Source organism: Eptesicus fuscus, chromosome 16 (genome assembly GCF_027574615.1).
Source record: "Eptesicus fuscus isolate TK198812 chromosome 16, DD_ASM_mEF_20220401, whole genome shotgun sequence".
NCBI lineage: Eukaryota > Metazoa > Chordata > Mammalia > Chiroptera > Vespertilionidae > Eptesicus > Eptesicus fuscus.
Genome location: NC_072488.1, coordinates 21,804,258 through 22,083,066, shown reverse-complemented (window position 1 = coordinate 22,083,066; position 278,809 = coordinate 21,804,258). Strand labels below are relative to the sequence as shown.

Below are 278,809 nucleotides of genomic sequence, written 5' to 3'. Positions count from 1 at the left end.
GTCCATCCATCCAGGGCACGAGGAGCCTAGGCTTCCTCCAATTGGTTCTTGGAGATGCCCTTGCCTTGGCCCTGGGGTTCTCTCCTCTGGGTCGAACATTCCAGAAACACGCTGTCTAGCTGATCCCAGAAAGAAGGGCAAAGCAGATGGTGTGAACGGACACAGTCTGTCCTCTCTCTTTCTGTGGTACCAGCCAACCCAGCAAGCACTGGCACCCTCATCCTGCACCCCTCTCCCACATAACACCCCTCTGCAGAAGGCATGACATATAGTTAATGGCCGTGTGTGCTTCATTCTCATCCCTCTCCCTCCTCCCCGTCACCAATGTTTAAGGCAAGGGACAAAGTATGGAGTGGTTAGGATTTCAAGCAAATGGCTAACGCTCAACATTTTTGTTGAATTTTTGAGGCAGCCAAGAGAAGGGAAGAGTTTGGGTCCCTTTCCGGAAAGGGAATATGGAGAGAAAGACAATGTTCACTGGCCCCAGATCACGTTACAGTGATAAGTTTCAAAGCCAGCTCCGTCCTCCCTCAGCTCAATTCACTCCCCATTGGTCCTCCCCTCTCCACCATATAAAAAGCCAAAAGCCCTGGACTGAGTGGCTTTGTCCTTTGTCCATCACATTTCTTGATCTAGCCCCACCCAGCCTTCCACCAGATTTCCCTCTCTGCCCCTCAGGAACCCAGCAGTCCAGCCCGACTGGACTCACTCCGTGTGTCACAATTTTGCGCTTTCTCTTACCATCAGTTTCTCTTCTGAGGAGGCCTTTTCCTTCCAGTTCCGCACGTCCAGCTCCAACCCACCCTTTAAGACTCAATTCAAAAGCCATCTCGTCTTTCTCGCCTTTGAACTCTGGGTGAACTTTTCAGTATCTTGTTGCCGACTTCCCTTCTTGTTCTAAGTTATTTGTTTATCTGGCCTATTAACTCTCAGATCTGTGTCTACTAGTCCCTCCCAAGCCCTAGCCCCGGCCTGGGAAATGGTCGGTGTGTTGAATCGATGAAGGAATTGGATGATGGTGTCTGGATTCATGGTCGTGATGGGGTGGGGGATGTGGTGGGGGGTTTGTGAGGAGGGAGACAGTGTCGTGGTGGAAACTGGCCAACAGGTCTCCCTCCCCACCCCCCTCCCCGACCCTGCCCAGAAGCCCCACTCTTGGCTTTCACTGTGCAGTCCCACCACAAGCAGAGCTGTGCTGCTTTGGAAGAGAAATTAAAATGCCAGGCAGGTACCGACAGCCAAGCACCATAGCTCTATTGAATAAATCTCTGCCGTCTAGGCCCCTTCTTCCCGTCAACAAATGGAATGCTTTATGAGGAAATACTACAAAGCACAGCCCTAGATAAAAATATTGAAGGCTCTCTGGCCAGGACATCCCTCAGGAGGGAACACAGTGTAGCCATAATTTATTGCTTTCAATATTTTCGTTTCCAATCTTATTTTTATAGACATTATTTCATAGGCTGAAGCTTAAACACAGATGGAAAAGATTCTGGCTTTGTAATAAGAGACGGTTTATGGCAGGCCAGCCCACTGCTCTCCGCTTGTGTGTGAATAAACGCATATTATCGTGTCCTTAGGTGGGACCCGGAGGTGCCTGTATTATGTGCTTGGACTTTGATCCAACAGTTCTGCCTTCATCTCTCCCCTTGGCCAGACCCTCCTCCGGATGCTCCCAAGGGAAGGAAGTGACAAACACCCTAGTGGGGCAAGGGGAGGAGGGATGGGCAGCCTTTGAAATGCATTCCTGGCTCTGGCTGGATCCGCCATTCTTGGGGTCTTCAAAGGGCCTTGACCCAGGGACTCAGGCCTAGACCCCAAAGAGCATAGTTGAAAGGAAGTGGACATTACAGTGTTATATACATGACTCTGTGTTGTGTGATTTGCGTTGTCTTTTTGTGTGTGTGTGTGTGGGAGGTTAGAAAACTGAGCTCATACTGCCTACGATGCCTTATGAGCTCTCTTTCCTCCACAACACATCACAGGGAGTTTCATGTCAATGAACATTCTTAAAAACGTGATCTGGCTTATATGTTCGTAGTGTGTATCTACCAAGGTTTGTTTAATGGACCTCATTTAGGTTGGGGAGAGAGAGCAGAGGGGGGGAGAGAGAAATAGAGAGATCTAAGGAGGAGAAAGGAGAAAAGGAGAGGGAGAGACAGAGAAGAAAGTGGGAGGAAGCATCCGTCAGACCAGAGCAGGAGGTTGGGCCCCCAGGAGGACTCCCGGCCCATCGCGTGTGTCCTGGTGGGCCCCCACACATCCACAGACTCACTGCTGGCGGGCAGCAGGCCTCGCGGAGCTTGGGCCAGCAGCCTTGAGGACATATTGTCCAGCCCTCCCTTCTTTCCTCCTATGGTTAGCTCCCAGCCAACTCTAAAACGCCCTGGGAATGTGTATCATGAAACACTGGGGACACTGGGCTGAGGAGGGGAGCAGGAGGAAGGAGCAGCAGCTCCATTCAGCTGGGAGGGTCCGTGGAAAGGGGATGGAGGGAGGGCCCCTGTGGGATCTCTGGGAGGGTAATCTGCCCAACCTGCCCGTGAAGGAGTAGCTGTGTGAAGTGAAATGTTCCGATGGGCCAACCACAGGGGTCTGGTGGGGAAATGGCCCTCCTCGGTCGCTGGCAGAAGTGGTGTTCTTCGGTGTTCATTGTACATACTTCTTCTGTTCTGCACAAGTGCGGCGGAACGATTCTAGGGGAGACCCGAGGAAATGGTGATCCGCACCTGGAAAGCCACCTTCACGGGGCTCAGGGTTCGCCCACATTTCTGCTCTGCAGGTGGCAGGTCACACCTGCACCAGGGGCTTGGCGAGGGACTGCCAGCTTTGAAACAGGAGTGGGTGCAAAATCTGCTCAGGCAGCAACAGGTTCGGGAAGAGAGTGCCTACCAGCTGGGCTGCTTGAGAAACCCGGCCCAGGCGCCCAGCACAACAGACTAAGTCACTGCATTTCGCAAACCGGGTGTAGAGGGCGGACTACGTTCTGGCTCCCTCCCTCCCTTAAGGAACCATGCACGCTTCCCCCCTCCCCCACTCTAGAAGTCCTAGTGGGCCATCTGTCCATCCCAGACCTTCCCAACCCTCACCCCTAAAACAGCTTGAGCCCTACATCTCTGCCCTTGGACTTCCCAGTTGTGGGGCCCAATACAGCTTTTCCCCCCGCTATCCGAAAGCAGTGTTCCTATGAAGCCTTTCCTAAGCTGAAATGGCAGGATGCGAAGCAATTACAATTTATGTCTTTATTTCACCCCCCCACGATCAAAACACGTATGTCCAGTTTTATGCTGGACCTTCATTACACCCTTATGAGCTCTTTGGCTTTTCTGATATCTTAGGACACATCTTGTTAAGAGATGTGCACAAAATAAATCGAGACACAGTGTAAAGTGACGGGGCTCGACGCCGAGATGCTGAGTGTAGTTCCCCGGTAAGGAACTTGGCGGGGCCACTCTCGCTGCTCCGGGTGGGCGCTGCCCCTTTAATGGCTGTTGCAAAACGAAAGTTGAATGCTTTTCGCCTTTTTTCATGAAAGCAAAAATCCCCTTCAAATTTCTTTTGGTTATCAAAAACAGGTACTAAAAACAAACAAACAAAAAACAGGTACTAACCAGTAACAACTATGGATGGTGTCAGATGGGTACTAGATTTAACAGGGTGATCACTTGGTATAAAAGATATAAAAATGTCTAATCACTGGGGTGTATACCTGAAATGAATATAACACTGTACATCAACTGTAATCAAAAAATTATTTAAAGAAAACAGGTACTAACACAGATCTTTCGTAAAAGCAAAGTGTGTAACGCAAACTTCCGAAAACTGGGGGATCCCTGTGTAGGCTTTATGCTTAAACCTGTTTGCATTGGCCAGTCACTTGCAGCTGACAATGACTCAACTGCTACCCCAGGCTAATAACTGACCCTAAAATGTGCTTCAAACCGAAGAACTAACTCAGAGTGAGAATGAGTCTTCCAAGGGGCGACTTCCATGGACCTTCAGGAGAGAGGCACCAGAGGCCCTGGCCAGGCTGGCACCGGGCGCCTGGAAGCAGGGATGCCCTTAGAGGTAGGCAAGAGGGGCCCCGCCAGGTTCCTTCCCGGGAACGACACTCAGCTCTGAGGCCCGCACTTTAGAAGGCCCACATTGCACACACACGCACTGCACCATTGAAGAACACGTGGGTACCGCTGTCCCTGGGGATCCAGCACTCAGCATTAGCACAGCATGATCACTAACTCAGAACATCCACGCGGATGGGTAACACCATTCAGGCCCTAGGGAATTCTCCTCCACATGCTTGGTGTTCTGTCCTTGAATCAAAAGGAGACTGTGTCTGAATGCTATCGAATCGCATGGGTTATGCTGCTCCTGACCTCAGAGATGGGCCTTGCTCTGGAGTGTGTGTGTGTGTGTGGGGGGGGGGGGGGGTTTGAATGGTGGAAGCACTGAGGTAAGAGAAAAGAGATTAATTGATCAAATAATCCTTCCTCTCAGACAGCAAGAATGCAATGGAAGTAGCATGTCCCAACAGTGGCATGAATTGTCTTGCTTCTCTTAGTGGTTCCAGAGGTGCTCGCAGATAAGCACAGCATTTGCTACAGCTGCACGTGGCAGCTAAGGAACATTTTCCAACATAAATAATTCATAATTCTCCTACGTTTGCGCAAATGCAGGTCAAGATGTAACATGCATGAAGTATGACACCAATTCTTTACATTGGCGATTAGACATGGGACAGTGATGGAACTGTGCATGACATTATTTTTAGAAAAATGAGATTTCATTAAATTTTCAAAACCTAAAAATTCAGCTTTATTTAAATATTTTATTTAAAATTGTGTAGGTATTAGATAAAAAACATTTAGTTATACATTAGTGATAGTTGCCTTTTAATTTTAATAGGTAATTTTTAATATTTTAAAGAAAATAGCTTTTTAAAAACATATGAAAAGTAGCTTGAAGTTTTGATATTTTACTATTTAATTTGCATTTTTTATTATATTAAAACAAAATGTAATTTTTGTACTGTTTTCATTATCTGTTGCAGCATAACAAATTTTTAAGGCTTAGTGGCTTAAAATAAATTATTTTTATTCCTCATAGTTCTACAGAGTGGCTTGATGATCTCTTGGGGGTGGTTGGGGTCTCTCGTGTGACTGCAGCACAACAGGGGTGAGGTCTAGAGTCAAATGTAGGTTCACCTGACTGGGGCCTCTGCTGGGATGGCTGGAACACGTGCAGTCTGGCTGACCATACTGTTCTCCAGGGGACCTTTCCACATGTTTAGCTTGGCTCCCACAGAGCACAGCAGTCTCAGAGAAACCAGACGGCTCACCTGCTGGCTGGCCCATCCCAAAGCGAGCATTCTAAGAGACCCAGGCAGAAGCCAAAAGGCTCCCTAGGCCCCGTCCTCAGAAATCACGAAGCATCACTGTCACTGCGTTCAATTGGCCAAAAGTAAGTCACAAGGACAGCAAGGTTCAAGGCCATGAATACCAGGAGATGTGGTTCACTGGGTGCTAGCTCTGAAGACTAGCTACCACTGTCTGCCTGCTGGTCCCCGGCGAATCACGACCCTCACATATTCAAAAATACACTTACCCTCCAAGACCCCCAAAGTCCATCTGCGAAGTCACCAGACTTTGGCTCCGAATCCAGGACCTCGACTTCTAAATCACGTCTGGTGCAGAGGAGGCCCCTCAGGTGTGGTCCCTTGGAGAATGGTTCCGCTAAATGTAAAGATCTGGGAACCCAAGAGACCAGTTATCTTCCCCCAAAACCCAACACACAACAAGGAGGTGGGCACAGGATAACAACAGATATTCCCACTCAAAAAGGAAGAAAAAAGTGCGCAAAGCAATTCTAAAAGCATGCCAGTTCCTTCCTTGGGACCTGGTCCTGCTCTCTGGGAGTGGTTGTCCATGACTCTTGGCTTCAGACTCTGAGTTACCCTTCCTTTTCCAGATGAAAGGGTCAGTATTAGCAACCAAATAGACTTCTCAGCCTGCTTCCTGCCCATAAAATAGGTCTCTTTTCATTTTGAATTCTCTGAATCCAAGCTGTTATAATTCTGTTAAAAACTTGTGGGTTTCTAATATGTCATATTATAATCTACTCCATAGACGAAAGTCACACCTGCATTTGTTCCAGAAAGTCCCTTCTCACCTTACGCCACCTTTGGGGTTGCTGTGGGATTCTTAGCCTGTTGTCCAGCAGGGAGAATCTAAGAAGTATCCCCTTAACATTCTTAGAAGCCCTGTGTCTATCCAAAGGGTCTAAAGCAAGCATGTCGAACTCAAAGGCTAACACGGGCCAAATAAACAAGATTTAAGTTTATGTGGGTCGCAAAAAAACAAAAGCTTCCATTTTCAATGTATAACTTTGGTACACTAATAGCATTATTACATATCAAGCAGATTATTTTATTTTTTTACTTCACAGCAAAAATACTCCAATTCCCACTTTTCTTGGAAATTTCGATGTCCGTCAGCAATTTTTCGTTTATTTTTACTACAACTTGATTTCGATAGAGACATGCTGAATAAAAAGGGCTTAAATAAATGAGTAATCGTTAACATAAAATAATAGAACATTTTAATAAAAATTAATATTTTTTTCTTGAACATTAACTTACCAGACACTGAATAACTGCACAAATTAATAAGCATAACGCAAATAAACCTATTTTTCTTGTTCTCCAAAAGCGAAATATTTCTTGTTGCACACACCAAAAAAGTCAGTCCAAGACTAATGGTGTGGCAATCGGCTGCTAAAATATTTGCTTCTGGTATTAGTGGAGAGAAATGGTGCGCTTGCGCATAAGGGAAATGAATGCAACACGATTACAGTAATCAGTCATTAGCAAACATTGTAGTTCGTTAATAATCCTATATAATAAAAGGGTAATATGCAAATAGACCAAACGGCAGAACAACCTAACAACCAATCAAAGCATAATATGCTAATGACATGCTAAGGCTGCTCAACCGCTCGCTATGATGTACACTGACCACCAGGGAGCAGATGCTCCAACTGGTAGGTTAGCTTGCTGCTGGGGTCCGGCCGTTCGGGACTGAGCAAGATGGGCCGGACATGCCCTGGAGCCCTCCTACGGTCCCTCCTTGGCACAATCATGCACCAGTAGGGTCCCTCAGCCTGGCCTGCGCCCTCTCACAATCCGGGACCCCTCGGGGGATGTTGGAGAACCGGTTTCAGCCAGATCCTGCAGGCCACTCCCCTTGGGAGGGTGCCAGACTGGGCGTTCATGTCTGGTGAGCTCTGCTGTGGCAGCGTGAGCCTCTCCCAATTGGGACTGATTGGGCACAAGCCCGCAGCAGGCACAGTGGGGCCGGGATGAGTGGGAGTGGCAGGTAGGAGCTGCAGGCAGTGCTGGACTGCAGGTTTTGGTCTGATCCCTGCAGGCCACCCAGAGGGACTCCACCCATGCACGAATTTGTGCACCGGGCCTCTACTTATGTATAACAGGATATTGTAAAAATATAACTTACAAAATTTTTATTAAAATGTTTCTTACATACCGTTATATTGGCTGGGCTGCAAAAAATATTCGTTGTGGGCTGCATGCAGCCTGCAGGCCAGGAGTTTGACATGCTTGGTCTAAAGGCATGCCCTTCAATTTTCCTGAGGCCTGACCAAAGGGCCCTACAGCCACATCCTTGACTTTATCTTTAACTGAGACAGCATTTTACTGGGAAGACCGTGGGTGTCTGAGAAGAAGATGCAGAATAGCTGGTGATGGCGTGTGCAGGCTCTGAGGCCAGACTGCCCAAGTTTACCCATTACCAGCTTTGCGACCTTGAGCTGTCACTTCTCTGTGACTCAATTCACCCATCTGTTAATTGGGATGCATTACAATACGTGCTTCATGAAGGTGTTGTAAGGATTCAATTGCTTAATCCTCTTGTATAATGTTAGAACAATGTCTACTGTGTAGTAAATTTCCAATAGGTGTTAGTTACAATTTCTATGTGTGACTGGATACCCACATCGACAAGGGCAGGTTCAAGTGCTTCTATGGAAAGACTGATGGGTGTGTGTCTGCCTCTGAGTTTGGGAATGTACACATCTGCGTGTCTGTGTCTCTCTGTGTGTGTTTGGGTGTAGGAGACCCTTCTGTGCATCCAATGACGACAACAGCTGGCACCCATATCATGTGTACCATGTCAGGCACTATTCTAAGAGTTCTACAGGTATTCACGTGGACACACACGTGAATGTGAACAGCTGAGCACGTGTCCAGATATGTGCCGGCAAGTGCCTGCAAGTGGGGCGTGTTGGCCCTGCGTGGTGAGACCCCCTTCCTTGCCGAGACCGGTTTGGCTCAGTGGATAGAGCGTCGGCCTGCGGACTCAGGGGTCCCGGGTTCGATTCCGGTCGGGGGCATGTACCTTGGTTGCGGGCACATCCCCGGTGGGGGGTGTGCAGGGGGCAGCTGATCGATGTTTCTCTCTCATCGATGTTTCTAACTCTCTATCCCTCTCTCTTCCTCTCTGTAAAAAATCAATAAAATAAGAGACCCCTTCCTTAGTGAGCTGTGAGCGAGATGAAGACGCACACCATGGCCTGCCTGACCACAGCACTGGATGGGGCAGGGAAGACCCACTCCCCACCGCCTTTCCCGGGCTCCCAGGCAGCTGGAATCGCCTGGGTCTCTTTTCTTTCCACAGGAGAGGGCCACGAGGAGCCTAAAGAGGAGCCCAATCACAGCCTGGCCTTCGTTCTCTGACAGCCCTGGTCTTGCCTCAGCCCCAGGGAGCTCGGGCGGGATTCCCGGGCTGGGCCATCTTTTCGCAGTGCGTGCCATTTTTTTTGCTGAGTGGCATCTGTTTCTGACTCACTGCTTATCCTCCCTGGAAGGACAGAGTCTAACAGGGACCAGATAGTGAATGTCCCTTGCGGATAAAGCCTTCACATTTTACCTGTTATGTTTCCTTTGCTTCCATTATCCAATGTTGGTAACATTTCAAGCATAAAAGAATATTTGAAATTTTATGAATGTGCGTTTCTTTCTTGCCTTGTTAAATACATGGCCTTCGTCTCCCTGGGCCCCAGGCATCCCTTTCTGCCTGAGGAGAGACTAGGATGAGGTTTGACTCGGGCAGAATGCGCAGAAGAAAAATATGCAGAAAAGCTTGGCATCTGACGTGCAAAAGAGGACTGTGTGGCATCAGAGTCTCTAGACCAGCTATTCTCTAGAGAGCACGTTTTCTGGATGCCTGCATCTCTCCTTGGGCGTGACCATGGAGTTTCATGCAATGGATGCCCCAGGCAAAAAGGACATGTTTCAGTTCACTCCTTCCTGCCCAGAGGATGATGGGAAGGGACTTGAAGGAGAGCAACAAGGGGAACCAAGCAGTAAAGCCGGGCTTTGCTCCAGGAAGGGAGCCGGGGAGGGAGGGCTCTGTCCCAGTTTGGGAGGAAACAGCGTCTCAGGCTGCTCCGGGCCATCGGAACCCACCCAGCCTCTGCCTCCAACCCCAGGGCTCCCGGGTAAGGCAGAGAAATCTCAGAAATTCAGCTTCCCAAGCCAACTAACTGCAGTTCCCACAGGCCTGGCTGCCAGGTTGAGAGACAGCAGGCCAGCCAGGGCCACAGGCACAGCGAGGAGACCCACAGGACAGGAGGGGGCGCTGTGGGGGGCAGCCAGGAAGCACCCCGGGGCAGTGAGCTGGTCAGCAGGAGCATCTCGGGGCGCTGGCCAGCCCAGGAGGGACCGCACCATGAATTACACAACTCAGCTTCAAGTGCAAGTCATGGCCACAGGGATGAGGGATTTGCCTGGAAACATGAGGACACCACACCCCAGCATCCCAACCAGCTCCTGCCAGATGTCGCAAAGGCTGCCCATGTCTGCCCACTCACCTCAGCACCATCTTGGTGGGAGAAGCTGGGAAAGGCGATCTGAGAACTGAGCCCTTTTATCCAAGAGAAACAAAACATCCCTTAACAGGACAGGCTAAGCTGCGGGTCTCACGACGTTCACGTGTAGTTGAACACTTCATTGTTTTTCTCACTGCTCACCCAGTAGAAATAGGGAGAAATGCCAGATTCGTTTTAGACTAATAAATAAGAAAGTACTGGGGGCGTTTTTCTGCACAGATGAATCAAAGTGTGAGTTAAATTTTCATTCTTGTCAAGGGGACCCCCTTGCCCCCCTTGAAATGTATTTCCAACTAAACACGATGACCCCAGCGGAGGACAAGTCCTGGCCTCTGGACTCCAAATTGCCTCCTCCAGGTGGTGTGGGACAGGTCATGGCAGAACAGGAGAAGGCTGCGTTCAGCCAAGTGCTCACTCAGCCTTATGGGGCTCATGCACATTGGGTCCCCTCCCCCTGGCTTATCTGTGCTTTTTTGAGGAAAAAAACAAGGTTTTAATTCTCTTGCTGGGCTCTTCCCATCCAGGTCATTGAGGTTCCCAGTCCTGGCTACCGTCTCAGAGGCCATTGAGATCCTCCTTCCCCTGGGAAGTAAGAATGTGGGAAATGAAGGGAGGTTCAAGATCCTACACGGTGTCTCTGGGAGTGGTGGTGGGGGTGGGGCGATGCTGCCACCTCAAGAAAAGACAGCCCAGCTGGAAAACCTTGTTCCTCAGGCCTTGGGTGGAACCACTTCAGAATCTTACACTCAGATAACTCACTTCCTTTACCCAAAACAGCATCTCACCTATTCCTTCACTTGCTCATCTGGTTTGCTGGTTGGAGCAAGATCATCATCCCACTTTATGGGTGAGAAAACTGATACCCAAGAAAAGAGCAGGATGCTATCTGAAGCCACATGACTGGGGCTCGCCTCAAGGCAACATGTAGTCTCTTGCCTCCCAGACAAGAGCTGTATCGTGGTCTCCTCAGTGCTCAGATTAGGGTGTCTTGGGAAATAAGAGGGGCCCCTTTATAAACAAGGTTGATAGGGCTATCCCCAACATCTAGGGAGATGGTATGAGGGGAGCAGGGGGCATCTACATCCTCCTGCTGGGACTGAGGAGACTAAGGCACCAGGCAGTAATAATGGTGCTGTAGTTGACTCAAGAATTGACACGCACACGCGCACACACACACACACACACACACACACACACACACACTACCACACAGGCCATTTCAGCCTCTTGGGTACCCTTTTCTAAAATGCCACAAAGGCAGACTGGCTGCCAGGGGGACCTGGCTAATGCCTGTCCCGATTCCCTGGGTTCTTCCATATTCCAGAGGGGCCCACCCCACCCGGACCCTGCTCAAGAGTTCTCAGTCATCTGGCCTGCCGAGTTCCCCGGTCCACAGCCTGGGCTCCAGCTCTGCCTGCCACCTAGTGGGCAGGCTGTCCTCCAGAACTGCCCAGATGGCCCCCAGTTGGCTCTCCTATGCTTGGGGACACCTGCCTCTTGGACCAGCTGACAAGAACACCCAGACAGTGGCCACAGTCTGCCCCACACTCCATCCCAGTCCCCACGGTAGGCTCGGCTCGCCCAGGCCTTCTCCAGATGGGAAGGTCCAATTCCAGAGGCCCCTCAGCCTGCCTGTCCTGCCTTGAAAACTGCCAAATGGAGAGACGGTCAGAGCTGGGGCTGAGGACTGAGGCCGACTGGCCTCCAAAGGCATGGCCCTCAGGTAGCCACATCGGCGCTCGGCTCCTCACGGAACCACATCACTAACAGAAAGCTATCTGAGGTGGACTGGAGAGCAAACTATGAAGCCATGAAAAAAGCAACTGAAGAAAAAGACTGTTTAGCTGATCTCAGGATGAGCAATGACCTTCCAGGCAAAGAAGAGATCAGATCAGACAGGGAAAGACATGGTTTCATAAACGCTGAAACTTCTGCACATGAAAAATATCTCAAAATTAAAGGCAAGCCAGCCTCAGGAGCGTCTTTGCAACACTAAGGGTGACGCCCTTAACACATTTTTTTCCACGAACTGTCTTTTACTGTCCTTGCTGCTTTTCTGTTGGGAGGATTGGAATGTTTGTTTGTTTATATCGTAACTAGAACAGGTTACTTATTTTGAACCCCTTGAATTTGGAACCTGTGAGTGTATGGCTTACTGAATTTTTTCAAAATGACATTTTAAATATAAATCAAAATATTTTAATAGATTCTATATAAATGATGAATGAAAATTTAATATAAAAGGCATTCCTAAGGGGAATTTTTGCTACAGCCCTCTCAGCCCAGAGGTCAGGGAAAGAGAGTAGGAAAGCTGACTAAATTTGCCTCCCAGCAGCCCCACCCTCTGCTTTCTGCTTCCCTGTCCTGCATGCAAGCACCCCCTTTCAAAAGCTGCCCTCTCCTCACTCTTCCCCCACGTGGGGCACCCAGGACTCCCATTTCCTCTTTGTCTCCCCATTTTCCAGCCCAGACCTTCACTTGGCCAAAACAGTCTGCAGCCTCTTCTCTGCCCAAGCCCCTCCGGACCCACACCCACCACGGGGGAGCAGGTCCGATTTTCCTGAAGTGTTTTGCACATACTGGGAGAGGACTGGGCCCGTGTTATGAGCCCATTAGTCCCAGAACAGCCTCCCTGCCCCTCCTCCTGACAGCTGTGCTCAGCAGTCACCCTCCCTGCTAGGACTCTGCACTGGCTCAAGCCTTCTCATCTCCAGGCCTCCTGCCCATCTCTGCCCTCTCTTCTTGGCCTGGGAGAGTCAGGGAAAGGCAGAAAGCTGTGGACAGGCCCAGGTTGAGCTACCAGCTGCTGATAAAATAAGGCTTATTGGCTGGTCCTGGGGCTGTTTCTCTGCGCGGGATATAGCTCAAGAAGGGGGCCTCCTAAGGTAGTGCCACAGCGCCATCTTGTGGTAGAGCGCCATCTGTGCAGCCAGGCCAGAACCGATCCAAGAAACTTCCTGGGTGCCTCTTCCTTAACTATTTCACTGTCTAGCCTCAGGGTTCTTCCCTAGATCCCAGGAGAGCCCCAGCACAGGGGCCTGAAGGACAGCTGTGAGGCTGAGGTCCCAGCCATAGGTCTGGCCTTCCCTGCAGCAAAACACCTAGAAAAGGCCTGGCCTTCTGTGTCAGGTCGACTTTGTCACTCCCATCTCCTCTGAGCCTGGGCAATTACACAACCTCATGAGCCTCAGGGCCCTGCCTCTAAAATGGGAGCAATAAAAAGGCTGCAGAGGAAGAGATTGGGTAATAAAGGCCTAGAGCAGCGCTGGCTCATTGCACGTGTTCGAGGAGCCGTGGTTTCAGTTCCCTTTTGTCTGGGAAACCTAGACTTGCTCAAAGGACAGCCAAACCCAAGGCCAAGGATGAGAAGCATTTCCACCTTGGCTCCTCCGAGAAACCATTCTGAGCTACTGTGTCCTACTATTTGCCTCTCTGAACCCCTTGGGTTAGGGGTGACCAACTCACCTGGTTTGCCAGGGACTGAGGGATTTCCAGGGAGTGAGGGTCCTTCGTGCTAGAACTGGTGACGTCCCAGGCCAACCTGGATGAGGTGGTCACCTATCCTTCCCTTTCCTCACAGTCCAGCTCTATAACTTCACAATCGCTGGGCATTAGCCCAGGAAGCTGCACCGTAACATCCCCCTGGCGATCCTTATCAACACCAGGTCACTGGCCCGGCACCCTCCGTGTATTCTCTTAGGCTCCTGGTGAGGGCACTACGCTTCAACTAGGCCGGAAGCCAGCTAGGCAAAGCACACACTCTGAGCTTGGAAAGACTTTGAAAAACTTTCTAAACACCAGGCACCAGGCGTCTATCTGCAAAGTAAACCAGCAGCAAACCATGTTCTCTACTCAGCGTTAGAGTTTGTGCCCATGTGTTGCTCCTCTATTATTCTTCCATTCATTCATTGAATATTTGTTGAACACCTATTGGCTTGGCACAGTTGGAATTTATGTCCTAATTAAAGGCTGGTGCACGACATTCATGCACTTGGGGAGGGGAGAGAGTCCCTCAGCCCAGCCTGTGCCCTCTCGCAGTCCAGGATCCCTCAGGGGATGTCTGCCTGCTGGCTTAGGCCCACTCTCTGTAGGCAGACATCCCCTGAGGGGTCCTTAGTGCTGCCACCACCACTGCACTCGTCAGCTGTGAGCTCGGCTTATGGCTGAGCGGAGCTCCCACTGTGGGAGTGCACTGACCACCAGGGGGCAGCTCCTGTGTTGAGCGTCTGCCCCCCGGTGGTCAGTGTGCATCATAGGGACCAGTTGGTTAGCCTAAGATTGATTTGCATATTAGCCTTTTATTATATAGGATGATGGGACATAAACAATTACCAGTTATATACAAAGTAATTTTAGGTAGTAGTAAACACTACCATACTACATTCAAAGGCATCTCTGAGGAGGTAACAGTTGAACCTTGAAAGTTGAAGAGCCAGCCACACTAAGATTTGGGCAAAGGTGTTCCAGGAGAAGGAATGGCCATTGCAAAGGCTCTGAGCCAGAAATAAGGAACAGAAAGACTGGAGTGGCTGGAGTATAGGAAACCAGGACAGAGTAACAGGAGCTGAGGTTGGAGAGATGGGAAGGGGCCAGTTCAGACACATGAGGCCCTCTGGACCACGGTAGACCTTTGCATTTTATTCTATAGGCAATGGAAAGCTATCAATGGTTTTAAGCAAGGAAATGACAGTAACTGATTTGTGTTATTAAAAGCTCGTTTTGGGATTCTGTGTGGAGAAGGAACTAGAGAAAGACAAGAAGTGGAAGTGGGGAATCAGTTAAGAGGCTACTGCAATAGTCCAAGCAGGAGATGACAGAACCTGCAGAAGTGCAAGGATCCAGGATACATACTGGAGGGAGACACAGGGTTTGCTGATGGATTAGCCGTGTTGGGAGCAAAGGGGCACAATCAAGGCTGCCTCCTAAGCTTTTCACTTAGGAAGGGGGGAAAATCAAGTTTTAATGCTTTGAATGAGTCTTCCAAGTGGCGATGGCAAATGTGCTCATGGAGACGACTGGGCTTTGTACAAAGGCAGGGGAGTATCTATTACCTTTATCCCCAGGCCAGTTCAATACTTTGAAAGGTTACAGTAATTTTTAGTTTAGCCAGAAATGGATGCTGCCTTTACTTTCTGAAAGGAATTCTCAGTAAGGAATTTGGAAAACTGGTCATCAGTGTCAAGTGATGTTTTCTACAAAAACAATTGCATCAGTCAAGACTCCTTTTGATCACAAGTGACAGAAACCCAAGTCTAACGGGCGAATGCAGAAGAGCCCTCTTTTGGATCCCACAATCAGACCACAGAAAGAGAACTGGACTCTCAGATGCTTTCAGACCTCTCCGTCTCTTGACCCTGCTTCTCATTAAATGTAGCCTTCAAAGTCTTCTGAGGAACCAAGATGGCGGCATAGTTAAACAACTAATCTGCTGCCTCACACAACAATTTCAAAAACACAACTAAAAGACAAAAACGTCTACCACCCAGAACCACGGGAAAGCTGGCTGAGTGGAAGATTTACAACTAAGAAGAGAAAGGAGCACAATCGCTGAAAAGCTGAGGTACGGAGGCACGCGAATCGGGCCGGCGGCGGGCGGCTGGGTGCGCGGCTTTTCTTCAACCCGTAGGGAGACAAGCTCCCGATCACTCTGAAATCCAGTTTCTGGGGACACTCGGGGGACCCAGGCACCTACGGGGAGAAGCTGGACTCTCGGCCATCGGGTCGGAAAGTGAGAGTGACTTTTTTGCAGAGGTGCGCCCAGCAATCATTGTTTACTGCACTGGAGCGCGGGGCGCAGGGACTTGGAAACGGGAAAGGCAGAGACGGCTGACGGCAGCCATCGCCATTGGCCACGCCCCAGCCTAGTGACGCCCTGAGACCCCGCCCCGCCCTGAGGCCCCGCCCCGCACATTCTACAAACCCGCCCAAGCTCCACACAGCGGCTTTTGCATATAAATGGCCTGTTCTGTGGCAGCTCATCCAAATTAGCTGCAGCTCCAGTCAGACTGCTCCAAAACCGCCCAAGCAAAGGAGGAGAAAACTAGCCCTTGCTGTAGCTCCTGCTGGGGAACACACAGTACACAAGGGTACACCAAGAGTGTCCACCTCAAGTAACTGGGAGGCTGACCCGTTGAACCAATAGGACACCTAGTACACAAAACTACCCTACCAACTCAGGGAAGCAGAGAATATGAGAAGGCAAGGAAACAGATCACAAACCAAAGAAATGGAGGAGAATAAGCGACTGGACATAGAGTTCAAAACCACGGTTATAAGGTTTTTCAAGAATTTCATGGAAAAGGCCGATAAATTCAATGAGACCCTTGAGGATATGAAAAAGGACCAACTAGAAATTAAACATACACTGACTGAGATAAAAAATATTATACAGAGACCCAAAAGCAGACTAGAGGATTGCAAGAATCAACTCAAAGATTTGGAATACAAAGAGGCCAAGGACACTCCTCCAGAGAAGCATGAAGAGAAGAGAATTCAGAAAGTTGAAGATAGTGTAAGAAGTCTCTGGGACAACTTCAAGCGAACCAACATCAGAATTATGGGGGTACCAGAAGAAGAGAGAGAGCAAGATGCTGAAAACCTATTTGAAGAAATAATAAACGAAAACTTCCCCCACCTGATGAAAGAAATAGACTTACAAGTCCAGGAAGCGCACAGAACCCCAAACAAAAGGGATCCAAAGAGGACCACACCAAGACACATCATAATTAAAATGCCAAGAGCAAAAGACAAAGAGAGAATCTTACAAGCAGCAAGAGAAAAACAGTTAGTTACCTACAAGGGAGCTCCCATACGATTATCAGCTAATTTCTCAACAGAAACCATGCAGGCCAGACGGGAGTGGCAAGAAATATTCAAAGTGATGAATAGCAGGAACCTACAACCAAGACTACTCTACCCAGCAAAGTTATCATTCAGAATTGAAGGGCAGATAAAGAGCTTCACAGATAAGAAAAAGCTAAAGGAGTTCATCACCACCAAACCAGCATTATATGAAATGCTGAAAGGTATTCTTTAAAAAGAGGAAAAAGAAGAAGAAAGATAAAAATTATGAACAACAAATACATATATATCAAGTGAATCTAAAAGTCAAGTGAATTAAAACTCTGAGGAACAGAATAAACTGCTGAACTTAATAGAATCAGAGGCATAGAATGGGAGTGGATTGATAATTCTCAGGGGGAAAGGGGTGTCTGTGTGGGGAGTATGGGAAGAGACTGGACAAAAATCATACATCTATGGATAAGGACAGCGGGGGGGGGGGGAGGTAAGGGCAGAGGGGGAGTGGGAACTGGGTGGTGGGGAGATATGTGGGGAAAAAGGAGAAACAATTGTAATCTGAACAATAAAGATTCATTAAAATAAAAAAAAATAAAAATAAAATTAAATGTAGCCTTCATTCTCCCGGTCCAGGGAGAAAAAGTTAAAGGAAGATTAAGAGGAAACAAGTGAAAAGACTAAGGACATAGTGGAATTTTAAAGGGAAAGCATATACTTGTTAACAAGAGTGGTCAAAGGAATGAAATGGCTAAGACAGAACAAAAAAAAAAAATTTGAAGATAAGAATAATTAGTAAATATTCCGTTAATCAAATAATAGCCACTTAAACAAAATAAAAATACTTTAAATGACTTTAAACATTATAAGACTAATAGATAAAATGGAAACAGGTTAAGCCAAAGTCAGCAGGACAGAGTCCAAGGGCCAGAGGGACCAGGCTGGGAAAGTGGAGGGGGCGGGGGGGTCTCGTGGGCCTTTTCTAAGCCTGGGGTTCTCTTCAAGGCACCCCTGCAAGCTGAGACCTTGGCCCAGCTGGGCCTGAAGTCAGAGCCTCGGGAAGTGCCTCTTTCCCAACTACCTGCGTGCCATTCCTGGAATTGGAGGGCATGCCCCATCTAGCTTCAGTCAGCCAGGCCCTTCAACCAGTGCTCTTATGAGCACATTTGTCATCTCCACTTGGATGACTCATTCAAAGCCTAACACTTGATTTTTTCCCTTCCCAAACCTGCTCCTCCCCTAGCCTTGCCCACCTCACAAAAAAGGTCCTTTCATCCATTCACCTGGGTTCCTTCTAAGGGAAAAGCTTAGGAGGCAGCCTTGAGTGTGCCCTTTTGCTCCCAATGTATCTAATCCATCAGAAACCCTCTTTAAAGATGACTTTGCACATCTGGAAAATTATATATATGTATATATAATATTTTATATGTAACATTATATTTTGTATAATATGAATTATTATATATATAGTTACATATAATTTTATATTATATAGAATAGATATCCATCCCTTGGACCAGCAATCCCACATCTAGAATCTATCTCAAAGAGATACAGGCAAAATATTTAAAACGATATGAACTTATCTCTTCATTACCACACTATTTACAAAACCAGAAGACTGAAACAATCCCAATGTTCACCAGTAGAGGACTGGTTGAATAAATGGTGGTACATCCTATGAATAGAATACTATGCACTGTGATAAGAAATGTGGAAGAGAACACATATGGACATCCAATAAGCATTCACGAAGCTACCCAACTTTATTAATGCAGTTCACTGTATGTCAAATATAACTAAAAAAAAGTGTAAAATAAAAACAAATTCATCTCCTTTGGGAGTTATTAGGATATTAACTCATTCTAAAGGTTAATAGAAAAAGGAAAAGAGTCAAGCAATATTATCTAGTCTTTTTTTTAATATGAATTATGCTTTAGGAAAACCAAATAGTCAATGGTTCAGTCATAAATTCAGAAGGAATAATAGAATTAGAAAACCACTATTGTGTAATCATGAATAAAATAATAAATCTGGACAAAGAGCACCAATGGCTGCTAAAACTATTAGGTTAGAAGCTAATGTGGAATTTTGTAAGGATGGATTTGTCTGACCACATCTGAAATCACCAATAAAATTAACATCACTGAATGTGGAACAACTAGAACCTCCTAGAACATATTTTTGCAAAAAGAAAAGAACCTGAGTATTATCAAGCTTCGGAATCTGTGTGTGTGTGTGTGTGTGTGTGTGTAGGTTTGAAGAACTCATTAAAGAATGCCTTAAGGATGCAATTAGTCAAATACTGTGGGAAATTCTATGGGTCAACAAATAAATACCATAAAAGGGAGTGGGGAGAGAAGCTGTTGGTATAAATTAAAAGAGACTTAAAAAATAGATTGATCAGCCCAGCTAGCTTCATTCCTGGTCCCGCACATGCTGGGTTTTGGGTTTGATTCCCAGCAGGGGAAGTGCAGGAGGCAGACGATTGATGTTTCTCTCTCATTGATGTTTCTATCTCTCTCCCTCTCCCTCCCTCTCTTAAAGAAAACCAATAAAAACATTTTTAAAACAAAAATGTTTAATGGATTGATCAAATGCAATGTGTGAACCTTGTTTTGGATCTTGATTCAAACAAACGACTGTAAAAATACCTTCCAGAGATGAGTGGAAATTTGAACAGACTAGGTATTAGCTGATGTAGAGGTATTATTATTATTCATCTTGTTAGTTTGAATGATGACACTGTGGACATGCTTTTTTAAAGCGTGGTTACCTGTTGGGCATACATACTGAAGTATTTGCAAGTTAAATTAAACCGTATCTGAGATCTCCTTTAAAATATTCCAGTGCTAGTGCAGGGGGCAGGAAGGAGATGGATGAACAACATTTGCAATTCTGAAAGGTCAAGATGGATGGTTACATGGGGGGGGGGGGGGTAAATACATTATTTTCTCTACTTTTGGGTACATCTGAAATTTTCCACAATAAAGAACTGGGGGTTTGTTTTGTTGAATTTTAAATGGGCTGTGTTCATACAGATCACAGCCCTGAGGCTGTGTTCTGACCTACTGGGAGTTCAACAGTATCCCCCTCCCTTATCCACACTCAGGCCACATGCTCAACGTCTGGAGGGCAAAAATGAGAGAAATGAGTCAGGGGTTAAGAAAACCACAGAGCAAGCCATGGGGGAGAAGGAGGGGAGCAGTGGCTCCCGACACCCACCTCTGTGCTGGATTCACGGAGCGTGGTGGGGCCTGGCAAACGGAAGATCACATGCCCCGCCGAAGGGGAAAGCCAGTGTTGCCATGTGGGAATAAGGGCCCCAGAGAGCCAAGTCTGATTTTTCATTAGAAAGTTGAAATCTGGGCATTTCAGTGAAATCTCCCAGCTTGCAGGCAAATGGAAAAAAAAAAAAAAATCTAAACACATTGCCAGTCAGTGCTAGAAAGCCAAACAAAACCTGTCTGGAGGCTAGATTTGTTCCACGGACTGCTGTTTTGTGACCCCTGACACCAGACCAGGTCATGCATTATACAGTAATGCATTAATAACTGGTTGACATGCTTAGCCGCTGGGTCAACTGAGACTGCACACGTCTGGAATCCCCAGATCCTTTACACGCAAACAGCTGTCAAGCCAGGCGTGTTCCCCGCGCTGAACTCTGAACGGAACACAGGCTTACAATTGTCTCTATCCAATTGCATCTGGTCACTTGTCAGACACATTTGTCTCTGGATTGGCTCTCTGTTCCTCCAAATTCTACTGAATCTGCTCTCCCTCTGGCTTCGTGTCGCATACAGTTTTAATAAGCCTGTTTTCATCCAAGCCATCTACGAAGCTAATGTCAGCCTGGGTCATGTCAGACTTCTCTCCTGCTAGAAATCAGCTATAACTTCAACCTACGCTCGAAGTTCGTCTATTTCATATCTACCCATCTTCCTCATTGAAGCCACCATACACTATATACACACCAGTCTCGTGGTAATAATAATGTCACCTCCTTACACCTGTATAGGACATGGTGATTTCCAAAGCATTTTCCCATAATTTTGACTTGATCTTTATCACCCATTGCAACTTTAAAAAACCCTATCACTAGCACATTAAGATGTTAGACTACAAATTTGCCTGTGGTCTGTTTGTCACCCACCAATAATTCCCTAGCTGGGAATTTCTAGGTTAAATAGAGACAGACAGGGCAACTAATTTGTCTTCCTGCCTTCCCCTCTCACCAGAAAAATGGGTCCCCAAACCACCGCCATTCCAGCAATAACCAATAGGGACAGAAACTCTGTTGAGGAAGAAGGTTCTAGCCGCAAGAGTTGACAGGACATGGAATGGGTTGCCTCGTGAAGAAATGACATTTTGATGCCAGCAGCTTTCAAATAGGAGCTGGGGTTTTGGAGAAGGGGTTTCAACGTGGGTAGAAGTGGGGCAGGATGATCTTTCAGTCATTTATTTCTGTCCAGGTAGGGAACCTGCTCTGTGCTCGGCTCTCAAAAGTACCTGGCCAGTTCTTGCAGTAAGTAACCTCTGAAGGTCAGCAACGTACCCTTGGCAAGTCTGATCGTTTTTATGCTTCCTACGTTTTAAAAATTAATTCTCTTTTTAAAAGCAGTTTTCAGCAAATTTTTTCTTTAAAATGCCGACCTTTTCTCCATTGTTCAAAAATGGAGAGAATCCACACCTTGGAATATTATTCAGCCATAAAAAGAAATAAAGTGCTGATAGAGGGCAGGGCATGGATGACTCGTGAAAACATTAGGCAAACTGAAAGAAGCCAGTCACAAAAGACCACATGTTATATTGTTCCGTTCACTGAGAGTCCACCGTAGGGAAATTTATAGAGACTGAAGCTAGATTAGTGATTACTTCAGGCTGGGATGGGGGGCTAAAGGATACAGGGTTTCTTACTGAAGTAATGAAAATGTTCTAAAATGGTGGTGATGGTACAAACAAGACGTCTAAGTTGAAAGCAAGATAATGAAGTAAACCAGCGATCAATAAAGCTCTTAAGACTTAAGTGCTCTCTTTGGTCATTTGCAGAATCACCTGGAAGAAAAAACTAGCGCAATAAAAGGTGCTTTGATGACTCCCTAAGCTGTGGAGTTAAATCTAATTTTGGACTAAAAAAAACAAAAACACCCAAACTGAATATCTATTTAATAACCAAACTAAGCACAGGAACTCCTACTGCCTTAATGGATGATGCTAACAATATGGATCCAGACATGTATGAGCAATATGAGTGAAATAACAGTAGACTGGCTGAATTTAACACAGTGTTTTGTTGGATCTTGTTTTACATATTTATCATGATGATGTCTGAGAAAAATAACTTAAGAAATGTTTAATAGTTAATAATTTAATTAATTACACTTGATATTAAGTCACAGAATTTACTAAATGGCCTTTCAGAAATCAGACTATTCCTTTGAACAATTTCTAAAACATGTAGTTAAGAGATACTTGCTGAATTGATTTTTTAACAAACAGAAAAAAAGAGTATGCAATAAATGAATTAAAGTATATAAAATAAAACTGTGGTCATGGTTGCACATATCTGTGAATATACTGAAATCCATTTACTTATACACTTTAAATGGGTGAATTGTGTGGTGTGTGGATTATATACCAACAAAGCTTTTTAAAAAATTAAGCAAGCTTTTTTTTTTTTTTTAATGGATGGATATTTGTTCCCAGGCCTGGGCTAGATTTTCAAAGGGTGCTCTCACCCCCTGCTGAGGATGAGACTGTGAAAGGCCCTGACTGTGAAAGGCCCTGGCTGTGAAAGGCCCTGGCTGGGTGAGGAGCAGGTGAGGCGGGTGGGCTTTCTCGCACTCGGTTGGCCTGAGCCTCCCCAATGCTGAACCTGGGGCTGGGGTAGTAAGACCAGGAGACAAACAAGAGCTCACCCACCACCTACTTCCTCTGAGTTTTCAAGGTTTAGCTTCTCACCACTCCAGGTCCTATTTCCATCCCAAGATTTCACTTCCATCACGTCCATAAAAAAAAACAGTTGAAACCACTCTTTGGGGAGAACGCGTCCTGGAGGAGGCCTCTCACCCCGACCAAACTTGTTCCCTCAAAGCACCCACACCTCCTGGGAGTAGGGGGCATTCCTCCGACCCGGGACACCCACCCCTCGGCAAAGCAAGCAAGCCCCTGTGCCTCAGGGGAGTGTCTGGTGCTGGCTTCAAAAGCCAGCGGGCCCACAGCCGGGGAAAGGTGGGGGGCCATTTCCTGCCCCCCCCCCCTTGCAGGACCCTGCACCTGGGGTTTGCGGCCTGCATGGAAGGGCACCAGCCCCTCGGAAAGCACTGAAAACATCTGCTGTCGGGTTTACCAGCGGACCCACCCCTCCTGACTCACCCCGGGAGAAGGGACACAGCCTGGGGCTCCCAGGCGCTCAGGCACCTTCCCAAACTCCGCAAACCCGCCTGGGGAGGAGGGTCGGGACGGCCCGCGGAGGAGAGCGAGGGGTGGGGATGACCAGTTATTACTATTTGAAAGGGAGGGGGTGGGCGGCTCCACTTGCGCCCCCGCGCGGGGCCTCAGCCCCAACTCCCGGGAGTGGTAGCCCGGCTCCCGCTCCGGCTCCGGCTCCGGCTCGGGCCCCGCCACCCAGAGCGCACCGCACCGCATCGCGCCGCGCCGGGCCCGGGACGAGGAGCAGCAGCCGGGAACCGGGCTGGTCCCGGCGCCGAGAGCTCGGCACGCCCCGCAGAGTGGGGCGCCCGGGATTTTCTAACTCGATGCCTGGGCGTGGCCCCCTCTCGGGCGCTGCGCCCCGGGACCTCCGGGCCACACACCCGGGGCTGTAGCCGGGACTGGGTGCCGTGAAGGGAGCCGCCTAGGGGGAGAGCTAGGAGGGAGCAGTAAGTACCCGGGTTCGAGCAGCTGAACGGTGCGCGGGGGCGGGGAACCAGCAGCTCGGAAAGCAGGTTAGAGGCGCCATGGCGATCGGCTTCCTGCCTACGACTGAGCGGTACGTGCGCCCCGAGCCGAGGCAGGAACGGGGAGGGGTAAGGAGAGACTAGCTTGTTCTCCCGGGCAGGGGTAAAAGGGGGGCCCCTCCGGCACCCAAAAGGGTCGTGCTCCAGGTGAGGCTCGAACTCACAACCTCGGCATCGCTCTGCAAGCACTGCTGTATAAGTACCGCGCGCTAACCGATTGCGCCACTGGAGCTCCGCTTAGCCCGCCTCGCGATGGCTCTATCAGGGCTCACCCGGCGGCGGCGGGCCCGCGGAGCATGCGCACTCGCGGCCGGCGGCTCGGCGGGAAGGGACGGGGTCGGAGTCTCCCCGCACCTTCAGGCCCGGCCGCCCCCCAAAAGAGTAAACTGGGGGACACCGGCGAGGGTCTCTCTCTCTCGGGGATGAAGGGGCCGGTTGGCCGGGCCGTGACGGACGGGCGGCGGGGGCCTAGAAAAGAGCGTAGCCCGCCTCCCCGGGCGGGGCGGGAGGAGGGGTCCGGCCGCTGAGCGCTGAAACCACCTCCGCGCCCGCCGTGGAGCCTGGCCTCCCCGGAGCGGCCCCGCGTGTCCGGGTCTCCCGGAGCGGCCGGGCGGCCGGACGGGCCGTGTGGCGGCCGTGACGCGGCCCGAGGGGTGGGGCCGAGCGGTGGACCGGACCGGGGAAGTCGTGGGAGCGGAAAGCCTTGGACTGGGCGAGCCCTGCGCTTGCCGGCGGGGCAGCCGGGGCGCTTGAAGACCCGACAGGGCGAGGGGGCTTCGGCGTCGGAGCCTTGAACCCCGCAGGTTTTTCCGCTGTCTCTCCTTCCCTCCTGAGCGGGTTGTTGGGGGGCGCTCCCGGCAGAAGGCGGGTCCCCAAAATCGAATCAAGCGACAGGCATTCCGGGGGCCCGATGTTAGCCCGGGCCTTCGGGAGGGTGCAGGCTAAGCCGCGCATGTCTTAGTGGGGCCACAGCGAGTTTGTTTCAATTTTTAAACTAAGTTCCTAATATTTAAAATCAAGAGGTCTCATACAAATACCTGGATATCCTTTCTTTTTTAAAAACCAGAAAATGTGAACTGCCCCCAAGGTTGAATTATGACTATCTTGTGCTTTTTTTTTTTTTTTTTTGGTCTATGTGGGCCACTTATTAAATTTTTTAAAAATTATATTTTACTACAGAATAAAGACAAACATAATCCAGGCCGGGTTTATTGGATTTACTGTTACATTCATTATTTATTTATTGTGAGTCAAAAAGCTTCATTGTATGGTCTTTATTTCAATAAACTCTTTATGTTTTATATTTTTAACTAGTAGAAAGAGACTCCCAAAGTGATCTTCTTATAATTGGGCAAGGGGTTGTCTAAATCATTACTTTTATTATTATTTTTCTTAATCGAAATTTAAAACAAGACACTGCCACCTGTAAGAAGGCAAACCATCTTGAATGCCTCTCAGAAGCCCTGGGGTTGGGCAGCATCTAAGATCCCGTCCTATCTCAGCAGTCCATGTTCCTCACCAGCACCACCCCGGAAGTGACCTTTCTTTTCCCTTGGGAGAGAGAGATGTGCGAGTCCCAGGCCACGCTCTAAGGAATTGTGATGCAGATCTGAATCAATCACACATACGGTAATTTGGGGAAGTACACATCTTTCTCATTCTGAATTGAAGCTTAAAGGAAGACTTGGTGAGAGCCTATCAGATGAGAAAAAAATTTAAAAGATCAAAAGATTGGTGACATCAATGTTCTTAAGAATGTGCAGAAAAGGACACTATTCAGTTTTGTTTCGATGACATTTTAGCAGAATCTACCAAATGCATATAACCTTTCTCCTGTAGAGACACTCATACACGTGAACAAATATACCATATTTCGTCAAACCTAAGATGCCCTAAAGTTTAGGGCCTAAACTGTAACATGTACCATTAAGAAGAAAAAGCTGCCGCCCAGCTGGCGTGGCTCAGCTGTTGAGCATCAACCTATGAACCAGGAGGTCACAGCTCGCCGGGTCCGGGGGTCACGGCACATCCCTGGATTGTGGGCTCAATCCCCAGTGCGGGGATGAGCAGGAGTGCAGCAGGCAGCCAGTCAATGATTCTCTCTCATCATTGATGTTTCACTCTCCTCCCTTCCTCTCTGAAATAAATAAAAATATATTTTTAAAAAGGGGGGGAAAAACTGCCACTTTTACTATGATACCGTGCTTTCATATCACTTGGGCTTTTTATTCTATACTTATTAAAAGACTCGACTGTATATATTTTTTAAATAATATATTCCTTTGGAGAACTATTGTTTTCAGCTTTTCAGCCCCTTTGTTGCTTCCACTTACAAACCAGGCAACACTTCAAAGAGGAAAGAAAGCAGCTTGGGGTGTCACACTCACCTCGCAGCATTTCTCTTCTCCCTGAAATCTTGGACCCTCAACCCCTGGACTGCCTTAGTAGCTCTTGGTTGCTTTCAAACAGGTGTGTGTGTGTGTGTGTGTGTGTGTGTGTGTGTGTGTGCGCGCGCACGCGCGCTCGCGCACCTATACTTATTGTATTTCTAGCTACTGTCAGTGGGAGTAGTTTGATAGACACTGAATTGTCAAGATCTTGTGTGACCATATAATTTATTCTCCAAACAAGGACATTTCTGAGCGTGAAAGGGGGCACTATTAATAACACTGGATCACCGAGCATGCCTTGTGACGGTCTCAGACAACCCGGCACACATGACCACCCTAATCATAGCCCCCTTTGTACTGCTGTAAATACATAAAACAAAAACAGGAAAAATGCCCTATTAAATGTTTTTTTTTACTGTAGAAACTATCATTTATAGAATACCAGTTTTTTCATATACTGTGCTAAGTGTTTTACATTCGTTTTCTCATTTCAATCCTCACAACAACCCCTTTACAAATAAGAAAACAAACTCAGAAAAATTAGGTCACTTGCCCAAGGTCAGACAGCTGGTCAGTGGTGGAGCTGGGATTTGTCTGTTGCTGAAAGCCCTGTTCTTTTATTGTGCCCATCTAGGTCAGCTTTGGGCAGAAGGCAATTTCGCTGCTCAGCTCAGCAAAGAGCACCTGGGAGTGGAGGTTGCTGGCCACACTCACCGCTGGTGGGGGATGCATTGAAGCAGACTTGATGTTGGTTTTTATTCCACTTGGCATTCCCCCTGGTTGACCTGCGTGGGCCATTTGCACCCCACTGAGCACTGCCTGCTGCTGGCTTGGAGCACCTGAGAACAGAGATGGGGTGTGTGTGCATGTCATCAACTTAGTGCTTCCCTGCTCCAAATGCACCCTTCTCTGCCCAGCTCTGTGATCCTGTCAGCCAGCGCCACGCGTAGGCCTTGTCAGACCTAGCACCAGGAAGGTGCTAGAAGAACACGGGCTTCTCTTCCTAGTTCCAGAACTTTCTTCGGGCTCCTACAGCACAGCTGCCAGTGGGCGGCTTCCCAATGAGATTTTGCCATCACCCAGCACACAGTTTCCTGCTTGCCAACCGCAGCCTGCAGCACCTCAGCAAACTCCTCTGCCATCCGTGGGCCACCACCACGCCCTCACCAGTGGGTTCTGGCGGGGAGGGAGGGCCATTTCCAAGTTTATTCCTTCCGTGGGTTTTCGATGTCATCTCTGGAGGTTGTGGCTGCTCCCTGTGTGTGTTCTTTCAGTATTCTTTCGAGTTCTGTTTACCCCGTTCAGTGGTTAATTCTCGTTTCCTAATTAACAATTCTTTATATTGCATGCTCCCTGTTCAGAGGACTGCTGTGGTTTCTGCATCCTGACGGGATCCTGGCTGATACAGAATGCATTGCTTCTTTCACTTCTCCTTTGAGAACAGGTCTTTCAAAGAAAATGGAGAACAGGGTGGTCGGTAGGTAAAAATAACACATTATTCACTGTTTACCATATACTGGGCAATGTTCTAAGAACTTTACACCTTTTTAACTAACTTAATCCTCATGCCAAGCCTATGAAGTAAGTAGCATTTTTATTTCCTTTTACAGATGAGGAAACAGGCACAGTGAGGTGGCCTAAGTAAGTGGTCGAGCTGGAGTTCAAATATAAATTATGTGACTTAAAGGTCCATGCCCTCAACACTAGAGAGTAGAGTGCTCAGTCTGCCATTGACAAGAAAGGGAGAGAGACCTGTGACAGTACCTGGCATTTAAAACTGTGCCTCTCGGGGGTTACCCTCAAGAGAGGCACTAATCAGGGCTCACAGAGTGACGGTGGCCAAAGGGTCCTACCTTGAAATATGGGAAAGACGAAATAGAACTAGGACCACTAGAGAGATGAAAACAGGGACCAGCTATGCAGGGGTTCCCAAATGCCCCAAGCAAGCCTGCTGAGAAAATGGGGTGGTTCCTCTGTCAGTTATGGCAATAGTTGAACCCAAACCTACTGGACCAGGGACAGGGTGGCAGGTCTTAGAGACTAGGCCTAGATAATGACGGAGTCTTCCCTTCAAGAGGAGGATGGGAGAGGGAGCCATGGGCCTCAAGGGTTTCAGTAACACGCAGGGCTGTCCTTAGGTCAAATTTTGGGGTGAGTAGGAAAGCTCACCCTGTGGGGTTGAAGTAAGACGAGGAACAAGTAAAACAACCTTCGTTCATATCTACTTAGCCAACAACTGACTGAGTGACTTCGATTATATTCCTTTACACTATACGGTACATCACAGTTGGTTTAGCCATTGTATTAGTGGATTTCCTGTTTGGAGCTGTTATAAATAAAGCTGCTAAAAGCATTGTTGTGCAAGTCTTTCATTCCTTTTAGGTAAATACAGAAGTGAAATTTCTGGGTCATAAAGTAAGTTTATGCAGAGGTGGGTGTTTGTTTTTTTTAATATTGTGGTAAAATATACATAATTAAAAGTCTGCAACTTTAACCACTTTTTAAGTTTATTGTTAACAGTATTACTGAGGTCCCTCCCCCATCTTCCCCCTCTTCCAACCCCCACCCCACCTCAGGCCTCCTTACACCATTGTCTATGTCCATGGGCTATGCATATATGCATACATGTTATTTGGTTAATCTTTCCCCATCCCCCTCCCCCCCTCCCCTCTGAGCTCTGTCAGTCTGTTCCACCCATTCATGCCTCTGGACCTATTTTGTTTGTCAGTACATTTTGTTCGTTAGATTCCACATATTAGTGAGATCATATGCTATTTATCTTTCTCTGACTGGCTTATTTCAACCTAGCATAATAATCTCCAGGTCCATCCATGCTGTCATGAAAGGCAAGAGATCCGTCTTTTTTACAGCTGCATAGTATTCCATTGTGTAAATGAACCACAGATTTTTATCCAACCATCTACTGATGAGCATTTGGGCTTTTTCCAGGTAACTTGAACCATTTTGAAGTGCACATTTAAGTGGCATTATGTACATTTATATTGTTACACAACCATCACCACTATCCATCTCCTAAACTTTTTCACTATCCCAAACTAAAAATCTGTACCCATAAAAAAATAACTCACCAGGGGGCTTCGAGGAGGGTAGGAAAGGGAGGAAATGGGAGATACCTGTAATACTATCAACAATAAAAAATATATTTTTAAAAAATAACTCTCCAGCCCTGGCCAATGTGGTTCAGTTGGTTGGAGTATTGTCCTATACACTGAAAGGTCACAGGATTGATTTCTGGTCAGGGCACATACCCAGGTTTTGGGTTTGATCCCCAGTTGGAGTGCGTGTAGGAACCAACCAATCAATGTTTTTCTCACCTCTCTCTCTCTTTCTCTAAAATCAATAACAATAATAATAACTCTCCACAATAATAATAACCCTCTCCCCTCGGCCCCTGGTAACCACGTTTCTACTTTCTGACTCCATAAATTCACTATTGTAGGTACTTCAAACAACTGGAATCATACAACATCTGCCTTTTGTGTCTGCTTGTATCAGTTAGATACTGTTTTCAAGGTTTATTTGTGTTAGAGCTTGTGTCAAAATTTCATTTCTTTCAAGACTGAATAGTATTATATTGTACTAGAGGCCCAGTGCATGAAATTTGTGCACGGGGGGAGGGGGTACCCTCAGCCCAGGGACCTCTCGGGGGATGTCCGACTGCCGGTGTAGGCCCGATTAAACCGGCAGTCAGACATCCCTCTCACAATCCAGGAACACTGGCTCCTAACTGCTCACCTGCCTGCCTTATCACCCCTAACTTCCCACCCTGCCAGCCTGATCATCCCTAACCGCCCCTGCCTGCTGGCCTGACCACCCCTAGCTGCCCCCCCTGCCGACGTGGTCACCCCCAACTGCCCCCATGCCAGCCTGGTTGCCCCTTACTGCCCCCCCCCTGCCGGCCTGGTTGCCCCCAACTGCCCCCTGCTGACCTGGTCACCCCCAACTGCCCCCTCTGCCAGCCTAGTCACCCCCAACTGCCCCCCTGCTGACCAGGTTGCCCCACACAGCCTGCTGTTCAGTTGTTTGGTCGTCCCTCACTAACCCCCCTGCCAGCCTGGTCGCCCACACAGCCTGCTGTTCGGTCGTTACTGTGACAGCATCCTGGACAATTTGCATATTTCTCTATTATTATTATAGACTAGAGGCCTGGTGCACAAAATTTGTGCACGGGGAGGGGGGGTCCCCTCAGCCCAGCCTGCACCCTCTCCAATCCGGGACTCCTTGGGGGATGTCCAACTGCCGATTTATGCCCAATCCCAGGGATCAGGCCTAAACCTGCAGTCGGACATCCTTCTCACAATCCAGGACCACTACCTCCTAACTGCTCACCTGCCTGCCTGATCGCCCCTAACTGCCCACCATGCCAGCCTGATAACCCCTAACTGCCCCTGCCTGCTGGCCTGATTGCCCCCAACTTCCCCCCTGCCAGCCTGGTAGCCCCCAACTGCCCTCCCTGCCGGCCTGGTCGCCTCACACAGCCTGCTGTTCAGTCATTTGGTTGTCCCTCACTAACCCCCTTGCTGGCCTTGTCGCCTCACGCAGCCTGCTGTTCAGCCGTTATGGTGTCCTGGACAATTTGCATATTCCTCTATTATTAGTATAGATTATATATATCACATTTTATTTATCCATTTATCAGTCATTGGACACTTCGGTTGCTTCCACCTTTTGGGTATTGTGAATAATAGTACTTCTATGAATGTGGGTGCACAGATATCTGTTCAAGTTCCTATTTTCACTTCTCTTGAATATATACTCAGAAGTGGAATTGCTGGATCATATGATAATTCTGTTTAATTTTTTGAGGAAACATCACACTGTTTTCACAGAAGTTGTATCATTTTATATCCCCACTATGAATGTTTCCATATCCTCACCAACACTTGTTTTATGTTTGGGAGTTTTTTAGTAATAGTCATCCTAATGGTGTGGAATAGTATCTCATTGTGGTTCTGATTTGCATTTTCCTAATAATTTGTGATATTAAGCATCTTTTCATGTGCTTATTGGCTGTTTGTGTATCTTCTTTGGAGAAGTGTCTATTCAAATCTTTAACATATTTTTAAATTAGGTTGTTTGATTTTTTGTTGTTGTGTTTTTTGTATATGCTGTTTATTAATCCCTCATTAGTTATATAATTTCCAAATATTTCCCCTATTTTTTTAGGTTACCTTTTCACTCTTTTGAGTGTGTCCTTTGATGCACATGTTTTTAATTTTGATGAAGTCCTATGTTTAACTTTTTTAGGAAACTTCCAGACCCTTATTTCCAAAGTAGTTGTACCATTTTATACTGCCACCAGTGATATTGAGTGTTCCAGTTGCTCTACATCTTTGTCAACACTTGCTATTGTCAATCTTTTTTATTTAAGCCATTCTACTGAGTATCTCACTGTAGACTTAATTAACATCTTCCTGATGACTAATAGTGTTGAGCATCAACTATTTGTATATCTTTGTGAAATATTTGTTCCAATCTTTAGCCCACTGTTTTGTTGTGTTTGCTTTTTCAGTTTGTTTTATCATTTTTTGGTTTTTGATTATGTTTTTTTATTAAACTGTAGGGTTGGCTGATATTTCTCAGCTTCTTCATCTGTAGGTAGCAGGTATGAATTCCACCATGTCACCTGGACTACAAGAAATGCCAAGCTCAGCCCTAAACTTCATTGTCAATTTTCTAATCTGTAAGTGGGATTAAATGAGAGAACCTCTGGCAATTAGCACAGGGTCTGCCATGTAGTAATCATTCAGTAAGTGTTAAGCAGAGAGAGTGTTACTGCTGCTGTTGTTGTAGTTAGATTCCTCACACGACACTCTGATCCCAGGGAGAAAATGTTCCTCCATGATTACATGAAGAGGGAACTGGCTAAGGAAAGTAGCGGTAAGTAGCAACAGGTCCGAATGCCAAGAGTGTCTCATTGAGTTCCCAGAGAAGTGAGTATGGGAGCGATGGGGCCAAAAAGGCAGACAATAGCAAACCAGAGTGAGGATGTGGGGAAATCAGGATCTTCACACACTGCTGATGGGGAGTAAAATGGTGCAGCCACTTTGGGGAACAGTCTGGCCGTTTTTTGAACCAAATCCAATAAATGCAAGATATAAATATAAAATAAATAAATACACTGAAACACAGGAAGAGGAGGTCTCAACAGGCCTGGAACTGAACCTGCAAGGAGTGGTTAAAAGAAGGCAAAATTTGATTGAAGAAGGAAATCTCAGTCCACAGTGCATAGAGGAGTCAAGAAGAGAGTCTTTCCAAAGGTTCTGGGAGCAGCGCTTAGGATGCTTCAGACCCAAGGAGGGTAAAGATGTGGGAGGAGATCCAGGGACGACTGTGAGGGTAATTTGTTGGGGCACTGAGGCAGGAGCAGGTAGCACCCCCATCAAAACCCAGGCAGCTGTGGTGGGATGTGGGAGTTTAGAGCAGAGAGACAAGGCAGTACTAAGGTGGCAAGGATCACCCTGGAGAAACTGGCAGTGCCCAGACCCAGAAGACCAGCTGCTGAGATACCCTACTCGGTGGCAGGTCTTGCCTTCCCCCCACTCTGAAAATAACAGGAGTGCAACTCTTGCCTCGTCCCCCTCAGTGGACTGTGCAAAGAATGTCAACCATAAAGATGAATTTGCACAAGGATCATTAAACATTTGAGCGAAACCAATATCATCAAAGAGAGATAAGCCAGAACCTTCCCCAGACTCCCTTGAGGTTAGGTGAGACCATTGACTGAGCTTCAGCCAGTGGAAAGTGAACGGAAGTGTGTACACCACTTCTGGCCGGGTCTGGCCTTTAAGTACCTCCACTCTCTCTCTTCCCCTTTCTGCCAGCTGGGTTTCAGTGCCCAGGGCGATGTTGGAAGTTACAAGATGAAGGAGACAAGATCCTATGTCAAACTTCTGTCAAATTAGGGCCCTGACTGTGCAGGGCACTGCTGCCTCCCCACTGCACTTCACAGGAATGAGAAGCGAACTTCCGTGTGCTATGTCACTGAGTTTGCATTGAAATATAGTTTCCTGTTACGGCAGCTAATACCTTCACTAATAAGAGTTTGCAGTTTAAAACAGTTTCCTTGGCCCTGGCTGGGTGGCTCAGTTAATTGGAGTGTCATCCAGGGCACCAAAAGGTTGTGGGTTCGGTTTCCAGTCATACCTAGGTTGCGGGTTCGAACACCAGTTGGAGCCCATAAGGGAGGCAACTGATCCATGTTTCTCTCCCTTCCACTCTTTCTTTTAAAGAAAGAAGAAAGAAAGAAAGAAGAAAGAAAGAAAGAAAGAAAGAAAGAAAGAAAGAAAGAAAGAAAGGACACTCAGTAGATGAGCTGAACTGTAGAGTACATCAACTCAATTTAAAACAAACAGTGAACTGGACGATTAGGTTGAAAAATGGTGCCCAGCACCCAAGTTAGAAGGCTTACCAATTGAACAGACCTGGTAATGTATTTACTCAGCACTAACCAGAGGGCAGTTGGACAGGGGCTACACAGCAGGTTATGCAGCCTGTGTTTAGGATTCACCTGGATAATTCAGACCCCAAACATTCACTTGTAGCATCAACGATTCACATTATTTGGGTAGATTAACATGCAAGGCAACAGTCATTCTTTCCTTTGTACTACGTAACAGAACATCTGTTGGTCTGAAATCATTCATTTTTCCTTTTACTGTGAATTCATTCATGCCTTTGTCTACCCACCCCCACCCCCATCCATCCATCCATCCATCCATCCATTTAACAAACGCCCAACCTCACAATTATCCTTGACCCTTGCTGTCTCACTGTCACTGATGACTTGTAGATGAGAAAGATAAATATGGGTTCAGTTATTTGGGTACCAATCGATATTCTAGAAAGAAATGCTCAGTTATAAAGTTCTAAATAAATAACTAAAAAGAGAAAGGGGAAACGGGGGTGGGGGGGGGTGGGGGGGGGAGGCGTGGAGAGGAAACAGGAGGGTCCCGCCCAGCAGAGGTGGGTGAGAATCTTGTTTCCTTGTCTGGGTTTTGATTTGCGCGGGCCAGTCTCTGCGTCTGGGGGTGCTGAGAATCCCAGCCCAACCCAGATGGAAGGGAGGGGACAAGATGGGCTTGGGGGAGGGTGCGGAGTTGGAGGAGTTTCGAATTTTTGAGCTCTGTAGTCTGGATTCCGGTGTCAGAGCCTGAGTTTTTCCCTTCTCCCCACCCACCCCACCCCACCCCACCCTCCTCCAACACGCGAGCAACTTCCCTAAGAATTGAGAGTCCAGAAGAAAGAGGAGCAAGCAGGTGTCAGCCATCCTCCTCCCCCGCCCCCGGGCCTCACACCAGGTGCCAGGTCTCTCCTGGGCCCCAGGGGAACTGAGTTAGGGCGTCTCTCCACCTTAGCACAGGATAGTCCCCCGCCCCAGCCCGGGACCCAGGTTCCTGAGGCCTCGGACCCCAGGGCCCGGTTCTTCACCCGGAAAACTCCTCAGTGAATCACCGTGGGTCCTACGTCCCTAAGACATGGAAGGAGCTCAGAACAGACACCTTGTCCGTGTCTGCTTCCTCTGACCAATGTGGGTGAGCGGACCGTGCCCTCAAACGGGGCCCAGGGAGTCCCCGTGGTGCGCCAGGGGCCCCCGCACCCAGCCGGAGGAGGGCCGCCGGCGGCACTCCAAACCCGTGGACTCTGGCCTGACTCCGTCCTCGTGACCGGACAGAGGGGAGCCTGGACGAGGCCGTGCTGGCCGCTCTGTAACCCTTGGGAGGCTGGGGAGACATTCCCGTTTTTCCGATGAGAAACCGAGGCTTCGACCCGGTGCCAGCACCCGTGCACTCAGACCTGGGGTGTGCCAGCCGCCTGCGCCCCATCACAGCACCTCTTTGGGGCGCAGGCGCCAAGTGTGAGCGCCCAGGGCCAGGATGGCTCTGGGGTCGGTGCCTTTCGCCGGTCTCCGCTCCCAGCCCCCGCGCAAGTGTGCCGGGCGACCCCCGACGTGCGTGCGGCGGGCCAGCCGGTGCCCGGCAGGACCCTGGGACGTGGTGGTGCGAGGGCTCTTGGACCAGAGGTGGACCGGGGCCACCGCGGGGGTCCCCACCACTGCCACCTCGGTGCCCTGGGGGTTGCCCCGCCCTTTGACCCACGGGATGCTGATTAACCAGGCGGCCAATGGGCGGCTGGGCGGGACCGCGCCCCTCCGACGGCCGGCCGCAGGACACCGCGGGGAGCAGCGCTCCGGGGAGGCATGGAGCGGCCGGTGAGAGTGCGCACTTGGGTGGAGGAGAACCGGGCCTCCTTCCTGCCCCCCGTCTGCAACAAGCTCCTGTGAGTGCCGGGCAGCCTTCCTCCCGCGCTCCGTCCTCACCTCCTCCTCCTCCATCCCACCCTCACCCCTCACCCCTCACCCCCAGCTCCCAGCTCTTGGCCCAGAGCCTGTAGAAAGGGGGCTGTCATCCTCATGGCGTCTTCAGGGCAGGAGGGGGGGGGGGGCTGTTCCGGGTTCCACCACCTTGGTCTGTTCCTCTTTCTGGCGACTCCGGGGCGGAGATTGTGACCTTGCCGTCTGAGGATGGCTGGGCGAGCTGAGGCCAGGAGGGATGCAGGGGGCAGGGGGCAGCCCTTCCCCTCCAGGCCGGAGACAAGCTCTCCAACCCCCAGTGACTCTCAGAAGTTGGACCCCAGAAGGGCAGTAGAACCCGGGCCTGGGGACAGCCCAGTCTTACCCCATCTCTATCAGGAAGCCACAGGCAGAGGGTGGAGGATCAGCCCTCTGGGAGGATTGTGATTTATTGCTCTTCCCAGTTCCCCTCTGCTGGCAGGCGTGAGCGCACACACACACACATGCACACACACACACGCACACACACGCACACACACACATACACACACACACTCCCCCAGGCCCTCCCTAGCCACCTCTGCCCATACCACCCAAGGGGGCGATCCCGGTCCAGCCAGTCCTTCTCCAGCAGACCTCTCAGGCCCTCCCCAGAAGCCCTCCCCGTCCCTGGGCTCCCAGCTCCAGGCTCCCAATCCCATCCTTGTGGTGTCCACAGAACATCTCCAACACCTCAAAGCACGCACTCACAACCACTAATCCTTTGACAGGCCAGAGACGGTGCCAAGTGCTTTAACATCATCTCGTTTCATTGTCACAGTAGCCCCGGGGGCTGGGATTTTAATAGGGAACGTTCCCAATGTCACGGAGCTGGTGTGGGACAGGGCCCTGGCTCACGCCCATGGAAGAGTTTGACTCCAAAGTGCACGCTCGTGGTCACTGTGCAGCGCTGCCAGGGCTAACAGCAGCACCCCCCACCCCCCAAAGCCTCATCGCCCCACTCTTCCCCCACTCCATCCCTGACCACAGTCTCATTCTCACTCCTGCAGTTTCTCCCCTAATGGTGGCTCAGACCCACCTGCCCCTAATGGTGTCTCCTCTCCAGCCCCCCTCTTGTCACCTCCAGCCTGGAGAGTGTGGGCTGCGCCCCCTCCAGGCACCCCTCTCCCACCCAGCCCTCCAGCACCGCCTCAATATTAGTGATCACAAAATGCAGGCCCTGCCTTCGGTCATTCAGCAGCTGTTCACTGAGCACCTGCTACATGCCAGGCACTGTCCCGGACACTAGAGACACAGCAGGAAACCAACGGACAAGAGTCCCTTCCTCGGGGAACTGAGGAGGCCCCACTAAATAGAAACCAAAGGTGGAGGCCCAGGCAGACCTGGGGCCACAGGGCAGGGCAGGGCTGTGGCTGTACCCCGTGTTGGTGAGGGCGGTGAGGAGACTCTGCTCTGGGCCTCTTCTGGCTCCTTCCTGGTGGTTGAGTGGTGATCTTTGCACTCTTGGCTTCTGCGGCATCCCCCCTCTCTGCCCTCACCTTCACGTGGTGCTCTCCTGTGTGTCTGTGTCTAAATCTCCCTTTCTGTAAGGACTCCGGGCAGAGAGGATTAGTGTCCACCTGATCCAGGACGACCTCATCCTAGCTTAACTAACTCCACCTGCAATGACCCTATTTCCAACTTGGGCCACCTTGTGAGGTGCTGAGGCTTAGGACTCCAGCCTATGAATTTGGGGTGGTGGGAGGCGGGACATATGAAGCTGCTGGAAGGTTTTGAGCAGAGGCAGGGCATGATCTTGGCTTCCTCGCTGAGCTCAGCATTCTGACTGATGGGTTAGACTAGTTCTCGAGTGGGCTCATTCAAGAACTTTCCATATGTACCTAGGTCAGCGATTTTCAGCCGGTGCGGCACAAGAATGGTTAAAACATGCAGTACCTGACTATTTAGCCAGGGGCACTGACCTCTTTTCCCTTAGAATCTATCTAGGCTTAGATTATCAAATAAAGAGAGACAAACATCAATAGCCGTCCGATGTGAATGAATCAAAATTATACCTATTTTTTGTCAGATCAGCAAAAAAATATATATCTTTTGGTGTGCCACAGAATTTTAGTAATTAATTTATTTGTGCCATGAGATGAAAAAGATTGAAAATTGCTGTCCTAGATTATATCTCTAGAAAAGATGACTGAAAAAGAAAAAAAAAAGTCCTGGGCTCTCTGGCACCCTTCAGGCCAAGACCAAGCTCTTTGGCTGGGTTCTCAAGGCCTAGAGTGACTTGGTCCCCCATCCTGATCCAGTCTTCGCTCCATCGCTCCCAAGACCACTCCCACGGCTCCAGGACCTGGTCGCAGGGCCCCTGTACCAGGTCCCCTCCACGTCCTAAAGCAGGTGCCTCACAGCTTTAGCCCAGCAGTTTTGGGGGAAGAGATAGTCTCATAATCAGACAGCTCAGGGGAGGGGGGGATAGATAAGGGTCATTTTACCCCTACAGGAAGTGGGGCCTCCAGTTTGCTCTCCTGTACTTAGAGATCTTGAGTACAGCCCAGGCATCCTGCCTGAAGAAGAGAGAGATCCACCACCACGCCACTCCCCCTGCTGGGTCAGAGGATGCGGGGGACGCACACAGAGGGACATGCCCACACACACTAACATACCAAGCCACAGATACAGCAAGGCACATATACAGACACACACAGATTCTCAGACACACACGGGCACCCTGGGATGAGAGTAGATGGGGACAAACCTCAAAAACTGACAGGGACACTCCTAGCTGGTTTGGCTCAGTGGATAGAGGGTTGGCCTGCGGACTGAAGGGTCCCTGGTTTGATTCCTGTCAAGGGCATGTGCCCAGGTTTCGGGCTCGATCCCTGGTGGGGGGCGTGCAGGGGGCAGCCAATCAATGATTCTCTCTCATCATTGATGTTTCTATCTCCCTCTCCATTCCTCTCTGAAATCAATAAAATAATAATAACTTTTTAAAAAACTGACAGGGACAATGATGCAGAACAGCCCTGTGACCTCTCCCAGGTGTGCCAGGCTCCTTCCAAGCCCCCCAAGGCCCCTCCTGTCCTCTCCCATGAGCTGGTTCAGCACCTTTCTCTTCTCCTCCACTGCAGGCATAAGGAACAGCTCAAAGTCATGTTCATCGGCGGCCCTAACATCAGGAAGGACTACCACATCGAGGAGGGTGAGGAGGTAGGTCTGCAGACTGCCCCTCCCCTGCCCCGGGACAAGGGGACATTTCCCGAGCCAGGACCAGAGCCTATGGACAGGAGACGGGGTGGTCAGGTGGCTGAGGGTGAAGGGGGCTCAAACGAAATCACAGTGCAATACAGCTGCCTGGGAGGTGTGGGCACCCAGCGACCCCTTTGACAGCGCCATCCTCAGAAAGAGGTATGAGAGGCTCTAGCTGTTGGCATCACCCCCTGGACACAGGGGCTGATGAGATGCCCTGATCTCCTCCCTCTGAGCCCGAATATGCAAGATTAGCCTCCAAAATGAGACCCAAATGCTGAGAAGGACCTGGGTGCTCCACTCTGGCCCCAGGAGCCAAGTTCTCTGGGAAGGGTTGAGCTGGGAGGCCCCTCCTAATCTAGGACCTACATCAGTTGCTAGAAGGAGAAAAGGGGGGTGGGGAGGATTTGCAATTTGCTCTGAATACCCTTTTGAACCTTGAATTTTGGACTGTTTCTGTGCTACCTTCCCCAAAGTAAATAAACAAAAGTAAAAAATTAAGCGAAAAAGATGGGGCCTCTTAAGGAAGGACACAGATGGGACCCCTGTTATCAGAATCTCTGCTGGCAAAGGATCACTATGGGGCCCCCTACCTATCATTTTGGGGGCCTGGCCCTGGGGTTCAAGATCCAGAGTCCAGCTTAGTCTCCAGCCTTCACCCCCACTGCTGGCAACTCTGCCACAGCTCAGGGCTGGAGGGAACACAGAGGAATCCCTCACTGGGCAAATATTTGCTGAGCACCGAATGTGTGGGGGGCAGTGGGGTGAGGATCCGTCAGGCAGAGCCGACCAGCCCCTCACCTCTCACACTTCCAGGTCCTGTACCTTCCCCGGACACAACTTCTCACAATACACCTCACTGGAGACCATTTTCTTCTGTACAAAAAAACAAACAAACAAAAAAACAAAACAAACAAAACAGGAAAATCCAAAACTGCAGAGAGAAGATGGGATTGGGTGGGAGTGGCCATGGTGGCCAAGGCCTCTCCTGCCCGCTTCACGCCCCACGTCCCAGTCTTGTCTTCCAGAGGCTTCCACTCCGTTAACCCTGCTCTCAGTGCCCACCTCTCTGTCTCCCTCCCTTCTTGCCCCCTATCACCTCTGCACCACACCCCAGCTTGGGGTCTCCCTGAGCTGCTCTGATGGATGGGTGTCCACTTAGGGACCAGGCCAAGACCTGACTTAGCTGGGAGACTGACAGATGAGGAGGACTGGCCTGAGCAGGTGTCCCCACTCTAGGTTTATGACAACTTGATTTAAGGTCCAGACTCCTTCCTGGTGAGAGATGGGGAGTCACTGAGCCAAACTTTCCTCCTTGCTGAGCTCAGGCCTCAGCAACAGCCCCTCAGGGGCGCAGGCTCACCCACCACACATATTCCACTTACCCCAGGCCTTCTCTTCCGGCACAGGTGCCAAGGGGCTGGGCTGGGAATGAGCCAACCTGGGTGGGAATCTGAGTCCCCCTAACCATGTGACCTTGGACAGGCCACATCACATCACTCTCTGAGCCTGTTTCCTGGTGGCTCCTGGGGACACTGCCCCTGCCTGGTGGAGAGTCAGTGTCTGTGGAGTGTATGCATACAGCCTGGCACAGTAGGTGCTTAGGATGCATCGGTTCTCTGCACCCTCAGCCGCTCTCCCGCCCATTCTGCCTGTCAGGCCTTTCCAGGCACCAGAGGTCTGACTCAATGCAGTATCTGCCCACAGGGATCGTTAATCCTCCAGCCAGCACCAGGCCCCAAACATCATTTACTTCCAATGGAGCATAATTCCTTTCGGATCGCCCAGGGCTGTGTGGGCTTTTCTGCTGTTCTCGATCTGCACCTCTGCTCCAGGCCAGGCCTGTCCCTCATCACAAGGCGGCTTCTGGGCAGAGAGACAAGACTGAGGAAAATTCCACTTCCTTTCTGGGTTTTGGTTTGATGGCTGCTAATACCTTTCACCTGCCTGCACAGGGTTTGACTGTGGCCCAGACCAGACCCCTATCCCCACTCCAGCTGCCCCTGATATTCACAGGGCCTAAGGGCTATGGCCACTCTCTGGGCCCTTCCTTCCTCCTCCCTACCATGGAAGGACCCCCTTACACACACACACACACACACACACACACACACACACGGGCTTCCTCCCAGCTGGGGGGTGGGATGAGGGGGAGTTGCAGAATTTCCCCTAAGAAACCTTGGGAAGTTTTTTCTTATTTGTTTTAAATAACTTGCATGGGTTATTTTTAATATACAAGTAAATATTGCTTATTGTAAAAAACGTGAAATATGGGGGGAAATGTATACCTCATTCATAATCCCACCACTCAGGGAATCCCACCACTGGGCGCCATCACCTGCATTTACACATGTATGGTCACATAATTAGGATCCTGCTGGGTGTAATTTTGAATCTTGCTTTAACATGATAACTTTAGCATTCAAAAATAGTTTTTTTAAAAATACTTACTGATTTTTGTTTTAGAGAGAGGAAAGGAGAGAGAGAGAGAGGGAGATCGATTGGTTGCCTCCCGCACACTCCCTGGGTATGTGCCCTGACCGGGAATTGAACCCGCCACCTTTTGGTGTATGGAAGGACGCTCCAACCAACTGAGCCACATTGGCCAGGGCTCAAAAATAGTTTTTAATGGCTGCATAATGTCCACATTTTGACTCTATCATAAAATAGTGACATTTCCCGTTACTACATTATTTTGCTGTTCCCGCCATCGCTGGAGGTCTGTGAGTGCTGACTCCGTGGTTTGCACATTGTGTGCAGCGTCCCAGGCAGCACCATTCTGAGTGGATACTGTCATTTTATAGACGAGGAAACAGAGGCACAGGAAGGCTAACTGAACTGACCAAGGGCCCACGGTGACCTGGCTGAGCGAGGGCCAGGTGACGATGGAATCCATGCTTTTAACTACCATGTGCTGTGATGACGCAGCCATGTATGCCCAGCATGAACAAGGTGCATTACTGACAACTACTGCCACCTGCCTAGAGATGCAATTACTCGCTCAAGAGGTGACCACTGTCCTGGTTTATCCTGGTTTCAGCACTGAAGGTCCTACATCCTAAGAAACCCCTCTGGCCACCCTACAGGGGTGTGAGCTGAGAAGGCTCTTCCTCCCTGTTGCCAAATGTCCTTCAGAGGGGTGTGTCAACTTGTCCCTCATGGCAGACTGCAAAGCCACATTCCTCTACTTTCCCTGAGCTCAGCCTGATTTCTCTCTCTCTCTTTCTCCCTCTCTCTCTCTCTCTCTCTCTCTCTCTCTTTTTAACCCTCACCCGAGGATATTTTTTCCATTGATTTTAGAGAGAGTAAAAGGAAGGAGAAGAGATAGAGAAAAACATCAATGTGAGAGAGACACATCGATTGGTTGCCTTCCGCACTCGACCCAACCCGGGACTGGGGATCAAGCCTGCAACTGAGGTATGCGCCCTTAACCGAATCAAACCCATGACCCTTCAGGCCTCGGGCTGAAACTCTAACCACTGCGCCAAACCAGCTAAGGCTGATTTCTCTTAGTAGATGCTGTGTGACAAGGACCTCTATCTCCTCTAACTCCTTACATCATCATCATCATCATCATCATCATTCTTATTATTAATACTCCTAAACTATTTGACATGGGCCTTTAACACCCATACAATGTGTGACTGGTAGAGAGAAAATGTGTCTGCCTCCTCCTCCCAGCTCCATGGGGTGATCTCAGTAAACACATTAATTAGGGACTTAGGCTAGAATAGGGAAAATGCTGTAGGAGCCCCCCAGCTCCATCCCTGGGAGCTAGCAGGAGGTGAGTACTCCCATCCCCCACAACCTTCAACCCACCCCCGCTTCCAGCATCATTGAGTCCACCAATTACACAGCCATCTTCTGAGGGATTTGGACAGGCGCAGCCCTGCCCCGTGCCAGGGCATTGCGGTGGCCAGAGGAGCCAGTTGGGCTCCAGAACTACTAGTATATGCAGACTCAGCTCCAAATTGTGGCTCCAGAACTAACTGTGATCTTGGACGAGTTGCTTTACTCTCTGAGCCTCAGTCTTCTTTTCCCTTTTCTGTACAATGGGGCTAATAACGGTTTTGGAGGTTGTAGAGATTTCTGGTCACGGACAGGAACGTGCTTGCACAGCCCCTGGGACACAGCCAGGTGGTCCTCCTTACCTGGCTGAAGGGTCATTGAATTCTCCAGCGAGCATCTCAGCCAGCCTCTTGCCCCAAGCCACACACCAGCTGTTGCATCCTGGGTACTTTGGTCATCACTCGCATGTCAAGTTGTGATCCCTGTGGCACTAGCACTGTCTGTGGCCTGTGTCAGGGGAGGCTGGGGCCTCCGGGCAGCAGTGACAGAGCTGCTCACAAACTCCAAGGACTTCAGGAACTTTCTCAGGGTTCCCCGTGAGAAATCAGGCCAAAACCCTGGAAGAAGGGACGGGGAGGGTCTGAGCCTATGCGCTGTCCTGTTCCACAGGTGTTTTACCAGCTGCAGGGCGACATGGTTCTCCAAGTCCTGGAGCGAGGGAAACACCGGGATGTGGTCATCCGGCAGGGAGAGGTGAGGGGGGCCCCAGGGGCTGGGAGGTGAAGGGTCACCGGAACAGGAACCTGTGGGGTCCACTCATTCTGGCTTTGGTCAAGGTCTTGTCCTCCTGCCCTCCTGCCCGCTGGACCTGCCCCGACCCCATCCTCGGGCACTTCCTCTCTGGGCTGCCCTATCCTCAGCACAGCCCATTTCCTCCCGTTCATTGTGGGATGGGCCGGACCCGTGGGTCAGCCGGAGGCCCCGGATGCTGCAGGCACTGAGGTCTCCGTGGGGGATTGCAGCCTTACTGACACCTCGTCCCCACCGCTGCAGATATTCCTCCTGCCCGCTGGGATCCCCCACTCTCCACAGAGGTTTGCCAACACGGTGGGGCTGGTGATTGAGCGGAGGCGGCTGAAAACCGAGCTGGATGGGCTCAGGTAAATGGGGGTCTGAGGCAGACATGGGGCGGGAGGGATAGGCAAGCAGCTGGGAAAGGATCGGATAGATCACGAAAGCTCTTCCTGGCCATTGAGCAGGAATGAGGAGGCAGTGGGGATCCGGTATTTGCCGGTTGGCAGGGAGAGATTAGGGTAGGTGGTGGGTGGTTTGATGATGGAGCTGGTAGGATGTTCTCTGGGACCCTCTGGGACCAGAGCCTGTGCTGTCTATACTGCCGTCTGTTTGGGGTGGGGTGGTTGCCAAAGTCAGGCCCACCGCGCCCAGGGCAGCTCCGAATACGGCTGCTTCTCCCAGCCTCTGTCCCCAGAGTTACCGGCCAGCGCACTCCTCTGCCGGTTCCTCTGCCCTGACTCACTCCACAACCAGCACTAACATTTGTATGACACTTGCTACAGGCCGGGCGCCCGCCTAAGCGCTCTATGTGTATTTATTCATTTAGTTCTCACCATGAGCCTCTGGGGCAGGTGCCCTTACCAGCTGTACTTTACAGGTGGCGAGACTGGGCCCGGGGAAGTTGAGTTTCCTAGGAGATGGCAGAGCTGGCAGGATAAATACAAAGTCGGGGCCAGGACAGTCAGGATAGGGGTGGGAGCCAACGCCGGGGAGGGGACCAGCTCGGGGAGAGACGGGCACTGTTTCCAGAGCTGAGTTCCAGTTTGGTTCTGACAGTCACCCAGTCATTATCCTCCGAAAGGAGGGCGCAGCCTGCGGCTCAGGGGACACAGATTTGGGGGTGGGGGGTGAGGGAGGCACAGATTTTTACAAAAGCGAAACTACGTTTTGTATGTTTTAACTAAGAAAATTTTAAATTCCCAACAAGTTACTAGCATCTGCTATAATGCACATTTTTTTGTTTTTGTTAATCCTCACCTGAGGACATTTTTTTCCCATTGATTCTTAGTGAGAGTGGAAGGGCGAGGGAGAGAAAGATGGTGAGAGAGAGACACGTCGATTTGTTGCCTTCCACAGCGCCCCATCCGGGGCTGGAGACTGAGCCTGCAACCGAGGAATGTGCCCTTGACCAGAATCAACCCCAAAACCTTTCAGTCCACGAGTCAAACCGGCTAGGCCATAGTGGACATTTTTTTAAATGCTCCCCTTTTTTTCTAATTACCAAAATCATACACATTCATTCTTGGAATCAGGAAAAGTACACGAAATCATGAACGAAATTAAGATGACCTGTCAGAGACAGGGTGAATGTCATGGTACATGAATGATATCTCGAAACAAACAAGCAACAATAATAAAGAGAACACACACAAAAATGGTCATCCCCTCAATTAAACCTAACAACGTGCTTAAATTTCCACCTTGACTTTTTTTCTCTGCGTATCTGCACCTCCCAACATCGCAGTCTTATTGCGAGCATGGGTTTGAATTTTGCTTTTTACACAAAATCTCATGAGCATTTCTTACACTTTTAAATTCTTTTTCAAAAACACCATGTTAATGGCTGCACACTGATCTGCTGCATATTAACAGTCTGTGGTAGAAGCAGATGCCTGGCCTTAAGCTCTGAAAGAAATTTTCCCCTTGGGGCTTGATCTAGGGAGTCTTTGGTGATGGAGAGGACCGTTTCCTCAATAACATTTTTACAGCAAATTCAATAACAGATTTCATCTGGCTGCTTTGACCTTTAATAAAAGCCAGGGACTCCACATTAAAATTCCACTCGGAGGGCAATTTCTGGGTGACATCACGGTCCAGTTATGAAGCTTTGTGGTGGCCAGCTCCATCCCAGGATAGAACTTAGGGTGCCGGGTCGGGGGGTGCACTGTGTGTCTGTGGGCAGGACCACTTCCCTCTGGGGGAAGAGCAGGCAGAGCTGGCCCGGCCCGGGGAGCTGAGCCTGGGGGTTAGGCATTCAGTCAACAGAGGTGCTGTACACACAGGGGCCTGAGGCACGGCCCTGTCTGCCGGGGGCTCCTCACACCGGCTCCCAGGCGGGGCTGGGGGCTTGGGTGGGCTCCAGGGAGTCCCCTAGAGGCTACGTGCACATGCACACGGGCCTTCCTCCCAAGGAAGAGGCCCAGCCCTTTGCTCCAGCTCGCAAAGGCATCCATAGAAGGAGAAGGATCTCCGTCTGGGGGGCATCGTCCACATGCTGGTTCCTTAAGGTCCCCTGAGCTCTGACCTAAAGCGCCAGCAGGCAGACGGAGCATCCCGCCACAGGCCCCGGATTCAGGCTCAGCCTCGCTTCCGCTTTTGGGAAAAATGAAGACATTGTCATTGATGCTCTCTGTGCTGTCTCTAGTCTGTCTCTAGTCTGTCCTGCTCCTGCCACTTACAGGCCGTGTAATCCCTGCCGGACTGCCAGCTTCTCTGAGCCTCAGAGTTCCGTCCACTTTGTAACTCGCCAAGTTTGGGGACCGAGGAAGAGCGATGTGAATGGGGTGGATAACAGGCCTCTCACTTTGGGGGTGCACACTGCTGCTGGGAGAGAGCCAGCTGTGGCCACGGGGTTGCACTAACAGGGTGACTGAAGCAGAGCTGGGCCCGAGGGAGGCGACCCGGAGGCTGCCCAGAGGGGACACTGGTTGCCCATCCTTCGCTCTGGCAGGTACTACATAGGAAACACCACGGATGTCCTGTTTGAGAAGTGGTTCTACTGCGAGGACCTCGGCACACAGCTGGCCCCCATCATCCAGGAGTGAGGCCCAGCCCCGCCCCTCATTCTCCTGAGGCCCCGGGCTCTGGCTGGGGGGAGCAGCCCCTCCGAGAAGTGCTCCACGGAGCTCCTGCCAGCCTGGGGCGGTCGGATTTAGGGAGAAAGTTACCTCTCCCGGGGAGGAAAGGAGGCTGCTCCATGGGCCTGGGAGGGAGCAGGTGGTGGATATGAGTCGTATGAGGGCCCCACATGTATGTGTGGCCTAGAGTGTGTGTGTGTGTGCGGGCGCGCTCAGTTGGGAAAGCTGGTCCCTCTCCCCCCTCCCCTATGTCCCTGCAGGTTCTTCAGCTCTGAGCAGCACAGGACAGGAAAGCCCATCCCTGGTGAGGCCACAGGAACTGCCTTCCTCTCCCCTCCCTCCCTCCTTTCCCAGAGCAGGATGGGGTTCGGCCCAGGGTGCTAGGGAGTCCCCTTTTGAGTCCTCTGCCCGGTACTCAAGGTACAGGAAGATGGCACCAAATGGTACCCCCCATGCGGCTGCTGGGTCCTTGGGCCCTTTCCTGCAATTGAGAGCTGGGGCCCCTGGGAACTGGGTCTGCCGGGCTGGGAGGGCTGGGCCAGAGGACACTGACCACAGCTGGGCTGTGGGTGCAGGCCAGCTGCTCATGGACACACCGTTCCCCCTGAGCACACGATCCGTCATGGAGCCCATGTCCTTGGAGGCCTGGCTGGCTGGCCACCGCAAGGAGCTACAGGGGGGCACATCCTTCAGCCTGTTTGGGGACACCTATGAGACCCAGGTAATGCAGCCCTGGGGCACCCAGGGCATCTACCCAGCAGCCCGGGAAATAGGAACCACACACACACACACACACACACACACACACACACACACACATACACACCCACACACACACACACACATACACCACACACACACCCCCCACACAACACACACACACATATACCACACACACACACACCACACACACACACACACACACACACACACCACACACACACACCCCACACACACACACACACACATACACCACACACACACACACCACACACACCACCACACACACACACACACACACACCACTCACACACACACACACACACCACACACCACACACACACACACACACACACACACACACACACACCCCACACATTTCTTCCCTGACTCCAAAAATGATGGTTTTGCTATGAGTAGAGGCCTGCGGAGGCTATGTGGTCCCCAGCAATCTTTCTTTGCCTTCAGAGTGGGGTGTGGCCTCATCCAGTGATAGGTTTGTAGGGTCTGGGGTTACACCCCTGCTAGGAATTCCTGAGCCTTTGGCCAGTCACAGCCTTGGGCGTTGGAAGGGAGAAACATGTTTGGAGACGAGGGTCGGGTGGAAAGGTACACAGCCACCCAAACAAAGCCAGGGCAGGGGCGTGGGGGCCACAGGCATGATTGCTAGATGGTCAGAGTAGCAGGCAGTGCCCGGGTCCTGGCGGGACTCCTGGGGTAGGCAAGGTTCAGGGACTTATCCTGGAGACAACAGAGCTTCACCCAAGCGTTGAAGAAGGGGGATGATGAGGCAGAGTGCTGCCTTAGAAAGACCACTGCACCCTGTGTGGGCGGGATCGGGAGGGCGAGTGTGGAGGCAAGGAGACCTGCCGGAAGGCTTGTGCTCGCTTGTGCGTTACAAGTTCTACTGGCACATCCTTGCAGTTTGAATCAGAGCACTCACCCGCCCCCGCCTCCCCGAGAGATGCTCACTGGATACAGACCTGCCTTAGTTTAGCACAGCCACAAAGCCCCTGCCGCCCATCACGGCAGCGTCATTCAGTGCTGAGCTGGCGCCTTCCACCTTTCTCATCCCTACTCCCACCTGCTTCAGCTTATACCTACAAATACCCACTGAGTCCCCTCTGGGCCCACAGGAGCTCAGCCAGCACACCAGCTGCGGGCTTCCAGGCTGATGCAGATCACAGAGGCTCAGCCTCCCTCTCGCTCATCCCCTCCCCTCTCCCTCCTGCTCCTTAGGCCACAATTTCAGAGTAAGGGAGGTGGGCACCCTTTGGGGGAACTGTGTGTGTAGGCTACGTGGGTCTGCACTATGCCGTGCACATGTGTGTGCCCCTGCGGGTATTCCTGTGGGCCAGCAATAGCTGTGACGTGCTACAGAGGGACCGGATGTGCACGTGTGTATGGAGGGCAGACATGTGTGATCCCGAATGGCAGGTGGGCAGCTCCCATCATGATGGAGGCAGCAGGGAGGCCTGCAACCTGGGCAGCCTTCTCTCCAAGTCCTGGCCTTTGCATCACACGGGGAGATAAGGCTGGACTGCAGGCCCCGCCCCTGGCCCACACAGGCCTGGTGTCTGGGGGCCAGGGTCAAGGGGGCAGGAGGCACCAAAAAGATCTGTGTCACTTCCCACCAGGTGATCGTCCATGGACAAGGCAGCAGCAAAGGCTGGAGGCAGAACGTGGACATGTGGCTGTGGCAGCTGGCAAGTGGGGCCCGCCGGAGAGGGTGGCACAACCTCCTGCCCTTGGGGACCGGGCTGCTCCCGGCCTTGTGCTCCCAGGGCCCCCTTGCCAAGGCCGGCTCAGGACTCCCAGACAGCTGTGGGGGCTGGGTAGCCTCCATTTGATTCTCCTGCTCTTCTCCCCCAGGAGGGCTCCTCTGTGGTGACCATGGGGGGGCAGCACCTGAGCCTGAGCCCCGACGAGAGCCTCCTGGTGCCAGCCAGGACTGAGTGAGTCCGCTGGGAGGCCTTGCCCAGCTGTGGGACTCCCTCCCTCCCCGGGATCCGTAGGGCCCGGCCTTGCCTCACCCCTGCCCACCTGTGTCTCCACAGGTACTCCTGGGAGCGAGGGCAAGGCTCTGTGGCCTTGGCTGTGACTCAAGACCCCGCCCGCAAGAAGCCCCTGGGGTGACGGTCCTGCTGAACGTGCACAGCGCCACCCCTGCCGCCGAGACTACTACTTTCCCAGACTCCACTGCTTCTCGGTCTACTGCTGCTGAGTGCCTCCGCGCCCCCTCCCCTGGCCAGGCCCCGGACATCATTGCCGTCCATCCTCCTCCCGTCCTCATCCTCTCATCCCAGACTCGCCCCTTCTCCTCGACAGCCCTCAGCCCCCAGTTCAGTACTTGTCTGCCACCCAGAAGGCCCTCAATAAAGGCTTCCTGGTGGATGAGCACCCGTGGGTCTGCAAGAACTCAGGCTATGGTCAATGGCTGACCCCATGTGCTCACGTGACTGTGTTATCTGCAGTGTCCAGGCACCGGGTGACTGTGGACATGTGGCGGGTCTATTAGGGGGTGTCCATGCTTGTAGAGGGGCTCTCATCCCTGTGCCTGTGGCCTGGTCCACACGGGCCAGGTGGTTGTCCTGGGGGCACAGCGGATGTTGTCTCTCTGCTTCTTTCCCACGTATTTTTTTTTAACATAATTTTAAAAATAGCATCTGTTTAGGTGTTTCCTCCCAATAACAGGAGTGATTCCTGCTAGCTGTAGAAAATAGAGAAATACATGAAATTCCACCCCCAGAGCTAACCAGTCTTAATACATGCAGACTGTGATGAGCCCACAGAGGGCAGGAAGCTCTAAGAGGAGCTTGGCTCCCTGTGCTGTTTGCAGGTGCCCTGCTCCCCCTGCTGTTTGCAGGTGCCCCATCCAAACACAAGGCTCCTGGGCCTGCTCTGGGGTCCGGAGTGCTGGGAGCCCCAGAAGCAGCAGTGGGTAGAAATGAAACACGAAACCTGTAGTGGGAGATCTTGTCTTCCTGGGGCTTCAATGAGCAGTTGATGAGGGGTCTCAGGTGGGGGTAACGGGAGGTGGCGCTGGACGGAACACATCCCTGGTTAGAGTCCAAGCTTCCTGTGGAAAACCGGGGGTCTGAGCCCTGCCTTCCCCACGCCAGCCCGGCGGCTCACTGCTTTGGTTCACTCCACTGAAGGCAGAGAAGGCGCTTCTGGCCCTGAGGGATAGAAGGACCGTTACCCACCTCTCTGTTCCCAAGGGCTTTCCTCTCCTGGAAGCAAAGAAAAAACACCCTCAGGCTCCCCAAAACTTGCAAACAGCCCAAGGCAGTGAGGGTAGAGGCCTGGCACGTGCCAGGGCTGCAGCCATGTGTGGCTCCGTGCGGAAGCCAGCAAAACACAGGAATGTCCCAGGGAGGCCCTGGGAGGGTACAGGTGGCCAGGAGAGGAGGGAGGGAGTCCTCCCTAGTGCCTAATCCAAAACAGAAAATAATGAAAATTAGATGTTCTGTTTTTCTGAATACTAGCTCTGTGCCAGCGAATTCCCTGGAAGTTTTTACATCCATTGCCTTATTTAATCCTCACAACTCTCCAGGAAGGCGGCGGCACCGCTTTAAAGATGGGGCTCCGAGAAGTTTAGAAAGCAGGCAGCTCTCTTCCCAACCAAGGCCTGTCTGCATTCAGAATTCAGGCTGGTGGTCTCACCACCCTGCATCCTGCAGTTGTACGCAGCCTGACTGCCCTTGGCCTTGGCCAGACGGAAGTCCAGGTCAGGGGGATCTGTAGGAGAGGAGCCAGGGGCCACGATGCCTAAAACCCAGAGGCCTAGGCGGAGTTGGCAGCACATGGCACACTGCTGACCACAGTCAGTTGGCAAGGGTGGGCGTCAGGGCCTGGAACCTGGAACCACAGCCTCCCGTGGTGCTGTCCCAGGTTATCAGGCGCCCTAGGCTCTCGTCTCTGCCCTCAGGCCTGGCCACCTGGGCTCATGAGAACACCTCACGGTGGGATAGCAGGACCTGTACCTGGTCCAAAGCCAGCCCCAGCCTCCCACTCCCCTCTCTTCTGCGGATGCTGGGTGGAGGCGGAGTGGAGCAGACAGTGGACAGGGAAACTCCCGTATTCCCAGGATTGTTCTGTTCGGGGGAGAAGCCCCCAGGTCCCCAGATCACAGCAGGGGAGCCTTCTGCTCTGTGGGATGTGCTTCATCGTGTACCTGGACGTGGGACCATCACAGACTTTGGAATCATCAGGAATCTGGAAGTAACTACAGCAGCTGGCAGGGCATAAGCGGGCTGGTTCCCACAGGCCGTGCTCACCGTCAGGTGTATGGATGCCCCGCCTCCCTCTCCCCGCACAACATCCTGTTGGGCCCGGAGTCCCTCCACCGGAGCTGTGGGGGCAGGGGGACGGCCGCCCAGCCTGTAATTATGATGGAGGGTGGGGGTTGTCCAGGGTGGTCTGCATGATCCTGGGAGCTATGGGTTTCCAGGACCAGCTTCTGCCTTCAGCAAGCAGATGTCTGACCACGCAGAGCCACATACACGCTCCCCACCGCACCCCAGGTGGGACTTCCTCCCCCTTCAGGGTCTCACCCCTGCTGAGCCTTGCTTCCTCCTCCGCCAGGGGCAGCACAGGCGCCCCCTCCAGGCTGGGTTCAGAGACCTGGGGAGGGGCATCAGCCAGTGTGGGGAGGGAAGGGAGGGCGGGCCTCGGGGTTCCTCTTTGCTATCAAACAGGAACCCTGGGTGTTTCTCAGTGGCTTCGAGGATACCGGTGAAAACCCCAGAACATTGAGTCATTGCGGTGGCCGCTGATGGAGAGCACTCATCCCTGCACCCTCCGAGAAGCAGAAAGACTGGACACTCCTCTCAGCTCCGCGGCCCGAGCAGCACATGGAATTGCACAACCTGAGCGCTCCGGCTCCCCGCTGCCTCCCAGCCTCTTCCCCAAAGGTGCCCGCGTTCCTGGCGCCAGTGCTGGGCGTGGAGTTCGCCCTGGGCCTGCTGGGGAACAGCCTGGCCTTCTTCATCTTCTGCGTGCGCACGCGGCCCTGGACCTCCAACGTGGTGTTCCTGGTCTGCCTGGTGGCGGCGGACCTGCTCCTGGTCGCCAGCCTGCCCCTCCGCGTGGACTACTACCTCCACCGGGAGACCTGGCGCTTCGGGCCCGCCGCCTGCAAGGCCAACCTCTTCATGCTGTCCGCCAACCGCTCGGCCAGCGCCGCCTTCCTCACGGCCATCGCGCTCAACCGCTACCTGAAGGTGGTGTGGCCGCACCACGCGCTGAGCCGGGCCTCGGGGCGCGCAGCCGCCCGGGTGGCCGGGGGCCTCTGGGGGGCCATCCTGGTCCTCAACGGGCACCTGCTCCTGATCACCTCTCCCGGGGACTCCTGCATCAGCTACCAGCTGGGCACGGGCTCTTGGGCCTGGCAACGCTGGCACCACGCGCTGTACTTCTTGGAATTCTTCCTGTCCCTTGCGCTCATCCTCTTCGCCATCGTGAGCATCGGGCTGACCATCCGGCGCCGGGGCCTGGGCGGGCAGGCGGGCCCGCGGCGGGCCCTGCGCGTGCTGGCCGCGGTGGTGGCCGTCTACACCGTCTGCTTCCTGCCCAGCGTCCTCTTCGGCGCGGCGTCCATCGTGGCCCTCCGCCTGCGCGCCTGCCGCGCCCTGGACGTCTGCTCGCAGCTCTTCCACGGCTCCCTGGCCTTCACCTACCTCAACAGCGTCCTGGACCCCGTGCTCTACTGCTTCTCCAGCCCCAGCTTCTTCCGCCAGTGCCAGGCCCTGCTGGGCCTCGGCCAGGGCTCACAGGGCCCAGCGAGCGATGAGAGCTCCAGCCAGCCCCCCGCCCGCCTCCAGGAGGCCTCCAGGAGGTAGGGGCCCCCCCGGCAAGCTGCAGGCGCAGGGCTCCCTGGAGGTCTCGCTGGAGTGAGGGACTGGGGTCTGCGGCAGTGCGGGGGCCTGGCTTGGAGGGACAAGGTCACTCCTGGACTGTTGTCAGCAGAGGCTGCCACAACCAACTGGACAAGGGACACCTGCAGGAGCCAGGTGGGTGGCAGGGAGAGAAGCAGTCTTGGCCTTTCTGAGACGTGTGTCCCTGGTGCCACCGCGAGGGCAGGAGGAGTCTGATGGCAGGTGGGGAAGGCAGGGGCGGCAGGAGCTGCCGGGCAGCTGCCCCATCCCGCCCGGGTCGGAGCTGATGGCTGAGAGCAGCTGCATTTTCTTACTTGTCCCTTTCAATAGGAATAAACTTCCTTTTGAAAATGCAAGCCTATCTTGGCTTTCTAAAGGAACCTGAATAAATGTCTTTGGGTCCATCCAGTCCTGGCACCAGTAGGGTTCAAAGGGAATGCCCCAAGGTGAAGGGAAACTCTGGGGACAGTGTGGGGAAGCCATCCAGGGTGCCATGCTTCTACACAACTCCTGGAGCCCAGAAGTGTCCTCAGGATCATGGGAGGGCACCCCTGCTGGGCCCCTGGGAGGTCTTACAGCCCTGCTGGGCCCCTGGGAGGCCCCCCAGCCCTGCTGGGCCCCTGGGAGGTCTTACAGCCCTGCTGGGCCCCCGGGAGGCCCCACAGCCCTGCTGGGCCCCCGGGAGGCCCCCCAGCCCTGCTGGGCCCCTGGGAGGTCTTACAGCCCTGCTGGGCCCCCGGGAGGTCTTACAGCCCTGCTGGGCCCCTGGAAGGCCCCACAGCCCTGCTGGGCCCCCGGGAGGTCTCTGGTCCTCTCTGGCCTTCAGCTTCCCTTCTACAATCCCTGAGGTCTTGCCCAAAGCACCAAGGACCAGGCCCTGCCCTGCTCTCCCCTGAGACCAAGTGGAGGTCACCACCCAGTCCAGGCTCCTGGCTCACTTCCAGCTCCCTCCTCATCCCCCCCAGGCTTTCCTCAGCCCCAAGTGCATGACCCGGGCCCTGACCCTGGCCCTACGGGACAGGACTGGGGTGAGGGCTGGGGCCTCAGGGTCACCGAGCTGGCTCACAGCTCTCCCCGACGATCATCTTGCCCACCTCTACCCCTTTCTGTTCTATTCAATATGCCAGTGTTGTCTGAGACCATCTGGGCTAACTCACCTGGTGGCCTGGGTTTCTCAGGCACAGGTGTGTAAGCTGGCATGAATCAGGGTTTTGTTCTTTTTTGCAGGAGGGGATAGTGGTTGTCCCTGTTGTCCAAAGGGGTAGTCACAGGGTGGGGACATAGCCTTCAAGGCTCCCAAAGGACTACTTAGAGGTCATTAAACCCCAAACATGTACCTCCTAAGCCCCATGTGTCCCCAGCCCTGACCACCTCAGAACAATAAACACCTCCCCGCAACACACATGTGCCTTCCTGCTGGGGAGAGGGAAGGGGCCGGGACTGGTTCTCCACTTACCACCCCAGACATGGGCCTCTAGGCCTCGAGTACAGGGACCAAATCCTCTCTCCCCCGTTTCCTTGGGAGTTTTAATCCACTCAGTCCAACCCTCTCACATCATGGACAGGGATGCTTTTCCACCTCAGGAATGGAGGCCAAAGCTCCAGGCTGTCCCCCACGCCCCAGGAGGGAGGCATCCAGGACCAGTGTGGATGTTGGGGTGGGAGATGGCGAGAATGTGTCAGAGGAGGGTGGCCGAGGGACAATGGGTGGAATCGATATTGGAACCCATTTCCTCAATGTATAGCCGATCCTCTTACCTTTTCTGAAGAGTTACCGGGAGCTCTTAGAAACTCAGCTATAAGAACCCAGCCCAGTGGTAGAAGGGGGTGTGCCATCGGGGCCCTCCAAGCCGTCTCCTCGTGTTTCTCTGTCCCCAGGGCCTCCTGCTCCACTCCTCCACTCTTGTCGCTGCCTTTTTCTCCCTGGTGGAGCCTCTCCCAGGGACGCCCTACCTCTCCACCCTCGGCCACCACGGGGAGAAGCGGGCCAAGCCTGGACCAGCTATTTCAGCCTGAGGTTTAGAATTTCCAAGTCAGACACTTATGGATGGCTCGAATGCCCCTGGAGGCTGGGGACTGAGCACTTTTCGTGGCGCCCCACCCCGGGGCATACTGCCAGAGCATCAGTGAGGGAGGCAGTAATGGGGGGGGGGTGAGAAAAGATGGGGGAGAAAGCAGGCTGTTGAAGTGCAGGATTGTCTACAAATGAGAGGGCAATGCCCGAGGTAGTGTAAAGTGAGCTGAAGGCAGACTGTATAAAGACCCCATTTCTACATTCTGGTTCCAAATAGCATAAGGTCCCTGGGTGGGCTGTCTACTCGGTGTGGATTTTGAACAGTGCCCTCTCTCTCCTTTTGCTCTGAATGTAACCTGCTGTCACTGAGGGACAAGCAAATGGCATCCATGACTCTGCTCCTGGGACTCCTGTGCAGAGCGGGGAGGGGGGATAGCAGGCAGGACTGAGTTGATGGGCATGTGGCCACTAATCATCCAGCATTTACTGGGCACCCACCAGAAGCCAGACACTAAGCTACAAAGGCAGACAATAAACTCTGACCTTGAGCCCTCCAGGCCAAGCCTGGGAGAGACAGACCTGCAAATGGATCGAATGCAGCCCAAGCCAGAATAATCCAGGGTACCTGAGGGAGCAATGCACCTGAGAGCACAGACAGAGCTAACTCTGCCCAGGTGTCAACGAGGTAATGCTTGGGAGCTGAATCCTGGAGGATGAGGAAAAGAGTGAAGGGAACAGCATCCCTGACGTGGGGAAGAGCATGAACAAGGGCACAGAGCTGCAAAACGACTCCGTGTGCAGAGAGGGGTGAAGAGATCACTGAGGCAAGAAAGGAGGCGGCCTAGGCACAGAGTTAGGAGTCAGGACAGGCAGGCTGGGCCCTGCGAGCTCAGGAGCCTGGATTGGCCCCAAGACAATCAATATGGCAGGAAGGAGAATATGTGTGAGGTTTTTAAGAAGTCAAAGATGACTAGTTTGGCATTTTCATCAGTCAACTCTGGTAACACTGTGGACAGACTGGTGAGGGGGTGTGGGAGTCGACCCAAGTAGGAAACAGTCTGTATTCCAAGCAAGGACCTGAATAAAGGCAGTTGGGGAGACTGTGCAGGGGCAGCAATGAGGCACAGTCTAGGTAAGGAAGATAAGGGACTGTAGGTGATGGATGGATGGTGACACACTGAGCACATAAGTAGTAGAGCCGGCTGGGAGGAGCAGATAGAGTTTAGACAAGTTGGAGGGGCTCGGAGGACCTCCAGGTAAACATGTACAGAAACCACTCAGGCTGGAAGTAGGATTTCAGAATCTTCCTCTTACTAATTCGGAGTTGAGCTTATGGGGATGGATGGGGTCACCTGGGGAAAGAGTGAAAAAGACTAAGAATCACCCTTTTAAAAAATCCCCACAAGTAAGACATGTAGAGGAAGACCCAGTAAAATGCCCAGAAGAAACCTCTAATAGGAAGAAAACCAGGAATTTTGCAGTAAGAACATAAAAAGGCAAGGCAGTCTCTCTGCTCAAGTATAGAGATTGCCCATTAAAAAGAAGAGAATGGAGACACCTTTTATGAGGGTAAAAGCCAAACATAAAATACCCAGACAGGCTGCAAAGTGCTTCATGAAAGAATAAAGCATTTTCAAAACTCCTAATTGCATGCTGAAGAAAGCTGATCTGAAAACAAAAGGATGTGCCCGGCCCGCGTGGCTCAGTGGTTGAGCATCGGCCTGTAAACCGGAGGTCGTGGTTCAAATCTGGTCAGGGCTCATGCCCGGGTTTCGGGCTTGATCCCCAGTAGGGGGTGTGCAGGAGGCAGCTGATCAATGACTCTCTCATCATTGATGTTTCTCTCATTCCCTCTCCCTTACTCTCTAAAATCAATAAAAATATATTTTTAAAAAATGAAAACAAAAGCGTGTGTTTGACAGTCTGCTCAAGTATCTTGGATTGAAAACCTGGATTAACAACCCATTGTCTGGTACTATTAACACAAGCTTTTAAAGAAGTGATAGACTGGCCTTAACTGGTTTGGCTCAGTGAATAGAGCATCAGCTCTCAGACTGAAGGGTCCCAGGTTTGATTCCAGTCAAGGGCACATGCCTTGGTTGCAGGTTCCCTGGCCCTGGTCAGGGTGTGTGCAGGAAGCAACCAATTGATGTCTCTCTCTCACATTGGTATTTCTGTCTGTCTCTCCCTCTTCCTTCCACTCTCTCAAAATCAATGGAAAAATATCCTTGGGTGAGGATTAACAAAAACAAAGAAAAGCGATAGACTGTCTTTTGTGTAAAACTTAACCCTTTGCACTCGCTTGCTTTTTTCTCGATTCCTTTATTCTACTCGGGATTTAATTTTTTAAATACCCCAGATTTTACAAAGCGCGGCAGTAGAATAAAAAACTGGAGTTTCTTTTCATACAAACTTATTTATTTGCATTTTTTTATATTTCAAATTATTGCTACATTCAAAGAGTAATTTTAATCTCGACATCCGAGTGCAAAAGGTTAATAATATGCAAAACATGTTCTGTATTGATTATAGATTCATAGATATGTATTAATTGTGTAAAATCATGCATTTGGGGTGATAAACATTAAATTAAAGAGAGTGCTTGCTTGTGAAATGGAGGAACATGGGAAATGGGTTCACAGGTGACCACCACTGTATCTGAAATTATCTTTGTAAAAAAATCTGGAAAAAAGAACTGTGAGCAGTATCTGAATGTTACTTAGCTTTCCTCTGGGTAGAGAATGACGGGGTCAGTGTCATGAGCAAAGAAAAGTAATATGATGACAACAGCTTCAAATGCTCAAGAAAGTTCAAGTGCGGTGACTGAAAACAGTGTCGGGTTTGGCAATTAGGTCACTAATGCCTTTATCGACAGCAATTTCAGTGAGTGGCTGGGAAGCAGGGGCAGGATGGAAGCCATAAAGTACTATAATGGGTTGAGAAATTAATGAGATTTGAAGCAATGGAGACAACTCTTCCCTCTTCCAAAAGTGCCTGCCAGCAAAGGGAGATACGCCAATAGCTGCAGGTGAAGCTAAGTAGAGGACAGAAGTGGTGGTGGTTTGATTGTTCTGGTTGTTGTGTTGACTAGATGGAGAAATTTAAATCCAGTGGTGGGAGAAGGGAGAGAAGGTGAAAATGAGGGGAGAGGGAAGGAAATGATGATAGAACAAAAACAAACACTCTGTCCCAGGCCCTGTACTAAGCACTGTACAATTTATTTAGTCCTGTGAGGTAGATACCATTATCCTGTCTTACAGATGAAAAGACTGAGGCACAGAGAGGTTGAGTAATTTGCCCAAGGTCACATAGCTAGTGAGTGACAGTCTGGTCTGAGTCAGGACATTCTACTGCAAGGAGGCGGGGGGGCGGGGGAGGGGGGGTCAGGGAGGGATGGATTCAGCATGCGGGTGCCAGAGGGTCCTCTAGAGGCCCGGGGGTGCCTCCTTGGGTTGTTGGAAAGGCACTATTACATACAGAGGGCCTTGGGGCGGCGGGGAAGACAGGTGAAGGGATTCTTAGACAGCTTGGCTCTGGTGTGTGTGAGCGCTTAGGGAGTGACAAAGGACTGGAATAGCTGGTTCTGAAAATAAGAAAACAAGCTCCTGACCAGCTGGCCGGTGTTGCTCAGTGGTTGGGTGTGACGTATGAACCAGGTCACAGCTCGATTCCTGGTCAGGACACATGCCCAGGTTGCAGGCTCGATCCCCCCAGTGTGGAGTGTACAGGAGGCAGCGATCAATGATTCTCTCTCATCATTGATGTTTCTCTCTCTCTCCCCCCTCTCCCTTCCTCTCTGAAATCAATAAAAACATTTTTTTAAAGAAAACAAGCTCCGCCGAAACCGGTTTGGCTCAGTGGATAGAGCGTCGGCCTGCGGACTCAAGGGTCCCGGGTTCGATTCCGGTCAAGGGCATGTAACTTGGTTGCGGGCGCATCCCCAGTGGGGGGTGTGCAGGAGGCAGCTGACCGATGTTTCTCTCTCATCGATGTTTCTGGCTCTCTGTCCCTCTCTCTTTCTCTCTGTAAAAAATCAATAAAAATATATTAAAAAAAAAAAAAAAGAAAGAAAAAAAAAAAAAGAAAACAAGCTCCTAGCCAACATATAAAGGGGCCAGTAAGCAAGCAGCGCAAAGGTACCTGGGGAGTCGGCACCCACAGCTATGGGGCAGCAACAGCCCCTGCAGGTCACATGGTTTCCTCCAGTGACCCCTGCAGTTCAGGAGCAAGATCAGAACAAGTAGGAGGTAAAACTTAGAAGAAACCTCCTGAGGAAGTTTGACCATAAAAACGCAGTCTCGGCAATGGAACTTAAGGTTGGTACACCTTGGCAGGTAGGGCATGGAACACTGAGCTCTACAGATCAGCTTCCAGAAAGAAGGAAATATTCGAGTCAGGATAAAAAGTCTAGATAAAAAGACACCAAGAACCACGGGGCACCTTAGCGATTCCATGGAGGGGGGGCTGCTGTGTTCGACCTTTAGGGCTCCCTCTGCTTCCCCAGAGCCTTCCCTGACCCTCTAGCCTCACTGAGCCCTCTATCCTGGAACTCCTCCAATTACTAGCACAGCCCAAGGTACAAGCTTCTCTGTTCTCTGGTAACCTCACGAGCTTATGTCTTGCTTCTCCAGGGAAACTAGTGAAAGAAACTTGGACTATCTCTCTCCCTCTCTTGCATTTCTGTATCTGTCTCTCTATCTCGCAGTCTCTCAGTCGCTCACAAATGCCAGCAAACAAGCCACAAACGGGTGTTCCTCCCAAACATGGGCTGGAGGAGCCCCGAGTGAGCCTGCAATGGCCCAGCACAGCAACTGAGGCAGAGTGTACACAGCGGTCAGACAGGCTGGAACCAGTAAGATACGCACTAGAGAATAACGTCTACCAGGCAGGCGCCAGCACTCGGCCTGGGAAAGAAAGGGAGAATGCAGGGCATTTGATCAGGCTCCCTTTGCCTTTTAAGTCAACTCAGACGTTTTCATTTCTGCCTTTCAGGCCCGAGGACGGTCTGAGAAGAGGGTGCTGGGCTTCTGTCTGTGGAACATGCAGCTCCTGCGTCCACTTCTTTTTCACAGGAGCCTTCCCCATGCACAGGGCACAGCACACGCCCTCTGCTTACCCGCCACGGCCGGCACCGGGCAGGGCAGTGCAAAGTGGTTGATGGGCAAACGTCTGCCTGTTGCTCCTCATACCTCCAGGTTTGGGGGACACAGGGTCAAAGGCCACCTATGGGAGTGACCTGGCCTCACAAAACCTCCATTTGGCTTATGAGACAGCAGAAGAAAATGCACACCCTGAGAGTCTCAGCATGTGGGGACATCAGGTCGCTGGCCTGGCCTATGACTCCCCCAGGCCCTCAGCTATGCGGGGGGTACAGCACCTGAGTCCAGGAGCACCTGATACTAGGGCTGTGTGCACCCACTCTTGACAGCTGAGCCACTGTCCCAGCAGAGGACAGCATAAACCAGGCATAATTTCCAGACGTTTATTGGAAACATGATACAAATTGATTAGTAGATGACATCTACTTACAGATAGATGGTGCACACTAATATCACTCTCTGAATGAATGGTCCTGGGGAAACACTCATGACAACTGATGCATGTTCTGGGTCACTGTTCTCTGGCAGGGAAACCAGAGATTGGGGGAGCGACATGGGCAGGGGTGGACAGATAACTGGGTCACAGCTTTCCTGAGGGGCATGATGGGGGGGGGCTGCTACATGGGTAAAGTCCCCCAAAGGAAGACAGGGACAACTGTTAAGAATAAAGGCTTTCTCCCTCCCTCCCAAACGCACTTTCCTCTCTGGGTAGAGTGAAAAAAAAAAAAAATCTATAGAAACCCAGGGGCAGTTCCTCCGTCTCCCCTCACCGGGAGCTCAGGACAGCATGGGGCATGAACACCAGGCTCGGACATGACACAGAGCAGACCGAGGTCACACATGTCCTGGTCTGGTTGCCCTCAGACCTGCTCCTCGCCCTCCCCAGCTCTGCTGAGTGGTGGGGAGCTGACCGCTGAGCTTGCCTGTCCCAGGCCCCCAGGTCGGCTAGCTTCCAGCTGGGTGTAGCTAACAAGAGGCACCTGCAGAAATCTGGAAGGTACACGCTAGGGAGAAGCCGGCCCCTTTCTCCCGCCTCTGCCTGGGGGGTTTCTGGCAAGGACCGTGCCTCCTTGTGGCTGCAGCTCCTGCTGGATAGGCCCCTATGGTCCCAGGTTCCTCCAGTGTTCCTGCGCCCCCGGCTCTCGGAACATGGCCTCTCCGTGTCCCACCAGCCTTCCAACTCACCTCGGGATTGCTCCCTGCTCCCGTTCGGCCTCTCAGCTTTTCTTGTTTCTGTGCTACAGTTACCTGGATTCAAACCCCTCTGTTTCAATCCTTAGAGAGGCTTCTGTTTTCCTGGTTGGACACTGACACAGAAACTGGGCTGTGGGCAAGGTGGACTTGTGCGAGGCGAGCTAAAAGGCCAGTCTGGTGTCCTCCTCTTTTGCACCCCCTCTAGGATAGGAAATTGGGGGCTCGGAGGGCTATGATAGAGGAAAGGGGAGATGACTTGCAGAGCTTCTGGGATCTCATCCCAGGGAGCACAGACCAGGCTCAGCGCAGCACCCACTGCGCATGTCGCTGTGGGCCATGCAGACAGACTGTATGTCCACCCACAAGCTCGCTGCACAACACTGACACATCACATACAATGGTGACACGGTGGCCCCAGGAAGGGGGTGGTTGGGAAACCCTGTCGGCACCAAGTGCTCAGACCGGCGAAGGCCAACGACGGAGGCTCCTTGGCGTCCTTCCGCTTCCCCGGAGTGTTCACTCGAATGCTGCGGGGCTTTCCAAGGTGAAGTGAGAGCATGAGATCTTACTCAGCATCCTCCTCGTAGGAGGGTGGGGCTGCAGAGCGGCTCTGACTACAAGGCGGAGGAAGAGCCTGCTCGGCACACGTGGCTCAAAAGGAGCTGCACCTGTGCCAGAGCCACATGTGCCCCGGAACTGGGGTGGGCCTCCCCGCTCCTCCTTCAGACCTGGCCTGGCCCCCGTCTCCACCTCTCCTGGGCCCGGTAACAAGGCAGAGAGAAGGAAGCTGGAGCAGCGTCACGGGCAGCCCACCGCTTCTCTAACCGACGGGCACGCTTCCCGTGGGTGAGGAGGAGTGGAAGGGCGAGGGGAGCATTCACCGTCCACCAGGCACAATAAATCCAGGGCAGGGCACGGAGAGACAGCTTTCCCGTCTCTCTCAAGAACACACCACGTGGCGTGTGCTGTGGAGCCAGTTGCACCCCCGGCCCCTGAATCTGGGTCTTTTCTGAAGGGGCTTCTCTTGGGAAACCCTAAGGGCAAGACCTGCCACCTCCTCCCGCTCACTGAGCTCCTCTGACACAGGCCCACCCGCGGAGCCCCAAGCCAAGACCCAGAATAGCCCAAGAGTTGGCAGTGGTGAGAATGTCCCCGGGTCACCCCCGCAGGAGCCTAAGATGAGAGCCAACTCCTCCTCAGGAGAGAAGCCACCGTGACAGCAAAACCAGAAGAGGAAAAGGCAGCTCACACTCCAAGCCTCGCCTTCAGCAGCATGCATCATCACAGCCTCTTTGCAGAGCGGCACCGGCTCTGAGGATCTGGACATCGAGAATGTCACGCTCATTTTAGTGATACTTCACTCTGCCTGGGACTGAGCGGGTGGGATCAACTCAATTGCAGCCACTCTGTCCTGCAACCGCCTGGCTGTTTGGGGCACCGACCACCAGCCGCCCAGCTGCCTCCCAGCTGCAGACCCCGGGGACAGCAGGAGGCCAGGCTCCAGTTTTCTCCTGGTGTTGGACCAGGTGCTCTGCAGCCTGTCCCTGCCAACGGAGGGCAGGGGAGTAGCCCGACCTCACATCTGCTCGGGGAGCCAGGGCGGCACCAAGTCCCTGGCCCTGCAGCTGTATGCACAGAGCACGGAGCACGGAGCACTGAGCACAGCCTGTGGTGCCACCGGGGCCGGTGCTGACAGCAGACAGGAGCCCAAGCCGGTGGAAACCAGGCTGCAGGCAGGTCTCCCGGGGCCCAGGCACAGGTGCTCGCAGAAGCGTTCGGGCAGGAAGGGTGGGGGCTCCTGGTGTCCTATTCACAGACCCACCTGCACACCCAGCTCTCTCACTGCACCTTCCGTGGCCAGATAATTCCATCTGCTTAAAAAAGAGCTGGGTGATCTGTAACGTGTTGAAGGAGCAACCTGGCTGCAATGCCCCGTCGGCTGGTCTGGCCGTAAGCGAATGGGGCGACACGCAAGTGGCTTGTCACAGTGACAGACATGCTTGGCTCAGTGTAAACACCTGCTCCAGCGGGAGCTGTCAGGGACCAAGCAGAAGCAAGCAGAACACCAACTTCTCTTCAGTGACAAAACACAGACAATATGAAGAGTGCACAGGCTTCCCAAAGACACTTTTCTTATCATTTGTCAGAACCTCAGGTAGGTCTGTACCTTGGAAGGTAGGGAAGGGATTAAATATAGGATGCGGGAGGTACAGAGGAAAATTTCCCCATTAAAAAAAAACTACTATGAAGCCAAGTGAGAAAAAGCCAGTGACAGTAGCAGCGAGGACAAGGGGAATATTGTGAATTGCATAAACACTGGCACATTTGTTAAGAAAAAATCCATTCAGAAAGATGCCATGTCCCTCCTGTACACAGTCATACAGCTTACAACAGAGCTGAGCTGGCGCATGCAGGGCAGCAGTGGCTCGGAGCTCTCAGCCGCCCCCCCTGGGCCCCAAGAGCTGCTGTGCGGGGTGCAGGGTGTGAGAAGGGAGGAGGCGGAGTGGCTCTCTCTTTCCCTCAGTTCTCAGGCAGGTCTCTGGGGGACAGCGAGGTCTCTGAGGAAAGCGAGGTGACACTGATTCACACAGGGAGACTCAGCTTTTTGGACGTGCACCCCTACAGTTCCTTCCCCCTCCCCCCTCATTGAGTCTCCATGGGGTGCACACGGAGGTCTCCCACTGAAATGCACTGGGTTTGGGGCCGCCTCCTTCCCAGGCACGGCCATGAACATCAGCAGGGCAGTGGAGCAAGTCTTGGATTATAGGATGAAACAGGGGTAGCTCAGTCTGATACGCAGCATGTGAGTTCTGGAAAAGGAAAGAAAAAGGGTCAAAGTTAAATGAGTTCTGATGGCAGAGGCAAAGTGAGGAGGGATGAAACCAGCCCTCCCACCGACATGGCCACCTTCGAGGGAAGGAGGCTGGGCAGGAACTCAAATAAAAGCTCACAATGCAGTGTAAGGCTGGACCAAGGGAAACTTTCATCGAGGCAAGAAAACATGTGAATATTACTGAAGTGTTGAAAGCTGGGTCTTGGCTGGGCAGATTTAGTCATCACTGCAGGTGCAACCCCTCCGCTGGCCAGTGCTTATCTGCTTATCAGACTGACATCATGGAACCCCTGTGGCCAGAGGCTAAGGGGCGGGGAACGCACTGGCGGGAGGAGGCGCCACTGGCTCTGAGGTAAGCATAATTAATCATAAGGATATGGGCACTCAGATGCTAGAAACACAATTTTTTGTAGGGGGGGAATAAACCTCAAACACCCACAGGGTCCCTCATTCTCACCCTCTCCACTTCCCCCAAAGACCTTCAACTCCCCTGTCCCAGAGCTGGGCACCTACAGACTCTCAGCAGAAATGAGTAAGTGAAAAGCAGAAGTGGCTGGAAACCATATCATCACCATCTGGTATTATCAGTGGGTTGTGAAACCTTTGGCTTGGTTATTAGAAAAGTGGCGTGGAGGGAAGCGGGGCTTGTTTGCTGAGATGGGGATCAGGTCGTCCGGCCAAGGTGGCACTCGGCTGTTCTCGCCCATCGTGCATGCCACCTGCAACCAGCAGAGGATACGGGGACGCTCACCTTCACAGCCTCCCGCCCTCCTGAGGAAGGTCTGCAGGACGGAGCAGAGCTGCGCCTTCACTTCAGGAGCCTTTCTAGAACAGGGGAGATATATGTACACAGCCTGGTATTTGGTAGGGCTCGGCAAATATGTGTTCAATAAAAACCCAGGTGATTCAGTTAGGACGCGGGCTAACCTTTGCTTTATGGAGTCTACTGAAAATTATGTAACGGACTTACTTAACTTTCATCAGAACCCTGTCTGGGTGAGAAAGGTTAGGAAACTGCTCAAGGTCACACAGCAAGTAAGTTGAGGAATCAAGATTTGAACCTAGATCTTAATTCAGGTCAAGTTTTTCCTACTACACCAAGCTGCCTGTTCTCTATCCAGCCCAGTAAGAGCATACTATCCTCTTCAGTGTCTGAATTAATGGCTATATATGTGTCATTACATTTTAGAAGCCTCTTTATCTCTCGTTTTTTTGTTTTTTTGGGGGGGTGGGGGTGAGTTCTGTCATTCATTTATTTGCCCAAACCCTAATGGAATTAAGCCATCTGCCAGAAGAGCTACCTGTAATAGTTTCCCAAGTGTCTGGTCTGCCATGGTAAACTGTGCTTTCATCTCTTTATACTCAACTTACCTGCTCCAGTTTCCAAAGCAACCCTCTCCCCCCAGCATCTCGGGATCGGACATCCAGGTTCACACCAGCCTTCCTCACACTGGCCATGGCTTTACGTTGAGATATGTCACCTCTCTGCATTCCAGGCTGAAGAAGCCCAATGCTTATCACCTGCCCCCCAAAGGCTATCGCTTCACTTCTGGCTGCTCAGAAGTTCCCCAGCCTCACTGCATTTCCTTGAAGCAAGAACGAGAGCCACACGCAGCAGACACAGAGGTCCCCAGCAGGGCAGCCCTGGCAGAGGCCCCAGGAAAAGATCTACTGGGGGCAGGGAGCGAACCCACAACCCAAGTACGTGCCCTTGACTTGGAATCAAACCTGAGACCTTTGGGTGTGCGGGCCAACACTCTAACCACTGAGAAACACCGGCCCGGGCTGGCTGAGTTGTGAACTACCACGTGCAGGTGAGACTCCCAGGAGCCCAGTGGGAAACATCTGCCGGAAGGCTAAAGGACGCCAAGCAGCAACCTCAGCAGCTGTCCAGTGCTGAGAAGACCGAGTTTAAAAGTCAAGTTCTGCAAAGGTAGAGGGGATGGGCAAACAATTTGGTTTTTCCATTGAAATCTCATGGGACTAAGAAAAAAACTGAAATAAACCAGATCTAATAAAGCTTTAAACCAAGCCTCCACATAGTCGAGGTGATCTGCCAACTTAATTGCTTTCTAGAACAAAAATTCAATACTCTGTACAGGAAAATAACAGAAGCCAGAGTCTCTACAACTTTACATCCACACTGACCAGCATTCATTAAAAATTATTAGACCTGAGAAGCAGGAAAATGCAACCCATCACCAAAATAAAAGTCACTGGAAGATGATTAACGGATGATTCAGATGTTAGAATGAGCAGATATGGACTTAAACTATTTACTATATATATATGTTAAAGAATCTACAGCTCTTGCAGCTCAGCCACCGACATGCCATCCAGACTGAGGAAGACCCTGAAACTTCGGGGCCACGTGAGCCACAGCCACGGCCGCATGAGCAAGCACAGGAAGCACCCGGGGGGCGGCGGTAATGCTGGTGGCTTGCATCATCACAGGATCAACTTCGACCAGTATCACCCAGGTGACTTTGGGAAAGGTGGCAGGAGGCATTACCACTCAAAGAGGAGCCAGAGCTTCTGCCCAACTGTCAACCTTGATAAACGGTGGGCCCTGGTCAGTGAGCAGACACGGGTAAACGCTGCCAAAAGCAGGACTGGAGCTGCTCCTATCACTGAGGCGGTGCGATCGGCTACTACAACGTTCTGGGGAAGGGAGAGCTCCCAGAGCAGCCTGTCATTGTGAAGGCCAAGGTCTCCGGCAGAGGAGCCGAGGAGAAGATGAAGGGTGTTGGTGGGCCTGTGTCCTGGTAGCTTGAAGCTACATGGAGGGAAGTTCATTAAAATGTCCACAAAAAAAAAAAAAGTCTATAGAAAAATCTGGACATAATGGGTGACAAGATGATGTATCTTAGAAGAAATATAAAGAACTAAATGAAAATTCTAAAATTGAAAATATAAAATCTGAAATAAACAATTTGTTGGATTGGATTAAAAGCAGATTTAATACTATGGAAGAATCAGTGAACTTGAAGATAGATCTCTAAAAATTATTCAGACTGACAAAGGGTACATACCATATGACTCCATCATATAAAATTCTAGAAAACGTAAACTAATCTGTGGTAACCAAAAGCAAATCCGTGGCCACCTGGGATGGGATGGGGAGGGAGGGAGGCTAGATTATAAAGGGTGCAAGAAAATGTCTGAGGGTGATGATGGGTAAGTTTATTATCTTGATTGTGGTGATGGTGTATATATATGTTAAACTTGTCAAATTGTATATTTAAAAATATGTATAGTTTACTGAAGGTCAATTATGCCTCAGTAAAGCTATTTTAAAAAGAAATGATAATGGAAAATGGCTCTTTAGGGTTTTTAAAAAATCTGTGCTGGAACAGCATGCGCTGCCTTTAGAGATACTATAAGAATCATTCTACTTTGAGTTTAATAAAACTAAAACAAAATCATTTAAAAAAAAATGAAAACAAGAGGAAGCACTAGCTGGTTTGGCTCAGTGTCAGCCTGTGGACTGAAGGGTCCCAGGTTCAATTCCAGTCGAGGGCACATGCCTGAGTTGTGGACTCGATCCCTAGTAGGGGGCATGAAGGAGGCAGCTGATCAATGATTCTCTTTCATCATTGATGTTTCTCTCTCTCTCCCTCTCCCTTCCTCTCTGAAATCAATAAAAAATATATTTTAAAAAATTTTAATAAAATAAATAAAAACAAGAGGAAAATAAAACTGGTGTGGTCATATTAACATCAGACAAAATAGACTTCAAGACAAGTAGTAGTAACAGAGAGAAAGATCATTTCATAATGATAAAATGGTCAAAAAGACAAAAATTCTAAATACATATACAATAACAGAAATGTATATTCAATAACAGAACTTCAAAATAGATGAAGCAAAATTTGACAAACTAAATAGACAAGTCTGGTTGGAGTACAACACTGAGAAAGTCTCCAGAAAGTAGAGTAAAAAGACACAGAGAAAGAAAACTGGAGAAACAAGAAAAAAATCAGAGGACAGTGCAGGAGGGCCAATATCTAATGTCTTAACGATTTTTCTGCTGACTGCTCTCAGGTGCCTCTAGGTGGTCGGCCCTACTTCCCAGGACTCATTCTCGGCCTTGCTCACTGACTGCCCCGAAGAGGCTCCTGTAGGCACTCAGTGAAGCTGCCATAGGACTGTCATGAAAATAGTCTTCTCAGATACCCTCTTTAGGAACCGCCATCCAACAAAGTTGCCTTCAAGCCTGCTCCTCATTTTACATTATTTTTCATATTCATTAATATGTAAATAGTTGCTAATAAAAAGTATTTGGTTGAGGGAGAAGAATACATAGATTATAACTCAGATGGTTTCTGAGCTTAAAGAATGCTCAACCATCCGGAAGGGAAAACAGAAAACAGGAAAGAGCAAGGTTGAGAAGCTCAAAATGAACCCAGTGGGGGACCCATATCAACTAGACTGTGACAAATTTTTCCATTTCCATTGCTCTGGGGACTCTGCAGTTTCAGAAGACTTCTCACTCCTTCACTGGGACCCAAAGAGACTGACTGCTCAGGGGGATGCCCAAATCAATTGGTTTGGGGGATTGGTCTTTACTGCCCCGGGGGCGTCTAATACTGATGTCCCAGTGGCTTGCTCAGACATTTGTGCCTGTTCTTTTGATGGATGAGTTGAACCTATTCCAAAGAAGAGTGTTTTTCAGGGACCACCCCTCCCTCTGCTGTTTCTTCCCTTTTGTTTCCCAAGCATCAAAAAAACCTTGGGACCCAGCTTTCAAGTCAAAGGTTCACTTTCTTTCTCAAAGGTTCACCTTCTACGTGTCACTGAGAATGGAAGTACATAGGGATAGACCGGCTTAAAACGTTTCCTGTGATGACCCTTGCAGGTAAACAGAGATACTTTACGAGGAGGCCAGAGCTGGCCCTCAAGCTGAGGACCCTTGAGTAACTACCATGGGCTTCTGTCACCCTTCTAAGACCTCCACACTACTGAGAGGGTCACTGGTATAGACCTCTTACAGGTTCACACGCTAGTACTTCCCTCAGGGACAGGAAAGAAGTATTCGATTATTAGTAAACCAGGCATGGTCCCAGGGGTGGCTAATTTAGCATCCAACCAGAATACACCATAACACCAAGCTGTGGATCACTCATGCCTAACGTACTTGAGTCTGCCTTCCTCTACAACCCCCACCCCAAAGCTTCACACAGTATGAGGGAACATCCCTCCACTGCTCTCAGATAATGCTTCAACTATCCTGACCTCTCCTAGATACATTGGATACTCTGCTATAATTGCTTCACATTCAGTAAACCCTGCAGCCATAAGGATCCATTAAAAAAAAAAATACTGGGGAAGGGGGGGGGCACCTTGAAGGTACCTTTATGTACTTAACCAGGTTATATAACATTACACCTTGAGACAAGAAGACCAGAGGTGAGTCTAGGGTACTCAATGTTCTTCCATAAACAATGTTTTGGAAAATTCAAAAATATTATAGTCTTTGGAAATGGCATTAAAAATTTGACAGAAGGCAAGCTAGGCTGAAGCATGCCTAGGAGAGCCATCAGCTGTTCCTGGCCGTCTATTTTTACTGGGATTTGTGAAGACAGCAGATGCAGTCCCTGAGCGCTCTCTCACTGGTACCATGGTCCTCACCACCACCCATCTCCCAGGGCTGGAATGCAAACAGTTGGAACTGTTGAGTCACTGATTTCAGAAACAAGTCATCAAAAGGACAGTCTTCACACCCCAGATCATAATATTGTACTTAGAGACATCCATGTTAGATATCCTCTCTACATGGGAGATTGGGAGAAATAATATTACTCAATGTAGAAAGCAAATAAGAAAAAAATTAGATTTACAGTGGACTCACATACCCCAGGGGAAATAAGCCAGAGGAGAGCAGATTAAAAAGAAGCTTATTGTACAATTCATCAATTTCCTTGGCTCGGATGCCCGGACTCTGTCCCACTGAAAATACCTCTCGTCTGAGCCTGTCGCTTTGGTTTTCCTGACACACTGAGTAGTACCCCTGGGACCAAAGCTGTCATCTCCGAAAAGGCTTAACCTTTTGCACTCGGATGTCGAGTGTGACTCGACACGGTTAGCATTAGAATAAAGGAATGGAGAAAAAAGCAAGCGAGTGCAAAGAGTTAAGGGCACCTCCAGTTGATGCTCCCTTGGTCTACGTCACTACACAGCACAATCTGTTCTCAGCGGTCCCCACTGATGGAGACATGGTAGGCAGTCCTCTTGTCCCTGCACAGCAGAATGAAAGATCTGCTGACTGACCACAACTCAAGCATCTGACAGCAGGGGGCAACCAAGGACATCTTCTTAGTGGGTAAGGAGAGGATGAGATGCCTGTACAGCTCATCTGTCCCTCTCCACTTTGTTGTGTTTTATTTTCCTGACTCAGCCTTCACTCTGAAAAAGATTCCACTGTCTCAGGATCATGATGTCCCACCCCCACTGCTGTAGGGTCTCTAATTATGGGGCCTGCAGGAAGCTAAGTGAGTCTTCTCTATAATCCTAATTTCCAGTCTTCAATAAGCCTCTGAATAACTTAATCAAGGGCAATTTCTCTTTATAGATACTGGCCTCCTCTGATGTGCAACCATTTACCTTCGAGCAAGCGCATGCGTCATTTTTGAGAACCATACTCTTAGGTAAGGAAGCAATGTAGTTATAAGGAAAGAATTGACATTTTATTTATATACAATTCACATATGACTACAAAAACTTTGGTTGATATCCTAAAATTTCCAAAATAATAACAGTTCTCCTTTAAAGGAAGGGATGGAACTTAATGAGCATATACTACAAATTAGAGTCAGTGCTGGGAATAGCATATACTTTAGTTTAAACACATTTCACCTAAAGGTGATTCTGTGAATTTTCTCTTCTTTTTTCTTTCCTCTCTCTGAAACTAATATAGCTTCTATGCCCTAAGTGCCAAAAAAAGGAGGGGGCATAATATGGGCAGAGGAGTTTCAGAGAGGCAGGAAAAAAAGGTGAAGGCTTTTATTAGACAACTAGAGGCCTGGTGCATGAAATTCGTGCACTTGGGCGGGGGGTCCCTCAGCCCAGCCTGAGCCCTCTTGCAGTCCAGGAGCCCTCAGGGGATGCGACTTGCGTGGGGAGCGGGCCTAAGCTGGCAGTCGGACATCCTTAGCACTGCCGCGGAGGCAGGAGAGGCTCCCGCCACTGCTGCTGCGCTCACCAGACGTAAGCCCAGCTTCTGGCTGAGCTGTGCTCCCCCTGTGGGAGCGCACTGACCACCAGGGGGCAGCTCCTGAGCGTCTGCCCCCCCTGGTGGTCAGTGCACGTCATAACAACCGATCGTTCAGTTGATTTGCATATTAGCCTTTTATTATATAGGATGATGGCTTATACTTCACAGTCTGAACAAAGAAAAACACCCTCTATATTCCTCTCTATATTTACAAACACACCCATCTCCTACACACAGAAAACTAAATACCTCCCAGGTACATGCTGCAGTCAACACACCAATCTGGGTCCTTATTGGCCCAGGGGAAACAACACCGACCTTGACGTCTCAATCTCATCCCTGCTACTGGCTAGCCATGTGACTTTGGGCAAATCCCTTAACTTCTCTGAACCTTTTTCAGTTTTTTCATGATTAAAATGCCAGTTCCAGATGGGTACTAGACCTATAAGGGTGATCACTTCACAAGTTAGGCTTAAATGTCTAATCACTAGTGTAACTAAAAAATAAAAAATTTTAAAGTAACAAACAGACCTAACTGGTTTGGCTCAGTGGATAGAGTGTGGGCCTGCGGACTGACGGGTCCTGGGTTCGATTTCAGTCCAGGGCGCAAACCCAGTTTGCGGGCTCGATCCCCAGTGTGGGGCGTGCAGGAGGCAGCCGATCAGTGATTCTCTTTCATCATTGATGTTTCTCTCTCTCTCTCCCTCTCCCTTCCTCTTTGAAATCAATAAAAATATATTTTAAAAAATAAAATAACAAACAAAATAATAAAATGTAGGCTATAACACTTAGCCCATAAAGTGTTTACAAAATCAAATCATATAAAGTAAGTGAAGAATTTTTAATCATTATAACATCTTCCCTAAGGCAAACAAAGTCTGTGCTTCAGAGAGGAAAGAAACCAAGTGATTCATCCAAGTCCACACAGGAAATAATCAGAGATGTCAGCAATGAATCCCATCTGATTGCGAACACTCGGATGTCCGGGCACCGCCTCCATCCCACTGCTGCCCTTTCTTTGGGCTCCTGGACACAGAAAGGCTTTCCAGTGAAGTCTCCTCCATCCTGCTCTCAGGGCCTTCTCTACTCACAGCCACTTGGAGTTAACCAAGTAGGCCAGGTGGGTTGGTTTGTGGGCAATAAAAATGTCACCAAAGCACCAGTAAGTCTGAAAAGGAGACACAGGATTTGGAAAGCACCGTGACTGCGTGTGGCACGCCACGGGACCAACAGCTGGAGCGGGGGAGGGGGGCGGGGGCGGACACTGAAGTGTAGGGGACTGACAAGGTACTAGGTAGGTCTATATTTTAAAACGTCACTCTTTTTATCATTACTGACCCCCAGCAAGGGGCTTCTTATGCGTGCAGATTTTGTCTTCACCCTCAGAACTGAAGTCTGTGAGGGTAGGCACAGAGTCTGCGTGTGCCCAGTGCCGTGGTTAAGCTTACAGGGCACACCGAGTGCTGGCCCCCAGTCACCAGTCACACCAGGGCCTTTAAAGGGCTGGGCCAGGGCAGGTGGAAGATAGTGAGTTTCAGGAAGACAATGACACGCTGAACATCATTTTCTTTTAAAATGTCAGGTAAACCCTTTCTGCCAGCAGAAATCCAGACTCTTCCCATCATCTAGAACAGACGTCCTCAAACTACGGCCCGCGGGCCACATGCGGGTGTTTTTGCCGTTTTGTTTTTTTTACTTCAAAATAAGATATGTGCAGTGTGCATAGGAATTTGTTCATAGTTTTTTTTAAACTATAGTCCGGCCCTCCAACGGTCTGAGGGACAGTGAACTGGCCCCCTGTTTAAAAAGTTTGAGGACCCCTGATCTAGAACCTCCACCTAAAGACAGAGGGTGAGTGAAGGAGGCAAGCCACTGAGAAGGGGCCAGGAAGCCCTGAGGCGGAGAGACCTGGACATTTCAGTACAATCAGGTTTCGTTTCCTTAAATTAGTTCTGTCCATCAAAATCCTGTTTGGTGCGATCATCTGTCTGACTTGCTGATAATTAAGTGGCAATGCTAATTGATTTTATTATTGGATCACACAGGGCCTGGCTTCCCCATGAGTTTGTATCTATCGATTCTAGTATATGACAGCATCAACTATCCCATGAAAACTCACTATTAGCCTAACATTTGTTCTGGTATTTTGAGGTCACCTTGTAAATTCAGGTTAGTCAGCCTTCCATATCCCAAAGAAATAAGAAACAGACACATTATCCCAAGAAAAAGGTCCACTGGAAATACAAAAATGAGGACATTTTCCAAAATGTGTATTTCTGCTATACTCATCTCTCAGCTCCACACCCATCTATCTAAACTCACTTCTGTTCAATTAGCATTTATTGAGCACCTACTAAGTTCCAGGCACTGTGCTAGGCAGTAGTGATGCTGGGGCTGGGACTCTGCAAACACATTTCTCCTTAGCCACCAGGTTCCCTGTCACACCAGTAGGGGGTGCTAGAGGGAGCATGAAAGGCTTAAGGATGGAGAAGAGACTGGTTTTTTCCTCTTCCTGTCAGCATCACCCCAATAGCAGCTCCAGTTCCCAGCTTTACTTCACACCTGACAGATGCCAGCACCCACAGAACAGTGTCCTCTCGAGGGCTCTGAGTTCCAGCTCCTCAGGGCCCTCCTTGAGCTTCTACCTGTGATAACCCCAACTTCTTCCTTCTGCTCTCGCAACCCTGGGGATGGTGGCAGCTTCCTATGCCACCACCACCAACCTCATGTTCCCCATTTACCTCTTTTGTCCCTCAATGTCTGTCATACTGACTTTTGTATTAGCTGTTAAAATAACTCATGTAGGTTCTATTTTGCTGACAAATACAGTGCAGTTGGGAGACACAACTTTATTTATAACAGTGGTCAGAAGAACAGACTCTCATACCAGTCACACCTGCAGGGAAATCCCAATCTATTTATGTTGCACCTGGTAATTGTGAAAACTTAATTCATCTCTCTCTAGGTCTGGTTTTCTCAATCACTTTCATTTATTCAATTAGCATTTATTGAGTGCCTACTACCTTCCAGGCACTGTGCTAGGCAGACAGAGCTAAATGTTATGCAAAACAGTAAAATTCCCTGACCTGGGCCTCCTGTTGTGTGAATCCAATGAGAGCGCACAGGTAAAGCATGTCATCAGCCTTCCTCTCTGTACCATGACAGGAGAGCAAAGACAAATGGATCTTAAAGAAAAAAGTGTTTCAACAGCTGGGTCTCTCAGAAAATGAAGCAAGTGTCTCTTCCTCAATAAGGCTGAACATAACACCAGGGATTCATTATATGCCCTGTCCATTCCTCCTGTTCAGAGAAACAATGACCCTGTAGCAGCATTCATTCAGAAGAAAATGGGACAAACAGCCATAGAGAGGTAACACTACAAGAAGTTTTGTTTTTTTCTAGAATTCCCAAAGAGACAGTTACCCGTGATACAAGGAAAGAGCAACAGGAACTGCAATACAGGACTGGGACCCAAATGACCATGACCAAGGGGTGTGAGTGGAAAAGATACTTTTCTCCATAAAGAAAATATGTATATAGGCATATACATTCATTTGATACATAGATATCAAATAACCAGAACTTACTTTTTGCTTTCTGCAGTGAGACTACAAGCCCAGAGAGACCAGGGAAGTGATGAGATGGAAAAGAAAGATTCCTGATTCCATTTAAGCCTGAATGCAAGGGCCCCAGGCTGTGGGCAAGGAAAAGCTGGAAAGAAATCCCATCTCCACATTTGACATAATCATTCCCCCGTCTTCTGGTGTCTAGGCATTAGGCACATCGTGGCAATGATGGCCAGTGCTCTCATTAGCGAGGAAGTTGTTTCTGCGAGATTACTGTGTAGCTAAATTCTTGAAAGCCATATCTACAACAATTGATAAGCCTATAAATGCAAACTAAACTCCTCACCCTCAAATTTTTATTCATTTTGACATCATTATGACCATCAAAAGTCATTCTGGGGGAAAAAAAGAACACTATGGAAAATTATTACTAGAAGGTCAATTTTGCACCCTTGATCTAAGGCCTCATTATAAAAAATTCACTGTCACTGAAGGAATTTAGTGTTCCATAGGACATGAAAAGCCTGGAAAGGGTTTAATTCATAAATAAATGCCAACATTTAAACAACCAAGACAGTTTCAAACTCCAGGACTATTGAAATGAACACGACATATTGCCTGGATGCTTTATAGTTCCATTGGGAACATAATTCAATTCCACCTGAAATCATATGGCCAAGCCCAAGAGAAGTACTTTGGATAAGAGGTGATAGTTCTGTTTTTCCATTAGAAACAAATTGTTATTTCTGTATTTAGGACATCACTCAGGCAATTCCGTTCATGACTTATAGCACTCCTGAGCAATTAAAAACAATTATAAGATGAAAGAAGTAGGGGACAAATGTCAAATTCAGAACAACCCACGGAAGGCTGAAGAACCCCCGGGAGCACTGCTGTCTCAGACAGAAGGCGAAATCATCCCTTCTGCTCAAGGAAATATAAATGAGCAGTGAGTGTGCATCCCAGCAAGAACATTATTACCCAGCAGAGGCAACCTGCTAAATACACACTTCATCTCTGAACAAGCCTCCTAAGAGGAAGTGGAAGCAAAAATGTTCCTCTTGAAGAGGAGAAAAATCACCTGGCAAATGTCTTCACCATGGCACACGGCCACCTTCCCTGTTATTCCCCTCACCACACTTTTAGTTACACATTCTTAGATTTGGCAGACGATGCCTAGCCGTGGCCAGGGGCCACGCATATCAGAACGGCCCCTGCATTTCTGGGCTTACTTACCACCCAGCCCATTGTGATGACTGTAGTTTCTTTTCCCCAAGATGCTCAGAGTCGTGTGATTCGGGGTGGTTAGCATTCGCTTGGTAGTTGGCGTTTGTAGAGTTGGTGTAGATCTAATTACATTAGGTTTCTTCGAAGGATGGATCTCTGACGGAGGAAAAAAGGTTTCTCAACTCAGAACATAGTATTAAAAATCTCAGTGTTGAACTTCCCTGGTTAATAGGCACACATCTTATTTCTTAATGAGCTGAGAGTCGGTTCCTTAGGAGCCAGCCTGTTTTCCCAAGGACTTGCATAATTAATCAGCTTCAAGTGCTGTTACCATGACTGCTTTCCTTATCAAAAGTGAGCTGGTTCTTTCCTGCTAGCTGGAGCTCTAGCTTCATGTTGTCAGTACAAGCAAGAAAAAGAAAGAAAAGGGAAAAAAAATACTATAGAAGGTCACTTAAATACAAGCTCTACTAAGGGAATAATAAGGCATCTGACTCTTCAAGGTATTAGCAATCCAAAAACTATCTGGAGAGGTAGCCTCAGAGAAAACCACATCCGTGTTCTATCAAACCAGAACTTAGCAAGTGACCATGGCTGGTGCATAGAGCTTTCTGAAAAACAGGGTTCCTCCTCAGGTTCTGCACCCAGGGTATGGGACCAGGCTCAATCACTCCCCGCCCAGAACATATTGATATACATGAAATCTGACACCAAACTCCAACTACTAGAGTCAAGAAGCAGAAGAAAAGAGGATATAGCACAGAACTATAATGTGCATGTGGTATATGTGTGTTTAAGTGAAGCATGTTGTTGTCAGGCACACAGCCCAGAACCACTCATTCACTTTTTGGACAGAGTAGAGGGACAGCAATTGCAATACTGTAGGAATTGGAATTTAAGGACCTCAGTCTAGTACTGATCCTGAACCACCTCTTCTCCAAAGCTACACTTGCTCACTGATTCGGAGTTAACACCCAGGGTGCCAACCATGCACACGCCGCCCTTCTTTTCAGGCGAGGCCAGGATAACAGCCTCATTGACTGAAATTTAGGAAGAGCCTCTAGCATTATTAGAATTACTGCATCTTGTTCTGGGCAAAATCCTACACTTGTCGAAACTGGATCAAGTACTAACCAAAATATGGCGCTGATTTTTCTTTCTCCAAAATAGCATTGAAGGTCTGCTAACCTCATCTTAAAAATATGTATTTCTTATTGATTTTTAGAAAGAGAGGAAGGGAGAGGGAGAGAGAGAGAAACATGGATGTGAGAGCAAAACACCCATCAGTTGCCTCCTGCACACCCGCTACGGGAGATGAAGCCTGCAACCCAGGCAATGTGTCCTGACTGGGAATCAAACTGGCAACCTTCCAGTGCAGGGGATAGCATCCAACCGAGCCACACCGGCCAGGCTGCTAACCTTATTTTTTATTACAACCTCCACACTCTATGCTCCATCCAGACCAGGCAAACCTGCACTCCCTGAGCTTTTCAGGTCCTTGACTCATTGAGGCCTTTATCCGGTTCTCTTGGCCTCGTAAGAGAAAAAATATTATTTTCCTGTTTTTCAAATCCTATATATCTTTCAAGGCTGAGATCAAATATTGCTTTCTTCATGTAGGCTGCCTTAACACTCGTCAGAAATAACTACTCCTTCCTCCAAGTGCCCATTGCATATTACCTATAATTCCTTTACAGAATCCTTAACTGTCTTAACCTGTGTACTTTCCCCAGGAGACTAAGATTTTTTAAGGAAAGGTCTTACTCATCTGGGTGTTCCCAAACCACTTAGTATAGTGTCTTGTACATAGTAAATACTCAGAACTATGTTATGTAGGGATATAAGTCAGCTAGTAGGACAACTCAGCTTTGAGCATATCTGGGAGGAACCCACACCAGATTACCCACAGGAGGGATACACAATTACCTGCGGGGAGGCCAACTAATGTGCAATGCTATATTCTATTTTTTATGATCAGAAACTTTGCCTTACAGGTGAGAAGGGTCTTCTAGGATTAGGTCTAGCAAGGAAAGACAGACAGCAAACCTCAAGGATTTAACCACCATGATCTAGGCCATGCCTATGATAACCATGTGAGATGCTCAGGGACTATCAAAGCAACTCTTTAGCCCCTAGGAATAAAACAAGAAATAAGGTGGCAGACTAACATCAAAGAGGGAGTTGTGAGCTTCTGACTGCTAGCATGCTCAGTGAGGACCAGATAATATACCAGGCTCAAGGCTACACTTTGATTTAAACGGCTGGCTGTCTAAAGTTTGAACACTTCATAACTACAAATTCTGACAGAGCAATAAGGTTCAGTGCAACTCTGACTACATATTTCATTTACTGAGAAAATGAAAAGGCAAGACTATTAGAAATACGCCATTATAGCTTCTAGGTATATTAGAAACCATTATTTTGTAAATTATCTTAAGCCTTTGCCAAAAAGAAAAGAGTTCATTGCCCAGTAATTTTTTATGCTATTGTTAATTGTGATATTTCAACATGTAAATGGAACCATCATCTTTGGCAACTTTCAGAAAGCAATATAAATGCTCCTCTTTCAAAGTAATCTTGATTGGCACATCAAAACTATAAATTTTTTTTAAGGTAGCTTAAAAATCAGTTTTATCCTTTTTTAAAAAAAGGTAAATAAACCAATCCTTTTCTCTCTATTTAAGGGAAGGAGTGAGGTGGACTGAAGTACTAGAAGGATCGAAATCATAATATTAGGCCCAGCCAGTGTTGCTCAGTGATTGAGCACCCACCTGTGAACCAGGAGGTCAAGGTTGAATTCCTGGTCAGGGCACATGCCCAGGTTGCGGGTTCAATCCCCAGTAGGGGGAGTGCAGGAGGCGGCAGAGCAATGATTCTCTCTCATTGATGTTTCTATTTCTCTCTACTTCTCCCTTCCTCTCTGAAATCAATAAAAATATATTTAAAAAAATAAATCTACAATCTTAAGACTATTCATTCATTAATAATTTAATGGTTCTATTTTCATTTTGTTGCTTAATCTGTATTTATATACATAAGTACACATTGCATTTTTATTCAATGACTTTTTTGGAAAAAGTAAACAAATCCATAATTGTGTCTGTTGTGTATATTTTGGTAATAAAAAAAGTTTCTAAAACAAGATAAATTGACTCTACATACGAAGGTATCCAATTTCAGCTATTCAAAAGGCTTGAATTTAATTGAGGTATGTCAATTTAGGATATCCAAATGTTTCTAAGATACAGAAATTGTTGAGGTTTTTTCCTCTATTAGAAAGTACCCACCTAAATACCCAATGATACATGCCAAAGGTTTCCTGGTGCTTTTGCTTTTCAGTGGACTTCCAGAGAGTTCAGCATGTCTGTCTGCATCTGAGGAGAGAAAGAAACATGGAGACAACCAGTGAGGCCCATTTCTCTTCCTACACTACAGACACCACAGAAATAAAAGGTGCAAGTGCAAAACATCCACCAGATTCCTGTGTCCTTCCCTTTCGGGTTTCAGAAAACCATCTGAGATTCTGTGTATGCCCATCTGAAAAGCAGTGGGAATGTGCTTCCTTTCTAGCCACAGCTCTTCTACATTAAAGCAGAAAATTCTCCATGAAGTACGAGGCTGAGTCCATCCTAATGTAGGATTAGTCTGGCATGGAAGGCAGACGTGACAGCTGACAAAGGTAACTAACCCCCTCGGCCACCCCTGACTCAGATGGAGTGGTTTTCCAGCTTGGTGACACTCAATTCCGTTAGATGACAGCCTGACAAGGACGAAAATGGGTCATTTGGTTTTACCACTGGTTTCCTATCTTTCCTATCCCACCCTGATGACATTCGTGCTGAGATTTAAAAGGTCACCTGTATGCAGAGTATTTTATCCGCTAATCAGGATCAGTAAGGTACTGTGAGGATGGATATTAGTTGATAAGAGCTCACAGCACATTCCTCATACCCTGCCGCAGGCATTTCAGACAGAAAAATAAAGCATACACCACGAACACTCTGCATTTTAATGAGCTGTCATTAGGACAGAAGAGTAGATGTGGAACCCGGCTGCCTCTCATACCAGAGTTGATGTAAAAATAGAGTTTGAAGGGACAAAAAAAGTGTATTGAAGTTGTTTAAATTTGCATATATTGTCATAAAGCTTAACAGAGTGGCTCTGGCAGGTATGATTCTACTATATCTATGCCTTTTCACCACCTTCAAATATTGGACAAAAATGTCCTATAGGCTGACTCAACTTAAGAGAATTTGCTCTTTCACAGGCTGAGGCCACATTTCTAGGCATACATACAAGAAATTTCCTTTGACATCCATAGGAATTCTCTGCACTATTAAAACATACAATTCTAACGCAAGACACTGGGGGTTGGGGGGTGGGTGAGGGCATGTGCTGCGGGGTAGGGGAGGCTGGGGGAAGGTCAATGGGGAAAAAAAGAGACATATGTACTACTATTTGTAATACTTTAAACAATAAAAAAAGAAATACATAATTATTTAAGAGCCCGAAAAAAAACAAAAAACACACACATACAATTCTATCTGAAACCTCAAGTAATTTAAAGTTAAAAAATTACGTTTTTCATAAGCTCTAGCCCTCTCTTTCACCAAGGAAACTCTTTTCTAATAACAGAAAAAGGTGGGAAAACAGCATTTTAAAAATATTAAAACAGACAAAGTACATACTACAGAGATCCTCAAAAAATAGGAATCTGAATATGTATCCCAAACACTGGGCAATTATTATGAAACCACTGACAACTATGATGATTCCATTTCTTTTCCTACTATTCAGCTGATTTCCTTTGGGGGGAAACTTACTAAACTATGAAGTTTTTCACCCATTGTTAACAGCGAAGATACAGGTGGAAATATAATCAGCATATTTTGGAAGAGTAATCTAATTAAACATTAAAAAGCAGCCCAAATCCTACAAGGATCAAACACCTGTCAAATCACTGTGAACTAATACTAAATAGTAATTCCTTCCTAATATTATTAATTCTTCTGAAGTTCTATTTGGGATGAGGACAAGAGAAAAATTTTCTCCTTTCTATTAATAAAGCTTGAATGAATCCTCTTGGTTATTTCCTCAGTGTACAAGACAAAGGCAATCGCTATATTACTAGTGATTAGACTAACTTTGCTCTTTATTCCAGTCTATAAAGCCCAAAGGAAAACTACCAGTGTGGCTGCAATCGATGGACTCCCATATATCCATCACCTTGACAAGAATCAACAAATCCATCAAAGGGGTCACCAACACAATACACAAAAATATTTCACTTTAATGTTTTTAATTTCTCATTAAATTAGTTGGAGTAATTATGTGATGTTCCAAGTGACAATTTACAGAGCACCTGAATGGGGGATCAAAGCTCTTAAGAAGGATCCATACTTTAATAACCCCACACAAATTATCAGTCTCAACTATAAAGAAATTGAAAGGTGCTAAAACTACGAGTTGCTGTTTAACATAAAAATGGCAGCCATTCAGTGATACATAAATGGAAAAAAACACATTCCACCCTGAGGGAATGATCATAGACAGGATTATCAGGTCTGCACTTGAGTTGGTTAAGTAGAATCTAACTCCAAGTTGAATTAGCATCTTCGGATAAGACCAGGCCAGTGTGGGTCAGTCCTCCCTCCCAAATTATTCTCTTAACTACTTAAACAGAGATAATTCATTAGTGTGCAGTAAAAGTGCACAGGTAAAGGAAGCAATCTGACAAATGCCCAAAGAACCCAGAAGGAATCAAAATCTGCCCAGAGACAGGGCGAACTCCGCATCTCACTCAAGTTAGTTGACTGAACACAAGACCCTTTCATTGGCTTCCAAGAGGATGCTCTACATCTCCTTGAGGTAAACCTGGAAAAACACTGTTACTTTTATTGCAGCTGATGGCCATTTTTTAAAAAATGCTTTGGAAAGATTAGGGGGATAAATGAAATGGAAAAACTGCAAAAAGTAAACACTGAATCAAAATTCACAAAAACCTCTCACATGGGCTTTTGAGATCGCTGTCAAAATAAAACCATCCACAGAATTTTCTTTCAGGAATTGTAGAGGCATTTCTAAACAAGACACCAAATATAGGAGCCATTAAAAAAAAAAAAAGATAAATTCAACTACGTTTAAAAAAATCTATATGCTAAATACATCATAAGCAAAGTCAAAGACAAAATGGGGAAATATTTGCATCACATATCACAGATGAGCTCATTTCCTTAAAATATAAAAAGTTCCCACAAATCAAGACTTTTATCCAACAGAAAACAGGCGAGGGGCAAAAACAGTTGACAGAAAAGGAATGTACAAATATATGCAAAGATTTCCATCTCACTCAAAAAGAGAAATGCAAGCTCACATGTCACCCGCCCATTAGCCAAGCGTTTGAAAGATGGGCAACACTGCTGGCGAGGGCCTAGAGAAACAGGCCTCTCTAGACACTGTGGGTGGGAGTGTAAATTGCACTTTTCTGAGGGCAACTGGGTAGCAACTAGCAAAATTCAAAATGCATGTTCATCAGTATGAAGTATCTATGTAGGGATATTTGTTGCAACATTACTTCTAATAGAAAATGATTGGAAATAACCTAGGAATTCTTAGGTTAATTAACCTAATTTAATTTTTTAAAAAGCAATCCAGAATACTTCTGGATACTTTAGATACTGGTAACAGTCGTTACCTTTGAAGAGTAGGATGGGATCGGTGATGAGATCTGTAACCACTTTTGTATCTTGAGAAAGATTTGAAGTATCCGTTCAGAAACAAATTTTATTACCAAGAATACCAAAATAAAAAACCCAACTGTTCTCTCCTAATGTTAGAGCTTAAATTTTCACAGAAGTTTATACAATTAATAACTTTGCTGAGCCATCTCTAAAAAATAAGCAGTAAATATGTTACAAATTTCTTATGAATATGAGGTCTTGGGATAATTCCAAGTTGAATTAGCAGCTTCAAACAGAAAAAAAAAAAAAAATATATATATATATATATATATATATATATATATATATATATATATATATATATATATATATGGCTCCAGGTGCCTCTTGAACTTCATTCTGGGGATACTGCTGTCATTCAAGTCTGGTATGCCATCAACTCAGAAACCACTTACTGACCCACGCAAGCTACAAAGGCAGCAGGTAACTCCTTTGGATCCACTTCTCTAAGACCCAGCTTCACCTACAGGACGCTGCTAATGCACCTACTTCTTCCTCAGTCTCCGAGGATCCTGAATCTCAAACAGTAACCCTGTGCTCAGCTGGTATCAGGTGATTTTACTGATCTTTGATGAAGTCATCTGATAACTTAATGTCTGATGGCAGTAACAAAGGAGGAACCCCATTATCACATCGTGGCTTTTTTACTGAGGGGAGTGGCATCAAAGGGGAGAAGGGACAGGCTAGTCTGTCTGAAACTTGATGCTGTTACAACCATGACATCAGTCTGCAAATCTTGTCAAAGACACAGTACTTTTATGCAATGTTTGGTTTGGGGTTTAGCAATGCATTTTTTAAAAATGTTTTTATTGATGTTAGAGAGAGAATAAGAAGGATAGATAAGATAGAAACATCAACGAGAAACATCATCGACTGGCTGCTTCCTGCACCCACCCTACTGGGGATCAAGCCTGCAACCTGGGCATGTGCCCTGACCAGGAATCGAACCAGGGACCTCTTGGTTCATGGGTCAATGCTCAACCACTGAGCCAAATTGTCCGGGCTAGCAATGCATTTTTAATAAGCACTATCTATATGATAGAAGTGGCTCAGGTATTCTACTAATTTTAGTAATTTGGGGCATGGACTTATATATTCACACATAAAAGTATACTATTAAAATGAATAGATATTTGGAGAAATTGGTTTTAAAAAATCATTTTCCATATATCTCATATATATATATTTAAACATGTTGGTCATAAAATATACTTATTTGCTTTTAAATTATTTAAAATAGAAACTATATTCCCATGGTTCAAAATTGAAAGTCTAGAACAGTGGTTGACAAACTCATTAGTCAACAGAGCCATATATCAACAGTACAACGATTGAAATTTCTTTTGAGAGCCAAATTTTTTAAACTTAAACTTCTTCTAACGCTACTTCTTCAAAATAGACTCGCCCAGGCCGTGGTATTTTGTGGAAGAGCCACACTCAAGGGGCCAAAGAGCTGCATGTGGCTTGCGAGCCGCAGTTTGCCGACCACAGGTCTAGAAGAATGGAGTGGTAAAGTCTCCTTCCCAACATCTTTCTCTCAGCTTTCCAATTTCCCTTCCCACACTACTTCTTACGTTTTCCTTGGGGTATTTTACACATATGCAAACAAAGATTCCCCTTTAAGAACTCGTAATTAAGAGTATGGTCTCCCCCATCTAACTGAGAGTTTAGCTCCCCTCTTTTTCAGCCATATGCAGTCTGTAACCCCATAAATTCTGGTTTTGATGGTGCTGATGAAGGGGTCAACTTTTATAGTGCTTATAAGAGGAAGATGCTCAAGTTCTCAGGGAAAACTGTTTTCCTTTTCCAATATTATGATGAAGTATTCTAAAATGCATTAATTAGAGCTCTTAATTTATCAATATCTTTAGAATTACAACCTTTTACCTGATTTAAAAGAACATTCATATTGCACCACAGTGATTAACTTTGTGAGGGGAGTAACAGGGTCACCACTGCCTTTGAGAAACCAAGGAAAGCTTACACCCCAAAATACACATACATTCTCACTGGACCAGAGACATGGTTGCTTACAGACACCAGGTTATTAACACCTGATCTTCTCACTAACAAGCCAGATCAAGGGACCTGCTGAAGAGGCTGCAATAAGGTACACATAAGGGAGATGATGCAAGAATCAATTATATGCTACGAAGAGTTCATTTGGCTGTCTGAAAAAATAACTGAGCAGATGCCTGCTGAAGCTTTATCATTTTAAATCTCAAGGTAAAATTAATTATTCTGAGAATCTAATTATATATGTAACCCAATGAAGCTAAATACAAAATAAAATGTTCCTTGAATCTCATCACAAGTGACTGTTCTTTTATTATTACTATATATCTATGTTTGTAGAAATAAAATACAGGTAATTTGATCTTAACTTTTTAAAAGCACTATGGGCTTTCAATTGGGGGGGGGGGAGGATAAAATGAGGCAACAGAAAAATATACTTCACTGAAGAATAATCAAAATAAACACAATTTGCAAATTCACTGAGTAATGAACAGAAAGCCACAGGAAACAGAAGCTTCCTCAAGCAGCCAATTTAGTTGGTGATGGTTTCTTTTCCATTCATAGGAACAAAGATGATATTGGATCCCAGTCAATTTTAATGTAAGAATTTCATTCATTTTCTTTCTCAAATGTTTTTCCTCTTACTTAAGAAATTATATATAAAAGTATGTGTTTTAAATCAACTAAGCAATTTAGATGAATATAAATATTCCAGTTCCTTAAAATTGATTGTAAAAAGTGAAAATAGCATAAATCCCTCAACACGGAAATGCTAGCAATGAAACCTCAACATAAGCCTAAATTCTCAAATACATATGAATCTAATGCAGCTAAATTTCCCCTCCATGGGACTCAGAGATTACTATCAATTTCCACTCCCTTTACAGAGCACTTTTCTTCTTATAAAGCTTTTACCTGTAAATTTTTAAAGCCTTTCAACTATTCTGCTGAAAATTATCTTTAGGAACAAAATGTTTTTCAATCATTATTCCTTTTATGGATACCCTCTCTTTAAATCAAAATGGGAACATCCTGTAGTAAGAATTTTATTATATAAAGGACAAAGAAAAAACATCTACTGAATATCTTTCCTATTTCCTATGTTAAGCCAGACAGCAAGTTTTCTCATCCTTTAGGGCAGGCGTCCTCAAACTACGGCCCGCGGGCCACATGCGGGTGTTTTTGCCGTTTTGTTTTTTTACTTCAAAATAAGATATGTGCAGTGTGCATAGGAATTTGTTCATAGTTTTTTTTAAACTATAGTCCGGCCCTCCAACGGTCTGAGGGACAGTGAACTGGCCCCGTTTAAGAAGTTTGAGGACCCCTGCTTTAGGGGGAAAGTTGCATGGCTCTCACATGCTAGCCAGGAATGTGACTGAAAGGAGCATGTCTAGAATCAGAGTTAATACATAACTTATGGACACATTTAAGGGTACATGGTAATAACAGAACAATCCATAATTCATTGGTACATATGACCTTTGTTCTAACAAAAAAAAAATGAAACACAAGAAAGAATGAATGCATTGCAAATGAGAGTAATAAAGTCATGTAAATGTTTGTGGAAATATATATGATATATGATTATGAAATGGAAACCAAATTGGACAATAGAAAGAATGCTCAACCACAAATTCGGACATGAGTTTGTAAAAACTAAATGTGTATTTTCAGAAAATTCACCCAAAAGACTTTAAAATTCATTTGTAATTTGCTAAATCTTCTAATAAATCTAGTGTTTATTATAAAGCACTGTGAATTTCCAAAATATTGTATGATAATTGTAAAAGGTTCATGATAAAACAATATAATTTATAATGACATACAATTTTTCATTAGTGTAAATTGGCAAATTTTATTCAAACCTAATGAATTCATGTCAGACTGGACTGCATGTCTCAGTTACGGGGTTTCACTGTACCACCACCCTGGGGGATTACATTGTGACACTCCCTTCCAGGTGAAAGTGCCTCAGTAAGACCTACGTAAGGCAATTCCATCACAAAGCCCCACTGGACAGGACCACCTCCCATCATCGTTTGCGGAACACTATGCAAATACCGCAGAGGGGCAATGTTTTCTTTTCAGGTTGGCATAATACAAATGGCAGCAGACAAAAACAATGTTAAAAAAAATAAACCAAATAAAAGGCTGTACACAAGAACTTATGTTTATTGCAAATAAAAACAAAAACAAAACAAAAAAGAGAGCGGGAAAGAGAGAAAATGGTCAGAAGCACAACACATAAGGTTAAGAATTCAAAAGCATCTTACATTCTGCCCTAATGGCAGCATAATTAATAGGAACAAACGGCCGTCTCGCTGCCTGCCGCAGCCGGAGGGTATTTTTGCAGACCTGACGAGCAAATTTTGTGAAATATGTAGTGTGAAGGAAGAAAGCTTGGCGGGTCTTCACTGCAGACTTTGGGCTCCCAGTGTTGCGGACGGGCATCCCCTGCATGGCTTGGCGAGACATGTGGCTTCTGACACGGGGGTCCTGTAGAATCAGACACCAACAAACAGGAGAAGAACAGAGCTGGTTAAAGTGCAGCACTACCGGCATCATGCTCAAAGAACAGTGCAGTTTTTAAATCTTCCATGGAATCATCTATAACTTAACACCCTACCCCAAAGGACAAGCTTAAAAAGTGTGTACTTGTGGAAAGAGGGTGGGGAAGTAGAGAAGAAAACTGGGTTTGGGTGGGGGAGTATTATGTGTTTTTAAATTGACCCTAACAATCCCAAACTATATTCATAATAGTTTTAAAAAAGATGCCAAGGGGTTAATTAGATTATTTTGAGTGTTGCTTAAAAAAATATTGAAGGACTCTGAGATCCTGTTAGTCCTCAAATATAATAGTCTCCCCCTAGTAGACCTGGGTGCTGGATATCTGCTATGAGAATTTTTCCAAAATCCTATTTCAACTGTTGTTCACCTCAAAATTAAGTCCACACGTTCTTGTGCCTCCTATGATAGCCAAGGAGTGGGAAAAAAATGTTCAAGTTGTAATAAGACACAATTTCAATAGTATCTAAAGCCTGCAAACTGTTTTCCCAAAAAAAGCAATTAAAACAAACATTTAATCGGTAAGCTTTCTACTTATGCTAAGGCCTCCCACACACATTGTTCTTTTGTCTCGGTAATCTTCTCACAAAACAAATATTTTGAATACCTGTGAAGACTGGATCTGTCCCTGCCCTTCTCTCCACCCTCACCCTGAATATTGTGGTGCTATGTTTAGCTATAAAAATTGTTTGCTTTTAAATTACCTAACACTGTACTTCGGTTTTCAAGGACTGATCCAGCCACTGAAAAATATGACCATCCTCAAGGCTAAAAGGACTATTGCTCATGTACCTCTGTAGGTGGGCTGGGAGATAACTTCTCTTCTTCTGACTGAGTGGGCATTTTCAGGCCGCCATATTTTTTCCAATAGAGCCAACAGGTTGCACATAATCTACACTGCATATTAGGTGGACCCCAAGAATACCACTGATGAGACTGTGTAGCTAAAGATGGAGAAAAAAGAAAAACAAAGATGCTATAGAATTTGTAACATCAATATATAATCAAATTTTTCAAAAAATATTCCAAAGCCACTCTCAGTTTACGTTATTTTCCTTCCCCCAACTTACAAACCATATATGAAAGTCTAATATCCTACATAATAAAGGGCTAATATGCAAATCGACTGGCAGAATGACCAGTCGCTATGATGCACACTGACCACCAGGGGGCAGACGCTCAACGCAGGAGCTTCCTCCTGGTGGTCAGTGTGATCCCACAGGGGGAGCACCGCTCAGCCAGAAGCTGGGCTCATGGCTGACAAGTGCAGCGGCGGTGGCAGATCCCGCCTCCACTGCAGCGCTAAGGATGTCCGACCGCAGGCCTAAGCCATCAGTCGGACATTCCCCAAGGGCTCCCGGGCTGTGAGAGGGCACAGGCTGGGCTGAGGGACCCCTCCCCTCAGCCCCTAGTGCACAAATTTCGTGCACCGGGCCTCTAGTATACATATAGTTTTCAAGACTCAGAATTCATTAAAAACCACATATATATACCAAACGCCCGTGGCATCTTTCTAAGAGAAGCTATTAAGTGACGTATCCTACATAGTATGTTGTGTTGCTGAGGGAGTTTTTGTTAATTACAAATATTTTCTTTTGTGTACATTTCTGAAAATAAGCTATCAGAAAATTATTAATGCTATTAGTGTTTAAAGTTTAAAGCCAGTTTTCCAAACCTATAGTTCAGTTACAGTACTCAGAGGGGCCCCTCTGATAGAGGTAGGAATGTGACACAAGCAGGTATCTGTTTTTTATTCCTTAATCAACAGATAAAATAATTATTTTAAATTTCTTCCTTTAAAAAACAGAATTCCTTCAAGACTGTAGTTATATATTCAGTGAGCATATGTGGCGGACATCACAGCATGCTTAAGACCTAGTAACTTAGTTGATTTATCACATAGCTAACCACTGCAAGCCTGTGCTAGTGTTATTCTGCAGTTTAAATTACTGCCATAGAACAGTCCAAGCATTCCCAATCTGAGGTTTGGAAACACTGACACTGACACATTTAAGTTAATGAGGTGCATAAACATCATTATTATAATTCTGTAAGTTTGCCTTGGAATATTCCTCCCGATCTATAGCAGATCATGTTCAAGCAGCACAGCCAGGAGTCAGCTAACACTTCACAGCCAATGTCAAAAAAAGAAGATATGGTGATCGTTATAATCAAATTGCCTTTTTAGTTCATTGAGAATAATACTGTGCACCTCATCATGTATTACTTTTGGAGGACTCCTTGCAAGCAGCATCCCCAAAACCTTCCTCTTAAAATTTAAAAACAAATCATAAGTTGATTTTTTTTAAAAAAAACACATATGATAAGAATTTTACATATTAGGCATGGACTTATTTTAGATTCTGAAAACAAACTTTTTACCCAAACTAAGACATGTCATTTAATATTTGTCAACAAATGCTTTTCTCCACACATAATTAATTCATGTTCAATTGAAAAATGACAAATAGAAAAGAATAATTTTTCTATAATGGTACACCTTATAAACATATTATATTATTTTGATAGAAATTATTTTAAAATGTGAACCAAAAATAAATATTATAAAATTAAGAGTGCTTATTTGTCATGCATACAGAAAAATGACAGATTATTTAAAGGCATATGTGAGATTATTTATGTGTAAAGGGGGTTATAAATAAAAGATAAGACAGATTAAGTCACTACCATTTGTCTCCAGGATTCTTTTTTTTTAATTTAAATATAAATGCACTTCAAAATCTAAGAAATCCCAATTCAAAAACATTTGTGATGCAATTCATGTAAAATCTTGACCAAAAGAAGGTAATTTTCCACAAACTGTTTCCCTTTGTGCTCTCATGGTGCAGAAAATGGGTAGATATGTACCATTCTATGAAGTCACAATTTGTCTGGCTCACACCTTCCTTGGTTTCAGAAGAGAAATTTTATGATTTGGTTTTAAGAGCCTTTTTAATGCTGAAACGCCCTCATTCATATGTCCTTAGGGCAGCCAGCTGCATCTACCCTCAAAGAGCTGCTGAGAGACAAAAACTAGGGACCAAGTAGAATTTAATAAATATCTGTTTTCTTCCCTCTCCCACCCAAGCATACTCTGGTTGGTAGAAAACATAAGATGATAATGTCACCAACACTCCATTAAGAGATGATATTGTTGTATGAGATTTTAAATAAACATAAAAAGTATATCAACTATGTAACAATTCATCTCACCAACCCAATAAATATAATACTACCAGCCTCTGGTAGAGATTTTTGACAGGAATGAATAAATTGGGATCCTGAGATCAAAAACAAATATCATAGAACTGCATCTCCCAAGCCAGTGCTCTGAGGGAATCTGGTCTGAGGACTATAAGCAGAGTTTACCCCCACACAGGTATTTCCTACAGATTTATTTGGAGCCTTTAATTTGTCAAAGTATACTGAGAAACTCCAAAAGGGGATTTGGAATATTTCATGGAGTCATGGTTTGCACAAAGCTAATAACAACTATAAATGCAACTCAGCTAACAATGCTGTATCAACAAGCACAGGACCCCACAAAAGCAAATCAAAGGAAACCCAAGACTTAAATACTCAGTGTCCAGGTGGAAGATAAAGCATTATTCTGCCCTCTGCGCAGTACTGACCTCATGTACCTCCCTCCCACAGTGTCAGCACAGTCCCACGCACTTCACTGAGACAGGCCTCAAATGAGAAAAGAAAGCCCCGCTAGAGAAAACTTACCGTAGCAGCTCTCACAGGCTCGCCCTAAGAGGGGATTCTGCGGCTGGAATGTGGTTCCCACAGCCCCATTCACAGTACCAGGTTTGCCATTGCTGGTGGATATTTGGTTGGGATTCGGTTTGCTGCTTCCAATGAAATGCAAAGTAAGGTCATAAAAATGACTTGTACAAACAAGGCAAAGGCTCTACACTTCATTACTGATTTATCTGAATTACACATAAATAAATCTGAATGCTTGGTGAAGAAGAAATACACTGGTAAAAGTGAACCCAAACCATTCATCTTTACAAAACAAGGCTATGTACAAACCAATCACTGATGCCTGGCACTCACAAAATAAACAGAGCCATCTCTCTTCTCCACACAAATACAATTTCCTTAGGACACCCTCTGATTATTTTGAAAAATACAAGTTATTAAGCTGTATCAGCTATCACAAGTTCTCCTGAGAAAATAAAATACTTTTATGAATCGTATTAATGAAGCCGAAGGCGATGTGCTGTGTTCAGAGGAAGGCACTGTCCCGGTCCTGCCGACTCCTGAGGGAACTTACGAAAGACCATGATTAACACAAACACTGGATGTCAATGGGGCATATCCAGAGTTAAGTCAGCATTTCACGAGACTTTGCTCATGATAATCATTTCTATTATGTTTGAACTTTTATGAAGATTACATAGCATTGGAAAGTAGAGGTTTTTCTCTTCAAGAAAAAATTTTAGGAGGAAAAGAGTGACATCATCAGAGGTGTATGTGCAAATTTCCCAGAGGCCATAATTCCCCAGAAACATGTACCCCAGATTATCTTCTACTTGCTGTGCAAACATGGCTAACTTGTCCCCATCTAGGGTAGGCTAACTCCCCAGCTTGTAAGTCATGACCGAGAATACTGCACAGGTATACATAGTATGTCCTCAATAAACTCATAATTCACTTAACATGTACTTATTCAGTATCTGACTTCAAGGAGCTTTCACGTCTATTTGGGAGAAATAAATGCTGAATGACTATATCTTCCCATGATTACTAAAGTAATGAGTGGTCACAACTATCAAGACACTTGGCATTTCCACACAGAGTTGGTTCAGGAGTTTCCTCTTTGCTGTTTTTCATTCCCATAGTTCCAATTACCAGCAAAAGCCTAGAATGTAAACTTGGCCTGACAGCAAATTAAGAGTTCTTCCTGGCATTGTTACTGTAACTCTTGGTGACACCCATCACCACCTCCAGATTAAATCATTTAACCTCTGAGTGCTCTGAGGTCCCTATTCTATATACAGAGCTATTATTTACACTTTTAACCTGTGCCAGCAATGTGTTTTGAAGACAACTTGGTTTTAAAAACACATTTTAAGCCAGAAAGAATGTATTTCTCTTCTTACAGTTTTCACTTGGAAATGTACAAAATGAAAAGTGGTAATTTAGAATGATTAAGATGTCCAAGGGATATAATATTTCTGATTTTTAAAAATCTACTATAGCTAGATAGACATGATGGCCCCTTGAAATTAAATGACTTCCCCAAAATATGAAAATTTCTGACATTTAACCCTGGGCTAAAATATATGTGTTGAAAAAGAGCTAATATAAATTTACAGTTGAACTGCCTGAAAAAAAGAACAAGAGTACATACAACTTTAGTTCTTCACCTGAATCTAGAACGTTATTTGACTGAATAAACTACTGACCTTAATATTATAATAATTACAAAAGAGAAACAAGTGTTCAAAGGCTGAATATAGACATGTGAATCACTTAAACTATGTTTTGCAAAACCAAGTACCTGCAGGTTAATTCTCAGGGCACAAATGAGTGAGGTCAATGTGACCATCCGAATAAACTTTTACTCTAAGAAAAGCATGAAAGATGTTTTAAAGTCACATTATATGAAACTGCCCTTTTATCTGATGCCCAAATCTTTCCTCCCCCATCAGTGCTCCAGATTCCACCCCTCCACCCTCTTGAGAACTTTGTTCCCTTGATTCTCCTTCCTGGACCCTCCTCATTAACATGTAATGTATTTCTCCTATTTTAAAAACTCTCCCATTTCTCTATCCCATCCTACTCCCCAAAGCCGAGAACTTTCTCTCGACTGCCCTTTGCTGCAATCTTCAGTGTCTGCAGCACCCTGGCTCTGTGCAGTCCTCACCACTGCATTAAAGATCACCAATAACTTCTGTGATGCTAAGTTCCCTGGCTATTTTTCACCAGCATCTGACACTGTTGATCTCTTTCCCTCCTTGGAACCCACTCCTCTCTCAGCTTTAATGATAATAATGCACTCACCGTGCTATTCTTTTTTAACTTTCATTCTCTATCTGTATCTGACATATCAATACTGGATTTCCTCAAGCTTGGTTCAAGGCATTTTTTTCTTATTGATTCTCCTATGAAATCTCATACATAGTTTAAAACACAATGATATATGTGGATGAAGCTCAAATTTGTATCTCTAGCCCAGAGCTTTCCCCTGAGTTTAAGACCAATATATCCAACAATATATTCAACACCTCTGTGAACACAACAAACTCAAAATGACCTAACCTGGTTCTCCACCACAGCTTCTTAGCTTGGTGAACACACTTTTCCTTTGATATGACAAACATTGTAAAGTTCAAGAGAGCTGGTATGCCTGCTTTTGAAAATCTGAGACAGATGAATCACAACAGATTTCCTTTGGGGAGTTATTCTTTTGTAAATAAGTCAAATAAAATATATAAAATTATAAAATACTAGAGGCCCAGTGCACGAAATTTGTGCACGGAGGGGGGTTGTCCCTCAGCCCAGCCTGTACCCTTTCCAATATGGGACCCCTTGAGGGATGTCCGACTGCCCGTTTAGGCCTGATCCCTCTCACAATCCAGGTCTGCTGGCTCCCAACTGCTTGCCTGCCTGCCTTCCTGATTGCCCCTAACTGCTTCTGCATGCCAGCCTGATCACCCCCTAAACCACTCTGCTGCCAGCCTGTTTGCCCCCAACTTCCTTCCTCTGCCGGCCTGGTCACCCCTAACTGCCCTCTCCTGCAGGGTTGATCACCTCCAACTGCCCTCCCTTGCAGGCTTGGTCCCTCTCAACTGCCCTCCCTTGCAGGCCGGGTGCCTCCCAACTGCCCTCTCCTGCTGGCCATCTTGTGGTGGCCATCTTGTGTCCACATGGGGGCAGGATCTTTGGCCACATGGGGGCAGCTATATTGTGTGTTGCAGTGATGATCAAGCTGCATATTACTCTTTTATTAGATAGGATAGAGGCCTGGTACAGGGGTGGGGGCCAGCTGGTTTGCCCTGAAGGGCATCCCGGATCAGGTGGGGTTTCCCTTGGGGCATGGGGCGGCCTGAGCGAGGAGCCTGTGGTGGTTTGCAGGCCGGCCATGCCCCCTGGCGACCCAAGCGGAGGCCCTGATATCTGGAATTTATTTTCCTTCTACAATTGAAACTTTGTAGCCTGGAGCGGAGCCAAGCCTGGGGCTCCCTCCGAGGCCGGCCGGCAGCCATTTGTGTTGGGGTTATAATTGAAACTTTGTTGCCTTAAGCGGGTGGGCCTGGCCAGGGTGTGCGGAAAGCTTTGCTTCCCCTGTTGCCAGTGGCAACCCTGGCCTGCTCTCTCAAGCTCCATTCTGCCGCCATTTGTTTGAATTTGTTTACCTTCTATAATTGAAACTTTGTAGCTTGAGTGGAGGCTTAGGCCTGGCTAGGGCAGGCGGAAAGCTTGGCTTCCTCTGTTACCTAGGAAACCTTGCTCTCTGTGGCTGTAGCCATCTTGGTTTGGGTTAATTTGCATACTCGCTCTGATTGGATGATGGGCGTGGCTTGTGGGTGTGTCAAAGGTGTGGTCAATTTGCATATTTGTCTATTATTAGATAGGATTAGAAACCACTCTGCAGAAGGGACATTATATCTCTGAATAAAAATTATGGGCCCCATAAATTACATATTATCTGTCTTGAGATAAGAGATTAGTAAGATGCCTGGCCAGTGTGCTCAGTGGTTTGGAGTGTTGTCCCTACACCAGAAGGTTGCGGGTTTGATTCTCGGTCAGGGCACATACCCGGGTTGTAGGTTCAATCTCCTCTTTCACATCGATATGTGTGTGTGCATGTGTGTGTCTCCACCCAACCACACCCTGGCTTCTCTCTCAAAAATCAATAAAAGCATACCCTTGGGTGAGGATTTAAAAATAAAGATCAGTAAAAAATATTACAATTCATTTCCCATGAGGCCTCTTATACTAGTATGTAAAACTGTCTTAATGTATCAAAATTCAGTAAACAAAAGGCTAAGTATAAAACAACTGTACTGAGCTCACAGAGTGAGAAAAATCTTGGAGCAGTACATAGAACTTTGTAGTACATTTCATTTTTATCCCCAACGAACCTAGGATAGCACTATATATGTGGTGCTCAATAAACTAAATTTTCCTGAACAAATGAATGATTGAAATCCAAAGATCTCAAGAAAAAGATTATAATTCATTTAAAACATAGCATATGAAAAGAAAATTGGCATCCATGTTGATATAACAATGTTTTCTAACTCCAAAGGAAAACAATGATAGAATGTTAGACCAAAATAATAAAAAGTTATTCACTATTTATCCAACATATACAAAGTATGATTTCAATTACTTCCCCTAACCCTAGCCCTAAGCAAACAATACAAAATTAACAACCAGATAAACAACATGCCTCAAAAGGGCAATGTGCATTACAAAAATAAAAAATAAAAAAATCCATTCTACCACATACAAGTTTCATGAGTTGGTAGCTTTCTGAAATGCATTTGCTTCAAACAATAGTTTCATAGGTTAGTTTCCTGACACTTTCCCCGCAGCTGTGACAGAAGAACAATTTAGGGACAGTTCTTTCTCTAGTCCTTTCGTTGTCTACGTGGTGTTTTTCCTACCAGCCATTTTTCTCTCTAAAAATATTATTATAGTGATATAATGGGAAGCAAGTCTCATGCTTTGTGGTGGAAGAAAATAAGATACACAATGAAATTCAAATTTGACTGGAACTGGCCAAAATGACACATTTTGTTTTGATAGAATTAATCGCATGACAATTATTTTAAAAGATTTCCATTACTTACTAAGTTGGGATATACACTTGTTTCAGTTTACTCTCTGCTTCTGCTGCTTTTAGACGTTTCTAATTCAAAAGATAGATAAAATATTTTACATACAATGCTTAGCAACTATTACCACTGCATTGTTTTAAAAATTCACAAGAATATGAATTTAAAGCATAATTCAAAAGTTGCCATTTTAAAATATGCATATAAGCTGCAGTAATTTCTAAGAAAAGTCACTAGATTCTGAGAAACAGAACTGTAAGTATTAATAACGTTTTAGACATAGATTTTAAAAGTAAAGCAATGAACAACTCCGTCCCCCACATGAGTGAATAAACAGGACTTGTAAGTAACCGTTTTTACTTTTCAAATTTATTTTCTACCGTATTTCTTCTTTTGGTTTTCTGGGAGAAAAAAAAACAACCACACATCATCTTTACTTTTAGAAAAATATTCAGAGGTGATTAGTTTTCAAAGTCCATGCAAAAGAAAGAGATAGTAACTATTCTAAGTACAATTAAATAAGCATTTACCCTCAAATGTTGGGAGGTATGCAGTATACTTTATAGCTTGGCTGAACTCACATCAGATTTTAGGAACCAATTAGGAGCCAAATGCAGAAAAAGGAATGGGAAAAAGATTATGTAGTCAAATCCAGAAATTGATCAACACAACATGAATGCAAATAGGGAAGGAAAATAATATATGGTAGATATAAAAAATAAGATAAACCAAATTATTTCTCCTCATTTTCTCAATGAGAAGTAAACAAAAACATTTAGGGAGACAACTTAAATCTTTTAGGGACGGAGTTGAAATTTCTGAAAAGAATTTTATCCAAATATTTTCAACCATCCTTGATGCCATCATCTCCACCATCTTTGGGGACTCTTTCTGCTTTGAGAAACAGTTCAGAACACCTGGTCTCCATTTCTACCTACCTAAATTGTTTCAAATAAGCACTTTTTAAATTATATATGATGTTGATTCTGGAAATGTTTCAATAAGCCGTGGGTGTCTGGCTATTCACTATTCATGATCTCAACAACTCACTATGGCAATTTTTAAAGTGATTCTTAAAATGTATTTTTTATAGCATCCAACACTTGCCACTGTGCAATCACATACTTAGGAAAAATAATGTCTATGTTAAATATATTTGCCCCTTTCCTTACCAGTTCTGACATGAGACTTAGAATATAAAAACAAGTACTGACTGGGGTCACTTCGGGAAAATGTGCCTTTTCCCAGGAAATGGTGCTCAAAATAAGTAACTGAGAGAGTTACCTCAATTTGGGACACGTGGGAAGGAGTCAGAAACAAATCATTCCCTGCTTCCAGAAATAATTTTGGATAAAAATTTATGTACAGTACACCAAGGCATCAAACTAGTAAGACTAATTTTCCAGTTAAGATAAAAGATTTAGGAGATATATCCACACAAATGGCATTGGTCTAAACTTTCAATATGTAAAAATAAGTTGCTCAAAAGGTGTGTGCTAACATCACATCTTAGATCATTCCCTTCAAGTATACTCACAAAGAGATGAAGCACCAGGCACCTGCAAGGAAAACACTGCCTCTCTAGTGGTACCTTCCCTGTTGTCCTTCCAAAATAGCTATCATAATAAATTCTGAAGTAAAAAAAAAAATATTAAGACTAAAATCTTAAAATAGTATCTTAAGGATATGAAATCATGCAGTTTAAAATAGTCTAGAAAAGATAAAGCAAACAAGACAAATTTTAAATTAAGTATATTGCTAAGAAATATTAAAATATAAACAGAAAGTTCACTTTAATGTAATCATATTGGTAGTGATATAAAAAAATTACCTGCTGAACGTATCTGTCAGTAGTTTTCCACATGTAATAATATTCAATGATGCTAGTCAATGATTTCCAAGGGAGCTGAAAATATATTTAACATGATAATGAAAACAAGCTACTATAGCAACTGCTTTCCTTTAAAACCACTACTTTAAAATAATCAGTCAAATATCCACATAGAAGATTCATCCAGTTTATGAAAACTGAAATTAATTCTTAGCAAAGGGTATCTCAAACAAGTTATATTCAGTTAGGACTAATATAACACATTCCCTTTCTATTTCCCGTTTTGCTAAAAATTATAAACTTTATGACTGATACTATTTTATGACTTACCCAGGAACACAAATTTTAGAAATGACACTGAAATAGATCTAGCCAGAGTTACTTAAACTTCCAAAGATGCCCGCTACCATGGGGTGGCGTGTGATCTCTGACATACTTCCCATCCTTTGAAAAACTGCTCTATTTTGACTTATTTTTGTTGTAAAATAAAATTAAAACAAAACTCAGAAGAAAAACATAGCCAAGTGTGGTTCATACTAGGAAAACAGAAAGCTTGTCTTTGATATTTTTCATTATTCAGAAATGGTCACATGAGCTCCCACACTTGAGACCCACAAGCAAAGAATATATTCAGTATGTCCTTCTGTAAAGGGATATTTGTTAGTCATTCAAGATGCAAATCAGGGCAGATCAAATTTCAAACAAAATGACTGATAACATTCACAACTTTTAGCTGTAGCAGCAGACTTTACAGATAGGTGACTCAGCACTCCCTCTGACTCCCATCTAGCTGTCCCTAATGCACTATCGGGTGAGAGAATTAAAACAGTACTTCCTAAACTCAGTGAGTTACATAATGTCTAATTACTGGGTTGTATACCTGAAACCAATATAATATTGTATGTCAACTGTAATTGAAAAATAAAAAATTATTTAGTCAGAGAAAAAAAAATAGTACTTCCCAGACTACACTGCAGCTTGTGTCCCACATGTACTAGTAAAACATCTCTGCCATTCCTATTACCTGCACATTTAATTCACCTATCTGATCTGAAGTGAAAACAGATGGAGTTTAGGGAAAGGAACTTATTTTAAGTTTAATTGGGTGGCAATTACAACAGTAATTACAAATATGGTCTCCTTGCAGGACCAAATCTGCTCAGTCACTGGCATTTGCATTACAACTAAAGCAGTTTTCTCCAATCCAACAAGCAATCTAATAGAATTGAAAGGGTCTAAGGGATGGTTTAAGGAGCTTATGACATGACCTCATAGGGTGAGAATTATTGGCAGAGTCCCCTAAGGTTTTAAGCAAGCTAAAAACTCTTCATCTGCTAATTATTATTCTTTTGAGAAATAACCCCCCTGACATACAATTACCTGGAAACCAAGGGACCATGTAACCTGAGCTTCATCATGAGCCAGACTTTACCTAACGGGAAGCCATGAAGTCCTAATCAGGCATGTTCAGCACCACTACTCCCTTATCAACAAGGAAGGTAGGTCATGAACACATGAAAACATGCCCTAGTGTGTCTACTCCTAATGCAGTACCATTTCTCCCTCAACTCTCACTATGGCTTCCTGGGAGTTCCCTATAACATGTCAATTTAAGAGGAAAGAAATCTGACTGTGGCAGATGGCTTTGCATGATATATTGGCAACAAGTAGAACTCGCCTACTCCTGCATTTCAGCCCCAAGCAGGAGTGGCTCTAAAGCACAGTAAAGAAGGTAGGTCCTTTTGGAGGGTGGAATATTAGAGTAAACTTAATCTGGCTTTCTACTTTGAGTTGAAGGAGAAATGGCCAGAATTACTAATCCATACCCATTTGTGGGCAGTGGTTAACTTGTTACAATGATCAGGGACTTGAAAGAAATCAGATTAGAATATTGGTAACAATAAGGCTTAGAAAAGAGGTTTATGGGACAGAAACCCAGGATGGGCCTGAGTGTGAGGGTATTTGTGTCCTCATGCTTACTCATAAATTCTCTTTGCAGAAAAATTCTCATTAATATCAGGTAGATAAGATTATCTCCTCTATGATGATTAACCAGACTCTTTTCCTAACCACACCAATACTCAAAGGATACATAAACAAGTGGACACAGAGGCAAGGAGACAGAGATTACACATGGGTGCTACACAGGATGTCCTCTCACCAAATCTGATCCAATTACTCCAGGTGCCCAATCTGCAAGGAACAGAGTACACTGGGCCTCCCATTCCTGGTAACATGTCAGTTACACTAAACTCTCAGCATCATAGAATAGCAGCCATCTGTTCTCATTGAACAGACTATTATTCTAAATATGATTTGCCTTTTCTGCCTATAATGCATTAGCTAGCAAACCACCCACAGATTTATGAAAGACTTATTCCCACAAAATACTGCTTCTAACGAGGGCCCAGAACCCTCAAAAATGAAGTTTGGGTCACCCTACCAGATTAAGAACTGTGATTATTAAAAGTACTGAGGGGAAAAGAAGAGTGAGGGAAGCTGATTTTGAATGCCAACGAAGGCCTCAGAATGAGTTTCAGAAACAGAGAAAAAGAAGACTAAAGGAAGCCATCATAGTTCCTTCCTTGCTTGGTATAATTATTTTCCTTCTGCACCCCAATTCCTTTTCTATTTTTTATGAGGTCTGTGGTTGATGATTTTACCATTACAATTTAATGTAGAAGCTACAGCTGGGTTGTGACTAAAACCAGAGGAAGACTAAACATCAACCAGAGATGCTATGACAGTAAATTTGTGCCTCCCTATTTGAAGAAATGGTACCACATTTTCCAATGATTCAGGAATAATTACTACTGTTTAAAAGTTGATAGTGGAAGGAAGCAGGTACAGAAAGCAAGTATGGATGATGAGTAGTCAAAGGTAGCAGATACTATACATGCACTTCCAAACCACTTCTAGCTCATCTTCCTTGAAACCCTAAACTGTATTTTCCCCAGATACCCTTGAACAAAGGTGCAGACTATGTTAGCCAAGCTGACAAACCTGAATGACATTTAGATATAGAAGTGAGCAACATCAAAATGAGGCTGCATGCAGGGAGATTGGATAGTTGGGCAAGAATAATGGTTGAGATATCATGTTGTTCTGGGCCATCTCTGTTGACCTTTCTGCCATTGAAGCTTGAAATCATAGATGCCAAGCAGCAAAGGGCATAGGTGTTTCCAATGTTCCTGAAAAGCATAGCATCCAAGCCTGGTTCTATAGTCCTCCAGAGATTCTACGAGAACTTAATATCCTACATTCCTTTCCGCTGATATTAGATACTAGTAGCCCATTTGCAGGAAGAATCCTGCAAGCGGCCGCTGCTGCCGCGTGCGCTGCCGCCGCCGTTGCAGCTGCCACACCTGCACCCACGCGCCGCTGAGGCCCGCCCCACTCCGTCCCGCTCCGTCCCACCCCGCCCGGGCTTTCCCTCTGGCAGCCACCTTGCTTTCCGCTATTCCACCCTCTTCCTTCTAAATTGTCTTCAGTCTTCACTCCTTCCTCCCTCAGTGTATGCAAATTAACCGCCATCTTTGTTGGGTAATTTGCATATTTTCCCTGATTGGCTGGTGGGCATGGCTTTGGCTGGTGGGCGTGGCTTGGGCGTGGCAAAGGTGTGGTCAATTTGCATATTACTATTTTATTAGGTAGGATAGTGAATTCTGTACTTAGCAACTAAGAACTCTAATATAATGCATACTTTTATTCTAAACTAGGTGAGGATGAGTTTCCCTCACCCATAATCAAAAGCACTTTAATACAAAAATTGGTAAGAAGTGAAGTACTTGAAGAATAGACCCTAGAGATGTGGCATTTATTGACAGAATCAAAGTGGAGCAGAAATTGAGTAAGACTGTGGCAGGGGCAGCAGTCTTTGTAGTGGGGTTCCTGTTAGAATACTGCCATTGTGGGGTGCTCTTGGCTTCACAAGTCCTGGCTGAGAAGCACCTAAACTTGGATCCCTGGAAACTCCTAGAGGTTCTGTAAGCCTTCTAACACACTGTAATAAATTTATTTCTCCTTAAACTAGCTCACTCAAATGGATTCTGTCGTTTCCAATTACAGTTTGTTCAGTATCCTTTCCAACTTCCTTGCAGTTTCACTTTCCTGTAATGTAAAGATCAGAAATCCAAACATTATATTTCCAAGACTCCCTTGTGATTTATTTCTCCCAATCAGATGTACCATATTTGTACATAAGTGTATACCTATGTATCTAGGTATACACTTTGAAACCTAGCCTGGGGCCTACTACTTCTCCAACACTTTCAATGATTTTAGTAACAAATTTCCAAATTTATATCCCATTCTATTCATAATAGCTACTGTGTTTTTGTTATCTGGAACAGCTAGGAAATATTTTAGTTAAACTGACTTGATTGCATGAAGAAAGAAAAGACCTGGCTATTTTGAACTTTGAACTTTATAGGTTACTTTACATATTTCAGGTTCTGTTTCTGTTTAGGATGTAGAAATCCACAGGAGAATGTCATTCCTACCCTAAAAATTAGGGGGGAAAAAGATACTCTACAAAAACCCTAACAATTTGTGAGTCTATCTAAAAGCTAAGGTTACAAGACAACCAATTGAATTCCAAAATCATTCTGAAGAGACACAGGACTCATGAACTATCTTTACTTTGGCAGAGCATAAAAGAAACAGGTGACCAATAAAAATTAAGGTAAGAAGAACACAAAAAATTTACCAAAGGTCAACATTGGGCTACAACAACTGTTTAGCAGAAGAAAGCTCTAGACACAAAGGGAATCCACACACATTTGCCACAGATCTCCATCAGGTGTTCAGAAAGAACTGGGCCAGAGCAGGAAGCCTGAGAAAGCCCCCACTGCTGCTGATAAAATTTTGAATCTACATAAAGAAATGAACAGGGGCAGAAATGGTAAAAAATAATAAATAAATAACAAGTAAATATAAGTAAATATATTTTATATATTTATAGTTATGGAAAAAGATATTTTTTTAAATCTCTTTAAAAGATCACTGATTATCTAAAGCAAAAAATAGTGATCATACTGTGTACAGCAACAAAAGCACAGTAATGCGAAGGAGGAACTAGAAGTGCATTGTTATATAATTCTTATAATCTATGTTATCTAAGTGGTACTTGGTTGAAAGGTAGACTGTGGTACATTAAAGATGCATACTGTAAAACACTAAACAAATAAAACGAAAGTTTAATTAATAAGCTACTAGTAAAGATTAAAGGGAATCATAAAAAGTTGATCAATAAGGAGGAAAGGACAAAAAACAATAGGACAAATGGAAAATTAGTGCTCAGATGATGGATTTAAACTGATAATTATATTATGACAATTATATTAGTTTTAAACACTACAACTACAAGGCAAAGCTTGTCATATTATTTCTTTTTTAAAAATACAACTGTAGGAGAAACCAAGATGGCAGCATAGGTAAACACCTAAACTGCTGCCTCGCACAACAATTTCAAAACTACAACTAAAAGACACAACGGACATCATCCAGAACCACAGGAAAGCTGGCTGAGTGGAAATTCTACAACTAGAAGGAAAGAGGAAAGCACACGGAGAATCAGAGGAGCTGCAAAGGACTGAGGTACGGAGATACGCGCGCAGAGAGGAAGGGCGGCTGAGTGCCTGGCTGGCTTTCTCTGGCGGGAGAGGGAAGGAAGCCCCCGACTGCACTGAACCCCAGTTCAAACTGCACTGAACCCCAGTTTCGGGCGAAACCCCGTGGACCCAGGCTCATACGGGGGGAGTCTGGACTGTCAGGGAGAGAGAAAGGCACACGGAGACTCGGAGACTCGGGGAAGACGCGGCGGGCAGGGGTCTGGAGGCTCGTGCATGCGCGCTCGCGAGTGTGCACAGAGAAGACTGACTGCTGAGGTTGCCACTAGCTCTCCCTAGCGGAAGGGAGTCAGAAGCTCCTGACTGCACTGAACCCCAGTTCCGGGCGAGCCTGGGGGAATCTGGACTGTCAGACGGAAACTCAGGGGAGCAGCGGAAGGCAGAGGTCTGGAGGTGCGCGCGCAAGGGCAGGGCTGACGGGAGGCCAAGACTGTCTGCTCAGCCCTGAGACTCAGCCCCATCCAAGCTGAGCACAGAGGCTTTTGCAATTTTGCAAGTCTGGTCCTATAAGGCTGTCTCCAGCACAGGTCTCCCGGCGTAGAAACAGCTGATACACATAGCCAATTGGCCTGGAGGTCAATTTCTCCCAGTGATACCAACAACAATCAAGATTTAACTACAACAAGGCTGTACACACAGACCACAAAGGGGTGCACCAAGAGTGTCCACCTCAGGTGACGGGGGAGGCTGACCCACTGGGCCATATAGGAAACCTAGCACACAAAGCTACCCTAACAACTCAGGGAAGCAGCAAAAATGCGGAGACAAAGTAACAGATCACAAACGAAAGAAATGGAGAAAAACAAATGTCTGGATATAGAATTCAAAACCACGGTTATAAGGTTTTTCAACCATTTCCTAGAAAAGGCCGATAAATTTAGCCAGATCCTCGAGGATATGAAAAAGGACCAACTAGAAATTAAACATACACTGACTGAAATAAAAAATATTATACAGAGACCCAACAGCAGACTAGAGAAACGCAAGAATCAAGTCAAAGATTTGAAATTCAAAGAAGCAAAAAACACTCAACTGGAAAAGCAAAAAGAAAAAAGAATCCAAAAAGTTGAAGATAGTGTAAAAAGCCTCTGGGACAACTTCAAACGTACCAACATCAGAATTATGCGGGTGCCAGAAGAAGAGAGAGAGCAAGATATTGAAAACCTATTTGAAGAAATAATGACTGAAAACTTCCCCCACCTGGTGAAAGAAATAGACTTACAAGTCCAGGAAGCACAGAGAACCCCAAACAAAAGAAATCCAAAAAGGACCACACCAAGACACATCAAAATTAAAATGCCAAGAGCAAAAGACAAAGAGAGAATATTAAAAGCAGCAAAAGAAAAAAAGTTAATTACCTACAAGGGAGCACCCATACGATTGTCATCTGATTTCTCAACAGAAACTATGCAGGCCAGACGGGAGTGGCAAGAAATATTCAAAGTGATGAATAGCAAGAACCTACAACCAAGATTACTCTACCCAGCAAAGTTATCATTCAGAATGGAAGGTCAGATAAAGAGCTTCACAGATAAGAAAAAGCTAAAGGAGTTCATCACCACCAAACCAGTATTATATGAAATGCTGAAAGGTATTCTTTAAGAGGAAGAAGAAAAAAGTAAAGATAAAAATTATGAACATCAAATACATATCTATCAACAAGTGAACCTAAAAATCAAGTGAATTAAAAATATGAGGAACAGAATAAACTGGTGAATATAATAGAATCAGGGGCATAGAAAGGGAGTGGACTGATAATTCTCAGGGGGAAAGGGATATGGGGGGTGCAGGAAGAGACTGGACAAAAATTGTATACCTATGGATGAGGACAGTGGGGGGGAGGTAAGGGCAGAGGGTGGGGTGGGAACCGAGTGGAGGGGAGTTATGGGGGGAAAAGGAGAAACTATTGTAATAATCTGAACAATAAAGATTTATTAAATTAAAAAAATTAATAAAAATAAAGTAACTTTTAAAAGAAAAAAAATACAACTGTATTCTGTCCACAAAAAGCCCATTTTGGACATAAATAAGATAAAAATAAAAGGATGAAAACAAGATATATCATGTAAAAAAATAAAGTTTTAGTAATTATATTACTAGAAAATAAAGTAGACTTCACCACAGAGAGTATTACCATGAATAGAGAAGCATGATTTAAAGATAAAATGGTCAATTCACCATGAGAACATAACAATCCTAAATGTGCATGTACCTAATAACAGAGTTTCAACATAATTAAAGCACAAACCTAATTACAATTGAAAGGAATAATAGAAATTCCACAATTATAGCTAGAGACTTTTAATGCTGCTCTCTCAATAAGTAATAGCTCTCTCAATAAGTAATAGAACAAGTAGACAGAAAATCAGTAAGGCTTCAGAAAACTTGAACAACCCTATCAATAAAATTGATCTAAGTAGCATTTACAGAACATTCCACCTAACAGCAAAATATCTATTCTTTCCAAGAGCACACAGAACATTCACCATAGCAGGCTATACACTGGGTCAGAAGCAATCAAACCACAAAAATGTAAAATTTGGTTTTTACCGAATATGTTTTCTGATCAGAACAGAATTAAACTAGAATTTAGTAACAGAAAAAATATATGGGAGAAACAAAACATCAAGCCCAGACAGTGTGGTTCAGTGGCTGAGCGTCAACCTGAGAACCAGGAGGTCATGGTTTGGGGTGCGTGTGGGAGGCAACCATTCGATGTCTCTCTCTCACATTGATATTTCTTCCTTCCTCCCTTCCTTCCTCCTTCTCTCCCTCCCTCCTTTCCACTCTCTTTAAAAGAACAACAGGAAAACCCAAACCTGGCCCACTATTAACCAGACAGACTCAATCCCCTACAATAATGACCTAGAAGAAGAGGCATGCTCATTTCAGAATACAAATACTGCTTAACTCAGCCTATGTTGTTTACACAGGATGTTCCATATCCACTCAAAGATAGAAGACATTAAAAAACAGCATGAAAATAAATGTCCCATTTTCAAGAAATAAGTCAGGCAACAGATATAGACTCCAATATGACCCAAATATTGGAAGTATCAGATATTAACACGTTAAGTGCCATGTCAGTCACCAGTAACTGACACTATACTTTCCATCCGGACTGGTCAGTCACTGGTGCAGCCAGCATACCTACCGGTGAAATCGGATATCGCAGGCTAAACGGAAAGGAAGACAAAACAGGCTTGGCACTTAACCTGTTAAACTATGATAATTATAACAAAGGATCCAGTTGAAAAGGTGGACAACACAAACAGATGGCGAATTTAAACACAGACAGAAAGCATAAAAAAGAATAAAGTATACATGTGAGAAAAAACATGCTATCATGTTTGAAGAATTCCTTTAACAAGTTAATCAGTTTGCTGGATATAGCTAAGAAAAGCATTAGTGTACTAGAAGATGAATCAATACAAATTATGCAAACTAACACACAAACAGAAATCTCAGCTCTAGGAAACTAAGTGAACTACAGGTAGAATAATTACAAAGAAAAACACACCCAGGCAAAATGTAGTAATAACACTACTGAAAACCAAAAGTAAAGAAAAACCTTGAACACAAAGAAAAAGAAACTTACATAAAGAGGAACTTTCTCATCAGAAACTGCATAAGCCAAATAAAACATCTTTAAAGTACTAAAAAAGAAAATAAATGAATTCTAGAAAGAATAAAATATCTTTTTAAAGGAAACAGTAAAATGTTTTTCAGGCAAAGCTGAAATAAATCATTACTAGCTAAACATATGCTACCAATAAATGATTGCGTTACAAGAAATGTTTCAAATAAATGATTTAACATTCAACCTTAAAACGACACTAGGAAAAGACAAAGCACATTAGTCCAAAGCAAGCTGAAGGAAGGAAATAATAAACATAAAAACAGAAATTAATGAAACAGAAAGTCAATCAAACCAAAAGCTGGTTCTTTGCAAAGATCAATAAAATTAAGAAAGCCTTAAAGCCAGACTGATGAGGGAAAAAGAGAAGAGCTAAATCACCAGCATCAGGAGTGTGAGAGGACACATTAGCTCATGTGTCCATATAAGGCCTTAAAGGGGTAATAAGACTATTATGAACAACCTTATGACAGTAAACTAGACAACCTAAAGTGGATGGGAGCAAGACAGAGGAATAGGAGCTACCAGTCTTGGTCTGCCCTCCCCACCCAAAGAAAAACAAATAGTAAACAGGCAGCTATCAACAGACAAAAATAGCCCTGGGAGGTCACAAGACTCAAAATAAGAACCTACAGCAACACAGTGGAGCAATTAATGAATTTCCACACAGAAAGGATCACTGTGGAGACGGCTTAGCTGAGACATCTTAAAATGGCTAAGAACAAAGAAGAAGGGTGGAAGCTATCAATATAAGCCATGAGGTGTGTGCCACTGAGGTTCCCAGTGACCTGCTCTACAGAGGGCCCGGCAGCCTTTGCCACTCATACAGGCCAGGACAGAATTCCTGCAGCTTTCCCAGCACAGGACTCCGCAGTGCATGCTGGCATGGACCACAGCAGCCTTCTCTGCAGGAAAGCTAGCACCTTTTGACACTGAGGTAACTAACAGCTATTGCTGCCGCCAGGAGATGCTACTGGGTCACTCCCAGAAGACATTGCTGTGCCCCCATTCCTGGAACAGGGCTGCCAGTCTCTACCTCCAACTCTGTGCATACCCTGGACCCCAAAATCCTGGCTGCTCCACATGTACCTGTACTTCAGACCTCAGCTCCATAGCTGTTCCACATGTGCACACATCTCAGGTACCAGAGCCATGGAAACTGGCCAGCACCCAGACCCTACACTGCTGCTACTCAAGGAGCACACATGTTCCACTCCTGGCTCCGTGACGGATCCAACTGTGTCCATGCCTCACACCAATACCACCAAAGGTCCCTCGGAAGCCAGACCCATTGCCAAGAGGGATCCCTTGGCTAGGATATAGCCCCCTGAGAGAAAAGAGATCAGGAGGTTCCCCAGCAGCCATTGTCACTGAAGGCTGTACTAGTCCTCACTACCACAGCAGAGACCATGGAGGACCCCTGCAGTCTTTAGCAACATTGACTTCAGCTGATGGAGCTGAATGTGACCACACCACCTGACCTACTTGGGAGCCGGAAACATCAGGCCCCAATAAGCCAGTGCCCTTGCACCACCTGCTGGTGGAGGCCTTTCCCCACCAAAAGCAGCCTGTAAGCTATGGAAGAGGTGACTGCTCTATCGAACCCACAGACATCAACACAAGCCCACGAGGAACATGAAAAATTAAGGAAACATGACACCAAAGAAACACAATAACTTTCTAGTTACTGACCCCAAAGAACTGGATATCTACTATTTGCCTGAAAGAAAATTTTAAAAATATTGTTTTAAGGAAGTTCAATAAGTTATAAGAAAGTACAGATAGACAATGCAATAAAATCAGTAAAACAATATACAAACAAAATGAGTTCAACAAAGAGACAGAATAATGAAAAGGAACCTAACAAATTCTAAAACTGAAAAATACAATTAATTAAATGAAAAATACAATGCAGAACATCAACAACAGACTTGATTAAGCAGAAAAAAAAGAATATGTGAACTAAAAGACAGATCATTAGAAATTATTCAGGGGGGTGGGGGGAGAAAGAGAGTGGATCCAATTAGCAGAAGGAAGGAAATAACAAAGATCAGAGCAGAAATAAATGAAGTGAAAACTATAAAATTAGAAAAGATAAATGTAACTAGGAGCTATTTTTTAGAAAAGATAAAACAAAACTGACAAAACCTTTAGCTAGACTAAGAAAAAAAAAAGAAGACCCAAATACAAAAGCTTATGTTAAGAGACTATTATGAACAAGTATATGCCAACAAATTAGATAACCTAGAAAAAATGGATAAACTCCTAGAAACATAAAACCTACCCAGACTGAATCATGAAGAAATAGAAAATCGGAATAGATTATAACTAATATGGAGATCTAATCAGGGATCAAAAACCTCTGATCAAAGAAAATCCCAGGATCAGATGTCTTTGCTGGTGAATTCCATCAAACATTTAATGAAGAATTAATGCCAAGTCTTTTTTACATCCTCGCCAACACTTGTTATCTGATGTCTTTTTTAAAATAGTTGTACTAACAGGTATGAGGTGATATTTCATTGTGGTTTTGATTTGTATTTCCCTAATGATTAGTGATGTTGAGTACTTTTCATGTACTTGTCTTTCACCACCAAATATTATATTAGTTGTGGGCTTGTCATATATGGTCTTCAGGTTTATGTGTTACTATTACCCGTATAGGGGGTGGAGATGAATAATTAGTTTAAAAACACTCCAAACTACAAAAAAAACACACCTTAAACCCTTTGGGCAGTCAGCCTTCTGGTATTATATATTCATAATATATATATATATATTCATATATTATCATATATTCATATATTATCATATATTCATAATATATATTATATTCATAATATATACTTATATATATTATGAATATATATTATATATTTATATATTATATATTTATAATATATTATATCATATATATTCATATATTATCATATATTCATATTATATATTATATATATAATATGAATATATATATGTAATATATGTGTGTGTGTGTGTGTGTGTGTGTGTGTATATATATACACATATATATATATATATATTATTGACTTTTTACAGAGAGGAAGGCAGAGGGAGAGGGATAGAGAGCCAGAAACATCGATGAGAGAGAAACATCCATTCAGCTACCTCCTGCACACTCCCTACTGGGGATATGTCCACAACCAAGGTACGTACCCTTGACCGGAATCGAACCTGAGACCCTTCAGTCCGCAGGCCGACACTATCCACTGAGCCAAACCGGTTAGGGCTGGTATCATATATTCTTTAAGGTTTTTGACACTGGTGGAAAATTTCAGTCTCCAAAATACTACAAATCAACAAGCAATCTAACTACCCTCAGCAAAAACTAATATATACCATAATGCAAATTTACAAGAATTTTGTTAGATCTTGAAGGTAACAAAAACCATCTAACAGCATTATTACTGTCATACTCATTTTCATACAGTTCTTTTATCTTATATCAATGTCAGCCTCTGTGTCTGAGTATATTGCACCAAGCTACTCTTCAGAGAGTTACTTCCTAGTCCTGTGTTAGGTGCCTGGGAGTGCTGTCAGCAAGTTTCATAAATCATGTATACTTATCCATTTGCTGTTTTCTCCCTTTACCATAAGAGATCCAGCTGACATGCCAGTTAACTCTGTGAAGCCATTTCTGATTTGACTGGCACAATTGATAGTTCCCCTCCCAATACCCCATAATACTTGTTCATATTGCTGACAGAAATAACTATATTTCATTTTAGTTGGTGTATATGCTTCAATCACTTGATGTTGACTATGAACTCATTCCCTGAAGTAACGTTATGTTTCTGTTGCATGCCTAGTGCCTACCTGAAGGCCTGGCATGCTGCAGATGCTCAACAGACATTTACTGAATTGAAATGGGTCCAGAAGAATTACTAGGACATAAAATGAGCATGTCACACTCAGTGCAGGGAAAGTAGTTTCACTTTAATGTTTCTCATCTTCCATTCCTTTGTCAGACCTGTGGATTTTGTTCTTTAGGGGGCTTTGTTTTTGTGGTTTCTATTTAGTGGTATGGTACATTAATAGTACCATAGTAATAACATCACACTGGTGCATTATTCTGACCATCTGAAGCTAAATGCCACCAATGCATTTTAAATCCTCACCTGCACCTCCTATAAATTGAAATCATGACATATAACAATCTGGGTATGAATGAAGTTTTGCCAGAAGAACAAATGTTAGTGACACTAACAGCTTTAATTATCATGTTTGGAATTTAATGTATCCATATTGATAGTAATAATTTTTCTTAAGGAATAATTCAAACAAAAATTCAACAACATAAAAGGCAGGATATTAACTCGCATCAAATACTTCATAGTCTATAAAGATTCTATTTTCATAATTTTTTATAAAGAATGGCTGCTATAGAAATCTATTTATAGACTTCTCAAATGGAAATTTCTCCATTTCAAAGAGACTATAAACTTAATTAGAGCAATTCCACAAAGACAAAAGGAACTACATAATAGGAGAAAAGACTATCTAATATTTAAAGGGCAAATTAGATACTGCATATCATTAAGAGGAGTCAAAGATAGAAAGCCTATAAGGCAAATTCTCCTCCTCTGCTTTCTAGGTTGTTTCCACATTAAAGGTCCACATCAAAATTTTAGGCTCAACATTAGTCAGACAACTAGAAAAACACTGAAGGTCTAAAGGAGGGCAACAAGCTTAAGAGGCAGGACTTAGATATATTTAGTACAAATGGTTAGACATATTTTAAACTTAGACCTCAGAAAGGTGAAGAGGATGAATTCATACTGCCAAGGTTTACAGCATAAACTTAAGGCCTCCTGGTCTTATTCACAATTACTTCCCAGAATAAATGTCAATTTCTCCCTTTATAATATTGGCCTTCATTCTGTGTTGAGCAGATAAAAATTACTAAGTCACAGATTTCTAAAACAAATAAAATATCCCCAACCTCAACATTTTATATCATTCACAATTTTCTACTTACAAAGTCTTGACGTATATCATTGAAGTCTTTGCCATATTTTTCCAGTGCCTCTTCAAACAAAGTAGCTTCAGAGGCTGACCATTCTTCCATTTCATCTCTGCATAAAACAGGTCCTCCAAGTGGCACTAGGACACTTATTGCACTGCTCAAGTCATAGCTGTGTCTATATAATGTATCCATAGCATGAAACTAAAGAAAACAAACAAAATGGAGAGAAAAGATCAGGCATAAATGCAAACCTCCTAGATTACTTAAGAACAGATACTGAAGTACATTATGCACTTAATTAACAACCATATACTGAGGTAGTATTTTCTCACAAAATTAAAAAAAATTTGAACAACAGATTACTTAACAATTGTTTAAAATATCATTTACTGCTTTAAGAAAATGTTGATTTGTGCCTTTTAAGGTGTGTATTTTTTTTTTTAATAAATCCAATTGTTATAGCAACCTAACTATGGATATCCAGGACCTCCAGGCATTAAATTGGAAATCCTGTATGTTTCATCATCCTTTCTGTTAAAAATGCCAGTCACTTCAGCTACTGTACAAGGCTGGCACAGCCTTCCTGAAGAAGATCCTAAAAATAGATCATGTTGCCTGGCCAGCATGGCTCAGTGGTTGAGCGTCTACGTATGAACCAGGAGTTCACGGTTCGATTCCCAGTCAGGGCACATGCCCGGCATGCAGGTTCTATCCCCAGTGTGGGATGTGCAGGAGGCAGATGATCAATGATTCTCTTTCATCATTGATGTTTCTATCTCTCTCTGAAATCAATAAAAAATATATCAATGGGGGGGAAATCATATGTCAGAGAGTGAGAAAAAAATTTCTCAGATTGAATTAAGAAAATAATGGACTAAGAAAGGAGAAATAGAAAGAAAGAAATGGAACTGAGAATGAATGATAGTAAGACAAAACAAAATTACACATCTGTATAAAACAAAACAAACAAAAATACTTATCCATGTTAAGAGTTAACTTGGTTGAAATTTTTAAGACATGCATATTTCAAGGAAGAGTGATTTGAAGAATAATTTGAAAGGAGAAAAGATAGGTTACAATAATATAACTGGCTTTTTGCAAAAGTACCTTGGGTGTAACATTTTCCTCCTATCAGGAGAGAATAAACTAGGTTCCAAAACTTCAAAACTTTTAAGTTTTGAAAAACGTGGTGGTTTTTTTTACTGGAGAGAAAGAGATTCATCCACAACATGTACGCCCATTTGTATACAGGAAAACTGCAAAATAGGACAACTGGTTCTACTTCTGGATAAGCATGTAGGTGTGGTGCAGGTTTGGCGGACAAGGTGATCAAATCTTGTCAAGTAAGAACTAGTTCTGTTTTAACTTTCTGACACATGAAAGCCAAGTCTTGCACCTTTTCTTTTTTACATGAAATATCTTCAGATATTTATTTAAAATTTCATAAATGGGGAGGTGTCATATCTACGTGACAAATGTCTTAAAATTTAATTTATAAGTTATCCCTAAATATCTGGTAGGGGGCAGTAGAGAGTTCTCTCTTAGTACAAGAGCATAAAATAAGCTCAAATATCAACTACCATCTGTTAAAGAGTAAAATATTATTAGCAAAAGTATACATTAAACTATGTATTTATACTGTGATATATTAAGACACTGAATAAGAGTATTGAATATAAATTTGTTGACATAGCTAAAGGCAGGATGTAGGACACATAGACATGTTTAAATACAGTAACTAACTGCTTTAACAAGGCTTAGCATCTTACTTAAACCATTAGACTACGTTTACACAATTGAATACTACGCTGCTATACGAAAGAAAGAACTCTTACCATTTGCAACAGCATGGGATGGACCTGGAGAGTATTATGCTAAGCGAAATAAGCCAGTCAGAAAAAGGTAAGTATCACATGATCTCACTCATTTGTGGAATATAATGAACAACATAAACTGATGAACAAAAATAGATCCACAGACACAGAATCATTGAACAGACCACCAAATCTCAGAGAGAAGGTAGGGGCGTGTGGGTGGGGGATAAAAGATCAACTTGTATGCATAACCAATGGACACAGACAATGGGAGTGGGGAGTGAAGGCCGGGGCTGGGAGTCGGGGGCAGGCTGGGAGAGGACAATGGGGGGAGAAAAGAGGACATATGTGATACTTTCAACAACAAAGAATTTTTTAAAAGAAAATAAATAAATAAACCATCGCAGTTAAATAAGCAATCTAAACTTACACCTAAAGGAACTAGAAAAAGCAAGACAAATAAAGCTCAAAGTGAGTAGAAGGAAATAAGAAAGATCAGAGTAGAAACAAACAAAATAGAGTCTAAAAAAAAAAATACAAAAGCTCAATGAAACCAAGAGCTGGTTGTTGAAAAAATAAACAAAATTGATAAATCTTTAACCAGATTCATCAAGAAAAAGAGAGGACCCAAATAAAACTAGGAATAAAAGAGAAGTGAAACTGATACCACAGAAATACAAAGAATTATATGAAAATACTTTGAACAATTATATACCAACCATTAGATAATCTGGAAGGTAAGAATAAATTCCTAGAAACATACAATCTTCCAAGACTGAGTAAAGAAGAAGAAAATCTAAACAGACAAATAACTACTAACAAAATCAAATCAGTAATTTTAAAAAAACTCCCTATAGACAAGTCTTGAACCAAATGGCCTTATAGATTAATTTTACCAAACATCAAAGAAGAATTAACACCTGCCCTTCTCAAACTATTCCAAATGAGGTTCCCAAACTCATTACCCTTATTGCAAAATCAGACAAAGGCATTAAAAGTAATAAAATAGGTCAATAACCCTGATGAACACAGATGCAAAAATCCTCAACAAAATATTAGCAAACCAAAATAAGCAATAAGTTACAAAGATAATACACTATGATCAAGTGGGATTTATTTCTGGGATGCAAGGTTTGTTCAGTATCTGAAAATCAATTAACATGATATAATCACATAAACAAAACAAAGGACAAATACCAAAAGATCATATCAATAGATGCAAAGAAAGCATTATGAAAAAAATACAGCATCCATTTATGATAAAAACTCGTATGACAAGTGAGATTAGAGGGAACATATCTCAACATAATAAAGGTCATATGTGACAAATACACAGCTAACATATTCAACAGGAAAAAGCTAAAAGCATTTTGGTTAAGATCAAGAATAAGACAAAAATATCTATTTTCACCACTCTGGTTCAACATATATTGGAAGACCTAGCCACAGCAATCACACAAGAAAAAGAAACAAAAGTCACCAAATTGGAAAAAAGTAAACTGCCATTATTTGCAGATGACATAATACTATAGAGAACCCTAAAGATTCCACACAAAAAACTACAAGAACTGATAAATGAATTCCGTAAAGTAGCAGGACACAAAATTAATATTCAGAAATCTGTTGCATTTTTATATATCAACTAGAGACCCGGTGCACGAAATTCATGCACGAGGGCAGGGGAGAGACCCTCAGCCCAACCTGCACCCTCTCCAATCCAGGAGCCCTCGGGGGATGTCCAACCGGCAGCTGGACATTCCTCTCACAATCCGGGACCTCTGGCTCCTAACCACTCACCTGCATGCCTGCCCTAACCACTCTGCCTGCCTGCCTGATCCCCCTAACTGCCCTCCCCTGCTGGCCTGGTTGCCCCTATTAACTTTTTTTAAAATCTTATCCCCTTCACACACAATTGTATTTGACTTCCTTATTGGCTTCTCCCTCTCACACAATTTTTCTCTCCCCTTTATGTAACACTTTTTCCTACTGACTCATCATTTATAAATGCCCCCCTCCCCTTTTCCTTCCCACCTTAATTTTTTTCTTCACTTCCTCCCTCAGACCTGCTTTGCTCCCTCCCCCATTTCTTCCTTCTTCCCATTCTCCTTTTAAGCTCTACTGGCTCCCCTTTAAAACTTTTCTTCCCTCCCTCTTTCTCTCTCATCCTACCTTTCCCATACATTCTTCTCTACGTACTTCCACTGTTTTAACATCTATCTACCTGCCTAATTATTTACTATCATTTATCTTTTTTCTTTTCTGACTCCTACTTTTAAAATCTGTCCCCAGTACACAACTATACTTGATTTTTATTATAGCTCCTACAGTTCACTCATACATCCTCTTTCCTTCTTTAACTCTGCTGTCTGCTGACTCCTTTATAAAGTTCTTCCCTCCCTCCTTCCCTTCTTCCCCATCCTCCCCCCTCCTCCCTCACTCTTTCACTCTTTTTACAGGCTAATTAAAAATTCTATGCTTTTCGTCCTGTCTTAGTACTGACTTCTTTCCTCTCTGGGACCTGTAGCCGCCTCTGTCTGGGCACTCGGGCCCCTCTCACACCGGCTTTGAGGGGCTGAGCAATGACGCAGCTGTGTCTTGCCTACTGTGGCCCGCGCTTCCCCCCTCCGAGTCGGGGGAGGGTCCTGCCTGGCAGGGCCGGCGTCCAATCGCGGGGACACTGCATTAAGTGCGTGCATGAGGCTTTTCTCCCATTGCGCGCCGAAAGGGGGGGACGGGGACGCGGAGGCCTTTCCTGTCCGGGGGGGACGCGGAGGCCTTTCCTTTCCCCCAGTGTGCCCGCTCTCACGCCTCGAGCAGCTCTCCATCCGCTCCCATCCCGAATTCGCAGGTGACGGGCATGCTTGCACAGGCCCGGTCGGGCCCGGCTTGTCCTAGGGGGCGCGTTCTGCCCAGGATGCGAGCCTCCGTTCGGGTCGGACGGGGCAGATGAATGGATGGACGGCTGGAGAAAGCCACAGCAGCTTCCCTGTGGTGTGAGGGTCGCCTGTGTTCTCCACGGTGGCAGGGTCGGGTCTGCACGGCGGGAGGAGGCTTTGAGGTTGTGTGCTTGGGAGGATCGACCGGCATCCTGGGCATCGTGGAGCCGCCCTGCGTGTCTGTGGCGATGGGATTCCCGCGTTGTTTACCCGGTGGCCCGTCAGGTCCGGTGCCTTACCTCGACATCCACTCCCTGTCATCGTGCCCGGGCCCTTCCTTTATGTTGGGTCCACACCCTCTTGATTTGCATGCACCTCGCACCCCCCTGGTTGGTGTCTGCCGACCGCGCCCCAAGAACTGGCCTTCTGCCATGTGGGTGTTACCCTTTGCCCCCCCCACCACCACCACTTCAGGGGTGGGGGGTTGGTGGCATCCCCAGGCAGAGTGCTCTTGGACAAGGCATGGTGTCATGGGGGGTTTGTTGGGCGCATGCACCTGGGAGAAAAAGAGGACTCCGGCGCCGGGTGAGGGACGCAGCCTCACTTCCCCAGCCCGGCACCAGGGCAGGGAAGCGAGCCTCATGCAAGTACGCCTGCTGTGCGCGCAGCCTGTTGAATGGTCATTACTGTGACACTGTAACAGACAATTTGCATATTATCTCTTTATCATATAGATTATATAGATAATGAATAATCAGAAAGAGAACTTTAAAAACAATCCCATTTACAACTGCAAAAAAAGAAAAAGAAAAATAGCCTGGCCAGTGGTTGAGTGTTGACCCATGAACTAGGAGGCCATGGTTCAATTCCCCTTCGGGGCACATGCCTGAATTTCAGGCTCAATCCCCAGTTGGGGGTGTGCAGGAAGCAGCCAATGCTGACTCTCTCTCATCATTGATGTTTCTCTTTCTCTCTCCCTTTCTCTTCCACTCTCTGAAATCAATAAAAACATATATTTTTAGAAATAAATTTAACCAAAGAGTTAAAAGATCTGTACTCAGAAAATTATAAGACACTGAAGAAAGAAACTGAAGAATACACAAATAAGTGGAAGCATATACTGTGCTCATGCACAGGAAGAATTAACATTGTTAAAATGACCATACTTACCCAAGCAATTAATAGATTCAACACAATTCCTATCAAAATACCAATGATATATTCACAGAAATACAACAAATAATCCAAAATTGTATATGGAACCACAAAAGACCCTGGATAGCCACATCAATCTTGAGAAAAATGAACAAAGTTGGAGGAATCACACTACCTGATATCAAACTACACTACAAGGCTACATATAATCAAAACAGCATGATTCAGGCATACAAGACAAATTAATGGAACAGAATAAAGTGTCAGACATAATTATTTGATCAATTAATATTTTATAAAGGAGGCAATAACATACAATGGAATCAAGATAGTCTATTCAGTAAATGGTGTTGGGGAAAGTGGACAGATACATGCGAAAAAATTAAACTAGAGACCACCTTCTTACACCATATACAAGAATAAACTCAAAATGGATTAAAGACTTAAATGTAAGACTCAATACCATAAAAATCCTACAAGAAAACACAGGCAGTAAAATCTCTGACATTTCTCTTAGTAATATTTTTTTTTATATATTTCCTCGGACAAAGGAAACAAAAGAAAAAAATAAACAAATGGGACTACGTCAAATAAAACGTTTTTGCACAGCAAAGGAAACCATTAACAAAATGAAAAGACAACCCACTGAATGGGAGAACATATTCACCAATGATACATCTGACAATGGGTTAATATCCAAAATTATAAAGAATTCAAAAAACTCAATACCAGAAAAAACACACAAAAAACAACAACAATCCAATTAAAAAATAACCAGAGAACCTCAATAGATATTTCTCCATAAAGGGCATAGAGATGATCAATAGACATATGAAAAGGTGCTCGATGTCACTAATCATCAGAGAAATGCAAATTAAAATCAGAAAGAAATATCACCTCACACCTGTCTGAATGACTATCATCAATAATTCAACAAATAACAAGTGTTGGCTAAGATGTGGAGAAAAGGGGATCCTCGTGCATTGTTTGTGGAATTGTAAATTGGTACGGCCATTTTGGAAAACAGTATGGAGGCTCCTAAAAAAATTAAAAATAGGACAAACTTATGACCCAGCTATTTCACTTTGGGATATTTATCTGAAAAAATCCAAAACACCAACTCGAAAATATATATGCATCCCTATGTTCATTGCAGCATTATTTACAATAGCCAAAATAGCACAAGTCATCAATGGACAACTGGAAAAGATGTGGCACATGCCCAGCCAATATGGCTCAGTGGTTGAGAATCAACCCATGAACCAAGAGGTCACTAGTTTGATTCCAGTCAGGATACATGCCTGGGTTGTGGGCTCGATCCCCAGTAGGGTGGGTGCAGGAGCTAGCTGATCGATGTTTCTCTCTCACTGATGTTTCTCTCTCTCTATCCCTCTTCCCTTCCTCGCTCTCTAATAATCAATAAAAAGTATTTTTTAATTATAAAAAGGGGAGAAGATGCGTAAATATATTTAATGGAATATTACTCAGACATAAAAAAGAATGAAATCTTACCATTTATGACAACATGGATGGACCGAGAGTATTATGCTAAGTGAAGTTAAGGCAGATAAGAACAAATACTATATGATTTCACTTATAAGTGAAATCTAAAAAATAAATGAACATACAAAACAGAGAAAAACTCATAGATACAGAGAACAAACTGATAGTTGCCAGGTAGGAGGGGGTTAGGGAGAGTTGGGTGAAAAAGGTGAAGGAATTAAGAAGTACAAATTGGTAGTTATGAAATAGTCATGTGGATGTAATGTATAGCACAGGGAATACAGTCAATAATATTGTAATAACTGTGTTTGGTACCAGGTGGGTACTAGACTTATTGGGGGAATCACCTTGTAAATTACATACATATCTAATCACTATGCTGTACACCTGAAACCATCAACTTCCTAGTTATAATCACAGCTAAGACCACTGACCATGTATAGTCTTTTGCTATGTCACAGTCGTAGAATAATAACCTCAACTTTCAAGTAAATTTCTTCTCATTCTTCTGTAGCAGGGGTTACAAAAATTGTTAGAATTAATCTTTATTTTTTGCTTGTGCTCTGCAAACTCCAGCATCCCTGAAACTAAATGATTATTGTTTCTGGATATATGACTTATGAAAATGAAAAGTTCAATAGCATTTATTGATCCCTTCAATTAATAATGTATTTTCATAAATGATTATTTTGTTATTTTTTTAATCCTCACCAGAGGGTATGTTTAGAGAAAGGAAGTGGGGAGGCGGGGGAGACAAAGAGAGAGAGAGAGAGAAATACCAGTTTGACAGTGACATATCGATTGGTTGTCTCCCATACCACCAGAGATGGAAACTCAACCTAGATATGTTCCTGACTGGGAATTGAACCTTCAACCTTTTTGTGTATGGGACAACAAGCCAACCAACCAAACCACCCAGCCAGGGCCATAAATGATTATTTTAAAAACTCCTATATAATAAAAGACTAATATGCAAATTGACTGAAGGGCAGAACAACCAATCACTATGACGCTCACTGACCACCAGGGGGCAGACGCTCAACGCAGGAGCTGTCCCCTGGTGGTCAGTGCACTCTCACAGGGGGAGCACCGCTCAGCCAGAAGCCGGGCTCATGGCTGGCGAGCGCAGTGGCGGTGGCAGGAGCCTCTCCCACCTCCATGGCAGCACTAAGGAGCCATCTGTCGGACATCCCCTGAGGGCTCCCGGACTGCGAGAGGGCACAGGCCGAGCTGAAGGACCCTCCCTCCCACCCCAAGTGCATGAATTTTGTGCACCGGGCCTCTAGTACTTATAATGAGTAACAAAACTAAAAAAGATTAAATGGTACTCAAAATCAATAATTATACAAATTAATTATGTTGCTGAGATTCCTTAGGAGGTAGAAGTAATTTTTATAATTAACGAGTGCTATGAAACCAGAAGTGACAGAATTAAATGAGTTTTTCTCAACTGATATTATACCAACCACTCAAAGCATAAATGGATTTTCTGTCTTTTGTTCACGTTAGATGAATGAAAATGCTCTTCTTATAGTCACTTTTAAAACTGATAATGAGCTATTATCTAATAAGACTTCAAAGAACCAATGTACTTTCTCAACCTTTCTAAATGGTTATGACCAAAATCTCAATTGATTACAGAGTGTTTGTGTTACTAAACTGTGAAGTAAGCATTTGCTTTTGGAAGACTAGCTCCTATATTGTGCCACAACTCAAATGGAAAGAATGGGGCAGACTCACAGCTTACCGGGAGCTATGAAACCTCCAAAGCCCACATTTATTCCATAGCTTAGAAGAGAGTGCAATAATCATCAGTATATGTACAAAATAAACATTCCCGTCAGGCACATGCACTGTGGAATTCCTAGGGAACAATTCTGTTGAAATCGATAACTAACTTCACAAAGGAAAGCAGATCACATTATGTGCTTGGAGTTCCTATTATTAACTCCATCTTTCTGGCACAGATAGCAGTTTCTTTTTTTAAATTTGTCTTTATTGTTGAAAGTATTACAAGTGTCCCCCTTTTTTCCCATTGACCCCCTCTACTCCAGACCCTCCCCTCCAGCATAGCAGTTTCTTTTGAATAGACTTTTATTGTCTAATCTTACACTGAAAATGTATTCGTAAAACATGGAAGACACTTTCTATAATCGAAGAGACAAAGCCCAGTAGCAAAGATTCACAGAAGTAAGCTAAAAAAAGACATAGGAGTTTGACATATAACCAATGACTATGGTTTATCAGTAAGATAACAAAAAGCTAGACATACATACTAGAGAACATACTGGCTGATTCCATTTATATGGACTTTGAGAAAAGTAACAATTAATTGATAGTGAGATAAGTATGACAGTTATTACTTCAGAAGGGAAGTGGGGGACACTGATAGGAGAGGGGCGTGAGAAACCTTTTTGGGATTCAGGATGGTGTTTTTTTTTAATCTACACCTGGTGGTTACATGTAAATATATATGTAAAAATGTATAAGCTGTGTACCTAAAATATACGATACTTAATACACTTTACTGTATATATAGCTTAAAGTAAAAGAACTTAAAAACGAAACATAAAAAACTGAATCTTCCCTCCAGATAAATACAAAGTTGCCATCTTTTCAATAGCTATACAAATAACATACAAGATCCATTCAAATATAAATTTTAAAAATCATAAGAACAAGCTGTTTTCTTTAGCAGTGAAGGTGTTGTCACATTTCATCTCATTCATAACAGATGGAGATGACAAATAGAAATATTTTAAGAGAAAGACTGACAATTAAATCCTGGCAGTGAAATTCTCATCTTTTGTTCATTAAGCAGAATCACACTATGGTAGACTGGGTTATTCTTTAGCAAATATTCACTTCCTCCCCTGGACCTCCATTGGAGGGTATTCTTCTCCTCCACTGAAGTTGGATCTGGACATGTGACTTGACTGGCCAATAGGATGTTTAGACATGTGACTTAACAGAGCCCTGAATGTGTTTTTACATTTGGACTTGCCCTCTTGTGCTACTGACTTTTGTCAACAGAAGAAGACACATGAAGGAGATCTGGTCACAACCTGTAGCTTGGCACCTATATCAGCCCAGTCTAGTTCAGCAGAATCCTAGACAAAGAATGTACAAAAAAAAACACCAATGCTTGTTGTTATAAGCCACTGAAATTCTGGGCAGCATGATGGATACTGTGTTTTCCCTTTGAAAATAAACTTATTTAGCCAGTGCTCGAAGTGCCGTGAACAGACAGCCCTCAGCTGTTGGTCCTCTTTGAAATTATCTCAATTTAAGAAACATTCATCACCCAAGGCCATGCTCTCTTCTTAGGGCGGCCTGCAACCAATGATTCAGGAGTGTCAAGGCCTAGACCTCCACACTGATTTGGGAGCAACCCATGGAGTCAGCTGAGGCCTTCATTCACATTGCACCATATAGTCCACCTTCTCCCTCTATTCAATCCTGCCAAGTACTTACCCCAGGGGTCCTCCCTAATAAATTTCCTGCACGCAAATCTCCACCTCAAGGTCTGTTTCCCAGGAACCCAACCTGTATCATGTAACATTATTTTGACGACGGCTGATACACATAATAGTCAATCAGTTGATTTTGATTTTCTGTATTGTATGTCTATTTATTTTTGTTCTTTACTATTTTCTTTGTTTTATATTTATCTGGGTTTACTCTGGTATTCTTATTCCAGACATTTAAGACCAATTTTTAACCCACTAATTTTATTAGTCTACTTCAGGGGTCCTCAAACTTTTTAAACAGGGGGCCAGTTCACTGTCCCTCAGACCGTTGGAGGGCCGGACTATAGTTTAAAAAAAACTATGAACAAATTCCTATGCACACTGCACATATCGTATTTTGAAGTAAAAAAACAAAACAGCAAAAACACCTGCATGTGGCCCGCGGGCCGTAGTTTGAGGACGCCTGGTCTACTTAATCAATATTTAAGATTATAAATACTATAACTACAGTATAATACTCAGATTCAGGAAATGAATATTGCTCTAGTACCATTATGTAATCTAAAGGCTTTAGTCCGGTTTGCTAGTTGTCTCAGTAATGTCCTTTATAACAAAAGAAAATTTTTTTTCTGGTTTAAGGTCTACTTGAGAATCATTTATTGCATTTAGTAGTCATATCTCTTCAATTTACTTCAATCCTGAAGGAACAGTTCCTGTTCTGTCTTTCATAATCGTGGCATTTTGAAAAGTACAGGCCACTATAATTATTGTTGTTGTTATTATTATTGAATGTTCCTCAATTTGGGTTGTGGTTGTAATTAAAATAAGATTTTATCCAACTTAAGATCAATTTGGTCCGTTATGTCAGTCTAGGAGATTTTTCCTAAGTTTCAAATTTATCAACACTTATTTATTTATTTATTTATTTTATTGATTTCAGAGAGGAAGGGGGAGAGAGACAGAAACATCAGTGATGAGAGAGAATAACTGATCTGCTAGCTCTTGCATGCCACACACTGGGGGTTGAGCCCACAACCTAGGCATGTGCACTGACCAGTAATCAAACCAGGCCATGCCCCCCACCAGTGCACAAATCCTGTGTGTGTGTGTGTGTGTGTGTGTGTGTGTGAGAGTGAGAGAGAGAGAGAGAGAGAGAGAGAGAGAGAGAGAGAGAGAGAGAGAGAGAGAATGATAAAGAAAATGTATTAAATGTTAACATTTGGGGAGCTGGGTGAAGGAAATATAGGAAATCTCAGTGCTACTTTTATATTATCTCAAAATACAAAGGTAAGTTTTAAAAACTATAAACCCACACCTTCATTTACTCACATTTATAAATCCATATCTCTTAACCACTAACCCTAGACAAAGAACTTAAAACAATTTTCATTATATTTCTCCACAGCTCAGATCTACAGTGACTTTTCTGATGCTTCTTAAATTCACGGGAGAAAAAGTAGACTGAAAGTCTACATATACCAAAAAGAAAAAGTAATTTAAGCTTAAATTTGAAAGAAAAAGATGGATAAATATACCTTAACACACACAAACAATTCTCTGAGGACAATTTGCAGTATTTCTAAGCTCATTTAGTATTATTTTAATGATAATCAGACAAAAAGAAGTGTGCGTAATGTAGAATATTACTGCCTTAATGAAGTATTTAGAAGAAAAATTTCATGTTGCATATTTTTTACTGCAATGATAATCCATTAGTTCTAATTGTACAGCTTTGCTTATGAGGTGGTACTCATAAGCAAATTGACTTTTTAAAAAATTACATGAATTGTCACTTTATCAATTTTATATTCATTTTGAAGACTAGATTTCTGGTGTACTAGTAAGTTAATGCCTAAAATGTTAACCAAAAGATTTATATATTCTACTGAGTACAATTTCTTTAAATAATGTGATGACTATGATTTTCAAGCTCTCTTCAAATCTCCAGTATCCTCAAGGTCCTAAATGAAAAGTATGATTTGAATAGGACTCACAAATAAAGAGAATCACGCGCAAGATTGATGACTACCATTTTTATAAAGGTTAATATCTGATGACTAGGATTATTATTGGTTAAATCAACTTCGTCTTTTTTCTAAGTTTTTCTTGATGGGAAATTCTTTTACTATAAAAATTATACCTGTTGTAATGAGAAATTATAGAGTGATATTCTTGTAACAATCATACTAAAACGTGTGGTTAATCATGGCCTAATGAACTACAATGACAGTAAAAATGGCATCACAAAGTCCCTTATAATGCTACAAAATCAGAAGTAAAGGAGACTCAACAAAGATTGTGGGGGAAATGCATCACTGTCGTCGTCGTCATCATCATCTCAACAATAACTAATATTTATTGAGCTCTTACATGGTACCAGACACTGTTTAAATTATTTACAAGCATTATCTCATTTAATCCTCAAGCTGATGCTACATAGTAACTCAGAGACAGACCCTTCTGGAAGTTGGAGAAAGGGTGCCAAAGGTCTTGTTCAGGACACTGAGACATCGCCTGCTTTCTCTCCCAGTGAGGACAGGGCCTGAAATGAGGTTTCAAGAGGCATAAAAGCCCAGTGTTTGTGAACACTACCTTAAGTGAAGGATATAAACTGTTGATTGTAATTTCTTCTGGTATGTTGATGGAAGCTCAAAAAGACTTGTGACACAGCTATAAATCAGATATCTTCCATCCAGTCTGGACAGCCAATGTCACAGAGAGTTCTATGCCCCTCAGGGAACCTAGAGCCCAGGAAAATCAGCCCTAAGGCATGTTCTGGAGAGCTACTACAGTTCCATCAAGTTCTATATGCTTGGATACACTTATTAGCAACTTACAGAGGTATGTCTATAATACCTCTTCTTGTCAGACCATGACCCCTGAAGCAGGGTGGATAGGTTGCATTATTATTTCCATTGCAGATGATGAAACAGACACAGGGAGGTTAAGTCACTTGCATAAGACTATATGGATCATAAGCTACAGTTCCAGGGGAGGAAAACCATAGAATCATAAAAGTGTATCCATTTGCATACAGTTCCAGGGGAGGAAAACCATAGAATCATAAAAGGGTATCCATTTGCATAAGTCAGACCATTATTCACAACAGCCAAAGGTATAAGCAATCCAAGTTTTTATTGATGGGTGAATGGATAAACAAAATGTGATGCACACATACAATGCAATATTATTATTTAGCCTTAAAAAGGAAATAAATGCTGATACATACTACAAAATGGATGAAACTTAACTAAATGACATTAACTAAGTGAAATAAGCATGTCATGAAAGGGCAAATAATGTATGGTTCCACTTACATGAGGTATCTCCAATAGTCAAATTCATAGAGACAAGAAGTAAAATTATGGTTGCCAAGGGCTAGGGAACAGGCAATGGGGAGTTACTATTTAATGTGTACAGAGTTTCAGCTGATGAAAAGTTCTGTAGATGGTTGGTGCTGATGGCTGGTTGTACAACAGTGTGGCTACTTAATGCCAGAGAACAGTATACTTACAAATGGTTAAAATGATAAATTTTACTGGTATGTTGTATATATTTTACTACAATTTTTAATCAAGTTTTTCCTACTTAAATTTTTGTATGACTCCTGGTCTTCAGATTGTGTTTATAGCTCTGATGATACAATATTAGAACTCAAATATATATCATCTTAGTGATGAGATGCACTCAGTAAAAGATTACAACAATGGAATAGAAATAATATACTCCAATGACCTATTTTTAAAAAAATCTGTCCCAGAAATAGAAATTAAGTTGTTCATTCTCAAATATTTACTGAACACCTAGTGTACTAGTATATGCCAGGGAAAATGTTTGTTGCTAGGGATTCAACAATGAGGAAAAACAGATTATTTATACATTAATGAATATTACAAGGTGACACGTGGGGAATGGGAAGGAGAAAACAGACATTAAGCAGATTAATACAAAAATGAGAGTTTAATTATAAACAACTAACATGGAGGAACATAGTTGGTTCTCTGCATGAGCACATCACAAAGTAGCCTGCCCCAGAAGACTGAGAGTTACCTAGGTGGGGCTATGAGAGTATTCAGGTAAAGAGAACTGGACATGCAAAGGTCCTGTAACAGGAGGCAAACCATGGAACCAAAGGAAGGATACAGCCTGGCTAGAGCCCAGAGGACACAGAGGAAAGTGTGGGCAAGGGACTGAGGAACAGGCCAGACAAAATCCCCTAGTCTTGTCGCCTGGTGGTTGTTGTTTTTCACCCTAAATGCAATCAAAAGCCACTGAAAGGATACAAGATGGGAGACAGCAAAATCAAAGTTGCATTTTTAAAAGATCACACATAATATCGGAATTAGAGAGGTTTCAGGATAAAATTTCCTCCCTACTAAATCAACACATCCTGACCTTTCCCAGAATCAGACTTAGCATGGGGAGACCTAAGTTTCTAGTCCTGATTCTGTCACTAATTAAATGTGAATCTTTATATAAGTTACCTCACCATTATCTCTAATACAGTCTATCCTAGATGACTTCTAAAGCCCCAAACAACGCAAAAAATTCTTTTTCTGGGATCCTACCTTCCAAACTGTTTAGTCCTCAGAGTCCAGGCAAAAGAGAAATCCAGTACCTACACAATTGCCTATTCTCTGAGACTGAGGCTTTGCCCCTGCCATACCTCCCTAACAATGTACATGGCACTCTGCCCTCCAGCCACATGGGTGTAGACAACAAACAGGAAGTAACAGGCTAGCACATCCACCAACTACTACTTACTAACCACCTCAAGGTTTACTTTGTTCTAAGGAATTTTGTTTCCTCAAAGGGGTAGAGGAAAGGTCAATGTAGTTATTGTTGTAAACTGATGATTTTTTCCTTTGCATATTGTACAAAGTACACTTTCCTTTCTTTTTTTTTTTCACTTTACTTTTTAATGAAACGAAGGTGAAATCTATGAAGCCTCCATGGCTTCAATACTCTAATAATATAAATCTTATTATATATCTTAGACTAGCAGTGTTTGAAATTCACAGTCTAGCTATGAGGAAGTTAGACCTGGCAATCTGCTGGTAGATTAAGTACCTGCTCCTAAAAAATTACTGGAGATTTGACAAGTGGCATACATTGATTGTCTTGGATAAATGGATGTGTCAGGTTAGGAGTGCTGAAAGCTCAGTTGCAGTCCTCACAGGAAAAGCCACAAGAAAACCACCTGACAGGCTACCCAGGTTCTTGCAGTTCTCCAACCCTGCCCTCTCTGCACTGGGAGGTCTTCAGATGCATGGTCTGGTCACCTGATGGAGAAAGGTACTACCTGATCTCTTACAGGCCTGCAAACACTGAAAGAAAAGAAAGAACTTGACTCTCCAAATTCAGCTGAATGATCAATCAATTTTCATTTAAAGGCACAAAACAACTTAGCCTTTCACATGTTCTTTTTGGAAAACAATCAGCAAAACTCATGTCATCAACATATTAATAATCAATTTTTAACCAGCCCCATTCATTTTTCTAGAAATGCCCCAGGATCTTATATTTTAGCATCAAAGTGGAAGGCCTGACACAGCTGGGCAAACAGTATTAAAGATGCAGATCAGGGCATCTGAAATAACAAAAGGCGATTTCTTCCTGCCATCGCAACTTCTAAAAGATGTCAATTTCATGGCACCAAAAACATAATTTCAACACAAGAACAACATATAGAAAGAGTCCAAGTAAAGCTGAACTTAGACTAGGTAGAGCAGGAAACCAAGAAGGCATTTAAATGTTGTAGATCTTCAGTGCTGCCTAATCCAAGATAGATAACAATAATAATATTTAAATCCAAGCCATTTTAGCGAGAATGAAACAGAAGACTAATCTGGTAGTGAGAACTCCTCAGTAGGAATCAAGAACAGATCCAAATCCTATCTCTGAAACCAGTTGTATAAATGGACCAAAACAGAATTTCCTGAGCCTCTGAGTATACTTATGCTAAAAAAAATAAATAACAATTATAGTAATAAATAATTTAGGATATTAGATGTAATATAAAAGTGACCTCCAGACTGCTAAATACTAAAGAAAACAAAAGAGATGAAAACACTGGAGGATCTGAAAGTACCTGCCTAGAAGGAACACAAGAGCCAAGATATGCTCTCATGTCCATAACACTGCTATTTTGGCTTTAAAATTAAACAAGTAGCAGAAGAAAAAACCCTAAAATTTCAAAAAGCATCTTACCAGGGTGATGTCTCGAGAAGCTGCAGCTGCGCTCATATGCAAACTCGGCTGCCGTACAGAACTGCTGCAATCAAGGGCTCGAGCGAATGTCCCAACAGCACTAAATAAACCACAAAAACAAAGAGAGAAAATCAAGACACTGTTGTTGTTTTTATATTTAAAGAAACACATTTTGGTAGTGAATGAAAAATCAAGTTCTTGGATGTTTGAAAATCAAGTACCAAATAAAAATAGTATTTTCTATAAAATTTAAGAATTGACAAGCCAATTTACCATATATGAGTCATTACCATTAAATTAAGAAAAAGTAGATTGTGAGGCATAAAGGAGGGAAAGATCTATTTTGAAACGCCACAGAGTAAACAATTTGGCATTCAAATGTGCTAAAAAACGAGAAGTAAATTAGCTAGAATTCAACTATTACTGCAAAGCAATTTCTGACCCCCTTTTTTAGCCCAAATTGTGAAATCCCAGTAACATTTTTCCTTGAAATATAGTCAACCTCTTCTTATGAGGCCTCAATATATAATTCCATTTTAAAGAATTACCACACTGATTATCATATGATTTAGAAAGACTTCCCACATGTAATGAACCCTAACTTTAAGAAATAAAGCATGAAACGACAATGACTTGCTCCTTGTCTATCTCTCTTTTAAACATGTTAGCTGAGAAAAAGTTTTTAAAATGTTGTAATTAAAATATAACACGTGAACAAAAAAGTACACATAGTACACATAGTACAGCTATGCAGTTGTGGCAAAGTGAATGCATCCATGTCACCAATATCCAGGGTCAAGAAACAGAAGATGACAGCACCCTACACTACTCCCTCTCTCCCTCTTCCTCCAAAAGAACCACTATCCTGGATTCTAACACTACACTACAGGTTCATTTTACTCATTTGGGAACTTAAATAGAACCAAATACTATGTACTCTTTTTGTGTCCATCCTTTTTTGTTCAAAGTTATGTTTGTGGATTCACACATGCTGCTAGCTGTAGCTGTGTTCATTCATTCTCCTTGCTGTGGCGCATCCTCTGCATGATGCTTCCCCCACTTCCTGCCACTCTACTGATGTTGGATATTTGTTTCCAGTTTGGATAGTGATATTCATGCCATCTGCATATGGGTCTTCTGGCTAGATGATAGCAGTTTACCAAAGCAGCTATACCAACTCATACTCCTACCAGTTGGATGAGGGAGAAATGGAGGGAGGGAGGGAGACAGACACTGACGTGAGAGAAAAACATTGGGTTGCCCTCGCCACCCTCCCCAAAAGGGATCAAACCTACAACCCAGGTATATGTCCTGACCAGGAATCGAACTGGCAACCTTTTGGTACACTGGATGACGCTCAACCAACTGAGCCACTCTGCCCAGGCTCAACATTATTTTTGAGATTTCTCTCTCTGCTACATATAGCTCTAATTCATTCATTTTAATTGTTGTAAAGTAATATTCCATTTTAAATATTACTGCTTGCTGATGTACTTTCAGGTTTTTTTCCAATTTTTCTATTACAATGCTATGATAACCTCATTTCCCTTCTGCTTTGCAGAACGAATTTAACCAGGGACCTCTTGATTCATGGGTTGACACTCAACTACTGAGTCACACCAGCCAGGCAAACATCATTCACTTTTACAAGTAAAAAAATAAAAATAAATTTCTATCCCATGCATTTTATCAAGAAAAAAGGAAAAGAGGTCAGGTAGAGAGGAAGGAAGCCAGTTTGGCAGCCAGGCTTAGAGCTCTCAAAGGAAAGCCATATGCTGAGCAGCAGGCCTTCCCCATGCATGGGTGCAGGTAAGAGGAATTTGAGGCACGCATTATTCTTGACACATGAATAGTCACTGCTTTAAATTAAAGACATGGGATTTTAGGAGTTGAATTTCCTCTTTATACTTTTGTGCAGTGCTTACATTTTTACGAGGTGTGTTTATTTTTTAATCTCTAAAATTTAATAAATCTATTTCATTTTTAAAACAGTAACTAATGATAATAAACCATTTTATTTAGGAAGTGGTGTGATATATATTAGGCTTTCTTACATAATTAGAAAAAAATACAACCAATGAAAAAAGCAGAATACAAAGAAAAGATAATATGTGTAAATTCTTTTATAGAGAGAAAAGATATTTTCACTCAACAGTGTCATACTCACCGTGCTACAACTAAAAACTGGTCAATCTGTCGATCTGTAAGTGGGCTATTTGGGTCCCAAACTTTAACTTCCAATTTTGACTGTTCCCTCTCATCTGATTCTCCTGTCCAAGAGCAAAGAAAATGGAGTCTTATTACCCATAAGGCACATACACTTTCACATATGACTGATGACTGCGGTAACCACAGCATTAAAAATGTAAGGTAAACGTTCATGGTTTTTTTGGTAGATTCTTTCAGACAGCAAATGTAGAACACTTTGTAAAGTGAACACTGATAAAAATGCAACCACACCATATGGTATTTTCATTTGTCATTAACATGTATTTCCTGAAATACATGTTAATGACATGTATTTATATCCTTTAGCCTCATGCTAAAGGATATAAAAACAAAAAAGCACTCCTGCAGAAAGACGCTTAAACTATGATAAAACTTACACATAAATAACTATGCTACAAATGAAAAACAAACAAACAAAAAAAACAACCCCAGATGTCGTAAGAGACATACAGATATGGCTGTAAAGCTCCAAAGATTAGCGAAATCATTTCAGGCTAGTTAGGGAGTGAGGTCATGCAGGAGGTGGCATTTCTGCTAAGAACTAAAAGGTAAAGGAGTCCACTGGCAGAAGAACAGGACATAAGACTCAGAAAGGAACATGAGCCAAGTCAGGGGGCTTCCAAATGTGATAGAAAAGTAGTTTGTTTCGTCAGAAGTACACCAAGGGGAATCAGGGAGATAGCTAAGGAAGTGGACTATGAACATGCTACTGAAGATGCCACATAGATTTTCTGAAAAGGGAGGTAATGAGAATCCCTTGACTTTTTAGTAGCGGGGTGACAAGACCAGAATCAAACTTCTCATCTCACATTTAACAATGGTATGTAATTTGCTCTATGGACATACCCGATGAAGACAGAATGACGTGGTATTGACAATGACGACAGTCAGCAAAGGGAGATTTAGGAATGTCAGGGGCAGACTGGAGGCAGCGGGTAGATTTCAAGCCTCGAAAAAAACTACAGGGATGGTGCTGGCATTAACAGAAAGAAGACTGAGATAATGCAGGAAACTTTGTTTTAGAAATAGCTCACAAGGAGATATAACCAGCAGGCAGGACTCAATGTGAGGACAAAGGGTAGTAATGGGAAACAGATTTGGGAGTTGACTGAAGTTTTTATTTACAGCTATGGATTTCCTATCAGGCTAGGAACTGGTTTTGGCTTTGTTTTGCTTTTGAATCACTCCATCTACAAAATCAGGCAGTGCCTTGCACTGACTGACATACTATGAAGCTAAACATTCCTGACAAGCTCAGGCTATGGGCTTCTAATGTGTTCAGTCCTGGTATAGGAGCAAGCAAGCATCAACGGCTCAAACAGAGAAAGAGGGAGGACAGAATCAGCCATTCTACCTGTAGTCTCCTAAGTCAACCACTGCTGTCAGGTTGGGGACTTGCCCATCCTGCCCCTGTTCAAAGGCACCAGAGAGCCAATCGCCACCCCCAACATAAAGAAACGCAAGCAGAGTAGAAAGAGTACTGGCCAAATAGATCTAAAGTGTTGGAAAGGATTTCATTTTTCACTGTTTACAATTCTCAGCATGCTGAGCCAAGACATTCAACATTAGGTTCACAGTTAAAAACAAAAAATTTGCAAACTGTGTAAAACTTGAGGAAGGAGAATGTCACATTTACACTTCCCTATATCTTCCAGTAATATACTTTAAGTAAGTTAAATAGTAATGATAAAAAAAGATAGTAATGATGAAAATAAAAATTTAAGATCTTAATTTTTAAATAATACCAGATAAAATGACAATGCTACTCAGTATTGAGCCCCTCTCTGTTATATACTCCAGAACAAAAGGATAAAACTGATATTTAATTTTCAAATTCTAGTAAAATTGGTATTTCAATCCCACCCATCCATTCTGCAGCACACAGCAGAAAGAGAATCCCATATAAGCATTCTAAAATAAATTCGCTGCAAACAATAAGAAAACACTCCTGGATGCACTTATACTAACACCTAAGATACAGATTAATACCATGAAATGAGAACAAAAATAGCAACAACAAAATGAAAATAGAAATGTTCTATATCAAACAGTCACTCTAAACTAAATAAGGATTCCCCATTTTGGATTCAACATATAATAACATTTATATAACAGTTTGATCACTTCTTTACAATTAAAAATAACTTTTAAGAAGCTCTTGAATAACCTTATTTGGAATCTATATAACTAAATTCTCAGCTAAGTGTCAGGAGTAATCCTTGGAATGGTCTTGGTAACTGTAGTATGAGCCAGAGACTGGACCAAGATTAATTCCATGCTCTACTCCTGTTCATTCCAGTCATCACAATAATCTGACTTTCCTCCTCCATTTATGATAATCTGCTCAAGTCCCACATCATCAAATCATCCAGTACATGAAGATCTCCCTAATACCTGAATTCCCATGAAATGTATTTACCAACTAACTGTAGGTATTGTGTATTAGCATCCTATTTTGGCACCAAGGACAAAGGTCAGTCAATCCTTTGTCTCCTTAAACCCTGGACTAATGCTTCCTCCACTGAGATATAAATCATGTGAACAGTTTCAACAAAATAAAAAATGGAACTCAGGGTGCAGATGTTTTTGAACACAGGGAAATACCTTCATAAGCCCCTTCATCTATAATTCCAAGCTTCCCCATAGTTGGGTGTGTGTATTTTTTCAATTACAATTTACTTTTAGTATTTGCATTGGTGTCAGGTGTATAATATAGTGTTTAGACAGCCATATAGTTTTAACATAGTAGTAAGTGGCACAGATTTTGAGGCCACTAAATCAGCCACTACTTGCACTAGAGGAAGACATTTCTGTAGAATGTCCATCTTTTTTTTTTTTTTTCTTAAGCTCTCTGTGAGAATACATGCTTTCCTGATCGTGGGAGCAAGTCTTAGATGAACTGATCCAACTTCCACATCATAATGACATTTTCCTACTTACCTACTGCGCATGAGCTAATTCAAGGTCTTAAAGCATATGTTGCAGCAGAGAGACTATACTAATGTAACTCTTTAACTCTCAAAGATAGAGACCTCCTGAAGTTCTCAAACACTGACAAGAGTATTGAACTAGTAGCAGCAGACAGTGGTGACCAGGGGAAAAGCAACTGTAGTAGCTAACAATGAGTGTTGAGAGCTGTGCTAAATAAATTACTTCATTTGGTCATCACAACACTATTATACAGGGTGGAGCAAACATCCTATATAATAAAAGGCTAATATGCAAATCAACTGAATAGTGGAACGACTGGTTGCTATGACAAGCACTGACCACCAGGGAGCAGATGCTCAACGCAGGAGCTGCCCCGTGGTGGTCAGTGCGCTCCCACAGGGGGAGCGCCTCTCAGCCGGTTCATGGCTGGCGATTGCAGCGGCGGTGGCGCAGTGGAGGTAGTCTCTCCTGCCTCCACTGCAGGCGGGTGGTAAGGAGCGAGGGGTCCAGGACTGCAAGAGCCCCAGACTGCTAGAGGTATGTCCACCTGCGGGCTTTCTATTTCTAAAGCCACCCAGGGGATCGAGTCTAAGCTGGCAGTCAGACATCTCCCAAGGAGTCCCAGACTGTGAGAGGGCACAGGCTGGGCTGAGGGGACCCCCCCTCCCCCAGTGCACGAATGTCATGCACCAGGCCTCTAGTAGGTTTATAATTGTTTGTGTGGAAAATAATACAATAATTAATAATAATAATATAAGAATAAGCTTTTTCACATACTCACAACTGTAGACCTACCTTTGCCCCCTATATATGTACATACATTATTCCCTTTTGAAAGGGGAAGAAATAGGAACTTAGAGGCGTTGAACAGTTTTTCCAAGGTTATTCAGCTAAAACATAGCCAGCCAGGTTTTACCCAAACCTGTGAATCCACTCATTGTAGTTTAATAATTTAATGTTGTTATACTTTTTAGCAGCCACAATTTTAATTTAATATGCAAATAGATTTCTTTCTTAAATGTTCAGTGTTACAACACAGTGAATTAATAATTCAAAAATTTGCACATTATAATATATTTTTCTACAGAAAATTCTCTAGGTGCTTTATTCAAACTCAATAAAGATTTAAAATCTCAAAGAACCCTTTACCTTCCTTTGCAAATTACATACCAATCCAGATATTCAGGAGTTTGTAAGATGGTAAGCCATCATAAATGAATTTCAAAACTCTAAAGTCACAAAAAGATTTATTCCCTAGCAAGACAAATGCCACAATAATATCTTAGAATCCATCAAGATATGTTCACAAAGAATGTAAGCCTGTAATATATTCTGGCATGGTGCTGATGTTGCCACCTCCTCAGGATATTAATTCAAGTTCTGCAACCCATGCCATTGCAAACTGGAATCTGGCCACTGATCAAATGTACCCACTCAAGAGCATCAAAGTAAATATCTGTTCTTTTTCTAAAAAATGTTTTTATTGATTTTAGAGAGAGGGGAAAGGAGAAGGAGAAAGAGAAACATCAATGACATCGATCAGCTGCTTCTCACATGCACTCCAACCGGGGATGGAGCCCACAACCTGGACAAGTGCCCTGACGGGCAATCGAACCAGTGACCTTTTGGTGCACAGGTTGACGCTCAACCAACCAAACAAGCCACACCAGCCAGGGCCATAAATATCCTTTCTTGAATATGATGTTTTCTACTGTTTAATTTCCCTGCAAACAGGTACTAGTTATATATGGAAGTTTCTATAATGACAATGTCCATGTTTTTCAAGTGTGGTTTAACCATTGGCATACCTATTTGCAGCCCAACACACCTCCCTTGACAAAATATTAATTAAAAAAAAGAAAGGGGTTCTTTAAATCTTGTATCTACTAGTAATTGACTACCTATTTATAACTGAAAAGAAACATTTAGTATATGCTAAATGCTTTAAGCTGAAATAAGAATCTAAAGTGACTTCTTCAATTATATGAAAAATATGGTGTTTTTCTTTGTTAAAGTTGAATACTTACAAATAAAGCCAATAAATTATAGACTTAAAAATAAGCTTACCAAGTAATGCACAAAATCTACATGACTAAATCTATATATTTTTTTAACTCCCACAAGACCCAAAAATGGCCTGAACAAAGGGCAAGACATCCTTGTTTCTGGTTAAGATGTTTTAACCTCATCAAAATGTCTGTTCTCCTTAAAATAACTTAAAAATTAACTGCAACCCCAATAAAAATAGGAAGATTGTTATTTTTCCTCTCTGGTGTTTGTCAAGCTGATAATCAAACTCATTTCAAAAAATTATACAGGGACTAGCCTCACCAGATATTAACACATATCTCAAAGTCTCTATAATTAAAACAGTGAGTTACTAGAGCAGGAACAGACAAATAGACCACTGGAACAGAACAGAAACCTCAAAAGCAGACTCACATACTGTTCAATATTATGAAATGATCAATCACCTTCCAAAGTAATATATAATGTTAATACAATTTCAATCAGAATCCTAATAAATCTGGAAGAGAAGAAATTGACAAATTGATGATAAACTACCACAGCAAGGGGAAAAAAAATCTTAAGAGATGAGACCTCTCCACTAAGAAATTTTAAAAAACAATAAGGGAAAACTTGCCCTGTCATAAAACATATAATAAGAGAAAGATAAAATAAACTTGGGTCTCCAACACATGAAACTTTGCTTGGAATATCCTATATAATAAAACCCTAATATGCAAATCGACTGAACGGCAAAACAACAGTCGCTATGACACGCACTGACCATCAGGGGGGCAGACGCTCAATGCAGAAGCTGCCCCCTGGTGATCAGTACGCTCCCATAGGGGGAGCACCACTCAGCCAGAAGCTAGGCTCATGGCTGGCCAGCGCAACGGTGGTGGCAGGAGGCTCTCCCGCCTCTGCTGCAGCGCTAAGGACCCCTCGGGGGATGTTCGAGTGCCAGCTTAGGCCCACTCCCTGTGGGCCTAAGCCAGCAGTCGGACATCCCCCAAGGGATGCGAGAGGGCGCAGGTCAGCTGAGGGACCCCTTCCACCCTCCAGTACACGGATGTTGTGCACCAGGCCTCTAGTACTTTTATAGGTCTCTATAGAATATGTATGTAACTGTCTGGGAGAATATGTTAAATTAATAATAGTGGTTAACAGTGACTTAGAAGGGATGATCTGAGGTACTACTACTTTTGTTTCCAGTGTAATTGCATCATTATCTATCAGAATTCCTATTATTTGCAATAAAATAATTTTAAGATTTAAAAAAATAGGCAGAAGGAAAGAGAATATAGTGGAGGCCTTTTGTTATGCTATGTTACATAGGGATTTGATCCTAAGTACTTCTAACAGTGCAAATTTCATTTGGGTATTTTGACTACGTATTGAAGAGGTGAGATTCTAAGAAATGTGAAGTACTGAACAGCAGCTTTCAACTTGGCAGAATCCCAAGGTTCCCTAGGGCACCTCAGGAGATTTAATAGGGCCTTCTCCCCCCACCTCACCCATAATTACCTCATTTTTCTTATATTATTTAAGGTCATGTTGTGTAATATTTCATTTAAAGAAAAGGTCCTAGTGCCTAAATAAAGTTTGTAAGAAGACTATTAGGAGAAACATTATATTAAAGGCAATTAATATTTGTTAATGAGCTGTAAGATCTATTTTATTAGTGAACATTGAGTCACATTTTCTAAATACAAAGAATGCCTTTGTCAGATAACTGGTGTAACTCTCCCAATGCCACAGCTGTCTAGAATCATTTCTCTTACTTAGAAGAAACTCAAGTCCATTTTGAGAAGGACTATAGAGTAAATTATTGCATTTTATGTATTATTGTTTCCTAAAATAATATTTTTAAAAATTCTAAGCTAGGTGGATATGTTTTGCAAATTACATCACTCTAACTAGTCTTTTGCTTTTCAGGGGCAAATATTCTATTTAAATAGTTTTTGGATAAATGGGAACTTGTGAGATTGCATGACCTGTATTTTCTGCCCATTGTTACTTGAAAATCCCAGCTTCATTCCTTTGTTCAGCATGTATATTTACATGAGCAATACATAAAATTTCTAGACTTTTTAAATACCTAGGCTTATGCTCAGTCCTCAAGGGAGACCCACACAATCAATGACTCAGGCAGTACAAAATTGTAAAAGTCAAATAATAAAAATAACATTAAGGATTACATGAGCATCAGGTCTGCACAGTTTGAAGAAGGGAGAGGTCAGAGTTCAGGGAGGAGTAGTAAGGGGCAGCCCAGAATATGTAGGACTTGGGCTGGGTGCCTGTACACACATGAGCACTAGGGATCTTCCTGGCTTTTGGCCTGTGCACAGATGGATTTACTAAACTATCTCACTAGGAGCATATACATTTGTCAAAAACTCACAGAACTGTACACTAAAAAGGGTGAAATGTACTTACAACATATAAATTATACCTTAATTACAACAAGGAAAAAGCCCACCTATAAATGACTACTTGGAAGACAAGTTGGCATTTTGTAAAAATTTCAAACACACGTGCCCTATGATTTAGCAATTGCACTTTTAGGAACATATTTTCCAGTTATATCCAGTGTATAAAATTATCCATTATACCATTACAGCACTATGTGTAACATTTTAAAATCAAGTATTTTTTAAATAATAATTTAGTGAACACTAAATGATATAAGTCTAATATCAAACATTAAGGACTATAAATATCCGAAAATTGTCTCTGGAAGACAAGCTGGTTTGCACAAACCAGAATGTGAGTAAATGCAATCTCCCAGCCTATAATAAATTGATATAGTCCAGTTAAAAAAACACATGTCCCACACAGTTGAATACAGACACAGCATTCTGTTCTCCAAGCTTAATCATTACTGACTGACCTTTCCTGGTATTGAAGTTAGTGAAAATGCAAAAGTCTGCAGTCTGCATTATTCACAGCCATCCCACCTACCCACCACTGACATCAATGTGTCCTACGGTTCACAAACTCTATCCTGAGTACCTGTTGATCTAACTTTTCTGCATACATATTCTAGAAGGAAGGCAAGGTAGAGAGACGAACCTATGGAAGAGCTCATATGCTTTAATAATCAGAGGGCAAAAATAAAAGTGGAGGCCTTTCTGTGAATAATGCAAATCACATAGGTCTTAAAGAAAAAGACTAATAAATTCTAAACTTCTATATGACAAAAAATAAAATAAAATATATTTACATCACTGTTAAAATGTTTTAAAAATAAAAGAATGAAGTGGGGAGGGGTGCTTACAATAGTTGTAGACAAAGAACAAATACCTTTGTATTTGTTTACCTTTAATATTCAAATAACTCCTGCCAGTACATAAAAAGGTATATAACCAAGGAGAAAATGCACAAGGAATTTACAGAAGGGCTAAAGATAACTAAGACAAACATAATCTCAAATTCTAAATCTTTTTTTAAATTAAGATAATGAGAATTCAAAATGTGAAGGGGGAAAATATCCCTCATAATCACAGGGTTGCTGAAGGCATCTGGTTCTTTAATTTATAACTTAATACAGTATTTTTGAATGGCAAAGAAGCATTTTCAGTATCTAAAATGTACATACCATTTCACTTCCACGGAGTTATGCTTGAAAACTATTTACACAGCATAAATATATGTGTAGCTTTTCTAACAGCATCATTTGTAATGACAAAAAAAAAAAAATCCTAAACATCTAAAAGTCTATCAACAGGAGACTGGAAAAGGAAATTACCATACCTCTATGCAAATGTGAGAACTGTACAGTCACTAAAAAGAATAGTCACTCTATTCATGGGAAAAGATGTTAAAGATACACTGCTAACTGAAAGAAGCAGTTGCAAAAATAATGTGCAACCTGCCACTGCACATGGACCGTTCCTGGGTGAAGTATAAGCCAAAGTGGGAACAAAATAAACATCCCCTATTTGATCAGAGTAACTGAACATAGGTTTGATATGAAGGAAAGGGGATGACATTCATTTCCTATGTTATACATTTCTCTATTTTGTGTTTCATTTTTTAATGTAAGAATGTTTTACTTTTGAAATCAGAAAATAAAAGTTTTGAAGTATGCTAGGAAGATGTTTTGCTAGGAAGATGTTTTTAAAATACAAAGCTTGGAATCTCTTTGTTACATTAAGCTACCCAGCTCAGCCAAAATCTCCACCAAAATGTAGCTGTTCACTAGATTTCATGGCCTCCTCCTATAGATGGCTTACGGGTACTCAGGATCTCAAGGCACCAGCATGCCACATTAAAACACAAATTCAACAATATGAATGTTCTTACATTTGCCCTTTAAAAAAAAAGAGAAAACAGCCAAAACACTCATAAAAATATAAAATCAAAAATGAATAATTGATGAAATAAATTATTATCCCTTGCTTTTTTCTGCAATTCTAAAATTGGAAGAACCCTTTTAAACTTTAGCCTAAAAGTTGTTTCTCCCATCTGAGAAAACCAATGTTTGAGTTTTGAGATTCAGTATATGTTCTCATAGTACTTGAAACCCGAAGAAAAACATACCTTCTGAGAGCATTTCTGGAATGTCTGCTTGATATCTAGGTCCCACTCTGATTTCACCTTTGTCAGCTAATAGTGTTTTCACAGAGGGGTCGTAGACCAATGAGTAGAAAAAGGAATCCTGGAAAAAAAGACAGAAAATATCTAGGTAAACTTTTTATAAAACAATAAATCCAATGTCATAATCATGAAACCACAAAACTTCAGAGAGTATATAAAATTTTACTTTGATGAATAAAATCATAAATGTTTAAGGAGAACATGAAGTTATTGCCATTATGAAATGCAGTATAATATTAAATCGAGCCAAAACAAATAGCTTAGAATAAAAGTATATTATAAAGATTTATTATTTGTTCTAGTCTAAAAGAAAACCATTTAACTGCTCTAAAACAGGATTTTGAAAAGCTAGCAAAGTTAAGCCATGTAAATCAAAGGTAAGACAACTAAAATAATCATTTAAACCTCCAAAGCCCACACTAAACAATATGGATGCCTTCATAGATAATGGGCACTCTTACTTTTCGAGTGTCCATCCACATTTTATTAAAACATTAAAATGTACACACACCCACATTAAATAAACTATAGAACAGCTGAGCTTTTATACAGTTTACTAATTAAAGTGTCGCACTGTAAACATTTAATTAAACATTTATTAATTATAATTCTGTAGTTCTCCTTTAAATTCTAAAGCATTCATATGTATACATAGGTAGGTATATTAACATACATACATACCACCACCATCTGACTATGGTGGTGGCACACCCACCTGACTATCCGTGGTCCCATAAAATGCAATAGAGCCCTAGTTACTGAGCCTAATAGATAAGAAGACCCAGCCACCAGTCCTTTGCTGAATTCTGGCCATCTGAACCAGTAAAGTCTTGTCCCTGCCTTCGGCTATGATTCTGAGGGTCACTTACTGCATGAACCTCTCTATTATATCCTGGAAGGGCCCATCATTACCATCAGCACTTTACCAAGACCCAGCCAAGCAAACTGCAAAAAAGAGTCAGATGATAAAGCTTTCTCCTTTCAAGGTCTTACAGGCTGTGATAATGGGAAAGGAGAAAACCAAAAAGGAGATACTAAGAAATTCTGCAGTGTTTTAATCATGCTTCACTGTCAAAAAAGATTAAACAGTAAAACTGTTCAAAAGTCACACCATTATGTGGCAATCTATGCATGTAAAAAATGCTATCTAAGGAAAAGAAAAAATCTGCAGATTATATAAATCTGCTTAATAGATTAGGGGGGGGCAGGGGGCAAGGGCAGACATTACATAATCAGAGTTGTTCCTTTATTTTTTAAGACAGGAGCAACAAAGAATGTTACTAGGTAACTAAAGCTGTTACCACTGGCTCACCATCAGCTTTAAATATATTTTATTGATTTTTTACAGAGAGGAAGGGAGAGGGATAGAGAGCTAGAAACACCGATGAGAGAGAATCATCGACCAGCTGCCTCCTGCACACCCCCTACCAGGGATGTGCCCGCAGCCAATGTACATGCCCTTGACCGGAATCGAACCCGGGACCTTTCAGTCCGCAGGCCGACGTTCTATCCATTGAGCCAAACCGGTTTCGGCTCACCATCAGCTTTAAAAGTAGAGGCACTTCAGGTCACTTTTAGTCCGTAAAATGTTAGTATAGTATTCCATAAAAACAAGATTTTGTGCCCTGGCCAGTGTGACTAGGTTAGTTGGGCATCGTCCTATACACCAAAAGGTTGCTGGTTCCATTTCCAGTCGGGGTGTGTATGAGAGGCAACCAATTGATGTTTCTCTCACGTTGATGTTTCTCTCTCTCTCTCTCCCTCTCTCTAAAATCAATACAATTGAGGAAAGATTAAAAAAAATTTTTTGTTAAAAGTTTCCTTAAACACACTGCCACCGGTCAGATCCTATCTCCAAGATTGATAAAAGACTAAGTGGTGAAAAAACAAACACCTTTGCAAACTTTCACCTATTACAGTCCTTAGCATATCCAAATTGCTAACAATAACATAGAAGGCAAAAAATACCATTTTTAAAAAACCCACTCAACAATCAAATATACCAATAAAATACACTGAAACATATTGAATGTTCCCTCCTTTTAATTCTGCTTCTGTGCTCATTTCTAGCATTATCATTATCCACGTTATTATCAACCATTCTGTTGGACAGTCTGATGTGAGTACTCTTTTCCTTTTCTAAATTTCACAAGCATAAGTTATAAGGACTATTAGCCTTTTTTCTGCCTTGAATATTTATTTCCTTTTAGTTTTCTTTATTAGAGTTTCTAATACATAGTAGATCCACATATTTTATCAATTCTTTCATTTATGTTTTCTTCATTTGAGATAAGAGGACAATACTTGAGTATAAGAAATATGTCCCTTTCATTCTTTTTTTAAAAAGACACACACACACACACACATATATGTATATAAAAGAAGATTTAGGGAAAACAAAAACACCATGAAACTATACATAAAGGTTAAATACTGAAGCAACACCATCAGTAAAATATTTTCCCCATAATACAAATGCTAATAAGTCACATACAACTGTGTATAATGTGGAATATTCTGTTTATAAGCGTTTCCTCCCTTCATTTGAAGCACATGCTCGAATTCAACCTGCTAAACATAGTTAAAATTTTTCTTGTTGAAGTTTACAGAAAGAAATATTTTTAGTTGACTAAGTTTATTAGGGTTCCAGGAAAGAAAGCAAACCACCAATGGTAAAATCTCATCTAAAGAGTCTAAAAGAAAAGCTATTTATTAAAAACAACAATGGCAACAAAACAAACAAACAAACAAACAAAAAGCAGGAAGGAGGACCGATTACAGTAAAGTCATGTTTTCATAAAGCCAAAATATTTCTTCTACCAGCTAAATCATGTGCTGTACTTTATACAGCTTTTCATTACCAACTGAAAAGAGAGAAACAGACACAGGGATTTTTGTCAATTCTTGCCTCAACCAGAAAAATCAAATTATCCAAATGCATTTTAGTGATTATACTTTTACTATAATACTGCTATGGTGGTGCAATAATTTGGTACAAAAAGAAATTAATTCAAAAGATATGACTTCATGCAAAAAAAAGAAAAACACACAGAAAACAAGCATAATCGTGAATTACCTCTTTATCGAGATATGACAATACTGACTCTGTCTCATTCAGAAGGGCAACACTGCATTTCCCCCTGTTGAAAGAGGGGAGACGTGAGTGAACAAATAAGCGTTTAAGAAAGGCTACTCCACCTTCACAGTGGTGACGTATGCAAAATAAGGAATATTCAAAATGTAAATTTGCTATTAAAAATCCAAATGGCAGTTAGGAATACATGTAAATGTATAATGTAAGACTGGCTTTACAATCCTAGTGTTGCATAACCTAAAACATAAGACTGTTTTTGTAGACATTTATAGAGAAGCTAACCTCTATAAATGGAAAGAACTGTTAGGCGGTAAACGTTTATATCATAAAGCACTTTATAGTTACTTCTTAATTATTCAAGAAAAAAAGAGTACAATGAAAAAAACCTTCAGATTAAGTCAGTTTCTGAGTCTATAATGATAAATATGAGGAGGTTTTATATTTTTCAAGCAAAGACATTATATAAACAATGAAAACCAGTATCTAATATAACCTCCAGATTTTTTAAGAAGCCACTGCATATGATAACCTAAAATAATACACATTCATATCAGGATTAACTAACTTACCTTTATTGAAATTGCTCTAAATACTAGTTAAAATTTAAACACTAGAAACTTCTACAGAGCAAGGGGCAAAATAACCATCTACAGGCTTGTGCGGACCTTGAAGTTTGATAGCAAGTACCTTTGATCCTAAGTCCTGCGTCTGAGTTTGGAAATTATGTCAATTTTAAAAGGCTGGTCTAGACTTGAGAAAAAGTAAGGTTATCCAGGTAGAGGCATAAATTATGAACACTTTTAAAATTATCCTCACTAGCTTGAAAAATTCAATATAGCTACATATGTGACAGGAGGATTTTTAAAATATATTTTTATTGATTTCAGAGAGGAAGGAAGAGAGAGAAATAGAAACATCAGTGATGAGGAATCATCAATTGGCTGCCTCCTCCAGGACCCCCACTGGGCAACATGACTTCCTTATTCATGGATTGATGCTCAACCACTGACTCACACCGGCCGGGCTTGACAGAAGAATTTTGACTGTTCAAGTTACAGATTTTCGTTAGGGCTCAGAAATATTTTCTAAATATGATGTTACTTAATTTTCTAAACAAAAGTCACTACTTGCTCCCCACAAAATAACAAAGCAAAAATAAACACATTACGGGAATATAGTCCATAGTCTATATATATAAAAGGCTAAGTGACTGTCTGACCATCTAGTACCTATGACGCACACTGACCACCAGGCGGCAGATGCTCAATGCAGGAGCTGCTGAGCTGCAGTGACTTGGCAGTGGTGGTTCTGGGCGAAGCACCCTGAAACCAGAGAGGAGGGAGCCTGATTCCTTGCGGGGCTGCGAGATTCCGCCTTTGGCTATGGGTTATGTTGTTTGCTGGGGCACTGTTGGCCCTGAATCTGGTTTACTGCACACCTGCATTTGCGTTCCACACCTTGTAGGACAGCAACTTTGCAGAGTGCCCTCTCACACTCTGGGACCCCTCTCAGGGGATGTCAGAGAGCCAGTTTCAGCTGATCCCCACAGGCCAGGCCAAGGGACCTCACCTGCTCACTCCGCAGATGCCCTCGAGCTGCAGCACCTCCCCAGGTACAGCCCCAGGTGCAGCCTGCTGGGAAGGGACAGAGGGAGGTTGGCTCCAGGGCCTGTCCAGCCTGCCTCGCCCAGTCCTCTCCCATTGGCCACCACCTGCATTAGTCCCTGCACCAGAGCCAGCACCTTGAGCCAGTGCCGCAAGCCAGCATCGCGAGCCCGAAGACCCGAGCGTGAGTTTTCTTTTTCTCCCCCTACTCACTCCGCAGATGCCCTTCGAGCCCCAGGGCCACCCCAGGAATTCTAATTAATTTCCTTTCAATGTGCACGAATCCGTGTACTGGGCGGGCCACTAGTATTACATTAACTATGTATGTCACCAGGTGAGTGGGGGTGGGGGTGGGAGTATCACTTTGTAGTAAAGTATAGGCCCTGGCCAGTGTGACTGGGTTGATTGAAGCATTATCACAGACACCAAGGGGTGGCAGGTTCAATTCCCAGTTGGGGCACATGCCCAAGTTGAGGGTTCAATCCCTGGTTGGGGCACCTGTCGGTTTCTCACATCTCTCTCACATCTCTCTCTTTCTCCCTCCCCCCAACCCCCTCTCCTTCTGTCAAAAAAGTCAATTAAAACTTTTTTAAGTATATGATTGTCTAATCACTATGGTATACACCTGAAACCAATATAAAATAATACTGATGCAAGCTGTATTAGAAAAAATTAAATTAAAATAAGAAAAACAATTCAAAGGAAAAAAATACAAGTAAAATATTAACACATAGGTTAAAAAAATTAGTTTTCTAAACATTTTGCAACACTTCTATATTCCTCAAATTTAAAATCATTTTCTCCTCATAAAAACATCTTTTTCTGGTAATCACCTTAGGTTAATTAACATCACTTCAAAAGATATCTCTGAGAGCATATGGTACCTCCAAAATATCCAATCTCTATTTTGGTTACCAAGAGTTACAAAGGCTTTCTATTTTTCTAATATATTTTATTCATGCATATTACTGAAGCAGAAAAATTAACATTATTACTTCAGTACACATAACACTCAAAAGTCAACAATTACCTGACATGCTTTCACAAAGGACAAAATTATGAGCGGGAAATTGCTCTGCTGCTGTAAGCACATCCACAGCAGCCACAGAACTTCTGACCTGTGGATATGTGCTCCCCATGCAGCATGCTTAAATAATAAATGGGCTTTCCAAAAGTAAGCTCTATTTTTTTGCTTCAATAACAGTTAACAAAGCAATATTTGTAACAATTAATACATTACCTAAAAGAAATAAACTCGTTTTTGTTAAGTTCTCAAAAGTTGAGTATTTTTTAATGGGAGGAGCAAAATCTGCTAAATGTTATCTTAATTGATACCACTTTCTTTAATAGTCACTTGAATTTTAAGGGTTTAACAGTCACTGGAAATTCATATAAATAATATAGCATACTTAAAAGTATCCTCCATACTGTCTGAAAGGACAAGAGAAGTTAAACTGAATAATTAAACCATTATTTTCATAATTATATTAGGAGATAGAAAACACTGGTTATACTGTTTTATAGGCACATGATTAAAAAACACCAACAGGATACCTCAGCCAATCTAAAATATAAATTATTTGGGGCAATACAGCTTTTATGCAAAAATGAAAGGATAATAGGTGATTTTAGTTTTTAAATTTTCTTTACTATAGCTATAATGTACTTTTCCCAAATTAAAAATGAAAATCCAACACAAAAATATTCATGTACACGTATTAACAGCTAACAAAGCAGGATGTTGAGTCAGAATTATTTTATGAAGTAAGTATGATTATGTAATAAACACGTACTACATGCCAAGAGTTGCTGATAAAAGTAGTTTAAATGAGATTTAAAGTGTTGTCTTCCTAAGAAGAAGAAATAAAAGGCATCCAAATTGGAAAAGAACAAGTAAAGCTGTCTTTATTTGCAGACGACATGATATTGTACATAAAAAATCCGAAAGACTCCGTCAAAAAACTAATAGACTTAATAAATGAATTTGGCAATGTAGCAGGATACAAAATTAACGCCAAGAAATCTATGGCCTTTCTATACACCAATAGTGAACTTACAGACAGAGAGACTAAAAAGGCAATTCCATTTACCATCGCACCAAAAAAATTAAGATACCTAGGAATAAACTTAACTAAGGAGGTAAAAGACCTATACACGGAAAACTACAGGACACTGAAAAAAGAGATAGAGGAAGACGTAAACAGATGGAAGAACATACCATGTTCATGGATTGGTAGAATCAACATCATTAAAATGTCCATACTACCCAAAGCAATCTATAGATTCAATGCACTCCCCATTAAAATACCAATGGCATATTTCACCGACCTTGAAAGAACTCTCCAAAAATTCATCTGGAATAAAAAAAGACCCCGAATAGCCACAGCAATCCTGCGAAAGAAGAATAAAGTAGGAGGGATCTCAATACCAGATTTCAAGCTGTATTACAAAGCCACTGTTCTCAAAACAGCCTGGTACTGGCACAAGAACAGACATATAGATCAGTGGAACAGAATAGAGAATCCAGATATTGACCCAAACCACTATGCTCAATTAATATTTGACAAAGGAGGCATGAACATACAATGGAGTCAAGACAGTCTCTTCAATAAATGGTGTTGGGAAAATTGGACAGATACATGCAAAAAAATGAAGCTTGATCACCAACTTACGCCATACACAAAAATCAACTCAAAATGGATACAGGACTTAAACATAAGACGGGAAACCATAAAAATACTAGAGCAATCCACAGGTAGCAAAATCTCAGACATATGCCAAAAGAAATTCTTCACTGACACTGCCCCTAGGGCAATGGAAGCTAAAGAGAAAATTAACAAATGGGACTACATCAAAATAAAAAGCTTTTTCACAGCAAAAGAAACCATTAACAAAACAACAAGAAGGCCTACTGCATGGGAGAACATATTTGTAAATGGCATCACTGATAAAGGTTTGATCTCCAACATCTACATGCAGCTTATACAACTTAATAAAAGGAAGATAAATGATCCAATAAAGAAATGGGCAACAGACCTAAATAGAAGCTTTTCAAAAGAAGACAGAAGGAAGGCCAAGAGACACATGAAAACATGCTCAACGTCACTAATTATCCGAGAGATGCAAATCAAAACAACAATGCGGTACCATCTCACACCTGTCAGAATGGCTATCATCAACAAATCAACAAACGACAAGTGTTGGCGAGGATGCGGAGAAAAAGGAACCCTCGTGCACTGCTGGTGGGAATGCAGACTGGTGCAGCCACTGTGGAGAACAGTATGGAGCTTCCTCAAAAAACTGAAAATGGAACTCCCATTTGAACCAGTAATCCCACTCCTGGGAATATATCCGAAGAAACTAGAAACACCAATCAGAAAGGATATATGCACCCCTATGTTCATAGCAGCACAATTCACCATAGCTAAGATTTGGAAACAGCCTAGGTGCCCGTCAGCAGATGACTGGATCAGAAAACTGTGGTACATCTACACAATGGAATACTATGCTGCCATAAAAAAGAAGGAATTCTCATCATTTGCAGCAACCTGGATGGAATTGGAGAACATTATGCTAAGTGAAATAAGCCAGTCAATGAAAGAAAAATACCACATGATCCCACTCATTTAGGGATAGTAAAGATCAGTATAAAGTGATGAACAAAAAGATAGATACAGAGACAGTAAAGCATCAAACAGACTTTCAAATTACAGGGGGAAAGTTAGGGAGAGGTGGGGGAGTTATGAAATCAAACGAAGGACTTGTATGCATGCATATAAGCATAAACAATGGACGCAAAACTCTGGGGAGGGAGGGCATGTGTGGGTGTGGGGTGGGGGGGGTAATGGTAAGATATGTACACATATAATACCTCAATAAAAAATATTAAAAAAAAAAAAATAAAAAAAAAAAAAAAATAAAGTGTTGTCTTCCTTTATGCTAAACAAATGTTGGCACATAGATAAATACATGCTAAATTCTAAGCAAACCCCAAACTAAAGGAATTATTATCAAACTCTGAATATGATTTATGCTAAATCTCAAGCAATGATCCTCACTGTTCTCTTCCATAATACTTTAATCCTTAAGGAATAAAGATACCCAAAAATGATGACAAAAGCTATCAAAGACCATACACAAAGAAAGAACACTCCAGGCCCATATAATTATTCATAATGCTTTTCTACAGGGAACCATGCAAGAGCAAGGAATTTCCATGGAGATAACATACTATCCCACAGATCATTCAAAAAGGTCTTTAAAATATACTGTTTCAGAGACTGTGCTGGGATAGAGACATGTGAATAAACGTAACACAATATGGTCCAATGTTTAATGGCAGGTGCTGATCAGCCTACTGTTTGCTTATCAGGATGTCCTGTATAATCCAAGAAATTCAAAAACCATATGAAAAAGAGGAAGTTTAAATTAGCATCCATTTCCATACTGCCTGAAGAATTTCCTTCAGTTTCATACAACTGCAGCTTGTGGAATGATTCAGAACTTACCATCCCTGCTTGGAAAAAAAATCTAAATTTCTTAGGCACACCAGTCTGAATGAATCCAAGTATCTTGGTGAAGGATCAGGAATCTACCTGATCAACAAGCATCACCAGTGACCTTAAGGCATGCTGAACTTGGAATACCACTACAGATACAAGGTCTGCTTTAAACTTAGTCCTTGTTCAATGAAAGCCATTATTTCTTCATTTTTTTTTTTTTTAAAAAAAAGCATTTTTCTTGCTGGCCTTATGAGTTTACATTTGCTCTGAAGACTTTTTCATATAAAAAACCATGCTAGGTTCTGTGATTGGAAATTCAGCAAATAGACAGTTTTATACAGCATTGTATCCAATAAATACAATGAACAACCAAATAAAATAATGAAGCTCAAAGATCCACCATGCTTTCAGAACGATTAGAAATTCTGAAGGAAATTATTTTTAAACCTGAATTCTATGCTTAAACAAATCTCCATTAAACGGTGAAAAACATTTTCAAGTAAGTAAACACTAAAAACTTTTTTAAAAAATATTTTTATTAATTTCAGAGAGGAAGGGAGAGGTAGAGAGAGATAGAAATCGAAACATCAATGATGAGAATCACTGATTGGCTGCCTCCTGCAAGCCCCCCACTGGGGATCGAGCCTGCAACCCCAGCATGTGCCCTTGACCAGAATTGAACTCGGGACCCCTCATTCCTCAGGCCAACGCTCTTATCCACTGAGCCAAACCAACTAGGGCCAAAAAACTTTTTACATTTTAGAAGACTAATGGAAAGGAAAAAGCAAAACAATTATCATACTCTAAGGAAAACAAAAGGTTGTACAAGAAAGAGTACCAGTATGTGAGGAATATTTACAAGTCATAAAATACAAAGATTGATCATTAAGTTAAATAAAAGTTGTGATATATTGGAAACACAAGGGAAAGAGAAGGGAAGGAAGAGGAAGTAAAGAGAGATTTCTAAAACTGAAAAATTAATAGTAGCAGTGTCAGAGTGGTAAACATGCAGAAGCCACTGCCAGAGAAGTTGAAAATGACTGCAGTGGGGAAACAGGGCTCATGACTATTCAATATTATTAGACAGCTATACACATTTGATTTTAAAAATAATAAAATTTAAATTTAAAGCAAAAAGGGGGATCCTCATTAGATAAAGTGCATAAATTTGTATGATTATAATATATACTAAGGGAGCAAATTTTTCTCAACCTTTGTGTTATTGACATATGTTGTGGGGGCTATCCTGGTAGAGTAATATTTAAGTAGCTTCCCTGGCCTCTACCCCACTGGATGACAGCAGCATCCTCACAGCAAGTTGTGACTACCAAAACTGTCCAGACCTTGCCAAAAATCCCCGAGGACATAAAACTGCTTAAGAACTGGTTAAAAACCAATGCTCTGTATTATTAAACTAGAGTCCCGATGCACAAAGATTCATGCAAGAATGGACCTTCCTTCCCCTGGCTGCTGGTGCCGCCTTTCTGCCTTCCCACGCTGCCCAGAGAACCAGAGCAGCTGGGGCGGGGCAGAACACCTGCATTGTCACCATGGCGACGACGCAAGCGTCCTGCCCCGCCCCCAGCCACTTGGTGCCTGCATATGCAAATTAGCCCGCCATCTTTGTTGGGTTAATTTGCATACTCACTCCTGATTGGCTGGTGGGTGTCGCGAAGGTACAGTCAATTGACATCTTACTCTTTTATTAGTATAGATAAATCTTAGCAACAAGCACTCAAGGACTGCCTATGATAATTGAAGTAATATGATTTTATAGATTATAAAAAGGAGGAGGACAAAGAAGGCAAAGGAATCTGGAAACCTTTAAGCACTTCTATTCAAAGATATATTTTGTTGTTAATATTGCTTTAACAGATGTTAAGAAATAAAAATAAAAGGAGGATCAAAAAAAGAAAACAAAACAAAACGACAAAAACACACACAAACATTGGAACATCTGTTTGAGTAAGGTAGAGGAATAAAAACCAAGAAGAGAAGTTAGGGCTTACTGTGGATTTTGTGAAGAAAAATGACAAGCAGTGTTTTGGAAAGACCATTCTACCTATGGCATGTGAAGAGTACTGAAGACTAAGACTTAAATCCACAATTCTGGAGATTTGATAAAAATGTGAAAGAAACTGTCAGCAAGTAAATTCAAGGGAGGAGGTTATCCCTCCCTTGGTGCCACTTTCCCTTTTACAGCTAGGAGAAAGTGAAATGTCCAAAAGGTAGGGTACTAGAAAGTTCCCCTGCTCCAGAACAGGATGACAATTTGTTTTGATTGCCAGGAAAATCACAGGCATTTCCATGACTGTGTGGAACACCCGTACTAGGGACAATATGCAGTATGTACTTTCATCTAGCCCAGGGCCTTTCTGCATTGTGGTTTTGGTTAGAGAAGGAAACATTTCAACCCATAGGGAATAAATTGATCATTTCAAAGAAAAAATTATATAGTGTAAACACCACATATTTTTAAAAGTGTGTATAAAAATGTTAACTTTAAAATGTTAAATTGGGATATGATTTTTCCCCACTTACTATAGTTTTCCTCTACTTGTGCTACTAGCAACCTATGAGCCTAAGTACACCAAGTAATTAAAGTATCAGTAGATGGGCTGGAAGATAAAAGTCAGACTTAGCTCAGAACCAAAAATAGACAATATAAGAAAAGACAAAGAACCCTGCTGGCCAGTGTGGTGCATTGGTTGAACCTCGACATATGAACCAGGAGGTCATGGTTCAATTCCTGGTCAGGGCACATGCTTGGTTTAGAGCAGTGGTTCTCAACCTTTCTAATGTCGCGACCCTTTAATACAGTTCCTCATGTTGTGACCCCCACAGGTTGAGAACCGCTGCTGTAGAGCCTAAGACCATCGGAAAACACAGATATTTACATTACGATTCATTAACAGGAGCAAAATTACAGTTACGAAGTAGCAACGAAAATAATTTTATGATTGGGGGTCATCACAACATGAGGAACTATATTAAAGGGTCGCGGCATTAAAAAGGTTGAGAACCACTGGTTTAGAGGGATACTCCGCAGTACATGAACCATGCTTTTAAAACTCCTTATTTTCACCTTTCTTGATCCTTTACATTCCCATACATTTTATAATCAGCTTAATTTACACACACTTATACTTAACACACATGCAAACCCTGCTGAGCTTTTCTTTGGAACTGTATTCAATCTTTGGAATAATTTGGAGAAAATTGACATATTGTCATGCATTTACTTATCCTGCATTTACTTAAGTCTTTTCATTCCTTCAGCAATCCTATCTAATAAAGAGGGAATATGCTAATTGGCCTTCACACTGTCACAAAATGGCGACACCCACAGCCACTAAGGAGGGAATATGCTAATTGACTGCCCCGCCCTCAAAGATGGTGGTGCCCAGTCCCCTCAGCCCCGTTGGGGCGGCAGGTGCTCGGCAAGGCCAGGCCCGCCCCCAGGCGCACCTGCCTCCAGAGTCCCCGAGTCCTCTCAGCCCCCCAGCCACCCAGGGCCAGCCCAAGGTGCAGGCAAGCCTCAGATGGCGGCTGTCCAGCCGCTCAGGGCCGCCCGAGGCGCAGGCAAGCCTCAAATGGTGGCTGCCCAGCCGCCCAGGGCCACCCGAGGCGCAGGTAACCAGGGCTGGCCGAGGCTTGCGATGCCGGCAGTGGCAGCAGCAGAGGTGTGATGGGGGCGTCGCCTTCCCCTGATCACCGGATTGCCTCCCGCCCCTGAGAGCTTTCGGACTGTGAGATGGGACAGGCCGGGCTGAGGGATCCCCACCTCCAGTGCATGAATTTTCATGCACCGGGCCTCCAGTACTTTATAATAGTTTTTACACATCTTTTCCCTTTTTCAAACATCTTGAAATTTACTTCTAGGTATTCAGTGTTCTTTGATGATATTGTAAATGGTTATCTTTTTACACTTAGTTTTCTAACTGATCCCTCTCTACACCATATACATAAAAGAAATGTAAATACAAAAGGTGAAACAGCAAAACATCAAGAAAACATAGACTCTCTTCACAATCTTAAAAATCTTTGATTCCAAGACAGTGATACTTGGATTCTTTCTAGAATAAACAATCTTCCTGTATTTAACTGTCCTCCCCTCCTCCTGCTGTCCATCACTCATTTTCCAGCCATATTTCTCACATATTTAAAAACAAATCAACGAAGCTAGAAAGAGCAAAGATGACATAGTGGTGCAGAAGGATAAGCACTACTTAGCAAGAGAGGAAGCTATACATTGTCATTCCAAGTAAATTCCAGCAACATGCGGCCAAAATCCAACAAATACATTTAAGATCAGAAGAGAAAAAATATTAATGATACACCAAAATGTTGGTGCTGTTGGGTGGAGGAATTATAGGGTGAGCCTACCTAGTCAACACATTATTAATAGCTTCTTTCCATGTCTGATGCTTTTTAACACTTACAGTCATGTACATATCATAATGCTGTACCTCTGCAACCAGGCAGTCCGGGTTCAATTTCTGAATCTGCCATTTAAAAGCTGTGAGTCCAGCCGAAACCGGTTTGGCTCAGTGGATAGAGCGTCGCCTGCAGACTGAAAGGTCCCAGGTTCGATTCCAGTCAAGGGCATGTACCTTGGTTGCGGGCACATCCCCAGTAGGGGTTGTGCAAGAGGCAGCTAATCGATGTTTCTCTATCATCAATGTTTCTTAACTCTCTATCCCTCTCTCTTCCTCTCTGTAAAAAATCAATAAAATATATTTTTAAAAAAATAAAATAAAATAAAAATAAATAAAAGCTGTGAGTCCAGCCCTGGCTGGTTTGGCTCAGTAGATAGAGCGTCGGCCTGTGGACTGAATGGTCCCACGTTCGATTCCAGTCAATGGCACATGCCTGGTTGCAGGCTCGATCCCCAGTAGGGGGCGTGCAGGAGGCAGCCAATCAATGATTCTCTCTCATCACTGATGTTTCTATCTCTCCCTTCCTCTCTGAAATCAATAAAAATACATTTTTTTTAAAAAAGCTGTGAGTCTGACAAGTTACTTAACCTTTTTGTGCTTCAGTCTCCTCATCTGTAAAACGGGGGTTATAACAGGACTTACTTCATCAAGTCATTGTGAGGATTGAAGAAGATATATGTAAACCAAGTGGGATAACAGTGACCATAAAGGTTCAATAAATGTTAGGTTTTTTAAAAGCCAAGTTCAATAAACATGGGCTATACATGACTGAATATAGTATTATATATACTTACAACAGGTCTTGTAGCTGGCATTAACAATCCATTTTATAGTGCTTTATAAGTTTGTGTATGCATCATATATAATTTATTATTAATGGCCTAAGACACTGTGTGAAGCATGCTGCCTCTTCCCTTTGTCAAAACAAAAATGTTCCCAAAGCATTCTCATTGCTCAAGTCCTATGTATCTCACAAGAGCTGAATCACTAACCCTACCCAGAACTGCCCGGATCTCTCTCTTCCAGTGGAATCATGGAATCAGAAGGAACAAAGAGTTGCTTCCCTGTCACTCTGAGAAGCTCATAGCATCTCACACTACAGTATTATAGCTCACAAACTACAAAGAACCTCCGGAATGCCTCAGTCAGGTTTTCTCCTATGCTCCATATGGCACAAGGAAAATCTGGGCACGTGATAATGTCCCTGAGAAGAAAAAGCCAATATTCACCAAATTAGCCCTCTTTGCTGCCAAACAACAATGGGGCTTCAGTAATTTCCTCCTGTTATAGCAGAAATACTAGTTAGATAGGGCATGACTTCAACAGTAGCAAAATGTCAAGATCGCATTCAACGTGCACGTGTTCCACATCAGCAGGAGGGCTGGTCAGCACGACTCCGTGCTTTGGCCAGAGTCTGCCCCGAACCCCTTTCAGTTGTTCAAAGATGAAAGCTGCAGATGTCCCTTTCAACTTGGGGAAGAAGATAAAGCCCCAAATGCCTGTGTCTCCATCATAATTCAAAAGAATTGCCACCTGATCAACTCCTTCTTGCGTTTATGAGCTAGGGACCTTGTCTTACTTACCAAGCACCTAGTAAACTACCCAATCTAGAATATTCTCAGGAAATGTGTTCAACGGTGACTGATCATGTATACTATGTAATTTCTATGTTCAACACAGGAGTGTCTTGATAATTATATTTCAATATACTCTTTCAGTCCTTATGAAAGATGAAAAACACATCACTTTTTCCATTCCAAGCAATCTGTTAAAGGAAACTAGCATTACTTGTAAACAGATTTTGAGCTATCAGGAGGGTAAATTAAAAATATACTTGTGTGTTTTGGTTACATTTTAAAAACCATTTGTCGCATTCTTGTACTGGCAAAATTCTTAAAACTGGCCACATAACTTCTTGAGCTTAAAATGAATTTTTACATACTGGCTTGTTCCAATTAAATAATCAATTCATATAGCTCTTTAGCATGTATTAGTTCCATACATCTGTAAGAAATTTATTAAATGTTTTCATATTCCATCTCTTTGGACAAAAATTAACTTACTCTCCTAATTCCTGAAATACCCCTAATTGGTGGGTAAAATGACTACCCAAATTACCTGGCCTAATTATCTTTTTCAGCAAAGGACCTAATTCACACAGAATATACTAACTGTAGCCGATCTAAACACAGTGTTCCCTTAAAAAAAAAAAACTAAATAAAGCAACAATAAAAGGTTAACTTATTATATTGAGGGGGTAATCAAGACATTTCTTAAAAGACGTGGGGGGAAAAGAATTACAGTATCTTTGTCATACATGTCCTGCCTTAGAAGATCTCTATGTCTACTTTGAAAAGAGGTCTTTGGGGTTGAGGGGTGTGTGTGTGTATTGGTTACAAGGACCAAATCAAGGCAATCTAATCCCAAAAAGGCAAATTTAAATTCAATACTGAATTGGAGACTAAAGAGGAGGGGCAATCCTATCTAATAAATTAGTAATATGCAAATTGACCATCACTCTAACACACAAGATGGCTGCCCCATGTGGACACAAGATGGCCACCACAAGATGGCCAACAGGGGAGGGCAGTTGGGAGGGATCAGGCCAGCAGGAGAGGGCAACTGGGAGGGACCAGGCCTGCAAGAGAGGGCAGTTGGTGGCAATTAAGCCTGCAGGGGAGGGAAGTTAGGGGTGACCAGGCTGGCAGAGGAGGGAAGTTGGGGTCGACTGGGCCTGCAGGGAAGGGCAGTTGGGGGGGACCCAGGCTTGCAGGGGAGAGCAGTTGGGGGGGGAGGGACCAGGCCTTCAGGGGAGGGCAGTTAGGGGCAATCAGGCTGGCAGGGAAGCAGTTAGGCATCAATCAGGCTGGCAGGGGAGTGGTTAGGAGGTGATCAAGCTGGCAGGCAGAAGTGGTTAGGGGCAATCAGGAAGGGAGGCAAGTGAGCAGTTGGGAGCCAGCAGTCCTGGATTGTGAGAGGGATGTCTGACTGCCCGTTTAGGACCGATCCAGGGATCAGGCCTAAACGGGCAGTCAGACATCCCTTGAGGGGTCCCAGATTGGAGAGGGTGCAGGCTGGGCTGAGGGACACCGCCCCCGCCCCCCCATGCATGAATTTCGTGCACCGGGCCTCTAGTTATTGAAATAAACAGTTAACATATTTTACTTCCTATATTAATAGTTTTTAAGAGAACCATGACTACTAGAGAACTGAATAAAATAAATAAAGATTGTGAACAAGAGTTGAAGGAACTTCTTTACTTGAAGAGACAAAAACACTGCATTTCCTCACACCTATCACCCTGGACACATTCTGCTCCCTCCACATCTATGCTCACCTGTTTCTTCTACCTGAAACATGTTCCATAGTATCTCAAAGGCTGAGTAAATGCCAACTCTCCAAGTTTTCCTGTTCCTGAAAGTGTGTTCAAACATTTTGTTATACCTCCAAGATGCACCTATTATAAACTATACTGAGAAATAGCTTAACTGTGTGTGCTTAAATGTTACCACTATCAGCAGATCATATAAAACCATCATTCCTCCACAACTTCCCAAACTACAAACCAAGACTGAATTTTCTCACTTTTACAACCTATTAATGCACAAAGCAGATGCAAGTAATAAAGAATATAAAGTTTTCAGCCCAGCCCTAACTGGTTTGGCTCAGTATATTATAAAATATACTGAGAAATAGCTTAACTGTGTGTGCTTAAATGTTACCACTATCAGCAGATCGCAACCCATAGGTTGAGAACTGCTAGCAGGGTCGCCTAAGACCATCGGAAAACACAGATATTTACATTATGATTTATAACAGTAGCAAAATTACAGTTATGAAATAGCAACGAAAATAATTTTATGGTTGGGGGTCACCACACATGAGGAACTGTATTAAAGGGTCGCGGCATTAGAAAGGTTGAGAACCACTGCTCTATAATGTTCCAGGACTCTGGAAAAGACCTGCATTTCCCAAAATGCAGAATGTCTCCTAGACACTTTTTTTAAGAAAAAACAAAACATTTTTTAAAATATATTTTATTGATTTTTTACAGAGAGGAAGGGAGAGGATAGAGAGTTAGAAACATCGATGAGAGAGAAACATCGATCAGCTGCCTCCTGCACACCCGCTACTGGGTATGTGCCCGCAACCAAGGTACATGCCCTTGACCGGAATCGAACCTGGGACCCTTGAGTCTGCAGGCTGACGCTCTATCCACTGAGCCAAACTGGTTAGGCTCCTAGACACTTTTATACAGGATGCTAATAGATACCCAAATAAGTTGAAAAGTCAGGATTAAAATAAAGCTAAGTGGTTACTTTACTACAGAACATTCTCAGGGCTTAATATGCTAAGACACACTATAAATTTTCAAGATAAGATTCCATTATGAAGTATTTAGTAAACTGATTTGAGCAAGATCATGAGCAGAGTTTGGAAAATGCTTCCAAAAGGTTGTTTGGGTTGTTTGTTTGTTTTTTAATTGTCGTGATATTACTGAATACTTGAAACAACTTCTTAAAAAGTTCTTACCTGATATGTGTTGCAGGGAGAGATTCATATTGGCGGGACAAAAAGAGTTCCCTATGTTTCAACTGATGTTTCTGTTTATCAGTCAAGTCGGCCTCAATGGTTGTTTCAGATTCTTCCTCAATTTCCTCTACACAAATAAAATTCAAAGAATCCATTATTACAAAGCACAATATCTATCTGGATATTAAGAGAGACAAAAAAACTTTCAATATTTTCTTCATATCATTAATGTTAAATTTATATATGTCACTTTTCATTTGAATTACAACCATAAAATTAAGTTACACAGCTTCAAAGGAAGAAGAAGTGCAATTTAAAAATGGCAGATGGGCGTTGGCAGAGTAGCTCAGAAAAGATACCAAGTGTTGTGAGAAAGAGGAGTGGGCAAAAGCTAAATAACCAGAGGAAGGGTTGGAAGTCTACAAAACAGTAACAACAAGGATATTCTATTTAAGAAGAGAATAATCAGCCCTGGCTGTGGTGGCTCGGTTGGTTGAAGCATTTTTCTATGCACCAAAAAAAGAGAGTAATCAGAAAACAAGAAATAGGATAACACATTTCAAATTAGAAAACACAAATAAAAAACTAATAGAAGGATTAGAAGGTAATGCTAAGAAAATCTCCCAGAAATTACAACATTAAGACAAAGAGATAAATAACTAAAGATTTAAAAAAAAATAAAAAACATTGCCCCAGCCGGTTTGGTTCAGTGGATAAAGCATCAGCCTGTGGACCAAAGGGTTCCGGGTTCGATCCCAGCAAGGGCACGTACCTAGGTTGCAGGTTCCTCCCTGGCCCAGGCCCTGGTCAGGGCGCATACAGGAGGCAACCAATCGATGTGTTTCTCTCACATCAATGTTTCTCTCTGTCTTTCCCTCTCTCTTCCATTCTCTCTCTCTAAAAAAAAAAAAAAAAAAAAAAAAGGAAAAATATCCTCTGGTGAGGATTAAAAGTAAATTTAATAATAATAATAATAATAATAATGGCCGAAACCGGTTTGGCTCAGTGGATAGAGCGTCGGCCTGCGGACTCAAGGGTCCCAGGTTCAATTCCGGTCAAGGGCATGTACGTTGGTTGCGGGCACATCCCTGGTGGGGGGTGGGCAGGAGGCAGCTGATCGATGTTTCTCTCTCATCGATGTTTCTAACTGTCTATCCCTCTCTCTTCCTCTCTGTAAAAAATCAATAAAATATATTTTTTAAAATAATAATAATAATAGTTTCTTTAAAAAAAATAAACAACATTCATGAAGTTCAACATCCCAGTAATAAAATTCCAGAAAAAATAACAGAGAAAACGTATTTCTTTACCTTTTTTAGGGGGGGCAGGGGAGAGGGAAGACCTCTCAAAGAAATGATTCAAGAAGATTTCCCCTTATTGAGCAGGATGAATGTCTAGATTTAATTCCCAGCATAATTAATGTTTTAAGTGCTAACGAGAAGATCACAAAAATTTGCAGAAAGGAAACATAGGTCACATGCAAAAAAACTAGACTTAGTGGAATCACATGTGAGCAGCAACACTGTATGATAAGATGGTAGAGCAATGCCATCTGATATTCAACCCACAACTGCATAATAAACTATCAAGATGGAAACACAGAAAGGACAACCTTTCATTCATTCAACTAAGAGATATTAGGTGTCCAAGCAGGCACTATTCAAGGTACTGGAGACAAGCAATGAGCAAAACATTACTAAGAACAAACAATTCAAAGTGTCTGCCTTTGGAAAGCAGGGTTGGAAGGAAGCGATGGAAGAGACAGAAGACAAAGTTTTACATCAGATTAAAAGGAAACACTATTTAATACTTTCTTTTATTTTACTGATGAAGAGAGAGGGAGAGAGAGAGAAGAAACATCAGTGATGAGAGAGAATCATTGATCAGCTGCCTCCTGCAGGCCCACACCAGGAATCCAGCCCACAACCCCGGCATGTGCCACCACTGGGAATCGAACCGTGACCTCCTGGTTCATAGGTCGAAGCTCAACTACTGAGCCTCACCAGCCAGGCTAATACTTATTTCAAAGAAAAAAAATGACTAAATGTCATTTATAGATATAATTGCAAATAATTTTAGATACAAAAAATGTTTAAATAGAATTCCTCAATTTAGGGGTTCACAGATCTTCTGCAATCTTACCTAGACCAGACGTGTACATCTATGGGAATAGTAGGAGCATTGAGGCTCAGAGTGTGAGCCGAGGAAGGGAGGAGGGATCGCTCTTCACACAGAAAGTAGAACTCAAGTTCAGGCCTCTAATGCCTTAATTTTGGGACACTGATTGGCAACACACACACAACACTTTTCTGTTCCTCACAATTCTTAATAGTTCTTATTTATGGACCCTGGACCATAAAAAGATTTTTATCACATATAATCCCCTAGTTGTGGCAGTTCTTTTGAAATGTGTGAGGGTAATGAATGGGCTAAGTGTATGATCTTTTCTACTTCCAAATTTTGAAAGCTCTGAATGGAAAATGAACCTGAAAAACTGATTTAGAAAGATTCACCTAGCTCAAAAAAAAAGAATAAAATTACTTAAAATTCTTAAATTTTCTTTTTAATGAGCTACTCCAAGAAAAATACAGCACTGAAAGAGCCATTTACTTGCAAGTGTAACAACATTTCACCAGTAGAAATCAAGGTGCACTGGCATTATTTCCACCAGCAAAGATCACACACAAAATTATACTTTACCTCATTAGGATTTAACAAACTGTTGTTCTGTAAAACAAAGCTACCTGAATTCTAATGTGTACCCCACAGAGTTAAAACAACAACAAACTCTACAAATAATGGTAACAGCAGCAACTTTTATTTTTTTATACATCCTCTTGGTTCAGGGTGAAAGGACTAAAATTTCTGATGTCCAACCCAACCAAAGACAGAAATCACAAGAGCATCCGAAACCCATTTTTAAAAATTTAGTAGTTACATTTCATTTACATATTTCTATAAATTTGAATTGGCTTCTGAACAGGAATGACTCCCATGCCATTAACATCCTAAAAACATTAAACAGCCACAATGGCAAAAACTAGCATGTAGACAATGAAAAATGTTAAAGACTGAATATAATTATTATCATCAAAAACCAGGTATATGACCCCAGCCAGTGTGGCTCAGTTGGTTGGGCATCATCCTGCGCACCAGGAGGTTGCCAGTCAGATTCTCAGTCAAGGTCACATGCCCGGGCTGGGGGCTCGATTTCGGGGGGGCGAGGGGGACGCGTGTAGGGGGGGAGGCGTGTGGGAGGCAGCTGATTGATGTAGTGCTTTCACATCAATTTTTCCCTTCTCTCTCTAAAAATCAATGAACTATTCTTAAAAAACACAAACACACACATGGTAATATATAATAATTTTCTAAAAATCATTTTACCAAGCTTGATGGAGCATCAAATACTTTCTAAAAGTTATTAAAGTAGAGGTCCCATAATATACACAATGACAGAAAAGACTGATAATAATTTATTGTAATTTCCTTACACTTGGGAAAGTTTCCATACACACAGTTATATTAGCAAGAAGGCACTGGGGCAAGGAGGGGAGACAGAGTACAGAAGAAACCTGTACAAAAGGGATTGCATGAAGTTTTAAGGGGCATATAAATATCACTATTCTTAACACTGCATGTGCCATATAAATGCATGACCCATCAAGGATTTATAAATGCATGACCCATTAACACTGCATGTGCCATATAAATGCATGACCCATCAAGGCTCCACAAATTGCAAAGTTTTAGACTGCAGGATGAGAAAGAAAGCATGGCCAAAAAGCTCACTAACACTAATTACACTTGCAAGCGGAGAGGGGATGGGATAAGGCCAAGCACAAATAATGTCTAAGAGGCACGCACGGTCAGAGAAGAAATCAAACTAGCTGAGTAGTCCAGAACACCAAAGCATCAGCCAAGGGATATGGGAGATCAATCTCAGCAGCAGGTTACAATCAGGGACTCAAGCAAAGCTTTAGAGATTGGGCATGGGACATGTGTAAGACCAGAGTAGGCACCTAAACAACGTATTAACTGAACAACAAGGTACAGAACGTAAGGAAGAGGAGTAAGTACTTGACTTGAGACTGGGTGTTTTTCAGAACAGATCAGAATTGTAATTCCTATCTATCAGTGGGGAGGGATTGAGCAAGGAGCTGGCAGGAGGAGAATTCTCCACAGGTTCTTCTCCAGCTTCCTAGATCTCTATTTTAATGAAATATCTGCCCACAGTGATAAGATATTGGCTCATACAGACCACACAGAAAAGCAGGTGGTTAGCAATTTGTTTACAGAGGCATTTAACAAGTACCCAAATGTTTGAAGACATATTATTGGACTGAAAATAGCTTGGTAATGATGCAACTCAAGCCTGCCTGTTAAGAAAAAAAAGATCCTCAAAAAAGGAATAAGCAAGTTGAATAAATTAGCAGACTTTTCATGACAATTGCGATTTCAGGGAACTACCTGATTGAAGAGAAAAAATGTTTGGCAGTCTAGAGGCAAATGATCAATAAACAAAAATCAATTCTATTTCTATCACTAGCAATGAACAATCTAAAACTTAAATTAAGAAAACAATTTCATTTACAATAGCACCAAAAGGAAAAATATACTTAGGAATATCTTTGACAAAAGACAACTTTTGTATACTAAAAATTACAAACATCATTAAAATAAATTAAAGAAGACCCAAATAAATGGGAAGATTATGTTCACAGACTGGAAGACTTAATTGATCTACAGATTCCATGCAATCCTACCAAAATTCAAACTGCCTTTTTTCCAAAAACTGACAAAGTAATCCTAAATTTCCTATGAACATGTAAGCAATCCAGAATAGCCAAAATAACTTTTTTGGGGGGTGGGGGGGAGGGGCTTAAGAGAACTCACACTTTCAGATGTCAATGCTTACTTCAAAGCTGCAACAACCAAGACCATGTGGTGTTGGTATAAGTCTAGACATACAGATCAATGGAATAGGACTGAGTCCAGAAATAAGTCCATACATTAATGGTTAATTAATTCTGGACAAGAGTGCCAAGGTAATTCACTGGGGGAGTGAATAATGTTTTCTACAGAAATGGTGCCAAGAACTGGATATTCACATGCAAAGAACAAAGTTGGACCTTCATACCATATATAAAAATTAAGTCAAACTGAATCAAAGGCCTGAATGTAAGAGCTAAAACTAGAAAATTCTTACAATAAAACACAGGTGTAAACTTTTATGACCTCAGACTAGGCAATGGTTCCTTCACTGTGGACCCTAAATCATAAGCAACCAAAAAATATATATATATAAATTGAAATTAATATTAAAATCTTTATGCTTAAATGGACATTATCAAGAAAGCAAATACAGAATGGGAGAAAATATTTACAAATTATGTATTTGGTAAGTGTCGAGTATCCAGAATATATAGAGAACTCTTATATAACTCAAGAATAAAAAGACAACCCAATGAAATAACGGGCAAAGGATGAGAATAGACATTTCTCCAAGATGTGCAAATGACAAATAAGCACATGAAAAAATATCCAACATCATCAGTTACTAGGGAAATGCAAATCAAAACTTCAGATATTTCACACCAACTAGAATGACTATAATAAAAAAAGATAGTAAGAAGCATTTGCAAAATAGAGAAATTAAAAATCTCTGTACATTATTTGTGGGAATGTAAAATGGTGTAGTTGCACTGTAAAACAGCTTAGCAGTTACAGTTACTGTATGACCAAGCAATTCCATTCCTAGGTATATACCCAAAAGTGAAAACATATATCAACAGAAAACCTTGTACATGAATGTTCACAGCATTATTCATAACAGCCAAAAAGTAGAAACAACCCAAATTGATAAAATGGATAAACTGATATAGTATACCCATATAATAGGATATTATTCAGCCATAAAAAGGAATGACGTGCTGATTTATGCTTTACCATGGATGAACCTTGAGACATACTAAAGAAACATTATGAAAGTGAAAGTTACAAAGGATTACATATTATATGATCCCATTTATAGGAGAAGTCCAAAATAGGCAAATCTACAGAGATAGGGAGTAGATTTGTTGCTGACAGAGGATGGATGGAGGGAGAAATGGGGGAGTGACTGCTAATGGGTATGGGTTTCTTTTTAAAGTAGTGAAAATGTTCTGGAATTAAATAATGGCTATGGTTACACAAATGTGTAAATATAATAATAACCATTAATTGTATACCTTTTTAAAGGGTGGATGGTATGATATGTGAATTATATCAAAAAGAAAAAAGCTAAACCTGAAAAAGGGGGCATGGGAGGGCAAATGAAATGCTGAGTCAAAAGAAGAATGAATGAGTTTCAGTACAGTAGTCCCCCTTATCAATGGGAGATATGTTCCGTCAAGACCTCCAGTGGATGCCTGAAGCCGCAGACAGTACCAAACCCTACAGACACTATGTTTCCTTTCCTACACATACATACCTACAATAAGGTTTAATTTACAACTGAGGCACAATAAGAGATTAACATAAGTAACTAAGTATAAAATAGAGCAATTATAACAATATACTGTAATAAAAGTTATGTGTCATGCAAGGGTTATTTGAATACAAACACTGCAATATAGTCGATCTGATAACCAAGACAGCTGCTATGTGACTAATGGACAGGTGGCATATGCAGCGTGGATACACTACACAAAAGGGATGATTCACATCCTAGGGGGGACGGAGCAGGACAGTGTGACATTTCATCATACTACCCAGAACTGTGCGCAATTTACAATTTATTAACTGTTTATTTCTGTATTTTCCATTTAATATTTTCAGACCATGGTTGACTGCAAGTAACTGAACCTTCGAAAAGAGAAATCGTGGATAAGGGGGGGACTACTGTATAGTCATGTAATGGAATTCCACTCAGTAGCTTACAATGAATAAGTGAATTCACACACTAACATAGATCTCAAAACTTGATACTAAGCAATAAAAGGCAATCTGCGGAAGGACATATATACACAATGACATTTTTTAATGCAAAAACAGTGCTCTATATAAATACTACATATATGTAGCAAAAGTATAAAAACATGAATGGGGAAAAAAAACACCAAAGGTAAGACAGCAATTCACCTATGGGGAAACTAGGAAGGGAATGGAGTTGGGGAGGGATACACAGAGCACTATAAGAATCTGAAACAAATATGTCAAAATGTTAAGAGAAGACAAAGCTAGCTAGTAGGTTCATAATTAGTAATTCATTATTCTCTTTCCTGCTTACTAAAAATACTTCAAAATAAAATGTGAGTAGGACCCAAAAGAAAGAAAAAACTTCTAATCCACATTAAATTGTGGCTTTTCTTCTTTAAAGGGGATAATCACCACAGCTGATAATCATTTATTTACCATATCTCCCTTCTCTTCATCTCTTTCTATCATGACAAAACATAAATTTCAACTGGCATTCTGCATAACATTAATCAATTTCTAAACTAAATACAAATAAATTTACATATTTATAAATACACAAATAAATGTTGGTTTCCAAGAGGAAAAAAATCTACGTATATAAAGTCTAAGCGACTGCTACGACCGAAAAACCAGAACAACCCGTTGACCAATCGCTATGACGCGCACTGACCACCAGGGGGCAGACACTCAACGCTGGAGCTGCCCCCTGGTAGTCAGTGCACTCCCACAGCCAACCTCCGCGGCCAGCCAACCGCCCACGGCCCCTCCCCCCAGCCAGCCTCCCGCCATTGGCTCCTGGTGCTAAACCATTCGTAGATGACCTGCTTCTGGGTCTGGGTTTCATGCGTAGCAGAGCAGTTCCCTCACTACGATCTATTGAAAGTCAGCCCTCAACACAAGGGTTTGTCTCCCTCCCGTCCTCTCTCTCCCCCGGGGCCACCTGCCCACCACAGTGGCAGCGCAGCAGCAAGGGAAGGAGGAGGGGGGGAGGCAGGGAACTGTGCAGTGGCAGGGCGGCGTCAGTGTCCAGTGTCCATTCCTTCCGCACCCGGCCCAACGACTGTAACTTCCTCTCCCGACCCTGCCCAAGACCTTCAGGCCCCGGGCGGGGACGGGGAACGGGGGGGGGGGGGGGGGGGGGGGGGGGGGGCGGCAGACGCAGCCCCTTTCCCAGGGGGGCCAAGGGCCAGCTCCCTCCTTTGGAGCCAGCAGCCAACCTCCCGTGATCCCTCCCCCCGACCGGCCAACCTCCTGCGGTCCCTTCCCACCTTCCCTCCCCTGGCCCCCCCTCCCCCATGCACGAATTCGTGCATTGGGCCTCTAGTAGAATATTAAAGTGGTTCATCTTGGAAGATCAAAACAGGAAACAGCCCTAGTGGGTTTGGCTCAGTGGATAGAGCATCAGTCCCCAGACTGAAGGGTCCCGGGTTCAATTCTGGTCAGGGGTACGTACCTTGGTTGCAGGCATATGCTGGAGGCAACCAATCAATGTGTCTCTCTCACACTGATGTTTCTCTCTCCCCCTCCCTTCCACTCCCTCTAAAAATCAATGGAAAAATATCCTCGGGTGAGGATTACCAAAAAAACAAACAGGAAAAACTAAGAGTCAACTATTTCTATAAAGAAATGCCTGAAATAAACAGGGAGAATATTTAAATGGATGAAAAGTTAACAATAGTACGGAGATTAATTGTAAAGCTGGAAGAAGCCTCTGAGATTTCATTTCAGTGCCTGATCCATGAGGCTCCTGTCAATCTCCAGCTGGAGGAGGCCTCTCCTCTCTGCTACAAAGCAGCACTCACAAAAGCTTAAGGTACTTAAGGTACAATATGCCTTGCACTACAGTCATCTGATTCACTGAGTCCCTTGAGAACAAAAATGGGTCATTTATCTTTGCATCCATGCTGGTTACTTGTGAGGTAAGAGAGATGGAACCTCAAGAAACGTTCACTGCAGACTAGGTAAGAACTATCAGCTAATGCTCAAGTCAGTGGCTACAAGGATAGACTCACAAAGTAATGGCATAAAACACTGAACAAAGTAACCATCAAAAAGTTACTGTTCAGCCCTAAAGGGTTTGGCTCAGTGGAAAGAGCGTCGGCCTGCAGGCTGAAGGGTCCGGGGTTCGATTCCGGTCAAGGGCATGTACCTTAGTCTCTATCCCTCTCCCTTCCTCTCTGTAAAAAAATCAATAAAAAGTATATATTTTTTTAAAGTTAAAAAAAGTTCAAAGGGGTTCTACTTTTCACATTTCATTCTGGTGCTTTCCCCAATTCTTTCAAAATCTAACACAGGGTGGATGGGAGACTAGGCTTCAGAGTCACACTTGAATTCAAAGTTTAGCACCACACATGCCTAGCTGGGTGACCTTGGGCAAATTATTTACTCTTTGTAATCCTCAGTTTCTTCATCTATGAAATGTGTACTTAATTACTCCCTCATTTATAAACTGCTTAGCACAGTGACTAACAGTGCTACAGAAAAAAAACTATTACTTTTTTTAAATAAAATTTGATTTTCTTTGACATTTGGAAAATCATTTCTATCTCCTAAAACAATGGCTCCTAATTTACAAGGCAAATCATATTAAAATTAAAACAAATTAAAAATGTTTTCACTTTTTGTAAACAAACAAAAACAGATATCCAGATCCCTCCATAGAGATCCTGATTTAGAAACTCTGGGGTAGAGTCAAGCTAGTTAGGCATCAGTTAAGAATCATTTTATAAAACACTAATTTTAAAACTTTTTCTGCCCCTGGGTCTGGGTGAGGCCACGCGTCCCTGGGTCCGGGTGAGGCGGGATCCCGGGACCGGGTGAGGCCGTGCACACCTGGATCCAGGTGAGGCTGGGTCCCGGGTCCGGGTGAGGCCACGCGCCCCTGGGTCCGGGCGAGACCAAACCAGAGGGAGTCGGACCTGCATTACCACCATTTGTCCACCATCCAGAGCTGAAAAGTCAGTGCCGACATGTGCACATAAGGAACTGGTGGACATTGAAATTGGGTCTCAAAAGAACTGTTGGTCCAGAAAGAAACTCACTACAGACTGATTCATTTGCCTGTCAGCATAACTATTATTGCTCGTCTCACATTCGGTTCTTATAAGTATATTTCTAGTAACACATGATCTCACTCATCTAGGGGAAATGATGAACAACATAGACTGATGAACAAGAACAGACCCAGAAACAAGGAGGCATCGATCAGACTGTCGGGCCTCAGAGGGAGGGTAGGGGAGGGTGGGGATAGTGGGGAGAGATCAACCAAAGGACTTGTGTGCATGCATACAAGCCTAACCAATGGTTAAGGACAACAGGGGGGTGGGGGCATCCGTGGGGAGGGGTGGGGGATGGGAATGGGGGGATGAGGACAAATATGTGACACCTTAATCAATAAAGAAATTAAAAAAATAAAATAAAAAATAAAAATAAATAAAACTTTTTCTGGCAGAACACCTATACCAGCTGTTGTCAAGCTTTTTAATCTCAGGACCCTTTATACTCTCAAATCCTATCAAGAACCTCTAAGAACTTTTGTTTATATGAGTTATATCTACCAATACCATATTAGAAATTAAAATGGATAAATATTTGAAATACAAGAAATCTCAAGCCCACAGTCCATTATCATCATGTGTCATACAGCCTCTGGACAAACTCTGCTACTGTACTCAGGAAAAAATCAACAAAAAAATTAAATGGCAGCTTAATATTATTATGAAAATTATTTTGTCCTCACAGACTCCCTAAAAGGTATTCAGGAACTTATGCAAATGATATATTAACTGAAAGTCTAACATGAAATGAAAAACAAACTGGCTGAAGCAAGGGTTTTTACTTTATTGGGTTTAAGAAACCTGGCTCAGAAATTTTATCTTCACAGTGTGAGATACAATGACTCATATCTTGTTCTATAGCAAATTAGGATTCCATCAGAAATTTAAGCTATTTCTGCTTTATATTTATGTATTCAAAGAATACTGCATCTGGCAAAGGCTGCCCAATCTTGTAATGTCAAATTCCATCCGGAATTTTATACAGGCTTAACATGTCACCATGCATTTTTCCATTTGCTATCAATTTTAAAACTTAAGAAACAAAATAAAACCATTAGAAATAACCAAATTTTACCAGACTATCATCCTCTCCAATTCATATGGACACAACTCACAATTCTCCCCTGCTTTGATAAAAAAAAAAAAACACTCAAGAACTTGCAACCACTATTTGGATCAAAACTTTCATGGCTGAAAAACATCTCCCAATAACCTGCCCTGCCATTTGTTTCACCTATTTCCTCCCCCAACCCCATCCCACTCCCAAGAGGAAAAAAAAAAAAAAAGAAAATTTATTGAAGTGCCTACCAATGTGTTCTGGGGATATTCTGTGAGGAAGACAAGAAGTCCTGCCCTGATAAAGACTACACTTGACCCAGGATTATAAACAAGAATATACATTTCCAAGTGTCATAAATATTGTAAATTATGTAAGGTGCTCCAGAAGTATGACAGAGGAAACTAATGTATCCTGAGGGGCCTTCCTAAAGAAACACAGTTTAAGGCGAGACCTGAAGGGAAAGGGGGTGGAATGGGTGGGTCCCTGACTTTTTAAACTAGAGGATACAAGAGTGGGTACAGTTTGCCCAGCTCCTTATCAGTACTTGGGCTTGGCTTGACTGTGAATTTCCTGCTCTTACCTTCACATCCTGCTGACTGAATCAGCAGAGAATCTTATTCAGGGTGACTGGAACTGTCCTGGTTTTAAAACTGAAATTCCTAAGTTCAGAGAACCCCTCAGTACCAGGCAAACCAGTACAGCTGGTCACCTAGCCCTCATATTACTCAACCTAAGCGTTATGCTTTGGCTACTAAAAGAAAACCTGTGGTCTCACAATGGCTAAAATTTCAAAGACTGGAAATACCAATCTTATCAAGAACATAAACTGAATGGAATTTCCATACATCAAACAGAGGAAGTGAAAATGGATTTAACCACTTTGGCAATAATGCTGAAGTCAATTTGACATGTTAGGCCTGTTATAAACCAGCAATTCCACTCCTACGTATTTACCAGGGGGAATGAGAGCTTCGGTACACCAAAAGACGTGCACAACAATGTTCACAGCAGCTTTTTTTCATAGAAGCTAAAAACTAGAAATCATTCAATGTCCATCAATAGGAGAATGAATACTAATGGGCCAGAAAAAAGAACAACTAACTATAAGCAATAACATAGATAGATGCCACAAGTATGATGCTGAATGAAAAGAGTCAGGGAGCTCTGGCCTATGTGGCTAAGTTGGTTGAGTGTTGTCCCGTGCACCGAAAGGTCACTGGTTCCATCCCCAGTCAGGGCACATGCCTAGGTTGTGGGTTTGATCCCCCATCTGGGTACCTGAGGGAGGCAACCAATCGATGTTTCCCCACCAGTAACGGCTGCATGTACAAAGTAAAACAACTATTTACCCCTTGCCAATATGCGGATGGTGATGGTGGTGGAGGGAGGTGACAGAGAAAGATGCTCCAGGAAAGGCACATGGTGAGGACTCCTTAATCCCCACAGGAGAGAAGCACAAGACAGCACCAACTACTGGTCTTGTGGGCTGTGCTTCCCAAAGGCACATGGGGCATTCTGTTGCCCTTCGCAGTATACCCCCCGCCCTGATTCTTATCTTAATACTTTTTATGGTATAATGGGACCTAAGTATTATGACTTAAAATGGGGAACATAAGTATGAAAAGAGGGAAGTGTTTTAAGCCAAATGGCTCTCTACATGAAGAGATGGGAGAGGTACAAACATATATAAAGTAATGCATCTTACTTCATTTATTTGTATATTATTACTAAAGGTTGGCCATCTGCATTCTAGGATTCAGCCTGGATGTCAATATCAAGCCCTCAAAGTCTATATCCCCAAAAGTCCGGGGGTCCCAGCCCATGGCTCCAACTTTGTGCACATTGAGAGCCATGTCATATGGCAAAAAGTGTAGCATCTGCAAGGTTGTGTTAGCAAAAGAAGTAAGGTTGCTAACCCAGATGAATCCTCTGGAGGAAAACTGTGATGTTGAAGATCCATGACTGAAGACAAAATAACATCCAGTCGGCCTCCCCGCCTCCTGCCAAAGAGAGAAATGATGCCGCAGGGCCTGCTTTTTCCAGAGGGGAGTTTTAACTCTCTCTGTAGCACTCAGATTCCTGGTGGCAGACAAAGCAGGCAGATATGGGGCTGCACTTGTAAATATGGATTTATCCTATTATCTCTTTTTTTTAGTATTCAAGAGGACTCTGAACTTGGGGAAGAAGGAAATTAGAAAAGAAAATATTACTAAAGGCTGAACTATTAGAAAAGGCTCCTCCCTGCCTTAGAAAGGCAGAAGCTTTTGAGACATTCATTAGCAAATATTTAAGTCCCCACAATGTAAAGAAAATGGCCACAGATGGAAAGAAGACTGGGGGCACCACCCTGAAAAAGTTCAATCCTAATTCCACTTAACATTGCTATGGTTTGGGGTAAGTTACTGACTTCTCTTTGGGCCACTACAGAAACAGAGATAATAACATAAATTAACAAACTTTAACTATAAACATTAAAATGACAAAATGAGTATGTGAGTACCTGGTATAGCACCTCAAACATAGAGATCATAAGTGTTAGTCTTTCCTCCTTCTCCAAGATAAACTATTTGTAGTGTGAAAGTGTAGAATCTCTTTTGATATACAATGTTACTATGGCATTTACTAAAATGCAAAGCCTATGAACAAAGGCCAGATAAAATTATACTGATCTACAACCAACACACAGAGCAAAGACATCTGAATTAAGCTTAAAGACTGCCCAAAATTAAAATCAAACAAAATGTCAGTATAATCTTACAAAATGTCTAAAAATGTATAATTTATTAATGCTCCCAGGAGATTATTTGTAAGTCTATTTTTTTAATTATTTGTATCTGTTGTCTAATGCAGAGGCAATTTTGACACAAGTTATGATTTTTTTTCCCATCTCTGTCCTCTAGAACTGAAGAAAACCACACCTAGATGTCAAGAAAAATGGAAGACAAATAAGAACTCTCTTCAGTGCCTTAAAATTGTTTATTGCACACATAGGATAAGAGTAAGAAGCCCCTTCCTACATCTTAGATGAAGAAAATGAAGATAATAGGGAAAAGAAGAGAGAACCTCTGGACATTACGCCTAGAATTTGCCTTATGCCACAGATGTCTGCCTGGCTTTTTAGGAAAGGAATATGTATGGCCTGGAAGCCTTACGGGTGATGATAAATGGGCAATGGCAGAAGCCATCGAAGATACCTCCTACCTCTGCTACAGAACTCAGTATTTGTACTGCACTTCAATTAAAAGATTTTTTTAAAAGAAATCACCTGGCCTTAACCAGTTTTGCTCAGTGGATAGAGCGTCGGCCTGCGGACTCAAAGGTCCCAGGTTCGATTCTGGTCAAGGGCATGTACCTTGGTTGCGGGCACATCCCCAGCGGGAGGTGTGCAGGAGGCAACTTATCAATGTTTCTCTCTCATCGATATTTCTAACTCTCTATCCCTCTTCCTTCCTCTCTGTAAAAAATCAATAAAATGTTTAAAAAAAAAAAAAAAAAGAAATCACCTGGAGGGTAGTGGGGTGCAGGCAGAAAGGACATAGAGGGGATAAATGGTGATGGAAAGCCCAGCCAGTGTGACTCAGTGGTTGAGCATTGACATTGACCTATGAGCCAGGAGGTGATGGTTTAATTCCCAGTCAGGGCACATGCCAAGGTTGCAGACTCAATTCCCAGTGGGGGGAATTGATCGATGGTTGCAGACTCAATTCCCAGGAGGCAATTGATCAATGATTCTCTCATCATTGATGTTTCTCTCTCCCTCTCTCCCTTCCTCTCTGAAATCAATAAAAATAAAAAATTAAAAATTTTAAAAATGGTGATGGAAAAAATAAAATTATATTTAAAAAGAAAAAAGAGATAACCTATGGAAAACTTTAGATAGGTACTCTGACTACAAAAATTATTTTCATTCAACTAGTCAAACACAAAAGTCTAAAACTTTCCAACCCACAAATTAAGTAAAACTAACTAATAAAAGCCCTTTAAAGAAGTTATCTAATTATTGAAATGCCTCATTTAATAATCAATAAACAATGTGACATCAATTTTAAAGTACTAATATAGTACTTGCTTTGTTTAAAAAGATAATAGCACTCATTAACACTCCAAGTAACAGATTAATAAGAAAATGTGTATCATAAAACATAATTAACTTGTCAAGTAATAAACCTTTTTATATTTACAGTAGATAATAATCTGGTTAATGAGACACAAACTTGCCATAACTGTTAATTACAAAATGTCATTCACAAAAATAAAAACATTATAAAATAGCAAAAGTGTCCTTATAAATGAATGCTGATTTCTTTGAATGGTGTGACAGAAAATAGTTGTTTACACAACTCCAATCAACTGGTAGTAACTGCCTGGAAAGGACAGAGACGGGTCTCCAGGGGCAGAGTTAGGGCTCAGTGTCTCAGATTAACCAGGTGTGTCCCTGGATTCAGAAAAAGAGCATGTCAGGCTTAGATCTATGTACCTATATACTTTATAGACTGAGAAACAGAATTATGGGCTATGTTCTAATAATGTCAAACTTCCTAAGAAAAATACAACGGACATCTAGAAATCGAGTATGTTTAACCTTATCCCTGCTAATAAAATCTGTGGTCAAAGTACAAAAATTAGAAATAAGAAAAACTTCTTTATTTTCCCTTCTCTCTCTATAGTATTCCTCTTGGAAGTAATAACATTTCAACAAATGGGCTAAATAAATTTCAGAATAATCACATAAGTAAGTTGGAGTATTACATTAAACAACTAGAGGCCCGTTGCACAATATTCGTGCAAGAATAGGCCTTCCTTCCCCTGGCTTCGCTCCTGGCTGCCTGGGAGCCTGCAAGTCTTTGCTCCCGGCCGGAGCACTGCTCCTGTAGCTCCCTCCACCGCCCCCCTCCCCTCACAGCAGGCATCCCACCCCTCCGGCAGCTCCATGCCTGCATATGCAAATTAACCTGACAGCTTAGTCTGGTTAATTTGCATACGCACTCCTGATTGGCTGTGGGCATAGCAGACATACGGTCAATTTACGTGTTTGTCTATTATTAGTTAAGATTCTCCCAGTATGTCCCATAAAGTTCTAAGAAATTAAAGAATGAGACCAAGTTAACAGAAGTCATAAACTTTTGTTACTAGGAATTCCATAAAGAGGACAGAGGACAGAGGGAAAATATAGAAACAGAAATCTTAGAAGAAAACATCCCTGAGCTGAAAACTAATTAAAGGTCCTTCCTCACACTAACATATTCACCAAAAATGCATAGAATGGTTACTGAAATAAATCCAACAAGTAGACATATTATGATAATTTCAGAATGCCAATTCTAAAAGAGAAAAACTTCCAGAGAAAAAAATGTGTTACTTACAAAAGAATAAGAATGAGACTAACATCAGACTTCTGAATTCCAGAAGCCAATGATAGAACATCTTCAAAATTCTTAGCCAAACTCACAGTGCAGTATGATGGTAAAATAAAGACATTTTTAAGACATGCAAAGATTTAATAAGTTCACCACGCACAGGTGCTTTCTGAAAAAATAATTTAGATGAGGACATATTTCAGCAAGGCAAAACACAAATGTTATTAAAAATAAAGATGACTTGGATACAAGAAACAGTGGAGAGGCAACAAACAAGTTAAACTATAAATCTTAAAGAGTAGCTATATAATGAATGTATATGTAAAAGCACTTAGAACAGTGTCTGGTGCTATGTGTTGTTATTAAATCATTACTGTTGTTTAGTAAAAATCTAGAACTAAACACTGTATAGTTTTAACAAGGGAAGGGAGAGGGCAAGGAAGGAAGAAAATGTGACCTACATTTATTTCCTTACTAGTGGCCTGGTGCACAGATTCGTGCACATTGAAAGGAAATTAATTAGAAGAAATATTTTAATATTGCTATTCACCCTTTCTCTATAATAGAAGTGTCAGAGAGGAAAGATAATTAGTAAAATGTATATGAAAAGTATATAAATTAAAAAACAATTAACATGATAAAATAACAACAAAGACGGTAAAACAATAAAAACATGATATAAAAACATTGATAAAAACAATGACTGATAAATTGATTAAACTTATTCTAATATCTCCCTGAATACCACATTAAGAGTACAAATACTTTCAGAGTGCTTGACTAATTTCCCTTGTGATGAAGTATTTACAACTTTAACTTTAACATCACACACTCTTCGAACTCGAGAGAAAGTAACATATAACTAACCATGTCTGAAAATGGGTTCAGGTAGGAATATTCCCACTCTGTCTAGAATTTGTCCTTGTGATTTATTAATAGTCATCGCAAATGCTAGCATCACAGGAAACTGTCTTCAAATTAATTTAAATGGGAAGTCAGTGTCAGACAGGAATAGCTGTGCCAATAGTTGGTCTTCAGACATATTCTGTTGACGACAACGCTTTCTTTCAGCTTCAGAATGTCAACAAAAACCAAATTCACAATCGACAATGACAGATCGAAACACATGCGTGCGATTGGTGCCAGTGAGAGCTTACTATGTATCACTCATGTGTGAGTCAACGTTTATTTTTAGATTGCCAGTGCACATCATATGTACCGGCCGGTTGGATGGACGGACAGTCAGTCACTTACCCTTTTATATATATAGATGTTAAGGGGAGAGGAAGAATATAAGGTTAAGCATGTCTATTTAAATGTAAGGATATTTGCTTTTCTTTATTCCCTACTGAGTTAACTAAAGATTTTCTCCCTACAAATTAATTTAGCCAAAGTTAAAACTCAATATAAAATAGGTAAAGAATAGAAATAGTTCACAGAAAATAAAATATAACTGACTTTTATAAGAAAGCCACATTTTCATAAGAAACATACAAATAAAATTATATCAACATATCATGTCCCATCTATTAAATTAGTAAAGACCAAAAGCGTGGTAGTAAACTATATAGGTTAGGGTGGAAGAGAATAAGCACTCATTCATTACTGGTAGGTATAAATTGGTACCCTGTCGGAGGCCAGCAATTTGGCAATATCTATCAAAATTACAACACACTACATTTTGACCCCACAACTACAATTCTAGGAATCTATGCTAAATAGAGATGATGTACTCATACCTGTGTCTACATGGTTAAGTACTCTGAAGAGCTGCTTGAGAACAAAAGATAAAAAATAGAACCCTCCACCAGTTCTGAGTGATTAAATTACTATAGTACATAAACTGTGGAATATCATGCAGCCATTAAAAAGAAAGTACTGATATGAAAGAATCTCCAAGATAAGGAAAAGTGGTACAGTGTATCTGAAGTCTTTAAAAACCTGAACCTCTCTGAGGAAACAAGACATTCCAAGGGGTACACAGAAACACAGGTTTAAGGAGGTCAATTTTTAGACCATCTTCCACATGTACTAGTTCCTACTGATCTTCCCTGAGGATTAGCACAGGCTCAAGGCATCAGACTGATTGATCCTTCTATTCTCATCCCCACTGCCCCTCTCTCACCCACCTCTCAACCACCCCATATCTTAGAGTGAAGCACAACTCAAGGGAGTAGAAACCACAGAGACCACCAGTGAAAAAATCAAAGCTTCTTTAACCAAGATATTAGAAACTCACACAAAGAGTTTTGCATCTTATACATATTTCAGTTACAGAGAAGTGCGGTGTTAGAATTGAGGCATTTTGCCCAGTGTTAGAATGTTATAAATTCAAAAATATTTGACTATGACATCAGATATCTACCTACCAATCAATCAATAGGGAGATATATGAACAATTTCACTTAAAGACTTCACTGTTTCCAAACAGTGAATGGTGGTCCAAAAAAAAAATGCATAGCTCCCGAAAAAAAAAGTCCCAAGAAAACAAAAAAAACAAGAGCACCTGTAAAAAAACAATGGAAGGCCTTAGTCCATCACAGTGAGGCTTTGAGCATTATCCAGGAGACTATCTTAGAATTCAGAAGATGGTTGCCTTGGAAATGCATAGTACTCAATTTAGTAAAATTGGCAAAAGGAATCAGACTTTCTGACAGAAAATCAGTGTGATTTAGCTGCCTACTTGGTCAATAAGGACTAGCTTTGCCATTAAGGTTTACTGGTGGTCATTTTCTACAAACGAATAAATAAAATCCACAGTTCCAACAATCTGATGAAAATATAAATACTTTATATATTAGTATTAACTTACATATCATATATTTAAATACATTTTAAGGACATACATAATATAAGATTTGAACATTTTATCAGACATGAATTTAAAATATAAAGGTATACTTACTGAACATTACTTCAACTTTTCCAAACCTTTCTAAGTATACTAGAGGCCCGATGCACGAAATTCGTGCAAGGGGGGGGTGTTTGAGGTGTGTCCCTCACAGCCCAGCCTGCACTCTCTCCAATCTGGGATCCCTCTCACAATCCAGGACTGCTGGCTCCCAACCGATCGCCTGACTGCCAGCCTGATCATCCCCTAACCACTCCCCTGCCAGGCTGATCGACGCCTAACTGCTCCCCTGCCGGCCCGATTGCCCCTAACTGCCCTCCCCTGCCAGCCTGGTTACCCCTAACTGTCCTCGCCTGCAGGCCTGGTCACCCCCAATTGCCCTCCCCTGCGGCCTGGGTCCCCTCCCAACTGTCCTCCCCTGCAGGCCTGATCCCTCCCAACTGCCCTCCCTTGCTGGCCTGATCTCCCACAACTGCCCTCCCCTGCCGGCCATCTTATGGTGGCCATCTTGTGTCCACATGGGGGCAGCCATCTTTGACCACATGGGGGTGGCCATCTTTGTGTTAGAGTGATGGTCGATTTGCATATTACTCTTTTATTAGATAGGATTGGTTTAAATAAGGTCCCTATGATGGTTAATTCTGTTGAACTGGCTAGGCCAGTGGTCGGCAAACTCATTAGTCAACAGAGCCAAATAGCAACAGTACAACGATTGAAATTTCTTTTGAGAGCCAAATTTTTTAAACTTAAACTTCTTCTAACGCCACTTCTTCAAAATAGACTCACCCAGGCCATGGTATTTTGTGGAAGAGCCACACTCAAGGGGCCAAAGAGCCACATGTGGCTCGCGAGCCACAGTTCGCTGATCACGGGGCTAGGCTATATAGTTCAGTTATTCAAACTCTAATCTAGGTGTTGCTGTGAAAATATTTTGTAGATGCAATTAACATCAGCTGGCTTTAAGTAAACGGTCTTATCCTTAGTAATCCGGGTGGGCTTCATCCAATCAGTTGAAAGGCCTCACCATCAGATTTCAGACTTGCCTGGCCAACTCCCACAATCTTAGTCTAGGGGTCCTCAAACTTTTTAAACAGGGGGCCAATTCACTGTCCCTCAGATCGTTGGAGGGCCGGACTATAGTTTAAAAAAAACTATGAACAAATTCCTATGCACACTGCACATATCTTATTTTGAAGTAAAAAAAAACAAAACGGCAAAAACACCCACATGTGGCCCACGGGCTGTAGTTTGAGGATGCTTGGTCTATTACGTGCACTAAACCTCTTTACATATTTATATAAACCAGTTGGAGATCCTGTGTATGTGTAGGAGAATATACGTATATATAAGAAAGACATATATCTTTCTCTGGTAGAACCGTAGGTAATACAATCCCTATATGTGCAAGTAAGAAGTATAATTAACAGTCATTTGTTAGGTCTTGCTAAAGCCTTTTTATTGAGCTTCTCAGAAAATGAAACCATGAATGACTCTAATGACTGGTTAACAAACCTCTTCCAAGCTTGATGGTTTCAAATTCTCTGCTCTCAGCAAAACTGAAGGAGATCCTAATTTAATTGTCAGCTACTAAATCATTTCAAAAATCACTTTTGATGAAAAACTGCTACATCATTTTTTCACATACAACTCAGAAGAACAAACAATAAGATAATTTGTAAGCTCTGAGATCAGGGATTTCTGCTGCTTTGTTCACTGCTCACCACCAGAACATACAAGAGTGTCCAGAACACACAAGGAGCTCAAAATATATTTGATAAATCAATAAATGAGCAAAACTCCACTATTCTCATCTACTTACTGAAATTAAAAAGTTTGTCAGAACCTACATCTATAAACACAAAAATCAGGAATGGAATCAATGCCAAACCCTGCCTCATTCTAGCAATGAGTTATAGTATTGCAAGGACTCATTAATTTGGATGAGAGTAAGCCCCATCCATCTTGTTAAGAGATGATTTCCAGTAAAAATGTATTTTTATGTTGAGTAATTATCAAACATTTTATAATATTTGTACTATAATTATAATAAGTCCAAAAGAAAGTAAGACTGAGCCTTATGGACACAGGAAATATAAAGTTTTTACATTTTAATTTACACATCCATTTTTGTTACTGAGAATGACATGATGATGATGAAACCCATCAAACATAAAACTACATCAGGCTAAAATTCTGTGGAGAAAACAAACGGAAAGGAGCTCAAGGAAAAAACGGGATCACATAAGATTTCAAACTATTAAAGTAGAGCTTGTTTATACATTTTTTTTAACCTATGATGATGGGTAAATGGTTGCAAAATTTCTTTTTTAACAGAATCAATGACTTTTAAATGTCAGTATTTACAACACACCAGAAATATTTCTGCAACTATTTAAGTTTTGAAGAAAAATTTTAGATGTCAACTTTAAAATGTGTAATGAAGTACATTCTCTCTCATCATTGATGTTTCTACCTCTCTTCCTCTCCCCCTCTCCCTTTCTCTCTGAAATTAATAAAATATGAAGAAAGAAAAAAAACATTGAGAGCGAATCATTGATCGGCTGCCTCTTACATGCCCCACACTGGGGATCAAGCCCACAGCTTGGGCATGTGCCCTGACCAGATATTGAATCATGACCTCCTGGTTCACAGGTCAACATTCAACCACTGAACCATCTAGCCAGGCTAAAATATATAAAAAAAAAAAAAAAAAGAAGAAGAAGAAGAAGTGCTCAGAGTTGTTATCTACAGGAATGAGAATCTAAATATCTACTTTGTATTTTTTCCTAGAAATTTTTAATACATGCCTAATAAACATAATATTAAGAATTTTTAAAAATGTAAATATTAACCAGTTATTTAGGGGGGTGGGGGAAGTCCTCCAAGAAAATATCAGTGAAGTATAAATTTCCTCCTATTTGTACACTCAAATCACCATCAAAAATGAGAAATGGCAAAACACTGCCCTGATTGTCTGCTGAAGCCTACTTGCAAAGACTTCTACTTCAACATTTTGACTAATTAAGAAACATATAATGCAACCTAAAAAAAAATACCAAAACCAAGCACCGCCCAAAAAAATTATTCCCATCTAAACTAAGAGGAAGACAAATTAGAAAGCAAAAGCCTACAGGTAACAGAAAAGGTTTTTTCCTCACATCATGGATAATGAAAGACTTAAAACATTTTTTTATTAATCCAAGAAAAAAAACCCAACTTACTAGCATGCTTGTCTGCAAGCATTATAAGCGTGTTGGAAATATCTCGTCGTCTATAGAAGCATACTACTTTTGCTTCCACGTTGCCAGTTGCAGTCTAAGAAATAAGAAAAATAAAAGTCATCTGTACTGAGTATTAAATTCAAATAGTTTATAAAACAAAACTAGATACAGCACAATTATAAGATCACTCTCATTTACACTGTGCCAACCACTACTACAGAATAATCACAGAGCTAAAACACTCAAATAAGGATGAGCAACATTTGTTCCAGTTCCTAGTAGAGCTAATATGTCAAACATAAAATAACTTTCTGGCATCCATTAAAGTGATCAGACCGTTCTAACAAATAAAGCCAGACACAGTTAAATCTGATTAGCCTTAGGAAACTAATCCCAAAAACTTCAACAGCCACAAAAGAATTTATTTAAGACAGTTATACATATCTCCTCTAAAACCACTCCCAGAAGCACAGGCTAAGAGTAAAATCACCCAGCCCTCTCCTGGACACCCCCACAATGGACTGAGGATGAAGCTCTGTAGGTACAGGACAGCCATCATGCAGAATGGGCCAGATGACTTGGAAAAGCATTCTCCAGCCTAAGGGAGTCTATGAACCCATAATAGTCAATAATCTTAGTAGTACTTACTTTACCTTCCCACAGGAAAGTATTAAAAACCTTGAGTTATGAACACTGACGCTCTTATTTCTTTCTGACTACAGTCTAGAATACAATCAATATTCAGTTAGGTTGTAATTTACTGCAGCTGGGGCCCAGGCTCCAACACTCCTATTCTTTATGAATTCTGAGAGCTTTCAAGAAGGTCAATCATTCATTATAAAGTTCCTTGTAAAAACATATAGAGTACAATAAAAAGCTATTGTGATTTCCAATTTCAAACACATTTAAAAACAAATTTTCAGAATTTCTCTCGGCTTACAGATATATTCAAACATAAAGAAATAAGAATATATACTTGCTGCAGTAAATTTGTCAATTTTATGAAGTTCAGCAGCAGTTTTAGAGTGAAAAATAGTCTTATAGAAATACTGCCTCTTAAAATTGAAATCATATTAAGTCCTAACCAAAGTGTTTCTATATTTCACAATATTGTGATCAAATATATCCTCCAGAAATAATGATCCAGCAATCTGCTAAAAGAGCAAGCCAATATTTCCACGTAAATAAAATCTATCAATTACTTTAATTATAAGCTCTTTATCATTTTTGTCTTCTTGACATAAAAGTATATTAAAAACCCAAAACAAGAGTTTCAAGGAATACTTTTTCTGCATCACCAGTGAGTTCCTTCCATAGGAATACTTCACAAAACTAATTAAATCCTTATTTAAACATGCTTGGGATGGAGAGGCATAGTTCAAAATAAATATTCTCTTCTGGACTATGTACACACTTGGCTATTAGGTAGTTTAAGACTACAGTATTCCTCTACAATACACACACACACACACACACACACACACACACACACACACACACACCCTCAAGCATCCCTCTAAAGCTGAGCTACCAAAATGTGGTCCAAGACCCAGTCCACACTGTATGCACTATGTAATAAAATGAGTACAGGATTGAGAGTATGTGTATTATAGCATTTGAGAGTTAACTTTATAGCTATTGAACCTAACAATGAAAAATGGGGCCTTGTATTTTTATAAGCCTATTTCAAATTTAACTTTTCTGCCTTTTTAATTTTACAAAAGCAGTATGAGATAGTGAAAACTCTACCACAAATGGTTTGAAAAGCACTGCTCTGTGACCTAGGTTAAATAAAGCCTGGAGACATATATATATTCTTTGGTTATTCACCAAAATTTTTTTAACTTTATTGATTGTAGAGAGAGAGGAAGGGGGAGGGGAGAAGGGGAGAAAGAGTAAGAGGAAGAGAGAGAAAGAGAGAGTGAGAGAAAGAGAAATATCAATTTGCTGTTCCACTTATTTATGCATTCATTGGTTGATTCTTGTATGTGCCCTGACCAGGGATTGAACCTGTAACCCCAGGGTATTGGGGACAATGCTCTAATGGGGATGATGCTCTAACTAGTTGAGCTACCAGGCCAGGGCTCACCAAAAATTTTTGAGCCCTTCCTATGTGCCCAAGCACTGAGCTAAGCACTGCAGATACATGGTGCCTGCCCTCACTAAGCCTCCACTCCAGCAAGCATGGTCACATGTCATCTCCTCTCCAAATCTTCCAAAACCCAGTTATCTTGTCCCTCACCTGATTAGACACCTTCCCCGGTTCCCCACAACTAACATAAAGGTGAAACATCCCTGACAATATTCCCAGCACAATTTTCCTATACTTTCTCCTCTCCCCTCCAGACTCCACTTCTCACTCATGGAGGCAGGAAGTACTAGTACAACCTGTTGGGGAAAGGAGAGAAAAAGTTTCATGGAGGAAATGGGGTGGAGAATACCTTAGCATGCTAAGAAAGAAGGAAAGGAGTCCCAACAGCTGAAGGCTAGAAGACTGAACTGTCAAAGAAAAAGAAAAAGGCCTAGAGCAAAAAAAAAACACCCACAGATGGGGAAAGTGGGGACATGTATATATACATCAATTTCTTTTCTGGGTTTTTTTTAATCCTCAAGGATATTTTTCCATTGATTTTTAGAGAGAGTGGACTAGAGAAGCAAAGACCGAGAGAAATACTGAGGTGAGAGAAACATCAATTGTTTGCCTCCTGCAGGAGTCCCCAACCAGAAGCCAGCCAGGGAGGAGCCTGCAACCAAGGTGCATGCCCTTGACCGGAATCAAACCCAGGACCTTTCGATCCGCAGGCTGATGCTCTATCTACTGAGCCGAACCGGCTAGGGCTCTTTTCTGGGTTCTTTTTTCCATTTAGGTTGCAGCAACTTAACTGTCTATTCTGTCAAACATGTTTACTAAAGTATCCCCTAGCTAATGACAGGAGGCTTTCTTAAGCTCTAAAATAATTTCAGTCAACCTCATACTCATGTTTGTTTCTATATCATACTTACACTTTTTTTAATTAAAAAAAAAAAACACTTTCCATTTCAGAAAATCCATGATTTAACCAAAGTAAAGAACAAGTGGAAAGTGACTTTCCTTTCCCAATTTCTGTCCTTAGTCCCAAAAGATCCCAAATGACAGGATGGGTATTAACTTGCATTCCATAAAAGGGGCTTTGAGAGTATCTTCTGAAATTATGTGCAAATGTAGATGGGGGGGGGGGGGTGTCATCAGATGCTCAAAGACATATGATTCCCCTCCCCCCACCAAAAAATTATAAGACCCTAAACATTCAAATGAATCCCAGAGCAAGTTTGAAGATTAATAAAATGTGCAGAATGTGAAGATATAAAAATTATACAATAGAATAACAAAAACAACCAATAGTAAATAACACGTTAATTTATCCACAAGCACAACTTCCAAAACTCTGAGACTACATCCTCATTATTATGTGCAGAAAGATTTCTTCCAACATGTATGTAGACTCAATCTTTAGAAGCAAGACCAACACCCAACCTACGCAGTGACTAAATAAAAGTTACCAAAAAGTTTTCCTCTATTTTAACCTTCTATTCTTCCTCCAAAAAATCATCTTCACTATATCTGGGTATAAATTAGGAGAGAGGAAAAGAGGGAACATATGATAACCAATGTTTAACTGTGTTCATCAACTGATACATATTTAGTTTTGCACCTAAAAGTTCCCAAAACTTTTCCAGAATAATTGAGACTAAAATATATTCCTGTAATTAAAAAAAAACACACAAAAAACACAAAACACACACACAAAAAAACCTGTAGTCCAGCTTTCAAACTAAGCAAGTAACATTTTAAATAGGATCTTTTTTAAAAACCAGGAGCCAGCATATAAAAGTGCATTTTCTATAACAATGGTGATTGACAGTTTATCCTAGGAATTTGGGTTTTTTTAATTCTATTTAGAAGATAGTTAATAAAATAGGTTAATGTCTCTTCTTCTTCTGGCTTATCAATTATATATCAAGTGTTCTTAAAATCATTATTTGGATTGTCCAATCATGTTAATTTTCCCCCATTTTGCAAACTTGACCTCTTAATAGGCAAGGCCTTTCTGGAACACTCTTGAGGTCTCTCTCTCACAGCTACCTCTTTCTCATCCTCTAGGCCTCAACTTCAAGGTCCATAATATCCTCCCTTCTCTATCCAAAGGAAGTAACCTCTATTATTCCTTATGCAAGGTTCTTGCTTATTTCCCTCTCAGAAATTAACACTGTTTATCACTATTTTCTTTTTAATATATTTGTATTGATTTCAGAGAGGATGGGAGAGGGAGATAGAAACATTGCTGAGAGAGAATCATTGATTGGCTGCCTCCTGCACACCCTCCACGGGGGATTGGGCCCACAACACAGGCATGTGCCCTGACCAGGAATCAAACCATGACCTCCTGGTTCATAAGTCAATGCTCGACCTCGAAGCCATGCTGGCTGGGCTATCACTATTTTCTTTATGCCTGTTAACATCTTTTCATGTATCTCCCTCATCTCCTTCACGAGAACACAGACTTTATGTAAGCAGGGACCATGTCCATATTGTTCACTATTGTATCTGAGCCTGGCATAGCCCCTAGTACATGATAGGTACTCAAGAAATATTTGTTTAATGAATTATTTAAAATGAGATATCTTTACCCTTCACCCATTCCTCTTGGTGTGGATCCCATTACAATAAATAAAAAAAATAAAAATATCTTTTTCACACCCCTTCAGAAATAAAGGCCCTACATATATACCTAGTACTTAACTAGCCAATCTCCGTTCCTGTTTACCAATACTCCATCCAATCAAACTGTCATTCTTGACATTAAAGAGAATCCCATTCCTCAATTCTGTCATCTCCAGCTCCCAAAAGACAATTATTATATTAATGACTCTTTGCTGAAAGCAGAGAGGCAGGGAGAAGGTGAGGACTGGTGGGGGGGCAGGAGGGGTACTTTTATATATATATATAGATATTATTGATTTTTTACAGAGAGGAAGGGAGAAGGATAGAGAGTTAGAAACATCGATGAGAGAGAAACATCGATCAGTTGCCTCCTGCACACCCCCTACTGGGGATGTGCCCACAACCGAGGTACATGCCCTTGACCGGAATCGAACCTGGGACCTTTCAGTCCGCAGACCGACGCTCTATCCACTGAGCCAAACCGGTTTCGGCAGGAGGGGTACTTTTGAAGTGCATGATAATATAAAGGAGTGCAAAATGATCTATGATCAAGCTCGATGTATAACCCAGTCATTTAACCACTGTGTGCCTCACGACTACAATTCATAACGCATCTACCTTAAAGGTTTAAGGCTATTGTGAGGTTCAACAGAGGTAACAAATGTGAATCCCCAGATAATACGCTTCCAGAGCATCATGCTCTGATTTTTATAAATTTAGCACAGCTGCAATTTCCTTCATGTGGGATTATTTGGCTGATGTCTGCCTCCACTTTTTTATTTTTGTTCATCCCTGAATTCCTAAAAGTGCCTATCTAAAAGTGACTGGCAAGTAGCAGGTTCTCAGAAATATCTGTAAAACAAGTGAATCGAAATATTTTGTAAACAATAAAACTATTTACCATTATTAACAGCAGACATTTGAGAAATCCATTAATTCAACAAATATTTATTAATGTCATAACCCATGGGCCGGCCAGCCACTATTCTAAGACACTTGGGATGCACTAGTGAACAGAGAAATCATTACACACACTGAGCTCACATTCTAGTTTGGGGAAACAGCAACGAAAATAGACACGTTAATTCAGGACATTCAAAGGTGATAAAAGATATGGAAACAAGAGCAAAGTACAAGAGAATGGTAACAGCTAAACTGTCCCGTGTGAGAAGCAGTGAAACAGCGTTGTCTGCCATGCTTGGAGCCAAATGAGGGAGGTGCCGAGCAGCAAGAGTGGAGGTTCCCACCCACAGACTGATCCGGTCCTGAAGCCACTGTCGTCATTTGGCGGTGGCCACAAATACTACAGAAGCTTTAAAAATGCAAGGCCCCTGCAGTAATCCCAGAAGCAAACCAAGATCTCAAGGTTTGTAAGACAGGAGAGTGGCCTTGACCAGGCCTGGCTTCCTGAGACTCAGAACTGGACCAGTCTCCAGATGGTATTTTTTGGGGAAAGTTATCAACTAGAAAGCCCCAAGCATTTTAACACTATGACTTCCCATAAGCTACACAAATAACCCTCAGAGGGGTGTGGAGGAAACCAGGGCATCATTAGAAATCTATGGTTCCTGCCGTTGATGGCCACGTTTTCATGTGCCTCCTTTGTAAACGCTCATCTACTACAGTCCTAATGCTTCTCATGTCCTTGGGACACCTGTGACCAGAGAAAGTTTTATTTACTTGGACCGAAGCTACAAAGCTACTTTATATTATACTAGTTAGCCTAGGGCAGAATTTTACAAATTCCCTTCAACATTATCTTTCCTAGCTTCCTCCTTCTGAAAGCTAGAAGAGGAAAAAAATTAATTCACTAAAAATTATGACTCTCACTATAAAAAGGGACCGAATTACAGGAATGACCTGCTCTGAGAAGCTCTGAGCAATCTGAAGAAGTCTGCAGACGTTAAATATTCAATAACATTTAATATCAGGGGCAATTACAAAAAGGCAAAGCATATTCAGAATCCTGCATAATTCTCTAATCTGAAGTCTCTAATTCCAGAACGTCTGAGACAAAAGTAAAATCACCTCTTATGCTCTTTCCCCAATTATCTTCAATAGAAACAATTATTTTTTAATATTAGAATCAAGAACACGCAAGTATATACCTTGTTGAGTTCTTCTATCCTCCTGATTAGGTACGGGTTGCTGGAGGAATTCTCAAAGTAGACATAATCTGTAATTAAAGAAAGTAAAGAGCTTAATCTTTTCAAGAGAAAGTTCACATCTGTGAATCTGTGACTCTGCCTATTAGGCAATTCACTCTCAAAAGGAAGCATGTAATTCATTCCCCGGTAAAAGCAAATCTAGTAATGCAACCTTAATATATTCTCTCCTGTGCCTACTATTCCCCGACCCTTATTTTCCTGGCGTTTTTTTTTCATTTCAATTCCTGTTTTATCAAGTTCTCCTAGGCTCCTGTTCCACACATGTCATTTCTTTAGCAGCAAAGACACCTCTTGTCATCACTGAGTCGTCAGGGCTGACTAAACATGTGTCTTTCATACTGTAACTGCTTCCACATCTTTTCCGTCCGATCCAATTTGCCCTGGAGTATGCTTCTCCCATAAAACTATTGACCTAAGACAAATTCACAGCATCTTGAAAAGGCTTGGCAGCTCAAAGTACATTTCAATCGTCAACTTGGAAAGAAAAAAGAAAAAAAAATCAGGTGAGCGGAGCAGGTAAGAGGAAGCACACTGACAAACTTTTCCACAGTTCTATCTGGATAGGAAGATGCGGGGAGCAGGGGAGGGGGGGGGTCACTGACGTGGTGTCATTCTTTTTTTTAAAATATCTTTTACCATATGTATTCCAGATCCACTTAGGATCTTGATTTTTATTTTATATATTTTTTAATTGCTGCAGGTTCCCAACAACAAAAAAAAGGATGAAATTGTTCAAGGGTGGCTTTGGCCCCCGTCTGAGAAGCGCACTGCAAACTTCCCACTGTGTGTGCCTTGGCGGGGCTGGGCTGCGCGGTTCAGGTCCGTGTCCGCAGCCCTTTCCCGTCTCTGCTCTGCAAAGTGGCCTCATTGAGGCAGGCCGTTCCCAGCACCATCCATCAGGGCTCAGCTAATGAGCAGAGGAGCCCAAAGCGCCTCTCGCACACAAACACGCCGCTTATCTGAATTATTATTTTACCAGGAGAGAGGGAGGAGGGCGTCGCGAGCAGGGAGAAAGTTTGTTTGACCTTATTTCTCTCTTCTGCGGAAGGCTGGGAAGGAGGCGGCCGGGAGAGCCCGCGTCCAGGCAGCGCTCCACTCCCCACCCCCGGCCGCGGCGCCCCAGACCCCACTCCGCCCCACTCTTGGGGGGGGGTGGGGGGGACGGGGCAAGAGACGGAAGGGGGTGTGCGGGAGGAGAGGTGCTGGGCCCTGTCCCCCGCCAGCAGGCCTGTCTGGCTGGGCCCCCATCGCCCGCACCCCCACCTCGCCCGGCCACTGAAGAGACGTGGGAGATGGGGGGCCTGTCCCCCATCCTCTCCCACCCCCCCTCTGCCCGGGAGCCACGCCAGGGCACGCCACCCCGGTAGGGGGCTCGACGGCCCCGACCCCCACGGGAGTTTCACGGAGGGGGCGTCTGGCAATGCACAGCCCAGGTGCAGGCCGGGCCGGAACCGCGGGGCGGGGTGGGGGTGGGCCTGGGCCCCGAGCGGACCGCGGCGGGGGGAGGGGAGGGGAGGTGCGGGGAAGGGGGGGGGCGCCCCGGCTCCTCGGCGGCCCCGGCCGCCCCCGTCCCCCCCCCCACCCCCCCGCGCCCTCAGCCCGGGCGCCCGCGGCTCCCAGCGGTTGGGGTGAACTCGCCCCGACCCCCCCCCCACTCCCGGAGCCCGCTCCCAAACGGGCCGGGTCGGGCCGAGCCTTCCTACCTCCGACCCGGTACATGTTGGCCGCCATGTCCGCCCGCCCGCCCGCGGAGCCCGAGCCGAGCCCCGCCCGCCGCCGCCGCCTCAGCCTCGGCCGCCGCCGCCTCCGCTGCCGCCTCGCCGCGGGGGGGAGGGGAGGGCGGCAGCGAGGGGAGGGGGAAGCGGAGGGGAGGGCGCGCCGAGGGGTGGGGGCCGGTGCCCGCCCCCCGCCTCGGGCGAGCGAGGCCGAGCGGGCCGGCCGCGGGGGGTGGGAGCGCAGCCGGGCCGCGGCGAATCGGGGGAGGGCCGGTGGGGGGGCCTGGCTGGAGGTGGCGGCCCCGAGGACCAGGGTCCTGACCCCGGGGCAGGCCTGCACTCGCCAGCGTGGGCCAGGGGCCATTCGAGAATTCGTGGGGGGGGGGGGGCAAGGGGTCAGCCTCTACGGCGCCCCGAAAGCCCCACCCAGGGCACCCTGTCACCTGCCACCCCGAGACAGGTCTGTGCCCCTGGGAGCCCCAGGAAAGGTGACCTCTGGCACGTAGGTACTTGTCCCCGGGCACACGCTCGGCTGCAAAAAACGTGCACGCAGCAGGGCGCCCTCCTAGGGACGACGGGTGAGGCCCAGGGGCCACGAGGCTCCCCCGCCCCCAGGTGCTTCCAGCTTCCCCGAGCGGAGGCCCAGCTGAGGACCAGGGAGAAACGGGCTCCCTTTCAAGTCCAGCCTTATCTGCATTGGCAGGTCTACCAGCGTTCACCCCAAAACTGGGCGGAACAGAACCCACTCCCCCCACCCCGGGAGGTCTTGCCTCTACACCGACCTAACATACTGCGGGCCCTACTGGGAGAAGAGGGTGGGGGAGGGTGTCCTTTGTTCGCCGGGGAACTGGGCTCCACAGTTCATCACCACCACCACCACCCCCAAAGGAGGGCATGCTGTCAATCAGCTTGCTGTGGATGGTGGGACTGTTAACTTCTTTGTGTGCCTAAAGCTTTTATATGGTTATTATTTTCCCATGCTAATTCTCTCTAGACAATCCCTGTTTGCTCAGCCTTCGTACCCTCACAGAAATAAAAATTAAAGAAGAAGAAAAAAAAAAAAGTTGAATCTTAGCTGGCTATCCCTCAACTGAACACAAACAACTTTCTTGAGAGAAGCCAACCCAAGCCAAGCTACTCCCAGACATTGTTGTATCATAAACATGAAGATGATCCCTGACTGTTATGGGCTGTTTGGAGCTTCTGGTGATTTACAGCTACGTGTTGTTGACTCTGGCTTTGTGTTTTGTTTGCCTGTTGATGGTATTGGTGTTGTGCACTATTACAAATTAGTGAGGTCAAAGAAATAATTTTCTAAATAACTGAGGCAAACTGGAAAATAAAATAAGGTTAAGCACCTTTGCCTGAATTACCTTGATTGACTATGTGACCCCAAGATTCTTCATCTATTAAAATGAGGACATTAATTGCACTTCACAGGTGGGTTGAGGAATCAGTTGTGAAGATATCTGAAAACGTGGAGCACCATGCAAATAACTGATGTCTGTTGCTTTTATTAAAAGAAGAACTTCAGGAAGTTTCAGATTCCCAAGAGTTTTTATACCATGTGTCCAATTGTGAGCCTGCATCACCTCTTTGACCCAGAGAGAAAAAATATAAGTGTTCTGTTATGCACACTGCATAGCTGATGATCCCACCAAAAGTATACTGTGACTTAGCTGATATCACTCCATTTCTGATCTGACATGTAAGTAGGCTGAATAATTCACCTGAAGTCACCCAGTAAACTGGCAGCAGGCAAGGACTTTGTGAAACTTCTATACCTCCTAATATCAAAGAGGTATGTACATATAAAGAAGTTCAGCAAATGTTTTTAGGCTGAAAGAATCCCTCCAACCAGACCAATAAGGGTGGAAAAGCCTGCACATTTAAAGAAAGCAAGGGCACCTCAACCTCCTTATGCCGCATGGTTCAGATCACAAACATCATCACCCAGCCCAAACTTCACTCTCGGTGTAGCTGTTTAGCTTTAAAATCTTGAACAAGTTACTGAGCCCTCTGAGTTTCAAGTTCTACAAAATACAACTAGTGATTGACACCTACAGCAAATGTCCGTGCTAAAAAGTAAATATATAAAGTGTTCGGCACATGTTAAGAGCTTCATAATTATTAGGTCTCTTCTCTCGACTCCAGCCATCCTCATTACAAAGAAGTGTTTCTCAGACCATGCCAGGAACCCCAGGGCCAATCCAGCTCTCCCAGGGGTAAAATTTCCTAACATGGTTGTTGTGATTAAAGGACTAGATAAGGGATTGCCTAAAAGCCTGGGACATTCTCTGAGTCAATCTCCAAGCGTCCCACCATTTAGCTGAACAGAAGTAGACCGCAAGAGAGCTATAGATGAGACGGCAAGTTGGGTTTTTTTTCAACTTTATGGTGAGGTTTTTATCAATGCCAAGTCTAGGAGCTTGGTGGCCAGCCTTACTAAAGGAGCATGGGGGTCTAAAATGTAATTAGAGTAATCTTAAACCCAATGCTTGTGTGTTCTATGATTTCTCTTTTTTTCTCTCTCATTAGCTCTTTTTGTTATTTAGTAAAATTCTTTTGGAAAAAAAGCCTGTTGCAGCTATTCTAAGGAGGTCCTGGTTTTTTTTTAAAGGAGGAGGATTTTGTCCCAGGAGAAAGGCAGGTATGTGACAGCAAGAATCAAAGCAAGGGAGCCCCTAAAGGAAAGGAAACCAGAGTCTGGAGAAGCTTCTCCAGGCATGGAGCTTCTCCTTCCACATATCTCTGTGCTAAACACAGGAAAACCGGCATCAATCCCAGAATGTCCTGCTTTTTGAAAGTGTGAGTTTTAGGGTTCTCTGGTTTCCTCATGCCCTCAAAAGGGAGCTAGCTCAGCTCTTTGGTTGCAGCCACAAGGAGTTTCCTTCTCTAGTGACATTGTGTCTAGGTAGTGGAAAAGGAACTAGAAGTCACAATGGGGGCATGGATAAGCCCCTAGAAGTTTAACCTAACTGGCATTTCCCTTTTTTAACGTTTGGAGAGCTGTGCATGTAAGTGAGGGCTGGCTGGGCAGTATAGGGTGTGGGACCGACAGGAAAAATAATCCTCATGGGCAATGGGAAGCATTAAAGGGGTTATCTCAGGGAGTGTTTATAGAAATGACTCAAGCTTCAGCAAAGGGAATAAGTGGAGATGAAGCAGGATATTAAGAAGCGAGGAAAATTCCTTGTCAAATGGAATGGAGAAACTGAGACAGATAGTGGATGCAAATTGGCCTCATCCAGCACCCTGACCCATCTTCCTCCTCCTCCCTGCATGACCACTCCCTTAAGAATTAAGCCCTCAGGACAATGAAGTTCTGATCAGCATCAAATAACCTTAGGAACAAAGCCTCGGGTCTGTTGACCACAGAGACAGAGTTTTGGTCAAACTAGAGAGATAACATCTAGGCCTCAGTTGTGTTTCTGATCCAGGCCAGAAGAGCAGCAAAAGCAGATGAAGCAATGCCATGGCTGGCATCGGGAATAGATGCAATAACCAATGACCTCCTACCCTACCGCCAACCAACTAGTAGAGACCACGACCCTGACTCTATATGCTCATTTGTAAAAAAAAATAAAAAAAAATATATATATAAATATATATATATATGCTTTTATTGATTTCAGAGAGAGGGAGAGAGGTATAAAAACATCAATGATGAGAGAGAATCATTGATCAGCTGCCTTCTGCACACCCCCTACTGGGGATTGAGCCCACAACCTGAGTATGTGCCCTGACAGGAAATCAAACCATGACTTCCTGGTTCATGGATCTATGCTCAACCACTTAGCCACACAGGCCAGGCTTAGAAAGGGGTCCCTGTAGTAGGATGGTTCTGAGGGCAGTTGACTGAAAGTTACAAGTTTACCTTCTACTGGAGTAATTGTGGGTAATGTCTTTCATTTACATGAATATAGAGACCTGTGTGGGCTATGTTTCCATTTTAAAAAAACCAACTTTTTAAAGCATCACTTTCTTCAGATGCTGAGCAATAAACCAGTGTAAACACAAACACTTGGAAATATGAGTTAAGAGCAGAATGAGGGCTTTCTAAAGAGCTGATAAGTAAGCTGCAAGGACCGGCAGTGCCCACAGGGTATTTCAATATATAAAGCTTCCGGGCAGGGTCCCTGACCACATCTAGTTGTGCAATGCAAAGTGATAGAGAAGTCTGTGTTCAATCCAGAGTCAGCAGTATAAGGTTCACAACTTTACACTGAATTTTTGTTTGTTTGTTTGTTTGTTTGTTTTATTGATTTCAGAGAGGAAGGGAGAGAGATAGGGAGATAGAAATATCAATGATGAGAGAGGATCATTGATTGGCTGCCTCCTGCACACCCCCTACTGGGGGGGATTGAGCCCGCAACCTGGGCATGTGCCCTTGGCCGGAATCGAACCTGGGACCCTTTAATCTGAAGGTTGACGCTCTAGCCACTGAGTCAAACCGGTTAAGGCTATACTGAATTTTTTTATGCTCAACCACTGAGCCACAGTGGCCAGGCTCTATACACTCATTTTGATGAATCAGCATCGATGTTTCTAACTCTCTATCCCTCTCCCTTCCTCTCTGTAAAAAAATCAATAAAATATATTTTAAAAAATAAAAATATATTTTGAAATATATTTAATCCTATCTAATAAAAGAGTAATATGCAAATTGACCATCACTCCAACACAAGATGGCTGCCCCCGTGTGATCAAAGATGGCTGCCCCCATGTGGACACAAGATGGCCAGCAGGGGAGGGCAGTTGGGAGGGACCAGGCCTGCAAGGGAGGGCAGTTGGGTGTGACCAGGCCTGCAGGGGAGGGCAGTTAGGGGTGATCAGGCCTGCAGGGGAGGGCAGTTAGGGGTGAACAGGCTGGCAGGGGAGTAGTTAGGCATCAATCAGGCTGGCAGGGGAGTGGTTAGGAGGTGATCAGGCTGGCAGGCAGAAGTGGTTAGGGTCAATCAGGAAGGCAGGCAGGCAAGCAGTTGGGAGCCAGCAGTCCTGGATTGTGAGAGGGATCCCAGACTGGAGTGGGTGCAGGCTGGGCTGTGGGATCCCCCCACCCCCCGCCCAGTGCACAAATTTCATGTACCGGGCCTCTAGTAAATAATAAAAGGCCAAGGCAACTCTCTGAACAGCCCTCTCAAATCTTCTCTTGAGGATATTTTCACTTCTCATGCTAAATAAACTTCTTCAACTTCTTGTGCTAGAGATTTTGGCTCTGAATTCTTTCTTTGCTGAACTCAAGAACCCGGAGCTGACATTGCTGGTAACATAGAGAGCAGAGAGTCCAGGCCAGATAGATCAGTTGAGAGGTTGGTGAGAAAGGATAATGGCTTGACCTAGGATACAGTCAGTGGGAATGTGAGAAAGGTAAATGGGTTTGAGAGAGATTTAATAAGTAGGAGCTATAGGATCCAGTGAATTTGGAGAGGGATGGAGTGAAAGGGTAATATCAAGTTATAAGCAACTGGGTGCAAAGAGGTTCAATTCCGTGTGTACAGAATACAGAAAGGGAAGCAAGTTGGGGGAAAAGAAATAGTCGACAGGTTCAGTGTTAGATGAGTTGCATTTAAGATGCTTTTGAGAACACCCAGGTAGATATTTCCTCTTTAGGAAAGAGATGGATGAACAGGCCTGAAGTTTAGGAGAGAGACCTGGGCTGGAAATACCCTCTTCTGAGTTACCATCAGCACAGAGACCCAACCTGTCTTGTCTAAGGAGTAAGCCAAACCCTGGCCTCAGGGGAAGAAGCAGGTTCCCTGAGTCCTTCAGCTTGGTGAAAACAGGTTTAGCAGGTCTGGGTTCAGAAGATCAGAGACCAGGTCCAAATGTGCAAACATGCAGGGCATGGGCAGAGAGGCATACAAGTCATTGACCAAGACAGATGGTGAAGACAAGGGAGAATGCCCCAGGCTGACCATCCCACAAGGGCCAGCAGATTTCTCAAAGATAGTTTTGCTCCCAGTTCTAGAAAAGCAGCCAAGGTGGGGGGAGGAGGGAAGGCAGAAAGAACAGGAGAACGGATTTAACACAGCCTGAGAAAGCAAATCTATTTTCTACCTCTCCCTTTTGCCTCTAAGATGGTAGTGGGTTGGATGGCAGACTCCCAAAAGATATGCCCACCTGGAACCTATGAATGTGACCTTACTTAGAAAAAGGATATTTGCAGACAAAATTAAGGATCTGAATATAAATTCATCCTGGATTAGGCTGAACCCTGAATCCAATGACAAGTGTCCTTATAAGAGTCAGAAGAAAAGATGCAGAGTGAAGAGGAGAAGATCATATGAATGTTGAGGTGGAGACTGAAGTTATCTATATATATAAAAGGCTAATATGTAAGTGTCCCATGTCCAACCGGTTGCTGTGATGCGCACTGACCACTAGGGGGCAGACGCTCAATGCAGGAGCTGCCGAGCTGCAGTGACTTGGCAGAGGATTCTCGGGTGACGCACCCTGGAACCAGAGAGGAAGGAGCCCAATTCCTCATGGGACTGTGCAATTCTACCTTAGGCTGTGGGTTATGTTGTTGCTGGGGCACTGTTGGCCCCAAATCTGGTTTAATGCACACTTGCATTTGCGTTCCACACCCTGTAAGACAACAACTTTTACAGAGTGCCCTTTTGTACTCTGGGACCTCTCGGGGGATGTCGGAGAGCTGGTTTCGGCCTAACCCCTGCAGGCCAGGCAGAGGGACCCCACCTGCCAGAGGGACCCTGCTCACTCCGCAGATGCTGGGGAGGGACCACGGGGGGCGGGGGTGGTGGCTCCAGGGCGTGTCTGGCCCATCTCGCCCAGTTCCACCCTGCCAGCCACCTTCTAATTAATTTCCTTTCAATGTGCACAAATCCATGCACCAGGTCACTAGTGAAGTAAGGACAAACAAAGATCATAGCAACCACCAGATAAAGGGGAGAGACATAGAATCCTCAGAGCTCCCCAGAAGGAACATTCCTGATTTCTGACACTTGATTTCTGACTTCCAACCTTCAAAACTGAGAGAATAAATTTCTGTTGTTTGAAGTCACCTACTTTGTGGTAATTTGTTACTGCAGCCCTAGGAAACTAGTATGGATATATCCTCCACTCAATTTTATTATTTATTTTATTTTATTATTTTATTTTATTTTATTTTTTAAATATATTTTATTGATTTTTTTACAGAGAGGAAGGGAGAGGGATAGAGTCAGAAACATCGATCAGCTGCCTCCTGCACACTCCCCACTGGGTATGTGCCCGCAACCAAGGTACATGCCCTTGACTGGAATCGAACTTGGGACCCCTGAGTCCGCAGGCCGACGCTCTATCCACTGAGCCAAACCAGTCAGGGCTCCACTCAATTTTAAATAAACATAAATTCAGCCTGAAAACTGAGCACTTTATGCAGAGACTAAGGGACACTGAAACAGAATAAGAGAATGAAAGAGAGGCCCTGGCCATTGTTTCTCAGTGGTTAGTTTTGGTTCGCACACCAAGGGATCGAGAGTTCAATTCCCAGTCAAGGGCATGTACCTGGGTTGCAGATTTGCTCTTCAATGTGTGTCTCTCTCACATCGATGTTGCCCTCTCTCTCTCTCTTCCACTCTCTCTAAAAAAAAATCAATGGAAAAAAATATCCTCAGATGAGGGTTAACCAAAAAAAACTAAAATACAAAAACAAAGGTTTCCAATAGAATGGTAGCTGTCATGGCCAATGGAGATATATTTTGAAGATAGAGCCAACAGTTCTTGTGGAAGAAGTGGATGTAGGAGATGAGAGGACAAATTTAAATGTTTCTAAATATCTGTTTGAAGACTGACAGCTATCAGAGGGGAGGGGGGATTTGGGGATGAGTGAAAAAAGTGAAGAGATTAAGCAAAAACAAAATAAAACAAAACTCACCAAACAGCAGTATGGTGATTACCAGAAGAAAAGGGGGTAGAAGAAATTTATAGGGGAGATAAATCATGATGGAAGGACACTTGGGCTGGTTAACACACAATACATATAGAGATGATGTATTATAGAATTGTACACCTGAGACCTATATAATTTTATTAACCAATGTCACCCCAATAAATTCAATACAAATGTATAAATAAATTAAATTTAAAATCCTATATAATAAAACCCTAATATGCAAATTGACTGAACGGCGGAACAACTGGTTGCTATGATGCGCACTGACCACCAGGGGGGCAGACGCTCAACGCAGGAGCTACCCCCTGGTGATCAATGTGCTCCCACAGGGGGAGCACCAGAAGCCGGGCTCACGGCTGGCGAGCACAGCAGCAGTGGTGGGAGCCTCTCCCGCCTCTGGGGCAGTGCTAAGGACCCCTCAGGGGATGTCCACGAGGGGTCCAAGACAGCGAGAGGGCACAGTCCAGGCTGAGGGACTCCCCCCACCCTCCCCCGCCCCCAGTGCACGAATGTCATGCACTGGGCCTCTAGTAAGTAAGTAAGTAAGTAAATAAATAAATAAATATCTGTTTGGAGGTGTTAAACAGACAACTGGATCTGGGTTCTGGAGCTCAGCACAGAGGCCCAAGTTTAAAAAAAAAAAAATGCAAATTTGGGAGTTACCATTGTGTAAGCACTCTATGAAGCTGGGGACTTGTCAGATCACCAGGGAGATAGTGTAGATGGAGAGGAGGGACAAGCCAGCCCTGAGAACAGAGGTTGGCTCTGTACCCTGTCTATACCAGAGCTATTACAATACTAAGCCCCACCCCCATTTAATTAGTTTGGAGTGGACCCCATTCTCAGTTTTAAAAGAAAACTCTCAGGCAATTCTAATGTGCAGCCAAGATTGAGAGCTACTCATGTAGTGATCAGAAAGAGGAGAGCCACAAAGGGGGAATGTGGGAGCAATGAGGGAGATAGAGAAAAGCCAGAGGAATACAGACCCCGGAAGCCAAGCAAAATTGGATATGGCAAAGTGCCAGTCATTGGAGACCATCTCCCCTGCCATCTTTCCTTTGGTGGTTCCTGACTGTCCAGGTCCTAGGCAGCTTGAAATGAATTGATAGGGTTCTGGCAATAGATATTCTATTGTGTAGATGACTACAAGGGCAGGCAGGTGGGCTCATGACACTCCCCAGACTGAGGGCTGGAGACCAGAATTTGCTCCTTTCTTTTTTTTTTTTTTAATATATTTTCATTTATTTCATAGAGGAAGGAAGAGGGAGAAAGAGATAGAAACATCCATGATGAGAGAGAATCATGGATCGGCTGCCTCCTGCAAGTCCCCCACTGGGGATCGAGCCCACAACCAGGGCATGTGGCCTTGACCGGAATCGAACCTGGGACCTTTCAGTTCGCAGGCTGACGCTCTAGCCACTGAGCCAAACTGACTAGGGCCAGAATTTGCTCCTTTCATCAGCTCCTTTTATCTCTATCTGTAGGTTTGTAGCAGCTGTGCTTTCAAAAAGGGACTGAGAGGGAAGTTTATTTGCACTCCTGATTTCAAAAAGGACAGAAAATATTGGAGGACTCAAAGATAAACTGAATTACTGGATAAATAAATAGTTGTTTATGTCTTCTTTTATCCCTGCAAAGTTTTGGAAGAAAAAAGCATGACTATTACAGAGCTGCCCCAAGGAACTTTTATAAAGCCTGGCCAGGACCACATCATTAGAGGCAACCAACACAGTATTTCCCATTTAATTGCACAGATCAGAGTGCTGAGGAGCTTGCTCCAAGGAGCGGGCATCTGGAGGCAGTTTAACCTTTTTGAGGTTTTGGCAAAGGACACCCAGGACCCGTCCAGTCAAATCCCGTCGTCATCGTCGTCATCATTTCTTTTCTTTAAGAGGAGACAAAGTGTCCACCTCCTGGAAGCCCCAACGTTCCCCCCACCCCCCAGGTTTCTAGTGTAATGGGATGAAATCTGAACTAAGTTCTTGGACTAGAGGGCAGAGTCCATGTTAGGGCCAGAATTCTGGAGGCAAAGGGAGAAGAGAAGGTTCCAGCATTTCATAAAGTCTCCTTATTTCTCTGCCCTCGAACCCGGCTGCCTCCTTCTATCTGGTGACCTTGTCCTCTGATGCATACTCACACAGAGTCTAGGTCAGACCTTTCTAGGTGGCCCTGAAGTCTCTCTACCAGGTCAGAGCAACTTAGAAGCCAGAGCTTGAACATTCTGTGGCCTTGGTGTTCCCCACAAACACTTCCACCCTCACCCCCCCCCACCCCGACACCCCCCGCCCCGCCCCATGGCCCCTGGGATCTGGGTTGCAGTGGGACTGCTTGCCTGTCGCTATGACTCCCCCCCAGGAGAGGCTTTGAGGCAGAGCCTTCAAGCCTCAAGACTGACTTTTCTGTGTTAGTCCAGCCTCTCCCAGAGCAGCTGCAGCAGGGGGCAGGCCGGGGACTTGAGGGATGGAGTGACTCCCAGCCGGCGGCATGTGGATGCATTATTTATGATGCTGGTGTGAGCACGGCTCCCAGGCACCAGGGGAAATGGAAAAGGCACTTGGGCCTGTGCTGATTAAACTAAATATTTAAACAGGAATCAGGAATTGAGGCAAAATCCGTTTTTCTTCAGTAAGGCAGAGAGCGCCACAAATGTCTTCAAGGCTGGGGACTTGGTAACCACCACGCAGATGATGAGGAAAGGCTGGGAGCCTTGGTCTGTGGCTCTCCTGCACGGCCAGCTCCCACCCAGCTCCCTCTCTCGAGCAGATCTGCAAGGTTTGCAGGCTACTTGGGAGTCAGAACAGGGGAGGGGAGAGGGGGAGGCAGAGGAATGGTCATAGCCACTGTGGGAATGAGATTAGGAGAAACCAGAACCAAGTCAGGTTGGACTCATGCCTCTGGCTGTTATTTCTCCAGTGACTGCCATTTCCTTGTCTTACAAGATCTGTTCTATTGCATTCACCCACATGATCACTCTTACCTTTAGGTTAGCTGGAAGGAGGATGGTGGGATGTTGGGCAACCATGAACTAAAACTCTTGTCTTGATTCTTATTTTTTATTTTATTATTATTATTATTTTATTTATTTATTTTTTTAATTACTTTATTGATTAAGGTATCACATATTTGTCATCAACCCCCTCCCCCCGTTCCTTTCCCAAACCCCCCCACACGCACGCCCCCCTCCCCCTGTTGTCCGTGATCACTGGTTAGGCTCATATGCAAGCACACAAGTCCTTTGGTTGATCTATCTCCCTTGTCCCCACCCTCCCCTACCTTCCCTCTGAGGTCTGACAGTCTGATCAATGCTGTTCTTGTTCTTCAGTCTATGTTGTTCATCTTTTCCCCTAGATGAGTGAGCTCGTGTGATACTAGGAATACACTTATAGGAACCGAAAATGAGACAAGCAATAATAGTTATGCTGAGAGGCAAATGAATCAGTCTATAGTGAGTTTCTTTCTGGGTCAACAGTTCTTTTGAGTCCCGGTTTCTACGTCCAACAGTTGTTTATGTGTTCATAACAGCAATGATATTTCAGTTCTGGATGGTGGACAAATGGTGTTTTTTTTATTATTATTTTATATTTAAAAAATGTTTTTATTGATTTTAGAAAAAGAGGAAGGAAGAGGGAGAGAAACATCAGTCAGCTGCCTCCCGTATGCCCCCTACTGGGGATCAAGCCCACAACTGGGCCTGTGCCCTGACCAGGAATCAAACCAGAGACCTCTCGGTACAAGGGTCTAAAGTCCACCAACTAAGCCACACCGGCCAGGGCTGTCCTGAGTCTTCTTATCCCACCTGAGACAAGTCTCAATCAGGAAGACGACCTCCGCCCACTGCACACAAACACGGAGAAGACCCTACACAGAGGACACAAGGGCGCCTGGCCCTCCTTTACAGAGTCCAGAAATCCCCCGATTTGAGGAAAGACAAGATCCCAAAAGGAAATTTCCTGGTGGAAAGAAACAGCTGTTGTTGGCTCTAGCTTTTCCCACTGCATTTTCTCCTTCCCTGTGGGGTTCCTCACTTGCATTTCCACAGTAGTCACCTTCCCCGGCCCCCCAGAGATGTGCTTTTTCTCAGTCCCAGCGTGAACAAGTGCCCTTTCCCTCCTTTCCTCTAAAGACAGCTGAGACAGGCTCTCATTTTCAAAATTAATTTTTATAAGGACTTGGGAAATAAAAGAAAATAACTGCAGAAAATACAAGTGGATAAGTTCAGTTCAACACTTTTGAGATTCTTGTACTTAGTCGATGTGCTGTACTCTGGGTTACCTTGGATGAAATAGCACTCTGGTTCTCAAGGGGTTCACTATCCAATGGGAGAGGCAGGCATGAGGATAGATAAGTTATACTCTAATAAGGGCCATGATACCCTTGAATTGGAAGCAATTAATATAGTTGCTGTAAGGGCAGGGTATGTCAGAGAAGGACTGAAAAAAAGGTTATATTTGACCTGGACCTTCAATTAAAATATGGACTTTGTCTGGGAAAAGTGTCAGAAAGGACATTCCAGACAAAGGGAACTGCATATAGGTAGTACATGCATGACATATGAGAACCAATAGCAAGTTGGTTCAAGGCCAGATTGTAAAGGCCTTGAGTGCCAAGCTAAGGAGTTTGACCTAAACCTACAGGACATACAGGCAACATGAGTATACAGGGTGTCCCCAAAAAAATGTATACACACTGTAACAGCGGATAGCTCATTTGATAGGTCTTTCTTTTCAGATTTAACCCATTGGAATTAATTATTCAAAGTGTGTATACACATTTTGGGGACACTCTGTATTTGTATTTAAGAAGTATAATAGTGCCCTGGCCGGGTAGCTCAGCTGGTGAGTGTGGTCCCAATACACCAAGGTTGCAGATGCGCTCTCCAGTCAGGACATACACAAGAAGCAACCAATGAATGCATAAATAAGTGGAACAACAAATTGTTTCTCTCTCTCCCCCTCCCTCCCTTTCTCTCTCTAAAAATCAGTCAATATCCCTGACTGAGGTTTGGCTCAGTGGATAGAGCGTCGGCCTGTGGACTCAAGGGTCGCAGGTTCGATTCCGGTCAAGGGCATGTACCTTGGTTGCGGGCACCTCCCCAGTGGGAGGTGTGCAAGAGGCAGCTGATGGATGTTTCTAACTCTCTATCCCTCTCTTGTTTCTAACTCTCTATCCCTCTCCTTACTCTCTGTAAAAAAATCAATAAAATATATTTTAAAAATAATAATTAAAAAAAATAAAAATCAATCAATAAATTAAAAATTTTAAAGAAGTATAGTCACCTGGCCAGTGTGGCTCAGTTGGTTGAGTGTTATCTCATGTACGAGAGGTCGCCGTTGGATTCCCAGTCAGGGCACAAGCCTGAGTTGCAGGCTCAATCCCCAGAGGATCAGTTTCTCTCTTTCAATGTTTCTCTTTCTCTCCCTCTCCCTACCTCTCTATCTAAAATTGATAATAAAAAAAGGGTATAGTGGCTAAAGTGGCATTTTGATTTATGTAACAGTCTCCTGTGAGTTGGCATAAATATATCATGCTTCTAGACCTGCAGAGCTGCCAACACAGCATGAGCTAAAATACTGCCAACCACCCTTTTCCCAGCTGCTGGTAAGGTGCTCCGTTCTCTGATGAAGCTAAGGCCACGTTGGGGTGAGGCCCTCACTTTATCCGGCAACCAGCACCGCTCAGGGCAGCACCGGCCCAGCACTTGCCCACACCGTGGCCTGTCTAGGAGCTCACCTGTATCCACTCAGCCTTATCCTGCACAAGGATGAGGTGACGGTGAGGGAGGATAAGATCAGTGCCCTCATTAAAGCAGCCGGTGTAAATGTTGAACATTTCTGGCCAGGCTTGTTTGCAAAGGCTCTGGCCAATGTCAACATTGGGAGCCTCATCCGCCACGTAGGGGCTGGTGGACCTGCCCCAGCAGCTAGTGCTGCACCAGCAGGAGGCCCTGCCCCCTCCACCGCTGCTGCCCCAGCTGAGGAGAAGAAAGTGGAAGCAAAGGAAAAAGAATCTGAGGAGTCTGATGATGACGCGGACTTTGGTCTCTTTTACTAAAGCTCTTTTGTAACACATTCAATAAAAAGCTGAACTCTGAAAAAAAGTAAAATACTGCCACCCTGTAAAACAGGTGGGCTCCCAACAAGACAATTTCAACAGAGAAAAGTATTGGAGAAGACAAGGGATCAATTAGAGCTAATAGCTAAAATTCCATTCTTTTATTTTGGTGTTATGGACTGAATGTTTGTGTTTTCCCATAATTTGTATGTTGGAATTCTAATGTGAAGCTCTAATACTATTGTGATGGTATTAGGAGGTGGAGTGGGGAGGTATCTTTGGGAGGTGCTTACATTAGGGTGAAGCCTTCAGGAATGGGGTTACTGCATATATATATACTAGCGTTCCCGTTGCAGGAAAAATCCTGCAATAGGGTTTCCTGCTGCACTCTACCCCACCCCGCCTGCTCTCCTCCCTTCTCCCCCGCCCCGCCTTCTCTGCCAGCCCGCCTTCTTTTCTCCCTTCTCCCCCGGCCCTGCCTGCTCTCCTTCCTTCTCCCCTGGCCCCGCCTCCGCTCCTCTCTTCTCCTCCCCCCAGCTTGCTTGCTTCTCCGCAGCTTTGCTCCCTTCTGCAGCTCTTGGCTTCTTTCTACGCTGTCTTGATATGCAAATTAACCGCCATCTTGGTTGGTATAATTTGCATACTCGTCCTGATTGGTTGGTGGGCGTGGCTTGGTTGGTGGGCGTGGCTTGAGCCTAGCGAAGGTGAGGTCAATTTGCATATTTGTCTATTATTAGGTAGAATATATATATATATATATATATATATACACATATACATATGTATATATACATATGTATATATATAGATATATATAGATATATATATACTAGTAGCCCATTTGCAGGAAAAATCCTGCAAGCGGCTGCTGCGGCCGCCGCGCCTGCACCTGCGCCGCTGCCACCTGCCCTGCTCCGCCCCGCCCCACTCCGCCCCGCCCTGCCCGGGCTTTCCCTCTGGCAGCCATCTTGCTTTCCGCTTTTCCTCCGTCTTCCTTCTAAGTTGTCTTCAGTCTTCACTCCTCCCTCCCTCAGTGTATGCAAATTAACCGCCATCTTTGTTGGGTAATTTGCATACTCACCCTGATTGGCTGGTGGGCGTGGCTTGGGTGTAGCAAAGGTGCAGTCAATTTGCATATTACTATTGTATTAGGTAGGATATATATATATATATATATATATATATATATATATATATATATATATATATATATATATATATATATATCCAGAGAGCTCTCTTACACTCTTTCCTCCATGTGAGGGTACAACAAGAAGTTGGCACTCTGCAACCCAGAAGTGGGCTGTCACCAGAATCTGACCATGCTGTCATCCTGATCACGGACTTCCCCAGCCTCCAAAACTGTGAGAAATAAATTTCTGTTGTTTATAAGTCACCCAGTCTATGGGAAAGGCAAAAATGACCCAAAAATGAGGAGAAGTGGTATTTATTACCTGAGGACACCTCCTGTGGGTTGGCCCCCACTTCAGATATCCCAGATGTCTGAGGTCTCAGGAGCCCTGGAGGATGAGATCAACCCAGGCCCTAGAGAATTCTATCAAGGGGAAACAGAGGAAGATATGGGGGCTCCTGAGAGAGGGGATTATTTAGGCTGAGTAATACTTGAGAGAGGTAGTCACTCAGGCTTGTAAGACTTCCAGATGATGGGAGCTTGGATCTTTTTAGGAACCTGGAATCATCCACATTTGAAAAATCTGAAGATTGAAGTTGTCCAGGCCTTTGAAAAATTAAATGAAAAGATAACAGATGGTAAATTTAAAAAAAGGAGCCTGGCTGTCATGGCTCAGTGGTTGAGCATCAACCTATGAACCAGAAGGTCATGGTTTGATTCCGGTCTGGACACATGCTGGGGTTGAGGGCTCCATCCCCAGTGGGGGGGTGTGCAGGAGGCAGCCAATCAATGATTTCCTCTCATCATTGATGTTTCTATCTCTCTCCATCTCCTTAGCTCTCTGAAATCAATAAAAAAATATATTTTTTTAAAAAAAGGAAACATTAAGTAACTTGAAAAAAAAAATGAGGGGTACTGGTTGACCAAAATTTATAATAGTCCCAAGGATGTGGTCCTATGTTCCTTCTGCTGTCTCTCTGTGGGCACTAAAGATAGGTGAGTTTGCAATTCCAGGTAGTGGAGCTCTGATCCACTTTCCTGACTCAAGTACAGAAACACACATTTTAAAATTAATTTGTTCGTAGAGGCAAGGCTTAACATTTGCAAAATAACTTAAATGTCTGAGAAATTTAGAAGACTGACCAAAAAAAAAAGCTACAAAATGTATTACCAGGTAAGTAGTATAAACATGTAGGGATACAGAGGTGAGAAGATTGGCTATAATCTTGGCACCCAACAGTATTTAACTCTGAGGGCAGGAAGTGGCAGGCGTGTGAAAAATTAATTTTCTGCCCTGGCTGGTGTGACTCAGTTGGTTGAGCATCCTCCCATGCACCCAAAGGTTCCGGTTCAATTCCCAGTCAGGGCACAGACCCAGATTGTGGGTTGGCACGTACGGAGGCAACCAATGAATGTTTTTCTCTCACATCAATGTTTCTTTTTGACGCTCTCCCTCTCCCTCTAAAATCAATAAAAACATATTTCTAAAAAATTTAATTTTCTTCTGTGTACTTAAACACTGTTTGAAATTTTTTCCAATGAGAATGTGTTAGATTTTCATCAAAAACATTTTTTTAATTATCGGGGGATAAACAACAGACAGAGACACAGAATCATAGAGGAGAACTTTCTGAAGCCAAGTTTATCAGTGCAGAGATGGTCACCTTCTCTTGAGGGTCCTGCTTGACCTTTTGCTTACACCAGTTCCAGAGCCAACCAGGCTGTCTGCTGGGCAGAAAGAAAACATGGAGGAAGGCACTGAGGCAGAGGGAAAGGCAGAAAACTTTGCCAACTTTGCAGTGTACCTCCGATTCCTGTGCCTTTCTGAGATACAGCCTCATCCCACCTCCAGGTTCATGAGACACTCCTCTCCTTAACAATAATAACAAATCCCTTGCCCCTACCCCTCCTTTTTGGTTAAAATAACTTAAATTAGCTTACATAAACCAAAAGAAAACAAAACACCTACAATAAGAAGATGCCACCAGATCACGAATGCCTGTGTCCTATGTCAGCAGAACCCCCTAAGTCCCCAGGTTAACGTGAAAGTTTATCGTGTGGAGACCACAGGGGGTCACTGGAGGGTTTTAAGCAAGGATGTGACAAGCATTTTAGAAACAGTACCTCTCAGAAGCAGCAAGGAGGACCAATCCTAGATAGACAAGTCTGAAGCAAAGTGTCCAATCACAAAAAGCTATTTCAACAGTCCAAGTGAGAGGTTGTTTCAAGACAGGCTTCCTCCTATTCTGCTCTAAATTTTGCTGATTGAAATTCACTCGCATTCTTAATTTTTCATTAATTTATACAAGAGAGTGAGGGAAGAAATAACCAAATCCCTACACTGACTACAAGACCTTATATTATTCTATCAAGGTTATCATGAGCATAAAAATAACCTTGGTTGGTTCTCCAGTATCTCCACCATCTAGTCCATACTCCTTAGCATAATAATCAAGGCTCGTCCTTTACAAGCTGTCCTCAAATTCCCCTTCTCAGCCTCACGTCCTGCCCTTTTCTCTGTCTACTCCACCAACTCAGGGCCACTCTTGCTCCTTGAGCAGGACATGGCCTTTTTTTTTTTGGCCTTGGCCTCTACAATCACATCCTCAGGATCTGGCCCACCCTCCTTCCTCACTGGGTGACCCTCTCGGCTTGTACACAAACCTCCTCCCCAGAGCGCTAACACCCCTTCAATGGTTCTATTGTAATAGCATGATTATTTGGGCCTGTCCACCCGCTGCACCAACAGGCTCCAAAACTGGCTGTTCCACAGAAGCATGGGCGGGCAGGACACTTTGTTTTCTCATTGTTCTTCTTCTTGTTGTTGTTGTTGTTGTTTTAACTAGGCACCCCCAGGCCCTACCCTAGATCTACAAAATCTGTGTCTCTGGGGAAGGGGCCCAGGAATCTGTGTGCATAGAGTCCTCCATTGATTTGTAGTCATCAGCCAGGAGTGGGAGGCCTCTGTAGCTCCTAGACCACATCGCGGTGAAGCTTCCCAGACCAACCAACCCCACTGGCTCCCTTAGGGCTTTGTTCCCACCTGTGTACCTCTCTTGTGATGGGGAGGCAGGAGAGTAAGAAGCTAGGAAAATTCCTTGGCAAGTAGAATGGGGAAACTGAGGCAAACAGCCGAACAAACTGGCGGAGGAATTTACAGCCAGATACAGAAGGTCACCTCCCTAGAAACCACATCTACGCCTCAGTTGTATTTCAGCACCTGCCTCAGAAAAGCAGCAAAGCCGGGCTGGCGATGCCAGGGCCAGCTGCAAAGACTAATCAGTGGAGACCACGACCCTGAAAGGGTCTTCACGCCTGGAGAAGCTGATGAATATTCTATCGAATCCTCCCCTAAGACCTCCCCTAAATTCCCAGCCTTTAAAAACCCTCAAAATTGAGGACCTAGCTCACCCTCTCCCTCCCAGGAGCACTCCTGACCCTTTGGCCTCTGCCTCTCTTCCCCCACAGATGGGCAACTCCTAAACTCTAAGGGACCCCGGAGACTTGCAACCTGAGGAGGAACGGGCAGTGGCAGCTTGTCCTGGGTAACCCCCTGAACCTGTCTCCAAGGCCCCTTTTCTCTGACTTCTCAGTGAACCAAATCAGCCCCGCCTAGGCTGGTGTCTTTCCAAAGCAGGCTCTCCTGTTGCCTTTTCTCTCCTAGCCCCTCCCTGTTTCACTGTCCCCGGCTTTAATGAACGTACTCTCCAAGTCACTTGGAAACCTGCTGTGAAATGTTTCCTGCACAGAGTCAAGAACCCACACACTATAGGCCGGCCTGAGGCGGACCCACTCGGGCTCAGTCCATTTCCCGGTAACAATAGAATCTGTGCGACATGGGACCCATTCTGCCATATTGCATAGTGATTTGTCTACATGTCCCACCCAGCTTTCGGTCTACCCAGGAGTCCTGTCTCCTATCCAAAGGTGAGTCGTTGAGGGCAGGGACCCCATCATGTACCACCACAGATTCCATGAACATGGATGCTTGGGAAGGATTTGCAACATGCATAAAGCAGAAAAAGCCTCCGTGTAGTGCTCCTAAGTTTCCTGCAAACACTACCCCTCTATTTAGAGGCTTTCAGTTCTTGGTTGATTTGACTAGGAAAAAAGACGATCTATGACCTGGTTGCCAAGTGGATGGTAGGCAGCAGCCACCCCTAGATTTGATCATATACATTTTACTGAAAAACGCCGAGGTCCAGGGGAGCCGAGGGTCTTGCTCTAGGTCACAAGGCCAAGTAGGGCAGAGGAAGAAATCCTAATTCCGGGTCCAGGACTGCCAGCCCCTTGTGGGAACTGGCAACACACTCCTCTAATCTCCCTTCAGCCTTTGTTTGAGCAGAGCCACTTCATTAGCATATAACAAAGGACGACCTAGGTGCCTTCCTGTTTGCCATTTACAAGTTAAGTGTCCACAATCACCAGGGGCCCCCACTGTCATTGCTATTAGCTGAAGTTGATGGTTTTTTTATTCAACTCTAAGAGCCTCCCTCCCCCACCCACCAGCTTACGTACCGAATGAATTCCCGAATCAGCCAATCGCGGCTTCAGGATTGTCACAGCGAACCATTAAAATTGTGATGACCTTTCTTTCATTTCTGGGAATCTTTCTGGGGAGGGGAATTAAGATACCCTGCTTAAAAGAATTTCAGCCACCGTAATATCAGGCTGTGCGTTCTCACAATTGCCTCCAGGCATTGTGGAAGGCTCCGGTCTCAGGTCAGAGGCCTGGTCTGGAATCTCAACTTCACCGCCCACTGACTTGAAGAGCTGGAAGCCCTGGGCTTTGGTTTTTCACGCTGGTAAGTTGTCTGCCCTTGTATCCCACACTTCTGAGATCGTTTCATGCAATGTATTAAAAATGGTTTGTAATCTTTAAACCCTCTTGAAAACCTGCCATGCACCAGGCACAAAAACTAGAGGCTTTACACATTTTTTTTTTTCCGGCGGGGTAGGCCTTTTATTGTTAAAAAGAACATCGCAGGCCCCAAATAGTGTCACTTATGCCCATGATACCAAACCTAGACTTCATGCTTCACTTAACTGTAGTTTCAATCCTTACCAGAAATGTAATCTTAATCAACCAGTCTAAAATTTCCTGGCCAGCACTGATGAGGTAATCTGTCATGTGAGTCCTCTCCACCCCCACCCCCCACCTCCCTTTAGGATGAAGAGGCAATCTGCATGATAAAACCCTTACTGTTCCCTCCCCCACACACACCTGGACTAAAAAATAATCTTCTGCTAACTGGAACCTTGCCCCGCCCATCTGCCTATAAAAACCTTCCATTTCATATAGCCCCTTGGAGTGCCCATTTAGTGGCTCGATGGGATGCTCCTGATTCATGATATGCTTAACAAAGTCAACTGGATCTTCACATGTACTCTGTTGAGTTTTGTTTTTAAAATAGAACCAGAGGCATGGATAATTTGAACAGACTGACAAATGTCAGAGGGGAGAGGGGTGGGGGGGACTGGATAAAGGAGGTGAAGGGATGAGCTAAAGAACATGTATGCATAGCCCATGGACACAGACAACAGTGTGGTGAGGGTCAAGGGGGGGAGAGGGCGGGAGCTGGGTGGAGATGGGCAAAGGGGGAGCGGACGGGGGAGATCTGCAATAGTGTCAACAATAAAAATTTTAAATAAAAACATTGTATTCTTTCATATACAGGTAACCAGATTCCTCCTTGACACCTCTCCCTGGGCAAGGGTACCCCGTCCCCCATTTTTTATTAAATCCAACTCATTGATTCTCTCAGGGAGGAGACCACGGCCTTCACTGCCCCAGTTCTCGCCCACAGCATTTCTCTCCTGAATTACTGGCAAAGCTTTGCATTTTGTTAGGTTCTTTCTATATTCCAGAAGGATCTCTTTGTCCTGCAAATCTCTTGAAGCTGCTCCGCTAATACGCTGTACTGCCCCCTCTACAGTTTAGCTGGGCTGGAACTGCCAGTCCCCTGCCTCCCTCCCCCACACACACACTCTGCTACAGAGAAATGCTCAACACTCTGAAAGCTGCTCCTGTGCTCCTTCCGTCTCCTAGCCTTTTATTCTGATGATCCTTTCCCCTTAGATGCCACCTGGCAATTCCTACTCAGGGCTTAAAATGCCTCTTCCCCAAGCACGGAGACTGATGGACGCTCCTCCTCTGGGCTCCCTTAGCACTTGCTCGTAGCTCCATTATGGCACATTACATTCCTACTCACTGCTCTGGAATATACGTTCTGGCATCTAGGTTGGAAAATACTTGTTTCTAGAAGGGTGAGAGATTGACATTAATAGGGTGTAAAGAGGAGGTGAGGTGTAATGCCTGGCACATAATGGGGGATGCAGCTGGACAAGCAAAAGCTAGAAAAATCTTAAGAGCTTTGATTGCTAAGCAGTTTTGGTAGGTGATCAGGAGCTTTTCATGTGGACAGCAACACTGAACTTATTTTTTTTTTAATGTTTTTATTGATTTGAGAGAGAGAAAGGGGGAGAGAGAGAAGAGAGAGAGAGAGAAAGAAAGAGAGAGAGAGAGAGAGAGAGAGAAATATCAATGAGTTGCCTCCTGCATGCCCCCTACTGGGGACCAAGCCTGAAACCCCTATAGCAAGCATGTGCCCTGATCAGGAATCGAACCAGTGACCTCTCAGTGCATGGAAAACTCTCAACCAACTGAGCCACAATGGTCAGAGTCTGCACTTACGTTTTTAAAAAGATAATCTGATTCTAACATGGAGAACGGACTGGAGGACAGAGAGAGAAAAAGTAAGATAGTGAGGAGTTCATTGCAGTTGTCCAGATAAGACATGAGTGTTTACCCAGAAGGGACAGATGGAGAGGATGCAGGGAGGCGTCCAGCTTGGCAGCAGTTGTAAGGAAATGCCATTGCGTGCTTGTTTGGCAATGTGGTAAGAGCAAATTTGTGGGGAAAGATAGTTTTGTTTTGGTCACAATGAATTTTGAATATTTATAACAATACCCAGTGCAGTTGGAAATACATACAGAGCTAAGTCTAGAGGGGAGGACTACAGTATAGACTTATGAGTCTTTTCTAGAGATGGCAGTTAAAACTGTAGAAGTGGATAGGATCACTGAAGGGAAAATTGTAGAGTGAGATAAGACTAGCACTTTTTCACATGTCTCTTCTTGTTATGATGTCACAAATCCATAAATGACATTAGTTGCACTTTGAGGACAGCATTCTTTTTTTTTTTTAATATATTTTATTGACTTTTTACAGAGAGGAAGGGAGAGGGATAGAGAGTTAGAAACATCGATGAGAGAGAAACATTGATCAGTTGCCTCCTGCACACCTCCTATTGGGGATGTGCCCGCAACCAAGGTACATGCCCTTGACCGGAATCGAACCTGGGACCTTTCAGTCCGCAGGCCAACGCTCTATCCACTGAGCCAAACCGGTCTCGGCGAGGACAGCATTCTTTGGGATTAAAAATCTTGGTGGCCCTAGCTGGTGTGTCCCAGTGGATACAGCATTGGCCCACGGACTGAAGGGTCCTGGGTTTGATTCCGGTCAAGGGCATTTACCTCTGTACCTCGGTTGCAGACTCGATCCCTGGCCCCAGTTGGGGTGCATGTGGAGGCAACCAATCGATGTGTGATCGATGTGTCTCTCTCACATCTATGTTTCTCTCTGTGTGTCTCTCCCTCTCTCTCTAAAAATCAATGGAAAAATACCCTCCAGTGAGGATTAACAAAAACAAAAAATCTTGATGGTCTCATGACCAAGCTGTTTTCTGCTTCTATCATCACCTGGACTCCAAGTGTTAGAGGCCTCTGCTCTCTGTGGGACCAAAACAAACCATTATATTGATCAAAGAATAGTTTGTTCAAGGTAACATATTCATTGATTAGCAACTGCCAACTGCTGCCAAGAATGCAGGCAAGAAATAAAAAGGGTGGTCCTGGCTGTTCATTACCACTCTCTTCCCACTTGGGGCTCTGTCTCAGGAAGTTCTCAGGAAGATTCTAACAACAAGCATTCTCTGAGAACTCACCCACATTCCCACCCCCTGCACAGCTGGGTCTAGGGGCATGTTTATCATTTGAGACTCTATTCCCCTGACCATAGTTGACTGGAGTAGGGGAAGACCTACTTTAGAAGAAAAATAATTTAATAATAAATAAACATTTTATGATTTAAAAAATAAAGTTGATGAACCTAAAAACAAATAGAGGAAGACCCCTGGCTCAAGTGGGTCAGTTATTCAAGAATCTGGGGGTGGGACAGGCACTTGGGAGGCTGTGGGCTTGATGTAGGAGTGTATACTCATTTTGGAATGGTGGGGGTGTGAGGCAGCTATCTTCCCCATGAACACAAAGAAAGCTAATCTGCAGAGAAAGTACATTAAAGCAGGGAACATCAGCATAGCCCCAGGTGGGATTGGGGTGGGGCAGGAACAGGTAGAGAAACGGAAAAACTGAGAAAATGGCTACCTAGGTACCTTACAGCCTTTCATTTCCAGATTTCAATCTCTCCAACGCCTGTTTTTGGAACCCCATAGGTTCTGTCATCCTTTTTTCCTAAACTGACCTAAACCGGCTTCTATTATTTATCAGCAATGACCCCTAACTAATTGGGAGTAGTCATTTGGGTAAGGGAAACCAGGAGAGAAGCAGTTAGAATAGATATTATTGAGAGGACTCGGGAGAGACCTAAATCCTATCAATAGGCTGAGTATATCTTTAGGACTGAAACGGGTTTAGTAAAAATTGTAACTTAATCAACTACTACCGTGACTGAAAGATACCAAAGGGTACAGGAGTCTAGTATAAAATGAGTGCTTTGCAGTGTTTATTGAATGGATAAAACTAAAATGCAAACATCAAATTGGGGAGAAAAGTTCACAACAAAGGGCAAAACTTTTTCTATGTATTTTCATCTCTCATTTTAATAAAGGTTTCTACAAAGCATTATTTTGTCCGTCCACCGTCAGGCTCATCCTTCCCCTCACCCAACTCAATCTTAATGTCTGGACAGGGTATGTGATGCACGCTGGACCAATCAGAACTCTCCCCTGGGCATTTAAAAAAATTCTATCCAGAGAGAGGGAGGAAGGTGCAGCTCCTTTTTGGGGGTGGATATGAGGCTGATTTGGCAGACAAATTCCCAGCTGAGCAGAAGCCAGTCTGCAGCAGGAGGAAAGTTGCAGGTGATGCAGGGAGACGGTGCCATTTGAGTGACTGCAGTTGCCCGTGAGGCCAGCTGCACCTGCCCTTCTTGCAGTTTGGTTACATGAGCCAATAAAGCCACCAACTGGGACACCTATCAAACATGGGACACAGCCCTGACCAGTTTGGCTCAGTGGATAGAACATCGGCCTGCGGACTCTAGGGTCCCAGGTTCGATTCCAGTCAAGGGCATGTATGTACCTTGGTTGCGGGCACATACCCAGTGGGGAGTGTGCAGGAGGCAGCTGATCGATGTTTCTCTCCCATTGATGTTTCTAACTCTCTATCCCTCTCCCTTCCTCTCTGTAAAAAAATCAATAAAATGTATATATATTAAAAAACCATGGGACACAAGTGATCACTACACACTCCTAAGCACCCAATTGCTACTGAAGCAGGATTGCTTGAGAGATGGTCTTCAACCTGTCCCTGTGCACAGACTTCATTTGCTCTATGCTCCCTTCATTTGTGAGAACCAGGGGGAGATCTTTGGAGGGTCAATGCTCTATGGCTTATCTTTTATCCACATGTCCATGCTGGAAGCTGCAGAACCATTCTGTGGGTCCTTTCAGAGTGATACAGATCATCAACATGTACCCAAGGGGTACAAATGTATTGCCCACTCCAACATTCATTTTCCTCTTTCTTCTCAGTGGTAGAATCTTGATTTTATTCAAGATACCAATTCACCTTTCTAAATACCATTTCCTATCCCCTGTACTAAGTTCTGGCCAATGAAATATAGAGCATTGTATGCTGCTATTAAAAAGAAGGAAATGATCTTACTCCCGTCCTTTTCACTTTTATTCTGCCTGGAACATGGAACTCTAATAGCCTTCTTGAATCATGAGACAATAAGCCAATGATAGCTCCTCTGTCATCCAGGACCCAAGTTCCCTCTATCTTGCTTCTTTGTCCTCATTAGCTCATTTCTCATGGTCCAAGATGACTGTTAGAAATCCATGCATGCCGAAACTGGTTTGGCTCAGTGGATAGAGCGTCGGCCTGCGGACTGAAGGGTCCCGGGTTCGATTCTGGTCAAGGGCATGTACCTTGGTTGTGGGCACATTCCCAGTGGGGGATGTGCAGGAGGCAGCTGATCTATGTTTCTAACTCTCTGTCCCTCTTCCTTCCTCTCTGTAAAAAAAAAAATCAATAAAATAAAAAAAAAAAGAAATCCATGCATCCCTTTCTCACTAGGTCCAGTTGCATATAATAGACTAAGTCCAAAAACCAGTAGCAAAACAAAACAGAAGTTTATTTCTCTCAATTTTTTTTTTCTCCTTAAGAGGGAAATAAAGTTCTCTCTTGTTTATGCGACTGTTATTTTGGGCTGTTGACCTTAAACAGACTGCCATATATTTCTCCAGCAAAATGTGTTTATTCAGAAACAACAAAGAATTGCAGTATGCAACATGCAGGTCTAATGGCAAACCACTCACAAGTCCAGAGAAACTGCTCTTTTGTGGACTTGGGAGGAGCTGTTGTAAAAGGTAGAGTCCATTGCCCTAACCGGTTTGGCTCAGTAGATAGAGCGTCGGCCTGCAGACTGAAGGGTCCCAGGTTCAATTCCGGTCAAGGGCATGTACCTTGGTTGCAGGCACATCCCCAGTAGGGGGTGTGCAGGAGGCAGATGATCGATGTTTCTAACTCTCTATCCCTCTCTCTTCCTCTTTGTAAAAAAATCAATAATATATATATATTTTTAAAAAGGTAGAGTCCATTGAAGGAAACTGAAAGGTCACAGTATAGTGACTTTTCATTGGCTTGAGCTTTGGAAGTCTCCCATTGGCTGAGCTGTTACTGGGCAGGGAGGAATCTTTTCTTCCTCCTGCTGAGGTAGACAAATAGTATCACTTCCTGTCAGAGATGCAAGGTGCCTCTCTTCCTGTTGGGGTCAGTAGTGTGTGTTGAGTGATAATGTGCCTGCAAATGGCCTTCTAGAGGCCCTTCCTCCACACACACCATCTTAAATGAGGTCTCTGTTTATTAATTTTCACAAGGCTTTGTCTGTTATATGTAACTGAACCTAATTAAGTAACCTCGGGTTGGCATTGGAGTGTATATTGGAGTCCGTGATGGGGCCGGTTCCAGGCCCACTGTGAGTCAAGGGCACGGCCCTGAGGGAATCTGCTCCCACCTTCAGCTTCCTCCCAAACCTGTCAAACCTTTCACCGAGCAAACTGGGTGAGAGACTTCACCTCAGCAACTTGTGAGAGGAGGACGTCTGAGAGGGGTGTGCTCCTTACCTCTGCCTCTTTATTGAGGGTAAGGCTTCAGGTTCCATAATGTCCCTGCTTCTTTGTTTCCTTGTCTTAGGATGTCTCTCCAGTCGAGAGCCTAGAGTCTAGACCACCACTGCCCAATAATGTGAACCGTACAGGCGATTTAAAATGTTCTAGTAGCCACATCTAGAAAAGTAAAAAGCGTGCTCACTTTGGCAGCACATATACTAAAATTGAAACAATAGAGAGAAGATTAGCATGGCCCTGTGCATGGATGACACACAAATTCATGAAGCACTCCATGTTTTAAAATAAATAAAAACGAACACATACATAAGTAAAAAGATAGGTGACGTGAATTTTAATAATACAGTTTACTTAACCCAAATATATACAAAATATTATCATTTTCAATGTAACCAATATAAACAGAATATAAACAGAATCATTATAAATTAAATTGGATCAAACATAGTATCAAAATTATAAATGAGGTATTTTACATTCCTTTTTTGTTCCAAGGCTTTGACATCCAGTGTTATATTTTACACTTACAGTGCATCTCAATACTTCCATGTGGCTAGGGGCATATTGTACAGAGCAAGTTTAGAATCTGCTTCTTTTCTCCTCCCAAGCCAGCCAGTCCATCTTCCTGTCTCTCATTGTAAGGTTTTGCCTCTCAGCCTAACCCTTTTGAATTGATGCTTTTTTTTTTTTTTTTTGGCATGCTCTTGGATCTTTCAGATCTTTCTCTCTTGGTCCACAGTCACGGACCAGCCCATCTCCATTCCGTGCCTAGCCTTGACGACTCCAGTGGTCTAAAAGGAAAGGTCAGATGGCTGAAATTCCTCGGTGCTTCCTCAAATACATGGATAACCCTTTACATAGGCAGTTTCACTTCACAGCTTCCCAAATGCCAAGAGCTAAGGTCTTGGGAAGAAAACAGAAAGAGTGGGAGGGAGAATCACCTAATGAGTAAGGTTATTCTTGATTGCCAATCATTTGGGAAACTGACAAGTCTTTTTTTTTAAATTACTTTATTGATTAAGGTATCACATATTTGTCCTCAACCCTGACAAGTCTTCATATTGGAAATGAAAACTGGGGAATAGGGCAAAAGCAGGTACAGAAGGACTTTCTCTCGCATGGCTGTTGGCACCTAAAGTAATGTGAGGGTCTGGAGCATGAGGGATCAAGACTAGGGGTTGGTAAAGTTGTGCCAGTTCCTGTGGGCACAACTTCAAACAGTGCCCTGTGAAGTCCATAGTTTGTGGAGATCCTCTGGGGGCTGCCTGAAAGAGGATGGAGGGGGAACAAATAGGAGGCACAGTGGGTAGAAATCTGTGCTCCCAAGCTCCCCTTCAACCTGAGCAGGGTATCTTTAATCTATTTATACATTGAGGTTTTGCATATTTTATATATATATATATATATATATATATATATATATATATATTTATTTTTTTTTTACAGAGAGGAAGGGAGAGGGATAGAGAGTCAGAAACAACGTTGAGAGAGAAACATCTATCAGCTGCCTCCTGCACACCTCCCACTGGGGATGTGCCCGCAACCAAGGTACATGCCCTTGACTGGAATCGAACCTGGGACCCTTCAGTCCGCAGCCCGACGCTCTATCCACTGAGCCAAACCGGTTAGGGCTATTATTTCTTATTTATTTATTTACTAGAGGCCCAGTGTACGACATTCATGCGGGGCGGGGGTGGGGGTGGGAGAGGGTGGTTTCTCAGCCCGGCCTGCATCCTTTAGCAGTCCGGGAGCCCTCGGGGGATGTCCAACTGACAGTTGGATCTGCTTCTGCGGGGAGCGGGCCTAAGCCACAGTTGACATCGGACATCCTTAGCGCTGCTGTGGAGGTGGGCCACTGCGCTCGCCAACAGTCAGCCAGGCTTGTGGCTGAGTGTGCTCCCCCCATGGGAACGCACTGACCACCAGGGGGCAGCTCCTGTGTTGAGTGTCTGCCCCCTGGTGGTCAGTGTGCATCATAGCAACCAATTGTTCCACTGTTCGGTTGATTTGCATATTACCCTTTTATTATATAGGATTTTTTAATCCTCGCCCAAGAATATTTTTTCCCATTGATTTTTAGAGAAGGAGAGAGAGAGAAACATCCATGTGAGAGAGACACATGGATTGGTTGCCTCTTGCATGCACCCAGATGAGGGCTGGGAACTGAACCTGCAACCAAGATATGTACCCTTGACCAGGAATCAAACCTGAGACCCTTCAGTCTGACACTCTAACACCAGGGCACTATTTAATTTTTTTCATCTTTTGAAAAAATATGTATTTTTATTGATTTCAGAGAGGAATGGAAAGGGAGAGATAGAAACATCAATGATTAGATAATTGATAAGCTGCCTTCTGCATGCCCCCCACTGGGATCGAGCCAGCAACCTGGGCATGTACCCTGACTGGGAATCGAACTGTGACCTCTTGGTTCATAGTTTGAAACTCAACCACTGAGCCATGCCGGCCAGGCACTATTTATTTTTTAAGTGGCTCTACCTAAAATAAACAAAAAACTGAACATCGCTGAGATAGATGAAAAAATCTGATGCTAACAGAGGGTAGGTGATTTTTCTAATCACACAGCTAAGCAGTGGTAAAGCCAGGATTCAAATGACCAGGTCTATTTCCTAAAGCTAAGGCCCTTTTACAAGAGAAAAAGCTAATTCTCTTGGCTCCTACAAAAACATGTGCTGTCTAGAGAGTCATGAGACCAAGAAGAGAGCTTATGGTATCTGATGGGAGAATGAATCTTTAACATTCAGTGATAATATCTGGGTGTAACGAACTCTCATTGAGAATGTGGCCCTAACAAGCAGAGAAGTCTTAGGACTCTACAAAGGATTTTTTGACATTTTTATATATCAAGAAACAGCTCTTTGGACATTCAGCTGGTTGTCTGAGGCCACAGACTTTCCATCCTAGAACCATGGCCCCGTTTGTCCGTAACCTCATGGAGAAGGCATCTGCACTGGTAAATGCTGCTGTGATTTACCTGAAACGTAGATTGGCCACACTTTGGCACTATGCCAAGGTTGAGCTGGTTCCTCCAGCTCTTGCTGAGATCCCTAAAGCTATTCAGAGCTTGAAAAAAAAATAGCAGTGTTCAAACTGGTAGTTTCCAATGCTCAAAGTTAATGAAGCTCTGCTGAATGGTTTGGTAACCACTGAGGTGTGGTTGTAGTTTTATGTCGGCAAGACCATAGGAAAGTGTGTGGCATCATTTGCTATAATGTTTGAAGACCAATCTTTTTTTTTAAAAAAAAGTTTTTATTGATTTGAGAGAGAGAGAAAGGGAGAGGGAGAAACATCAATTTGCTGCCTCCTGCACGCCCCCTACTGGGGATCAAGCCCACATCCCGGGCATGTGCCCTAACCAGGAATTGAACCTGTGACCTTTTGGTGCACAGGACGATGCTCAACCAACTGAGCCAGGGCTGAAGACCAATCTTTAATACCTGTTTCCTTTTGGTTTATTATCTTAATGTTCTTGGACCATGGGTGATCAGAAGGGTATTTGAATTTTTTTAAAATATATTTTTATTGATTTCAGAGAGGAAGGGAGAGGGATAGAGAGTTAGAAACATCGATCAGCTGCCTCCTGCACACTCCCTACTGGGTATGTGCCCGTAACCAAGGTACATGCCTTTGACCAGAATCGAACCTGGGACCCTTGAGTCCGCAGGCCGAAGTTCTATCCACTGAGCCAAACTGGTTAGGGCTTCATTAATTTTAAAGAGAGTGCAAGGAAGAGGAAGAGAAACATTGATGTGAGGGCAGAACATCGATCGGCTGCCTCCTACACACCCCCTACTGGGGATCGAACCAACAACCTTTGGGTGCACAGGACGACGCCCAAACAACTGAGCCACACCAGCTGGCGCTCCTCCACTCAATTTTTCGGTGGTTCTGGGCACTGATTTCTAGGTCTGGGTGGGGTTATCTGGCTATAGACTTCTTCAGGTGGTATTTGGAGTCCCTAGGTATTCTGGCTCCCTGGGAAAACATTTATTGACATGACATGGTCATTCTTTTTCTGTGGCAAAGGAGAGGTTTCAATGGGAATTCAGAAGTGAAAGGATTCAATTCACCTGCCATATCTCACCCTTAAGAGACCCAAGAGGATTCAGGTTTTGGTAATCCATTTGTATGTCATGGAATATTAGGTCTCTCCAGTTTGGCTATCAGGCCTGGAGGGTAGCCTTATTGCAGGTGCCCTTTTAAAAAACAAAACACACCTTTTTTCTCTTCCACCAGGGCCAAAATACAAGGTGGTAGGGCCTTAGAACTACCACATTCTGAGACAACGTAGTATCCTCCAAGATTGGAGGCGTCTGCCTTCCTATTTATTTATTTATTTATTTATTCATTCATTCATTCATTTATTCAATCAATCAATCAATCATTTATTTATATTAGTATGGACTAATGGATATGTGTTTTATACTCTGTGTAATAATTCAATACCACTTAATTATTTTTGCTGAAATTGGTCCAGCTTTGGCCATTGGAAGCTCTTTCAGTTGGCTCCTCTGTTGCCTGGACAGACTGCCATCATTGTGGTGGTTTGTTTCATCAGCAGTTCCTTACTTTCTGGCACTGTCAGATACTCCAGATTCATTGTGCCCCAGCCCGAGAATCAGCGACTTCTCATTAGAAGCCAACATCTGGCCACTGGGTGTGCTCAACTATAGTTTCATTCTCTACTATTTCCTGACCTAAGGTAAAGTGTGCTATACTTTTGCTTCCATTTTGGTTTCCTAATTTCTTTGTGTACTTGGATACTCATTCTCTCTTTTGCTGTCTCTACATATTTAAAGCTGCTTACATAAGCTTTGGTTGGGGATGTCCAACGGTTGTCACCACTAGATTTCCTGTCTCACGTCTAGATTTGAGCTCGGGCATCCATTTCTTTCCTTCTGAATGTAGGGTATCAACATTTTGTAAAATGAAACTATGACGTTTGCCTTGAGTTTGTAACCCTGTAGAAATTAGAATTCTATGAAACCATTTCTGGGGTAGGAAAGAGGGAGTCACCTATGAAACTGGAGTCAGCTGTGATCCTAACCAGAAAAGACTTGAATCTCATGAAGATATGTCCATTTTCTGTGCGTAATAAAAAGCCTATTTTTTTAAAGAGGAAGGAAAAGAGAGAGAGAGAGAAACATTGATGTGAGAGCAGAACTTCAATTGGCTGCCTCTTACACCCCCCCTACTGGGGATGAAGCAGACAACCCGAGCATGTGCCCTGACAGAATCGAACAGGCAATCTTTTGGTGCTCAAGACGACGCCCAACCAACTGAGCTGCATGGCCAGGGAGTATTTATGGTTTTTAAAATCATTTATATCTGCTGCTGCCACTCTGAAACTCAAGTATGGCCCCAAATCCTTCTCCTTTCAGTTTAACAAACATAGACTGAACTTGGTATATAAAAATCTTTAAAAATAAACACACACACACACACAAATGAAAAAGTAAAATATATATTTTTATAAGCAGCTTAGAAATGGTGAGCTAACGGAGCACAGTATTCTCGTCCTAAGATAACCATGATTTGCCCAGTTGTCTTTATTGCAGACATGGGATTCTTCATGCTCTCACTTCTGTCTCTCAACCTGAGGTGGAGGAGAGGGCCAGCATTGCTGGGTCTGATAGGCAGGAGTCTGAGATCATTCTTGGGCCTTCCTGGGCCTGAGCCCCCATTTGCCCCTCAAACTAGCCTGGGATGTGTACCCACCCTGGTGGATCTCTGGCCCTCTCAGGTTCTCCCCAATTCCCACCACACTGACTCCAGCACTCATCTTCTGGGCTTCAAGCCAGGTGAGTCTTGTTTTCCAAATGTCCCTCCTGGTATCCCTCTTTCTCTGCCCTGGAAGTTCTACCCTTTCTCTGTCCTATCTGACTATCCAAAGAATGTTTCTGAATATCTTGAAAAGCCTGGTTATAGTCTTTCATGGAGCTGGGCCTCTTGCTAGCTTTAAGAATAGTGTCACCATTGAATGCCAAGTGGCTGTCTTCTTAACGTAGAGTCCATCCCCTTTCTTGGATGCAGTCACTGCTCTTTCCTCCATATGCCTCCTAGTGGCCCTCTCAGGAAGGTTCTTCTCTCTCTCTCTCTTTTTTTTTTTTTAGCCGCTGAAATGTTCAGTTCTAAGGGTATTGTTGAACTAAGAAGATTGGCCTATTCAAGCTCAATGATGGCAAGATCCTTTCTCAGTCTGAAAGGATCTTGGTTCTGAAGAGGAACCAAGTTATTCCAAGCAGTTCTCATTTTGTCCCTTAAAATCCCTCTGACCCCAATTGTTTTTGTCTTTTTTTTAATGTATCTTTATTGATTTCAGAGAGGAAGGGAGAGGGAAAGAGAGATAGAAACATCAATGATGAGAGAGAATCATTGATTGGCTGCCTCCTGCAAGTCCCCCACTGGGTTCAAGCCCACAACCCAGGCATGTGCCCTTGACTGGAATCGAACCTGGGACCCTTCCGTCCGCAGGCTGACGCTCTATCCACTGAGCCAAACCAGCTAGGACCCCAGTTGGTTTTGCAATACAAATCACTACAGTTTGACATCCAAAAAATACATTAAACAAGGTACTTGCTAAGGCAGAGATGAAATTGGGTGCCCACTGCAGGAATAACAAATTCTAGCCTCTCCTGTGTGTCTATTTGATTATTTAGAAAGTTACAAGTAAGGGCAGAATGAACATTCTTCTAGGCCCTAGAACCTAGGGGATCCCACAATGATGGAATCAAATGAATTGGCACTATTACTAGCATATCTCACATTTTCACAGCAGGAGAAAACTGCTGGTTTGAGTGACACCATTAAAATTGGAGTTTCCTCAAGGGTCCTGTATGTAAGGGGAAGTCTCAGCAATGTTTAATTTATATAGAATGCAAACAACACTCTAGAGGTGGTTACTATTGTGAAATCACAATGAGTATAAATTGAGAGTCTTGACTAATGCTGAATTAGTGAAAATTATATTCGCTGTGTCTTCCGTTCTGTAAGTATCTGTGGCTATTGAGATAGACCACTGGTATCGTCATTGAGTGTCTGCTAATCCCTTGACACTAAGTTAAATACACACTGTATCTGGAGAAGAGAATGCCTTGGCATCCTCAAAGGAAACTTGGTAAGCCTATTTTCTTCTTTCCTTGGAGATTTACACTGACATCTGCTCTAACTGTTCTTGCAGTTTCATACATCACCACAGAAGCTAGTGAAAGGATAAGAAGCTTCTCCGAGTCCTTTGCTACAAAGATTTTTATTTGTGATGACTTTCCTGCGGGAAAGAAAAAAAAATCCTACTTGGAAAACCTCAAGTACTGGTGATACTATTGTAATAATCTGGTGATTATATAAGAAGAAAGGAGCAAAGAGAAGAATAGGTAATATAGGAATGCCATTTATACAGCTTTGCCAGAAAGCTGTAGTTAACACTCTCTGCGTCTGTTCCCTGATGGATGGCTGGGGACTAGACAATAGATGCACACCCAGTAAGGTCCGGGTGAGGTAGGAAGGTGTTCACCTGTCAGTCACACCTGGGAACAAGTCAGTGGCCAGAGTAGGTGTGGCCACTGCATGGACATGAAACCTGAATATTTAAACTCCTAGACCAGTGGTCGGCAAACTGTGGCTCGCGAGCCACATGCGGCTCTTTGGCCCCTTGAGTGTGGCTCTTCCACAAAATACCACGTGCGGGCGCGCACGGACAGTGCGGTTGAAACTTCGTGGCCCATGCGCAGAAGTCGGTTTTCGGCTCTCAAAAGAAATTTCAGTCGTTGTATTGTTGATATTTGGCTCTGTTGACTAATGAGTTTGCCGACCACTGTCCTAGACAAAGGGAGTTCTTGATCTTGGCTCTTGGTCCTCTGGTTCTCTTGGGACTCCAGTTGCAGGGGGCGCATTCCCGTGCATTCACCAGCGTGACTCACAGCCATGTGGGACTTCCACCGTGGACTGGTGGACTGAATCTAGCCAGATGCTCTGCCAGACCCAGCTCCAACATGGAAAGGAAACTTTGGACACTGGCCTTGCTTTTGGCTCTCCTGGAACCCCAGCTGCACCAAGACTGGATTAAGGGACATGGGACTTTGGAACCCGAGGAATGTAACTCCATGCATGTAAAGTCTTTACGGCGTCTCATGCTCATTCCAGCAGTGCCTCAAGAACCCCTCTCCCACGAGCGACAGGGAAACCTGGCCCACTGATTTCTCCCGCAACACTAGCAAATGGGAAGCAGAGGGCAATGTTCCTTGAAGACACAGGAAGGTCCTATCTGGGGACAGGATGTTTCTGGGCCATACGGCCATATGGAATTGCAGTTGTTGTTAATCCTCACCCGAGGACATTTTCCCATTGTTTTTTTAGAGAAAGTAGAAGCGAGGGTGACAGAGAGATAGAGAGAGACACAGGAATTGGCTGTCTCCTGCATGCACCCTGACCAAGGCCAGGGATCAACCCCACAACTGAGGTACATGCCCTTGACCGGAATTGAACCCGGGACCCTTCAGTGCAGATGCTGATGCTCTATCCACCGAGCCAAGCTGGCTAGGGCTCAGCATTTTTTTTTGCTGAGCCATTGGCTCTGTTCTCTGACCCAGGCCTGAGACAGACTTTTACCAACCTAACTGCTTCTGCTTCAAACCTCCTTTAAAAACTACAAATCTTCCAGATTGCTGTACCTCTCAGCTTTCTACTGAAAGCATATTTTTTACTTTATTTTTTCTATTCTGTAAGAACATGTGTTGAAGGAAAAACAGAAAAATGCCTGGAATTTTTGCCATAGAAGGGTAATGGGATCACACACACCAGAATTGGATTATTTTATCTCCAGTTAAGAACTGGAGGAAAAAAAAACTCTGTATTTTAAATTCTGTACACCTTGGAGAAAAATGCAATTGCTGTTGAAGAGTATATCAATTATTAAGTGTGGAGCCAGTGCTATTTTGGTTGTATCTACAATGAGAAGATCATTTCCAGGAATACCCTATGCTCCATTTCAGTCAACCCCAGCCCCAATCTTTCCCCAGACAGAAATAACAGCACTGGGCATGGGGGGTTGGGTGGGGCTGGGACTGTGGGTCAGGGAAATTGATTGTTATTGGGACAGAAGGATAAGAACAGCAGGTGTTTTTTTTAAAAACTGACTCCTAAAGTAGTTAATTTTGGTTCATTATATTGATAAGGCAGCTGTCCTCTTTGCAGAATGGATAGAACAGAGTTGGCAACTTCCATAATTTGAAAATGTCTTTGATTTTCCTTGTGCGTAGAATCCTCCCTCAGGCTGTCTGACTGTGCCCTTCGATGTGATCAGGAGCAGAGTGGGGGAATCCCTGTCTCTCTCACTTCCTTCCTGCCCGGGCTCAAGACCTACTTTGCTGGAAAGCTTCTCTTCTAGTCAGGCTGTTGGGTCTCTGAGATGTCAATCTACCACCGGAACAATAACCTTTCACATTTCTTTCCATAGTTCCTGTAGTTCCTGAGCTGAGACACACAGAACCTTCTGGATCCACATCCAATTCTTTCTGGACAGTTTTATATATTTTTTGGGAAACAATTTGATTTAATAGTGGACAGTTCTTTCCTTGTAGCCCCTGGTCTGTCTCCACATTGTCTCTTTCCTCCAGGGACCAGTAGGAGAGGATGATGGGACCCAGACACCACTGGAGCTGATTCTAAGAACTTGTCTAACTAAAGCACCTGCTAGATAAGGAATAAAGGGGTGCTCACTGATCCAGGGTAGGGTCCCCACTCTATGAGTAGGGCTCTGCAGTGCCTTTAAATGCCAGGAGGCTGGCATGTACTGCAGGTACAGAGGGAAAGCAGTGCCAAGGTGTCCTCTGCCAAGCATTTAACAAAACTGAGGTGGTTTTTCAGAAAGAGCCTGGATTTCCCAAGTTGATCAATTCCTGCCTCACTATATATATATATATACACACACACACACACACACACACACACACACACACACACTGATACTGTTAGTTCAGCACTCAGAGAACTTTATTTTAATCAACAGTGATAGTCATTCATCCCTTCAACAAGTAGTTACTGAGCTTCAACAAGGAGCCTGGCGCTGCTCCAGGAGCTGGGGACACCGCTGTGCACGAGACCCAGGATTCTTGCTCTCAAATGGAGAGAGCAGACTGATGATAAACAAGAAGCAGGTGCATGAGCAAGATGATTTTTTTTAAATAGGGATAAGGGGGTAAAGAAAACAGGTTGATATGCTAGAACGAATGGTTGGGGAAGGCCTCTCTGAGGACGTGACATTTGCATTGAGACTTGACTGACAAGGAGTCAGCCCAGTGCTCTGGGTCAGAGTGTTCCGGGCAGAGGGAGCAGCAGGTGCACGGCCCCCAATGTAACTGAGCAGAGAAGGAGGCGGGTCGCAGTGAGGACGGGCAGAGGAAAAAACGGAGAAAGAGAATTTGGTAGGATGGTATGTGCTGTAACATTAAAAAAAAACAAAACTATAGTCTTTTCAAAACTGAAAACATAACTCTTACATTTGGTAAAATAATAAAATAAATAAAAGGACAAGAGGTTTAAAATAACCAATAACAAGCAGGTCTCCTATCTACTCCAACCTTCCCAGTCCCTCAACGAAGAAACAACCACCCATAACTGTATTTTATGTATCCTTTCAGAAATCTTATGTATCTACTAGAGGCCTGGTGCACGACATTCCTCTCGCAGTCCGGGACCCCTCGGGGGATGTCCGCCTTCCCTGAGGGGTCCTTAGCGCTGCCCTGGAGGTGGAGGTGGGAGAGGCTCCTGCCACCCAACACTGTGCTCGCCAGCCGTGAGCCCGGCTTCTGGCTGAGTGGCGCTCCCCCTGGTGGCCAGTGCACATCATAGCGACTGGTCGTTCCACCATTCAGTCGATATGCCTATTTCCCTTTTATTATATAGGATTATTATATAGGATATTCATATATCTTTATTATGAAGAAGGAATAATTTAGCCCATAGCTCAGGACCTAGGCTCTTTCTGCTTAGCAGTTTGGCTTAGAAAATGGTTCTCTGTGAGCCTATATAAACAAAAGCATTAAGTCCATGGATATGCTATTATTTAAATAACCAGTCTCCTGATTATGGACATTTAGGTTGTTTGTAGGCTTTGGTGTTGAAAACAAAGCATTGATCCTTAAATGTACATCTTTGTGAAATATATGACTATATCTATAAGATAAATTCATGGTGTTAAAATTGCTGGTTCACTAGATGTGTGTGTACTATTCAATTTTAATAGCTGTGGTCAAATGTGTGCTGACCACCCTGGCCAGGTGCATATGGGAGGCAGCCGATTATGGATATTTCTCTCTCACATCGATTTCTCTCTTTCTCTCTTCCTTCCTCTCTCTAAAGATCAATAAATAAACATATCCTCAGGTGAAGATAAAAAGAAAAGTGTGCTGACCTTTCTTACACTCAGGAAAACTTTGGAAGGGCTCTTCACTGTAGATATGGTAAAAGAGTGCATTTTGGTCTAGTCTGGAGGAATAACTGTCAACATTTAAAAATAGGCTTAAATGAAGCTCAAGGTTTAAAATTTTTATTTTTACTCTTTTATTATGGGCAACCTAAATTAAATAAAAGGGGGAGAGATAAATATAATAACCCCCTACCGCTCAGCTTCAACAATTATCAACTCACGGCCAATTTTGTTTCATCTGTGTCCCTCCCTATCCACTTGCCCCTGCCTTTGACTATTTTTTAAAAATGTATTTTTATTGATTTCAGAAAGGAGAGGAGGAGAGAGAGATAGAAACATCAATGATGAGGGAGAATCATTGATCAGCTGCCTCCTGCACGCCCCCTACTGGCAATGGAGCCCACAACCCGGGTATGTGCCCTTGACTGGAATCAAACCTGGGACCTTTCTTTCAGTCCACAGGCTGATGCTCTATCTACTGAGCCAAACCAGCTAGGGCTGCCTTTGATTATTTTGAAGCAAGTATCAGATATTACATCATCTCCTCAAATATTTCGGGATATGAAAGTGGCTTTTTGAAGATTAGTTATCTTGTAGAATGACCCACATCCAACAGTGGCCAGATTGCTTCCTCGGGTATTACCTAACGTGTTCCTCCCTCCCCGGGGGTGTTCGGTGTTTGGTAGAGAGGACAGCTGGCAGTGAACCAGCCTGGGAGGCAAGAGGGGCTGTGTGGACTTTGGGTTTCAGTACTGGGTCCGGCACTCGCTAGGTGGCTGTGGGACCTTGCGCAAGTCTAACCTCTTTGAAGCCTCATTTCCTCATCTGGAAAATGGGGGTTACAATAAGACTGCTTTTGTGCAAAGCGGAGGGGCTCTTAGTCACTGCAAGGAGCAAGGGACATGTAGTGGTGGTGGGGAGAAGGGCCTTCTCAATCCAACAGAGCAGCAGGACAGGAGTGAGGTTTGGGTGAAGATGACAACGAGGAGGGGCCATTCTGTAATGGCACCAACAGTGTTTTTGCTCTTAATGAATGATGAAGGGTAGCAGATGTCACAGAGGGACAAAACATGTCACTTTGGCATGAGGATTATTTTGAGCTACCATCACGTACAAGAACTTCATCAGGTATGAGAAAGGTACTTTGGTCCTTCCCTTTTTCCTCTTGAAAGCTGGAAGTAAAAGTCTCTTATGGAAGATGTCCTATCATCAAGGATGGGAAGTTTAGCCCCAGCCGGTTTGGCTCAGCGGTTAGAGTGTCAGCCCTCAGATTGAAAGGTTCCGGGTTTGATTCCAATCATGGGCACATATTTCGGTTGCAGGCTGGCCTCTGCAGGAGGCAACCAACTGATGTGTCTCTCTCACATCGCTGTTTCTCTCTGTCTCTCCCTCTCCCTCCCACTCTCTCTAAAAATCAATGGAAAAAAATATCCTTGGGTGAGGATTAAAAAAAAAAAAAAGATATGGGAAGTAGAAGCAAAGAGAATTCTATACAAAAACACCTTGCTAAAATATTTATCTTCCTTTAGCCTCCCATCTATTTTACTTTTCTACAATTGCCTCTCTTTCTTCAACCTGGTATAAAAGCATTTAGGTTTTGCCACTTCCTTTGGGCCTTCATTTCCTTATGAGGGCGCCATGTCACATAAAACTTATATTAAATGCACTTTTACGCTTTTCTCCTACTAATATTTTTTGTTTGTTTGCTTGTTTTTTTTTGTGTGTGTGTGTTTTCTAATATGTTTTATGTCAATCTAATTCTTAGGTCCAGTTGAAAACCCTAAGGGAGTAGAGGTAAAATGTTGCCTCCCCTATAATGATTACACAGTGACCCTCTCAAAGCTGGAAATGTAAGGAAGATAGTGCTCCTTTCGCTTGAGTAAGAGCATAAAGTGTCCTGGAGCTGAGAAAAGGGCAGGGACATTGGTGTGGGATGGGGTGACATGACCCTTTGGAGGCGTCTCATTTTTAAGAATGGGGTCCATGTAATGGGATGGTTCTGAGGGCAGTTTATTGAAAGTTACAAGATTACCTTCTACAGGGGTAATGGCGGGTGATGTCAATAGAGTCTTTCATACATGAAAATAGAGATATGTGCAGTTTACATTTCCATTCAAAAAGCCAACTTTTTGGCCCTGGCCAGGTAGCTCAGTTGGTTAGAGTGTTGTCCAGACACACCAAGGTTGTGGGTTCGATCCCTAGTCAGGGCACATACAAGAAGCAACCAATGAATGCATAAGTGAAAAAACAAATTGATCTCTCTCTCTCTCAAATCAATTTAAGAAATTTAAAATCCAACTTCTTAAAGCTTCTACTGTTTCTGCAGATGCTGAGAAATAAACTGGTTTAAGACAAATACTTGGAAATATGAATTGACAGCAGAGTGAGGGCTTTCTAAAGCAAAGTTGATAAGCAAGCTGCAAGGACCAGCAGTGCCCACAGGGTATTTCAATTTATAAAGCTTACGGGCAGGTGTTCAGAGTCCCTGACCACATCTAGTTCTGCAATGCAAAGTGATAGAGGAGTCTGTGTTCAATTTGGAGGGTCAGCAGTGGAAGGGTCACAACTTTACACTGAACATTTAAAAAATATATATATTTTTATTGATTTCAGAGAGGAAGGGAGAGGAGAGAGAGATAGAAACATCAATGATAAGAGAGAATCATTGATTGGCTGTCTCCTGCACTACTGGGGTTCGAGCTCACAACCTGGGCATGTGCCCTTGACCAGAATTGAACCTGGGCTGACACTTTATCCACTGAGCCAAACCAGCTAGGGCATTACACTGAATTTTTGATGGTTCAGGTTACTTATTTGCGGTTGGTCACATTTTTAGATGAATCAATTCACTTGTCCAATTTGTATTTATTTAGAACCCTATAATGAGAACGAGCATGGCCTATTTGGGCTTGTGGAAGCATAATGAAGTGAGATTTTTTTTCTGTGTCATGCACTCAGCTATAGCCCACACTCACATCATCTCATTTAATCCTCACATCACCCCTTTGATGTAGCTATCATTATCTCTACTACACGGAGGGGAAAATGGAGGCTTAAGGAGATTAAGGAACTTGATCCAGGTCACTTAGCAAACAAGTTGTGCAGCCAGGATTTCAATCTAGGGAGGGCCCCAAATAACCAGTTTGGACTTTATTGTAATACTAGAGGTCTGGTGCACGAAATTTGTGCAAGGGGCTCGGCCCCCCGCTGCTGCCGTGGCGGCTGCCTCGGCCCCCTCCACCACGGCTTCGTCCAGAAGGACGTCAGGTCTAATTAGCATATTATGCTTTTATTATTATAGATAATATTGTAATTCTGTAGATCAATAGATCTTTTTGGTTCTCGAACTCAGGAATGACTTGATTAAAATGAACAGAAGGAAGAGCTGTCTGGTGGCATAATACAGGATTCACAGGAGGAGGAAAGAACTGGAGTGCAGGAAGATCAGATAGAAGGTTGTGGCAGCAATGCAGGCCCTGGAGACGTAGTGATTAGAGTTTGGAACTAGAAAACCTGCTTCCAGCCCATCTCTACCATGATGCTGCTGACTGGGGTACCTCAGGCAAGTTACAGCCACCACATCTCTGGAGCCTTCTTACTCCTCCCTAAATAATGGGTTGATAAATTGAGATGACAAAATCTCTTGGTTCTTTCAAATTCTAAAATTCTGCCTGATGCCTTTAAATTTTAATGCATTCTAAAGATTTATATATAAAGGCCCTAAATATCATCTGGGATCCAAGAAAGAATTTAGATGTCGTAATTCTTAACATAGTTTTCAAAGTACAAAAGAGTAAAATTGTTTTTAACAAGGTTTTCTAAACCAGACAAGCCAATTGTTTCTGCACCTTACTGTTTCCTTTGTGTAGGAAAATGATTTGGGTATTGCTGCTACAGCAGTGGTTGATGAATCCAATAGGAATATTACTCTGGAAACAAATGAAATGATTTAAACCCATCTCTAAGAAATGTTGGAGGCACAAATTGTATTGCCATCATATTAATTTGTTTTCTGAGCTCATATTTAATTTAAAATGTGATATTTCTTTAACTGGTCCAATCAACAGAGTTTAGAGCGATTTTGGATGGAGAACACAGGAAATAAATACAGTAATGTTGGAGCAAATAATCAACAAAATAGTTGGTCTGTGTTCTGTGGCTTGTGATGCTTCTAGAAAGTATTTTTAATAACTCCCTGAGGAATTGGCTCTTGTTGAAGCCAGGATCTTCTCTCAACTCACATCTGCAAACTTCTCTCCATCCTCGTGTGCTATAACAAATCAGCGTCCAGGCTCTGCTGAGCCCTCGGCCTCAGTGTTTCCTTTCTCATCTACGAAGACTTGGGGATGGGGTTTCCCTTCCTGGGTTGCACAAATGGACTTCTCCTTAGAATAACCCAACAGGCAAAGGAATCTTCCTTTGATAAAAGCCATTTACATTATTAAAACCTGCTAGGATTCCATCGCTTCTAGGATGAGATCTAAATTCTGCAGTTGAGATCCCCATCGTTACAGCCAAGCGAACGCATTCATTCGCTTTCTTTAGACTTCCATCCTTCACATCTGAGCTTTCTCCTTGGAATGCTCTATTCTTCCTCTCCGCCAGCTCATGAGCATCACCTCCTTTGATTCTATCTTGAAACCCACTTCCTTCAGGATGTTTTCCTGGTTTAGTAGCTACTTAGCACAGAAACAACTCCTATGTTTGAGCTTTCAATCATATTAAATACTTTTAAGATAAATTATTCACATCTAGGGGTAAACAACTTACAGATTTTCATTCTTTAAGAAACCACCCACCAATAAACTAAAAAAAAAAAAAAAAGGAAAGAAACCACCCAAACAAAATAGAAACAGCAGAATCATAGATACATACATAGAACAAACTGACAGCTGTCAGAGGGTGGGGGGGAGTTGGAGGGCTGGATAAAAAAGGTAAGGGATTAATTAGACAAACAAACAAACAAAAAACCCCACAGACACAGACAACAGTATGGTGCTTGTCAGAATGGAAGGGGGCGCAGGGGGATGTGGAAGAGGGCAAAAGGGGGATAAATGGTGGCGGAAAGAGACTTACTTTGGGTGGTGAGCACAGGATGCAGTATGTAGATGGTGTGTCATTGAGTTGTACACTTAAAACCTGTATGGTTTTATTGACCAATGTCATCCCAATAATTTAATTAAAAAAAGGAAAGAAACCACGCAGTGATTTTATTTTATTTTGTGTTTTTTTTTTACTTTGTGAGAGAACACTCCAATTTTCAGGTGTCTTCCCCCCACCCCCCAACCCTTAGAATCCATACTAGACCTAGAGCAAAATGACTCTTTTTAGTGACCTCTAGTGGGCACGAGACAATCCTACAAAATTACGAAAAGTGGAGGGCAAAGTAAAACCCTTCTTAGTAACCAGCTGGGTTACTCTCAGGTCAGATGACCGCACATCCCACCCAGCTCCACCCTTATTTTTCTTGCAGTATTTGTTTTTTGCATTTAACATAGTTTGCCTTACGACTCACCTGTTTCACCTCTGCGCGGGCTGGACTGCCGGTGTCAGATGTCGCCTGACTTGCTGGTAGCAGTTTAAAATAATCCCGGCCCAGCGGAACCCATTGTCCAGGGCAGAGCACAGGGCAGTTCTCTCTGCGGAGTCTTAAGGGGTTCTTAAAGCTCCAAAGGCTGGTGCTGCGGCCAGCTCGGGGGTGCACGGGGGCAATCAAGACTTTACGGAAAAGAGGATGCAGACGAAGGCAACGAGCAATTCTGTTGTTGCCAGTGGCAAGGCGATTCTCCCCCCACACTTTCGCCCCACTCTGCAGGAAGAGTCACGATGGGGTCCAGGCGCGCTACGTGTAAGGCGCCCTCTTAGGACCGGTGCCCCAGAAAGCGGGGGCTGGGGCCGTTCTCCTCCGCCGGGAGAGGGGCACCGAGGTTGGGTGCTGGGGTGTGTGGCCGCCCTCGGAGCACGCGGGACGTGATCTCCGCGCCGGGAGAGGTAGAGCAAAGTCTGCGAGAAGAGCAGTTGCTGGGGTTATCTTCTCTGAGAAATCCTCCAGGCGGTCTCAGAAACCGAGCTGGGTTCTGGATAGTTTCTGGAAAAAAGCTCTCCAAACGCCGTCCGTCCCCGCCCCTCAAATCCCGCACCCCAGTCCTCGCCCGTGCTTACCGTGTGACCTCCCTTTGGGGGCTGATCAAGGGCTTTGGGGTACTGTCCGTGTCATCCCGATGGCCCCGGGCGGGACGCGGGAGCAGGTATCTCCGCCGCGGGGCTTGGCTCTCCCCGTTCCACCCGGGGGCTCCCCGCTCCCCACCTCCCCGCCCCGCGGACCCCTCCCGGCCACTGCGGGGAGCGGAGAGGGAGGACGGCGTCACGAGGCGGGGAGCCCGAGGTCCAGGGCGGGGCGCCGGGGAATCCCAGCCGGAGCGAGCCCGGGAGGTGCGGGTGGGAAGAGGAGGGCGGCGCGCGCTGGGAGGTGAGCCGAGCGGAGCCGGGAGCCGCGGAGGCCCCGCCCCCGCCTCCGAGCCGGCTCCTCGCCGCCTCCGAAACCGCTCACTTTGCTTCTCGCCTCTGGACGGCGGCGGGGCGGTTGCCACATCCGCGATCGCAGGGAGCGCAGAGGACCTGGAGCCATCCCGCACCAGCTCACCCCTCTCGGCGCCCGCGCCCCTCAGGGGGGGAACTGCGACCCCGCCTTGAAGAGGACACCCCGGCCTCGGAGGGGGCTATCTCCCGGTCGCGAGGGGCGGCGGCTCTCAGCCTCGGTCTCCGCCAGTGGGGTGCAGAGCTGACGCCGGAGGGGACTCCCGGGACACCTGCAGGTACCGCTGCGCGGAGGGAGTGCCTCTAGGAGCGACGCCGGGCAGCCGAGGAGGCGAGAGCCCAGGGGTCCCCGGGTGCGCGTGGAGCAGAAGAGGAGCCCGAGGCAGAGTGGGCCAGGCAGCCCGCGGGGCCCCGACGGCGCGCTCCTGGGTCGGCCCCGCGGCCAGCAGACCCTGCGCGGCGGCTAGGGGGCGGCGGCGGCGGCGGCGCCCTCGGGCCTCGGGGCTTCGGGGCGGCCAGCCATGACCTTCGGGCGCAGCGGGGCGGCCTCAGTGGTGCTGAACGTGGGCGGCGCCCGGTACTCGCTGTCCCGGGACTTGCTGAAGGACTTCCCGCTGCGCCGCGTGAGCCGGCTGCACGGCTGCCGCTCGGAGCGCGACGTGCTCGAGGTGTGCGACGACTACGACCGCGAGCGCAACGAGTACTTCTTCGACCGGCACTCGGAGGCCTTCGGCTTCATCCTGCTCTACGTGCGCGGCCACGGCAAGCTGCGCTTCGCGCCGCGGATGTGCGAACTCTCCTTCTACAACGAGATGATCTACTGGGGCCTGGAGGGCGCGCACCTCGAGTACTGCTGCCAGCGCCGCCTCGACGACCGCATGTCCGACACCTACACCTTCTACTCGGCCGACGAGCCGGGCGCGCTGGGCCGCGAGGAGCCGCGAGCCGGCGGTGCCGCCGAGGCAGCCCCCTCCCGGCGCTGGCTGGAGCGCATGCGGCTGACCTTCGAGGAGCCCACGTCGTCGCTGGCCGCCCAGATCCTGGCCAGCGTGTCGGTCGTGTTTGTGATCGTGTCCATGGTGGTGCTGTGCGCTAGCACGCTGCCCGACTGGCGCGCCGCGGCAGCCGACAACCGCAGCCTGGATGACCGGAGCAGGTACTCCGCCGTCCCTGGGAGGGAGCCCTCCGGGTAGGACGCACTGCTTCTTTGCCCGTTGCGTCCGTCCTGTCACGTCGTCTGTGCGTCCCGTTCCGTCGGTCGCGTCTCTGTCCTGTTTGCCTCTGGGCGGCCGACCCACCTAGGTTTGGGGCCCAGCGAAGCCCCAAGGCGCGGCCAGCAAGGGACGGGTTGGTGGATCCTCACTCCCCATCCCCATTTCCCCGGGCACAAGCGGCTCTGGTACCTCTAAGACACCCCTCTCTTGGGTATGGAGAGGGGTAGAGAGAGACAAGCCTCCCACCTTTGTAGTTTACTTTGGGGCAGTTCCCAACCGGTTCGTTAGATTCCTGTAAACTTTCCTTGGTAAGTAGTCAACAATTTGAACTCGAACTAAGAGCAGTTTGGATGATTTGCCCATTTGGGGTGGTATTTGAAAAGACGGTCTTGCTATTGTGGATGAGGTCTGCTCTACACTGTCCACACGTGCTGTGCCCTCTGCATAAAATGCACTGCAATGGAATTGTTATATTGTAAAGGAGATCGACTGAACTATAGGCTCAGTCTAAAGAACGGATGTCGTGTTCTTCTCTCTCCTTCTTTCCTACAAAGTGTGGAGTTCGCAGAGCACCTGCCCACCATTTGGTACCAAAGATTCACCCTGTGGCACTCCAGGGGGACCTTCAGTCTGGAGAGGGGAAAAACATTCCCTTGGGAGAGGAGAAACCTCTAAACTGCTCCAAATCCAGAACCAGTATTTGAATAGTTAATTTTTTAAAAAAACTTTACTTAGGATGAAAGGAAAATATTGAAATCTTTCCTTAGGTCATTCTTACCTGAGTAAAGTTGGACTTTCAGGGGGAGACTGCCTGTTTGGGCACCAATGCAAAATTGCTTGTTTTGTTTTACCTTCGATACTGTTTTAAGACTTCCCCTTCAACCCTTTTTTAAATTAGGTTGCCGCAGTTAATCTTCTCCTGACAGGCATGTGCGTGTTTTTAATGCCGTTATTTCCCTGCCTTGATATTGCAGTGGGTGTTTTCCACATAATATTCTTCCTTTGGAGAGGAAAGATCTTTTTCTTATAAATGTGAGAAGTAAATAAAATTGTCTAGTACCATGGAGTCCGTTACTGATATGCCATGTTGGCATGAAATCCAAGATGCATGCTTTGGAAGGAAATTCATTAGAAAACTAATTTTGTTTAATGTATTAGGTTTTGAGTTTTCAGTTTATCAATAAGAATTACTTACTTGGTACTACAACAGTACAATTAAATTAATTTAGATATCTAAATACCTAAGAGCCTTTGATTTTTTTTTTTTACTTTGATTCTTTTAGTGGGCCATAGGAAAATGATTGGCCTTGAAACGATTCACTAGTAATTGTAGACTTCTACAGTTAGTGAAGGTTTAAGCTACATTAGCAAAGGAAGCAGGAGAAATGAGTTATTACTACGAATATTTAAGGGAGTTGGCTGAATCAGTATATAAGCAAAAACAGTCAAATAAGCTGAATAATAATTTTTTGGGGGTGGGGGTGTTTGAGGAGAAGGGAAGGGCAGTCTGGAGATCTTAATGTAAAGCATTTGGAAAGAAATAGGAGATAAGGATAATAATAATGGGGGGGGGGGGTTGGAGAGAGAGAGAGAGAGAGAGAGAGAGAGAGACCAAAAAGGGAAAAGACAGATGGAAAAGAAGAAGACTGCAAAAGGAGTGGAGAAAGAAGATAAGAGTACTGCTTAATTTGTGTATATGTATTTTATGTATGTATATAATTATTCAAGTCAGAACTGTTTCCTAGATACGCAGATATTTCAGGCAAAAGCATCTTTTTCTTGGCTTAATGGCCCAGTTTTAAGCTTCACTTAAATGTAATCCCAAACAGGTAAACTGAAGGATGACTGGATGACTGAGGAGGCTGCACATTACAGAGGGAGCCTCCCACCGCCTCCTCCAACCAAGAGGGCCCTAAACTGGCACTTTGAGTATAACCTCTCAACTCCTGCTTGCTTATGGTTGATGAAATTAGTCTTTCTAACACATCAGTCTGATCATTGGTTATATTTGACATCTACCAAATAAAGCCAAAACTTCTGTTTTGGCCTTCAAGGCTCTTTATGTCACAATTTGTCTTTTTTTTTTTTTAACTTAGCCCATTGTAATTTGCAAGGATCTTTTGAGTATCTGCTATGTTCAAGGCACTGTTGGTGTTTCAAATATTGTAACTTTTTTTTTCTTTTTTAAAGAAAAGGTGTCAGGTTGGTGAGGTAGGAAGCAGAGAGTTGACCAACAGTTGAGTTGTTCTGAGAAGGCCTTCAAGGTGTGGGAGGATGGAAACAAGCCGTCTTTGGAAGGTTGGAGAGGTTGTACACTGCCCAACACGGGAGAGGGCATTAATTATATAAACTACAGTGTTTGCAACCTGTACAGCCATGTGTGCCACCAGGGAACAAAATAAGGAGAATTTTCCAGGTGAAAGAAATGGCATGGACATAGGCTTGAAATTTGTATATTATGTTTAGTGGGTATGGGTCCAGTGAAGGAGTGAGAGGTACATAGAGAGCAGATGCTAGAAGGGCTGGAATGAGAGGGTGGATAGTTTTATTTTACAAGCCGTGGTTAGTCTTTGATGTGTTTGGGGGGACTTGGTTATGCGTATAAAATAACGTCATGAGTTTTGCACTGTTGATTGGAGATGGGGGAGATTGGAAACAGGAGGATGAGTTTAGAGATCTATCCAGGGGGAGGGAAGGAGAGCTTGGATTGCTTTGAGGTAGTGAGCATGGAGAAGAAATGACAACTCTGGGAGATATTAGGAAGACTCAAAATTAATCTAGGGCATTGGAAGGATGCAGGCTCAGGGACTGATGAAACGGACTTCCAGGAGCTAAGAGCACTTCCGCCACCTGCAGGCTCCATTTGTCCAGACTGGCCTGCTCCCCTGTTCCCAAACCATGCCTTACTGTGCATTTCCTTGCCTATTGAAACTGGATCATACATCAAGCCCAGCTCAGATGCTATTTCTCTTGTGAAGCCTTTTCTGATTACCTAGTAAATGTGATTTTCCTCCTGAATTTCTTGAGGGATTGCTTACTCGTGCTACTTATTCGGCATCTATAATATCCTTTCTAGCATGGTCATTATTTTTTCAAATAAACATGTCCTAGCTCCTAAACTAGAAGAGTTGAAAAGCCCTAGGAGGCAGCTAAATTCTCTTATACTATTTATTATGATAGCATCTTCTAGGAAAAAAAATGATTATCCCAGCACAATAAATACTGCTGTTTATATTACATTTCAGAATATAACCTTCCAGGTATATATCTTCACTTGCAGAGATTGAAGAGCTGTGTGGGATAGGGCTGTGGCCTTCGGATGGCCCAAGTCTTAGTGGAGGACAGTGGGATCCTGTGCTAGAATGAGAAAAGTCTATTAAATCAAAGGACAGTTATTTATGATGTACTTACTGTGTAAAAGAAGTAAAGATAACAATATGATTTCTTTTTATCAGCCTTTTGAAATTGTGGAATGGCATACAATCTGAAGTTTAGAAGAAATCTTGAGAGGTTTTTCAAATCAGTAATTTAAAACATTTGTGTATGGATATGGACTTTTAAATTGATTTGTTTTAGATGATTAGTAATCATATAAATGATAGTTTAAAGCCCATAAGCTATCAAAGCAAGCCTTTCTCCATTACTTACCCATTCAGTTCTTCTTTCATGCTACCAAAGTTATTTTCTGTTATTTCAAAGACATTTTATATATTTACAAGGCATATCATATATATTTTCAAAATAAACAACAAAAAAAAACCCCATAGCATGATAACTTGCTTTATTAACTAACCAACATGTCATGGAAATGGTTCCATCTACATATATAAAAGCCTAAGTGACCATTTGACCGTTCAACTGGTAGCTGTGACGTGCATTGACCACCAGGGGGCAGATGCTCAATGCACAGGCATAGAAACATGGAACAGACTGATGAATCTCAGAGGGAAGGGGGAATTGGGGAGGACGAGAAGAGATTAACCAAAGATCTTATATGCATGCTAGAGACCCAGTGCACAAATGATTCATGCACCGGTGGGGTCCCTTGGCCTGGCCTGTAGGGATCAGCAGTCTGACATCCCCTGAGGGGTCCCAGATTATGAGAGGGCCTCTAGTATGAGTATAAAGAGCTGTCTGATTCTCTTATGCAGCTGCATAATATTCCCTTGTGTAGAATAATTTCTAGATATTTGTATTGTTTCTTGTGTGTAGGATATGCTGTAGTGAATATCCTTGTGCATGTGCATTATTTTGCTTTTATGAAAGTGTATCCATAGGCTAACTTCCTGAAAGTTAAGTCATAGGGCATATACACTTTTAATTTTCATAGATAATTCCAAATTGCTCTCCAAAAATATATCAGTTTATACTCGCACCAGCAACGTGTGAGAGAGCATATTTCTTCATAATCTACAAAGTGTCAATTCTACTTTTATTCTTTATCACGCTGAAAGGTGAAAAATGATTATCTAGTAGCTATAATTTATTTTTGCCTTATTTTGAGTAAAAATTGTACATCTTTTTTAAAAAACACTTTTATTGATTTCTTTTAGAGAGAGAGGAAGGGAGAGGGAAAGAGAAAGAGAAACATTGATGTGAAAGCAAAATATCGATCAGCTGCCTCCCACACGCTCCCCACTGGGGATTGAGCCAGAAACCCTGACATGTGCCCTGACCTGGAATTGAACCAGCCACTTCTCTATTTCCAAACGACTGAGCCACACTGGCCAGGGCAAATTGTGCATCTTAACACTTATTTAGGGGGTCCTTTATCTTACTTTTTGGTGAGCTATTTTACCTCTTGCTCATTTTTGTGAATGACTTTCATAGTTAGAAGATTAAAAAAAAAAAAAAGAAATTAACCCTTTGTTTATGATATGAGTTGCAAATATTTTGTTCTCTACTTTAGGATCCCTTTAAAAGCAAACCATATTTGCCTAGAACATAGTAGCTGTACTTGTAATATCTATTTACTGAGAAAAAAAATACATAAATGATTTTTAAGAACTGTGAATTCTAATCATCTGTCAATCATTTCTTGATTGCTGTCACTGTGCCAGGCACTGTGGATACAGAGGCACATAAGACAGGGTTTCTGCTCTCCTGGAGCTGGTGGGCTAGTGGTAATGAGAGGGGAGATAGACAACAAAGTCAACAAATGAATAAGAATTTCAGATCGTGCCCTGGCTGGTGTGGCTCAGTTGTTTGAGCATCATCCTGGCCAGGGCACATTACCAGATTGCAGGCTTGATCCAGTTGGGGAGGCAGCCTGATCAGTGTTTCTCTTTCACGTTGATGTTTCTCTCTCTAAAACAATCAATAAAACATATTTAAAAAAAAATAATTTCGGATAGTAAAAGAAAATGAGTCTAGAATGCATGGGATGTGAGGAGGCGACGTGGCTTGAGACCTGAATGATGAGAAAGACTGGCCTTGGAAGAGGCAAGGAAGAGTGTTCGGGACACAGGGAGCAGCAAATGCACAGGCTCTGAGATAGCAACGAGCTTGGCTTGTCAACAGAGCAGAAAAGGAAGGCCCATGTGGGCCAACATTGAGTCCAAGGACGGGAGAGGGGTAGATGAGATTTGAAGGAGGCAGGGACCTATCAGGCAGGGCCGGTGTGCCCTGGGAAGTAGTTTGGCTTTTATTCCAAGTGTGACAGCTAAGCCTTTGGAAGGTTTTATAGCAGAAGGAAGATAGGATCTGATGTGTTTTAAAAACACTAGTGCTGAAACCGGTTTGGCTCAGTGGATAGAGCGTCGGCCTGCGGACTGAAACATCCCAGGTTCGATTCTGGTCAAGGGCATGTACCTTGGTTGTGGGCACATCCCCAGTGGGAGGTGTGCAGGAGGCAGCTGATCGATGTTTCTAGCTCTCTATCCCTCTCCCTTCCTCTCTGTAAAAAATCAATAAAATATATTTTAAAAAATAAAATAAAAACACTAGTGACCCCTGGGTCGAGAATGCCCTGAGGGGTCAACAGTAGAGGTGGCAAGACCTGGCAGGTAGAGATAATGTGGGGCTTGATATAGGGAAGTAGCACTGAAGATGGTGAGAAGTGATTGGATTTAGGTAAAAATGTGGATGTTGCTATTGATGACTCATTTGCCAGTGCTAGACAGTATGCGAGGTATCGTTTATTGGATGAAGGGGTATTAGGACCCACAGACATTAGGGTCCCTCTTGCTTAACTGCCTTGGCCCACGTGTAGTGAGCTGGGAATCCAGTTCTTTTCTATATAGAGTCTGCTTCCCATTTGGGATAGTGTGAGGAGAAGGCGCTAGAGGAGGGATCATGTACTATTTCCCTTTTTGTACAACCAAAAGCATCTCATTGAGAAGACTGCCGGCCCCTTCTGTTAAAGATGTTCGGTGAAGACATTCACAGCTTCCCTTAGTGTACAGTTCTGACAACCAATCTTAGAATGATGATGCTCTTCATGTTATATCTGATTGATAAGGCAAACTAAAGATTTTTTCAGGCAATTTGCCTTCTAGTAACATTTGAGTAATCATTTCAACACTGCCAGAGAGATTAATGTTCTTTTGGCATTTGAACATACATAGTCATCTTTTCAAGTTACTAGGCATTGCTGCCTGTTTCATAAAAAGATGCTGCTTGCTTGTCAGAACTCCGGGAAAGAGGGTGAGATGTAAAGTAGTTGTCCTTTTTACTTTTTGGTCCCTTTTGCCCCTGAACTTCTGTCCCCTCAGTCAGTCTCTGCGGCAGTGTTCTCTTTTGAGTTTTAAATCTCTGTAGCATGCAAGGTCTTGCTGTAGTTTTAATCTGTTTTTTAGAAATTATTTCCAACAGTTGCTTCGTGTTGGCACTTTGATCTTTAATTTGTATTGCTTTATGTTGTGGTGGTGAGAATTTGAGGAGATGTAAAGATGTTAAGATTTCTTGTAATGTTATTTTAAGCCCAAGTTTAAAAAATGAAATCATCACAATGAAACACCAGCTGATGGAAATTTAAAAACCAATCGTATTATTTATGTTGCCTGGTAGGCCAGTGTTACATAAATCCAATAGGTCTTTAAGTACTTTAAAAATAAAAAGCAGTCTTTGAAACTGAAGATGGAAGTCTCAGTGATTTTACTTTGCAGATAAGGTGGATATTTTCGGAAGCCAGTAATTAAAAGATCTCTGATAGTATTGAACATAACCCAGACCTCAGTTAAATTCTACTCTTTCACAGTGGACTGTTTCTTTTAATATGTCGATAGAGTTTTTCTATCTGCTGCCACTTTCAGAGTTCCGTGCAAGCTTTCTTTGGTCAATACCTTTTCTTTAATCTGGGTGCTTTTTTCCTCTCTTTTAGTAAGCAAGTCATCGTCAACATTTTTCTCTGGATTTTTTTAAAAATGAAAACTTTGCTCATTGGAAAAAAGGTATGGTTCTAAGGGTTATGAAGTGAAGAGTAAACATGCCCCTTTCTTCTCACTCCCATTACCCAGTTTCTGAATATTCTTCCAGAATTTTTCTATGCACATACACACTCTTTCACACATATGCATATCTATATATAGAAAAGGCTAATGTGCTGAGTGTCCATGCGGGTAATAACGTCACGTAGCAACGTCCGCCTTCCTCTCCCTATCAACTAGCCTCCTTGCAGTTTCTTCAGCCCAGGAACATGACTTGCTTTATAGCCAGGTGCAAACATTTCACACTTTAACCAAATGTCTGTGAAGCGTTTTCCCATGCCTCATCTCATTTGATCCTCACAGAAGTCCTGCAGTAGGTAGATAGGAGACTTGGTGGAATCCTATTTTCTTTTCATTAGCCAGAAAACGGAGATTTAGAAAGCTTAGAAACTTGACCCGACTGAAAAGAAGAAACGGTGGACCTTGAAAATGACTTCAGGTTTTCTCACTGCACAGAATATTGTCAAACAATGCTGCAGTTAAATATTTTACCCTTTGTTCTCCGTGCATGATCTTCAATAATAATCTGCTTTGTGTTGATATTTACTGCTGTGATGCTGACAATTACCTGAAAGAGAAGGTGGGTGCTTCAAAGTTTAGCTACATCAGAAAGCAGGTCTAATTAAGCAAGTTTATTCTATATCTATAAAAGGCTAAGTTGACTAACACATTCATGATACATATAAAGCTCTCACTGGTGCCAATTGCACACGTGTGTTTCTATCTGTCATTGTTGGTCGGGAATTTGGTTGACACTGTATTATAGAGGAAGGGTGAATAGCGATAGTAAAATATTTCTTCTAATTAATTTCCTTTCAATGTGCACGAATTTGTGCACTGGGCCACTAGTATAATTATATTTACACATTATATAGATTTAAAAGAATTTATAACTGGGATCATTCTATGATCTCATTTGTCAGTTTAAAAAATATGTTTTTATTGGTTTTTAGAGAGAGGGGAAGGGAGAGGGATAGAGCAATAGAAACATTGATGAGAGAGGAACATCAATGATTGGTTTCCTCCTGCATGTCCCCTACCAGGGGTTGAGCTTCGACCTCTTGGTTCCTGGGTCAACATTCAACCACTGAGCCACACCTGCTGGGAAGCAGGTTTCGTTTTTCACTTAATATCTTGGAACTCTTTCCATATCAGTTTGCATAAATCTTCCTCATTCTTTGAAAATCTGTATAGTATGGATACTATACTATAGTATGGATAGGTCATAATTCATTCAACAAGTGTCTGTCCAGTCAATAATGGTAATGATAGTAATGGCTTTAATAGGTAATATTTAATGAGTAGTACTTAACATATGCTAGTCACCTGTTAAGTTTTTACATGTATTTTGTCATCTAAGTCTCATAGCAGTGTTGTAAAGTAGTATTGTTATTATCCCCATTTTATGACTGAGTTTAGATAGATGAAGTAATATGTCCAAAACTCACATATTAAATGGTGATCTGGTATTTGATATCCACGTTCCTGCTGTGAAATGGTTAGTTTGACTCTAGTTTTTAAAAAATGCTAACAGCCTTAACTGGTTTGGCTCAGTGGATAGAGCGTCGGCCTGCGGACTCAAGGGTCCCAGGTTCAATTCCGGTCAAGGACACATACCTTGGTTGCGGGCACATCCCCAGTAGGGAGTGTGCAGGAGGCAGCTGATTGATGTTTCTCTCTCATCGATGTTTCTAACTCTCTAGCCCTCTCCCTTCCTCTCTGTAAAAAATCAATAAAATATATTAAAAAATGCAAACAGTGGTGCAGAACACAATCTTTTTCATAGATCTTTGCAAATTGATGTGCGAGTATATGTTGTATAAATTCCAAAGGGGAAAAATGGCTGGGTTAAAAGGATGAATGAAATCCAGCATTACTGTTTATGAATAACTAGAGGCCCAATGCACGAAATTCATGCAAGAGTAGGCCTTCCTTCCCCTGGCTGCTGGCAACTGCTTCCCTCTGGCACCCGAACCCAGGCTTTCCTCTGGCCGCTGGCAGGCACCCGGGACCTGGGCTTCCCTCTCAGCCCAGCTTCATCTTTAAGGTCATCTGGAAGGACATCTGGTCTAATTAGCATATTATGCTTGTATTATTACAGATAATAGCCATTATAATCATGAAATTAATACTGAATAGAATACTAATATTACTAATATTTTAATGGCAAACATTTGGAAATAACCTTTTAAAAAATATAACAGCTTTTTTGAGATATAATTCACATACCATCGAGCTCACCTTTTAAAGTGCACAAGTCAGTGGCTTTTAGTATATTCATGGAGTTGTATAGCCATCACCACCCATACTGTTTTAAACATAATGGTTTGGTGGTGTGTTTGAAGGAGTATAAAATGTTTACATGAATGGCTAAGAAAAGGATGTGGGCATTTTGGCTGGGCAGGTGAATCAGACAAAGCAACAGGAAAAACATTTGTGTTTGAATTAATTAATTAATTTGTGAGCTGGTTCGTTTTGTTGGAGTGTTTGGAATAGTTATGCATATTTAAGATTTTCTTAGCTTGCGAGTTGCAAGGACTCCTCAACTTTTGCTTTTACTTGCAAAGGGAGGTATACAATTGAGGCAACCATCTAACTTTATCAGGCAAAAAAAGATATCAAAGGAAAAGGCTCTGATGGAAAGAACCCAGAAATCGAAGTTCGGAGACTTCCCTGGACAGTTAATTCACTGCCCTACTCTGGGCCTGTTCTGTCACCTGTTAAGTGGGGGTAGCATACAGAGGGTCAAATGAAAGAATGGAGAATGAGCCCTCAACAGGAAGCTAAACTTCCTTAGGTCTTTATCTTTCCCTGTCTCACTGTCTATCTTTTCTTCAGATTGCATATGATTATATCTTAGCCCCCTTTTAGTATGAGAACGGAAATTCTGTGCTTCACAACACATAGTTCAATACCTTGAACATGGATAGGCGCTTATTTATTTATTTAGGTTTCAGAGAGGAAGGGAGAGGAAGAGAGAGATGGAAACATCAATGTTGAGAGGGAATCACTGATCGGCTGCCTCCTGCACACCCCACACTGGGGATTGAGCCCACAACCCAGGCTCGTGCCCTGACCGGGAATCAAACCGTGACCTCTTGGTTCATAGGTCGATGCTCAACCACTGGCTCAGTATATATTTTTAAATGAATTATACATGTGAAAGACCCATGCAAATACAGCAGCATCTTCATTTTTGATAGGAGACAACTCATAAATTGTCTTCAACCTAAGAAATCAATTGCAAATTGGTTTTATGCCCCCCCCCCAGTCATTTAGTCATTAAGTTCAACAAACATATATTGAGTGATTACTAAGTATCTGAGACTGTTCTTGTTTTTTTTTTTAGTAAACTCTTATTGAAATATAAATTACAGGAGCATGCACACGTAAGGGTACAGCTGAATGAATTTTGGTAAACACATCCATGTAACCGGACTCAAGCACAGAACTAGATCACCACCAGCACACAGAGGCCTCTTTCATGCCCCTTTCTGAGTCACTAGACCCTCGAGTGTATCCGTATCTCACACTATAGATGAATCTGCTTGTTTTTGAACTTTACACATAGAATTATTTAGTATATCTTCTTTATTTTTAAATTAAATTTTATTGGGGTGACATTGGTCAACATGAACATATAGGTTTCATGTGTGGATTTGTAAGTTACAAGATCTGTACATAGCACCATATGTGTCCACCACCCAAAGTCAAGGCTTTTCCTGTCAACTCATATGAGGACCCTCTTCTCCCCCCATCCCCTGGCAACCACCTCACCGCTGTTTGTGTTCATAGGTTTCAGTTTTATATCCCACCTATGAGTGAAGTCGTACGGCTCTTAGCTTTTTCTGTCTGACTTATTTCAGACACAGCGTTCTCCAAGTCCATCCATGTTGTTGTAAATGACACTATTTCATCCTTTCTCATGGCTGAGTAGTATTCCACTGTGTGTATATATACCATGTCCTCCTTTTTAGGTGCTAGGGATATGGCAGTGAACAAAACAGAGCCCCTGCCCTCAAGAACCAGCTATTCTAATAAATAAATATATCATACGTGGAGGTAAATACCATGAAGAAATAAAGCAGAATAAGGGATTTACAGAGTAAGGATGAGCCATGGTCAGGAAAGGCCTGTCTGATACAGTGATACAAGGGCCAGAGGGATGCAGGAGGTACCCGGGAAGATATCTGGGCGAGAGAGTTCCAGGCACAGAGTGCCACCCCCTGAGTTGGGTGTGCCGTTGATCTCATAGCAAGGAAGCAAGTGGTAGGGGATTGGGGGCCAGGTAAGGGAAAGTAGATCTTGTACAGCCTTAGAGATACACCAACTAAAAGGGTTTATTTTTGATAGTCTTCTTTTTTAAAAGAGAAAGTGGTAAGTACTTTGGATTTGCATATGAATGTGGGCTTTAAGCAGAAGACATAATTTGACTTAATTTTGAAAGATCACTGTGGCCTGGTGTGGAGGCAGGAGTGGAACCAGGGATGTCTTTAGGACACCGTTTCACCTTGACACTCCCAGGGCTGCCTCGGGTCCTGGGTATAGGCAGCTAATGGCCATGTTGATCCAGGTTGTGGTGGCAGCTCCCCGCGCCCCGCCCCCCCCCCCCCCCCCCCCCCGCCCCTTCATTTTCTGGGTTAAGATCTTATTGTAATCGGCCAAGTTTGCCTCTGACATTCTTTTTTTTTTTTTTTTTTTTTTTTTACATCATTCTATGACTCTACTTGTCTCGCACACTCTGTTGCAGGACTGGTGGGTGGTCCAGAGACTATGGTCTGCATACAGTTCAGATGCTCTGCCTGTTTTTGTACAGCCCCTGAGCTAAGAATGTAAAAACCATTTTTAAATGGTGAAGAAGGAAAAAAAAAACACACACACCCAAGAAACAAAAGAAGAATACTGTTTTATGACTTGTGAAAATTATCTGACATTCAAATTTTAGTGTCCATAAATAGAGTTTTATTGGAGCATAGCCACGCTAATTCATTTACATACTGTCTGTGGCAGCTTTCCCGCTACTTCAGCAGCGTTGAATAGTTGCAACAGAGACTGAATGGCCTGCAAAGCTTACAACATCTGGTTCTTTGCAGGATAAGAGTGTCACCCCCCCCTGGTCTATAATGGTCTGCCACAAGGCCCTGGCCTTCCCAGCTGTGCTCCCTCAGGCTCATTCCTTTCTAAGCTTCTTTATTTGTAAAATAAGGATAGTGAGAGTACCTCTGTTTTGAGAATTGAGGATCCAGGATTTGATTACTAGCCCTTGTCTTCTAACCAGCTTGATGCCCCAAACTCTGCCTTTGGGTCTCAGTGAGGCCCACCCTGACTCAGATTGTTCTGTTTTCCCAAAGAACTTTCCCTAACCGCATTGTACTATTCAATCATGGTGAGTGGAGGCTTTTATTAATATTTGTGGTTGGTATGGGAAATCAAGTACTTATAAATTAGGGACTGTACTGATTTCAGATTACAGGTTTAGAGTTACCTGTTTACTCTGAACTGTTAAATGTAAGAGGTGGGTGGGAAGGGATGGATGATCAAAACTGGGGTTCATCAGATAGGTCCTATTAAATTGGGGAGTGTGTTTTTGTAACATGTTAAACGTTTATGATTTTATAGGAAATAAAATGGGAAGTTCATTTAAAAATAGGAAGTGAGTCGTATTTACTAATATACCAATAACGCCTTGAGGTTAGATAACCAAGACAGTCCTTGCCCTCCCTCTCTAGCAGCTTCCTGTACGTTGGGAGGAAGAGCCAGCATCCTGAATGAGGATAAGGTGAGATGATGCAGCTGTACAGAGAGCACAGGTGTGGGCGCAGGGCAACTGTGGGTGTCATGGAAGGGCTTCTGGTGTATAGCCTCATTTTTTTAAAAAATATTTTATTGATTTTTTTTTTTTTACAGAGAGGAAGGGAGAGGGATAGAGAGTTAGAAACATCGATGAGAGAGAAACATTGATCAGCTGCCTCTTGCACACCCCTCACTGGGGATGTGCCCGCAACCAAGGTACATGCCCTTGACCGGAATCGAACCCGGGACCCTTCAGTCCGCAGGCCGACGCTCCATCCACTGAGCCAAACCGGTTTTGGCTGTACAGCCTCATTTAAGTGTACACTGCTTTCCCCAGTGCCAGGCACAGGAACACAGTGGAAGTGGCAGAGGCACCAAACCGTGTTCGGAGTTGTATCCTCCACCACCACCACTTACAGTTAAAAAAAAGTTTCGCCTAAGAATGCCCTTGACAAAGCAACCAAAACTGTTAATTGTATTACACCCTGACTTCTAACTATATATTGTAAAATCTTCTGTGTGATGAAGTGGGAAGTTGCAGAAAGCACTTCTGCTGCAGACAGAAATACTGAGGCTGTCTCGAGGGAAAGCTCTGGTGCAATTGGATGAGGTGCAAGCTAAGCTGGCAGCTTTTTCATGAAACACCATTTTTATTTGAAAGAACGACAGACAGCCCTAGACGGTTTGGCTCAGTGGATAGAGCGTCGGCCTGCGGACTGAGGGGTCCCAGGTTCGATTCTGGCCAAGGGCACATGCCCAGGTTGTGGGCTCGATCCCCAATAGGGGGCGTGCAGGAGGCAGCCGATCAATGATTCGCTCTCATCATTGATGTTTCTATCTCTCTATCCCTCTCCCTGCCTCTCTGAAATCAATAAAGAAATATATATATATATATAAATATATATATATATGTGTATGTGTGTGTGTGTGTGTGTATGTGTATGTATGTATATATATACATATATGTATATATACATATATGTATACATATATATATATGAATGACAGACAAACTGTGGTTATTTAGACCTGAGTATATAGCAGACATTTTCTCATAAGTGAACTAGGTGAGTCTGTCACTTCAAGAAAAACAACGGACAGTATTTGTTGCCAATGATAAAATTTGAGATTTCAAGTAAGAAATAGACATTTAAAAAACTTGAATCTGCCATTGCATGCTTGCCAGCTTCCCAATACTTAACAACTTTTCTTATGTGATTGGTGATGATATTAATCAATGTGGTTTGTAAAATATCATAGAATGAAATGTGTTAACATTGGAAGGTCTGCATCCATCATTCAATAACCATCCTGAATGACTAATACTTGATGTTACAAAACAATGTGAGGGCAGAAGATCCACTCTTGAGTGTCAGAGGGACCCTGGACTTTAATGTAACCAAATACCAAAAGTTCAGTGATATGATTTCAGTTTCCACATTGCTACTAACCTTTAAGAAACTACCACTTTATGAGTTTTGATATAGTCTAAAAAAGTATATCCACATTTGTCAGAAAAGGCTATTAACGTGGTTCTTCCCTTTTTCAATTACCTTGTTTTTGTGAGGCTAAATTCTCTTCATATACTTGAAAATATCATAGTACAACATATTTAATGTGGAAACAGATAGGATAATTCAGCTTCCTATATGAAGCCAGACATTAATGAGAATTGCAGAAAGGTAAAAGATTATCTTTACTCAGTTTTTTGGTGTGTGGAAAATACACTTATTTCTCATAAAAATATGGCATATATATATTTTTTTGTTTTAAGTTGAATAAATAAATATTTTTAAATTTGTTAGTATATAGATATAGATATAGATATTTTTTTAAATTTCGGAGAGGAAGGGAGAGAGAGAAACATCAATGATGAGAATCATTGATTGGCTGCCTCCTGCACGCCCCCGACTGGGGATCGAGCCTGAAACCCAGGTATGAACCCTTGACTGGAATCGAACTCAGGACCCTACAGTCCGCAGGCCGACGCTCTGTCCATTGAGCCAAACTGGCTAGGGCTAAATTGCTAGTTTTAATATCTAACATGGTAAATATTGATAAAGATAACCTAGATAAAACAAAAGCTCTTTGGGGACCTCAGTAATACTTAAGTGTAAAGGGATCATCTGAGAGCAAAAAGTCTGAGAACCACGATTTTAAAGGCACCAGTTTCCAAGCCCTCAACTTGAATATGTTCACTTTCATAAAACCGGTCTGCTTGAGAACATGCCTGTGGTGGGGCAATGTTCTTTCACAGTTCCTTCTAACATTTTAAAAAGAGCATTCCTCTTACCATCCGAGTCTTATTAAATCAAAACCTATGGATGTACCAAAAGAGACCACTCAAAATATTAAAAAATAATAATGCCTTTGCCATTCTCTGAGACAGAGTCATTTGACAGCAAAACAAAGAGAACTTGGGTAAGAAATACTGAGAGAATCAGTAAGATCTGTGAGAAAGTTTCCAGAGGTACCTTATTTCATTCAGGCAGCAGAGTCAGGACAATGCTCAATCATCTCTTCTTTCTTTTCGAAACGATAACCCAATACTGCCTTCTTGTCTTTTTCCTTTTTTATATCAATCATCTTTTCTTTTTTTTTTTCAGTTCTCTCTTCTTCCCCTACCCCTGTCACCCTCTCTTTCTCTCTCTGTGGTACAATTCAAAAGTGAGAAGGTTTGTCATAGGGAAATGTACTATTTACACATCATTTGAATTGAAAAAAATAAATCAGTCTATTCCTTAAGGAAGTACATCTAATTTGAATGATTGGTTTGACAGTGAGGCTTGACTTTGCATAATTACATGGTGAGCATTTTCCACAAGCTGCATAAGCTAGATGTGCAGTTCCAAGGTTTTGATGAAAATATATTGAAAGCACATGATAAGATACACATATTTAATTTAAAATGTTGTGTTGACAAAGATGTACTGAAATATTTTAATATCCCAACTTTTTCTAATATTATCAGATTTAGAACTGGTGCCTCAAAGTAGAAGAGTAACTGGTATATTTGGCAGTCACTGGATAAGTCTTGGTCTAAGTGTTGTTTTTATCATGCAGTACCTCCTAGGAAGTGAGAAAGTTAGATGATTCTAATTATGGGCAACAAATTTGATTGCAAATTAGTTGATTGTCAATTTGTGCTTTTAACAAGTTTGAAGAACATAATTGATTTCACAGTAGATAAATCATTAAAAATAATTTCCCCCCAATTTTTAATTGTATAAATATCAAACCTACAGGAAAGTTGCAAGAAAAATGCAATGAACAGCCTTGTATCTTTCACCCAGATTCATCAATTGTTCTCATTTGTTCTATCATCTATCATAATCTCTCTATATAAAAGGCTAAGTGACTGACCGTCCATCTGTCCGACCATCCGTCTGTCTGACTGGCCGGTACATATGACATGCACTGGCAATTTAAAAATAAACGTTGACTCGTGCATGCACGATACATATAAAGCTTTTGCCAATCGCACACGTGTTTTGACCTGTCATTGCCGAGCGTGAATTTGGTTGTTTTTGTTGACATTCTGAAGCTGAAAGAAAGAAAGCGGAGTTGTCGACAGAATATGTCTGAAGACCAACTATTGGCACAATGTACCTCTGAAGCCGAAAGAAGCCGGCATCGTCGACAAAATGTATCTGAAGACCAACTAAATATTAAATTATTTCTTCTAATTAATTTCCTTTCAATGTGCACGAATCTGTGCACCAGGCCACTAGTGTAATCATAATTATTATTCATTTGTTCTATGTGTCTCCCTATAATTAGTATTACACTGTTGAAAAATTTAGGAGTTGGTTACAAGCATCTTGACTCTTCATTTCTGAGTACTTAAGCATTTCTAAAAGTCAGGACATTTTCCCATCTAGCAATACAATGATCACCCTCAGGGGTCACATGAGCCAAAAGTTTGGGGACCACTGTGTTCAAGTGGGCTAGAGGCAGAAACAGCTGCTAGGATGGTTTTGGGGGACCGAATTGCTATAGTGTCATGAAGTGTCAGGAGATGCTCAGGGAGGGGTGTCAGGCAGGGCAACAGCCACCCAAGTGACACAGTAACTTTACCTTTACACGAAGGGGACAGGGTGCCAAGGAAGCATTTGAACCCTGAATAACAATACTGAAATGCCTGGGAGACAACATTAAGTTTGGATTTTATCCACCCATTTATTTATTTACTATTAATGTGCATTAACTTATGGTCACCAAGTATATGGTTGTATGATATGATGTAAGATGGTTTTTAAAAATATATATATTTTATTGATTTTTTTACAGAGAAGGAAGGGAGAGGGATAGAGAGTTAGAAACATTGATCAGCTGCCTCCTGCACACCCCCCAATGGGGATATGCCTGCAACCAAGGTACATGCCCTTGACCGGAATCGAACCTGGGACCCTTCAGTCCGCATGCTGACGCTCTATCCACTGAGCCAAACCAGTCAGGGCTGATGTAAGATGTTTTGAAGGAAAACAAACATTTTCATTTGTGTCACTTTAAAGGAAACTGAAGCAGTGTGACTAGTCTGCATGTCATCTTGTGAGCACCTGCAATGTGCGTATTTCCTTGTGTGCAGGAGATGGGAGCAGGTGAAATAAATATTACAGAGCTCCCCACTATATAACCAGCAACACATGAATTGCCTTCTTTAGACAGAGCACTCTGAGGTTATTAGTATGTCAGGTTACAGGTAAGGCAATGGAGAAGTCAGGTGCCTTACTGTGGGTCACAGAACAGCAGAGTTGGGAATCCGCCTGGGGCTGTTTCCGGAGCTTGTGTGCTTGTCTGAAACTCCATTGCTTTCTGTGCGGCAGTAACTCTGCCTTTGAGCGTGTAGATGATGTGTGGAGGACTTTGACTCGAATCCCAAGAACTAAATTAAGGATCACATTGGATTTAATTGATAGTTATTTTTACACATGTCATTGAAGAACAAGTAAATGAAAGAGCAGAATTTTTCAGTCTCTATAAAGATAAAAATAAAGTTTCACTGGGTAACAGTACAATGTACAAAAGGCTTTTAAGATAATTTGTCCCTCTTCCTCAATTCATCTGTCTAATTTATTTAAATTTTGGTGTTTTAAGATATTACAGCTAATACTCTGAGGAATTTTTTTCAACTATGGGACTATTAAAAACAAAGTAACCCCCAGCCCCCCCCAAATAAAACAAAACTTAAGCATTAAAAAAAGTAGAATTCCTTATGCCAGTCAAAATGTGTTTTCCTTGATCACAACTACCAAAAACGTAAGAAGCAGAACAAATCAATCTGTGAAATAAAAGAAACACATATTCTACGAAGGTAGGAGAGGAAATTTTGCATAAAACCCTCACAAAGTCTTTCAGGCATGTAAGAAATATAGATTCTAGTACAATGAACACCTGTGTGCCTACTACACGACTTAAGAAATAAGAGAATAATGAACAACATAGACTGATAAACAAGAACAGACCCGGAAACAAGGAGGCATGGATCAGACCGTCGGGCCTCAGGGGGAGGGTAGGGGAGGGTGGGGGTAAAGGGGAGAGATCAACCAAAGGACTTATGTGCATGCATACAAGCCTAACCAATGGTTAAGGACAACAGGGGGGTGGGGGCATGTGTGGGGAGGGGTGTGGGATGGGGATGGGGGGATGGGGACAAATATGTGATACCTTAATCAATAAAGAAATTTAAAAAAAAAAAAGAAAGAGATTAAAAAATACAGTTTAGTCCACTGGATGCTTCTCTCCCAATGAAATCTCTTCCTTTCCCACAGAAATAACCATCTTCCTGACTTTAATGTTATTTCCACATATTTAACAATACTTTTTATGTATGCTTGCATATCCATGTATGTATCTACTCATAAATTGTAGGGTTGTTTTGTTAGTTAAAACCAGTTTTGTAAAATGGTATCATCGATGGAATTTTGGCTCAACTTTTATGTTTTTGAGATTTGTGCATGTTGGTATCTGTACCTGTAGCCCTTTCATTTGAACTATAATATAATAAGCATTGATTTATTTGTTCTTCTGTCAGTGGAAAATTTGCTCTTCTGTAGTGCTGCGATGAATAGTTTTGTTCATGTCTCAGTGTACTTATAAGAAAGTGTCTTTAATGTATCTCCTACCACTGGAGGTGCTCTGTTGAAAGGTATGCGCACCTCTCCTGAATGTTGCTAATAGCCCAGGCCGCCTGCAGAGTAATTGTACTGATTTCTTTTCTCACCAGTAGTGAATAAGAGTACTGTTGCCCAATCCTTGCCATTTCTTTCTCTTTTTTTAAAGGGTCGTTTTAAAAACTATGTTTGTACTAATGGGAGATATCTGTAATACTATCAACAATAAAAATATATTTAACAACAACAACAACAAAAAAAACCAACCAAAAATGAAGTAAATATGTTTGTACTGATTTTAGAAAGGAAAAGAAAGGGAGAGGGAGATAGGGAGGGAGGAAGAAAGAGAGGAAGAGAGAGAGAGAGAGAGAGAGAGAGAGAGAGAGAGAGAGAGAAACATTGATCAGTTGGAGCCTGTACACACTCTGACCAGGGATTGAACCTGCAACCCAGGCATGTGTCCTGAACAGGAATTGAACAGGCGACCTGTCGGTGCACGAATGATGCTCCACCAGCTGACCAACACCAGCCCGGGCTGGAAGGTGGTCTATTGATATTCCTTCTAGTTTCTTAATTCTTTTAATAACGAATTGCCAATGAAATGAACAGGGAGTAGAACCCATCTGATAGTTATACATGGGAACAGGTTAATTCTCACAAAGAGATCGATTTCCTTGTAGCATTATGTACGTGAATTTGTGTCAGTTTGGGGCAGTGGTGAAGGTGCTGGGAGAGATTACTGCCCCTGCAGGATGAAGGGGGGCTCAGCTGGAGTGGAGATTGCAAGATAGGAGCACCTCTCCTAAATGGCAGGCAGATGCTGATGGGTCTGGGTTTCTGTTGCTCTCACCTCTGGGAAGTTTTTGGAAGTGACAGTCAGAGCCACAGATCTTGGGACTCATCACTCATATGTATGTGTATGTCCACCTCGAAGATGGTAGTCTTCTAAAAACAAATTTCTTAACATCTGGTGAAGAGAAGCTACCCTGATGGCTTTGACTTTGAGAGCCTCCTGTGAGTCACACACAGAACCACGCATGGCTTCCTCACAGTCAGCTCAGAGCCAGAGTCCTCGATTAGAGGGGAATAAACACGAACACTGAAGTAGGGTGCTGATGAAATTCTTTATGTAATTTCACTCTGAAAAGATGCTGCTAAGAAAAGAGAATGGTTCAGAACACTGAAGTATGGTGCTGATGCAATTCTTTATGTAATTTCACTCTGAAAAGATGCTGCTAAGAAAAGAGAATGGTTCAGAGTGGCCATCTCTTGCAATAAGGTTTTTCTGAGTGGTTTTCCTTTCTTCACTTGCCTTTTGGTTTAGGGACCGCCTCGGGGGTTCTGTCTGGTTCCCTCCGACCCTCACATCTCTCCAGGAGGTTTGGGGTGGTGAGGAATGTCTGCTGAGTGCTGGGCGTCTGCTTGCATCCTTGTACCCATGGCTATGTGCCGCTCTCAGCCAGCGGCAGGGTCTTGGTGAAGGCTTCTGGCACCTATGCGTCACCATTTCATTTCATTCCATTCCACCAGTTCGGACCGCCCGTTTTTGTTGCCCGTGTCATAGCCTCCTGACTGTTCACACCTTCCAGTCATCCCACAAACTTCTGCCTGATGGCTATTCCCACAGTACACTTGGCCTCTTCACTGCTGGCTGGCCTGGCAATATGCCTGGCACGTAGGAACCTCTCAAGAAATGCTTATTGAATAAATGAATCCACCTGTCACCAAATGTAATGGGTTCCCTTTGCCTTTAACGCTGCAACTTGACTCTCAAAACCCATCAGCTTTGCCATAAGGCTTCAGCGTACACACCCAACCATAATTCCTGCACACCTCACTTCGCAGCCAAGCAAGGCTCCATGTCCTCTAAGCACCATCATGCTTTTCTGCCGGTGTCCCCTTTCTGACCTGGCCCCTCTTCTCCTTTTCCCATGACCACTGCTTTGTGCTGTCCTTTATTTTTGTGTTTGCATTTTTTAGTAGTCCCCTAACCAGACGTGTTTACAGGTTCTCCCCCAGCAGAAATGGTCAGGCTGCCAACCCAGCACCCCAGCTATGCCACTGATTTAGCCGGAGCTTGTTTATAAATTAGGGGATAATAAATAGTGATGACCACCTTGTGGGCCCTGAAGAGTAATAATAATGTATACTTAAAGGTTATTTTTTGCCCTGGCTGGTGTGACTCTGTTGGCTGGGTGTTGTCCCATTCACCTGGGGATTGCTGGTTCGATTCCCAGTCAGGGCACATGCCCAGGTTGCAGGCTTGATGACAGTAGGGTCTGTATAGGAGGCAGTCGATCAATGTTATGCTCTCACATCGATGTTTCTCTCTCTTTCTCCCTTTCCCTTCCTCTCTCTGTAAACAGCAATTTTAAAAATTGAAAAAGTTATTTTAAAAACCACCTAGTTAATACTTGAATACATTCCAATTGTGAAAAAAATCTACTATTCATAGATGCTTATCCTTAAAAAAAAAAAAAAAAAGGATTCCTACCTTTACAATGCTCTACCTACTAATCTCCCTCCTTCTCCTTGAACAACCACTGTTAACAATAACCTGGTTTCTCTTCAGGGTACATATGTGCCTATAAATATGACACGGTATATTTAAAGCATCAGCCTCAAAGCAGTTATTTCAATAAATGGTACCCATGATTATTGCCATCAAATCAACTTCAGGCTCCAATTTACCTTTCCATCTTTATTATCTTTATCACCTGCTACCTTCCTTAGGCTTTTTTTTTTTTTCTTTTAAAATGTAATTGCTTTCACTACCTCAGATTTACCCAGCACTTCCATGACTTTACTTGTGCTGGTCTTTCCAGTTTTTTAATTGTTTTGTCTTTTTGGTTCTCTGATTGAGTGATATCTTCAACTCTGTCTTCTAATTCACTGATTCGATCCTCAGCTCCCCCTGATCTGCTGTGTATTCCTTCCAATGTGTTCTTTGTTTGCGTTATGTCATTCTTTAGCTCAGTCTGTTCTTTTTTCATAGTTACTGTATCTTTTTTCATGCTGTTGAGCATCTTTACCATCATTATTCTGAACTCTGTTTCAGATAAATTTCTTATCTCTGCTTCATTTATCCTTTCTTCTTCTGGAGAATTCTCTAGTTCTTTCATTGGGGGTTGTTTTTTTGTCTCCTCATTTTGGCTGTCTGGGTTTGTGACTATGTATGAGGTAGATGATCCTCTACTCCTCTCAATCTCTAGTGTAGGACAGTGTTAAAGGCTGTTTCTGACTAATTAGATCAGGTAAAGATTCAAAGCCTCCAGAGACCGCCTCTGCCTACAGACTGGTAGGATTCTGGTTTGAATTGCGGGCCCCCCCCCCCCCCCCCCCCCCCAGCAGTTATCCTCAGGTGTGGCTAGAGATTTTTTAATAGGTGGGGCAGTTGCTTCTGCCTGGAGGCTAATTGTTATTTTTAATCTTTTAAGTGGCCTCAGGGCAAGGTGTTTTCCAATAAGGTGTGTCAACTGTCTTTCCCCCAGGCAAAGCAAATGTCTGTGTGGGAAAGATGTCCTCCACTGTGTGAGGGAATGATTCAGCCCAAGAAACTTGGGGTGTCTGCCTTCTGAGCTCAAGGCCCGAGTCGCCAAACCTGGCTTCTGCTCTCACAGCTCCAGTCCACTTCACCCTCCCTCTGCTGGAGCACAAGGTGGTTGGCTACACAGGGAATTTTGTGCATTGGCCCTTTAAGAGGGTGCCTGAATTTTCAGCTGTCACTCCCTGGCATACAGCACCCCGCTGCTTTTCACAGCCAGATGTTATGTGAGTACCCTCCTCTCTGCTGTGGGGCCCAGCTCGGGGATCAGATCCCGGAGTTCTCAGTGGTAACCCCCCACAGCTGAGATACCTCTCCGGGACTTGCTGTCTGCGGGTGCTGGGCCAGCACTTTTGCACTTCTGCCCCTCCTACCAGTCTCTATGCAGCCTCCACTTTCCGTCCTTGGGTATCAGGGTTCTCTCCTGTAAGATTTCCGTTGATTACTCAGGAAGTTTTTCTGTATTTTAGTTGTAATTCCAGTTTGTTCCTGGGAGCATGTCGGTGCAGCATCCACTCACTCTGCTGCCATTTTTAATCCTCCTCCTGGTCTTTCCAAAACATAGGGTGAGTCAAGAGTAAGTTTCAGTTGTGAGTACACAGAACACAGGGTTTGTATTATTTATTAATTATTGTATTATAAACCATATGAACAACTGTAAACCTACTTTTGCCCCACCCTGTAATTAAATTGCCACTTTATCAAAGAAGCTTTCCATCATCCCCCAGAGGAAGGAAAACTAACCTTTTTTTCTGAAGTTCATGTACATTGATCACCGTCTGCATTTTATATTAGAGATGATATGAGGAAGGTTGTTGTAAAGGAGGGCGTATCTTGCCTTTCACTAAGTTGTAAACTTTTAAAAGCTAAAGTATAACTTTTGTTGTTGTTTTTAAAGTTTTTTTTTTTTAAATATATTTTATTGATTTTTTTACAGAGAGGAAGGGAGAGGGATAGAGAGTTAGAAACATCGATGGGAGAGAAACATCGATCAGCTGCCTCCTGCACACTCCCTACTGGGGATGTGCCCGCAACCAAGGTACATGCCCTTGATCGGAATCGAACCTGGGACCCTTGAGTCCGCAGGCTGACGCTCTATCCACTGAGCCAAAACGGTTAGGGCTGTTTTTAAAGTTTTTATTTTGAAAAAAACTTTATCCTCACAAGCAGTTGCAAAAATAGTACAGAGAGTTCCAGCGTGCCCTTCATTCAGCTTCCCCCAATACCAGTAATAACCTCTTACATAACTATAGTTAAGTTCTATCTTTTTTAAAAATACATATATGTATTTCCTTGACCTTCCACAGAGAAGATGGAAGAGGGATAGAGAGTCAAAAACATCAATGAGAAAGAAACACCGATCAGCTGCCCCCCCCCGCCCCCCCTCCCCTGCACACTCCCCACTGGGGATGCGCCCGGAACCAAGGTACATGCCCCTGACCGGAACCGAACCTGGGACCCCCCCAGTCCGAAGGCTGACGCTCCATCCACTGAGCCAAACCGGCCAGGGCTTAAGTTCTCTCTTGACCTCATCTTCATAGGCCTCCTGGTGGCCCTGTAGAGCCTGGCATTCAGTAGGCACTGATAAGCTTTATTGCTTGATGAATGAATTGGTGTGCTCCACAAGCTTAGAACACATCCAAACCAATGGACTGTCATCCCATCCTTACTCCAGGACTGGCTAGAACTGGCCTGTCTCACAAGACCCGGACTGAAGTCAGGGACGTTTCTTGCCTCCCTTTGTGAACACTTGGTTGACCTAGCAGGCAGGAAGGATTTAAAAAAGGGTTCTGGAATAAAAGCCCACATTTGAGGTTTATTTCAAAATAATGCTGGAGGAGAGACGTGGATGCAGGTGTGGGATTGGCTGCAGGCTGATGGTTGATGGGGGCTGCGTATTTGTTGGCTCATAATATCCTTCTGTCTTCTTTCGTATGCTGAATGGTCTCGGCTCGCCATCTCAAAAGTTAAAAAATACTGCCACATTGAGAAAGCAGCATAATCATTCCGTTCTTAGGTTTTAGAATTCATCTCCACTGAGTCACACTGGCAAGGCAGTGTTCCCAGCAAGAAATATGCTGTGGGCATAGCTCATTTTCTTGTGCTTCGCTTGATTGTGCTTCCCAGGTATTGCATGTTTTTTACAAACGGAAGGCAAGACCCTCCACCAGCAAAAGGATTACACACCTGGCTTGGTTGTGATACTCGCTTTGTTTTGGTGGTCTGGGACCAAGCCCCCAATAACTCTGAGGTATGTCTGTACCTCAGGTTCTACCAAAATGCACTTAATTCGTGTTTTAGGGTTGCAAATGGAATGGATTATGCTAGAAAGAGTCAGAGAAGGTAAGGATTATGTGTAGTAATCGCCTGTGAGTTTTCATGGAAGCACACACATTTTTTTCCCCTCACAAAGATATTTATTTCGTTGACTCTATTACAAATGTCCTCCACTTTTACCCTTTTTTGCCTCCCTCTACCCTGCCTCCGCCCCTACAACCCCCAGGCTTTTACCACATTAGCGTCTGTGTCCACGGGTTATGCATATGTGCATGTAGTATATTCTTTGGTTGATCTCTTTCCGTCTTCTCCATCCTCTTCCCCCTCCACACTCTGATTTTTGGAGGAGATGGATAGACTATGAGTGGCGCCTGCCTTAGCAGAGCAAGTGTTGTGGTCCTTGGATGTACAGTCAAGAACTTGGTAGTTTCTCTGTAGAGGGTCATTGGTCCCTGTTTATCCGTTCAGAAAGCATATGGATCTGGTGCCTGTGTTGCTGAAACAGAGGTCAGAAGAGAAACTGCTATGCAGTCAGGAGGTAGAGCCCCGTTCACCCAGGCAAGGGGGAGAGCTCTATGTTCCTGTCTGCTGAGGGGACAGTGAGAAAAGCAAGGATAGCCGCGTGGAGGTGGTTATAGGGCGGAGAGATCCTGCAGAATAATAGCAGCCCCATGGAAACCCCCGAGGCCTCCGCAGCCAGTCCTCCATGGTGGAAGGGTGACCTTCCTATTCCCCAGTGTCCTTATCCTGCACATATCCTTAAGAAATGGCCATCCAAATAGGGCCGTGAATAAACCAAATATATCAAGCAAGGAACATAAAATAACAACTTGATTACAACGACAAGGAAGACAAATCCCAGCCAGGGTTTAATGTATTATATAATCAATGAGTTATATATTATTAATCTGCCATGTATTTATTAGCTGTGTGCCATGAGCAAATGACTTCTCTTTGCTGTAGTTTCCTCATGTAAAAGGGGGGAAAATAACAAAGCCTATTCATTCCAGTTGTTGTGAGAGTTGAATGAATGCATGTAAACTTATAGGAAGAGATGCTTGGTACTGGAGTAAATGCTTAATGTGCGTTTTTATTCTCGTTATTGACCTAGATTGGAAGATGAGTGGTATGGCTTCTTTCTGTAAGGTCATTAAAGTGCATTAAGAAAAAAAAAATCAAGTTTTAAAACAAAACTTGCCTTTCCCCCCCATGTAATTTACAGTTGTGGAGAAAACACAGGTACGGACATGGAAGAGACGGAAGGTAATGCGGTGGACATTGATGTGCAATTGGTAGGACATTTTAAAAAATGTTTTTATTGATTTCAGAGAGAGGAAGGGAGAGGGAGAGAGAGGTAGAAACATCAATGATGAGAGAGAGAATCATTGATCGGCTGCCTCCTGCATGCCCTCCCTACTGGGGATGTGCCCTGACTGGGAACCGTGACCTCCTGACTCATGGGTTCATGCTCAACCACGCAACACTGAGCTACACCAGCTGGCCGGGCCTGTTGGGCATTTTTGTGACACCATCTCTTACCACACTGTACGTGCCTGTTAGAAATGTGATTGGAAGTGCCTTGTATGTTTAAGTCTGAAAGTTTGGGGTGGGAAGGGTGTAACGTTTCCTGTGGTGGCACTTCTGGGGTTGTGCTGGTTGATTCAAGCTGCTGACAACTCCATCATGGTGATTGCTCTTCTAGGTGATCATGCTTTTCACTTTTCCTCAAAAAGATTTTTTAAATTAAAAAAATAATATGTGACACGGTAAAGCATTTAACAGTACAAAAGGGAATAAAGTAAAAAGTGAGGTTTCTTTTAGTCTAATTACATTTTAAAAAAATCTTTATTGTTGAGAGTATGATAGATGCCCCCATTCCCTCCCTTTTCCCCTTTCACCCGGTTCCCATCCCACCCCAGGCCTTCATCACCCTACTGTCTGTGTCCATGTGCAATGCACATATGCATGTAAGTTCTTTGGTTAATCTCCCTCCCCTCCCCCCCCCCGCCCCTACTTCCTCTCCTCTTCCATCTCCTTTTGGTGTCATATCCAAGAAGTCATTGGAAAAATGAAATAAATCATTGCCAAACCAATGTCATGAAGTTTTCCTTTTATGTTTTCTTCTAGGAGTTTTATAGTTTTGGGTCTTACATTTTGGTCTTTAATCCATTTGGAGTTAATGGCAGGCTTCAATGATCCCTTAAAGGTTCCAGAAGAACGAAGAGGCTTCTTGTGGCTGTGGTTAACCCAGGGCTTTGGGTTCTATCAAAGTCACTTACATTGAGCTGGACAAGCACCTATTAAGCACTTGCTAAGTGTCTGATGGGTTTGGGAAATAAGGGCAGGAGATACGAAGATGAATAAGGCAGAGAACTCTGGGGTGATGTGGATGCTTCATATCTTAACAGGAGTTTGGGTTATAGAGGTTATGCATTTTTCAAAACTCAGTGAAATGTACACTAAGGTTTGTGCTTTCATTGCATGTAAGGTTTACATCAAAAGAATCTAGAAACAAATAGTTGAATTCTAGTCAATGGTATGTACTCTGAAGTTTTTAGAGGAAAGTACACTGATGTTTGCAATTTACTTTAAAATGCATCCAGCCCTGACCGGTTTGGCTCAGTGGATAGAGCGTCGGCCTGCGGACTGAAGGGTCCCAGGTTCGATTCCAGTCAAGGGCATGTACGTTGGTTGCGGGCACATCCCCAGTAGGGGGTGTGCAAGAGGCAGCTGATGGATGTTTCTCTCTCATCGATGTTTCTAACTCTCTATCCCTCTCCCTTTCTCTCTGTAAAAAAATCAATAAAATATATTTAAAATAAAATAAAATGCATCCAAAAAATAGATTAAACCGGCCGGCATGGATCAGTGGTTGAGTGTTGACCTATGAACCAGGAGGCCACAGTTCGATTCCTGATCAGGCCACACGCCCGGGTTGCAGGCTTGATCCCTAGTTTGGGGTGTGTGGAAGCCAGCCGATCAATGATTCTCTCTCACCATTGATGTTTCTGTCTCTCTCTCCCTTTCCCTTCCTCCCTGAAATCAATTAAAAAATGTATAAAATAGGTTAATAGATGGAGAGAGATGAATAGGTGATAAGCAACTATATTTAAAATATGAATGAATTTGCTTCATGTTTGAAAATTTTCATAATAAAATGTTGATGGAAAAAGATGAGAAGATAGCACCTAGACTGACCCTCACAGCATAGTTAATGGCCTCTTATATCCTGTCCTACTCTTTTTTTTTTTGGAGGTTGTTAGGTTGTGGGAGTAGATCTGGTTAGCAATAAAAGCATTTGTTCCCCGTTGGAGCCTGTTTGTAAACCTCTGAGTCATTCCCAGATGTACCTTCAGTCATGACAGATCAGAGTAATTCCAATAACTGATGATTGCCATTGTTGAGGTCCTCCAGAACTACAGAAAGGAATACATTTTACATCATAACTTAGTATACAGTTACATCTAAATGAAACAAAGCTTCATGAATCTATACTTTGATGCACTCTAATATTTTCTACTTAATTTCTGAAAATTGTCAGTTTTGATCCATCAATGGGTTAAGAACCGACAGTTGAAAAATGCTGCTGTTTGACATACATCATTTAGTATTGACAGTGCACACTGTCATAAAATCATTAGCATTTTCAAATGTTCCTTGGAACTTCAAAGCTCAATAGAGTCAAGTTTCATTACAGGTGCCACTGTAATTTCTTAGTTGTGTGACCTTGGAAAAGATGTTTTAACTTATCAGCCTCAGTTGTGTCATCTGTAAAATGGAGATAGTAGGGGAAATACGCACTTCATAGACTTCTCGAAAAGGATTAAACGCGATGGTGTCTGTGAAGTGCTTATTAGCACAGTGGCCAACTGAAAGGCCTCAATAAGTGGTAAATATTTTTATTAGCCATGAATTCATGAACTTCTATGTTTGGGCCTCAAAGGAATCAGAATGGGCTTAAAAAAATATGTTGTTTCCTAGTACCTTCTTTTTTTTTTTTTTTTTTAATATATTTTATTGATTTTTTACAGAGAGGAAGGGAGAGCCAGAAACATCAATGAGAGAGAAACATCAATCAGTTGCCTCCTGCACGCCCCCCCCCCCCGCCCCCCACTGGGGATGTGCCCTCAACCAAGGTACATGCCCTTGACCGGAATCGAACCTGGGACCCTTGAGTTCGCAGGCCGACGCTCTGTCCACTGAGCCAAACCGGTTAGCGCCCTAGTACCTTCTTTAGTTCCTTTTGCCTGTTTGTTTTTTATGGAAGTGACCTTTGGGAAGGCCCAATTGTTGGCTCTAGCGCTCAGTAAAAAGTACTCATTTTTCCAACAGTTGTCGGTGGTGGCATTGGCAAGAGTGTTACTCGGAAACATGGGGGATTTTGGCAGGTTTAGTGGTGTTTGCTGTTGGCGTCTGCCTTGGCATAATCCTAGGTGAGAGAGGGATGCCTGGGGTTTCTCATTGATTCATCTCCTTCGCATGGGGTTCTGGCGAAACTGCATCTGACTTGGAGGTGGGCAGGAGGAGCCCAGAGGGCCTCATTACGGAGGAGTTCACCTCTTTGAGATTCCCTCTACTGAGGAATTATTCTGCACCATTTGAATTTCCGCCTTTTCCATCTGAACAACCTTGGCTGCTGGTAGAAATAATTAAACAGAGAGTGTTCTGATATTTCTGGCACAATTAAAAACTTGTTTACTCTTCTTAATTTAATAGAATCCTAGGATTTTATTGCTGGGAGAGCCCTTAGGAGATGAGTGCACACTCTGCCGCTGGATAGGTGGGGGTCCTTCCGAGCGGGAGCCAGCGCTCCTGCCCGTGTGAGCCGGAGAACTGGAGATGTGTTAACCAGAGGCACGCGAAGAAGAGTGTTCCTACGTCTGTCTGCGGACCTGACTGCATGCATCCCTTCATTACCTAGGAGTGCAGCCCATCTAGAGTTCTCAGTGGCTTAACACCACGAAGGTCTATCTGTTGCTCACATGCCATGTTCAATCCGAGTCAGGCTCTTCTCCGCGAAGACACTCAGGGGCTTGGGCCGCCTCTTGTCGCCGTTTAGGACACACGCCTTCCAGTTGCGATGGTGGGGGATCCGCACTTACTCCTCTGTGCTTCTGCCCGGAGGTCATAGAGTCATTTTGCTCAGGGCTCATCTGTCAGAACTGGTCATAGAACCCTGCCTGATTGCAAAGGGGCTGGAACTATGGGGGGAGGGGGGCGCCTATGGAGTATTTGATGACCGTTACCAGGGAGAGGGATAATATGGTACTATATAAGTTAAAACTGTAGATTGAAAAAAAAATGTAGCTTCTTATTCTCTAGATCTGCTAAGTTTCATCACTCTCCCAGTGTTCTAAGCCTCCAGGTTCCTGCAGGCCATCATGGCAGCAGCTTTTACTGATAGTCTGGTGGGGACAGGGAAGCTGCTGCCAACCGCAGGGTGAAGGGGTCCGTGAGCAGCGCGGCAGAGAGTACAGAAGAGAAATAGTGGGGGCAGCTGTGACTTCATCCGCTGACATCATGTGTGTACTTTGTGTGGTAGGTTGGAAAACACCCCTCCTCTGCCCCCAAAGGTACCAGGTCCTAATCCCTGGAACCAGTGGATGTTACCGTACTGGACACGGCAGAAGGGCTTGTGCAGATGGGATTAAATTAAGGATCTTGAGATGGAGGGATTCTGCTGGGTTACCCCGGCCGGCTCGAAATGCTGTCGCATCTTCAGAAGAAGGATGGACATTTGACACAGTGACAGAAGAGGAGGAGGCAGTGGAACCCCCGAGGCAGAGACTGAAATGCTATGGCTGTAAACCAAGGAATGCCGACGGCCACCGGAAGCTGGAAGAGGCAAGGAGTGGATTCTCTCCCAGAGCCCCAAAGGGAGTGTGGCCCTCCTCGCACCTGATTTTGGCCTCGTCATATCGATTTTGCACGTCTGGCCTCGAGAACGAGGGGGAAATAATTTTCTGTTGTTTTATGCCACCAAGTTTGTGGCAATTTTTAAAAAAATATATTTTTTATTGATTTCAGAGAGGAAAGGAGAGGGAGAGATAGAAACATCAATGATGAGAATCATTGATCAGCTGCCTCCTGCACGCCAGACACCAGAGCTCCATCCTGGGAACTGAACCGTGACCTCCTGGTTCATAGATCAATGCTCATTCACTGAGCCACGCTGGCTGGGCTGTGGTAATTTTTTATAGCCTCCATAGGAAACATGTACTTGGGTTCCCAGTTTCTTTTCTTTTATTTTTTTTAAATATATTTTGATTTTTTTTACAGAGTGTAGGGGAGAGGGAGAGAGAATTAGAAATATCAATGAGAGAGAAACATCAATCAGCTGCCTCCTGCACACTCCCTATTGGGGATGTGCCCGCAACCAAGGTACATGCCCTTGACCGGAATCGAACCTGGGACCCTTGAGTCTGCAGGCCAATGCTGTATCCACTGAGCCAAACCGGTTAGGGCGGATTCCCAGTTTCTTGGTAATCAGTGGCTATTGCTGTTATAACCAGTGCCCGGAGGATTTGGTGGCTGGAGTGAAGACTGGGGAATGGTGGTTGGGGAGTGGGGTGGGAGTGAGAATTTTCTTTATATCCCCCGTTTTTACCTTTTAAATTTGAACTATGTGAATGTGCTACCTATTCAAATAATAAATAAAAGTAATCTTTACAGCCCTGTGAATCCCTACAGGAGAATATGATTAATTTTGTGTGTCTATTTCCCTGAGTAACATCCAGTACAACTTGTGCTCTGTGACATGCATTTTGAGGAATTCTTCTCAAAATGTTGCCCCACGGACCTTACCATCTTGCCTACTTCAATGTCTTCTTCCCATTGTACTTCTGATGTTTGGGTCTAGGTCAATGATGGGAAAGAATTATGTGAAGAAAAATGAATGATGGTGTAATAATTATCACTTTTAATTTGAATCTAAAAATGCAATTTAATTAAAAATTACCTCCGAATTACCTCTCATTGTGGATCTAGGCTTCCTGACCGGTGTGCTGAGATTTCCTTTTCTCAGCCTTGCTGACTGTGGTCAGGGGCGAGAGTGGCCAGAGCCCCCAGGCTGGTGGCTTCCGCTTCAAGAATAGAACCCCTTGATGCCAATATGTTGTGTAAATACTATTATCTTCGGTTCAGTGTGTGCAGTGATGAGGAAAGGTTGGGAAATACTACTCTGGCTAAAATGTGGCCTTATATTTTTAAAATGTCTGTTGCATAAAATAGCTATAAAAAACAAACAAACCAGTTGGGTCTTTGGGAAAACTCCAGGGATGGTTTGGCTCCAGTGCAGGAGTCCTCAGCCCCTTCCCCCCTGTGACAATCGGCATGGATGCTGGCTCTGTGCTGGGGAGGCTGCTGGCACTCCTTCCCTGCAAAGCCCCCAGAGCAGGCTCAGCTTCAGTGTCTCCCACACAAAGCCAGAAAAGAAGGCAGAGTCACATTTTAGGAGATGATCTTGAGTTCACTCTAATTTACCGAGAAATACATGATTGAAAACTTGGGTATGCCTGCTCTGTAGGAGCAGAGTTCTCTGACCTATCTCATAACTGACCTCACATTTCGTATTGTGGCTAGCTGAGTCCAAGTTCATTTTCAATTCGCCAAGTAAGAGATTTTAAGTATTAGTGACAAGCGAAAAACAGTGCAATGGTATTACGTGCAGTATATAAATAAGAGCTTTATCAAGTTCAATTGTCATTTGCACTGTAATATTTGTTGTTCTGTTACGTCCTGGTGGGTCTGATGATGTTGGTAGTGCTGTCCTTTATGTCTTCTGGAATAAGTAACTGAATTAATATGTCAGTGTAGTACTATCTGAAGAACTCAAAGAGCTATTAAAATGCTTAAAAATAAAATGATCAATTCTTCTTTTGTTCTCTTGACAGGATAATTGAAGCTATCTGCATAGGGTGGTTCACTGCAGAGTGCATCGTGAGGTTCATCATCTCCAAAAACAAGTGTGAGTTTGTCAAGAGACCCCTGAACATCATTGACTTACTGGCAATCACGCCGTATTACATCTCCGTGTTAATGACAGTATTTACAGGCGAGAACTCTCAACTCCAGAGGGCCGGAGTCACCTTGAGGGTGCTTAGAATGATGAGGATTTTTTGGGTGATTAAGCTTGCCCGTCACTTCATTGGTCTTCAGACACTTGGTTTGACTCTCAAACGATGTTACCGAGAGATGGTTATGCTACTTGTCTTCATCTGTGTTGCCATGGCAATCTTCAGTGCACTTTCTCAGCTTCTTGAACATGGGTTGGACCTGGAAGCATCCAACAAGGACTTCGCCAGCATCCCTGCTGCCTGCTGGTGGGTGATTATCTCTATGACTACAGTTGGCTATGGAGATATGTATCCTATCACAATGCCTGGAAGAATTCTTGGAGGAGTTTGTGTTGTCAGTGGGATTGTTCTGTTGGCATTGCCTATCACTTTCATCTACCATAGCTTTGTGCAGTGTTATCATGAGCTCAAATTTAGATCAGCTAGATATAGTAGGAGCCTCTCCACGGAGTTCCTAAATTAATGCATTGCAAATCAAGTCTTGCATACACCTTGTTTGTTAGAAAGACTTAATGCTACTTCATATTCATGTGTTCCTTGCTCGGTGAGCACTGCAGTGTGGTACTGTCATCATCTTGGTAGGGTAAAAATTATCCTTCCCAGCTGAAGGGATAAAGCAGTTTACTTATTATGGAGTAAACAAGATTGAGACTGCAAAGGAAAAGTAGTGGTTTCTAGACTTAATTTTAATATCTTATTTTATTTAGACTTGTTTCCTCCTCCTTGCCTTGAACAATGACACTTTTTTTTTTGTTTGTTTTGAAGTGTATTATTTGAACATTTTAAAATGGAAAGCTACTATTTTCCAAATGTTTTTCTATCTCATGAATTTGGAAGAGTCTTGGAAGTGATGGTGTTTTTTGTTGGAGAGTAACATTTTCGTTTCTAAATGTTTTATAATCTCTCATATCAATGTCAGAAGTACCCTGGAAACATATGTCACATGCAAGAACTGTTTAACAAATACTTAAAAAATTTGGCTGAATTTAAACTGTATAACGGAGCTAGATACAAGCAAGAATAGTATTTGGAAAACTTTTCCAGCACTTCTCAATTCTCGGATTTATTTTTGTTCCTATTATTCACTTTATCATGCAGCTTCATGGAAGCTTGAGTATACCCTTACTTTTTCATTTCGGGTTTCTTTTATCTCTTTGCTGAACTGACTCAAACAAGAATTTTAGAATGAAGAGAGCGTGTATTATTTAGTATTTTATTGGAGTTCGTTGTATTTGAATTCATTGCTGTTACTAGGCGATAATTGTCCTAACATTCAGATGTCCAAACAAGATTTCCACATAAGAAATAATAGAAGTGGTTTGATATTACAACTCATATTTTTCTTCTGCTTTTTTTTCCCTCCACCTAAACAACATGGGTTTAAGTCTTGTCAGGTGAAAGGATATTTATATATACCAAAGTCATACTTAGATGTTATCACTGGATTAACATAAAAAAAGAAATGAAATATTTTCTTACTCTTGGTTGCTGTGTAGCTAAGCCATTTTAAGCCAGCTGAGAGCAATGAATACATACTCATTTGATCTGATCTTCACCATCATAAATAACGGCCACACCAAAGCTTCTTGCAATAATACTGAATAATATGCCACATTAATTTGGCAGATTATTAGGCCTAGATGTAAAACTGATGACTATTTAGTGCTAAACTCTAGCAGAGTGAGTTAAGATTTTTGCTTTGTTAACCAGCTGCCATAAAGAAGTCAGTGTATATACACAAAAAGTTAAAGTCTCATTGATTATTGAATAATTTAATGTTGTACACTGTAATTAAATCGGGGTGAGGGCAGAGAGAGGGTGGGACCTTGATACATTTATCAAAGAAAGGATTACCAGAAGTGTTCATTAAAGGGATATTAGCCATCATCTGGTTTAGGTAGAAAACCAGGGCAAGAGAGGATATGATTGTGAAGGAGTTAGGGCTAACACCTGGATCTCTAGAAATCGAGTCCAGCAGCTTATTTTTAACACATTCTGGGTTTTGAGAAGCCACACTTCTTTGCCAGTGCCATTGCTGAGGTAATAATAGCAAAACTGTTCCTTTTCCTGAGTTTATGTGATATTTTGGCCATTAAGAATCTCACCCCACCCAGTCCTAGCCGGTTTGGCTCAGTGGATAGAGTGTCGGCCTGTGGACTAAAGGGTCCCAGGTTCTATTCTTGCCAAGAGCACATGCCCAGGTTGCGGGCTCCATCCGCCCTCCCCCAGCCCCCAGTAGGGGGCGTACAGGAGGCAGCCAATCAATGATTCTCTCTCATCATTGATGTGTCTATCTCTCTCCCTTCCTCTCTGAAATCAATGAAAAAAATATATTTTAAGAATCTCACCCCACCCAGACAGTATGGCTCAGTGGTTGAGCATCAACCTATGAACCAGAAGGTCAAGGTTTGAATCCCAGTCAGGGCACACGTCCAGGTTTTGGGCTCGATCTCCAGTAGGGGGAGTACAGGAGGCAGCTGATCAATGATTCTCTCTCATCATTGATGTATCTATCTTTCTCCCTCTCTTCCTCTCTGAAATCAATAAAAATACATTAAAAAAAAAAAAAGAATCTCACCCCATCTTCCCTACTACTAGTGGTATGCTATTTGTCACTACTCAAAATAAATTCTGTTCGTTATTGTATATTTATTGTATTTTAATATATTTGAAGTAAATGGCATGGATTTATTTTTCCTTACCTATTTGGATTAAGGCTTTGTGAGTCATACAAATAATATGCAGATGACAGCGTCCCGACATTACTAATTAAGATATGATAGCCGTCCACTTTGCTGGCACAGGGAACTCTGTGGGAATACTATGTCTTATCTTCCCCAAGTAAATTAGCGGTGTCTTGAGGACTGGGATCCTCTTTCTTGCACACAATTTCATATTCCCACAGAGTCTATGACAGATTTGGGCAGAAGCTGTGCACTGATGTGGGGGGAGAAGCTTCTGTGTGGAGAGGCAAGGAGAAGCAAACGCTTCTACCTGTACTTGAGGATACACACACAGACCTTGAGGCTGCTCTTAAATAACAAGTAACAAGTAAGAAATCTCTTGTTGGCAATGCCAGACTTCCCATAAAGGAGCAGGTGGGGAAAATTCTGAAGACGGTTCAGCTACCTATTTGCTAAGAATGATGACGAGACATGGTGGAATAGTTCACTGATGAGTATTATAGATAATGGATAATGTAACTTTTTTAGGACAGAGGCATTTTATAATAACTTCCCCTACATGTTATTACCTTTAAAAAAATCATTTAATAGGACTTCTCTCTTGGTTGTGCTTTTAGGCATTTTTCCTAACTCAGGCTTCCTGGCACAAATGCTTTCATTTAGGGTCTTTATTAGTAGCAAGAAGTCAGATAGTATCCTCATTAGAATGCCCAATGAGGAAAGAGGAAGCCGGAATGGTTCTGATTTTATGTAGGACTTGTTTTTTATTCTCTAAAGTGGGATTTTTTTTTTTTTCAGGATTAAAGCTAAAATTAGAGAACACATTTGAAAGTATTCAAGGCCTCATTGATCTTTCGCTTTTATGACTATTGTTATTGTGGGTTGCTAGTGAGACAGTTGCATTTGCTTTGCTTTTGGGTTTTGCAGTTACTCGTGGCCACACCTTTGTAAGTTTTTACTTTCTTGAAAATGTAGAAATATATTCTTTCACAGTGGCTGTCAGTAAATTAAAGTAATATTTCCTGTTTTTAAGCTTTTGTCCCGATGTCTTGCCAAGGTCTCCCGTGAGCTGTGAAGCTAGGGGGTGAGGGAGGATGGATTAAATTGAATGTTGGTGTTGGAAGGATTTTCTTTGTTGGTTTGATATTTTCTAGAAGCAGCTTATTTCCTCTTTGCTATAGAAATGAAAAGTAAAAAACTGAAAACTCCTAGCTCTGTTTACTATTAAGCTTACATAATACCAAACAATGCATAGCTTCCCAAAATATTTCAAGAGCCCCCTGACCCTACATAAAGGTATATTCACTTATGGTATACAATGTCTAATACAATCAAATAGGGTGTAAATATTGCACAGGGTCATAGGAAATTAGAACTAAAGGGCCCTGGAAACCTCTGGTCCCTTCCAGATGTTAGCAACGAGGGCACTGTGTTCCCAATGAGTTGTGATTTAGCCATTGTCACCCACAGGGAGACCAACTTGTCCCTATTTGCCTGCGACTTCCTTGGTTTTAGCCCTGAAAGTGCCCCACCCTGGGAAACCCCTTAGTCTAAGGCGGGTTGGCATCCTAATGTCAGGGCAGGACCCAGAAACCTCGCTTCTGGACTTCTGGTTCAGTGCTCTCTGGACATATTTCTATTTTATTTTATTACATACTAGAGGCCTGGTGCATGAATTCGTGCACGGGTGGAGTCCGGCCAGCCTACCCCAATCAGGCGATGGGGCCTGGCTGGCAGGGGGGAGGAGCCACGGCAGTTGGAGGGCCGGCCCCGCCCCTGATGGGGGGGCAATCAGGGGCAGGGCCAGCTGGGGGGAGGGGCCATGGGCAGTTGGCTGGCCGGCCCCACCCCCTGGTTGAACTCCAGGTTGAACTCCTGGTCAAACTCCCAGTCTAGGGGACAATTTGCATATTAGCCTTTTATTATATAGGATTAGTTTCTTTTTTGTTTTTTATTCTGTGACTAACATTTTAAAATACTTTCTTTGGGACACCTTGTTATAGGTCAAATAAAAAGCAAATGTTGCTTTTAGACACCCTAGAAGTCATGAAGGAGGGCTTGGGACCAGTGTATAGGGAAGCCAAATTTTCAGTAGAGTTTTTAAATTGCAAAAATTCTCAGTTATGTACCTATGTACATATATACAAACAAGTGCAGTTCCTGGTTATCATTGCAGTATTTAGAAGGTACAGGTTGAGCAATGTCATAGCTGAATGGGAAATAACATGGATTGAAGCTTGAATGGAATGTTCTGGAAAAGTTCCATTTTGGTCAGGATGCATGCACTTCTCTGTTTGTTCAGCATGTTTCATATGGTGTTTTGCTTCCTGCCTTTCTAGTCCCATCTGCACTCAGCGCACGGCATATCAGTTCTGCCCCTGAGAGTAAATTAATGATTTACTGCTCTATGCTGTGGAGCCTTCCAAAGACTCTTGGAAATGTCATTGGCAAGCACAGTTATATTGTCCCATTCTGTGACTAACGTTTTTTCCTTTAGCAATTCCCCACTTACATCTAAACATTTAGATTTTCCCAATTCTATCCCAATAAGCACTTCAACTTTTGATCATTAGGGTAAGTGCCGTTGTCAGTTTATTAATTATTTAGGGGATTGAACTTGATCATCTGCATCTATGCTGTAATTTAAACAAATTAATTTTAAGTAACTTTAGTGAGAATCCTTTGATATATATTAAATATCAATACTGTACCAAGTACAGTAAAAGCATAAATGACATTAAGTGGATTCTAGAAGCCAGGGGGAATAAATGTAATTTGGGTTTCACCGACCAGGACTAAGTAATGCTATGTCATTTATATCTGAAGTGTTGCTCTTGCTTTATTTATGCAACCTTGTATTAAAACTAGAACTAAAATTTCCCGTAATTTTGTATCAGGGAGGTTTGTTTTTCTCTCCCATAGGTTTAATTTGTTTTGAAATAATTCTGTGACTCTGCCCATGACCCAGTAGGCCATCTGTAAGGTGTATTGTTATAAAGTGCTTTGTTTTTTTAAGGAAAGGAAGCATAAGTAATGACAGGTGTTTTTTCTGTATTACGGAGGACTTTTTTAGCTTACATATTGCTTTCTACTGTATGTTAACAAGCTTGACCTTGCAGCTGTGATGGACTCCCGTGCTTTCCTTCTCTATGGACAGAGGGCAGGAGACCTTCACTTCCTTAGTGGAGAGCAGTATTTGAGTTACTGAAACTCTGATGCTAGAGAAATGTGTGTGTCCATAGCTATGCACATGTTTATTTTGTCTTAGGTGTTTAGCCATTGCTACTCTTTCATATGAAACACTTGGAAGTAAATGCAACATTATGAAATCACTGTGAGGCTTAGCTTCCAGGTCCATGTGAAAGCTGTTTGTTTTGGTTCATAGGACAGAAATGGAAAGGTTAGATTTTTTAAAATTTCTAGATAAATTGTCTAACTTTGTATCTGTATCTTTAGTCAGAAAATTTTACCATTTGGAAGTTTTTTTTAAAAAAAACCACACAAATAATATAAGTATTATAGTTGTAAAGTTAGGATAATGGGTCATAGTCCCCTTCATAAGATATGGCTTGTAATCTTGTAATTAAGGGAAATCGCCTTTTATTACCTTCCAGTCAACTCAGTTTAAGAGATCAGACAGAGCCCTAGCTGGCTTGGCTCAGTGGATAGAGCGTCGGCCTATGGACAGAAGGGTCCCGGGTTTGATTCCGGTCAAGGGCACATGCCCGAGTTGCAGGCTCGATACCCAGTGGGGGTGCATGCAGGAGGCAGCCAATCAGTGATTCTTTCTCATCATTGATGTTTCTGTCTCTCTCTCCCTCTCTCTTCCTCTCTGAAATGAATAAAAATATATTTTAAAAAATATTAGATAGAAATTGAATATATGTATGTTTGTGTCTTTTTCTTAACATTTTTAAATTTATGATTTTTTTCTGTGCTGCAATACAAGGCAGAGATAGGAACAATGTGGCATGCCAGAAATAATTAGGTGCATCCCACTTTTTAATAGGTTTCCAAACATTTGTATGAAAAAGAAAAGGTTTGGAAACATCATACTTTACATACAGGAACTCAGTTAGGGCATCCTTTTAATCTGTGAGTCATCCTTCTGTTGTGTTACTATCCCCTAAAGTGTATGATTTTTGGATTTGATTTTTCAAGTACCTAAGAATGAGATGTCTTCTTGAGAAGGGCATACCTGCATGGGGATCAGAATCAGATCAAATTATTGAAAAGCTTCTATGTATCAAATCAGATTTGAGAAATTATCATAACACTTGTCTTAATCATGAGGTTTTTTTTTCAACTAATAAAATGTGTGGTTTTCTGGTCCTCACAAAAGTTTTCTAAGGCGTAATTGGGGATGGTAGATGGATACCTTCTTTCTATTACCTGTTCTAGATCTTTGCTGCTTTTCCTTATCTCAAATTAGTGACCCACATCCTATTCTGTTGAAAACCACACAAGTGAGGTTAGGTATGTCTCCACCATGCCAAAAGGCAAGTGAGTGGCTAGGGAAGGGAGTGAGAAATAGTTACTGGATATTTAGCTAAACTGACTAATCAATTGTTAGCATTGTGATTTTGTTGGTAAGTTTTAGGCTATTTTGGAAGACTATTTAGGGAAGTTAAAAAAGTGAAACTAAATAAATAAGAGGCAGTCCTAACTGAGAGAAAGATAGAGAGAGAGAGACGCCCCGGCTGCTGTGGCTCAGTGGTTGAGCATTGAACTATGAACCAGGAGGTCACGGTTCTATTCCTGGTCAGGGCACATGCCTGGGTTGCAGGCTCAACTCCCAGTGTGGGGCATGCAGGAGGCGGCCAGTCAGTGATTCTCTCTCATCATTGATGTTTCTATCTCTCTCCCTTCCTCTCTGAAATCAATACAAAAAATATATTTTTTTAAAAAGGAGAGAGAGATGTAATTCACATACCATAACATTTATCATTGTGAAGTGTACAATTCTGTGGTTTTAGTATATACACAGAGCTGTGTAGTCATCACCCCTGTCTAATTCCAGAAGGCTTCATGTACCTCATACTCATTAGTAGTCACTCCATACTCCCCTCTCACCCATCGCCCTGGTAACCACTGATCGACTTTCTGCCTCTTTGGATTTGCCTGTAGACATTGCATATAAATGGAAACACATGGTCTTTTGTGTCTGGCTTCTTTCACTTAACATGTTTTCAAGGTTCATCCATATTGTAGCATGTATAAGTACTTCATCCATTTTACTACTAAATAATATTCTGTTGTATGGATATACCACATTATGTTTATTTCTCTTTCGTTGGACATTTGGATTATTTCCAATCTTTGGATGTTATGAACAATGCTGCTGTAAACATTCACATACAAGTTTTTGTGTGAACATACGTTTTTCATTCTCTTGTGTATATATCTAGGAATGGAATTAACTAGGTTGCTGGTAACAATAAGTTTAATTTTTGAGGAAGGTCATATCATTTTGCAAAGTAGCTGACCACTTACCATTCCCATTAGCAGTATGTGAGGGTTTCATTTTCTCCATGCCCTCCCCAATGCTTATTTTCCTTTTTGGGGGTATAATGCCCATCCTAGTGGGTATGAAGTATTATCTCATTGTGATTTGTATTTTCCTAATGACTGATGATATTGAACATTTTTTATGTATTTATTGATTATTTGTATATCTCTTTGGGTAAAATGTCTATTCAAATCCTTTGCCCATTTGAAAAAATGGGTTATTTGTGTTTTCATTGTTGAATTCTAGGATTGCTTTATATATTCTGGAGATTAGACCTTAGCAGATACATGATTTGCAAATATTTCTCTCTCAGTTTGAGGGTTATTTTTTTATTTTCTTAATATCACTTACAGCACACAAGTTTTACTTTTTTATGTAGTCTAATATATTTTTTCTCTTGTGCTTTTGGTGTTGTATCTAAGAAATTCAAAATTTACGCCTATGTTTCCTTATAAAGAATTTATAGTATTAGCTCTTTCAGGTTGGTGTGTGAGGGTAGGGGTCCAGAAACTGTGAGTTGCTCTTATTTTACAAGATTGTTTTGACTATTCTGTGTCCCTTGCATTTTTATGTGATTTTTTCATTTCTATTATTTTTCTCACCTGGGGATTTTTTTTCCATTGATTTTTAGAGAGAGTGGAATAGAGAGTGAAAGACAGAAATATCAATGTGAGAGAAACACATTAATTGGTTGCCACCTGCACAAGGCCCGACCAGGGCCTTGGCTGGGGAGGAGCCTGCAACCGAGATACCTTCGGAGCCTTGACCGAAATGGAACCTGGGACCGTTTGGTTAGCAGGCTGACGCTCTATTCACTGAGCCAAACCAGGTAGGGTAGTTTGTCCATTTCTACAAGAAAAAGGCACTTTGAATTTTGATAGGGAAGTATTAGCATCTTAACAACATTAAGCTTTCCAATCCTTGTGACACACTATGTCTTTCCATTTACTTAAGTCTTCTTTAATTTCTTCCAGTGTTTCATAGTTTTCATTGTATAAGCCTTTCACTTCTTGGGTTTAATTTATTCTTAGGTATTTATTATTTTTATGCTATTGTAAACGGAATTGTTTTCTTAATTTTATTTTCAGATTATTTATTGCTAGTGTATTTGTATATTGATCCTGTATCCAGTGACCTTGTTGAACTTGTTTATTAGCTCTAAAAGTAGTTTTGAGAATTTTTTACAGTTTTCCATGTATAAGGTCATATCATCTGCAAAGAGAGATAGTTTTACTTATCCCTCCCTTTTATTTTTTTACCTTGTCTAATTACCCTGGCTAGAACTTCTAGTACAATGTCAAAGAGAAGTGGTGAGAGGGGATATCCTTGTCTTATTCCTGATCTTAGGGGTAAGACTTCCAGTCTTTTTTTTTTTTTTTAAATATATTTTTTATTGATTTTTTACAGAGAGGAAG

At 43.4% G+C, this 278,809-nt stretch overlaps 5 protein-coding genes, 1 long non-coding RNA gene, 2 other non-coding genes and 1 pseudogene across 9 annotated transcripts; 6 read left to right on the top strand and 3 right to left on the bottom strand.

Moving 5' to 3' along the window:
- Window positions 1-23,796: 23,796 nt before the first annotated feature.
- TRNAI-UAU (transfer RNA isoleucine (anticodon UAU)) lies at window positions 23,797-23,889 on the bottom strand. Its single transcript is given in 2 exon segments — window positions 23,797-23,832; window positions 23,852-23,889. It is a non-coding gene; the product is annotated as a tRNA-Ile (tRNA).
- A 2,208-nt stretch (window positions 23,890-26,097) lies between these two features.
- LOC129151845 (uncharacterized) lies at window positions 26,098-28,393 on the top strand. The gene is made up of 3 exons (XR_008558528.1): window positions 26,098-26,126; window positions 26,682-27,216; window positions 27,409-28,393. It is a non-coding gene; the product is annotated as an uncharacterized LOC129151845 (long non-coding RNA).
- A 6,854-nt stretch (window positions 28,394-35,247) lies between these two features.
- HAAO (3-hydroxyanthranilate 3,4-dioxygenase) lies at window positions 35,248-49,381 on the top strand. The gene is made up of 10 exons (XM_008162196.3): window positions 35,248-35,347; window positions 38,483-38,561; window positions 43,059-43,142; window positions 43,443-43,549; window positions 46,135-46,224; window positions 46,522-46,565; window positions 46,837-46,982; window positions 48,619-48,687; window positions 48,854-48,936; window positions 49,039-49,381. Exons 1-10 carry the CDS (start codon window positions 35,268-35,270, stop codon window positions 49,115-49,117), a joined length of 861 nt encoding a protein of 286 aa, XP_008160418.2. The 5' UTR covers window positions 35,248-35,267; the 3' UTR covers window positions 49,118-49,381.
- Window positions 49,382-51,013: 1,632 nt separating this feature from the next.
- Window positions 51,014-52,879, top strand: OXER1 (oxoeicosanoid receptor 1). Its single transcript, XM_028140458.2, is given in 3 exon segments — window positions 51,014-51,205; window positions 51,790-52,815; window positions 52,817-52,879. Coding segments are annotated over 3 exon segments (1,281 nt in total).
- A 10,637-nt stretch (window positions 52,880-63,516) lies between these two features.
- Window positions 63,517-190,301, bottom strand: MTA3 (metastasis associated 1 family member 3). Of its 2 annotated transcripts, XM_054728493.1 has the most exons (17): window positions 190,249-190,301; window positions 188,486-188,553; window positions 181,676-181,769; window positions 159,174-159,300; window positions 144,078-144,141; window positions 140,945-141,062; window positions 131,403-131,505; window positions 129,236-129,335; window positions 112,220-112,408; window positions 97,957-98,031; window positions 96,141-96,199; window positions 91,057-91,181; window positions 88,120-88,271; window positions 87,036-87,258; window positions 79,294-79,380; window positions 76,016-76,162; window positions 63,517-63,977 (listed from the first exon to the last, which is right to left on the bottom strand). In XM_054728493.1, the coding sequence occupies exons 1-17, from the start codon at window positions 190,274-190,276 to the stop codon at window positions 63,952-63,954; spliced, it is 1,785 nt and encodes a 594-aa protein (XP_054584468.1). In that variant the 5' UTR covers window positions 190,277-190,301; the 3' UTR covers window positions 63,517-63,951. The 2 variants fall into 2 exon arrangements, with proteins under 2 accessions (XP_054584468.1, XP_054584467.1); XM_054728492.1 differs by lacking the exons at window positions 63,517-63,977; window positions 76,016-76,162; window positions 79,294-79,380 and having other exon boundaries at window positions 86,915-87,258; window positions 91,057-91,178.
- Window positions 66,330-66,800, top strand: LOC103305657 (60S ribosomal protein L27a-like; annotated as a pseudogene).
- Window positions 190,302-216,951: 26,650 nt separating the features above from the next.
- LOC114230367 (U6 spliceosomal RNA) lies at window positions 216,952-217,057 on the top strand. Its single transcript, XR_003616265.1, has one exon. It is a non-coding gene; the product is annotated as a U6 spliceosomal RNA (small nuclear RNA).
- Window positions 217,058-233,508: 16,451 nt separating this feature from the next.
- LOC129151916 (translation initiation factor IF-2-like) lies at window positions 233,509-235,281 on the bottom strand. Its single transcript, XM_054728528.1, has 3 exons — window positions 235,231-235,281; window positions 234,384-234,940; window positions 233,509-234,224 (listed from the first exon to the last, which is right to left on the bottom strand). The coding sequence occupies exons 1-3, from the start codon at window positions 235,279-235,281 to the stop codon at window positions 234,083-234,085; spliced, it is 750 nt and encodes a 249-aa protein (XP_054584503.1). The 3' UTR covers window positions 233,509-234,082.
- Window positions 234,743-272,904, top strand: KCNG3 (potassium voltage-gated channel modifier subfamily G member 3). The gene is made up of 2 exons (XM_008162198.3): window positions 234,743-235,914; window positions 269,019-272,904. Exons 1-2 carry the CDS (start codon window positions 235,280-235,282, stop codon window positions 269,662-269,664), a joined length of 1,281 nt encoding a protein of 426 aa, XP_008160420.2. The 5' UTR covers window positions 234,743-235,279; the 3' UTR covers window positions 269,665-272,904.
- The last annotated feature ends 5,905 nt before the right edge of the window (window positions 272,905-278,809 follow it).

What these genes read in the sequence shown, in the direction of transcription:
- HAAO (XM_008162196.3), top strand. Translation starts at nt 35,268, where the DNA reads ATGGAGCGGCCGGTGAGAGTGCGCACTTGGGTGGAGGAGAACCGGGCC. An exon ending in TGGTCATCCGGCAGGGAGAG is followed by an intron (nt 43,143 to 43,442) that starts GTGAGGGGGGCC and finishes CCACCGCTGCAG; the next exon opens with ATATTCCTCCTGCCCGCTGG. An exon ending in CTGGCCCCCATCATCCAGGA is followed by an intron (nt 46,225 to 46,521) that starts GTGAGGCCCAGC and finishes ATGTCCCTGCAG; the next exon opens with GTTCTTCAGCTCTGAGCAGC.
- MTA3 (XM_054728493.1), bottom strand. Translation starts at nt 190,276, where the DNA reads ATGGCGGCCAACATGTACCGGGTCGGAG. An exon ending in CAGTTTTTAGTTGTAGCACG is followed by an intron (nt 129,336 to 131,402) that starts GTGAGTATGACA and finishes TGGTTTATTTAG; the next exon opens with TGCTGTTGGGACATTCGCTC. An exon ending in ATGATATACGTCAAGACTTT is followed by an intron (nt 98,032 to 112,219) that starts GTAAGTAGAAAA and finishes ATATATTTTCAG; the next exon opens with CTCCCTTGGAAATCATTGAC.
- KCNG3 (XM_008162198.3), top strand. Translation starts at nt 235,280, where the DNA reads ATGACCTTCGGGCGCAGCGGGGCGGCCTCAGTGGTGCTGAACGTGGGC. An exon ending in AGCCTGGATGACCGGAGCAG is followed by an intron (nt 235,915 to 269,018) that starts GTACTCCGCCGT and finishes TTCTCTTGACAG; the next exon opens with GATAATTGAAGCTATCTGCA.
- LOC129151916 (XM_054728528.1), bottom strand. Translation starts at nt 235,281, where the DNA reads ATGGCTGGCCGCCCCGAAGCCCCGAGGCCCGAGGGCGCCGCCGCCGCC. An exon ending in AGGGCGCCGCCGCCGCCGCC is followed by an intron (nt 234,941 to 235,230) that starts GCCCCCTAGCCG and finishes ACCGGGAGATAG; the next exon opens with CCCCCTCCGAGGCCGGGGTG. An exon ending in CCCCAAAGGGAGGTCACACG is followed by an intron (nt 234,225 to 234,383) that starts GTAAGCACGGGC and finishes CTCTTCTCGCAG; the next exon opens with ACTTTGCTCTACCTCTCCCG.